The sequence below is a fragment of the Gigantopelta aegis genome, chromosome 14 (assembly GCF_016097555.1).
Source record: "Gigantopelta aegis isolate Gae_Host chromosome 14, Gae_host_genome, whole genome shotgun sequence".
Taxonomy (NCBI): Eukaryota; Metazoa; Mollusca; class Gastropoda; order Neomphalida; family Peltospiridae; genus Gigantopelta; species Gigantopelta aegis.
Window position 1 is genome coordinate 14,306,056 of NC_054712.1, and position 222,558 is coordinate 14,528,613.

The window sequence follows — 222,558 nt, forward strand, 5'->3', positions numbered from 1 at the left end:
GTACGCTCCCTTAAATGCCAATAAACATAATTCCGTGACCTGATTAATGTGCATTTAATTTGCAAAGTTATCAAATTCTGAAAGCATGTGATCTGAAAAATATCACATACTTTTATTAAACTGGATATGCTACCTATTATATAATTAAAATATTTTTCACGCTCAGTGGTTACAGTCTGAAATTATATGTTAACCGTCTGAAATTATATGTTAACAGTCTTAAATTATATGTTTACCGTCTTAAATTATATGTTAACAGTCTGAAAATATATGTTAACAGTCTGAAATCAATTATGATCACATATGAATAATGGTGAAATAAGACTACTTACCGTTACATTCTATAGTGATTCTATAACTGAACGTGCACGAGACAAGAAGACCCAAAACTATCATCAGAGATTTCATCTGAAACACAAAAATTAAATTAAAACGTCTAAAATTCATATATGAATTGTAAGATTAATTTCAGTACATGTTTAAAAATTGCAGTTTTTAGTATTTTTCTTTGGATAGAAGCAATTGTCACTCTTATTCCCCCCCACCCCACCCCCACTAGACACGATCCTGTGAACAAACAACTACTTGCAATTTTGTCAAATTCATTTATCATTTTAGAACTGGACACATAACATAATTAATAAGTATCAGTCTAAGAATAGCGCATTATCTCCCATAAATTAAAATATGTCTATATAAAAAAAAGAAACGATACTAACATTAAATAAAAGTCCAGCAAATTCATCACCGATCAAAAGAACTAACTAAAATGCATGTAGTTATACTTCAACCCATAACGTATGGTCGAAATTATTTTTCATTGTTTTTGATAGAACTGTGCTCGACAAAGAATTACCTTTTATGCTTTTTTAAATTACACTAAGTATAATAATCTATAGTTGTGACAGTCTTGGATATCTAAAATACACAACTTACCTTTGTATTGTTTTCTGAAAACGTTCGATGGAAACTGGAAATGGTCTGTAAACGTGTGAAATTGTTGTGTACTTTCCATCCAAACTGTTGGCCTTTTTATATAAAGTTTTGTCATGCCGTCAGATGTTACCAGTAGTCAGCGCTATATGGCTAATTAGCTGTCACATCTGTTTTGTTTATTTACTTTAATAGTAACAGTATATATGTATGAATAGTGGCGGATCCACCGAAAGGCTCAGGGCGCCCATCCGCTACCAGTTATAATAATGTCCTTTTATTTTATTTAACCTTTAACCACCCCCATCCCCACCCTCAGGATCGTGGGTCCTATCCCGATAAACATGGTACACATACGTGGTGTGTCGTTACGTCATAGAACCAGATGTTGACTACAGCGTGAAATCTGATAAATACACGTCGACATTTAATGAGACAACAACCAATAACCATGCGATAATAATTAATGACAACACATGGCGATACGAACATAGATCTACATACATACATGCATATATAGGTACATACATACATACATACATACATACATACATGCATATATATACATACATACATACATACATAAAGAGGGCGGGACGTAGCCCAATGGCAAAGCGTTCGCCTGATGAGTGGGCGGTCTAGGATCGATCCCCGTCGGTAGGTCCATTAGGCTATTTCTCGTTCTAGCCAGTGCAGCATGACTGGTTAATCAAAGTCCGTGGTATGTGCTATCGTGTCTGTGGAATGGTACATATAAAAGATCCCTTGCTATTAATGGAAAAATGTAACGGGTTTCATCTCTAAAACTATATGTCAAAATTACCAAACGTTTGATACATACATACATATAGACATTCAGACAGACGTACACACGCATTTCATAATTTAGTGTCCCCAAGCGTAAGACGTTGAAATTATATTACTATTATTGTAACAATTTGATTCATCCTGTCAGTCTGTAGACAAATTTCACCTATTTCAAAACTAATATTTTCTATTGTGAAATAAATTATTGTTATTGTTATTGTTATGTGCTATATTTTAGACATCGTAGTTTATATGACGTGGAATGGTGTTTTGTAGACCCATCATATTCCTTCTTGGATCAAAGGTAAAAAAACCCTAAAAAACTGGGTTTTTTAACAACACCACTAGAACAAACAAAAAAAACATGTTTTATTTAACGACGCACTAAACACATTTTATTTACGGTTATATGGCGTCAGACATATGGTTATGGACCACACAGATATTGATAGAGGAAACCCGCTGTTGCCACTTCATGTGCTACTCTTTCCGATTAGCAGCAATTGATCTTTTATATGCACCATCCCACAGACAGGGTAGTACATACCACGACCTTTGATATACCAGTCGTGTGCACTGGCTGGAACGAGAAATAGCCTAATGGGCCCACCGACGGTGATCGATCCCAGACCGACCGCGCATCGAGCGAGCGTTTTACCACTGACCTATGTCCCGCCCCACCCACTAGAGCGCATTGATTTATTAATCATAAGGTATTGGATGTCAAACATTTGGTAAATTTGACATATAGTCTTAGAGAGGAAACCCGCTACATTTTTCTATTAGTAGCAAGGGATCTTTTATATGCACCATCCCACAGACAGGATAGCATATACCACGGTCTTTGATATATCATTCCTGGTGCACTGGCAGGAACGAAAAATGGGCCTACCGACGGGGCTCGTCTCAAAACCGACCGCACATCAAGAGAGCGCTTTACAACTGGGCTACGACCCGCTTATCGGATCAATGGTCTTCACTTGTTTTTAGAAAGTCACATCAACAAAACTATAAACTTGTACTAATAGCATTCTTCGTATAAAATAAATAATAATAATAAATACTGTTTAGTAACTGTTGGTCTTTTTTTTCTTTCTTTCTTTCTTTTTTTAAGAGTAAAAAAAAAATTCGGTTTCGGTGCTCGTTTGGGATGCTTGCGTCGAACCTCGGTGGATCCATTCTGACTGGGGTTTTTCTAGTTCAACCAGTGCACTATAACTGGTCAAAGGCCGTGGTATGTGTTTTCCTGTCTGTGAGAAAGAAAAAATGTAGCGGTTTTCTTCTGAATACATGTCAGAATTACCACACGTTTGACCAATGTGCTCTAGTGGTGTCGTTAATACATTCTAATTTTTTTTTAAAAATCTGGCAGACTGCCACATGCAGTGCCGTATCGGAGCGCCATAAACAAGTTGAGAACCCCCAACTTCCGATTTTAGACTGTTGAATTTCGAGAAGCCAGGATGGACTTTATAAACCCTACGGCTCTACGTCCGTTAGGACAAGGCCAATTTTGAACGAAGCTCCACCGAGCGCTCGACTCGGGAACTCCTGCACATGTGGTCAAACGGGACAAGCTGTCTGGACAGATCAGCCGAAACACAGCGATCATGTTCAGATGTGTCAACCAGACACGCGCTCCGATAATGTTTTGTGGCAACGTACTTTATATAGGCGAGGTATTCTGCAATACGAGTGAACGGTGTGCGGTAAAATAAAACATAAATTAAAAATTACAGCATTAATGAAATATAATTTGATTTGGGTGTATGAATAAAACCATTTAATGTCATAATAGTGCTTGTATTTGTTACATTTACATTTACGCAAAACTATTTTTATTTATGTCTAAATATGTTTAGCAAAAACTGAGTAATTTTTAACGGAAATGTACGAAACATTGCATCCGACCGACAATTCTCGGAACCGGCGTGACATCACACGGCCTAGTTACCGATCATCCGGGTCTTTGGGGGTGAAGCAAAGCCTTAGTGATTACTGGTTTACATAGAATAAAGTTATCATATTAACTTTTTACATGCCTTACATATTGTCATTTTTTTCTGTAGCTAACACATAGTTGCAATACGTCTTATGTGTATTATAACAGCTTGGGTTGCCATATAAGAGAAACGAACAACGGGAATCTGAATTAGTATAATCTATATTTAGTACCGATGTGTTTCCGTGTACTTTGAATGTCGAGGGGACAGGGCAGGTTGGGCAGAATATAATTTTTGTTGATGCAATTTTCAGGTAATGTTAATTATAAATTTTAACAATTTTGAAATGATAAGATAATAATTATTATTAATATAATAATTATGATGTGGGCTACAAAATATATAATTTGTATTTATAATAAAATTTGTATGCATGATTAAGTTAATTATTTTTATGATTTAATAATTATTTTATTTCCAAATAATATGTAATAATTAAACAATGGCAAAGTTGTCACTTTACAAGTTCAAAATTACAATAGTATTATTGTCATATCTTATTGTATAGATGTATTGGCAACAGTATAATGTTCCACTGAATACATTCTTTTATTCTTAAAACAAAATACAGTTTCTTAAAATAATGAAATGCTTTTGTTTTTACAGATTGCAAAATTACCACATGATGTTGCCCTTCCTTACCGCTTGAATGCAGGCAACAAAAAATAGCAATAATAAAATATAGCCATCCTCAGACCTAGACATCAAGGGGGAGCAATATCTCTCTCTACTTACCCATCACACCTGAGATTAGTTTCAAGGAGAATAATATATAGTTTCCTTTGGCATGTGAATTTATATACATGTAGTATCAATATGGTAATATTTTAAATTGCCCCCCATAAACTACATTAGGGAGCAAATAATCAGTTCCCTCAATTATTTTCATGTCGAGGTCTACAACCTAATAAAACATAAGTGTTACCTCGTCGAACAAACATGCAAATGTTTTAATAATAGGGTTTAACCTGGTATATTTAGTAATAAAACACAAAAACTTACCTGAGTAAATAATGGTTAATATATATATGTATAATATTGGTGTTGTTTTATATCTAGTCACACATGGATATTGCAGATATTTTCTTGTTCAGTCTTGTGCTGTATTGGAATTGTTATTGCAGTTCAATTTAAGTAATATCTACAAAACTAATTTTTAATAGTATATACAGCTGGAGAAAGGAGGCAAATATCATGGTTTTTTAATAAACTGATCTATATCGGTATGCCTTCTACTAGACTACACATATTTAACCTAAGTTGCTTTTAACCCGGGTTAAATTACCTCATGTAGATGCACTTATGTAGCATATTCAAGGAAAATATATGAATGAGATAGTTAAATGCTATATTCTCCATGTCAAACAGTGTTTTCAAAATGGAAAACAAATATCAGATATGGCAGTTGACCATTCATTTTATTGCAGGTAATTTCTAAAGCAGATTTCACACACAAACAAACACACACACACACACTGAACTGTAGAATACCATGAAACTACATATATATGTAAAAAGGTAAGTCCTCTAACTTGAACAAGTAAAATTTACAAATGTACCACAACCACCAAATTACATTGATCCACAATAGAATAGATTTTTATGTATTTTTAGATTTATGTATGTGTAGTGTTTTCCCTAGCTTGTTTTAGCACGGTGCAGCACCATGCCTCAATAGTCTAGCACCATCTTGCCTTAATCAGCACCATGCTGCCCTGAGATTAAATAAGCCTTTTTCACTAATTAATTCTAAAATTGCCTTTATAAAACACCCAAAAAGGTATTATTAATTAATAAAATATGCCTTTTACATCTTTTGCCATTCATTTATTAAAGCAAGCACCTAAATTACATGTTTATTTCAATTAATTTGTGTGTATTTTTAATGAAAAAAAGTGCCCCGAAAATGGTGAAAATGCCCCAAAAGTGTTTGGTCTACCATGCCTTGACAAATTTCTAGGGAAATCACTCGTGTGTGTGTGTGTGTATATATATATATATATATATATATATATATATATATATATATATATATTGTATGTATGTATATGTATACATATACATATATATATATACACACACATACATACATATATATATATATATATAACACACACACACACAGTGATTTCCCTAGAAATTTGGCATTTATATATATATATATATATATATATATATATATATATATATATATATATTATACTGAAACAAAGGCACACATATTATTTACCCTCTGCACCAAAGTAAATACTAAACACGGAGAGAGAGGGGGTGGGGGGGGACGACCTATATTTTCTTACAGCAGGCCTGCTACAGACACATTTGCAAAAAAAAATAAAAAAAATAAAAGTTTAATTTAGGCCTATATTATAATTATTATATGTGTGTAGTTTAGCAGTATAAACTTATTTTAAAATTAAAAAATAAATAAGATGTAGTAGCTGTGGTATGGCAAAATAAATAAAAGTATAGATAATATCCAAGCAACTAAGATTAAATGAAAAATAAAGACCACACAAATTTAATGATAAAGGAATATACTCTTATTCAAGAACTGGATGCATCGTTTTGTTGGGGAGGGGGGGGGGGGGGGGTTCATGGAAGACGATGGAATTGTGTATTTTATTTACAGTATAATGTGGGATTTTTATCACTGCACATGCTTTAACCATTTTGTTTGCTAAATTAATCTCTGCTGGTGTCAACAAGCAACAACATTAAAGTCAACGTAGTCACATTCTGTGAGGGAAGCCATGGAATTCCATCAGGTTTGTCGTTTTAATGACCCTACCCACAAGCGGCGCCTAGTCTCTTCTTTCGGAAATTTGTAAAACGATATTTTTTTTAACATCATGTTATGGTTTATGCAGCCAACTGCACAACATGTGTTTGGCATCGTGACCGTTAACTGTTGTAAATGATCGACCAAAGTTGCCTCATTTCACTATCAAACCATACGTAACTAAGGAGAAGCTTCACCGCGTCACGTGATAAACAATGGCGGCCAGGGGTCGAACTACCCGTATGTTCGGTTCCGAGAATACGTAACTGGCCGAAATGTTCCGAATAAATGAGTTCGATTGACTTACCGGTACTGTTAAAGGCATACTGTCACGGATTTAATGATTTTATTTCTCTAGAAATGGGTAATAAATGAAAATTGCATCAATGTTTGGAAACCAAATCTGGCTATCGCATCACCTTAAGTGGAACCATGATCATGATGATGGAGTGAAATTCATGTCAACCCTCTCGGCAATTTTAGTTTTTTTTTAAACCATTGTAGAATTATGAACCATTGCCATAATTAAATTATTTTTACTAAATATCATTAATAGGTGGGTATGGTGGTTACGTAGCTGGTTGAATAATGAAAGTTTTTTAAATCTAGAATGCAGGAGATGCATTTTCCTGCATTCTGGGAAGTAAATTTGTCACATCGCGGACTATTTTTTTTACACATCCACGGATGGACCTCGGCAGACTATGGGGGGGTGCGTACGCACCCCTTGCACACACACACACACACACACACACACCCCACCTCCGCCTACGGGCCTGGAGTTTCAAACGTTTTCTTCCCCCAGTACTGACGGGGTGGGGGGGGGGGCAGCACTTGGATCCCCTGACCATTCCCCCGTCTTGTACGTTTATGGGATAACAAAAACAAAGCCTTCATAGAAAATGATAGGCATTTATGGAATACTATACCCGTATACGGGGTACCTGTATTAGTATGCGTTTAATCCTGTTAAATGGGGATCAGTTTTGGATTATTCACACGCTTCGACTGGTTTACATAAAGATATATGCACGTGTCTGGTTTCTTTCCGCTTGTTACGCACGTATTACGTGAAATCGAGTAACGTTACTATTGGCTAAAAGCGCAGTGTGTACCGTCACGGCGGTCTACTAACGTCAGGGTCGGAAATATAGGAAAATATGTCTCTCTGCTGGCTATGTTGTAAAAAATGGAGGTAAGATTTATTGGGGATTTAGAGTTTGTTGCAAACTTTGGTACTTGTATATTTGAATTTTAAAATAGTTCTTTCTGCTGGCTATGACTGTAACAGATTTGGGTGAGATCTATTGAGGATTTAGGTTTGTTGCAAACTTTGGTATTTGTATATTTGAATTTTTAAAAAAATAGGTCTTTTTGCTGGCTATGTTGTAAAAGATGGGGGTAAGATCTATTGAGGATTTAGGTTTGTTGCAAGTTTTGGTATTTGTATTTTTGATTTGCATTATATATTGTTGATAAAACGAAATTTAAATATCGACAGCAGGTTAAATGTCTAAGGTGCGCGAATGCGAATAATTTTTACATGCTCATATACTACTAGAGTTTCGAGCATGTCCGTCCCGGTGCCTGTCTCTGGATAGCCAGGGGCTTGTCCCGGGACAGAAAACAAATTAAGGGGACAATTTTGAAATTTACATCCAAAAATTAAATAGTGGGCCTTTAAAATTTTGATGCGCATCTCTAATTAATATAATGAATAAAGAAAATTCTACTCATTAAATTTGATCGCTAGATTATATCGGGTGGTCAAAAAGAAATGTCTACGGTGTTGCAACTGAATACAATGCATCATAATGGATGAGTGTATACCGCCGGTATAGTGAAGTAGTGGTCAAGTGGTTACGCCATGGGCTTTAAGGTCGCAAACCCTAGATTCAACCTATAAAAATGGAGACTATGTTTGGTTAATCTACAACCCTGTAACACAGGTGGATAAAGTTATACAGAGTGAACAAGAGTCTGTGACGTTGAAAGAGGGCCCCTGCGCGTGCTGTATCCTCACCGTGGTGCAGGGGTGTAACATTCTCTTTGAGAATGGCCAGTACAGCACAAATTGAAGTTTAGAGTAAAAGTCAGTATCTATCTGTGATATTTGTATTTGTATTTTTGCACAGTTCTTTACACTGTTTTTATTTATATCTTGAATTTTTCTGTTGATGTTGATAATCATCTTATTTGTTTCCATTACCATAGTTTGACACCCAATAGCCGATGTATTTTTCGTGCTGGGGTGTCGTTAAACATTCATTCATTCATTCATTCATTCATTCATTTGAAAGAGGGAAATATCTTTAAAATAGGCTGGAACCATAATCATTACTTCTCAGATGACGAGCGTTTTTAAAAATAAGAAAAACATACTTTTGTGGTATTAGAAACACTGGGATGACCAGAAACACTTCGGATGTTACTGACATAAATAATCTAAACAATAAAATAAAAGTAATGACGTTTGATTTCAGTGATCACAAACAGCTCTAATAGTGAAACATATACCTTAGTTTTTAAGAACTAAGCTCTAATAGTGAAACATATACCTTAGTTTTTAAAAACTAGGGTCTGTCCTTTTAAAGCTGGTAGGCTGCGAGTTCACCGCCCTCCCAAAACAAAATCGGCTTCAAATTAAAACCACTGGACTATCGTCCCTCTCACGGACCACTAAATATTTATCATAACAAATACATATACATATACAAATACAAATACAAATACAAATACAAATACAAATACAAAAAGTGTTTTTTTTTTTTTTCATCTTTAAGGCCTCCAGCCCACAGAACATCTATTTTACTCAGTTGCATACAAGGCACACATACAAATTTAAATGCTATATATAAACATGGTATACACTCAAGTTTCAATACAGTATATAAATACATTAACATGGCATACATTAAAGTGTCCATACTGTATAGAACGATTTTATTTACCATAACCAGGTCCTGGACAGACAGCCCAGAGAGTTTATGTGTGTGTCCAGGGTAGCAGGTTGAAATTGTAATTTGATAAAGGATCGGAAATTAAGTTATAATTTAAAAAAATGGAGAATGATAAAATAAAAATACTGTTTCTTTCAGTAGTTTAATACATCTGTAATATCGCTGTGTTCTATACATGCACAAGTATATATTTCACAAATAAATATCGACGTCTGTTATCTCCAGAGCGGGACGTAGCCCAGTGGTAAAGCGCTCGCTCGATGTGCGGTCGGTTTGGGATCTATCCCTGTAGATGGGCCCATTGGGCTATTTCTTGTTCCAACCAGTGTACCACGACTGGTATATCAACGGTCGTGGTATGTACTATCTTGTCTGTGGGATAGTGCATATAAAAGATCACTTGCTATTAACTAATGGGAAAATGTAGCGGGTTTCCTCTCTAAGACTATATTATGTCAAAATTACCAAATGTTTGTCATCCAGTAGCCGGTGATTAATAAATCAATGTGCTCTAGTGGTGTCGTTAAACAAAACAACCTTTAGCTTTAACTGTTATCTTGTGAGCTCAGACTATCTCGAAGTCAAGAAATTGATGCATAACACAATTTCAACCAACAACTACACATTTGTTGTTTATTCCGAGATAACGAACTTTGACTGTACTTGTACTGTAGGGGAACATACGACGTCGACCAATCTATGATGATGTTTACTGGAGTAACGAGCAGAAACGACATTTTATGCAAACTTTCAAACGAGCAGCCATCAAGCAACACACGTGGGGCCGAATATGCACGAAGTACAAGTGTCGGCCAACCTCGGTTACCTTTCAGGCGGTACGGACCTCCCCGAAGACGGCCGAGATTTTTCGAACGAGATCGGCGGTATCTGTTTGATAGTTCCGCGGAGACAGACGAAGGTAAACCAGTTGACTGATTGATTGACTGGTTGGTTGGTTGGAGTTGAGTGAGTGGGTGAATGATTGAGTGAGTGTACAGCTATGGTCCTTTCTACAGGGAACGCCTTTTTTATACCGTTGTATAAAATATTGGTGTAAATTGTTATATATGGATTCATCCAGATATTCCAAAGCTTGTTATGATATGTTGAAATGTCATGATGAAACTGGTACAATTAATTGGGTATCACATGTAAGAACATTGTTGTTTCAAACAGGGTGTTCTTATGTTTGGATTGCTCAAGAATGTGGCAATACCAAGTTATTTTATGTCCAGCTTTGTACAGAGATGTAAAGACATTCATTTTCAACACTGGCATGATAAAAATAACTATTCTCATGTTTAAAGGCATATTCTTCTTATAAATCTCTTTTAGAAACAGAAAAGTATATATTAAAGTACAGAAAAGCAGATATAATCCAGTAATAGAAAGAAATGAAACTATCTGTTTACCGTGCAATCTTAATTAAGTGTAGCTGTTGGCTTTATGTCGTAATTACTTAGTAATATATAATTAAACGTTATCATGTGCTGGAGTTTTTGTTTCTATTTTTAAGGACATTGTTTATTTAAACCTTGAAAATAGTGTTCTTTAAATAAAGTAACACGAATTGCCCTTAATAATAAGCAGTTGTGAACTTTAATTATATATCAAATTCCAAAATCTTAGTTAATGGCCAGTATGATATTTAAAAAAAAAAAAAAAAAAATTATTCAGAGCCTGACACAATACCGGAAGAAGAGCTGGACAAAGAAGTGCACGTGAAAAGCATTGAACTGCACAAGGGAGATAACTGTGAGCGGCACCACACGGATCGTTATGAGTGTACGGAAAGTGGCGAGGTTAACGGAGAGGAGTTTGGCGCCGAGCTGGTGGTTCGGCGTGGAGACGAGTTCCTCGTGACCATCGAGCTGGACCGACCATACGATAAACATTCACATCACCTCAACATAGTGTTCAAAACAGGTGACTGCTTTCAGTGACTGGCGATCGGTTGGTATCATGTTGATGCTATAATTAGTATTGGTTATATGGGTGGATGGATGGATGGATGGAGTGGTGGTTGGATAGATGGATGGATGGATGCATGGATGGATGGATGGGTGGGTGGATAGTTGTTTAGATGGATGGATGGATGGTTTTAGGGTAGGATGGATTGATGGTAGGAAGGATAGATGGATGGATGGATTGTAGGATGGGCGGATGGATGGATGGATGGATGGATGAATGGATTGTAGGATGGGCGAATGGATGGATGGATGGATTTGGGTGGGTGGATGGATGGATGGATGGATGGAAGGAAAGACGGACGGACGGACGGACGGATGGGTGGATGGATGGATGGGTGAGTGGGTGGTGTTTTGGGCGATTGTTGAATGGATGGATGGATGGATGGATGGTTTTAGGGTATGATGGATTGATGGTATGATGGATAGATAGATGGATGGATGGATTATAGGATGGGAGGATGTATGATGGGTGGGTGGGGTGGTGGATGGATTTATGGATGGATGAATAGATGGTTGGATGGATGGATGGATGGATGCATGGTAGGATGTGCGGATGAGCGGGTGGGTGGTTATTTGGGTGATTGTTGGATGGTGGATGGATGCACAGATGCATGGATGGGTGGACGGACGGACGAACGGATGAATGGATGATTGGATGATTGGTTGCTCTGTTGACGTACGGACGGACGGACGTAGTACACGGGATAGATGAACTGATCGATGTATGGATAGTTGAATCCATAAATAAACGAACGGGAGGACATACTGAAGGAAGAAGACATTAAAAGATAGATTTGAAGCTAAAAATACTTTTTATTATCAGTTAGTAATACTAAAAACAAATATATATAAATAGTTTGACCTTTATGCGATTTCTATTGTTCACCATTATAGGAGAGAGGCCACTTCCCAGCAAAGGTACGTTTGCCGTCTGCACGCTGAACGAAAAAGCCGAGTGTATCACTGACAGTGGCGGGCATTGTTGGGGCGTTCGACTGGTCACACAAGACGCGTACTGCATCACGGTGGCAGTCTACTCGCCTCCCGACTGTCCAATCGGAGAGTGGGAGATGATTGTTAAAACGGTGGTGCGCGGACAGACCGGAAGTGAAGAAGCCACCTGGTATTACGAGTGTCCAGAAGACATCACGATCTTACTGAACCCTTGGTGCAAAGGTTGTCTCCCTTTATAGTGTAGAACTCGTTTATACTTTAAAGAAAGATGGTTTTCAACTGTACTTTACATTAGTATACATTTAAAAATAAAATAAAAAGATATTGTTGATTTAAACCTTAAATATATTGTTAAATGTTAAAGAAAGTTAGTGTAGTTGTTTTTATAGCTGAAAAATATTGTTGATTTATACCTGCGGCAAAGTTCATATAAAAGATTACTTGCTGTTGATAAAAAGAAATGAACTGGAGTTTCTCTGAAAACTACGTATCAGATTTACCAAATGTTTCCCATCCAATAGCCGATGATTAAAAGCGCATACCCTAGTTTTAGCTCGTTGAAATGGACTCTAAGTTTAGTTAATCTACACACCTGCAAAACACATTTCTATACGGTTATAACAGACAGAAGCTAAAGTCTGTGATGTTTAAACAGTGAAATAGCGTCTAAAAGTAACCATTATTTCTCAGACGAACGTGCGTTCTTAGAATTATGAAAAAATGCATTTTGGGGTATTGCAAAAACCTGGATGATCAGAACAACTTCAGTGGTACAAAACTTGTTATTTTAAATAATAAAATGTAAGTACTTATAATTAAATTATCATAAACGGCGTAGTGTTTAAAAACTAGATTAAATTAATGTGCTTTAAAGGGACATTCCTGAGTTTGCTGCAATTTTTAGATGTTATTGACCAACAAAGATTGTTTAACGATTGTAATTACATAGCAAAAAAAAAAATTCTGCATAAAATATTAGTGGCTGTATATTAAACGTGTTTCTGATCGTTCTAATATTTGTACTAGGTTAAATTTCATTTATTTCCTAAAATATCCAGTTTGGGCTTCTTACAAATATTAAGACGACCAGAAACACATTGAATTAAATATATAGACACTGATATTCTAAACAAGAAAATATATTTAATATGTAATATTTAATCGTAGAGAAATTTTATTAGTCGGAAACATTTTACAATGCAGCAAACTCAGGAATGTCCCTTTAATGGTATCGTTAAACAAAACAAACTTTATTATTCCTTAAGCGTGAGGACTTGTTCATTTAAACCTTGAAGATAATGTTCGTTATTCTTAAAGGCAATGCTCTTTACTTTTTATACTTAAATAATTTATATTGTTCATTTGAATCTTAAAATTACTGTTTATTTATACTTAAAGATATTGTTCACTAAAACATAAAAGATGCTGTTCATTTACATCTTAAAGATATTGTTCATTATACCCAAAATATTGTTCATTTATAACATAACAGTTCTGTTCATTTATCCCCTAAAGATGTGTTACAGTTCGGTGTCTTGTTTTGTTTGTTGCCTAGACGACGCTGTGTACCTCCCTGATGAAGAGTTACTTAAAGAATACATCCTCAATGATTCGGGAGTCTGTTATCGCGGGAGCCGTCACCAGATTACCGCCAAACCGTGCTACTATGGGCAGGTGAGGTGGGAACTGGGTCACCAAATTCTCACCTGATGGGTCTTTTTATTGTCTTACAGTAATTAAAATTATGAATTTTGAATTTAGAGATATTAGATCTAAGAAAACTACACATTCGTTTTCTCTGTATGTGTGTGCGTGTGTGTGTGTGTGTGTGTGTGTGTGTGTGTGTGTGTGTGTGTGTCTCTCTCTCTCTCTCTCTCTCTCTCTCTCTCTCTCTCTCTCTCTCTCTCTCTCTCTCTCTCTCTCTCTCTCTCTCTCTCTCTCTCTCTCTAAGCACTAACAACTAACCACTAACCTACTGTCCTGGACACCTGAGGTGTCTGTTAAGAACAGCGTGCTTGAACCTTAATTGGATATAAGCACGAAAATAAATTGAAAATAATAATAATAATTACAACTGGTTTTTTTTAATGAGCTGCATGAGTGCGTATCCAGGGGATTTCCAAAGAATAATACCAGTACGCAAAACAAAAATATTGCGAAACTTTCCAGGGGAATATGGCCCTCAGAATCCTTCTATGTCTTACTTTGTGCGCTCTAGTGGTGTCGTTAAACTAATGATTTCTCGTTTTCCTCTGTTTGCAGTTTGACCACGTCGTCCTCGACGCTGCACTGTTTCTGCTACGCAAAGGTTTGATGTTCAGATCGTCGTCGTCAATGGGAGACCCCGTGATGATAGCCAGGGCGTTGTCGAAAATAGTACGTTAATATTAGCACACCTCGTGATGATAGCCAGGGCGTTGTCGAAAATAGTACGTTAATATTAACACGCCTCGTGATGATAGCCAGGGCGTTGTCGAAAATGGTACGTTAATATTAACACGCCTCGTGATGATAGCCAGGGCGTTGTCGAAAATGGTACGTTAATATTAACACGCCTCGTCATGATAGCCAGGGCGTTGTCGAAAATAGTACGTTAATATTAACACGCCTCGTGATGATAGCCAGGGCGTTGTCGAAAATAGTACGTTAATATTAACACGCCTCGTGATGATAGCCAGGGCGTTGTCGAAAATGGTACGTTAATATTAATATACTTAGAGACTTGCATCTCCTACACACCCGTTTGATAACACTGTGTGAGATTTGTGAAATCATAACGATAATATCCAACATATGTTTGTGGTCGATTTGAAAACAGCTAATCGGTTCTTCTTCTGGTTTTGAACACGAGGGTCAAACCCGACCATCCACTAAAAGTAACACTACTGATGCCGACTTTTAACCATAAACTATAACTGCAAGAGCAAGTTCCATAAATCATTATAGTTTAAAAACAAAAATTCTTTGTAGTAAATTTTTTAGTGTTATATAAGATAGAAAACTATATTTGTGTCCGTTAGACACTATTTATTATCGAACTTGGTTTTCAGTGGTTTCGCTTGCTAGATACATTTTGAAACAACTTATAAAATCATTGATATCTAACAGCTACGTATGCATTATGCAGTATTCTTTTCGCCCCGAGGTGCTTGCGTCGCAGGATCGAACTACCTCGGTGGATCCATTCAGATGATTGGGGTTTTCCTCGTTCCAACCAGTGCATCACAACTGGTTAAAGGCCGTGGTATGTGCTTTCCTGTGAAAAGGTGCACATAAAAGATCCCTTGCTGCATAAGGAAAAATGTAGCGGGTTTCCTCGGATGACTACGAGTCGGAATTACCAAATGTTTGACATTCAATATCCGATGATTAATTAATCAATGTGCTCTTGTGGTGTCGTTAAACAAAACACACTTTAAAATACAACCAAAAAGAGATGAAACGAGTACGATGCGATTATAATACACAACGTGGCATGTACATTGGTGTATTCTACCAAATTAAATCCCAAAGACGACAATAGTAACATATGTGGTTAAAACTCCTACCTGTAACGTATCATTTGACATATACACCACGAATATTAATACCAATTGACATATACACCACCCCTTACCCTAAAATGGGGGTAAAGCTGTTCATTTCAGAAATAACGGGTAGCGTCTATGACTGCCACAGTTACGCACATAATGTGAGTACTTTTTACAGGTACCCCATTATGTTTCAAGCACAAGACTACTTGACGTAGATGAAATAAAATTGCATATCTTTTTTCCCCAGGGGATAACTCTTTTTTTATAACAAACTCACTCACTTTTATCAAAACTTGGGTACACCTCGAACTTTGACCCAGCCGGAAGTTATTTGGTTTAGTACTGCCTACACAAGTGATTTGTTTTATCGACAAGTTTGCTTCATTTGTTGTTTTAGGTGAATGGTGCCGACTCGAATAATGGCGTCAGCACGGGTTCGAGGGACGGAATTCACGAAGATGGCCGAGACACGACAGCCAGTAACGGAAGTGTAAAAATACTGCGCCAGTACATGGAGGATCCAACCCAACCCGTCAAACACGGACAGTGCTGGGTGAACGCCAGCCTCCTCACTACAGGTAACACCACCGCCTTCCGCGCAATGTTGTACCGTTTGGTGCAGCAATATCAAACGTGATTTGTATGTCACATCTCGCATCACGAATTTTGGTTGCATATATGAAAGGAATATCCCGATGATCTTTGTCTAAGGAACCGTAGGGTCAGAGAATATATTTTATTTAGCGTAATTTAATCACACTAAAGCGAAATTGCTGTCAGCCGCGTCGCGTAGTTGTTTCTTTTGAAATGTTTTGATTTATTGATTTCGTACTTTATTTCTTTTTTCTTTCTTTTTTCTTTTTTTTTCCTTTATCTATCTCTCTGGCTGTTGCCTATCTTTTTGTCAAGGTATTATTATTATTATTATTTTTTTTTTTTTTTTGTGTGTGTTAAACTTGTGTTTATTTGAATCATACTATTACCTTCCCGCGTGTGTTGTGTCTTATATTACTTCCATGACCAGTACAAAGTTTGTTTTGTTTTAACGACACTACTAGAGCACATTGATTTATTAAAGGGACATTCCTGAGTTTGCTGCATTGTAAGATGTTTCCGACTAATAAAATATTTCTACGATTAAACTTATATATTAAATATATTTTCTTGTTTAGAATATCAGTGTCTGTATATTCAATGTGTTTCTTGTCATCTCAGTATTTGTAAGAAGCCCAAACTGGATTTTGTCTTCAAATAATTTCGTGCGTACGAATAAACAATATTTTAGGAAATAAGATGAAATTTAACCTAGTACAAATATTAGAACGATCAGAAACACGTTTAATATACAGCCACTAATATTTTATGCAGAAAAATTTGTTTGATATGTAATTACAATCGTTAAAAAGTATCTGTTAGTCGATAACATCTTAAAAATTGCTGCAAAGTTGGGAATGTCCCTTTAATCATCGGCTATTGGATGTTAAACATTTGGTAATTTTGACATATAGACTTAAAGGGAAACCCGCCACAATTTTCCATTAGTAACAAGGGCTATTTTATACGCAGCATCCCACAGACAAGATACCACATACCACGGCCTTTGATATATCAGTCGTTGTGCACTGGCTAGAACGAGAAATAATCCAAAGGGCCCATCAACGGGAATCGATCCCATACCGACCGCGCGTCAGGCGAGCGCTTTACCGCTGAGCAACGTCCCGTCCCAGATCAGTACACGACACATTATAACGTGAAAACATGCCTACTCAATTATTTCTGTTACCCACTATAAAATTCCTTTTTCCTCTGTGATTTTTGTACCGGCCTCGGTGGCGTCGTGGTAGGCCATCGGTCTACAGGCTGGTAGGTACTGGGTTCGGATCCCAGTCGAGGCATGGGATTTTTAATCCAGATACCGACTCCAAACCCTGAGTGAGTGCTCCGCAAGGCTCAATGGGTAAACCACTTGCACCGACCAGTGATCCATAACTGGTTCAACAAAGGCCATGGTTTGTGCTATCCTGCCTGTGGGAAGCGCAAATAAAAGATCCCTTGCTGCTAATCGGAAGAGTAGCCCATGTAGTGGCGACAGCGGGTTTCCTCTCAAAATCTGTGTGGTCCTTAACCATATGTCTGACGCCATATATCCGTAAATAAACTGTGTTGAGTGCGTCGTTAAATAAAACATTTCTTTCTTTTTTCTTTCTGTGATTTTTGCCTTGCAGTGTGTCGCGCGGTCGGCTTGCCGTGTCGGTCTGTGACGTGTTTCTGTTCGGCCCACGACAGCGACCTCAGCCTCACCGTCGACAAGGTGTTCATGGAGGACGACCACGGCGACCCCGTCATCCCCAGCAACTGGCTGACTGCCGACTCGGTCTGGTGCGTACTACGTCAGCATATTGTGTGCACTGTGCGTACCACGTTAGCAAATTGTGTGCACTGTACAGAATAACTACAAACATTTAAGCTCTCGACGTTTGATTAGTTGGTTCAACTGGTTATTGGTGTGGTTGGTTGGTTTTCAAGTCGTTTTGGGGGGAGTTGGGGGATGTTTGGTTGGCTGGATGTTAGATTGGTTTGTTTTATGCTTGGTTGGTTGTTCAACTTGTTCAGTTGGTTGGATGTTTGGTTAGTTGGTTGAATGTTTGATTGATTGTTCAACTTACTTGTTTGGTTATTGTGTTCGTTGGTCGGCTTCCCACTTATTTTCTGTTAGCGCACCAGTTCGGATTACTTCCTTCCCCAGAGACCAAATTTAATTAATAGAATTTTTTTTTTAAATTATATTAATTAAAGATGCGCATCAAAATTTTAAGGCCCACTATTTAATTTTTGGATGTAAATTTCAAAATTGTCCCCTTAATTTTTTCTGTCCCGGAGCAAGTCACTGGCTATCCAGAGACAGGCCCCAGGACGGACATGTTCGAAACTCTAGTGGTATATGAGCATGTAAAAATTATTCGCACTCGCACCCTTCCCCAGACGTGTACCTGGACATACGGTAGGTAACACCGGCTTTGGTGGTGACGTGGTTAAGCCATCGGACATAAGGCTGGTACGTACAGGGTTCGCAGCCCGGCACCGGCCCCCACTCAGAGCGAGTTTTAACGACTCAATGGGAAGGTGCAAGACCACTACACTCTCTTCTCTCTGACTAACTACTAACAACTAACTCATTGTCTGCACAGACAACCCTAATAGCTGAGGTGTTTGCCCAGGACAGCTTGCTTAAACCTTAATTGTATATAAGCACGAAAATAAGTAAAAAGAAGAAGTAGGTAACATACAATTCGCTGTTTGCCCACGCCAGGTACTAAGGAAGATCATCGCTCATCCTCTTGTGGGGGGAGGGGGGTGTCGGGCTTGGGGGCTGGGGTGGACACATCACGCGCGAGATTATTTTCTTGCTTGGTTTTGTTCGCTTGCGTATTTCGTGTTTTCTAGTTTTCGTGAGCGCATAATTATTTCCCAGTGTACGCGTTATCGTCTTGCTGACTTCCTATACATTATCAGTTTAAACAGAACTTTATCGAAGAAATAGGCTAAAAATAAAACACAGAAATTAATATTTAAATGACTCATCAATTAATACTCTACGAATTATTGATTAATATACACGCACACAGATTACAGACAAATGGAATGTTCACTTTACTTTAAATAGAAAAGAAAGACTTGCTCAGCAAAAATTGGATTTTGTTTTGTTTAACGACACCACTAAAGCACATTGATTTATTAACCATCGGCTATTGGATATCAAACATAAAATTTGGTAATTTTGACATATAGCTACATTTATTTTCATTAGTAGCAAGGGATCTTTTATATGCACCATCCCATACACATGATAGCATATACCATGGCATTTGTTATACCAGTCGTGATGTAGTGGCTGGAACGAGACAAAGCCCAATGGAATGGTCCCACCGACAGGGGTCGATCCTAAACCGACCGCGTTTCAAGCGAGCGCTTTACCACTGGGCTGCGTCCCGCCCCCAGAAAAGAAAAACCCACTCAGCACAAATTAGACAACCATAATTGATGTCCGACATATTGCTATTTGAACATTTGGTCGAGAGAGAGAGAGGAAACCCGCTGCTTTTACATAGGTCACTCTTACAGAAATGGTAGCAGGGTTTCTTGTTTGCACTTTGCTATAAGCAGGATAATACAATCCATGGTCTTTCATACACCACTTTTATTCTTAATTTTTAATTTTAACTGTCTGCGATATTTGTTTATTGTTGTATGGGTTTTTTTTACACAGTTCTTTTCACTGTTTTAATATTTACCTCTTGTATATTATATTGATATTGTTCATCAGTTAACGTTAAATGCATTTACCATAGTTTGACACCCAATAGTCGATGTATTTTTCGTGCTGGGGTGTCGTTAAACATTCCTTCAATCACTCATTCATTCATTCATTCATTCATTCATTCATTCATTCATTCATTCATACATACATAAGTGGTGAGGAATTAGTTGGGATGGGGTAAAAATTCGAGTTCACTACTACGACCCATTGCACCCCCGAAGATAGTTAACGTTATAACAACCAGTTAAGTACTTATTTCTTGGTGTCTGTCGTGTTTGTCACTGTACTTACAACTAATTCCAGGCCTTTCCACGTGTGGAACGAGGTGTGGACGTCACGACTGGATCTCGATAATACCAACTACGACGGCTGGCAGGTGGTCGACTCAACCCCGCAAAAACGCGGTGACGGTATTGTGTACTTATCACATAATTATACAATATATTATTTAATCACAGGTTTTTCATTTTAACTACTGCTGCTGCTACTACTACTACTACTACTACTACTACTACTACTACTACTACTACTGGTATTATTACAATACTACTACTACACTACTACTACTACTACTACTGCTGCTGCTACATTTACTACTACTACTACTACTACTACTACTACTACTACTACTACTACAACTACTACTATTACTACTACAGTACTACTACTACTACAGTACTACTACTACTACTGCTGCTGCTGCTGCTGCAGTAATACTACTACTACTGCTACAGTAATACTGCTACTAATATTACTATGACTACTACTACTACTACTACTACAGTACTACTACTACTAATATTACTATGACTACTACTACTACTACAGTAATACTACTACTAATATTACTATGACTACTACTACTACTACAGTACTACTACTACTACCACTACCATTAGTCTTTTATTACTTCTTCTAGTACTACTACTGCTACTGCTGCTACTACTAATGCTAATACTACTAATATTTATACTACAATTATTACTGTTGTTGTTGTTTATTATTATTATTATTATTATTAGGCTATTATTATTATTATTATTATTAATATTATTATTATTATTATTATTGTTAAATACAGGTTTATATCGGATCGGTCCAGCTCCAGTGACGGCTGTAAAGTCTGGTGATGTTGAGGTGGATTACGACACGACGTTTGTGTTTGCTGAAGTCAACGCTGACGTCATCCACTGGAAGCAGACGATAACCGGGGAGCTTACCGCAATTAGGAAGATAACTGACCAGTAAGTATTTAATGAGCATGCGCCAGTACCGAGATGGGCTTTAAGCCAATGATAAAATCGTATTGAATTTGAAATTTGAATGTTTTAGAGGGTTGGTTCAATTATCATCAATATCGCTATCATCAACATTATTGTTGTTGCAGTAGTAGTAGTAGTAGTAGTAGTAGTAGTAGTAGTAGTAGTAGTAGTAGTAGTGGTGGTAGTGGTGGTGGTGGTAGTAGTAGTAGTAGTAGTAGTAAGGTGGTAGTAGTAGTTGTGGTGTTGTGGTGGTGGTGGTAGTAGTAGTAGTAGTAAGGTGGTAGTAGTAGTAGTAGTACTGTTTTGTTGTTGTTTGTTGTTATTGGTCAAACATATGTTTCTGTTTTTAGTGTCGTAGGCTGACAGGCAGCAAGGGATCTTTTATTTGGCTTCCCACAGTTGTTTGTTGATTATGGATCACTGTGGTGGTGGTTTACACCTACCCATTGAGTGCATCACTAGTAGTCGGTATCTGGATTAAAAATCCTATGGGATCCGAACCCAGTGGTAGTACCGCCTAATACGCACCGATGTTAGTACTAGAAGTAGCAGTAGTAGTTGTAGTAGTATAAATTGTAATAGTACTATAATATACTATTATTAGTAGTAGTGGAGGTGGTGGTGGTTTTAGTACATGTAGTAGTAGTAGTAGTAGTAGTAGTAGTAGTAGTAGTAGTAGTATATGATGTAGTACATGTATTATTTGTCTTCAGGGTGGGTGCGGAGTTGTGCACACACAGACCGACAGGACGTCCATACAGGGGAGCTCAGTATTACATGCTAGAACAGGATGGTGAGCTGGAAAGGGAGATAATCACAAACAACTACAAACATGAAGAAGGTCAGTTATCTCGCATAAAATACTAAACTGTTTAAAAAGCATTAGAAACTATAGGTACATTTATTAGACTGGTTCTAGCACTTCACGTTAGCAAAAAGAAACACGTCAGCAAATACATATTTAACCGGGACATTATTGCAAGGGGTTGCTGTCGGGTTTCCTCATGTAGTGTGTGTATCAGTGATTAATATGTTATTATTTTTATCAGGGAGTTCGAAAATGATCAATGTAAAGGTATTTAACGTCAAACATAGGATTTCTTATTGTATTAGAGCGGGAATCTTTGACTACCGTTCGGTAGGCAGCGATTGCGCAGAATTTATATAGATTGTTTTCTGACGGTAAGAGAATGTTGATAACTGTCCAAATGTCCATCTAGCTCTCCAGGGCCGTAGCAGTTAATAGTCTAAAAACTCCTTAACGGTTAAGAAGACAATTTTCTTTAAGTTTCTATAATTTTTTCCGGCCCTGCTCTCTCACCGTCAGAGTACTCGGGATAACTACCTTACTTGATACTCCATTCTCACTAATCTATATTTTCTCGTTCCAACCAGTGCACCACAACTGAACAAAGGCCGTTGTATGCGTTTTCGTTTGATGACTGCGAGTCAGAATTACCAATAGCCGATAATTAATTAATCAATGTGCTCCAGTGGTGTCGTTAAACAAAAAACCTCTCCAACCAGTGCACCACAACTGAACAAAGGCCGTGGTATGTGTTTTCCTGTCTGTGGGAAAGTTCATATAAAAGATCCCTCGCTGCATTAAATGTTTGACATCCAATAGCCGATGATTAATTAATCGATGTGCTCCAGTTGTGTCGTTAAAAAAAAAAAAAAAAAAAAAAAAAAAAAAGACTACCTACACTTTTGACACTTTGCTTACTATCACTACACTTTACTTACTATTCTTTACTCGCTAAATTGCTACGCCTTACTACTTGTTGCTCCTTATTCACTATTCCTTCCTGACTACTTGTTGCTCCTTATTCACTATTCCTTCCTGACTACTTGTTGCTCCTTATTCACTATTCCTTCCTGACTACTTGTTGCTCCTTATTCACTATTCCTTCCTGACTACTTGTTGCTCCTTATTCACTATTCCTTCCTGACTACTTGTTGCTCCCTACTAAGTCGTTTAAGGAATGGGGTGCAGGATGTATAATGGGATGCGTTACGAAACGTTACGTGGAGAGAGGTGATTGCCAGGAGGATTTCAATAAATGTTTCAGTTTTATTTACATATGTAATCAGACATTGATATTTTGTACTGTAGTAATTTTTGTTTTACTGAATTTTTTTTATTTAAAAAAAACGAATAACAAAAATGTAATTAAAAAATGTACATTCTTGGAGATTGGATAAAAAAAAAATTTCGTTAGATATAAAACTTTTTTACGAAACTCGCGAAAATGTGTGTCGTGATTTACTTACTATTTATTTTTGGATTGTCCTAAAATGCTCCAAACAAAAACAAAAACATTTTGGCCGAACAATCAATTTTTTTTTATTTATGGCCAGCTAACATTTTATCCAGGCTTTCTTTTTCACTGAGTGTTTTTTTCCAAATTGTCCATAGCCCGCCTTTAACAAACACCCCCTCCCCCTCCCACCTCCCCCCACACATCCCTTCTGTCCACAACTGGCATGCCTGAACCTTAAGACCGGCCTCGGTGGTGTCGTGGGTAAGCAAGCCATCGGACATAAGGCTGGTAAGTACAGGGTTCGCAGCCCGGTACCGGCTCACACCCAGAGCGAGTTTTAACGACTCAATGGGTAGGTGTAATACCACTACACCCTCTTTTCCCTCACTAACGACTAATAACTAACACATTGTCCTGGATAGACAGCCCAGATAGCTGAGTTGTGTGCCCAGGACAGCGTGCATGAATCTTAATTGGATGTACGCACGTTAAACCACTGTTACCTACCTGACTAATGTTCTAATTAAGTAAATGAATGTATTTCGTAGTCTGTATTATATTCTAAGAAGTCAAATTGTCTAACATTTGCCCGTGTTAAAAAAAACTATATTTCTGTAAAAACAATATTTATCACAATATAGATAATAAATAGCTATGTCATATGGTAAATATATATCACAACCCATGTTATTTCTTTAAAACAAATTCAGCAGAAAATGCCAAAATATTAATTTTAAATTTACCTATGATGTAAGGAAAGGACATCAATGAACTTATGGGACTTGTAGTATGTTGTTCCTGCAGATATCCTGAACAGTTCAGCTATGTACTATTTATTTCCAATTTGGGTCTATTTTAGCTCGAGTAACCTCTAGCCCTCCTCTTATTGATATGTTGCAGGGACTACGTGTAATGCCCGGCGCAGACGAGCGTTTTTTAACGCATGTGTCTGCGTTAAAAAAAAACGCAGACTCAACGCAGACGGATGCGTCTCGTGTGCGACTACCTGCGATGCGTTCCTGCGATCCACTGACGATTTCTTTTATTAAATAATGTATTTATAATTTACTCTAGGAAAAATAACAAAGATTAAATGTAATTTATTTTTAAACATTTTAAAACATAATAAACTTTATTTAAAACATTATGTACAATATACTTTTACGATATAATTTTTTCTTATTTCACAATTGTTTGTTTTAATTATTATTATTAGGCATAGTACAATGAATGCAATAATTTATATTTTTTAATTTCATCTATTTAGAAATGTCATTAATTACACATGCCTAGTCTTTTTTTCAAAGATGAGCAGTTGGAAACTATTTGTGTTGAAACATTTACACGTTAGTCATTATTAATGGTCGGGTCTGTTTTCACAGTTCTATTCATCACTGAAACTAATAATTGTTAATTGTTAAACTGTCAGTTGGAGAGACCATTTCGAAAGGCATGTTACTGAATAGACAAATGATTGGTCAATGTGAACGCAACGCAGACGCAAGTAGGCGCATCCGTGCGTTTTTAGACGGATGCGGCAGGAGACGGATGCGTTTGTGCGTCTAAAATCAAACATGTTTGATATTTGAAAAATCGACGCAGCGCTAAAAAAAACGCAACGCAGAGGGGGTCGCACATAATGCGTTTTTACTGCGTTCGTACGGATGCGTTTTTTAACGCAAGACGCATGCGTTAAAAAACGCTCGTCTGCGCCGGGCATAATACTTCAGCAATCGTCAACGACCAAATGGTAGCCAGCTACTGTGTCCAAAATACAAATATGTTTCTAATGTTGATGCCACAGAGCTTTAGTTTGATTATTCTCGAATCCAGTCATGGAATTAAACTTCCATGTTGTTAACCAGTACTAAGACAACACGAAGAAACCCGACGCCTCTGTGCAAAACGAACTTTCACTGTACGTTCTTGCGGTGACGTGGAGCAGAGTGTGTGCCCACGTGAGACGTTGATACTGATTGACAACATGGCATCAGATTTAGGGGGAAATGTGTATTTTAGACACAGTAGCTGGCTATCATTTGGTCATGGAAGTTACTCGAGCTAGGTGTATTTTTTTATCTAATGCCTCTGGACTAAACATTATCTTTACAGGAAGTGTAGACAAATTGGCTGCTGTTCTAAAGGCAACTAAGATCTACAACGTGACCACAAATCCTTGCGAAATAAAACAACAGGGGGTAGGTGAACAACTTACCAATCGTGTGTCTCAAAATTAGTCACCGTTGTACGTTTAAGACGTCAAGGTCAGGTTAAGGTGAAATGTAAAACTAATATGGTATTCAAGAAGTTCTAAAAAAAAATAAAAAAAAATTAAAAATTAAAAAACATTAAAATTTCGCATAATAAAACAAGTAGTTTGCTTACCATCCATGGGGAATGCAAACTTGGTACCCTCGAGTATTTTGAAATACATTGTATTCAAGATGGCGTCCAGGATTACTATCAAATCACAGATATGTCAATATATCGGATATTTTATCACTTATGACAAACTGTTAATGTCTAGTCTAAGGGGTAAATGAATTAATTTTAAACTACCGGTACTCTCAGCTAATCAAGATACTGCAACGTTATTTAAATTCAACATAGTCAACACTAGTGATGGAAATCGGTTGGGATTTCACCATTAATCATCGGTTATAATCGGTGGGCACCAACCGGTCAACTTTGGATTACACAATCGGTTAGAATTTCATGAATTATAAGGACCATCTACCTGTTGTCGTGTGCACCCTGCAAATAGCTAACTGTATATTTATTAACTATTTAATATAATATTTCTTTATGTACACATGAAAACAAACCCAAATCACTGTATATTTCCATCAATTTTATCATCTAAACGTGGGGAACAGTTACAGTTAACATTGTCCAACACAATCGATTATTGATTTTTATTATCGATCATCACATCGTAAGAGCCAACTCGATCAATTTTCGATTATAATCGATCAATGGAACACCACTAGTCACCAAAATAGTAGTTAGAACAAAGGAATCGCTGCAGTGTATTCTGTTTTACATCAAGTAGGGCTCGATATTGATGTTAGTGGTAATTTATAGGGTCAATATTTTTCAACTGAGAAGTTGCATCATCATATAAATCAAAGATGGCCACACAAATGAGCACAAAGAGAAAGAAGTGGCCATATCTTATATTTTGTTTTACCTCCACCCCCCTCCCAGCAAATTGTTTTTAATTCATATTCAGGATTTTAGGGTGCAAGGAAGTCAGTAATCGCATTCATTTTTAATAGTAACAAATCTATCACTGATTGAATCGAAGATGATTTAAAAAAACAAAATGGCCTTTATTGCATAGAAATTACCACGTTATTCATTTTGATTAAGTTTTCAGGGGCACTAATTAATTTTTTAAATATCTACAAGTACAGTTGGATGACACAGACCAAGATGCAAAAAAGTCAACAACACAAAGAACAATTGTGGGTACATTATTGCAACGTTTAGTGCCCTGTCTGTAGCTAGACTAACTTGTGAAATTGAGAGGCCATGTTAGTCGCCATCTTGGATTCAAATTATGGTTCAGTGTCCTAGTTATCGAGAGATTATTATTGATTATATTTATTACCACTCAATACTTGTTTGGCTTAAGAGAAAAATTTGGCAGGCAATGCAATGTCATTTTATTTGACCGTGACCTCTAAAAGTGGGAGTCTCCATCTTAAATATATTTTATGATCTTAACGTGTGAGTATAGGTAGTACTAAACCAAATAACTTCCGTCTGGGTCAAAGTTCGATGTGCACCCAACTTTTGATAGAGATGTTAACACCACAAGAAATCCTGTGATTGGTGATAAATGTCAGTGTGTTGGTTGTAAAAAAAAAAAAGTTTCATCTGGGCAAAAAATGTATGCAATTGTATTTCATCTAGTACCACTGTGTTAAGTAGCCTTGTGTATGGGGTACCTGTAAAACAATTGACTCAAATTTTGTGTGGAACTAGGGTAATCCTAGACACTACTCGTTATCTCTGAAATGAGCAGCTGGCCCCCAATTGTTTCTGAGTCACTTTACGGGTTAGGGGTGGTAGTATTTATATCCGTGTTGTGTATGTCGATTGATACGCTGCAGGTAGGATTTTTAACCACATATGTTATTATTGTCGTATTTGGGATTTGATTTGGTGGTACACACCCTTTAGTGCTTTAAAGAAGGTTTTCTGGACAGTCTAAATTTGACCTTATTTTGACCTGTCCATGGCATCTAAAATCGTGCAGCCCCTTCTCAAGTCAAATAATTAATTTTATGTTTGCATTATTAAGGTGAAGAGTCTTGTTATAAATGCTACGAACTACATTATTTTAATGTTATATTCCAAGCGCGAATCCAGCGGTATCGAAGGGATATGGATTGTCCTTGATCTCGACCAACCAAAATGTTTTTCCACTAATTCTAAAGTATATTTATGATTTTGCGGTGGTAACAACACAACTCGATCATCAGATTATTTTAAGTCGCACGGTAAAAACGCGCATTACATAAACATTAAAAAATGACAATTAACAAACAAACAAAAAGTAGTCCTCTACTTCTTCTTGTCTGGCAGAGTCTACAAATCAAGATCCAGAAATGTGATGATGTCGTCATAGGGGCCGACGTGGCCTTCTCGTTCGGTGTAACAAACAGAGGTGTGGAGACGAGGCGAGTGCGGACGGTTTTGATGGTGACGCCCACGTGCTACAGAGGCGTGCTTCGCGACACCGTCCATAAATACCGCTTCGACGACGTCGACATCAGTCCCGGTGACGGTAAGAGGCGTAACATAGTCTGGACCTGGGGGAAAATTTCCTAATCGTTCGATTGGTCTACATAGCAAAGTACTAAAAAAAAAAAATATATAGTCCACAGGGTAACGCCCGCTAGTGTTCACCTAACCGCTAGTATAACAATGGACACTAGCGGTTTCAACAGCAATGCCAACTGTTTAAATGAGTTCACGTTATTGGTATTAAAACATAACGCCAAACACTTATAGTTCGTCCCACAGGGAATGCCTTTTTTCATGCTATGGAATTTACTTCAAGTTATTTATTTCTGAGCAGATTGTTTTTTAAATTGGACACTGTTTTTTCAACAACACTTTCCTTTTTATTCATCTGTCAAACTAAACTCAAATTATTTCCAAAACTCATTTGTGTGGTATGATGTGACGGACTATAGTAATTATATTTTCAAAATTCGCCATGCTTTCTCGAAGCCATACGTGTATATTTATATGTGTAGGGGTTTTTTTGTTAACAAATCGAAAAAATATATATTACAATGTAGCTAACCCCTGCACCTTTTCCTCTGAATTTAACACATTTCCCCTCAATTTGTGACGTAAAAGGTATGCGATTGATCCATAGCTAACGATCGACACTAGCACGTGGTCTACGCCATGACTCAAAGTACAGCTCTGTGGTTTCCTGCACTCATAAACTGACTTTCTGTTTTCAGAGAAGACATTCACCTCGTGTTTAGATGGAGCGGAAGCGTTTGAGAAGATCGGTGGATCCCCGGTGAAGGTCAACGCTTACGCGCATGTCGCAGGGGACACAACCGAGACGGTGGAGGACGAATGCGACTTCACGTTTCATATTCCATCTTTAATCTTTGAGGTTTGTGTTCGCTTGTAGATTTTAAAGGTCAAGATTACTACTGCGGTTCACAAGAGTTGATATTTATGTTTGGTGAGGCGCGAAATTTAGCTCAGATGGTACAGCGCTCACCTGGGGTGTTTTAGTCTTAGGGTCGAATCCCCTCGGGAAACCCTTTGGGTTATTTTCCTGCTCCACGACTGGTATATTATGGTATCTGCTGTTCTGTCTATAGTTAAAGTAAAACGACACCACTAGAGCACATTGGTTTATTAATCATCGGCTACTGCATGTTAAATATGTGGTAATTTTTACATCTATTCTTAGAGAGGAAACCCGTTAAATTTTCCCATTAGTAGCAAGGATCTTTTATATGTAACATCCCACAGACAGGATAGCACATACCACGACCTTTAATATATCAGTCGTGGTGCACAGGCTGAAACAAGAAATAGCCCAATGGGTCCACTGACAGGGATCGATCCTAGACCAACGGCGCATCAGGCGAGCGCATTACCACTGGGCTATGTCCCAACGACCCAATTCTGTTCAAGTAATGAACGTGTGTATTGATAATCACTTTACCACTGGGTTAATTCCCGCCCCACCCCTGCGTGTGCTGTAACCTCACCGTGGTGCAGGGGTGTAACATTCTCTTTGAGAATGGCCAATACAGCACAAAATTGGAATTTTGAGTAAAATTCAGTATCCGTAAAATTCTGTGATATTTGTGTTTTTGCACAGTTCTTTACACTGTTTTTGTTTAAGTCTTGAATTTTTATATTGGATGTTGATCATCACTTTATTTATTTGCATTACCATACTTTGACACCCAATAGCCGATGTATTTTTCGTGCTGGGGTGTCGTTAAACATTCATTCATTCATTCATTCAATTCCCGCCCCAAGTCACGTCTATAGAAAAATGAAAGAAAGAAATGTTTTATTTAACGACGCACTCAACACATTTTATTTACAGTTATATGGCGTCAGACATATGGTTAAGGACCACACAGATTTTGAGAGGAAACTCGCTGTCGCCACTACATGGGCTACTCTTTCCGATTAGCAGCAAGGGATCTTTTATTTGCGCTTCCCACAGACAGAATAGCACAAACCATGGCCTTTGTTGAACCAGTTATGGATCACTGGTCGGTGCAAGTGGTTTACACCTACCCATCGAACCTTGCTGAGCACTCACTCAGGGTTATAGAAAAATGAATATAAAATATGTCTTGTTTTTCAGGAGCAAATTGTGCTTCGACAACGAGTTTCTCCCCCCCCCCCCCTTTGGGTGGGTCTCATATATATTTACATGTATCCTCCCTCTCTCTCTCTCTCTCTCTCTCTCTCTCTCTCTCTCTCTCTCTCTCTCTCTCTCTCTCTCTCTCTCTCACACACACACACAAAGTTTAGAAATAACGCCATATTGGACACTAAATAGCCACAGGTTAAAATGTACTGAAGTGTCATTAAAGTTCAACAAAACCTATCTTTCTTTTAATTCAACAATTGGAATTACGACCACATGTATGTTGTTGATTTTATAGGGTCCATGTCGTTGTCACCGCAATGACGTCATCAGCGTGCACGTTTCGTTCAAGAATGCACTACACATTGCTCTGACCGGGTGTTTCCTGGATATGGAGGGAAGCTTGGAGTGTGAACCACCTACAACAAACCCTTTGATAATGCAGTAAGTGTTTGAGTGATGTGTCAGATAGTTTAAAGATGAGACGTGTATTCGTTATGAGTTTTGGAAATGTAGGAGCAGAGGGACTTGTGTGTTTATCTCCCACCACTTTAAAACCCTCTACTTTCTAATACCCACTTAAATTCTAGGTAAACATCAGACCATGTACACGCTATGTATCAGATACCTCGGTTGCAGCACCCAAAGATGTCGCAAAGAGGAGTTTTAGAGCTTGTAATTATTCTAAAGTGTTTGGTGCGCGCGCCATGCCCCTACCACGGATTTTGCGCGTCCAGCACTAACGTTGTCTGGCTGCGCTCCCTGTGTGACCCCCTAGAAATTCTGGCGACCCCCCCCCCACACACATACACACCCAACCACCCCCACCCCCACCCGAACTCCACACACCTTTTCTCACATCCCGCATCAATTATCGTTGTCATAAAGTAGCCAGTTTGGTTTTAATGATAGTAATTATTGTTTGAATAAGACAGGTGGCTGCCCATTGCAGGTTAATTTGTACAATATTTAGTTGTTTAATGGGCGCTTAAGTAGGTTTTATTGTACCTATTGGACATGGTGAGTGTTTCAATTGTTATTTCCACAGAGACATACCAGCAGGCGAAACATACGAGACAGAGATCTCTCTCCGGGCCAGGAAGTCACAGCGGCGGAAGTCAGTGAGGGAACTGTGCGCCAGTTTTTACTGCAACGAACTTCCGGTCATCAATGGCAAATACGACATTGAATTGGACGTTTGAATCAGCTGTAACAACAGTATTATTCTTGTTTCGGTGCATCAAGCACAATAAAGTTTTGAGGATCGTTATTTCAAGATATAAAATAAATTAATCTATTATGTATTATAACCTCGTTGTTTGTTGTTGATGACTATTTTATGAAAACGGGGCTTTTTGGTGTGTTTTCTTTTGTGTGTGTTGAGTTTCTTTTGTTGGTTTTTGTTGTTGTGATTGTTGTTGTTTGGGGGGGGGGGGTTGGAGAGAGAGGGGTGTTAAGTTCTTTATGGCTCTATTTTGTTTTCGAAACACTGGCTGAACGGGAGTTTTTGGTGTGTTTTCTTTTGTGTGTGTGTTGGGGTTTTGTTTTGTTTTGTTTTGTTTGGGTTTTTTCTTGAGGGGTTGGAGAGAGGAGTGTTAAGTTCTTTATGACGCTATGTTTTAGAATACAACCATAATTCGAAAGCACAGTGGATGGAATTAAACACTACTTTGTTCAAGAAAAGGTGTGGGATAGGTAAGTGGTTACCGTGCCTGGCTGAGATCATGTGAGTGATGGCACAAAAGTGGGATGTTACTTGGTGGCTGAGCGTTAAGATGCAATGGGATTTGAGATGGATTACATTCGGTGGACTCTTAGTTCTTTCCTGATCGCTACCAGTGTCCCACGACTGGTACATCAAAGGCCGTGGTATGTGCTGTGCTGTCTGGAACGTTCATATCAAATATCCAGTACTGCTATTTCCTGTCAGTAGCATGCACCGAGCGTTTGGTCAGTTTACCTGGACCTAGTGTAGAAATAACTAAGCTATAAAACAAATAGTCGTTCTTTACAAAATGTGCTGAAATTTCGTTAAACAAACATTCTTTTCCTTTCCTTCGTCTCCATATAGGCCTATGTCACAATAACTACATCATTGATAGCCACTACCAACTGGTAAACAAGGTGCTCACGTCGTGTTAAACAGACATTCTTTTCCTTTCCTTCGTCTCCATATAGGCCTATGTCACAATAACTACATCATTGATAGCCACTACCAACTGGTAAACAAGGTGCTCACGTCGTGTTAAACAGACATTCTTTTCCTTTCCTTCGTCTCCATATAGGCCTATGTCACAATAACTACATCATTGATAGCCACTACCAACTGGTAAACAAGGTGCTCACGTGGTGTTAAACAGACATTCTTTTCCTTTCCTTCGTCTCCATATAGGCCTATGTCACAATAACTACATCACTGATAGCCACTACCTGCTGTATAAACAAGGTGCTCACGTGGTGTTAAACAGACATTCTTTTCCTTTCCTTCGTCTCCATATAGGCCTATGTCACAATAACTACATCACTGATAGACACTACCTGCTGTGTAAACAAGGTGCTCACGTGGTGTTAAACAGACATTCTTTCTTTTTCTTCGTCTCCATATAGGCCTATGTCACAATAACTACATCATTGATAGCCACTACCTGCTGTGTAAACAAGGTGCTCACGTGGTGTTAAACAGACATTCTTTTCCTTTCCTTCGTCTCCATATAGGCCTATGTCACAATAACTACATCATTGATAGCCACTACCTGCTGTGTAAACAAGGTCCTCACGTGGTGTTAAACAGACATTCTTTTCTTTTTTTCGTTTCCATATAGGCCTATGTCACAATATCTACATCACTGATAGCCACTACCTGCTGTGTAAACAAGGTGCTCACGTGGTGTTAAACAGACATTCTTTCTCTTTCTTCGTCTCCGTATAGGCCTATGTCACAATAACTACATCATTGATAGCCACTACCTGCTGTGTAAACAAGGTGCTCACGTGGTGTTAAACAGACATTCTTTCTCTTTCTTCGTCTCCATATAGGCCTATGTCACAATAACTACATCATTGATAGCCACTACCTGCTGTGTAAACAAGGTGCTCACGTGGTGTTAAACAGACATTCTTTCTCTTTCTTCGTCTCCGTATAGGCCTATGTCACAATAACTACATCATTGATAGCCACTACCTGCTGTGTAAACAAGGTGCTCACGTGGTGTTAAACAGACATTCTTTCTCTTTCTTCGTCTCCATATAGGCCTATGTCACAATAACTACATCATTGATAGCCACTACCTGCTGTGTAAACAAGGTGCTCACGTGGTGTTAAACAGACATTCTTTCTCTTTCTTCGTCTCCATATAGGCCTATGTCACAATAACTACATCATTGATAGCCACTACCTGCTGTGTAAACAAGGTGCTCACGTGGTGTTAAACAGACATTCTTTCTCTTTCTTCGTCTCCATATAGGCCTATGTCACAATAACTACATCATTGATAGCCACTACCTGCTGTGTAAACAAGGTGCTCGCGTGGTGTTAAACAGACATTCTTTCTCTTTCTTCGTCTCCATATAGGCCTATGTCACAATAACTACATCACTGATAGCCACTACCTGCTGTGTAAACAAGGTGCTCACGTGGTGTTAAACAGACATTCTTTCTCTTTCTTCGTCTCCATATAGGCCTATGTCACAATAACTACATCATTGATAGCCACTACCTGCTGTGTAAACAAGGTGCTCACGTGGTGTTAAACAGACATTCTTTCTCTTTCTTCGTCTCCATATAGGCCTATGTCACAATAACTACATCATTGATAGCCACTACCTGCTGTGTAAACAAGGTGCTCACATGGTGTTAAACAGACATTCTTTCTCTTTCTTCGTCTCCGTATCGGCCTATGTCACAATAACTACATCACTGATAGCCACTACCTGCTGTGTAAACAAGGTGCTCACGTGGTGTTAAACAGACATTCTTTCTCTTTCTTCGTCTCCATATAGGCCTATGTCACAATAACTACATCAATGATAGCCACTACCTGCTGTGTAAACAAGGTGCTCACGTGGTGTTAAACAGACATTCTTTTCCTTTCTTCGTCTCGATATAGGCCTATGTCACAATAACTACATCATTGATAGCCACTATCAACTGGGTAAACAAGATGCTCACGTGGTGTTAAACAGACATTCTTTAACTTTCTTCGTCTCCATATAGGCCTATGTCACAATAACTACATCAATGATAGCCACTACCTGCTGTGTAAACAAGGTGCTCACGTGGTGTTAAACAGATATTCTTTCTCTTTCCTCGTCTCCATATAGGCCTATGTCACAATAACTACATCATTGATAGCCACTACCTGCTGTGTAAACAAGGTGCTCACGTGGTGTTAAACAGACATTCTTTCTCTTTCTTCGTCTCCATATAGGCCTATGTCACAATAACTACATCATTGATAGCCACTACCTGCTGTGTAAACAAGGTGCTCACGTGGTGTTAAACAGACATTCTTTCTCTTTCTTCGTCTCCGTATAGGCCTATGTCACAATAACTACATCATTGATAGCCACTACCTGCTGTGTAAACAAGGTGCTCACGTGGTGTTAAACAGACATTCTTTCTCTTTCTTCGTCTCCATATAGGCCTATGTCACAATAACTACATCACTGATAGCCACTACCTGCTGTGTAAACAAGGTGCTCACGTGGTGTTAAACAGACATTCTTTCTCTTTCTTCGTCTCCATATAGGCCTATGTCACAATAACTACATCATTGATAGCCACTACCTGCTGTGTAAACAAGGTGCTCACGTGGTGTTAAACAGACATTCTTTCTCTTTCTTCGTCTCCATATAGGCCTATGTCACAATAACTACATCATTGATAGCCACTACCTGCTGTGTAAACAAGGTGCTCACGTGGTGTTAAACAGACATTCTTTCTCTTTCTTCGTCTCCATATAGGCCTATGTCACAATAACTACATCATTGATAGCCACTACCTGCTGTGTAAACAAGGTGCTCACGTGGTGTTAAACAGACATTCTTTCTCTTTCTTCGTCTCCATATAGGCCTATGTCACAATAACTACATCATTGATAGCCACTACCTGCTGTGTAAACAAGGTGCTCACGTGGTGTTAAACAGACATTCTTTCTCTTTCTTCGTCTCCATATAGGCCTATGTCACAATAACTACATCACTGATAGCCACTACCTGCTGTGTAAACAAGGTGCTCACGTGGTGTTAAACAGACATTCTTTCTCTTTCTTCGTCTCCATATAGGCCTATGTCACAATAACTACATCATTGATAGCCACTACCTGCTGTGTAAACAAGGTGCTCACGTGGTGTTAAACAGACATTCTTTCTCTTTCTTCGTCTCCATATAGGCCTATGTCACAATAACTACATCACTTGATAGCCACTACCTGCTGTGTAAACAAGGTGCTCACGTGGTGTTAAACAGACATTCTTTCTCTTTCTTCGTCTCCATATAGGCCTATGTCACAATAACTACATCATTGATAGCCACTACCTGCTGTGTAAACAAGGTGCTCACGTGGTGTTAAACAGACATTCTTTCTCTTTCTTCGTCTCCATATATGCCTATGTCACAATAACTACATCACTGATAGCCACTACCTGCTGTGTAAACAAGGTGCTCACGTGGTGTTAAACAGACATTCTTTCTCTTTCTTCGTCTCCGTATAGGCCTATGTCACAATAACTACATCATTGATAGCCACTACCTGCTGTGTAAACAAGGTGCTCACGTGGTGTTAAACAGACATTCTTTCTCTTTCTTCGTCTCCATATAGGCCTATGTCACAATAACTACATCACTGATAGCCACTACCTGCTGTGTAAACAAGGTGCTCACGTGGTGTTAAACAGACATTCTTTCTCTTTCTTCGTCTCCATATAGGCCTATGTCACAATAACTACATCACTGATAGCCACTACCTGCTGTGTAAACAAGGTGCTCACGTGGTGTTAAACAGACATTCTTTCTCTTTCTTCGTCTCCATATAGGCCTATGTCACAATAACTACATCACTGATAGCCACTACCTGCTGTGTAAACAAGGTGCTCACGTGGTGTTAAACAGACATTCTTTCTCTTTCTTCGTCTCCATATAGGCCTATGTCACAATAACTACATCACTGATAGCCACTACCTGCTGTGTAAACAAGGTGCTCACGTGGTGTTAAACAGACATTCTTTCTCTTTCTTCGTCTCCATATAGGCCTATGTCACAATAACTACATCACTGATAGCCACTACCTGCTGTGTAAACAAGGTGCTCACGTGGTGTTAAACAGACATTCTTTCTCTTTCTTCGTCTCCATATAGGCCTATGTCACAATAACTACATCATTGATAGCCACTACCTGCTGTGTAAACAAGGTGCTCACGTGGTGTTAAACAGACATTCTTTCTCTTTCTTCGTCTCCATATAGGCCTATGTCACAATAACTACATCATTGATAGCCACTACCTGCTGTGTAAACAAGGTGCTCACGTGGTGTTAAACAGACATTCTTTCTCTTTCTTCGTCTCCATATAGGCCTATGTCACAATAACTACATCATTGATAGCCACTACCTGCTGTGTAAACAAGGTGCTCACGTGGTGTTAAACAGACATTCTTTCTCTTTCTTCGTCTCCATATAGGCCTATGTCACAATAACTACATCATTGATAGCCACTACCTGCTGTGTAAACAAGGTGCTCACGTGGTGTTAAACAGACATTCTTTCTCTTTCTTCGTCTCCATATAGGCCTATGTCACAATAACTACATCATTGATAGCCACTACCTGCTGTGTAAACAAGGTGCTCACGTGGTGTTAAACAGACATTCTTTCTCTTTCTTCGTCTCCATATAGGCCTATGTCACAATAACTACATCACTGATAGCCACTACCTGCTGTGTAAACAAGGTGCTCACGTGGTGTTAAACAGACATTCTTTCTCTTTCTTCGTCTCCATATAGGCCTATGTCACAATAACTACATCACTGATAGCCACTACCTGCTGTGTAAACAAGGTGCTCACGTGGTGTTAAACAGACATTCTTTCTCTTTCTTCGTCTCCATATAGGCCTATGTCACAATAACTACATCACTGATAGCCACTACCTGCTGTGTAAACAAGGTGCTCACGTGGTGTTAAACAGACATTCTTTCTCTTTCTTCGTCTCCATATAGGCCTATGTCACAATAACTACATCATTGATAGCCACTACCTGCTGTGTAAACAAGGTGCTCACGTGGTGTTAAACAGACATTCTTTCTCTTTCTTCGTCTCCATATAGGCCTATGTCACAATAACTACATCACTGATAGCCACTACCTGCTGTGTAAACAAGGTGCTCACGTGGTGTTAAACAGACATTCTTTCTCTTTCTTCGTCTCCATATAGGCCTATGTCACAATAACTACATCATTGATAGCCACTACCTGCTGTGTAAACAAGGTGCTCACGTGGTGTTAAACAGACATTCTTTCTCTTTCTTCGTCTCCATATAGGCCTATGTCACAATAACTACATCATTGATAGCCACTACCTGCTGTGTAAACAAGGTGCTCACGTGGTGTTAAACAGACATTCTTTCTCTTTCTTCGTCTCCATATAGGCCTATGTCACAATAACTACATCATTGATAGCCACTACCTGCTGTGTAAACAAGGTGCTCACGTGGTGTTAAACAGACATTCTTTCTCTTTCTTCGTCTCCATATAGGCCTATGTCACAATAACTACATCACTGATAGCCACTACCTGCTGTGTAAACAAGGTGCTCACGTGGTGTTAAACAGACATTCTTTCTCTTTCTTCGTCTCCATATAGGCCTATGTCACAATAACTACATCACTGATAGCCACTACCTGCTGTGTAAACAAGGTGCTCACGTGGTGTTAAACAGACATTCTTTCTCTTTCTTCGTCTCCATATAGGCCTATGTCACAATAACTACATCACTGATAGCCACTACCTGCTGTGTAAACAAGGTGCTCACGTGGTGTTAAACAGACATTCTTTCTCTTTCTTCGTCTCCATATAGGCCTATGTCACAATAACTACATCACTGATAGCCACTACCTGCTGTGTAAACAAGGTGCTCACGTGGTGTTAAACAGACATTCTTTCTCTTTCTTCGTCTCCATATAGGCCTATGTCACAATAACTACATCATTGATAGCCACTACCTGCTGTGTAAACAAGGTGCTCACGTGGTGTTAAACAGACATTCTTTCTCTTTCTTCGTCTCCATATAGGCCTATGTCACAATAACTACATCATTGATAGCCACTACCTGCTGTGTAAACAAGGTGCTCACGTGGTGTTAAACAGACATTCTTTCTCTTTCTTCGTCTCCATATAGGCCTATGTCACAATAACTACATCATTGATAGCCACTACCTGCTGTGTAAACAAGGTGCTCACGTGGTGTTAAACAGACATTCTTTCTCTTTCTTCGTCTCCATATAGGCCTATGTCACAATAACTACATCATTGATAGCCACTACCTGCTGTGTAAACAAGGTGCTCACGTGGTGTTAAACAGACATTCTTTCTCTTTCTTCGTCTCCATATAGGCCTATGTCACAATAACTACATCATTGATAGCCACTACCTGCTGTGTAAACAAGGTGCTCACGTGGTGTTAAACAGACATTCTTTCTCTTTCTTCGTCTCCATATAGGCCTATGTCACAATAACTACATCACTGATAGCCACTACCTGCTGTGTAAACAAGGTGCTCACGTGGTGTTAAACAGACATTCTTTCTCTTTCTTCGTCTCCATATAGGCCTATGTCACAATAACTACATCATTGATAGCCACTACCTGCTGTGTAAACAAGGTGCTCACGTGGTGTTAAACAGACATTCTTTCTCTTTCTTCGTCTCCATATAGGCCTATGTCACAATAACTACATCATTGATAGCCACTACCTGCTGTGTAAACAAGGTGCTCACGTGGTGTTAAACAGACATTCTTTCTCTTTCTTCGTCTCCATATAGGCCTATGTCACAATAACTACATCACTGATAGCCACTACCTGCTGTGTAAACAAGGTGCTCACGTGGTGTTAAACAGACATTCTTTCTCTTTCTTCGTCTCCATATAGGCCTATGTCACAATAACTACATCATTGATAGCCACTACCTGCTGTGTAAACAAGGTGCTCACGTGGTGTTAAACAGACATTCTTTCTCTTTCTTCGTCTCCATATAGGCCTATGTCACAATAACTACATCATTGATAGCCACTACCTGCTGTGTAAACAAGGTGCTCACGTGGTGTTAAACAGACATTCTTTCTCTTTCTTCGTCTCCATATAGGCCTATGTCACAATAACTACATCACTGATATCCACTACCTGCTGTGTAAACAAGGTGCTCACGTGGTGTTAAACAGACATTCTTTCTCTTTCTTCGTCTCCATATAGGCCTATGTCACAATAACTACATCATTGATAGCCACTACCTGCTGTGTAAACAAGGTGCTCACGTGGTGTTAAACAGACATTCTTTCTCTTTCTTCGTCTCCATATAGGCCTATGTCACAATAACTACATCATTGATAGCCACTACCTGCTGTGTAAACAAGGTGCTCACGTGGTGTTAAACAGACATTCTTTCTCTTTCTTCGTCTCCATATAGGCCTATGTCACAATAACTACATCATTGATAGCCACTACCTGCTGTGTAAACAAGGTGCTCACGTGGTGTTAAACAGACATTCTTTTCTTTTTTCGTCTCCATATAGGCCTATGTCACAATAACTACATCACTGATAGCCACTACCTGCTGTGTAAACAAGGTGCTCACGTGGTGTTAAACAGACATTCTTTCTCTTTCTTCGTCTCCATATAGGCCTATGTCACAATAACTACATCATTGATAGCCACTACCTGCTGTGTAAACAAGGTGCTCACGTGGTGTTAAACAGACATTCTTTCTCTTTCTTCGTCTCCATATAGGCCTATGTCACAATAACTACATCATTGATAGCCACTACCTGCTGTGTAAACAAGGTGCTCACGTGGTGTTAAACAGACATTCTTTCTCTTTCTTCGTCTCCATATAGGCCTATGTCACAATAACTACATCATTGATAGCCACTACCTGCTGTGTAAACAAGGTGCTCACGTGGTGTTAAACAGACATTCTTTCTCTTTCTTCGTCTCCATATAGGCCTATGTCACAATAACTACATCATTGATAGCCACTACCTGCTGTGTAAACAAGGTGCTCACGTGGTGTTAAACAGACATTCTTTCTCTTTCTTCGTCTCCATATAGGCCTATGTCACAATAACTACATCATTGATAGCCACTACCTGCTGTGTAAACAAGGTGCTCACGTGGTGTTAAACAGACATTCTTTCTCTTTCTTCGTCTCCATATAGGCCTATGTCACAATAACTACATCACTGATAGCCACTACCTGCTGTGTAAACAAGGTGCTCACGTGGTGTTAAACAGACATTCTTTCTCTTTCTTCGTCTCCATATAGGCCTATGTCACAATAACTACATCACTGATAGCCACTACCTGCTGTGTAAACAAGGTGCTCACGTGGTGTTAAACAGACATTCTTTCTCTTTCTTCGTCTCCATATAGGCCTATGTCACAATAACTACATCACTGATAGCCACTACCTGCTGTGTAAACAAGGTGCTCACGTGGTGTTAAACAGACATTCTTTCTCTTTCTTCGTCTCCATATAGGCCTATGTCACAATAACTACATCATTGATAGCCACTACCTGCTGTGTAAACAAGGTGCTCACGTGGTGTTAAACAGACATTCTTTCTCTTTCTTCGTCTCCATATAGGCCTATGTCACAATAACTACATCATTGATAGCCACTACCTGCTGTGTAAACAAGGTGCTCACGTGGTGTTAAACAGACATTCTTTCTCTTTCTTCGTCTCCATATAGGCCTATGTCACAATAACTACATCATTGATAGCCACTACCTGCTGTGTAAACAAGGTGCTCACGTGGTGTTAAACAGACATTCTTTCTCTTTCTTCGTCTCCATATAGGCCTATGTCACAATAACTACATCATTGATAGCCACTACCTGCTGTGTAAACAAGGTGCTCACGTGGTGTTAAACAGACATTCTTTCTCTTTCTTCGTCTCCATATAGGCCTATGTCACAATAACTACATCACTGATAGCCACTACCTGCTGTGTAAACAAGGTGCTCGCGTGGTGTTAAACAGACATTCTTTCTCTTTCTTCGTCTCCATATAGGCCTATGTCACAATAACTACATCACTGATAGCCACTACCTGCTGTGTAAACAAGGTGCTCACGTGGTGTTAAACAGACATTCTTTCTCTTTCTTCGTCTCCATATAGGCCTATGTCACAATAACTACATCACTGATAGCCACTACCTGCTGTGTAAACAAGGTGCTCACGTGGTGTTAAACAGACATTCTTTCTCTTTCTTCGTCTCCATATAGGCCTATGTCACAATAACTACATCATTGATAGCCACTACCTGCTGTGTAAACAAGGTGCTCACGTGGTGTTAAACAGACATTTTTTCTCTTTCTTCGTCTCCATATAGGCCTATGTCACAATAACTACATCACTGATAACCACTACCTGCTGTGTAAACAAGGTGCTCACGTGGTGTTAAACAGACATTCTTTCTCTTTCTTCGTCTCCATATAGGCCTATGTCACAATAACTACATCACTGATAGCCACTACCTGCTGTGTAAACAAGGTGCTCACGTGGTGTTAAACAGACATTCTTTCTCGTTCTTCGTCTCCATATAGGCCTATGTCACAATAACTACATCACTGATAGCCACTACCTGCTGTGTAAACAAGGTGCTCACGTGGTGTTAAACAGACATTCTTTCTCTTTCTTCGTCTCCATATAGGCCTATGTCACAATAACTACATCACTGATAGCCACTACCTGCTGTGTAAACAAGGTGCTCACGTGGTGTGAAACAGACATTCTTTCTCTTTCTTCGTCTCCATATAGGCCTATGTCACAATAACTACATCACTGATAGCCACTACCTGCTGTGTAAACAAGGTGCTCACGTGGTGTTAAACAGACATTCTTTCTCTTTCCTTTTTGGGGGCGGGACGTAGCCCAGTGGTAAAGCGCTCGCTCGATGCGTGGTCGGTCTGGGATCGATCTCCATCAGTGGGCCCATTGGGCTATATCTCGTTCTAGCCAGTGCACCACGACTGGCGTACCAAAGGCCGTGGTATGTATTACCCTGTTTGTGGGATGGTGCATATAACAGATCCTTTGCTGCTAATCGAAAAGAGTAGCCCATGAAGTGGTGACAGCGGGTTTCCTCTCTCAATATCTGTGTAGTGCATTGCCATATGTCCGACGCCATATAACTGTAAATAAAATGTGTTGAGTGCGTCGTTAAATAAAACATTTTCATACATAATCGTAAATAAAATGTGTTGAGTTCGTCGTTAAATAAACCATTTCCTTCTTTCCTTTTACAAAGATTTTATCAGAAACACAACTGACGGAACTTGTTTGCACTGCCCAAGATACGCGTCCTATGCGTGGGGGCCCATTCAAAAGCTTATATATCGTTTGTATTTATTTGACCTCTGGCTGCCGATAATATGTAGTCAAGTGCAGAGTCGCTTCTTTTGAACGGCGCTTTTGAAGCCTGTCAAAACGTACAATACTCGAGTTATATCCCTTCAATACCCGTGTTAGACCCACAATACCCATATGTCATATGAAAGAGAAAGCGTATAAACGATCCCCCGATCGGTTCAATGTCTCTACCGGCGTGCTGACACACGGCGGGTGTTTGTGTTGGCCGAGTAAGTGAATTCCGATCTCGGTTTGAGGGTCTCTAGCCTGTCAACATGTCGCTGGACATTGGCAACAGTCTGGATAATAGACGAGGGTCGGGCATCATGGACAGATCGTGTGTGAACAGATTTAGTACAAGGTGAGTACGAGTTTTTTTTAAACGTTTTCTAGTGCATCATGTATGCATAGAATAGAAAATCCTTCTGTGTTGCTGGCACCTCTCCTCTAAAGTTTTCATGCAGGATGGTTTGACTTCTTTTAGCTTAAAATTTCCCTGATGAAGCCTGAACAGACGAAAATTTGCATTAAAGAGGGATATATGACTTTTAAAGGAGGCTTCTGACTTTTTCTTTATATAATATATATATATATATATATATATATATATATATATATATATATATATATATATATATATATGTATGTATATCTATATATATATATTGTATCGTTAAAAAGTGTATGTTTATCTCTACATGACAGGCTTGTTTCGTGAGAGAGTTGAATTGCTCTCACTCATCAGATGTAGATTTAATTACACCGTCTTATATATATATATATATATATATATATATATATATATATATATATATATATATATATATATATATATTATTATTATTATTATTATTATTAAACTTTGTTTGTTCTAGTCCTTCAAAGACAAACACTGTTTTTGCAGAGGGATATATATGAGTTGTTTAGTATAGTGACATACATATGAGCAAAGTGAAACTAAATCAAAACACGTTGATACATAAATGAAGTAAGTACATACATATATCTCATTATATATCGTACCATTTATAAACTTATGCCGCACATATTTATTTTTAAATCTTAAAGTCGCTGATCCTAGCTTCCATGGCAGGTACTTTTGTCATTTCTGTATAAAGTTCTGAGCTCCTACAAACACTCTAAATATTTTCATATACTTAACATTTGTGACATCCAATAGCCGATGTGTATTTTTGTGCTTGGGTGTCGTTAAACATGCATTCATTCATTCATTCATTCATTCATTCATTCTTTCATTCCTACAAACACTTAACCGTGAAGACCAGAAACATGTTGAATTTACGACAATTGACAGTGTGAACAAAATATTGCAAGTACTGCGTAAGTTAATGGTACAAAAGCCGTAATAGCTGAAAATAGTTTACATTAATAATACGGTAAGCGGTTTTTAACCCAGCGATTAGAGAGCAAATTTCATTGTAAATGTTCACACCCAGTAGATAATAAATATTTTGTGTATGAGTGTCCTTTAACATGCATTAAAGTTTATTCATTACTCCATTGTGAATGATACTTCGTGCAATGTAATTTCATATTTAAAAGTCACAATATAAAAAAACACATTAATAATAATATATTTTTTAAATGTTGATTCCACTTGGATAGGATTGTGGCAGCAAAGGAATAGAATTATAGAATGCTACAGCTCTAGACTGTGGTTAAGGTCATTTTATTGGATATGGGACAGGTGCAATAAACTGCCAATAATATACATGTATCATGTTATGGCATCACAAGCGTCAATAAATCATTTGTTAAAGGATGTACGTGCCTGCAGTCTTTTTGATGATGGTGTCACAGCTTTGTATGAATGGTTTTTCTCCAGAATATTCAATACAGGACACATTCTCCCCTATCACGTGTGTTTTACCATTAGTTCTGTAAGCATCTCTGATAATGTTTTCACATCTGTATTACTGTGTTTTTCATTTAGTGCTGACAGTTCGGTGCAGTATTGGTTTGTGTTGAACGTAGCTCCATGTTCTGTTTCTGTGGTCTGACCACAATCTTCCTGACTATTTTATTTTTGGTATGTTATGTTGATCGTCCCTTACCTTTATTTAAAATCCATTGGTTTTCATGCTTGAGTATAGTTAAATATTTATTCATTTATTCATTCATTCATATATATTGATTCGTGTGTGCCGCTTTATGACGAAGGATTACAGTTGAGAAACTTGTTATGTTAAGGCTATCTGAAGAATCACGTTGCACCAGCCGGTTATTAAAAACTGATATCCACCTTGCAAGCCAGTGCTCCACAATTGGTGTAACAAAGGCCGTGATATGTACTATCCTGCCTGTGGGATAGTGCATATAAAAGATCCCTAGCTGCTAATCGAAAAGAGTAGCCCATGAAGTGGCGACAGCGGATTTCCTCTCTCAATATCTGTGTGGTCCTTAACCATATGTCTGACGCCATATAACCTTAAATAAAATGTGTTGGGTGCGTCGTTAAATAAAACATTTCCTTCCTTCCACCTTGCAGTTATTCCAGGCCTTGGATGGGTGTTCGCATGTACCATACTTGTGAATTTAGTTCATTGTAAACACTTGGTTTGGCCGTAATTTACTTCAGGTCAGGCCTTAAGCTTATAAATGTTTTTAAGTGTGGGTTTAGAAAATGTGAATACTTAAAATGGCATGCCTTTGGTGGGCTCATTCTCTGATTGGGTTTTCCTTTTCCAACCAGTGCCCGATGACTGGTAATGTTAAGTCCGTAGTATGTGTTGTCCTGTCTATGGAAAAGTGCATATAAAAGATCCCTTGTTAATAAAAAAATGTAACGGGATTTTCTCTAATGCTAGAATGGTCAAATGTTTGACATCCGTTAGCCGATGATTAATTAATCAATGCGCTCTAATCTAGTCGTATTGTTAAACACCAAGTTTTAACTTTGTTGTTGCGATAACACCATACAAACTGCATGCAGCACTTTAAACGTCATTCAGATCTGGACTTTAACCGCTTTATAAGCTTTATGAAGAGCACTTTGTTATTTTCATCTTATGACCTATTGGGGTTTGTTGGATAACACTTTTAGAATTGGTTTCGAATCTTTATTGGTTATCCAAGCTTCTATTTTGTATTTGGACACCCACACAAAATGGCACAATCTAAGTTATTAACAACTATTGTTTGGTCTCTTTTCCCCCCATTTATTTTGTTATATATATATATATATATATATATATATATATATATATATATATACATGTATATGTATATGTACTGAATAGATGAGAAATATCACTAGTTCAAGCAAAGAGTTAAGTTCTACACTGTATTACCATACACCATCGCAAGAAAACAAAGTACCTATACGCATATGTATACCTGACAAATGTAGGAAAGGTGTGTCATTGTCCGGGATATCGTGTGCTATCATTCCCGATTATACTGTGTCAATATAGCAATGGATAATATGTTTCTATTATCAAGCTAATGTATACAAATCAGCGATGTTGGATCAACAGGTTTACGCAGTATCCAACATCCTGTTTGTTTCACTAGTTACATTCAAAATAGTGTGCATTAGTTACCACTACTATTAGATAGAGAAGACCTTGAGGGCCATTTGGGCTCAGTTACTGCCTTAGGTAGGGGCCAAAAGCGTTCGTGGGGGGGGGGGGGGGGGTTTAAATTTTGGCCAGACCTCTATAGCTATAAGAATTCTGGGCTTGGAAGGGTAGAGGTTGTTCACAAAACAACTAGATAAAGTTTAACCACACCACTAGAGCACATTGATTTATTCATTATCGGTTATTGGATATCAAACATTTGGCAATTTTGACATATAGTCTTAGAGAGGAAACCCGTTACATTTTTCTAATAGTAGCAAGGGATCTTTTATATGCACCACCTCACAGGGGCGGGATTTAGCTCAGTCGATTGAGTGCTCGTATAAGGTGCTTGCGTCGCAGGGTCGAACCACCTCAGTGGATCCATTAAGCTGACTGGGCACCACAACTGGACAAAGGCCGTGGTATGTGTTTTCCTGTCTGTGGGAAAGTGCAAATAAAAGAACTCTTGTTGCATTAGGAAAAATGTAACAGGTTTCCTCTGATGACTACTAATCAGAATTACCAAAAGTTTGACATCCATTAGCCGATGGTTTATTAATCAATGTGCTCCAGTGGTGTCGTTAAACAAAGCACATTTTAAACTTTCATCTTACAGACAGAATAGCACATACCGCAGCCTTTGATATACCAGTCGTAGTGCACGAGAAATAGCCCAATGGGCTCACTGACGGGAATCGATCCTAGACCGACAGCGCGTCAGGCGAGATATTTACCACTGAGCTACGCTCTGCCCCCAATATCGTTAGTAGTCATGCGGCAAACTATCAAAAATACTTTTGAGAAAAACACTTTTGAATTTGATGGCATGTTTTAGAACAACATGCCATCCATTCTAAAAGTTATGTGGCATCATAGTGGCACGCGTAGCCCAGACCGTCTGTTTGGGATCGTTTCAGCCAGTGCATCACGACTGATATATCAAAGGTCGTGGTATGTACTATCCGGTCTGTGGAATGGTGCATATAAAAGATTTCATGCTACTAATGGAAAAATGTAGTGGGTTTCCATTCTATGACTGTCAAAAATGACCATATGTTTGATAGCCAATAGCCGATGATTAATAAATCAACGTGCTCTAGTGGTGTCGTTAAACAAAACAAAATTCCTCTTTTTTTTCATGGAGCGTACACTACAGATTGCTATCTTTCATTATTGGGACGAGACTAGCCCAGTGGTAAAGCGTTCGCTTGATGCGCGGTCGGTTTGGATCGATCCCCGTCAGTGGGCCTATTGGGCTATTTCTCGCTCCATCCAGTGCACCACGACTGGTACATCAAAGACCGTGGTATGTGCTATCCTGTCTATGGGATGGTGCATATAAAATATCTCTTGCTGCTAATCGAAAAGAGTAGCCCATGAAGTGGCGACAGTGGGTTTCCTCCCTCAATATCTGTGTGGTCCTCAATCTTATGCCCGACGCCATATAACCGTAAATAAAATGTGTTGAGTGCGTCGTTAAATAAAACATTTCCTTCCTTTCTTTCATTATTATTTTTATTATTTTAAATGGCCAGATTAATGGAACAATGGAAGAAGTTCGTCTGTGCGTGAAACCTGCAGGTACTGCCGACTACAAAATAAGTGTCAGGCGCGGCGGAAGCAAGTAGACATTGCGGGGGTGGGGGCTGACTCAGGTCGAGGGCTTAAAGTAAAGTTTCTAAGGTTTCGGGGGTATGTTCCTCCGTCAAAACTGTGAAAACTAGATGTCCTGAAATGCAATTTACTGCATTCTACAAGTTTTTTTTATTCAGAATTATTCAGCCGCCCCTCCACTCGCTCCGCCGTGCCTAAGTGTGGGTTTACATAAATAACCCGTAATGTCAGACACACACATGCTGTCATCATAGTCGTGTTCTATTTTCATTTCCAGATCCTAATACGCAGTCGAATCAATTCCACTTAGCATGTGAACCGGAACTTCCGGATGCGCCATTTCTAAAGAATATTTTCGCGTTGCTTAGCCAGCAGTGTTAGTTTGATATTTAATGCGTCATTTATTTGCCAAACAGTGTATTCTATAGACGCTTGATTACATTGCTGTATTGTGTGTCGTTTTAACGACCAGATTTTCTTTTTCAATACAGGAAACACTTGTTATTTTTAGTATGATATGGTTTGGCGCTGTCGTCCAAATAATCACAGTGGCTCGATTAGTGGATGATAACAATCAACTATACATGTGTTGTATTACAATATTAATAAAGTCACCTAAAATATTACCTAACTGAAGCATATTTGTTAGTGTGTACTGTTATCAACAGGTAACAGGGCTGCTGTTATATTTTACCACATTAATAACTAGGGTCTCCGTGAGTACTCGGGCACTGGCCGAGTCCAGCAAGACTTGAGTCTGTTCACAGGACTCTACTACATGTGCATGGAAGAGGACTCTCGTTTAATTATAGTTTTAACGTCATTTTGCCTTATGTTTACCGCCGGTTACATTATAGAGCTATGAGACATGGAGGGAAAACAAAAGTTGAATGTGTGGAACGCAGTACAATGGCATGATTTGGCATCCATGTTCAGCGATAGAATTAAGATGCATAATGCCATTTTACTTTATTCCTTAGTCTCATTAGTACTAGAGTCCAATATTTTAGACTTGTAGAGAACCTGTTAATAACTACGCAACGGTCCATCTAAAAAGACAGATCACTATCGACCTAAAACCCCAGGGCAGTAAGAATGATATTTGAAGTGGAGGACACAAGCTATCTAGAGGGGGTGGGGTACAAGCGAACTTTCCATCTTTGAATCGCAAATACACGAATACGTAACAGATGGGGAACAAAACATCAATATTTTGTACAATGAATTTGTTTGGGGTTTTCTTTCCCAATTGTTTAATCTTTGTAAATTTGTGGTCCTCAAGTGGGAGGGGGATCACATCCCTGTCCCATGGTTCCTACAGGTCACCACCCATGTGTTTAATGTCTAAAAACTGTTGTTAATAATGAGGTGGTGGCATGCTTTTATTTGGGAGGGTGTGTGTATGTTAAGTGACCGAATTTGCATTATTGTTAGGCTACACAGCGGCATTTTTATTATGCTCTCTCTATTTCTATATAATATATAAAAAAATATCTGCCTTTCTTATTGTTTACTTGTCGAAATAACACAGGTCGTTTGTAATGCATCACACAGCATATAGAGATAAATTGTTCTAAATCGGTTACAAAAAACCCCACTTTATATCTTGAAATTTTAAATTTAATAACCGATTCTAGTTCTTATTTAAGTTCTTATAAATTGTATGTAAACACAGTACTTGACACTATTTTTATCAGCATTATATGTTACCAAAGTACTTGATACTGATTTTATCCGCACAGTTGACCCTTGTTGCCGAATTGTTCAGTCAGTAGTGGTGTTATATATTACCTGCCCGTGTGTACTTCAGCTGGTTATATAGATCAAATACTCAACATTGTACATCCTAAAGTACATAGTAAATCAACCCATACCTACTTGGTGTGTCTATATTACTCTTATCTTTAAATAGAAGGAAGGAAATATTTTATTTAACGACGTACTCAACACATTTTACTTACGGCTATATGGCGTCGGATATGGTTAAGCACCACACAGATATTGAGGGAGGAAACCCGCTGTCGCCACTTCATTGGCTACTCTTTTCGATTAGCAGCAAGGGATCTTTATATGCACCATCCTATAGACATGATAGCACATACTACGGTCTTTGATGTACCAGTCGTGGTGCACCGGCTGGACCAAGAAATAGCTCGCTCGCGCTCTCTCTCTCTCTCTCTCTCTCTCTCTCTCTCTCTCTCTCTCTCTCTCTCTCTCTCTCTCTCTCTCTCTCTCAGCCATCTCTGTCTCTCTGTCTCTGTCTGTCTCTCTCTGTCTCCCCCCCTCTCTCTCTCTCTCTCTCTCTCTCTCTCTCTCTCTCTCTCTCTCTCTCTCTCTCTCTCTCTCTCTCTCTCTCTCGCACGCGCGCGCGCCCACGATCAGATTATCATTCTGTGATGACCCAGTTTGTATTGAATTTTTGCATTCGCTCGACATTTCTATGAACAAAAACGGCAAATAAAACTAGATACGGCTATAGTGAAATATACTGGCACAATATTTAAATAGAGACAAATAAATACATGTATAATTGAAGTATTTATATAACTTCAAAAAAGAAAGAAAAAAAGATCTCTGAATGAAATGTTCGAGTGTCCCTCGAAAATGGCAATACACGTAAACACACCTTTCTTTTTATTAATCTCGAGATGGCTAGGCGCTTATCACAGTTATGAATACAAGAACCATGGCTGTTCAACAACAGTCACAAGGGAGGGTTTGGAGGGGGTGGCGAGCAGTTGTTTTAACAAATAAAGTTAAATAGTTTGGATATATGACCACCCTAGTTCCGCACAAAAATTGCCATGCTATTTTTAGTATGACCCCGGTACACTGACACTAGTTCAAATTAAATTACAGGAATTTACTGGCCAGATAAAATAACATTCTATCACAACAAACACTCTGACGTTTATCACCAATGGCAGGACTTGTGTTATTAACTGCTCTATCAAAAGTTGGGTGCACCTCGAACTTTGACCTTGCCGGGTGTTATTTTGTTTAGTACTACCTATAAGAAACTATCGAACCATACTATAACAGGCGAAGGAACCTTCAAGATCAAACAGAAATTGTATTGATACAAGTTCCGTACCTGTATGATAGACTGCCTGGATTACGATGAAGGCGACAGGTGTCGTGGTTAAGCCATCGGACATAAAGCTAGTAGGTACAGGGTTCGCAGCCCGGTACCGGCTCACGTCCAGAGCGAGTTATAACGACTTAAGACTACTACACCCTCTTCTCTCTCACTAACCATTAGTTAACAACTAACCACTAACCCTTTGTCCTGGACAGACATCCCAGATAGCTGAGGTGTGTGTATGTGTGTGTTCTCGCACGCATGTGTGTGTGTGTGTGTGTGTGTGTGTGTGTGTGTGTGTGTGTGTGTGTGTGTGTGTGTGTGTGTGTGTGTACCTAGCACAGCGTGCTTGAACCTTAATTGGATGTAAGAATGAACATAAGTTGAAATGAAATTAATAATGAAGGATTTATATGTCTTATGGATGACTGTACGACTATTTCAAGACTAGACATGTCTACAGTCAGTCTGACAAAACCTCTTACTGGAAAACCTACGATGGTTTGACAAGCCTGTTAAACACTATCGCTGAGTGTTCTTACTGAGGGGATTAATAAATAATATTGCTCTATAGCGCGGTGTATAAGCGCACGCATGTGTGTGTGTGTGTGTGTGTGTGTGTGTGTGTGTGTGTGTGTGTGTGTGTATGTGTGTGTGTGTGTGTGTGTACCTAGCACAGCGTGCTTGAACCTTAATTGGATGTAAGCATGAACATAAGTTGAAATGAAATTAATAATGAAGGATTTATATGTCTTATGGATGACTGTACGACTATTTCAAGACTAGACATGGCTACAGTCAGTCTGACAAAACCTCTTACTGGAAAACCTACGATGGTTTGACAAGCCTGTTAAACACTATCGCTGAGTGTTCTTACTGAGGGGATTAATAAATAATATTGCTCTATAGCGCGGTGTATAAGTGTCGTAAACTCTACGGACTCCAGGTTATATTTGTATACTCTACTTTCAAGCAGGTTGTTGACTGCACTATATTACCTTACCGCTTTGTGATTGGCTGCTCGGAGTGGGTGAAGTGTTTGCATAATGTAATATACTGATACACAAAATTAATGGCATGGCTTAGTTGTTCTGTAAAAGTAAAGTTTGTTGTATTTAACGACGCCATTGGAGCACATTGATTACATTGATTTTTTTTTATCTTATCATCGGCTGTTGGACGTCAAACATATGGTCATTCTGACACATAGGCTTCTCTTTTACGACAGGCAGCAAGGGATCTTTTATTTGCGCTTCCCACAGACGGGATAGCACAAACCATGGTCTTTGTTAACCCAATTATGGATCACTGGTCGGTGCAAGTGGTTTACACCTACCCATTGAGCCTTGTGGAGCACTCACTCAAGGTTTGGAGTCGGTATCTGGATTAAAAATCCCATGCCTCGACTGGGATCCGAACTCAGTACCTACCAGCCTGTAGACCGATGGCCTAACCACGACGCCACCGAGGCCGGTCTAGCTGTTCTGTAATGACGAAATTATCAGCAGAATATTAACCTGAAGTGTGTGTAGAAAGATGGTAATGTGACATGGAGACATTGAGAAATATTTGAAAGTTAGAGTCACTGGGATATAAATTAGTCTGTTAGGTCATAATTAATGTCCTTATTGCTTCACATTATTGTACAAGATTCGCCTAGTGTAAATTTGTTTTGTGTTTAATAGATTAGGACACATACAGACGCATACTCGCAAATACATACTAATATACATGCACGCATGCTAAAGTTAAACATTGTTTTGTTTAACGACACCACCAGATACGGGGCCGGGGGGGGGGGGGGGGGGGGCAAATGAGTAGTTAATAGTCTAAAACTCCTTAAACGGTTAAAAAGAGAATTTTGTTTAAGTTTCTGTAATTTTTTCCGGATTTTATATGGAGGGGGCAAATGACCTCCCCCATCTTGCTCACACCCAAAGTCAGGAACTTTTCAAATCTCTTTAACCTCAAGGGACTTCAAAATCTATGCAATTTAGCGGAACTAATTACACTAGGGACGTTTTCGTTTAAATAATACACTGTCTGGGTATATCATCTGTTTATGGCAAATTACTGTCATTTTTTGTAGCATTAGTTTACAAAATTGACTTTGTTAGACTCAATAGAATGCATATTGTAATATAATTGTTGTAATATTAGATTGGTGGTCTTTATTTCAGCAATATTACGGTACGAAAATATTTCAGAACACCTTTTATGGAAGACCATATATTTATTAATTGCTTTGCACACATTTTCTCAGTTGTAATAGTTTATAAAACAAATATTTTGTTTTCAAACGTCTTTAAAACGTAATATTTATGGCTTTTTCAGGCATTAAAGTTCATTTAAGAGCGACCTAATAAAGGGATGCCCAACAGACATTAAATCATCACTCTGTTTGTGTACACATTTGTCCTGATGTGTTGTATGTCAGACATTTGGTAATTCTGACATATAAACTTAGAGAAAAACCCCGCTACAATTTTTCATTAGTAGCAAGGGATCTTTTATATGCCCCATCCTACAGACAAGATAGTACATACCACGGCCCTTGGTATACCATATGTGGTACACTGGCTGGAACCAGAAAAAGTGCAATGGGTCCATAGATGGGGATCGATCCTAGACCGACCGCGCATTAAACGAGCGCCTTACTACTGGGATACATCCCGCCCTGCATGGATGCACACGCACACACGCACACACGCACAAATATGCGTAACTTGTAGAGTTGCATATGGTTGAGTTAAAGAGCATTCTTTTTTTAAGGATGACTCTATAGCTGAGACGTATCGTGGCAAGTCTGCAAGTTGCTGGCGATTCGGTGCCACAGGTTCGAGTCCCAGCAACGACATGAGACAATTGTGAGGCCAGAAAGGAGTTAATTAATTTTACATTTGTAAACATGGACTGAACTGACTACAGATTTCCATGTATATAACCCACATACTTTAAGGCTAATAGAACCAGTGAATAAATGACGACAGTGTAATTCTCGATTTGTACAGTATTAATACTGCTGTTAATGTTTAGACGACTCGTGTTTGGTTGGGTGTTAACGTTGATATTGTAATCTACTGTCCATTTATTCAACCATGTCGAAGTAAGATCATTTTTCTTTCATGAAATTGTAAGAGAGAAAAACCTCATTTATACACAAATAAAAGACTGGTTTACAGAGTTTAATATCGGTCTCTGTATATAAAAGTCAATAAAAGAAATCAATTTCTCCCGCCTTGATCACCGGTTCACGTGACAGGTGTTTGATTACACCTGTCGTGGTGCAGTGACGTACACAGCCGTGGTCTGTAACAAGCTGTTTCCTTGGTCCCGTTTCCTAGGAGGGTGTTTACCTGGGGTGTCCAACACAAAGGCAGAACAAGACGAAACGCGCTATAACAATACATCCATTCTTATACTGATGCATGTTACATAAAGAATGGATGACTTTAGCACTAGTTAGTATTTGGGTTACTTGGTTCAACAAACATTGTATAATACAGATTTAATATTGTAGTGACTACAACTTCAAATATCTAGTAACTACAAAATAAGATTAGTGAATTAGTAATTATAACTTTGGTGAACAAGTAATTATTAGCTTAGTCTATATGTAACTACAACATTGGTGAATTAGTAACTACAGCCATTGGTGGACTAGTAACTACAACCATTGGTGGACTAGTAACTACAACCATTGGTGAATTGGTAACTACAACCATTGGTGAACTGGTAACTGCAACATTGTAAACTGGTAACTGCAACATATGTAAACTGGTAACTGCAACATATGTCTTAATTTATAGTAACTATAACATATACTAGGATGGAGAATAAACCTCGAGTTTCTGATCTAGTGTTGACGTATTTGTATAATAACGACAAGGAAAATGTTCTATTTATTTAACAAGGAGTTTCTGATCTAGTGTTGACGTGTTTTTGTAATAACGACAAGGAAAATGTTCTATATATTTAACAAGGAGTTTCTGATCTAGTGTTGACGTATTTGTATAACAACGACAAGGAAAAGGTTCTATGTATTTAACAAAGAGTTTCTGATCTAGTGTTGGCGTGTTTTTGTATTTAACAAGCGTGGAGCAAGGACGACATCGATTTGCGAAATCCTTGGATATTAATCACTTGGGCCAACTTTGAAAGTGACTGTTGGTGACAGTGTTTGCTTTCGTGTCGGTGTGCCCAGGAGTCTCTGCGACTTCCCAGGTGACAGACAATGCGCCCGTGCATTTAGTCCTTCCGTGTAAACAATGTTCCACGTGTTTAAACAGGCGTCACAATGATTTACTATCTGCTTAATAATCTCGACATTCTTTTGTGTCTGAAGTCAGTTTTACTTTGAACCAGATAATAGTGATTTAAATTAAGATTTCACAGTTGATTATGAATGCAGATTTTCCCAGTTGATTAAGAGCAAACTTCTGGTGATTATTTTGTGATGAGTCAAAGAGATCAGTCATCGAATGTGGGGATTATGTGACTTATTTATCGTGTGTAGCATATCAGCTATAAGATGTTTTCGTATACTGGTGTGGAATTCATATTAATTTAACTACGGATATTTCAAAGTATAGTGTTTGAAAACACAAATGTACGACAGACAATCACTGTTTTATGGTTTCTTGGACTAACTGGCTGTTAATACAAGGTTATTTTAGTTGCTCTAGATGTATTCATTGATTTAGGATATTCAAAACATTGGATAACACCTTTACTGTTTACACGTGCAGAAACCAGCCACACGTTCAGGCAGCAAACTTTCGCTGACGTTTGCGAACTATTTCGTTGGTTTTCGAAGTGGTAATTCAGTTTACTGTGTAGCGTAAAAATCAGTTTAGCGAACGTCAGCGACAATCGGTTGATTGAATATACGCCTAGTCGGAAAGATGGTGCAAGATATTGAAAACTGTTGATTCACTAGGACAACGTTACAGAGTTGTTTCAGAAAGATCAATAATCGGCTGCATGCACACTCCTTGGATATTGTCCCAACAACGTAGCTATGTGAAGCCAGGTTCGTGCAACTTGTCGGGGAAATCTCACTGTAACAGAACATACAGGATATAGAACTCTTCAGTCAACGCAAACGGTGCTCTCCAAATCGCCATCTTGTCGCCGTTGTTTTTACACTTTTACTGGAAACTATGTACATAGATTTATTTTAAATCATTAATTTAACAGAATGATATATTGCCATCGTTTATTATAAGAAAAACGTGTTTTATCTAAATATTAGTTCAAAACTACGAATAGGTATTATTTTGATTCTGAACTACAAAACAGTTATCGTAATCAAAATCGTATCTCAGCACAAGGCAGAGTTCAAATGATTTCTGTGACGATTTAATGTGTCGTAGGTTTTACAATTTGGACTTACCTTAAATTTTAACAAATTTGTAAACAGGATTCGGACAAAAATTATAAATTTATTCTGTCAATCAAATATACCAGAGAAATTGTTACAATGGATACCATGGCAACCGATGTGTCGGAGGGTGGGTGCGAACATCCCAGTTATCACCATGATAATCCTAACTCAATACTTCAGAGCTGTTACAAGTAAGTACATTTATTATCCACATAGTTCAAGATATTCAGGGAAATATAATCAGTATGACCCACGTGTGTCATAATGATTTCACGTGTACCACGAATGACGTAATTTTGTGAAGCGACGTCATAACTTAATGTGGCTTCCTCGGTGTAAACGCTTATTAAAAAATGACGTCATTTGTTTCAAACGTTTTGGCATGGTCCTAGCTTGTTATTCATAAAAATAATATTTTAGATTATGTGGATAAAAAAAATTATTACATTCGCGTGTGAATCGTACTGATTTTACGAAACTGTTGTCAGTATTCATGTATTACCCTCCTGACACTTGTTCCGTAAAATCAGTACGACACACAAGCTCGTATAATAATCTTTATCTACATTATGGTGTATAAAACATGCACTTTCTCTTGTTGCTAATGCAGAGGACATGACCAGCACCAATCTGGATCCGGTAACACGTTTAAAGGCATACTGTCACGGATTTAAGGACCCTATTTCTCTAAAAATGGATAATAACTAAAAATTACATTAATTGTTGGAAACCAAATCTAGCTATTGCATCACCTTAACTGAACCATTATGGTGTGAAACCCATGTCAACCCTTCCGGCAATTTTAGTTGTTAAATTATGGACCATTGCCATAATTCGATTCTTTTTACAAAATATCATTAATAAATGGAGTATGGTGGTTATGAAGATGGTTGAATAAATAGAGGATAATAAACGAGTTACCAGTTATTATCAAATGTATGTCCCGAGTGAAATAATTTTCAGTTGTCACGAGCTTTAGCGAGTGACAAATGAAAATTATTTCAGGAGGGACATAAATTTGATAATAACTGGTACCAAGTTTGTTATTCTATTTATTACCTCACCTACTTTTTCTCTAAAAGCCTATTTTTTCGACGCACATGCACGAAAGGCCAACCTGTATAGAAACGATGTAAACAACTTTGCGCACTTTTCTAAGAATTGCTATAACTTTGTAATTTAATCACGTTCATAAATAATTTAAAAAAAACAAAAGTGTTCTTTATTCTGCTAAAAAATTTATAAGGAATTGCATTAAAATGACATTTTGTTATAAATTTAACATCAAACATAGAGAGCCGTAAACGCAAACTCTTTAAACTACATGACGTCATTTTGTGTGTTTGCCAAATCGTGTTGACGTCATATTTAGTACCGACAAGGTCATTGGTTTGTGAGCGTCAAATTGTCCAATAGTATTCTTCGTTAGACCAATGCAGAATATTTCTCACTGAGAAAATATGGAAAATATTTCCCCTGTTATGAGTGACCGCTGGGGTAATAAAGTACATTTAGGGACAAATCAAATTATTTCTGTTCAGGTAATACTTTGTTAGACCATTAAATAGGTCAGTCGTCTGTGACAATATGCCTTTAACGTGTCTGTATCCAATTAAAGTTCGGGCACGTCCATCCTACACTAATACAGTTTCTGGCATGGCCAGTGGCTAGGCATGGAACAGATGGGTGTTTTAATTTCAAGGAACAGTTCTGATCAAATTATAATTTGGAGCGTCATCCAAAATAGGGGATATGGACAGGCTTTTTAAAATCTAGCTTGATGCAAAATTTTGATAAAGAACAGCCAAAAAAAAGAGCTGTAAACATGTTTTATAATTTAATGTATGGGTCATGGAGGGTTACGGTTAGAAAGGGTTGAGCCTTGCGCCAAGGAAGGAGTGTTGTGAAGATCAGTTTGGTGCCAATTGCATTAAGGGTTTCAGTGAGGCGAAGCAGGGGAAGTGCTGAGGAGACTAGACAAACTTAACCACACCCTACGGCCTAAACCGCCTAGGACTTAATAAAATTATACCACTCGGTTAGATAAGACCAAATGCGTTTTCTGTTTTAGGTTATGTAGTAATGAGTTTCTTATCCATCAGTAGGTTTTGTTGGGGTAGGGGTGATGGCATAATTAAGATATTAGTTAACATATTAGAAGTAACCTCTGTGGAAAAAGGGTTTCTTGGTGTTATTTTCCCTTGTATGACAGTTTGTTTCTACGACTTGGTCATGATCATAGCGCAAGTCGCAGTGCTGCAAATCGTTAGTACATAGTCACATAGAACGTTTCATTAGATCGTGATTGCTTAACATGGCAAATGACACGGTGGTTCAGTGGATACGACATCGTGTTCAGTTGGTTGGAGCATCATCGTTTTGATCGCTTCTTTTTTTATGATTTGTACTGACGACAGCCTTCTTTGTATATACTTACCTGATGCCGCATTTTGTATAGATCTTTTGAGCTCAGATCCATTCGACTACCAGACACACATCGACCTAGCCCGAGTACTCTGACTGTAAGAGAGCTAGACGGACATTTGGACATAAACACGCTCTCATTACAGTCAGAGACCAACCTATGTAGCTGAATGTGGGTGCTGTCAGGTTTCTTTCTGTAGTATGTGTATTAGTAATTAATATGTGGATTTTTTGGTATCACTTAACTCGAAAATGATTGATGTAAAGGTATTTGACGTCAAACATAGGATTGTTGTGGTATTAGAGCGGGACTCGTTGCCTACCGTTTGGTAGTCAGGAATTGCCAAAAAAATACATAGGTTGGTCTCTGACTGTAATGAGAGCGTGTTTATGTCCAAATGTCCGTCTAGCTCTCTTACAGTCAGAGTATTCGGGCTAACATCGACCTAAATATTGCGAACAAAGACGAATTCCATTAATACAGCCGTAATGGGGGTCGCCATCTTTCTTACTTTGGGGAGGGACGTAGCCCAGTGGTAAAGCGTTCGCTTGATGCGCGGTCGTTCTAGGATCGATCCCAGTCGGTGGACCAATTGGGCTATTTCTCGTTCCAGCCAGAGCACCACAACTGGTGTAACAAAGGCCGTGGTATGTACTATCCTGTCTGTGGGATAGTGCATATAAAAGATCCCTTGCTACTAATCGAAAAAGAGTTGCCCATGAAATGGCGACAGCGGGTTTCCTCTCTCAATATCTGTGTGGTCCTTAACCATATGTCCGACGCCATATAAACGTAAATAAAATGTGTTGAGTGCGTCGTTAAATAAAACACTTCCTTCCTTTGCTACTTAACACAGAAGTGGCTATATACATGGCGGCCGTGTATATAGCCTTGGCTAATAAAGGCAGGCTATGTACACGGCGATCACATGTTGGGGGAGAAAGCCCAGTGCAAGGTCACAGTACCCCATCTACATTTCCCCGTGAGTAGCATTACATCCTGTGAACTAATAATTATGGTTGACGTTGGTAAAAGTCTATAAAGACTGACCTCCAGTAAAAACCTCGTCACTGGACACGTCTTGTTTGTTGCTTATTAGTCTCCTACCGGTCCAACCGGACGGGATTATAGGTTTCATTTTCATCCTTCTGTCTGTCTGTCTGTATGTCCGTCTGTCTGTCTGTCTGTATGTCCGTCTGTCTGTCCCACATATAGTTTTCCGGATGTTATTTTTAGAATACGTTGAGATATTGAGCTGAATTTTGTATAACTTTATTATGTACTGTTACAGATCAAGTTTAATTTTTATGGCGATTTACCCATTTTTTGAACTTAGGAGATATGAAAATTTGTTTTCCGGACTTTTTTGTTTTTAGAAGGCCATGATAACTTGACCTGGAATTTTGTGTATAGCTTTATTATGTACTGTTACAAATCAAGTTTGACTTTCGTGGCATTTGTTTTAATTAGAAATGGTTACAAACGGAAACAAATGATTTTATCGCAGGCTCGTAGGAACGATAGGTGGAGTTGGGGCCACAATGTCTAGTAGCGAGGGGGCACAGCCTCTAGTGGTGTGGGGCAAAAGCCTCTAGTGGGGAGGGGGCACAGCCTCTACTGGGGAGGGGGCACGGCCTCTAGTGTGGAGGGGCACAGCCTCTAGTGTGGAGGGGGGACACAGCCTCAAGTAGGGTGGAGCAAAAGCCATATTTTTACATTTATTTATATAGAATAGGACAAAAAACGTAAATGTTCGTCCCCGAATGGGGTCTCACACACGCACTCACAGGTTCCTATGGGACTAAATCGGCATGTAACTCTATTTGAATGATGTTAAAACGCGTATAAAAACATAGCTCGGTGTAAATGAAACTTTCTGTCATCAAATTCCATCTATAGGTAACTCTACAATTATGAAGTCAATTCGTGGAACAGTCAAGATGATGCAATGCCATGAACACTTCTACATATAGTTTCTGTGTACTACTGCATTATCCATGACTATTGTTACTTAGCAACATTTCAGGTGCACTGCCTACCATGGCTGTTCTGGCATTTTATTTTGTCTGTACAGTTTTATGGTATTTTGTTTAAAACGTTTTTATTTCCATAGACAATTTTTCTAAAGAAATGTCATGAAAGTTGGTATGAGTTTTAAACAGATTGATATGTTTTTATATGAGTCTCTCTCTCTCTCTCTCTCTCTCTCTCTCTCTCTCTCTCTCTCTCTCTCTCTCTCTCTCTCTCTCTCTCTCTCTGTCTCTCTCTCTCTCTCTCTCTCTCTCTCTCTCTCTCTCTCTCTATATATATATATATATATATATATATATCATCATATCTGTCTGTCTCTCTCTCTGTCTGTCTCTCTCTCTCTCCTCTCTCTCTCTCTCTCTCTCTCTCTCTCTATATATATATATATATATATATATATATATATATATATATATATATATATCTCTCTCTCTCTCTCTCTCTCTCCTCCTTGTCTGGTTCATGAAATTGCTTGTTTTGTTGGGGGGGGGGGGGTTGGGAGGATTTTTGTAACTCGTTTTAATGTTATAATAATCATGGGATTAATTTCTCTTTCGTATATTGTATTTAGGCCAAATGTCACATACTTCTATTTGAACTGCTTAACAAGTGAACAGCCTTGATATATTGGCGGACATAGAATTTCTAAATCTATTAATGTATTCACTTTCACTTTCACTGACAATCGCCGTGCCTGTGTTATGATTCTTGTGCACCACCTTTCACTATTTCCAGGTCGTATTTCAAGTGACTATTCTGTAGGCCTGTATAATGGCGAATTTAGAACAGGATAGAATCACCACCCAAAACCTACCAAATAATTTCTGAACTTTTTAACATTTAATATGCAAAATCAAACGGGTCGTTTAGAAAATTAATTTCGGTTAAAAGAGGCCTGGGAAATAAAATTAAAACAGTTCGCTTCATTTCACATTCTCTGTGGCTGTTGATTTCTTTGTGGTAGATACAAGGGATACTGGCACCCTCGCCCAAACTGCACACATTGGCGTAGCCAGGATTTTATATTGGGAGGCACAACCCACACTGTGTATGTATGTATGTTTGTATATATATATATATATACAGTGGACTCTGTCTAAACCGGACTCACTTCGTACCGTCGAAATAGTCCGGTTTACATAGAGGACCGGTTTAGACAGAGTTCATCCAGAGTTATGGTTCTTGAATGATCGACAACTCGCGATCAACAATGACATTTGAACCCATGGATGGTTGGGAAACACAGTCATACAAGCCAGACTTGCAATCGATTATTTCACATACATAAAAAATATACCTAAAGGGACATTCCTGAGTTTGCTGCAATTTTTAAGATGTTATCCACTAACAGAGACTTTTTAACGATTGTAATTACATATCAAATATATTTTTCTGCATAAAATATTAGTGGCTGCATATTAAACGTGTTTCTGGTCGTTCTAATATTTGTACTAGGTTAAATTTCATTTTATTTCCTAAAACATTATTTATTCGTACGTACGAAATTATTTGAATACAAAATCCAAATCTAACGGCCTACCGCAATAAGAGTAAACTTCACACGAGTGTGATTACATTTTGTATTTGATCTTGCGACAGCGTCCTAATTACTCGGCAATTGACGATCATTGTTCAACTAATTAAGCAGCCCGTCGTTCAGTCAAATCCCAATCCGGTGTAGACAGAGGTAATTAATGCATGAACGGTTCTTTCGTTCTTGATTTTTGATCCGGAGTCCGGAGTAGACAGAGTACGGATTAGGGAGAGATTTATATCTAAGAGATAAACGGTAGCTGGACGGGGCTTTAGAAATGGACCGGTTTAGGTAGAGTCCACTGTATATATATATATATATGTATATATATGTATATATGTATATATATGTGTATATCCATTCCAATCTATTATCTCGATGATGACGGACGTTAGCCCCTGCTCTCTCGATCTGCCCCCCCACCTGGGGGGACTGATGAATACCTATGGAATGCTGATTGAATACCGGGTCTCGTACACCGAGTCACGGGCAACTGTGACCTTGGTGTATGGAGACTGGATTCAGAAGAAAGGAAGGTGGAGGAAGAGGAGACGTGTGCCAGCGGCGGCGCAGGGGGGGGGGGGGTCAAAACCGGTGGCTAAACCGCCGGCGGCGACTCCTTCTGTTAGACCGCCGAACACCGCTCACCAGAGGAAGACGACCCAGATGGAAGAGGTTCCGGCCCCGGCTGTCTCGGCTACCGTCCCACTGGAACAAGACGAATTGGACGAGCCTGACACAGCCATCTGTGTCACCCCGTCCAATCGGCCTCCGACACCTACTCCTACTCAAGCGCCTCCGGACGTATCGCCGACCCTACCGACGACACCCGTTGAGGCGCAGGCCCGGAAGGAGCCAGTTGTGAAGAGGAGGAAGGCGAACACTCCCCCGAGTTCAACACCACCCAAGCCAACTCGCCCCTCTAAACCGCCGCAGCCGAGGACAGAACCAGAGGGATGGTGGTCACTGCAGGCCGGCCGTCTCCAACAGCGTTACCAGCACCTGGTGAAGACTAACCTCTCAGATGTACGCCACCTGATTAGCCGCCCTAAGGAGCAGGCATATCAACCACTACCCGACGGACTCAACGAGGGGGAATTCGCGGTGCACCGGCTCAAGATGCTGGAGGGACAGAACGCAGTGTGCGTAACCATCCGCCGGAACGGGAAATTTAATCAAGGTCTGCTACTACAGGAGATGGACAACCCGACAATACATCGTGTCCTGAAAACCGTCGCGGGTCCACACTACCGTCCAATCACCAGGTCGCTAGCAGACTCCGATTACCGGCAGTTCCTCCCGCATCTTGACATCCACGACTACATCGGAACCCCCTAGATAACAACCTTTACCTCCGTGAGTACCAACCTCTTTTTTGGGCTAGTTAGACTTTAAACGTTTTGGAAGCAGTTCAAAATTCTTATGTTTATTTTTTTATAAGTAGTCTAACGCATTTTATTTTGGCGCCCGTTCAATTGCTCAAAATCACCTTAAAAACCTTTTGGCTGAGCAGTCTTAACTATTTTTGGTTAAATTTTAGAGTCCGGACATGTTTTGGATGCAGTTACTCTTTGTAGACTTAGGTAAAATACAGGCTTCACCGAGGAATCGAAATTCAGCCAATCAGAGCACGGCTCCCACTCGGTGTACTTCAACTTTACGAAGTGTCTGCTATTTGGTCCGCGCTCGCGTCGACCTTACTAAACTGCTTTATTCCAAATTCCGCCCACCTCAAACTTACCCCCCCCCCCCCCCCCCCCCTCCTGCTCCGGAGTTAGTCACTGGCGAAGTCAGAGGCTAAATCCGTGGTGGGCGTGCCTGAACCTTCGTGGATAGGGGCACGTAAAAAGAGTTGCCCGTTGCCCGCTGTGTATATATGTGTGTATGTGTGTATGTGTGTGTGTGTGTGTGTGTGTGTGTGTGTGTGTGTGTGTGTATATATATATATAGATATATATATACACGTATATATATATATGATTTTATCAAATTTAATAGCTGGAGGTTAATTAAGTGGTCCCCGTGACCGGCCGTCCCCCAACCCCTTTCCTTCGCTACTGACTGCACACCAACGTTGGTCCTGTTCCGCGTTGTATTTCGTAGTATAATCGCTTTATCTTTTCTCTAAATCCTGGATCCGCCCGTGAAAAAATAACTGGAATCTGCCGCTGATGGTTCGAGCGTACATGTTTGGGGTTGGGGGTTTTGCGCTTGATTCAGCAAAGCAAAGAAATGCCTGCTCTATTTTTATACTTGTAAAGTATATCCTAAAGTAAGAATCTCTCTCTCTCTCTCTCTCTCTCTCTCTCTCTCTCTCTCTCTCTCATTATCCCATAATTTGACACCCAATAGCCGATGTATTTTTTCGTGCTGGGGTGTCGTTAAACATTCATTCATTCATTTTACTCTCTCTCTCTCTCTCTCTCTCTCTCTCTCTCTCTCTCTCTCTCTCTCTCATTATCTCACCCGTATCTCTCTCATTATATTTCCCTTATCTCTTGTCTTTCTCTTGTGTCTCTGTCCCTGTCTCTATATCTGACTCTCTATTTAACAAAAACTAAAATATTGTTTACACCAGTCACCTGCGTTACCATTTATAACTAACCATCCTTACAGGTAAACATATGCGCTCATACACCTTGGGCAATCGTGAACGTGAGGAGGGGGAGAGCTATAGTTTTACAAATTAAGTTGATTTGTAGATGAATAAATGTTACCTTGAGTTTTATTTCTTTTCTGTGAGTCACGTGATTGCTACTTACAGTTTGACTTTTACAAATATTCGATTTATCCAGGGGGCAAAACCCTTTTTTTTCGAAAAATATACCCAGCCTGCTACAAACAATTTGCCACCTAACATCATATCAACATACCTAGGATCATAACCTAGGTGGACAACCTTGCCAACAAGGTACTGGAAACGTGTAGGTCGCTGATAAATATGCTTTTCTGAGAAAATCTCTGATTTGGTCGCTTTTTGGAAAGTGTTCATTTTATGTTTGAAGTTGATTCCAAATGGATGTTTTCCAAGGAATCCGATGGAGCCAACCGATGTTTTATAGAAATATGACCCCTCAGACCCCCAAATGTTTATAGGGGCGGATCCTGCATGGAACCTTACTTATATATGTAAATGTTGGTCGATTTGGAAACTTTTTGCAGCTATTTATATCAATTCAAGGATAGCGAATTCAATCAAATAATTTTCAAAATCGAAGATGGCCGCCATTAAGCTCAACATTTAAAATGGCCGCCAAAATGGTGAAGTGTTATAAAGGGTTCACCAAATATATTTCAAAATCATTTAATGTTTTTATCTTGTATATTTATTGCCACAGCTTTGTAGAAGGTTGATAGTCAGACATTAGATGACCCAAAATTACCGTCACAAATAGATAAATGTTATCATATATGGTATCTAAAATACAGACTTGGTGAAACAAGTTCACAAAAAACACAATGCATAGACTAAGCTTCTTAAAATGATGCAGGTCAACTTTAGATAGATTATATACACTCCACATGCGACAATTCTCATCCTGGTGATATTGAAACCCGTTCTGTCACATTGTCTATACAGACTAAGATTATCCCATAGTTCATCAACTATGTTATTATTCGATATCTAAATGTGTGAGAACAGCAATCGCCATTTGCAGCTAATTATAGCACTAACATTACACTACCCCATTTCACGCACGACGATGCATACTGGTTTTAATACGCACATCCTGTTTTAATCAACACAGATGCAATACGAAGTATGACTTTTGACTGTATGACAAAGTTGCTGGCTAGAAATTGGTAAATCATGTGGAAGAGAGATATAATTTAATATCCCCATGGGTAATATATTGGAGCATAATGTGCCAAGAATAAGGGAAAGGTTTTAGATCAATTCAGCAGCGAGCTGTTTAACTGGCAAACAGCAGAACATAATGGTCGTCAATTCAACCCAGAGCACAGTGCTACAGTAATATAAAACCGTTCCACTGACTACACACCTCTGATCAACAAACTGCCGTCTGTCAAGGGATCCCTTGCTGCTAATTGAAAAGAGTAGCCCATGAGGTGACGACAGCAGGTTTCCGTCTCTCTATATCTGTGTGGTCCTTAACCATATGTCTGACGCCATATAACCGTAAATAAAATGTGTTGAGTGCGTTGTTAAATAAAAAATATTTCCTTCCTTCCTTCGGTCAAGGGATGAAACCATAATTCCATCCAACGAGTGGCCTGTAGGATATAGTTTTATTGATAAGAGTGTCCGTTTTCTTTATTTCATTTTGTTGGAATCAGAACTGATATATGACTGTTACGTTTTCCAATATTCAAAGGTGGCCCACCATAATTATGGTGTAAGAACAGGGTTGTCTTCATCTAGAACTAAATGCCACATCATATAGTGTGTTACCTGTCTACTGGGATTTAATCAGAGTTGCTTCCCTTTTCAGACCCTTGGAAGTAAAGAGTGGTAATATTTCAAACTCCAGCTGGCAAACTTTTTATTTGGTTTAGTAGACTGACGTCTCAGCCCAGGAGCTACTCTCTTCTTCCTAGGCAGAAATGTAAAAACTGGGGTGGGTTTTTTTTTCGGTTTAACTGCTACAGCAGCTACTGTTTGTATACTCGACAATGAACAAACAATTGTGGTGAGACACCTGAATGATACAACATCCTATACGTCTGCCGACAAAATTGATTTGATTGAAATTTGTGTCTTCTGCCCTCTCCTTCTGTGTCTAAACCTGAATGACGCCTAGTCATATACGTCTGCCGACCAAATTGACTTGATTGAAGTTTGTGTTTTCTGCCCTCTCGTTCTCTGTCTACACCTGAATGACACCATATACGTCTGCCGACCAAATGGACTTGATTAAAGTTCGTGTCTTCTGCCCTCTCATTCTGTGTCTACACTTGAATGACACACAACCTGTACGTCTGCTGACCAAATGGACTTGATTAAAGTTCGTGTCTTCTGACCTAGAGCTTTCTGTGTCTGCTGGCCGTCTTGATTTGAAATCTACTCGTGGAAAAAACTGCTTTATGCATCACCCACTCGCAGCTAGCGACAACCAACATGGACATTGTGTTTCTTGTCATTGCTGATTTTCAAACCAGCACCTGTTTGTACAATATTTACAAACACAAAGTGTCAAATGGCAGGAGTCGAACCTATACTGCACCGCTTCACACGGAGAAGTAGAATGCAGTATTGTAGATGCAATGCTAGTGGTATGCATAATTCCCATCAATGATCTTGTCCCTCCCACTTGTACTGATGATGATGGCTCGAAAGACAACGCTCAGTCCAGTGATGAAAGTAGCTCAAACGATGAAGAATGATAAGTACGACATTTATGTTTCAACACTGTTCCATGGCATCACATTATTCTAGTGTAGCCTGTATATATCACCCATCTGATAGTGATTCACAACTGCCAAAATGCCTTTTCGACTGAGATACTTTTTGAATCATGATATCGGTTTTGTTGTTGAGATTTAGGTAAAATTTCACTATATATTGTAAACTTGTTACCACCTATATTTCTCTTCTCTATTCATATACGTTCAGACACTCCATCACCATGCTCTCGATCTCGGCCAATACCACCTTTCTTCTGTCCTCAACTCCCACCTTTCTTCCTTTTCACGGACCCTCTCTTCACACACTATTCTCTAGACGTCGGTTTTTCCATTGTTACAATATGATCCATATTGTTAGTCTATGGTCCTTCCACAGGGAACGCCATTTTTTAACTATGGTATTTACTACAAGTTAGTATTTTCCGGGACTATTGTTTTCTGAATTGCAAACACAAATAGTGTTTTTTGTTATTTCCAAAATACTGTTACATTCCTTCTTACTTCAAATCTAACTGAAATTATTGACCAAAAAAGTTGGTCAAAAACAAGGTAGTACTTATTTTTAGTAATTTGGCCATGGTGGTCATCTTGGATTTTGAAAAATATTTGACTGAACTGGCCATCCTCGAATTAATATAAATCGATGCAAAAAGTCCTCAAATCTAGCAAGATTTACATATACATATTACATATATCAGTACATTTTTCTTGCCTCGCCCCCCAGCAACAAGAGGGGGTTTGAGGGGTCATTTTGGACACATTTTATCAAAAAATGGTTAGCACCATAGGATTCCTAGAGGGAAAAATCCATTTGGAATCAACTTCAAACATAAATATAAAGTGAACACTTTCCAAAAAGAAAAATCTCAGACTGACTACTGGGCAAGTGAAAAACACTGCGTGAATTTCGCAGAGGGGCCAGGGGCGTAGGCTAGGGGGGTTCGGGGGTTTGGACGAATCTTTCCCCCCCCCCCCCCCCCCCCCCGCGCTGAAGCAAATGGTCCGCTTTCAGAACTAAAACATACAGGTTTATACATACGGAGTTTCTGGTGGTGCAAAAACAAAATAGAAAAAGATCCACTTGGTTTATATTCGACCCCCCACCCCCACGTCCAGATCACGCTACGCCCCTGGGGGCATCATATTTATCAGCGACCTACACATTTCTAGTAGCTTGTTGGCAAGGTTGTCCACCTAGGTTGTGATCCTAGATATATGTAGATATGATTTTAGGTGGCAAACCTTTTACGGCACGCCGGGTCCATTTTGCCATTTTGCCATTTTGCCCCCTGGGTAATTTGGTTAACGTTTATTCCACTCATACTTTTTACTTTGTATTATTTGTATTGTCAGTGCGTTGGTATTATTGTACAATAAAGTAAACATTACATTTAGGTTATTTGGTAAAGTTAGTTAAAATGTATATAGATAGATCATCAATGGTTATATTATATATTCAGTGGTATCGCCTATGACACAACAATTGTTGGGAGTTTTGTAATGCTGGGACGGCTTGGTACATAACTACCTCCGTGTTCGATTTCACACTTGATATAATAACATGAAAGTGTATAAACGACAAAATGATTTAATATCCGTCCTTGGTGTCAGACAAACTCTTCAACGAGACCGTCCCGCCTGTTGGTCGTCATGCACACGTCACAGGTGAGGTCTGGTGAAACACATTGATATGCCGCTCACATCTCATGAATACCGTTACATGCATCTATTGATCACCGTCATTGACCGCAAATTGTATGTGCTTTCTCTCCAATTTGTTCCACGCACAAAATACTCCATGGAAACATTCAGACCTAAGTGCATTAGTCTATTTTCTTATTCGTGTTGAGGCGGATTATTTTTGGAGAGCTCAGTGTATTGCTGTCACATGACGGATGATGGCATGTTGAGCTCTAGACTGGTTTTTCTAGTGATAAAGAGCGATGCGGTGTAGTGGAAACTTCTCTTATGGAATACATAGCTGGAGGTGATTTCTCGGAATTAATATTTTTTTCGAATTGTGCACACACAAAAATGTTCTTCGCTTAGTTCCTGGATCTGCTGAAGAATGGATTTACTGAAGAATGGATTTGCGTATCAAAAAACCGATATTTTCGCGAAGATTTCAAAACCTCTTAAAGCCAATATTTATATTTGTTTTATGATAAATCTGCAGTTTTGACAAATTCAACAAAACAATAGCAATTTCACCGGTATTGCTAAAACATCCTCTCAAAAACGTCAAATTCTTGTGTTTCCGTCCACTCTTCATTTCACGCCAACTATTTGGATTTAACAATCAAACCAAGCGAATACGATAACAATTTGGATGCCAGGGGGAAAAAAATCAAATGATTTTTTTTTTAAATAGCATTTCTCTCAAATCTATTCACAGACATTTTTATTTAGCTCTTAGCGCATCTCGCCATGACAATAATTTCAGAAATTTTATTGTTAATTGACATAATTTAAAATTACTTGCCTACTCCGTTTTCAATTGACCTCAGTTAAAACAATTCTTCTAATTTAACTAAACTAATGTTGTTGGGTTTTTTTCTAATGGACTTCTTTCTAATTTCCAATTTGAAATCAATTTCTTGATATGTTTTTAAAAGCTTTCGACATAACAACCAAGTCATGTAAAATATATCGAGCAATTTCGAATGTTCCTGTAATACTGTAAGCTACAATTCAACAGATGCCAAGCTTAGCCAATTTTGTAACCAGCTGTTTTGGTTTTTTGTTTCCAAGTACATATTCTTTGAACCTCGTTGCTCTTTCTTTGATATAATCGTAACCAATTATACAATCGTAACCAGTTACAATAGCAACCAGAGTTCTTGGATTAGTGTTGGCTGGACCTAAAGACTGGATAAAAATGCAGGCGACTAAGTTCAAAACGGCTTCACTGTGGAAGAAGGTTATTCACGATTCGCAGACCTCCGAAAATAAGAAGGTCATTCACGATTCGAAAACGTTCGAAAATAAAAAGGTTATTAGTGATTCGAAGACCTCCGAAAAGAAGCCGACGGCGCCTTTGACGACATCGGTATCAACCATAACAACTGCAGCGACAACGGTGTCTCCCACGGCGTCACAGAAACCTAAATTTAACATCCACGCTGTTGCTACCTCTCTCATGGAGAAGAGGAAACTGGAAAGGTAATTAAACGTCATCCAGTCTCACCTACCCTCATATACACCACCCAGTCTCACCATCCCGTACCTCTCCACCGGTATCTCACCAATCCTCACATACACCACCCAGTCTCGCCAACCCGTACCTCTCCACCGGTATCTCACCAACCCGTACCTCTCCACCGGTATCTCACCAAACCTCACATAAACCACACAGTCTCACCAACCCTCACATACACAACCCAGTCTCACCAACCTGTAACTCTTCACCAGTATCTCACCAACCCTCACATACACCACCCAGTCTCACTATCCCGTACCTCTCCACCGGTATCTCACCAATCCTCACATACACCACCCAGTCTCGCCAACCCGTACCTCTCCACCGGTATCTCACCAACCCGTACCTCTCCACCGGTATCTCACCAACCCTCACATAAACCACACAGTCTCACCAACCCTCACATACACAACCCAGTCTCACCAACCTGTAACTCTTCACCAGTATCTCACCAACCCTCACATACACCACCCAGTCTCACCAACCCGTACCTCTCCACCGGTATCTCACCAATCCTCACATACACCACCCAGTCTTACCAACCCTCATATACACCACCCAGTCTCACCAACCCTCGCATACACCACCAATCTCACCAACCCGTACCTCTCCACCGGTATCTCACCAACCCTCACATACACCAACCAGTCTCACCAACCCTCACATACACCACCCAGTCTCACCAACCTGTACCTCTTCACCAGTATGTCACCAACCCTCACATACACCACTCAGTCTCACCAACTCTTACATACACCACCCAGTCTCACTAACCCTAACACACACCACCCAGTCTCACCAACCCATACCTCTCACCAACCCTCACATATACCGCCCAGTCTCACCAACCCTCACATACACCACCCAGTCTCACCAACCCTCACATACACCATCCAGTCTCACCAACCCGTACCTCTCCACCGGTATCTCACTAACCCTCACACACACCAACCAGGCTCACCAACCCGTACCTATCCACCGGTATCTCATTAATCCTCACACACACCAACCAGGCTCACCAACCCCCAAGCACACAACCCAGTATCACAGACTCGTACCCAGCCCCTAGTATCCCACTCATTTTCATATATATATATTTATCATATAATATCTTACATTTTCAGTGCAATCAAAGTATATGATAATTTTAAGATCACATACTTTAAGAATTTGATAACTTTGCAAATTAGATGTAAATTAATCGAGGTCACGGCACTAGGTTTATTGACATTTAAGCAAACGTACTAGTGTGACACTCCATAATTGACGTATGCATTCATAGTCATCGAATAAAAACATTTCAATGGCAATTTGACACTGAAAGCTGTCCAGCGTTCAGAAAAAGAAAAAAAAACGTTAAGCCCTAGTTTGTTTTGATGTAAGGACATCCAAATGACGTCATTCGAGTTTGACGTCATTTCCATTCAAAAATACACCGCGCCACATATTCTTACGTCATTTGAATATCTAGTAATGGCAGACTGGAATTAAAGTTGCGTGTACAGTTTACAAAAACACGTTGTATTAAGCTTGAGATTATATGATAAAGAGATTATTACCCTCGTGTATTTCGGTATCGTCAATATCATATATTAGGAATAAAAATAATGTATTATGCTTGCCAGAGGCTCGCATAATACAATTTTTATTCCTAATATATGATATTGACGATACCGAAAAACACTATGGTAATAACCTCCCCCCCCCCCCCACTCTCTCTCTCTCTCTATCTATCTCTCTCTCTCTCTCTCTCTCTCTCTCTCTCTCTCTCTCTCTCTCTCTCTCTCTCTCTCTCTCTCTCTCTCTCATTATCTGTCTCTCTCTCACATGGAGCGGGACGTAGCCCAATGGTATATATATATACCCCGGGTGGATGGGCTTCACCTTTGCAAGGATATAATCTATTTTTATCCTTGCTTCCCGGGCGGGACTTAGCTCAGTCGATTGAGCGCTCACTTGAGGTGCTTGCGTCACAGGATCGAACCACCTCAGTGGATCTGTTCAAATGATTGGGGTTTTCTCGTTCCAACCAGTGCAAAACAATTGGTCAAATGCCGTGGTATGTGCTTTCCTGTCTGTGGGAAAGTGCATATAAAAGATCCCTTGCTACATTAAGAAAATGTCAGAATTACCAAATGTTTGACATCCATTAGCCGATGATAAATACATCAATGTGCTCTAGTGTTGTTGTTAAATAAAACAAACTTTACTTTTCCTTACTTTCCCCAACCAACTCGTATAGATGTTCTTCATCCCTATTAGGATATAGCCATCCTTTGGTCCATGACGCACACAGATTTTATTTAGGCGTATTTTAGGTAAATATTCTGTCAAATACGCAGGATTCCTGCATCATGTGAAACTCTGCTTATCCACATCAAACAACTCTGGTAGATGATTTTCACCCCTATTAGGATATAGCCATCCTTATCAACATCAAACAACTCTGGTAGATTGTCTTCACCCTTATTAGAATATAACCATCCTTATCCATATCAAACAACCCTGGTAGATGGTCTTCACCCATATTAGAATATAGCCACCCTTATCTATATATATCAAACAACCCCAGTAGATGGTCTTCACCCCTATTAGGATATAGCCATCATTATCTACATCAAACAACCCTGGTAGATGGTCTTCACCCATATTAGAATATAGCCATCCTTATCTATATCAAACAACCCTGGTAGATGGTCTTCACCCATATTAGGATATAGCCATCCTTATCTATTTCAAACATCCCTGGTAGATGGTATTCACCTCTATTAGGACTAGGCCATCCTTATCTATATCAAACAACTCTGATAGATGGCCTTCACCCATATTAGAATATAGCCATCCTTATCTACATCAAACAACTCTGGTAGATGGTCTTCACCCATATTAGAATATAGCCATCTTTATCTACATCAAACAACCCTGGTAGATGGTCTTCACCCATATTAGAATATAGCCATCCTTATCTACATCAAACAACCCTGGTAGATGGTCTTCACCCATGTTAGGATATAGCCATCCGTATCTACATCAAACAACCCTGGTAGATGGTCTTCACCCATATTAGAATATAGCCATCCTTATCTACATCAAACAGCCCTGGTAGATCGTCTTCACCTTATAGGATTTCAGATTTCGTGGTCTTATGTCACTTCTTCAAAAAGTATATATCTTATCAACAAAACCGTTGGCATATTCAAGTCGTATTGTTGTGTAAGTATAAATGCTATTTATAGTATAAATACACAGTTGTAACACGATACAAAAACCAAACAAAACGTTATGGAATGTCATGCTTACATGAAGAGGACGAGGACGAGGACGACGATGATGCTGATGACGATGTCGATAGTGATAATAGTCACGATAATTATTATTATCATTGTGGTGGTGAGGATGATAGTAGTGATTGTGGTGGTGATGATGATGATGATGATGATGGTGGTGGTGGTGGTGGTGGTGGTAGTGGTGGTGGTGAAGATGATGATGGCGGTGGTGGTGATGGTGGCGATGGTGATTTTGATAATGATGGTGATGATGATGGCGATGATGGTGGTGGTGATGGTGGCGATGATGATGGTGATGATGATAGCGATGATGATGATGATGATGGTGGTGGTGGTGATTGTAGTGGTGAAGATGATAGTAGTGACGGTGGTGGTGATGATGGTGGTGATAAATATTCGAGTATATACACAACAAAGATTCAAGTACGATCTCATATATACAAGGGTATACTTGTCATGGGGCGGAAGAATGTAATTTATATTGGCCTTATCTCCGTTACTTGGAATGCACGATGCTGTCTGTACATTATATTTTCTGATATTCATGATCTTCTAAAGCGAAAATGCTTGCTATTCACTCATAGCGCCAGATTAAATGCGCCATGGTAAACAGTGTATGTGTGTTATGCAGTGAAATGCACGGGTCTCTATGCCGTTAACCCCGTGACCTGGTAATAGAATTCAGTTTTACAACACCTAGACCAGATAAGGTCCCCAGTTGTTGGCAACGCATTAATGTGTTTGGATAGTTGTTAGAATACAGAATGGAAAGGCATGCCTAGTTGTAACTCTATTCACACAACTGTCAAATGTTGGTTGTCGTTTTGTGTTCAGCTAATGTTTGTGACATCATGCAGAAAATGCACTTTTGAATACAAAAATGTATATTATATCGCTTTCTGCATGCGTGTTTCTTCCTGCATTCGCGCCTATATCCGTGTGTGTGTGGGGGGGGGGGGGGTTGACTGCGTGTGTGGGTGTGTTCCTCTGTGTGTTTTAATTTGTTATATCGCTTTATGCGTGCGTGTTTTTGTTTTTTTTGTATTCGCGCGTATATCCGTGTGCGTGTGTTGTGTCTATTTGTGTTTATCTGTGTTTCGGTGTGTATGTGTTCCTGTTTCTTCTACAGTGAAACACAGATAAACCGGACACCCTTAGCACCAATAAAAGAAAGGAATGTTTTATTTAACGACGCACTCAGCACATTTTATTTACGGTTATATTGCGTCAGACATATGGTTAAGGACCACACAGATTTTAAGAGGAAACGCGCTGTCGCCACTACATGGGCTACTCTTTCCGATTAGCAGCAAGGGATCTTTCATTTGCGCTTCCCACAGGCAGGATAGCATAAACCATGGCCTTTGTTGAACCAGTTATGGATCACTGGTCGGTGCAAGTGGTTTACACCTACCCATTGAGCCTTGCGGAGCACTCACTCAGGGTTTGGAGTCGGTATCTGGATTAAAAATCCCATGCCTCGACTGGGATCCGAACTCAGTACCTACCAGCCTGTAGACCGATGGCTAACCACGACGCCACCGAGGCCGGTCTGCACCAATAAAATGTCCGGTGTTAAAGGAGAGGACAATTAAGGCATTTGGCCTGGTATGCATATTCAACGATGTATAATGCACATTATTGCTTAATATCAACACGTATAATCGTATAGTTAATTAATAAAACGGTTAAATTATATATAACGAGCGCAGGCATTTTGTACCATCTCAGTGAGTACGCCCTCTGGCGAGCTGGTGGTTACGTAATACTTAACGCGTCACGTCAGGAATGAGCCTTAGATCTAGAGAAACACAATCTACCTGGTTTTTGCTGGATGATAAATAGTCATACATTGCAATGTTCTGTAATAATACACATCCCAGTAAGCTAGCAATAAGTGTATCCAGCACTATATATATTAGTTTTCAATACAAAATAAAATACCATTGTCAAAGTGGCTACACAACAAGTCGAAACAATTAACAATGTTTTGCCCATGCATTAACCTGAGTACTGAAATGATACACGGAGTGTTTTCTTAGTTAATTGGTCTATGCTGTTAGTTGCTTCTACCTGTGATTCCTGATTGGCAGGTGTGTATTTGATTGGTAACCAGACGAGCCAATTAATTGACGCTGTCTAGACACAAAAATACATACCGGTATTGTGGAATATTACCTGTCGCCCCTAAAATTGTAATGGACATGATTTATTACTGTAAATAGTTCTGTAAAACTATTGATTAAGTAGACTTTTCCATCTAAAAGCACAGAACTGACCAATTACGTAGTCCCAAAGAAACGAAAATTATCACTTGGGTATCGTGGGTTGTCGTTTTTGTTCCAGCGTAACATATCAATAGGCCTAATTTTGTACATTTTCCCTTTGGATTATTTAACAGAGAAAAATACTATAACCCCATTTTGTTCCGTTAATGCAACTTGAAATATATTTAGTTAAATAGTTTATTATAATATTACGTCATTTATGCTCTTTTACAAGTCAGATTGATCAAAGAGAAACGCCTTGTCGAAAATTACTGCTTTTGTTTACACTGTACATACAGGAGATGGTCAGGAGCTGACGTCACTTCGCCCCAAGCTATCCCACCGGACGTCACAAAAACGAAACAAAATGGCTGCCCCCAGTTAGCAGGAATAATCATGGTTTTTTTATTAACTCTAAAATTGCGCGTTTTTCATTTGCTAAAGTGTCAGTATGTGTTGGCGGTCCGGGTATGCATCTTTTCAACACATAAGGCTCTTGTTTGGGTTGACCCTACCTTTAAGATGGATCCGGTTTAGAGAGGTCAAGTTGTGTACTGGTGTTTAAAAAAGGACTCTGTAAAACGTCCGATTTTGAGGGAATTCCGGTTTACAGAGGGTCCGGTCTTGGGAGGTTACACTGTATATTGGTATAGGTGTAAGTCTTTGTCTGTATTTCTGAGTGTTGTGTCTGTATGAGTGTGTGTGTACACGTGTGTTTCTGTGTTTGTATGAGCTTGGGGGGTTGTTTGGGGAGGGTGTTTTTGGGGTTGGTTTTTTTTTTTTTTTTTTTTTTTTTTTTAATATATACTGATAACGATTTGCGAGGAGGTGAAAGAGAAAATTAAGGATTGAGTGAGTTCAGGAATGTGGTAATCAGCTGACGTGTTTGGTGTAGATCGCGCGGTGTTCGGCGCACTCGGGCGAGTGGCTTGTGTTGCATTGTACGCTCGTCATTGTAGGTATAAACCACAGACTCCGATACAGTGGTCTCTCACGATATGCGGTAAACATTCCATTAGTGAGACGTAAAACCTATGTGAAATAAATAGACGGGTGGATGAGTGGATGTTTATTTTATAAATAATTTTACTAGGGTGTATACTTGCTGAATTCTCTTATGAGAGCTACGCAATTTTTCCGTCGTATAACAGTATAAATGTAACATTTTGTTTGTTTTGTTTAACGACACCACTAGAGCACATTGATTTATTAATCATCGGCTACTGAATGTCAAACATTTGGCAATTCTGATAAGTAGTCATCAGAGAAAACCTGCTACTTTTTTCCTAACGCAGCAAGCGATCTTTTAAATGCACTTTCCCACAGACAGAAAAGCACATACCACGGTCTTCGTCCAGTTGTGGGGGCGGGAAGTAGCCTAGTGGTAAAGCGTTCGCTTGATGCGCGGTCGGTTTGGGATCAATTCCCGTCAGTGGGCCCATTAGGCTATTTCTCGCTCCAGCCAGTGCATGACGACTGGTATATCAAAGGCCGTGGTATGTGTTATCATGTCTATGGGATGGTGCATATAAAAGATCCCTTACTGCTAATCGACATGAGTAGACCATGAAGTGGCGACAACGGGTTTCCTGTCTCTATATCTGTGTGGTCCTTAACCAACTATATGTCCGACGCTATATAACCGTAATTAAAAATGTGTTGAGTGCGTTGTTAAATAAAACATTTCCTTCCTTCGTCCAGTTGTGGTGCACGGGTTGGAACATTTAAATCAGCTTCCACTGAGGAGATTCGAAACACAGATTCCTGCACTCAGTCAACTGAGCTAATAGAGAAATTTCCGCTAGCTACTGCCAGTAGGAGTTCGTTATAATTTTGTGCTATTTTTTGGCCAATTGATGTATATTTGGCAACAATGTTCTAAAAATTACCGTGTGTGTCAAGTAGTCATCAACTACAAAGTGTGAAAAAATTAAAAGGTAGCATTAATTTAAACAAAACGCCCTCTGTATGTTATAAATACTAAAATAGAAATATCCTGTTCTTTATTTGATTAGTAAGGATTTTGGATGTTTTACGCCAGACTTTCTGATAAATTTAAAACGAGATAATTGGTGTTATTTTACAATCAGATGATCAGTATTAGTGAAATATCTACCTATATATATTCGCTAGAGTCGTGCCTTTTGTTAGTGAAACGTCTACCTATATTCACTAGAGTCGTGATTTTTTTTTCTCTGCAGTTACAGTAACACAAAAATAACATAGGAATATTTTAATGAATACGACTGCTATGAAGGTACACCTCTTTTGATGGAATAATTTATAAAGAGATCATGCAGAGATATTGCTATACAGAAAAACGGTATGTTTTTCCATTGTTTTTTTATTTGTGGACTTGGTGTTATTCTCATAGTAAAACAAAATTCTGGGGCTGGTTGTTCAAATGTTAAGTGATTAAAAGAAATGTTCAAAACCAAAGACTGAATCAATACAAATAACAATTGAAAACAATGTTGAAACTTTAGAACTTTAGAACAAAAGGTATCCACACATAATCACATCTAAAGTCTATTTTGTATTCAATCTGATTAAAATTAGTTCTACTGGTCTACCAGTAGATCTAACATCATCTAACATCATTGCGTGGACTCACATGTCCAGGTGACATTTCATCTATAAATAACAATTTAAATATCGACCAATTACACTTCGCTTTTTATAGAGATATTCGGGAGCATACAAATTCAAAAAATATCGGGCGAGACTATTTATTCAATAGGCGAACTTGTTGGTCTATTTCAACATTAAAAAACATGGAGAAAAGTGCAATAATAAGCTCTGGATTATATACTAGTATTAACAGATTTTATGGCTATACCATCACGGTTTTGTTTCGTCTTGAAATGAATTTTATAAAAAAAACAAAAACAAAAATATATATATATATATATATATATATATATATATATATATATATATTGAAATTAGTTTCCGGCATACTTCGTAATTCACCCAAATCATTTCGTATATCATCGGCATAATCTCGAATGTTTTCAAATTCTTTTCAAACCTGGCATGAATTTGCAAGTATGGTTTCGACTGGTTGAATGAAAGGTCAACTGAACATGAGCTCCAACGGGGTGCTGTTAGATCCACAGGTAATAGTAATTAATCAGTGGAGCTAATTATAATTAGATTGTTTTGTATTTGTGTCAAAATAATTAAAAGAAATATGTTAGACTAATCCAGGGTTCTAGCAATTATTTTATGGGTGATCGCTTGACAAAACTTAAACATGCTTACATTAGAGCCCTTTTACATATAATACGAGTAGGGTGTGTTTTGCCTTCCAAATTCACCTATACAACAGAGTTTGTACATTTTCCAAACATTTATCCTCCATAAACTGGAAATTTGGGTACTTTTTCTCTGCCAAGCTTTACCCAGTAATAAACACAATACAAAAACAGACACCACTCTAAAATTTGGACATTTTTAATAACGGTATTACAACTATCATTTGTAACGTTTGTTACGTCACGTGTTTAACGTAAACATGCGAGTGTTATTTGAACCGTTCATTGTTAGTGTAGTCGATAGTGTGTTGCCTAACAGCAGTACTCGAATACACCTGTTATGTCATTTTGTTTACAGCTTACCTTATTGTCAGTGTACAAATGATAAAGTGTAAAAGCGTAAGGTTAGTAAAGAATTGAACTGAATACCGTTATGTTACAGTTATGTTACAGGGGTACATATATCAACACTGGTCGTCGAGGACCCAATTCAGATCGGCAGCTGTAACTAAAGTAAACAAGGTTACAAAGTGAATGAATGAATGTATGAATGAATGTATGTATTGATGTATGAATATATATATATATATATATATATATATATATATATATATATATATATATATGTTGTATGTATGTCGAGGTTGACTATTACATATATAGACATTAACACACTGCCGCAGGAGATAATTAAATCCTTTCTGGATGTATGAATGTATGTATGTATTCATGTATAAATATATATATATATTGTATGTATGTCGAGGTTGACTATTACATAAATATATATTAACTCACTGGCGCAGGGGATAATTAAATCCTTTCTGGCCTCACAAATTATCCAATATGACACCGAATCGCCCGCAACTTGTAGACTTGCCACGATAGGTTCTGAGCTATCAAGACATCCATAAAAAAGGATGCTCTTTAACTCAACCATATGCATGGGACCTACAAGCTACGCGGTCGATCCAGCTTACGTAAATAAAACCTAACACTGCCTAGTATGTATTGATGTATGAATATCTATATATTGTATGTATGCCGAGGTTCACTATTACATACATAGATATTAACACACTGGCGCAGGGGATAATTAAATCCTTTCTGGCCTCATAATTTGTCACGTGCGGTTGCTAGGACTCGAACCTGTGGCACCGAATCGTCCGCAACTTGCATACTTGCCACGATATGTTCTCAGCTATCAAGACATCCATAAAGCATATGTATGTATGTATGTATGTATGTATGTATGTACGTACGTACGTACGTATGTACGTACGTACGAACGAACGAACGAATGAATGAATGAATAAATGAATGGAAGTTCTACTTTTTACTCTGCGTTCAAGCCATCGTTAATCACCGATTGCTCTTGAAATGGAAACCAGGGATCAATTTAACAAAACATCGTAAGCCTTGATTTACACATACGAAGGACGGAAGGAAATGGGTTTTTTAACGACGCACTCAACACATTTTATTTACGGTTATATGGCGTCAGACATATGGTTAAGGACCACACAGATTTTGAGAGAAAACCCGCTGTCGTCACTACATGGGCTACTCTTTCCGATTAGCAGCAAGAGATCTTTTATTTGCTCTTCCCACAGGCAGGATAGCACAAACCATGGCCTTTGTTGAACCAGTTATGGATTAATGGTCGGTGCAAGTGGTTTACACCTACCCACTAAGCCTTGCGGAGCACTCACTCATGATTTGGAGTCGGTATCTGGATTAAAAATCCCATACCTCGACTGGGATCCGAACCCAGTACCTACCAGCCTGTAGACCGATGGCCTAACCACGACGCCACTGAGGCCGGTAGATATAGTTTGAAGTATAATATGTATATCATTTTCTGTCGTCCTTACAATGTTCTGGGCGGGACGTAGCTCAGTGGTACAGCACTCGCCTGATGCCCGATCGATCTATGATCGATTCCCGTTGGTTGGCCCATTGGGCTATTTCTCGTTCCAGCCAGTGCTCCACAACTGGTGTAACAAAGGCCGTGGTGTGTACTATCCTGTCTGTGGGATGGTGCATATAAAAGATTCCTTGCTGCTAATCGAAAAAAGAATAGCCTATAAAGTGGCGACAGCGAGTTTCCTCTCTCAAAATCTGTGTGGTCCATAACCATATGTCTGACTCCATATAACCGTAAGTAAAATGTGTTGAGTACGTCGTTTAATAAAACATTCCCTTCTTTCCTTTCTTACAATGTTCAGTCTCCCGTAATGATGTACTTTTCTGCATAACATAGATGTCAATCTCAGGTACGACAGACGCAAACAAAAAGTATAGTCTGGAGGCAGATTCCAAAAACAAAGTAGCTTAAAATAGGATTTCGTTCTACCAGAGAGTCAAAGCGATCACCATAGTTACTCCGTGTGCTGCGTCATATTCCTGTGGCCGTCAGCTTTGAAAAGTGTGTTTGGGGGGGGGGGGGGGGGGGGGGGGGGGGGGGGGGAGAGTCACCAGAGGTCATTCAATGTTAAAAGGTAAAATTTTTAAGAAAACAGTAAATTTTCATTTCCTGTTTGGATGTTTTGTAAAATTGACTCCAGTTATTTAGACAAATATCACTGTCGGGAACCGGGATCGGAGTGAGTGAATCAACGAGCGCGTTGGTGAGTGAATGAGTGAGTGGGTGGGTGGGTGGGTGAGTGGATGAATGATTGATTGCATGAGTGGGTGAGTGAGTGAGTGAGTGAACGAGTGATTAGGTGTGAGTGAATGAACGAGAGAGTGGGTGAGTGTGGGTTAGTGAGTGAGTTTTTGGTGAGTGAGTGGGTAAGTGAGTGAACGAGTGAGTAAACGGGTGAGTGGGTGGGTGGGTTAGTGAGTGAGTTTTTGGTGAGTGGGTGGGTGGATGGATGAGTGAGTGAACGAGTGAGTGTGGTGGTGTGGGTGAGTGAGTGAGTGAACAAATGAGTGGGTGGGAGGGTGGGTGGGTAGGTGAGTGAATGAGTGAGTGGGTGAATGAGTGTGTGAGTGAGTGAATGGGTGGGTGGGTTAGTGAGTGAGAGTTTTTGGTGAGTGAGTGTACGAATGAGTGGGTGACTAAGTGAGTGTGTGAGTGAGTGAACGAGTGAGTGGGTGAGTTAGTGAGTGACTGAGTGAATGAACGAGTGAGTGAACGAGTGAGTGGGTGAGTGAGTAAGGGAGTAACCTACAGAATAATTAATAGTTGATAGACTTATTTACACCTGTTCTATTTTCATAATAAATGTGTACATAAGTTGGAAGCCGCCATAAAGAATGTATACCGCCAAATCAAATCCCACAGACGAAAATATTACATATGTCATGATATATGTGGGTAAAATTCCTGCCTGCAGTGTATCAATCGACATATACACCACGGATATAAATACTACCACCCCGCACCCTTAAAGTGAATCAGAAAAAAATGGGGTTAAGCTGCTCTATGACTACTCTAGTTCCGCACGAAAGTATAGTACTTATTCTTACAGCTACCTCACACGTTTCAAGTACAAGGCTACTTGACACAATGGTACTAGATGAAATAGAATTGCATAAATGTGCCCACATGAAACTAATTTTGTTTTGGTTTTGACGACAAACACACTCACATTGATCACCAATGACAGGACGTGTGGTATTAACTGCTCCATCAAAAGTTGGGTGCACCTTGAACTTTGACCCAGCCGGAAGTTATTTGGTTTAGTACTACCTATAGGTTACATGTATACTTATGTAAAGGGAATGCTAGTATGCTGTTTGCCCATGTGTATTTAGTTCAGCACGTGTGCATGCGTGCGTTATTTGAACAATATGGTTATTAATCCTACAGTATCACATCTGCCTAACCTATTTCTACCTTCTGGTTGAATTAGTAAACATTATTGTAATGTGACAAATACTATGGCATAGGCATTATACTATATGAATGATATGTAATTAAAATGACGATATATAAATAAGGTAGTATAGAGCACAGAACAGTATGGTCCTCGCCCATCTCTCTCTCTCTCTCTCTCTCTCTCTCTCTCTCTCTCTCTCTCTCTCTCTCTCTCTCTCTCTCTCTCTCTCTCTGTCTCGGTCTCTCTCTCACACTCTCTCTCTCTCCCTCTTCCTCTCTCTCTCTCTCTCTCTCTCTCTCTCTCTCTCTCTCTCTCTCTCTCTCTCTCTCTCTCTCTCTCTCTCTCTCTCTCTCTCTCTCTCTCTCTCTCTCTCTCTCTATCTTTTCCGGCATAACGTTGGAGAGTAAACGGATTACATTTGTATGCATTGTTTGAAGACTCGAAATGTTTCCTTTGTGACTGTTAAATCCTATCAGGTCTCAATTATTTCGGTGATTTTCCTAAACACCCTGCTTGTTGTTCACGCGCGGATGGCCCCGAGTACACTACATTAACCTTGTTCACTTCACATGGCGTCACCGATGGTCCATGCCGGAGAAAAAACTAATTCGACATTTCGTTAACGGTCATGTACAAACTATCTTGTGTTACCAGTTTCTGACTACTCGGATATGCAACCAGCTATGTTCCACTGCAACACGAGGATGTAATGGTGTGGTATAAAAGGCGGTCTGCTGTTGTAGTCGTTGAAAAGGTTTATAGCTTGTGGAAGTGTCGTTGTGACAACATTGCCTGTGGGTATGTCGGGCCGTTGTTACGCGAGGCGGACGTCGCTACAAGTCCAGAGTATTAAACCAATCATAGAATCGGCACTCTCTGATTTAGCCGAAAGGTAAGGCCTGATATTGCGATAAATTAATACATGTACACAAATCTATGCTGGTGTCATCATTGTTCTCTTTGTGAGCGTGTTTTCGAGAAAACATTGTTTATTAATCCATTGTTGTTGTTTTCTGGCCCTGAACCAACATATGTATGCTTGCACACAAATTAATGTTATTTGGGTGTATATGCTTTTTTCTAACTTGAGGTCTAGTGGTGGTTTGGGGGAGGGGGTTGAAGAGAAAGGGGATTCAGTTTTATAAATGTGAGAAGAGAGCGATATCATTCACTACACACGTCAATATGTATACAGTGTACACTCAACATACAGTGGCGGATCAGAAAATCCATTTAGGTGGGTGCCCTAATGATATGTAGCTGAAGGCCACAAACGTTCCCGAAGGCATTCCCCGGATTCTCTAATGTAAAAAATGAAAACAAAATAATCTCATAATGTAGAGGGGGCTATCCCCTGTGACCCCCCCCCCCCCCACACACACACACACACACCCTCTTAGATATATCACTTGCATACACCACCACTCACATACACACCCATACACAAACCACACATAGCATATGTACACAGAACCACATACATAAACGCGCGCACACAACACACCATGCACGCACACAGAGACACCCCATACCAGATCACACCGTACACACCAATTCAAAACAAATAACACATATATAACCAGATGACTCACACACAGAAAACATATACAGACTGCATGCACATATGGACACAAGATACACACATACACACAACACAATACAAACACATTACACAATACACATACACACAACATACAGATATATACAGACTGCATGCACATATGGACACAAGATACACACATACACACAACACAATACAAACACATTACACAATACACATACACACAACATACAGATATATACAGATTGCATGCACATATGGACACAAGATACACACATACACACAACACATTACACAATACACATACACACAACATACAGATATATACAGATTGCATGCACATATGGACACAAGATACACGCATACACACAACACATTACAAACACATTACACAATGCACATACGCACAACATACAGATATATACAGATTGCATACACGTATGGACACACCATACACACATACACACAACACATTACACGCGAATAACACACCATACATATACACACACAACAGACAACTACATTTAGATTGGATACACGTATAGACACAAGATACACACAAACGCAACACACCATACACACACACAGCAGACAAATATAATATACACATTGTTTACACGTATGGACATATGATACACACACACATACAACACAATACATATAAATACATCAAACCATACACATATACACATATATACACAATGGATTACATACAAACACATCACGCCATACACATATACACACAATACATTACATACAAACACATCACACCATACAAATATACACATATACATACAATACATTACATACAAATACATCACACCATACACATATACACACAATACATTACATACAAACACATCACGCCATACACATATACACACAATACATTACATACAAACACATCACCATCACACCATACACATATACACACAATACATTACATACAAACACATCACGCCATACACATATGCACGCAAAACATTACATACAAACACATCACACCATACACATATACACATATACACACAATACATTACATACAAACATATCACGCCATACACATATACACACAATACATTACATACAAACACATCACACCATACACATATACACATATACATACAATACATTACATACAAACACATCACACCATACACATATACACACAATACATTACATACAAACACATCACACCATACACATATACACACAATACATTACATACAAACACATCACACCATATACATATACATATATACACACAATACATTACATTGCATACAAACACATCACACCATACACATACACACACACTGCATTACATACAAACACATCACATCATACACATATACACACAATACATTACATACAAACACATCACACCATACACGTACATATATACACACAATACATTACATTACATACAAACACATTACACCATACACATACACACACACTGCATTACATACAAACACATCACATCATACACATATACACACAATACATTACATACAAACACATCACACCATACACATACATATATACACACAATACATTACATTACATACAAACACATCACACCATACACATACACACACACTGCATTACATACAAACACATCACATCATACACATATACACACAATACATTACATACAAACACATCACACCATACACATATACATATATACACACAATACATTACATTACATACAAACACATCGCACCATACACATATACACACAATACAGTACATACAAACACATCACACCATACACATATACATATATACACACAATACATTACATTACATACAAACACATCACACCATACACATATACACACACTGCATTACATACAAACACATCACACCATACACATATACACATATACACACAATACATTACATACAAACACATCACACCATACACATATACACATATACATACAATACATTACATACAAACACATCACACCATACACATATACACACAATACATTACATACAAACACATCACACCATACACATATACACACAATGCATTACATACAAACACATCACACCATATACATATACATATATACACACAATACATTACATTACATACAAACACATCACACCATACACATATACACACACTGCATTACATACAAACACATCACACCATACACATATACACATTTACACACAATGCATTACATACAAACACATCACACCATACACATATACACATTTACATACAATGCATTACATACAAACACATCACACCATACACGTATACACACAATACATTACATTCAAACACATCACACCATACACATATACACACAATACATTACATTCAAACACATCACACCATACACGTATACACACAATACATTACATTCAAACACATCACACCATACACATATACACACAATACATTACATTCAAACACATCACACCATACACATATACACACAATACATTACATTCAAACACATCACGTCATACTCATATACACATTTACACACAATGCATTACATACAAACACATCACACATATACACATTTACACACAATGCATTACATACAAAACATCACACAATACACATATACGCGAATGAATGAACGAATGGTTGAATGAATTGATGAATGAATAAATGAATGAATGAATGATTATTATTTTCTGTAAATATTTCACCATATACAATCTCTGTCTCTCGTTTCGGGTGATTCTTGTATATGTGTTATAATATAAGATGAGTCAAATGATCTCACGCTGCAACCATATAGGATAAACTGATAGTGAGCCGTACACGATCGTCAGTAGGTCAAATTTGATCGTGTACGGCTGACGATCAGTTTATTCTATATGTATCTTTGGCGTTTTACTCTTTATAGACATAACGAATTAATCGATTATAAACATTAGCTATTGAACTTTACGATTTGCCATTCGTTCTAACGTTACATGGTTGCTGTGTTGTCATTCAAACACTCGGAGAAAGCAACCGCAGCGGGAGTTTAGAACATGAGAAAAGATACTTTTGTAAAAAAAAAAAAAAAATAATAATAATAATAATAATTTAAAAAATAATAAAAATTCTTTCTCCTTCTCCGATGATAATCAAAAATCAGTTAAATAACCTATAATAAAAGGAACAAAGATGTCAACACTGAAATATTTTGAATGAATATTGTAATTATTATAAAGATATTGTATATGTGCAGTCGCTTTAATTTTGTTTCAACCTTAAGCCAAGACAATGATATTAAGTTTGACAGTTCAGTTACAATATTTTGATCATAATGTCAAAATGTCAAGTATCCAAATAGATATTCAATAAAATGCATAATGCAGTTTGGCAAGACTCCAGAACAAATACGTTTCTATGTCAGTACCCCTTTTGCAAAACTGTTGATCGTAAAGATATCGTAATATACAGAAATGTACCTCGAGCATGGGCAGATTCGGAGGGGGGTCACAGAGGTCCCGTGACTACCTCCCCACCCGTTTGAATTGCTCTTTTTCTTTTTTCGGTCCTTTTTTTCAATTCATCCGTCACAATATGCAACAGTAAATGTTCTGAAAACGTATTTCCGAGCATCTTTATTTCACAATTGCCCTTTTTAAGAATTATGTGATCGCCCAAAACTACCCCCACCCCTACAAAATTCTGGATCTAGCCACGCAGATGATCATGTAGAAGGAAGTGTAAATGTCGGTCTGGAATGCACAAGTATAAATAAATAAATACATGTATATTCATGTACAAAGGTTTCTTTATCGAATTTTGATCAACATCGTCATATTCACAAAAATAAACATACACGGTGAGCATATCATATCATATATTTGTCTTGGTAAGTAACCGACATAAAACCTAATGTAACCTTTAGTACGTGAAAATACCTGGGGTCAATTCATTCATTCGTTCATTCTTTTGTTCGTTCGTTTGTTCGTTCGTACGTGCGTTCGTTCGTTCGTTCGTGCGTTCGTTCGTTCATGCGTTCGTATGTTCGTCATTCATTCATTGGTCATACATTCGTTCATTCATCCATCCATTCATTCATCCTTCCGTCCATTCATTCTGTTTTATATTTGTTATTTTAGGGAAAGAGAGCTAAAGGTGAAACAAGATGAAATAGATGACCTGAAATCTAAACATGAGACAGTCAAAGAAGAGAAAAAGGTAAAAGACATTTAAAACTAGGAACGTCATTATGCCTACATTGTTTATATAAGTGCATCACACAATATTCTAAACATCGTCTAAGACACCACCACAGTTTCATCACCATGGCTACTTCGGGGTGACGGTGGGGTCATGGTTTCAGAGACCATTGTAATAATAATGATGATGATGACGATGCACAGAAAATGTAACAGGTTGTTAATAGATAAAAGAAATTGGAAATATTGGCCATCCGATTGTTATTTATGTTTTGGTCTAAGCAACACCTTATGATACAGAACCAGTAACAATTTCTATCTACAACATAACAAGACTTACAGTCAATATGAACGTAAAGCACTATTACAAATCTGGGTGGTGTTAAACTAAATCGGATATATATATATAGAATAATACATTCGTGTTCGTTAGATACCATTTATCTCACAACGAGTTGTTTTAAAACGAGTTAAAGCGAGTTTGATACACTTTTAAACAACGAGTTGTGAGATAAATGGTATCTAGCGAACACGAATGTATTATTCTATTTCTTACATATCCTCAAAAACCAGGGTTTTTTTTACTAAATGTTATTTACGGCCGCTGCACTTGTAGCTAACATGTATGTATGTATGTATATATACATACACGTGTGTGTGTATGTACGAGTGTGTGTGGAGAGAGAGAGAGAGAGAGAGAGAGAGAGAGAGAGAGAGAGAGAGAGAGAGAGAGAGAGAGAGGATACATGTAAATATATATGAGACCCACCCAATAATGACCTCTTGTGACCGATAATGGAGTGGTTAAGTACAGATATGCTCCCGACCGTTATGTATAGTTTAAGTAAATGGTACAAGGGTTCAACGAGGCGTGAATCAGACAAAACATGTTTATTGTCCGCGCTCGTGCGAGTAGTAATAACAAAGCCACTTTCAAACATCGCTGGCTCGTTGGAGTAGTGACTAACCTATCACACTGAAAGTTCCAGTATCATGTTTGCAAGTGCCGTATTTTTCTTTATTGCCCATATGGTTAAAAATATCTTGTAACATATCAAAGTGATACGTTCCACTAGAACGCAAAGTGACTTCGTGACGTCATCCATTGACGCACTACAACCTTAAAGGCACGTCAACCAATCGAGTTGAGTGATATAAATTAAGATCGATCATGGGTCATAAGTAATATATTAAACTCGCTACCATTATATATATTGTTTATGTCCTTTGTGAAATAATTTTCATTGTGACTCGCTAAAGCTCGTGAAAATTGAAAATTATTTCACTCGGGACATACACATGATACGCAATGGAAACTCGTTTAATATCCTACAAATATTTAACACAGTTATTTCTCAGTATTTTGTTGAAAAATATCGTAAGCAATGTCCCGGGGGGGGGGGGGGGGAACCCTGATGCATTTAACGTAATTAAGTAGCGAGGCTTTTTATATTTAAAAAAAAAATAACCTGGGGCCTATTTTACAAAACATTGTAAGTTTACGTCTGCGACTAGCGGTTATATCGGTCATACAGTTATATGTTTTTGGCGTCTATTTCACGCTGAAAATTACATCATTACAGAAGATGGAGCATTTTAAGAGCAAATGAAAATGAAATATGTTTATTTTAAACTATATTTGTTGTACTATAATAGTAAATATAATTGTGGTTTCGTCGTAGATTTACGTTTACGTGAAAAACTAGGCTGACGATGTTCTGTGAACTTGGGCCCTGACGTTTATATTAAACAGGGTGCGAGATTTAGTTCAGTCGGCTGAGCGCTCACTAGAGGTGTTTACGTTGCAGGATCGAATCACTTTAGTGGATCCGTTCTACTGATTGGGTTTTGTCTCGTTCCAACCAGTGCACAACAACTGGTCAAAGGCCGTGGTATGTGCTTTCCTGTCTCTGGGAAAGTGCATATAAAATATCCCTTGCTGCATTAGAAAATGTCGTGGGTTTCCTCTGTTGACTACGAGTCAGAATTGCCAAATGTTTGACACCCAATAGCCGATGATTAATATATCAATGTGCTCTGGTGGTGTCGTTAAACAAAACAAACTTTACTTTTATATTAAACATATTTCAAAAGCAACGTGCATTTTTCTTTCCTGTCTTCACCTGGCAGATGTCCATTGCATTTGGAATCACTGAATGCTTTGATCGAAAAAAGCTAATCATCTTGAACGTGGTACTGACAGACAGCGTGGTCGTATGAGAGAAAATCGATACAGATAATAGCCTATTAATTTTCCACCTGTCGGCGCCAATAAACACGGGAAATATCAACAGCGTGATTATGGGAGAGGAAATTGCGTGACGATTGACTGGCCATTTTATCACGCAGACGTGTTTTATTATCACAGCGGGGACGTTAATTCCGCGTTAGTAAACACTTAAACGATATTTTGTTTCTATTTGCCAATGAATTGTTCGACGTATTAGTTTAATGGTAACTGAAAAAAGAGAAGAACAAATGTTTGTTAATGAGATCTTAACAAAATGTTTAATCGCCGGCGTTTGATTGTATGGCGTGTTGGAATTGCTAGACTAGTCTAGATAATCAGAAAAAAAAAACATTTGTCGCGTGGTTACTTATTTTATCCATTAGCACTGCATTAAGACGAACGTGTGTGCATTCCAAATACATGTACGCATAAACACGCAAGCATACAGTCGTACGCATATATGTATAAACACTGCTACACATTAATTGATGTGTCATTTAGATACTAATTTCTGTTTCTTATTTTAGCCTATTTTTTGTCAAAGTCCTGTTCAAAATGATAATGCACGGCCAAGTGAACACTATTGATTAGGCAAACGGGGAACGGGGTGCTTCACGGAAAGCCGCTGCTGCCAAATAGGCTAGTCCTACCGAATAGCAGCAAAGAATAGTTTATGTGAGCGTACAAGACAGGGGGCATGGAGAATAACTGCCTCCACCCCCAGTGCTGGAGTAAAACCTCAAATTCGGGCAAAAAAGCAGCAAAGAATTCGGAGAAAATAATTTCTGTTTCTTATTTTAGCCTATTTTTTGTTAAAGTCCTGTTCAAAATGATAATGCACGGCCAAGTGAACACTATTGATTAGGCAAACGGGGAACGGGGTGCTTCACGGAAAGCCGCTGATGCCAAATAGGCTAGTCCTACCGAATAGCAGCAAAGAATAGTTTATGTGAGCGTACAAGACAGGGGGCATGGAGAATAACTGCCTCCACCCCCAGTGCTGGAGTAAAACCTCAAATTCGGGCAAAAAAGCAGCAAAGAATTCGGAGAAAATAATTTCTGTTTCTTATTTTAGCCTATTTTTGGTTAAAGTCCTGTTCAAAAGATAATGCACGGCCAAGTGAACACTATTGATTAGGCAAACGGGGAACGGGGTGCTTCACGGAAAGCCGCTGCTGCCAACTAGGCTAGTCCTACCGAATAGCAGCAAAGAATAGTTTATGTGAGCGTACAAGACAGGGGGCATGGAGAGTAACTGCCTCCACCCCCAGTGCTGGAGTAAAACCTCAAATTCGGGCAAAAATGACACAGAAATTCGGAGAAATGTGCTAACCTGGAATCAATTTCACAAAACATCGTAAATATACGTCTGCGAATAGCAGTTAAACCGGTCGTTAGGAATGTGTTAGGAATCTATTTGACACAGAAAATGACTTCATTACGGAAGATGGAGCATTTTATTGGCAAAAGAAAACGAAATAAGTTTATTTTAAACTATATTTGGTTTATTGTTAATAGTGACAAGAACTATGGTTTAGTCTTAGGTGTTTTGTGAAATTGGGCCTTGGGACCTTTTTACCATGTATTTCCATAATTCTACCCTCAAAATTAGTTGTAATCGACGTAAAAATACGTAGTGATTCGTTTAGCAACCCTATATAACTGTTTGACAGTAATGCTAATATGAATAAATGTTGTAATCCAGATTCTGGCATTTTCGTTTAATTCGGGCAAAACCCAGCTTGTTCCCTTCAAAAATGAGAGTCCGTACGCCTTATCCAGAATTGCTGAATAATGATACGTTTAAAATAAAACATGTTTATTTATACTGATCAATTATCAAACATTCATTTGATTTGTATTTAAATTCTTATTATTTTCACCTTTTTTTTCTTTGTTGTTTTTGTTTGTTTTGTTTTTTATTTGTGTTTATCTTCATTGTTTTAAGTAGCTTGGAAATAGACCTAAAACCATCAACCCCAACCTCTCACCCCAATGATCTCTCTAAGCAAACACAACAAATCTGACAACATCATCAGGGGCGGAATTTAGCTCATTCGAGGTGCCTGCGTAGCAGGATCGAACCACCTCGGTGGATCCATTTAACTGATTGTTTTTTTTCTTTCTCAATCCAACCAGTGCACCACAACTGGTCAAAGGCCGTGGTATGCGCTTTCCTGTCTGTGAGAAAGTGCATATAAAAGACCCCTTGCTGCTAATGGAAAAAGGTAGCGGGTTCCCTGTGATGACTACGTGTCAGAATTACCAAATGTTTCACGTCCAATAGCCGATATGCTTACTTAATCAATGTGCTCTAGTGGTGTCGTTAAACAAAACAAACTTTAACTTTGATGACTACGTGCCAGAATTACCAAATGTTTGACGTCCAATAGCCGATGATTAATTAATTAATGAGCTCTAGTGGTGTCGTTGAACAAAACAACAATAAAACCCAACTAAATCTTAACTGAAGATGAAGCGTTAACACTGCTATTAATCTTCTTATTTTAACCCATGACAGACTAAATCTTAACGAGTGGTCATGGTCAAAGCATCGCCGATGTCATCACCATGGCAACAGTTTGTGCCTGGCCTAGGTCCTGGGAATAGTAGGACACGTGGAATTAGGGTAATCTATTCTGTCATCGCAAATAACAATTTAGCAGTCGGATGTGACGAGGAAACAATTAATTTCTATTTCCGTCTAATTTGTATTGTTGTTTTAGCTTATGTCATGTTTGGTTTCCATAGAAACTGCAATCCAGCCTGGATCAGGTATTGTGCAGTCAGAACGATGCGAGTCAAAAGCTCACCCGAGCCAATGATGTTATCGAAAAAATCAGACTGGAAAATAAAACGAAAACGGATCAGATTGAGAAGATGCAAGGAAGAATAGCCTTCATGGAAGACAGAATACGAAATTTGGAAAACAGAGGTAACTATGTATTAAATATTTTCAAAATTTTACATATTAAGTGGTTATCATATACAACATTTTCTATTTAAATAATTGAGAGAAAAAATGCTATAATAAAGTAAATATCAGATAATATCGTTTTGAAATATGTAAACTTTGAAACTTTTATTTCGGTACACTCCGGCCGTCAAACGACAGCATATGAGGAATTATAGTACAATGGGTATTTACAGTGACAATATGACAACAGGAGTTCTTCGTAGAATATATGCAAACATAATTAAAAATAGCTATATATACATTTTAAAATGAAGACACATGGTGACAAGACAATCAAATATAGTAGAAATAGTTTTACACGTCAGTATTTTTAAAAGTATCAAATGATATTGGAGATGTCTGTCTATGGTTTACTGAATTTGAATGATAAGTTACAATTTGATTTTTTTTTTTTTTTTTTGAATACAAATTAATTAGGTAATACATATGGATACTTTAATGCACTGGTATAATACTAATATATTTAAGTATTTATTTATTTATCCATCCATATAATAGGACTTTCTATTCAGGTTTATAATATATATATATATATATATATATATATATATATACAATGTGTGTGTGTGTGTGTGTGTGTGTGTGTATTACAATTACAAATACTTTAATTAGTATGTTTGTCAACATAGCTTACTTTTATGATTTTTTTTTTTAAGTTAACCTAAAATTCCAAAATTTATATGAAACGATGTTAAATTTCCCTTAGGCAGATCCATTGTCTCAAGTCAAATTTTAGAAATAAAGTTTGTTGTGTGTCTGTCTATCTGTATGTATGTGTCTATTTGTGCGTCATTGTATGAGTATGTCTGTATTTGTGCGTCTGTCTGTCTGTCTGTCTGTCTGTCTCTGTCTAGCTCGTCATTCATTCATTTGTCTGTATTAATTTATTTATTTCTCAGTTTATTTATTTATTTATTTATAAATGTATATATTTATTTGTGTATTTAGCGTCCGAAGTAGAAAAGGCAGAATTAACTCTGGAGTCAACGAAGAAGATACTGGAAGACACAATGTAAGCAAAATAATATTAATAATAATAATAATAATAATAATAATAACAATTAATGTTTTAATATTAATTAATTAGTCCGATCTTTACCTGTTTAATTCTGTTAATCCAATAACGGTTACAGCAAGTTAGTCGTCTGAATGACGTGAGTATAACAAATATGGGTCTTGTGCAACATAGACTAAAACAGAATTAAACGTTTATATTGTTTAACGACACCACTTGAGAACATCGATTTATTAATCATTGGCTATTGGTTGTCAAACATTTGATAAGTCTGACACGTAGTCATCAGAGAAAACCCGCTACATTTTTCCATTACTTGCAAAGGATCTTTTATATGCACCATCCCACAGACAGGATAGTACATACCACGGCCATTGCTACACCAGTTGTGGAGCACTGGCTGGAACGAGAAATAGCCCAATGGGCCAACTGACGGGAATCGATCCTAGATCGATCGCGCATCAGGCGAGCGCTGTACAACTGAACTACGTCTCTACCCCCCCCCCCCCCCCCCCCCCCCCCCCCCCCCCCCCCTATACGGAATTACACGCGTTGTATTATTAATATGCATGATACTTGTGATTGTGACTGTCACGAATTATTTGATTGGGTCATACTGTTGTTCATTGGAATTATTTGACCGGATCCAATCATTACACAAAATGTATACATTGCTGCCATCCATAAAGTACGTATGCGAGAAATATTTAACCCCCCCCCCCCCACACACACACACACACACACACACACCTACCTCCCGCCATGTACACATGCATTCTGTACGTTTTATCAAAGTTTATGGACCGCCCCATATGCGGTATGTCTTTAAAGGATCGTGGTTTTCGTCTAAATGATTTGTTTTTAAATATAAAAAAACAAAAAGTTTATTTAGTGTAATTTTAAGGAGATTCCTTAAATTTAGGTGTCTGTTCGATTTGTTGTGTCTAGACTTATTTACAGCATTTAGTGTAATGCAGTATGTGTAGCTATTGTGCCTACATGAATTAAAACTATTTAGGGGTCACAGCAGACTTGTGACCCTTAACGTTTATCATATAGGCTGTCACGAGACCCCTATAACCCCTTTGGATCCGAGCCTGCTCCTGTCGTAAGGATATCGAGGTGGGGAAGGATAACAATTTTTTTTTTAATAAACTGCAATCTCGTGGCATAATATTATATCATATAGTAATGCAAAATTCAAGCACTACCAGTTCTAAAAAAATTTGTCTTCTTGTTTTTTTATTGCGAGTCCGATATATTTTAACATGCTCCTATACCACTAAGGTTTCGAACATGTCTGTCCCGGATCCCGTCACTGCTTAGCCAGGAGCCTGATCCGGGACAAGATTTTTTTTTCTTTTTCTTTTTCTTTTATTGCTTTTTTATCGCTTTAATCGGTTATCGTCGGCTGCCTTTTTACAACTCACATGTTTGTATTTATGTGTTTAATATTTATAACACAAAATAATGCCCAACCTCTAGGTGTTAAATGGAAAATAATGCATTTTTATATAACCTAGATTAGATGTCGAATGAGTGAATGAATGAATGAATGAATTAATTAATGTTTAAGGACATCCCACCAAAAATATATATCAGCTACTGGGTGTGAATTATTAAAAATGTTATTTACATTAAGATAAAATTATATATATATGTGTGTGTGTGTGTGTGTGTGTGTGTGTGTGTGTGTGTGTGTGTGTGAAGAATGGCATTTGATGGTAAGAAACTAATGTCCCGCGTGTGAATTATAATTATGTCTTCTAAATGTCAAGTCGTAAAACTCGACTCGAAATTGCACCTTTAAAACATAGACTGGATCATTCCAAAATATAACTTTGTTCAAAAGACCATGCCCCCGTACCCCATGCATAGATCTCTCTTTAAATATCATTTGACCTGGTTATTCTCTGCTTTGTTTCTTTTTTCTTCTTTTCTTTTCTACCTGGTATGTCTCCAGTTATTACCAGTCACAAAACGCAGTTTGTAGATCAGTTGGTAGATAAGACGATTTCGCTTGATCTCACCCATAAAGGTGTTTGGTAATTTATGTTTGGTTGGGCAACAGCGATACAATGTGACCTATTGTCCTCGTGTGTTGGAGCTCGCCGGTCTGTACACGTTAACACGTTAAGCAGACAGAGGGGTTCGCTTTCCGCTCGGAGCACTTGATCTTTCAATTACCTAAAGGTTTCAATAGACCAAATCAATTCCGATCGCCCCGACGCAACCCGTGTTCCACGGTTGGAACATTAAAGGCCGTGGTATGTACTCTCCTGTCTGGGGGAAAGTGAATATATACAAATCTATTGCTACTTTATCGGTAGAAGTAAAAAAAAAAGTTTGTTTGTTTTGTTTAACGACACCACTGGAGCACATTGATTAATTAATCTTCGGCTTTTGAATGTCAAGCAATTGGTAATTCTGACTCGTAGTCATCAGAGGAAACCCACTACATTTTGTTTTTCTAATGCAGCAAGGGATCTTTTATATGCACTTTCTCAAAGACAGGAAATCACATACTACGGCCTTTGTCCAGTTGTTTGTGGTGCACTGGTTGGAACGAGAAAAACCCAATCAACTGAAATGATCTACCGAGGTGGTTCGATCCTGCGATGCAGGCATCTCAAGTGAGCACTCAACCGACTGAGCTAAATCCGCCCCCATTTGAAGTAGATTGAGATGCTTGAGTCGCAGGATCGAACCACCTCGGTAGATCCATTCAGCTGATTGGGGTTTTTTCTCGTTCCAACCAGTGCACCACAACTGGACAAAGACCGTAGTATGTGCTTTCCTGTCTGTGAGAAAGTGCATTAGGAAAAATGTAGCGGGTTTCTTCTGACGACTACGAGTCAGAATTATCAAATGTTTGACATCAAATAGCCGATGATTAATTAATCAATGTGCTCCAGTGGTGTTGTTAAACAAAACGAATTTTACTTTTCCTTACTTCCTTCAACCAACTCGTATAGATGGTTTTCACCCCTATTAGGATATAGCCATCATTATCTACATCAAACAACTCTGGTAGATTGTCTTCACCCTTATTAGAATATAACCATCATTATCTACATCAAACAACTCTGGTAGATGGTCTTCACCCCTATTAGGATATAGCCATCATTATCTACATCAAAAACTCTGGCAGATGGTTTTCACCCCTATTAGGATATAGCCATCATTATCTACATCAAACAACCCTGGTAGATGGTTTTCACCCCTATTAGGATATAGCCATCATTATCTACATCAAAAAACTCTGGTAGATGGTTTTCACCCCTATTAGGATATAGCCATCATTATCTACATCAAACAACTCTGGCAGATGGTTTTCACCCCTATTAGGATATAGCCATCATTATCTACATCAAACAACTCTGGTAGATGGTTTTCACCCCTATTAGGATATAGCCATCATTATCTACATCAAACAACTCTGGTAGATTGTCTTCACCCCTATTAGTATATAGCCATCCTTATCTACATCAAACAACTCTGACATATGGTCTTCACCCCTATTAGGATATAGCCATCCTAATATACATCAAACAACTCTGGTAGATGGTTTTCACCCCTATTAGGATATAGCCATCATTATCAACATAAAACAACTCTGGTAGAGACACTGGTTGTGTCGGGGCGATCGGAAACTATTTTTTTTCTTTCTCTCGACCGCGTGTCGATATAACCATGTGTTAAACACCAAATAGCCGTAGTTTTAATATGTGCTGTAGTGGTTGTAAACAAATAGCATGTGAGTAGATTACTTAATCCTCAATCAAATGTCCAAATAACCATCTGTTAGACACAGACATTGATAGCCGAAGTTTTAAAATGTGTTGTGGGTTGTCTTAATCAAATATTCATGTGTCTGGATTAATTATTCGACTGTCTTTCTCTCAACCATCGATCTCCGTCAGTTGGCCCATTGGGCTATTTCTCGTTCTAGCCAGTGCACCACTACTGGTATATCAAAGGCTGTGGTATGTACTAGCCTGTCTGTGGGATAGTGCATATAAAAGATCCCTTGCTGCTAATCGAAAGAGTAGTCCATGAAGTGGCGACAGTGGGTTTCCTGAATCCTCTCTCAATATATGTGTGGTCTTTAACCATATGTCTGACGCCATATAACCGTAAATAAAATATGTTGAGTGCGTCGATAAATAAAACATTTCCTTCCTTCCTTCTCTCAACCAAATATCCATATAACTATGTAATAGACACCAAAATTAATAGCTGGAGTTTTAAATTTTGCTGTGGTGGTGTTAAATAAATATTCCTTTCTACTATATGTTAATCGATTATCTATCGTGAAATAATTTAGTTTTTTCGTGGTTCTCTAATTTTCGTGTAACTCGAGGACAATTGCAGTCAACGAATTTAAGAACACAGCGAAAATATAATACAAATTTATCAAACTACCTTTTCAATTCACGAATTTAAATACCCAACACATTTTTTTTTTTTTTTTTTTTTTTTTTGGGGGGGGGGTATATTTTATTTTAAAAGTATTTTAAAAGTGGCTACAGACTCAGCAGGGTCCCTTTAACTACATTCGTCTACTGTTGGGTTCTATTACTGGCCTCGGTTGCGTCGTGGTTAAACCATTGGACTACAGGCTGGCAGGTACAGGGTTCGCAGCCCGGTACCGGCTCCAACCCAGAGCGAGTTCTTAAGGGCTTAATGGGTAGGCGTAAGGCCACCACACCCTCTTCTATCTCACTAACCACTAATCAATTAACAACTAACCCAGCTGTGTGCCCAGGACAGCGTGCTTGAACCTTAATTGGATATTTGGATATAAGCACAAAAATAAGTTGAAATGAAATGGGTTATACAGGCTGGTAGGTACAGAGTTCTTAAGGGCTTAATGGGTAGGCGTAAGGCCACCACACCCTCTTCTATCTCACTAACCACTAATCAATTAACAACTAACCCAGGACAGCGTGCTTGAACCTTAATTGGATATTTGGATATAAGCACAAAAATAAGTTGAAATGAAATGGGTTATACAGGCTGGTAGGTACAGGGTTCGCAGCCCGGTACCGGCTCCAACCCAGCGCGAGTTCTTAATGGCTCATTGGGTAGGCGTAAGGCCACTACACTCTCCCCTCTCTCTCTCTCTCTCTCTCTCTCTCTCTCTCTCTCTCTCTCTCTCTCTCTCTCTCTCTCTCTCACTAACCACTAACCAATTAACAACTAACTCAGCTGTGTGCCCAGGGCAGCGTGCTTGAACTTTAGTTGGATATAAGCACGAAAATAAGTTGAAATGTAATGGGTTCTACTTACAGAGCACAGTGCAGAGCCAAGGATAACGAAATACGGCGAGCTTTGCAGATCAAGGAAGACACTGAGAAACAGCTAGAGGTAGTGATTAGTTTAACCGAATTACTTCTCTTTAAACAATAATAAAAAAATAAAGTAAAATAAAATATATTAATTAATAAATTTAAATATATATATATTTTTTTTAATTCCGGTTTTGTCTGATTATAACTAACTGATAGTTGGGTTTTTTGTGTTTTTTTAAATATAATGATTATATTTTATTGGTTCATGAAACAACTGCTTGAATAATGATTGGTTGAATAATGTTTTTTATTTTTAGGTTGCCAGTGTAAAGATTAAGGATCTGGAAAATAAAGCCAACGATCTCAAATTCCAAGTTCGTCATGAGCTTATGAAGAATGAAAATATCGAGAAAGTAAGTTAAAATTACCGACCCCAGGTCCCAAGATAGGTTCCTTTTTGTTTTGCATAACAATGGGGGTGGGGGGTTTAATGTCTATAAACAGCAGGACGACCAGCAAAAAGTTGTTAATAATGTGAAATTTAATGTATAAAAACATAATAATTGGAGAAAATATTTTATGTGTGTAATAACTATGGTCATTGTGTTTAAGATGATATAGCTAAACCAGGGGTGGGATTTAGCTCAGTCGGCTGAGTGCTCGCTTGAGGTGCTTGCGTCGCAGGATCGAACCTCCTCGGTGGATCCATTCAACTGATTGGGGTTTTCTCGTTCCAACCAGTGCATTACAACTGGTCAAAGGCCGTGATATGTGTTTTCCTGTCTATAGGAAAGTGCATATAAACGATCCCTTGCTGCATTAGGAAAAACGTAGCGGGTTTCCTCTGATGACTATGAATAGTAATTACCAAATGTTTTACATCCAATAGCCGATCATTAATTAATCAGTGTGCTCTAGTGGTGTCGTTAAACAAAAACAAACACACTTTAGTTAAAACATTCTCTAAACATCCTATCTCTGCGACCGTCAGTAGCACCTCTTCAGTGTCCCCAACTACAAATAATGTTTCATAATGTATTTCTTGCCTGGATTGCTACTGTTCCACACTATGTCAAGATGCTATAACTAACACATCCAGGGTGTCTGCTAAAGAAACCTTTTTCAGTTGAATCTTCAGCTTGTTTTTGCAAAGGTATAATTTTGCAATTCCAACAGATTTTAAAATTAAAAATGATTTTATTTTAGGATCTTGAAACTATCCCCATTCTGAAAGACGATATTCGTGAAAGAGAGAAACAGATCAGCAAACTGAAGAGCGAGATTGAAGAGAAGTCGGCACTTTTGTTAGCTGCTAGAAAGGCCATCCGTGATTACAAGGACAAACTCAGGGTACGTAGAACTGTTAGCTGCTAGAAAGGTCACCAATGATTACAAGGACAAACTCAGGGTAGGTAGTACTGTTAGCTGCTACAAAGGTCATCTGTGATTACAAGGCCAACCTCAGGATAGGTAGAATTGTTAGCTGTTAGAAAGGTCATCAATGATTACACGAACAAATTCAGGGTAGGTAGAAATGTTAGCTGCTAGAAAGATCATCAATGATTACAAGGACAAACTCAGGGTAGGTGGAACTGTTAGCTGCTAGAAAGGCTATCCGAGATTACAAGGACAAACTCAGGGTAGGTAGAACTGTTAGCTGCTAGAAAGGCTATCCGAGATTACAAGGACAAACTCAGGGTAGGTGGAACTGTTAGCTGCTAGAAAGGCTATCCGAGATTACAAGGACAAACTCAGGGTAGGTAGAACTGTTAGCTGTTAGAAAGGCCATCAATGATTACAAGAACAAATTCAGGGTAGGAAGAAATGTTAGCTGCTAGAAAGGTCATCAATGATTACAAGGACAACTTCAGGGTAGGTAGAACTGTTAGCTGTTAGAAAGGTCATCTGTGTTTACTAGGACAACCCCAGGGTAGGTAGAACTGTTAGCTGTTAGAAAGGTCATCTGTGTTTAATAGGACAACCTCAGGGTAGGTAGAACTGTTAGCTGCTAGAAAGGTCATCTGTGTTTACTAGGACAACCTCAGGGTAGGTAGAACTGTTAGCTGCTAGAAAGGTCATCTGTGTTTAATAGGACAACCTCAGGGTAGGTAGAACTGTTAGCTGCTAGAAAGGTCATCTGTGTTTAATAGGACAACCTCAGGGTAGGTAGAACTGTTAGCTACTAGAAAGGTCATCAATGATTACAAAGACAAACTCAGGGTATGTAGTACTATTAGCTGCTAGAAAGGTCATCCGTGATTACAAAGACAAACTCAGGGTAGGTAGAACTGTTAGCTGCTAGATCGCCAATGATTACAAGGACAAAATTAGGGTGGGTAGAACAGTTAGCTGCTAGAAAGGCCATCCGTGATTACAAGGACAAACTCAGGGTGGGTAGAACTGTTAGCTGTTAGAAAGGTCATCCGTGATTACAAGGACAAACTCAGGGTATGTAGAACTGTTAGCTGCTAGAAAGGTCATCAATGATTACAAAGACAAACTCAGGGTATGTAGTTCTGTTAGCTGCTAGAAAGGTCATCCGTGATTACAAAGACAAACTCAGGGTAGGTAGAACTGTTAGCTGCTAGATCGCCAATGATTACAAGGATAAAATTAGGGTGGGTAGAACTGTTAGCTGCTAGAAAGGCCATCCGTGATTACAAGGACAAACTCAGGGTGGGTAGAACTGTTTGCTGCTAGAAAGGTCATCCGTGATTACAAGGACAAAATCGGAGTAGGTGGAACTGTTAGCTGCTAGAAAGGCCATCCGTGATTACAAGGACAAACTCAGGGTAGGTAGTACTGTTAGCTGCTAGATCGCCAATGATTACAAGGACAAACTCAGGGTGAGTAGAACTGTTAGCTGTTAGAAAGGTCATCCGTGCTTACAAGGACAAACTCAGGGTGGGTAGAACTGTTAGCTGCTAGAAAGGCCATCCGTGATTACAAGGACAAACACAGGGTAGGTGGAACTGTTAGCTGCTAGAAAGTTCATCAATGATTACAAAGACAAACTCAGGGTGGACGTGACGAAGAAAAAGCTGCTTGTGGTATTTGTGGAATGACGTCATACAGAAAAACACCTTTAATCAGTTATGTGTATGTAAAACCAACTTTGGGACAGTTTCATATATTAATCACTGCAATAAAGCAAAACGTCCTTGGAAATTGTTGCAATATGTGTTAACAACTTTCTATCCTTGCAGGATGTTGATCACGTGAACCACAGTATCGATGAAGTGCAGACGGAACTCAAACTCGCGCAGTGTGAGGTGATCACACTTAAGAATCTAATGGCGGGGAAAAACATGCTGGTCCTACAGAAATGTCGAGCCCTAGAACTAGCGAAGGTAAGGAATATGTTTTAGATCGCACCAATCTCGCTTGACATTGGCCGCGATAGTCTGAGGCAACTTAGTCCTTTACCGACTGGGGGGGGGGGGGGGGTATGATAGGGATGGCGGAGCATGATGGGGATAGGGGGAGCATGATGGGGATGGTGGTGCTTGGACTCAACGTTTTTTAATGTGTAGTTCTGCATCAGTGTGTGTCATCTGATTCTAGTTTAGACAGGACGTCTTATGTGGTGGGTGCCCTATAAGTAGTTCCGTACACAGTAGGTGTTATAGTGAGATATATTTTATTTTGGGTAGTAGCTTAAAATGATATAATTTATTGGGTGAGTGGTGGGGGATGGGATGATATACTTAGTTGTCATGTTTATGTGCATGGTTGACATTGTAAAAATAGCATTTGCAATAAGACAGATTTATTCTGCTAACTTAGAGATCTTTACCCACCATTCCAAAACTACCTCTAACTACAACAGCACTCTGGGAAGTAAATACTTAAATTAATTCAATTAAATTAATAAGTGATATTATTGTACATTTAGGAAACGATCGACTGCTTGGAAAGGAAATGTGACGTTGGTCAGAAGGTCAGACAAATACAACAGATCTTAGATAATCTTTCACGACTACCAAACGTCAATGTGGACGGGAAGATTTCAAATAGGTGAGTTTGAAGGTTGTTATCCTTCGCCTCCGAAAATTTCACCCGCGAGTAAGCCTAGTTTTGCCAAAAGACGTTTAGTTTGTACAATATATTTAGGACAGGATTCACTTGAAAGTCATGTTGAGGGTTTGTTTGTTTTTGTTTTTTTTGTTTTTTTTCAAATACAATATTTCTTTGCTTGACAAATCGTTTTAAATTCAATCATTAAAGGTAGAGTAAACTCAAACAAGAGATTTATGTGTTGGAAAGATGCATACCCGGACCACCAACACATACAGACACTGTAACAAATGAAAAACGCGTAATTTTAGAGTTAATAAAAAAAACCATGATTATTTCTGGTAACTGGGTGCAGCCATTTTGTTTCGTTTTTGTGACGTCCGGTGGTATAGCTTGGGGCGAAGTGACGTCAGCTCCGTCCATCTGCTCTATGCACAGTGTAAACAAACGCTCTAATTTACGACAAGGCGCTTCGCTTTCATCAACCTGACTTGTAAAACAACATAAATGACTTGATAGTATAATAAACTATTTAACTAAATATATTTCAAATTTGCATCAATAGAACGAAGTGGAGTTATAGTATTTTTCTTTTTTTTTAAATCCAAAGAAAAAAATGCATATTATTAGGCCTATTGGTATGCTACGTTCGAGCAAAAACGACCACTCGCGATACCCAAGTGATAATTTTCTTTTCTTTGGGACTACGTAATTGGTCAGTTTTGTTATTTTAGATGGGAAAGTCTACTTAATCAAAGGTTTTACAGAATTACTTACAGTAATAAAGCAGACGGCTGATCGATTACGATTAGAGGGGTGTCCGTACGGTTAACACACAATACCCTGTGATCTTAATAAACGAGGCACGTCTTTTTAGTGTGTCTAGACACAGTGTCTGGGGACCGTCTAAATATACACCTGCCAATCAACAACCACAGGTACAAGCCACGGAAAGAAAAGACCAATTAACTAAGAAAACACTCCGATTATTATTTCAGTACGTGGGTTAATTTATGTACAAACCATAATATAACAAATACAGTTATTTCAACACTTTGACAATGGTGGTTTATTTTGTATTAAACATAAATATATAATTGTTGCTGGCTTACTGGGATGACTATTATTACAGAATATTGCGATGCATCCGCAAAAATCAGGTATGTTTTGTTTCTTAAGTTCGAAGTCTAATTCCTGACGTGACACGTTAGGTATTACGTAACCACCAGCTCGCCAGAGGGCGTATTCCCTGGAATCATACAAAATGGCTGCGCCCGTTATATACAATAGCCGTCACATTTAACCGTTTTATTAATTAACTATACGATTATACTTGTTGATATTAAGTAATAATGTGAATTGTATATCGTTGAATATGCATACCAGGTCAAATGCCTTGATTGTCCCTTCCTTTAAGTAAGATGGACAGTTCGCCAAAATGCAACCATGTGGCTTGGTGATGGCTTGCATGCAAAGTACGGGCTTTATGAGACTTAAGCCGTCTGTAAATCATTCCGTTTCAATGGCAATTTCATTTTTCGTTTCTGTATTCCTAGTTTTATCATTGTCAGAAAAACATATTTTCTTTCCTATTGCCTCACCCTATTCAATGCTACTCTTATCCCTTGATGACCGCTGGCGCGCTATTAACCTTATGGGATCCGGAACTCAACATTTTGAGCGTTGTGACCACGTGCATAGAAACACTGTATGGAATCTGTGGCGACGTCATCAACAAACTAACACGGAAAGACCCCTACCCCGAAATGGTCAAACATCAATAACGACCGTTTGACAGGATCTATGGATTCAAACAACACACCTGAGCCACAGGTTCCATCCCGTACCTTTGATTGCTCGGGCTTTGTTGGGTATCGCCAGTAACCGTTCGTCTCTTGCTCTGACATCATATATTGACTACTTATCACCGCAGATTCTAATCTAGAATCGAAAAGGTAAGAGATGTGATTTTTCTCCCTTCCCAGGAGAAAGGCGAGAAGTGTGGTCAAAATAGGCGAAGTTAATGGTGACCGTTGACTTAGTCTCTAGTGGTGCAAACAACACCTACGGTGGTTTAATTGTGACTGAAGACCGTGCTATATTGGCAGAGCACTGTCTGAACCAAAATTACGTGGCTGTATTGCCGTAGTCATGATGATTTCCGGATTTCTCTCCTACGGTACACATATAGGACGAAATATATCCACATCTTATACGATTACATTCGACAGCACTCCAAGAACTGTGACAGGGCACTTTCCCGGATATGGAACACCATTCTTCAAGTTTGCATTCAATATATGATCAGGGCCCATGCATATAAAACTTTTAGAGTCCAGACTCAATCTCAAATGACGTCACACGCATGCAATTTGTATGGCGTTGCCATGACGTTACTGTCTCAGACTCTATTAGAGTCTCGAGTCTAGACTCTAAACGTTTTATAAGCACTAGGCCAGTTCTATAAGACGCAGTTGCATTGCTTGCATCAACGAACGCGGCACCCATACGCGCTACTGGCGTGTGACACATTTTCGGTGTGCACATTTTAACAATGTTCCTTAATTTTCCCTAAGTATTTTCACGAGTTTCATTCAGTGTATATACGTGGCAGGTATCCCATCTACTAGCAATGTTTACTTGTGTATGAGCGATTCTGTCACGTCACAAAAACTTTTGTCGTCGAATATATCTTAGTTACCCCAAAAGCAAACCTTCCTAATTCCAGTCACCATTGACGCTCACACTGTTTAAATAAACCTTACATTACAACCTGCTAACAGTGAAACTGTATGTCTCCATACTCTAAAGGCCACCGCAGACATTTGCAACTTTGTCGCATGCAAATGAAATTGTAGGATTGCAAGCAACTTTTTTCTCGTTGCACCGATTCGCACACACATGCGACAAAATGGCGGGGTTTTTTCCAGTATTTGTTTGGACGGTAGTCATCGAGACATGTTCTACAACATATTTTTTATGATGTAGAAGAGTGAATTTACGTAAAGTAGCACTGAAGTCGTCCCGCATAGGATATAACAACACAATTTGTGTATAAAACTTATATAAACATACCTGGTATTCCAAGCACACATTTCATCTCTGCAATACACATACCCTTTTTAGCCCTGTTGCTACATTCAGGGATGTTGTGTCAAAACGATATGGCATTGTCTACCACATCACCACTTGGCCAAATACTTCGTCTTTTTCTGAAGACCATATGTTGCTGGAGGCTGCCATTTTTAGTCATGTGATCACTATCTATCCGTTCATTGGCAGTTTAAATTATTGCGTCAACGTTTTGTTGCATTGGAGGCGCACACGTTTGCGACAGCGTGCAATTAGATGCAATTACATGCAATAAAATCAAACATGTTTGATCGGAGGAATTTTAGTTGCATGCAACAAAAATTGCATCGCAGGCTAGCGCACACGATGCAACGACGTACGATTTTTGTTGCAAAAATTGCACCTTGTTGCAAAGGTGTGCGGTGGCCTTTACGAATATCTCGTCTCTAAAACTGGTTGGTTGTTTGGTTTCCGGAATAAAATGCCTGCACTCTGTCATTATGTAACCGACTCGTCGTGATACATGCACTTCGTTATCTTATGAAAATAATTTCATTTCATTAATAAATGGGTTTTTCAAATTTGTGAAAGCTACATACATTCAAATTTTGAAAATATGTATCCTAATTCTGTGGTAGTTACTACTTTTCAGACAGAAAATAACTATCAATACGAACTATTTTAATTATATTGTTTCTGTTGTCTGTTGCCTTTACAGTTTTAGTAGAAGCTCTTCGGACCGGAAGTCAGGCAAAATGGTGGTAAGCAGACCAATGACGTCACCATACCTTGTAAGTATCTTTGGTTTATATCACGTTTTAATTGCAATCAGATAATTTCTTTTCTTTCTCTTACTTTTGTTTTTGGCCTATATTTTCTTTGGACAGATGAAAAACGTTCATGGTTTACATAGTTCGTTTTTTCTGAATTGCTCGAGGCATTGTTCGGTGCAATGAGTAGCACGTGCAATTGGGGAGTGGGTGCGTCTTGTCATCTACTGTTAGATATGTAATAGCCTTGGATGGCTAAAACAGTGTGTTTTGTCTTAAACAAATTCTGTTTCTACTTTTTAAAGCTCTTTCCTCTTTTTAGTTTTTAGACTCTCTAAGCCTTGATCTGAGTCTTATGGTATCAAAATATTGTCATCAATTTCACTTCAGCGGGAGTCGGGCAAGGAAAACGTCATAGACGTCAGCGTTGCGCCGTATTCCCACGAGAACGGACACAACGAAAACGCCAAACACGTGACATCCAACGTCTACTTTGAAAGACTTTCGACAAGACCCAAAACAGCTGTAGGAGGTCACAGGGGTCCGGCATTCCACGAACCTGAATCTCACAGTGCTGACAGCCACGGCAACATGAAAAGACCGGGAACGTGCGTAGCCAATGGCGACCGGACTTCCATTCACAGTTTCAGATCGCAGAGGAGGTACCCCACACGGTATTCCTCCGAGTTGTCCAAGGGAGACTACTCCGACACTGAGACTGACACAAGTTCCCAGGAGTGTGGAGATTCTTTGTTTAAAATGAGTCACGAGTACCGCAGACAGATATCTAAGATGTCTGCATCACAAAAGGACAGTCTGCTCGCGAGAGTTTTGAATATCGGTGACCGGGTGTCCGTCTGCGTCCCACAGAAGGCGCCAAAATATGGAAGGAAAAAACGTAAGTGTTTCAGTGTAGTAACTTCCAAAACAAAGTTCTGCACATAGTATATTTCTGTACATTTGTGACTGTAGTATGTCCGACTTTCCCAGTTCAGGAATATAACAAATATCCAGGGTGTGGGTTGTGATTTGTTTTCTATTTATTTGTTTGCTTGTTTTTGTTTGTTTGTTTCTTCTTGCTGTTGTTGTTTTTGTTTGTTTTGTTTGTGAAGGTTGAGAGGCTGGGGGCGATATGTATACTGATTTTTGTTCCCAAGTATAAATAAGTATTCAGTAATGTTGTAATCTAGAGTTGATTTATAAATTGTCTTTTAATGATAACATTTATTGTTCTTTTTGTGCGTATAGTATACTTAAGTACAATTGTGGACGAGAATGAATTGTCGATTGTTAGTGAGAGAGAAATGGATGAAGGGACGCAAAAACACCACTTAGCAGCGATAGCTGAACAGCTGCACCGTGGAGACCAGGGGGCTAATTCACAAAGGTCTCTTAGGCTCTGCTAGACAATAAAGCATCCTCTTTGCAAGTCTTTTTGCATTGCACTGCGATATCGCAAAGTTGCGAGAGTTTAGTGAATTAGGTCCCTGTTCAGAGAATAAAATGAAATATATAATATATATTCATGGGCGTTCGATGGGTTCGACCGAACCCCCCACCCCACCCCCCTGAAATCGCTTTTTTTATAATTTAATATATCTGACATTGATATCTGACATTATTATATTTACTAAACATAGAAATATATGCCCAATATCTCTGCAATCTATTTTGGAACCCCCCCCCCCACTTTCAAAATCCTATGTATTGGAACCCCCCTTTTCAAAATCCTATGTACGCCCATGATGTTTGGCGGTGTTGTGGGGGTTATATCCAGCTAACATCCAGACTGAGTAGATCCAGCTAACATCCAGACTGAGTAGATCCAGCTAACATCCAGACTGAGTAGATCCAGCTAACATCCAGACTGAGTAGATCCAGCTAACATCCAGACTGAGTAGATCCAGCTAACATCCCTCGTTTAATTACATCTGGCAGGCATAGACATTACTTACAACTCACATGTCTTTTATACACTATGTGTATGATAGGCTGATGCTGGTAAATCATATCTATATCACTTACTTCTCTTCTTTTTTTTCAATTGTTGGGGGGGGGATGTAGCTCAGTGGTAGAGCGCTTGCATGAGGTGCAATATTAGAGGATCGTTCAGCCTAGGTTGACACGGGTTTCTTCTCGTCCCACACAGTGACCCATAACGGGAGCACCAAAATCCATGGTATATACTGCCCTGTCTATGGAAACCTGCATATAAAAGATTCCCTGCTTCTCTATCAGTTCGTGTGGTCTATGTTGCGGAAGCGTGTTTCTTCTCTTTCTCTTTATTGACCAAATGTTTGCCATCAAATTGTGGTAGTTTAAAAATGTGTTGAAGTGAACAATCGTTTTCCCTTTTTTTCTTTTTCTTTAGAGAAGCCGATCGTGTATACTGGTATAGTCAAATACAGAGGTCCGCTGGATAAGGAGTATTTTGACGCCACGCTGTACGTTGGAGTTAAACTGGACGGACCGAGTAAGTATAACATTTAATAATGTAATATGGAGACACGTGGTGTAATCTGACCTATAGTGTTCCGTGACGTGACGTGACGAGATGTGACATGACGTGATGTCATTATAATGTAACGTGGAGACATTAATGTCAATAATGTAATGTGGAGACACATGGTGTAATCTGACCTATAGTGTTGCTTGACGTGACGAGATGTTGCATGACGTGATGTCATTATAATGTAACGTGGAGACACTAATGTCAATAATGTAATGTGGAGACACGTTGTGTAATCTGACCTATAGTGTTGCGTGACAAGATGTGACGTGACGCGATGTCATTATAATGTAACGTGGAGACACTAATGTCAATAATGTAATGTGATGACACGTGATGTAATCTTATCAAGTGTTGCGTGATGTGATAAGTGTGGCATGACGTGATGTCATTATTTATCATCGCTTAAGTCTTCTTTGTGTTCGAGAATTAGCATGGCACACTTATTTTGAAACAAGGTGACCGTTAATTCTCATTACAGCACCATGGTTAAGTGTTTGGCCACTATTTAATAATAAATCGGGAACGCCCACTGTGTAAAGCGATGGAAAACCGAAACAGTAGAGAAAAGGAAGTACCTACAAAATAATAAACAGTATTGAAGATTTGTCTTTGTGGAAGAAAGAATTTGAGTGGGTTGACATAATCGGGGAAAAAAACGTTATATATTTTGTTTGCCCATCAAGTAGTTCGCAGTTTGGGGAAAAAGGGATCATTTTATTTTGGATGTTCTAATTTTAAGAAAGAAAGCTAGTAAAAGCACGAATTTATTCAAATTATGGGGATGTCCGTTTTTACTGAGAGCAACCAGACTTTATAACGTGGGGACAGTACGGTGGGGTACCACTAAAAACGTTACGGTCAAGGCCCGATATTGCGTGACGTGACGTGACGTGGTATAGCATGGCGTAACGTCACATCATGTTACGTGACGTGGTCTGATATGATGGAACGTGGCTCATTATGTTTCTGGTAATATGCAGTTTTGTCACCTTCGCAAGCCACGGTCCTACTGCGTGACATCACTCCGTAAGTTTGGAGTATGGATATGGCTTACAAAGATGCAGATTTGTATGTCATAGTCAAAACAAGAGGTTTGGCAGTGGCTTCCTCTCACAATACCTAAAAAACTATTATTCTGAAGTGTCCTTTTTGATTGGCTAAAAGACCCTATTATATCGTTCCCTGATAGCCCTCTCCCATAGTTTAATCTAGGTCCGTCCCTGTACCTATATATACGATATCTATTTTGTTGTTTTCAGTTGGAGATTCTGACGGGGTGTTTAAGGGAAAGCGATATATGTTCACGCCTCCTGAGCATGGCAAGTTTTTCAAGATCAGAGACGTTACTGCAATGTTAGACATACAGGTATGCATCGAACTATGAACGTCGAAAATTGTTAGCAACTGAAGTGGCCAGTAATGTAATAATTCACCATTCAACTGGACAGTGCATAATTGGGGAATTAAGCTTTCGCTAGACTTGGGTTATGGCAAGGGCTCACAAAATTGATCGCAATAGGGAAAAGCAGAAGATACTGTAATCATTATTATAATTATATTCCTCGTGCGTTTGTTGATTTTAATAATTTTTTATTTTATGGGTGGTGGATTTTACACAAAAAAAGGTATACTATCTCCCCTCACCAACACGTATGGTCAGTTCTACAAAAGCAGCTAGTGCAAATATGATAGCATTAAAAAAAAGAGAAAACGTTGTCAGTTCAAAGTTAGCCAGTTTAAAGGGACATTCCTGAGTTTGCTGAAATTTTTAAGATGTTATCGACTAACAGAGACTTTTTAACTACTAAGTATTGTATTTACATATCAAATATAGTTTGCTGCATACAATATTAGTGGCTATCTTTTAAACGTGTTTCTGATCGTTCTAATATTTGTACTAGTTTAAATTTCATTTTATTTCCCAAAATATTTTTTTTCGTACGTACAAAATTATTTGAAAACAAAATCCAGTTTGGGCTTCTTACAAATATTAAGACGACCAGAAACACATTGAAAATACAGACACTGATATTCTAAACAAGAAAATATATTTAATATGTAAGTTTAATTGTAGAAATATTTTATCAGTCGGAAACATCTTACAATGCAGCAAACTCAGGAATGTCTCTTTAAATATAAACATTAATGTAGGCGACATATAATCACAAATAGTTTTTAAATGTTTGTTTTTTGTGGGGGGTTTTGTGAATAGTTGTTAAATGGTTTTGTTTTGGTTTTTGTTTTAACAGTCGGGACACTATGAACCGATGATGAAGATGATGATTTTGCAACTAGCTAAAGAATCGAATGATTATCAGCAGGTTTAACATCAAGCACGACGCCTGTATGTGGAGAAAAACGTGCTTACAACACGATCAACACCAGTATAATTGCTGACTTTACCAATCAAGTCACGTGTTTGTGCGTGGATGTCCAGCTCCAACCACGGTTGTGAATATTTACAAAACCCTCTGTTGTAAGCGACATACCATGCAACACTGACGAGACAAAAACGGTTTTCGATATTACTTTACGTCTATCGTGTTGTTTACACCATTTGGAATGAGTTTAATCGGTCGATTATTTGACTGGTATCGCCATAAATCCTACTGCATATGTATATCATTGTGCCAGGAAATACCTAAACCCCATATCAACCTTTAATAAAAGTGAAAGTGTGTGGATTTTTTCCACAATTCTTTCAATTTGGCTTGAAATAAAGAAAAAGGAAACCCGTTTTTAAAATAACAAAATGTTTATATTTTTATGTGCTATTTGTAAAAACATTTATCAAGATATAAATAACACCGCATGGCGTCTACTCACGGAGTTTGAAATTAAATTTTCTCCAAAACAATTTATGGTATATACATACAAAACGATCCTCCAATTAGTAGAGATTATCAAAAGAAAGAGCATTTAGTAAGATAAACTAAATAAGAACTTCAACCTCTATAAGCAGATGACGTCTGTTTCTATGAGCGAGTATTGCTGTTCACACTTTATTTTTATGTTAAGTCAACTTGAAATAACTGAGAGGAAAACGTTTAGGGTAGGCTGGTAGTGTGGCACAGGCTACAGCAGTTAAAAAAACAAATAAAACTTGTCGAGGTTTTAACAACATCCTTGTTTGTTAATGTTTTGGATATAACTGGAAATGTGTCAGCTGCCTCAGATGTGCATTCATTTCTCCTAGGATTAGGGGATGCAGATTACCTATCAAGGGACGGCAAGCAAGTTTAAAGGAGAGATTAAGCAATATTTAACGATATTTAATGTACATTATTGCTTAATATTAACAAGTATATTAGTATATTTAATTAATACAACGATAAAAATGTGCTGTTGTATACAATGGACGCAGCCATTTTTCTTCCATGCTGCAAATAAGCCCCCTGACAAAAATGCTATTGGTCATTGACTAACTTCTAAAAATGTCACCTTTGAGCAAAAACTATCACTTAACTACATGATGATATAAAAGAGCATATCATGTATAAAATGTATTTATTAATTATATTACGTTGTGTATAAATAAAAGGTAATACATGTATGTAAACAAACCTACATGAGACAAAAAGGCTCTCGCACGTTTAGATGGCTGGCCTCTTGGTTCCACCAACCCATTTAATCCAACCTTACGTAGATTAGTTTATTCAGGTAAAGGGGCTGTCTCAAAGTTGCATCTGTTGTATTTTGCTGTTTGTTTTCACGACAATTTTTTTTTTTTTAATAGATTGGGTTATTTATTCACCTTTGAAACTGCCCTTTAATAGCGTTACCAAGGCAACAAGAACCGTTATCTTGCACATGTTTTGACAACTCCAATGTGTTTCTCGTCGATCCGGTGTTCGGAGTAACTCAAAACTAATTTTATGCGAAACAACAAAAAAGGTACATACCTATAAAACTAGAGTCAGCAACTTTGAAGTCGAGGCTCGAGATTTATCAAAGTCTGCAGATTTTTAACGACATAATATTTGTATGCGCAAGATTTCATTAAAGCCCGAAGTATACACTCATGGTTTTATAAGTCGGATCCCGGGGATACGTTGTACTTATAGTCCTTCTTCGCTTCATGAACATTGTAAATTTGTCAAATAATTTCACTTTCATTTGACGTAAGAAGAAAAGTAAGTGTTTTCAAAATTACAACAACAACAAAAAAAACAAAAACAAAAACACCTTTAAATACACACTGTTTTTGTGTGCAGTTTATAAAATAATCAGTTGAGAAATACATAAAATTATAGTACACACTATTGTAAGAAAACGACGTTCATTGCTGGGAAGGACTATAGTATACAATATTAACAAACACGCAGATGCACGCACACACACACAGAGAGAGAGAGAGAGAGAGAGAGAGAGAGAGAGAGAGAGAGAGAGAGCGAGAGACCCTAACACAAACACAAAACACACACACACCACAGGACTTTAAGATCATCTATTCACGATTATTCTAAAAAATAAAAAATAATAAAAATAAAATTTAAAAACAACACAACGTTACTACTTATATGTCGTTGGGTTGGGTTTATTTTGGGGATATTTTTCTTTCTTTATAAGATGCCACTAACTTTTGATTATAATATAATATAATATAATATTAATATATGTCATTTATTGCATGCAACATGTACGTAGATATATAGTTTACGCCATATTTAGTGTTATCTATAGATCAACGATGGTTTGTCTACCGATCTGTAGGTGACAATACCGTGTTATATATGGGTCATAATGTGATATCTATACGAACCATTAAACTGGATCTCCACGAAACAGAACCGGCAAATTATTTGGTGAAATAATAAACTAGTTTTGCATGTTTGTCAGGAAAAGGGTTTTTAAGTATATGTATATATGTGGTTAGAGACATGCTCGTAATCAGTTGGAAGAATGCAATAACTAAATCGGACATTAAGTCTGCGTATATATCTTCCATGTATATATTACAACGAAATAGTTTTTTAATGAACCACGTGTAATATATATGGTTATTCTAATATTTACACAGTTTCTGTACAGTTTAATTTTATTATTTTATATTTTGTATGTATAAAAATTGTAATTATCTTGTAAATAAATATTTATTATACATCTGTAATATAATAAATATACTTCAAGCAGAATGCGTCTGGCTATAGATATAGACAGACAGAGACAAAACGAAGCCGAAAGACAGAGCAGGTTTAATGGGAAAGGGAGAGATAAATTGGGGAGAGAGGTGAGAGACAGAGGGAGAACAAGATAACAAGAGAGATAAAGAGCCAAATAGTGAGTGAGAGAGAAGATAGAGAACGAGATAAATTGGGGAGGGAGGTGAGAGACAGAGGGAGAAAAAGATAACAAGAGAGATAAAGAGCCAGATGGTGAGTGAGAGAAAAGAGAGAAATTGGGGAGGGAGGTGAGAGACAGAGGGAGAAAAAAATAACAAGAGAGATAAAGAGCCAGATAGTGAGTGAGAGAAAAGAGAGAAAGGGAGAGATAAGTTGGGGAGGCAGGTGAGAAACAGAGGGAGAAAAAGATAACGAGAGAGATAGAGCCAGATAGTAGTGAGAGAGAGGGAAGAGAGAGAAAGGAGAGTTCGTTTGTTTTGTTTAACGACACCATTAGAGCACATTGATTTATTAATCATCGGCTATTGGACGAATAGAGGAAGGAAGGAAATATTTATTTAACGACGCACTCAACGCATTTTATTTACGGTTATATGGCGTCAGACATATGATTAAGGAACACACATATATTGAGAGAGGAAACCCGCTGTCGCCACTTCATGGGCTACTCTTTTTGATTAGCAGCAAGGGACCTTTTATATGCACCATCCCATAGACAGGATGGCACATACCACGGCCTTTGATGTACCAGTCGTGGTGCACTGGCTGGAGCGAGAAATAGCCCAAACCGACTGCGCATCAAGCGATCGCTTTACCACTGGGCTACGTCTCGCACCCAATATAGATTTAGAGAGGAAACCCGGTTCATTTTTCCATGAGTAGCGAGGGATATTTTATACGCACCATGCCACAGACAAGATAGCGCATACCACGGCCTTTGATATACCAGTCATGGTGCACTGGCAGGAACGAGAAATAGTCCAATGGGCCCACCGACTAGCTGAGCGTTTTACCACTGGGCTATGCCCCGCCTTCAGCAAGAAAGAGTACATAGACAGATTAACAAAAAGGGATACACAGGTGCCCATCTCAATAATGCAGAAATTATTTAATTACTAGTTATTTAAGGATTGTCTGTTGTTTCTTTTACGTTCATCTGGGTATGAACAAAAAAAATCATCCGCAAACTCTGTGAATCGGCGAAGCCGTTCTCACATAAGTTTGCGGATGATTTTTTTTGTTCATACCCAGATGAACGTAAAAGAAATAACAGACAATACTTATAATTAAATTTGAATGATACATGCTAATAATAACACTAAAACGTCATACTTTATTTTGAATTATTTTTTATCCATAAACAATAACGCTCATTAAGACAACTTGCCCATATAAAATGACATCATCAGATATGACGTTCCCTGACGACGTAATTTTTACGTTCATCGAGAAATGAACAAACTCCCGTTGCTACGTCTGGACCAATCGGATGATGTTACGTTGTAATGAATGTAACAGAAATTGAATTATTGGATAATGATCGGTCTACCAGTGGCAAAAGGTAACAGCAGAAACACGATCGAGTTCTTGGATGTGGGTGCTGTCGGATTTCTTTCTGTACTATGTGTATTAGTGATTAATATGTGCATTTTTTAATCAGTTAACTCGAAAATGATCGACGTAAAGGTATTTGACGTCAAAGATAGGATTGTTGTGGTATTAGAGCGGAAATCTTTGCCAACTTTTTGGTTGTCGGGAATTGCCAAAAAAATACATAGCTTGGTCTCTGACTGTAATGAGAGCGTATTTATGTCCAAATGTCCGTCTGGCTCACTTACAGTCAGAGTACTCGGGCTCGGTTCAACATAACCGAGTTAATAATAATCATACGAAGCACACGTGTAATAACAACTCTTATATAACTTTCATATAAGCCTTTTTTCCATTGGTTAATTTTCGTGATAAATCGGACGATAGATGTACGCTGTCATGGGCAACCAGGATTTATCACAATGACAAAATTCCGAGAACTCGTCCGATATTCTGTCACTGTGGTGTTTTCGTTAGTATATTAATTCCGGGTCTTCCGTTATATTTAAAGTTACATTATCTGGTTACCATATAACATCATGTACAAATGTGAAATACAAGCTCAAATGCACTTTTTAAAAAGTCGTGTGTGTTCGCTATGAACGGATATCGTCAAATGTATACGCTTGATTCGTCGCCTGTGCCGCCATAGCTCAGCAAAACACAAACGACAGCCTGTTGTCAGTTTCAGTTAACACGTGCGTTTGCCGATTTCAAATTGTAGGGTTCGTCTCAAAAAATTAAAAGAGAAATCTTGCGCTGTACGAGTCTTTAGTTAAAACCGGTTTGATCTTGACAACGTATTATCGACAGTCGTACCTTCCTATTTCAGAATTGATATTTTATAAAGTGTTAGTAGAACTTTCAAAGTTTAATTTGTATACTAGTAACACATTAATCATGTATATATTTTAAAAATAAAATATACTAAAGTAGACAATGAACGTTTTCACTTCTTAATTTTACGTGTTAAAATCGACAAATTCAAATAAATATTATTTCGTTTGGAAAGGGTAAAGTGGGGGTGGGGGTGTTGTTTAGCGACATTAAAGATAAAGCATATTGATTTAATAATCATCCGACCCCATACAACTGTAAATAAAATGTGTTGAGTGCGTCATTAAATAAAACATATCCTATCCTTCCTTCCATCTGCTGTTGGATGTCTAACATTTGGTAATTTTGACATATAATCTTATAGAGGAATCGGGTGCATGTGCAGGGGGAGGGTATTGGAGGTCGAAACCCTTACTTGCCCAAGCTTAAAAAAAATTTAAATGTATTTTTGGGGGGAGCATGGCCCCATATAAACTTCGCTTAACACAGTCTCAATCTAATTAAAATTAGCTCCACTATTACATGTGGATCTAAAGACAGCCAGTTGGAGCTCATGTCCCCCAATCAAAACCTTACTTGCAGAATCCTGCCAGTGATTTAAAACTAACAACACTGCGTAGTCCTCAATGTCCAGGTAACATTTCGTCTGTAAATAATAATTTAAATATTGACCAATCACACTTCGCCTTTTATAACGTTATTTGGGAGCATACAAATTCTAAAAATATCGGGCGAGTCTATTTTAGTGGCCGCAGTACAGCGAACCATACCAATACGTACGGGGTGGGTTATCAGTCTTCAATTTTACATTAAAAATTATTTATTTATTTATAAAATTTAAAAAAACTAAATCAGTCTTCAGTTTTACATTACAAATTATTTATTTTATAAAATAAAACATGTTTTAAGGCATTCGTAATTCACACGAAACATGTATACCCTCAGGATAATTCGGAATATTTTCTAATTAGTTTTAAATCACTGGCAGGATTCTGCAAGTAAGGTTTTGATTGGTGGACATGAGCTATGTAATAGTGGAGCTAATTTTAATTAGATTGAACACAGTCTATAACCCCAACCCCGCTGCAATCCCTGCACACGCGCCTTCGAAACCCGCTACATTTTTTTTTAGCAAGGGATTGTTTATATGTACCATCCCACAGACAGGATATCACATACCATGGTCTTTTTGTATACCCGCCGATGGGGATCGATCCTAGACTGACCGTGCATTTCCAAAAAACACCTTTATAGGTCTAAGTAATGAATAAAAATAACATATAGTCTTGAAAAATGTTACGTAAATCGAACACAGTATCCTCTTCCTCTACCCCTAGAGCGTTACGTAATTAATAACACCCCCTTACATGTAACGCGTATGCCAACAGCTGGCCACTGTCAAAATTTCAAGGCAAATCCCTCACTCACTGACCCCTGGAAAGGCGTTGTACCATACCTCTATGGATATAAATATGTTTTTGGAGATATGAGACGACCCCTCAATCAAGACAGTTAAAAAAAATTAAAAATTGCGAAATCTCACGTGATCTCTTGTTGGGGAATTCTATACTTGTGATAAGCCAATGAAAACCGAGATCGGTACGAGCCCGTCAAAAGTGTTCCACTTTCAAAATCATAGCTTTGTTTTTGATCTGGATAAGCCAGCGTAGTGAAACCAATGCGGAGTGCGGCGTCATATATCAGGCGCGTGCGCAGGGGGGAGGGAGGGTCGAACCCCCCCCCCCCCCCCGCTCAAGGCGGAAAAAAAATCATATCCCGATTTTTTACATTCCTGTGAAAGCAGCTCGGCTAGCCAGCAGAAAACACCTCAGAATAGCCCTAGAAGGGGTCAATTTTTCAAAATTGTCGGGGCCCCAGACCCCCCGCCACCCCGCCACGGCTTTCGGGCTCGCTTCGGGCTTCGCCAGACACCTCGACAACCCCCCCCCCTGCAAAATTTCCTGCGCACGCCCCTATATATGCACCAAACGTAATTGGATTTTCCGTTCTATATGCTTAAATAATAAAAATATTCCAGGGAATGTAGTTTTAAACGTCGATATAAATAATTTTCAAAACAATTACTAAGTTCAGATGAAAATGATGTTATTGTTACTGTTTTGTTATTATTTCGTGCCATTGTAACTGTTAACACTTCGTTAGCAGCAATGAACGTGCACCCACCCAACTCAAGTAAGGACCGGTCACTGATCGATCACAGCAGTCACCAACATACATGTGTCTTGTGGACTGCTCTTCTAATTTGTGTTCTCAAAAGGGTGCAAGCAGGTTCATCAGAAATAATGATATCACAATCTGAAGTACCTTATTTTTGTTTAGAATATACTTTTTGGGACAATAAAACTGATAAAGAAAACAAGGTGGAAATGACTTGATTTTTTAAACGCAATTTAAACAACATTAACTGCTTTAAAATATCGCATAATTCTGAAAAACTTTTTAAAATAATACTTGCTCTTTAGTAAATGCATATTATTTTATGTAGCCTATTTATATAAACTTTAAGTGAAAATATGTAAGCAAGTTATAAACTTGTAGACCTACCCCATCAACGTAGTTTTTGTACAAAATTAAACCAGGCGAATTCCTCGAAATAATTCAATATGAAGTTGAAACACCGCTCACAACTGTAAAGTCCAATCATATACATATGTCTTGCAGCAGAAATTAACAGCCAACGAAAATATTTCTTTTAGTGTATCCTGTATTACAATAAATCATGTTCAAAAGACAGACTACATCGGCCGAATTTTATGTCCAAGTCGTGGAGCATTCGTTGGCACGAGAAGAACCCCAATGAGACTGGAATTAATGATGCAGAGATGATTTTGTAGGATCGACCAAGGTGTAGTTATTTACCACGAATACCAGAAGAAATACAAAATATTTGCAGAATACAACTTTATTGAGCAGGCGCAATGTGAATAAAATCAGCCTCACTGATTAATAACTATTACCAGTAGACCAGTAAATCAGATTTTAGATGATAACACAGGCACGGATTTAGTCGGGGATCCACACCCTCCCCCTATTTTTGGTCAAACAATATATATTATAGAATACAATAACAAATTGTAAAATTATCTCGTCCACCATTTAGTTCATAACAGTACCAGTAAGCCAATCGAACTCATCCATTCGGAACATTTCGGCCGATTACGTATTGTCGCAATCGGAACTCCTCGTACATTTCTACGAAATATAGCGTAGCGGAATGTGACGAGGTGTTCCGATTGGTATTGTCGATGAATCGCAACCGGGAAGTTCCGAATGCAACATTTCGACCATTTCCGGAACAGTGATCATATTTATTTGGTAAAAATATTTCGACATAAATACAAATATTTTCGAGTATATATAAAGGTAACATGTATAAGCACTATTATGATATCGCTTGTCTGTATTAGAATAACTGAATTAAATTACATTTAGTTAAATCTGTAGTTTTTAATTTGTGTTTTATTTTACTGCACACCGTTCATTCGTATTGTAGAATACTTCAACTATATAAAGAATGTTGCCACAATATACATTCGGAGCGCGTGTCTGGTTGACACATCTGAACATGATCGCTGTGTTTCGGCTGATCTGTCCAGACAGCTTGTCCCGTTTGACCACATGTGCAGGAGCTCCCGAGTCGAGCGCTCGGTGGAGCTTCGTTCAAAATTGGCCTCGTCCTAACGGACGCAGAGCCGTAGGGTTTATAAAGTCCATCCTGGCTTCTCGAAATTCAACAGTCTAAAATCGGAAGTTGGGGGTTCTCAACTTGTTTATGGCGCTCCGATACGGCACTGCATGTGGCAGTCTGCCAGATTTTTTTTTTTTTAATCTTTTCTTCAGGGTTTGTCTTACAAGTTCAGGTTTTGTCTACAAACATTTTTATTGTTATCTTTGATGGGTGTTCAAAATCCACTCCCACCTCATACACTATTATGTCCAAAAATAGCTAATATAACTTATGTTTGGAGATATAAATTATTAAATATGAAAGGACACACAAAATATTATTATTTACTTTCTTTTCATACACACTTGAAAATATACTGAGGAAGGAAGGAAATGTTTTATTTAACGACCACGTAGATATTGAGAGAGGAAACCCGCTGTCGCCACTTCATGGACTACTCTTTTTCGATTAGCAACAAGGGATCTTTTATATGCACCATCCCACAGACAGAAATTGCGATACGTACCAGGATACATTGCGAAGAACTATTCTCAATTATTAGCATTCCCAGTCTGGAGCTCCACGCGGTAAGACGTGTTTGTTTCGCTTGTGCACACTGCACGTGCTTTCGTGTGCTCGACTTGGGGGTCCTTCATTTCGTTGTTTTTGTCAGCGAAATGAAGTTTTCTACTGGGATGTATGCGGTCATTGGAACTGATTGAAGGCTGGAACGCTTCTCGTTTCGACAGTCTGCACCACCAGGTTGGATTCTTTTTCAGCGAGATTCCTCGCCTCCACGTTTTTCTCCGTCTGACTATGTTGGCTTGTTTTTTCGTGACTCGTATGACGGCCATTCTGCAGAACGCCACGGTTGTTCGCGTTTAGTCTCTACATGTCCGAGCCTGTCCTAGCAGCACTGGAAGATTGACCGCCCCACTCTAAGAAGAAATAGGAAGCGGGGTCGGCCCCTACTACTCTTTTTCTAGACTTTACATTGTTTTATAGTGATACCATCTCGTATCCTCCGGAGTCGGGCCCGTCCGCACCACTATACCAACCCATGACGACTGGACTATACCCTAGTCTGATACTCTACTCGTTCAGACGGATCCGGCTTCTCAAGATCTGTATTTCAGCACAGCACTACACCTTCAACGTCTATCAACTGTCAATCTAGGGGTTTTCTTGACGGGATGCAACCCATCTCGTCCCTTTAAGCTGTGCACACAAACGGCCTTAACGAGGCCACTCGCGTGGACATATCGATCGGACTTTAAACGTTGAGATCTGCGTTCAAAATTTTATGTCGAAATCACTTCTTTTTTGTAATATTATTAAATAGTCCGATCCTCTCTTCTTTCTCTTATTTAATTTTGGACTGTCCTTCTAAAATGCTCCAAATTATATAAATATTCGGCCGAGCAGTCAATTCTTTTTTATTTTTGGCTTGTAACCTTTTTCTTTTTTTTCTTTAATCTATTAACTTTTTTACTAATTGCTATTTTCAAAATTCTGCCCATTTCCCCCCCCCCCCCCCCCCCCCTCCATCCCGAGTCAGGCCACCGATCTTATCGGAGGTCGGACTCGGGATGGGCGTGTTCGAAACCCTAGTGGTATATGGGCACGTTAAACTAGTTATCATCATCATCATCTTCATCATCATCAATTATTAGAATTTATAAACTGCTTTAATTTTATGTACATTTTGTATAACATAAAATAACCGGCCTCGGTGGTGTCATAGTTAAGCCATCGGATATAAGGCTGGTATCGTCATTTATATTCCTGCAACGCAGACATATTTTGGCAATACCAATCACTAAAAATAAGCATTCTTAATTAATACTTTTACGTGGGGTTTTTTCTTTCTTTTTTTTTCTTTTTCTTCATAAATCATGCTATGTGTATGTCCAAACACAGATGTTTTTAAGGTTGGGTTTTTTTTCTTTAGTTTTATTTGTCCAGCCTGTGCCAAAGTGAATAAAATAACCACATATCTATTCCAAATGGCTGTCTATGTAGCAGTAGCAGGTTGCTTTCAGTACCCTAGACCATGTATCGGTTATCAATGTTCAACATTGTGCACAGATGTTTTTTATGGAACACTTGATCTTTTATCCAATCAAGGTCTGTAAATAAAACTTTTAATATTCTGACGACAAGCAATAACGGATCACACTAACACAATCACGGTCTGTAAATAAAACTTTTAATATTCTGACGACAAGCAGTAACGGATCACACTAACACAATCACGGTCTGTAAATAAAACTTTTAATATTTTGACGACAAGCAGTAACGGATCACACTAACACAATCACGGTCTGTAAATAAAACTTAATATTCTGACGACAAGCAGTAACGGATCACACTAACAGGCAAAACCCTCAACCATAGTGTCAGGAAGTGAACCGTGTTACCAACAGTTCATCTCACATACTGACATACAACCTCACATTACTGACAGCCAGCCTCACATTCCTGACAGCCAACCTCACATTACTGACATACAACCTCACATTACTGACAGCCAACCTCACATTCCTGACAGCCGACCTCACATTACTGAAATACAACCTCACAATACTGACAGCCAACCTCACACCAAAGACATTCAGTCTCACATTACTAACATACCTCACATTACTGACAGTCAACCTCACATCAAAGACATTCAGTCTCACATTACTGAGTCAATCTCACATTACTGACATTCATTTCACACCAGACATTCAGTCTCATATTACTGACAGTTGATCTCACACCAGACATTGTCTCACATTACTGACATTCAATCTCACATTATTGGCATTCAATCTCACATTACTGACAGTCAGTCTGTGTTGTTGTGACTGAAGTTTGGTCTACAGTACCAAGTGTTTTCTTCTTTCTTTATTTTAAAATGTAAGTTAACGGAATAACTGCCAAAAATATTTTACACTGCATACAAACTAGTGTTAGCAGGTTTAATGTTATGGGTGTTCCTCCCCTACATTATAAAATCGTTGGTCTGCACACGATGAGATTTCACACCAAGACAACTTATCATGCGCTCGAGTTCATTACATTTGTGTAATAATTCATTCAGTGAGTTAGTTGGTTAGTGGTTAGTGAGAGAGTGTAGTGGTCTTACACCTACCCATTGAGCCCTTAAGAACTTACTCTGGGTTGGAGCCGGTACCAGGCTGCGAACTCTGTACCTACCAGCCTGTAGTCCAATGGTTTAACCACTGCGCCACTGAGGCCAGTTTTTGTGTAATCAATCGACTTTTGAGTGCGTAACAAAACAGTTTGGGCAACTGATTTATAATTGTCATTGTGCAACGATGTACAAACAAAACAATAATTATTGTCTGTTTAAGTTTTACTGGATTCTCTCCCACCGTAGCTATATATTTTTCTGTTATTTACAGCTTCCATATTCAGTCAAGGTTCTTGAAATCTCACAAGAAGTTGTTCAAATATTACGTAACACTATTTTGGTCAAAATTAGACACCCTTCCTCCCCCACCTCTGTAACGCTCAGTGACGCTAGACCATACACTCACCAAAATATTGCATAATGTTTGGAGACACACACCCCTCCCATTCACAAACAAGTGGGTGTAATATAATTTTAACGTACTGTTTTGCGATTTGGGAAATCACAAATATGCATTTCAACTGGATATATAATCCTTATTGTGTGTAGATGTCTAGCTATAGCTACCTATGTTGAACATTATTGCTGTGAACATTGTTGCCATGACAAAATTTTTATAATAAAAAAAAAAACCTCGACTGAATGCTGTTCAGAGGCAGATCTAGAGAGGAACCAGGGACTCAGGGGGCCCCCCACAATTTGCAACAGCTATAATTTTGTTATTTATTAATTTTTTAATTTTTTTTATGATCCCCCTGCAAACCTCCCCAAAAGTACCCTTGGCATTCCACCTCATATCATTGGGGGCCCCCCTAAATGGATTTTCTGGATCTGCCACTGCTGTTAAATACACAAATCCTGTAACGCTACATAACATTTGGACCTACACTCTCCCACCCTCACAAGAGAAATGCATATCTATCAAAACAAGCCCAAACATCTCAAATAACAGCTAAGTAACTAATGTGGGTATTTCAACATTTCATCTAGAGAGAAAGGAAACTCACTGCAACCATATAGGCTTCAACAAAACCTAATCAGGTATATTTTGTATGTATATTAGAATGACAGGACAGCACATATCATGACCTTTCATGTATTAGTCATAGAGAATTAACAGAGATTAATACATCCCACCCCATTCTGATACAAATTGACAATAACGTGCAAAAAACAAAACCTTTATTAGATTTATATTTTATAAATGTTACAGAAGACATTTCATAAAAATTCTTTTTCCAATTCACACACAGCAAACAATTTTATGTTTCCTTTAGTCTATAGTAGTATTATCTGCAGTTCACATGATGGATGCTGTAGTTAATGACACAGGTTTACATCACATTAGTGTAGTGAGTAGCAACACTAACTCCAGAGACATGTTCAGGAGGCAGAGTGTTTGCAACCACTCGCTACACTGCTCTTGGCTTTAGTTTTTGTTTTTGTTTGTTTGAACAAGGGAGGACCTATAAAATGTTTTATTATCCACATATTTCAAGGTATTCAGGAAAATATAACTAGTATGACACATGTGTGTCATAATGATTTCATATGCACAAAGAATGACGTCATTTTGTGAAATGACATCATAACTTCCCAAGTCTTAGCTCTGTGTAAACACTTACCAAAATGACGTAATTTTTTCACCTCTTTCTTTGCAACGTTTTGACTTGATCCTAGCTCGTTATTCATAAAAATATTATTATGGATAATAAAGAAATTATTACACTTGCCTGTGAATTGCATACATTTTACAAAACTCGTGTCAGGATTCAAGTATTACCCTCGCTCTCACTCGGGCAATACAAGAATCCTGACAATGGTTTTTTAAAATCAGTACGACAGATAATCCCTATATAGGCTAGGATATTGTCAAAATCAGACAAGCTATTTGCAAGCACTCTCCCTCCTAAACATGCCCCTGTTGACACACGAAGACAGCCAGGCTGAGGACTGTTCAATGACAGGCATCAGCTCTTCTTCTCGTCCTCGTACTGTATGGACAGATCGGCGAACTGATGCAGGTCGTCGTGAAACATTTCTTCGGGAAGCTCCTCTGACGAGTCTTCCGGCAGCCAGGTCGGCATGGGGGGAGGGTCTCTGGGTTTACGTCTGGGCAGACACGTGTCGTAAACTCGGACCATCGTGTGACATTCGCCGGGAATACACGGTCCGTGAACGTACAGGATGTTATACTTGGTGTTGATTCTCCAGATCTAAAAATAAACATTACAAATGAAAAGGTTTAAGTAAAGAGTTGTATTACAGTGTGCGATTTTGGTTTAAAAAATTTAAGTGTCATAAGGACTCCCTGTTTGCAACTCGAGAGCCCGCCACCAACCCAGCGAGCCGTACCACGTGTCTTCAGTAGAACAGATGATAGACTAAATGTTTTACATAAAACCATGTATGTTGACTATGTCATTTCAAAGAATCAATGTAATTTGTACAAATAAGTTTAAGAGCCATGTGGGCTCGTATGCTAGCCAAGCTAGAGAGTCCTATATGATTTTTGCGAGAGACTCCTCAAAATCGTATACTGTATTAAAATTAATGGCATACTATTTTGACAACACTTTCCCTCCAGCTCACTATACTTGTACATTCATATTGTTAGTGTTATTAATTGGTGTTTTTGTAATTTTTTTATATCTCTGTTTGCGGACACCAGATTGTTTGGTATTGGGCAATGAATTGAACTGAAAAGGACATACCCTCAAGCCCTTTAAAACTTTCCAATCGTCTCCCATGTGACCAGGCATCCTCTTGCCCTTCCAGATTCTACCTGGGTCCTGCAAAATTAACATATGTGAATAATTAAAACTCAAACAATATTTCACATAATAAACAAATGCTTTGCTTCCATAATAATATTGTACATGTATGTATATTTTACTATCAGAGAGTAAGTATCAATCAATTTGAATAACAAAACTACATGTGTATTCACACATTCAAAGTCATACTTCTGCGTAAGGTAGAGTCCAAAAATGTTCTCACTAAGTGGTACGTTCTTATGATTCACTGTGTACAGAATGTTAGATATTCCTACTTTCTCTGTAGAACCTAGACTTTCAGTTATAATTCATATGAAGCAAGAGGAAGGAAATGTTTTATTTAATGACGCACTCAACACATTTTATTGACAGTTATATCGTGTCAGACATATGGTTAAGGACCACACAAATATTGAAAGAGAAAAACCTGATGTCGCCAATTCATGGGCTACTATTTTCGATTAGCAGCATAGGATCTTTTATATGCATCATCCCAAACAGGATAGCACATACCACCGCCTTTGATATACCAGTTGTTGTGCACTGGATGGAGCGAGAAATAGCCCAATGGGTACACCGACGGGGATCGATCCCAGACCGACCGACCGCGTATCAAGAGGATGCTTTAGCACTGGACTACGTCCTGACCCTATAAACCAAAAGAGTCTGAAGGGTGAGCTGGAAATAGAATACTTAACAAGGAAAGAAATGTTTTATTTAACGATGCACTCAACACATTTTATTTACGGTTATATGGTGTCAGACATATGGTTAAGGACCACACAGATTTTGAGAGGAAACCCGCTGTCACCACTTCATAGGCTACTCTTTCCGATTAGCAGCAAGGGATCTTTTATTTGCGCTTCCCACAGGCAGGATAGCACAAACCATAGCCTTTGTTGAACCAGTTATGGATCACTGGTCGGTGCAAGTGATTTACACCTACCCATTGAGCCTTGTGGAGCACTCACTCAGGGTTTGGAGTCGGTATCTGGATTAAAAATCCCATGCCTCGACTGGGATCCGAACCCAGTACCTACCAGCCTGTAGACCGATGGCCTACCACGACACCACCGAGGCCAATAGAATACTTAACAAGGAATTAGTCCCAATATTATCTAACTGATGGAAAAGAAACACCATCTTACCCCTCCTCCACCTGTGGCTCCCATTTTGCGATGAGCCTTTGTTACTCCATGTGATGCCCCCATCCCCTTCATACCCCACCTCTTCACCACACCTTGAAAACCATAGTCAATACTGCAAATAACAAAATAAACAAAATCAAACATATATTTGTTATTTTCATTTTTATTCAATCCTGCATTCATGTAATATGTAAATACATGTATAATAATTTATTAATAATATATTAAAAAATTGGATTGTCATTAAAAAATAAAATATAAATAGTTTTTCATTTTCATTTCAACTTATATCCAATTAAGGTTCAAGCACGCTGTCTTGGGCATACACCTCAGCTATCTGTGCTGTCTGTCGAGGACAGTAGTTAATTGTTAGTAGTTAGTGAGAGAGAAAGGGGTGTAGTGGCCTTACACCTACCCACTGAGTCATTAAAACTCGCTCTGTACCTACCAGCCTTATATTCAATGGCTTAACTACGACACCACCGAGGCCAGTATAAATAGTTAATATACAGTGAAACCCCACTATTGCAATCATCAGCGGGACTTATTAAAATTAGCCAGTGGCTTTTTATATTAACCAGCCCAACTGATTAGTAAAGGGTTTAATTGTTATAGTTCTACATGCCTGGAATATCATTGCTTCATCATATGCTGGTCAAGTAAGGTCAGGTCATAGGTTTTAACATGCACATTCAGAACAAGCCGTTGTAGCACACGCCTGTCATGGGCACAGGTGTCGACGTTCACTGGCTCGTCCATCCAGGACAGGAATATGCTGTTCTTTTTTATTCATGTTTTATGTTGAGACAGAATTTAATCAAAAGTTATTTTTAAAAAAGACTGAAATAGTATGACTTTTGCTATGTTTTCTTATTTCCAGACCAAATTTCATTAAAATGTTAACCAAAAAAATCAAAACTTAAACTCTACTCTTTTGTCAAAACCAAAACCCCAAAACTGAAGCCAAATTCATAACCGCACATCATTATTTTTTACAAATTGCACTTAAAATATAACATATGTGTTACTTCTGAAATAGTTTTTTCTTTTCTTTTTACATCAAACCAAACTGGAATCATTGAGCAAACACTTAAAATTGAAACTTGGTATGAGGTATAAACCTTTACTCACGTTTTGGCTTGACAGTCAACAAAATCACCAACTCTGAAATGCATGACATTGAGTGGGGTACCTGAAATTATAACATTGTTTCTTTAATATTTAATACACATTCCAGTCAGTGTTCCATGACTGGTATACCAAAGGCTGTGGTATGTGCTATCCTGTCTGTGAGATGGTGCATACAAAAGATCTCTTGTTACTAATGGAAAAATATAGCAGGTTTCCTCTCTCAGACTATATATCAAAATTACCAACTGTCTGACATCCAATAGCTGATGGTTAATAAATCAATGTCCTCTAGTGGTGTTGTTAAACAAAACAAACCATTTTAATATTTAATATTTAAACTATAGCTATTCAGTGTCTAACATATAGTTGTGTTAACACTAGGCTGAGAGTGAGAGAGAAGAAACATGCTGAAACAATATACTAGTTGGCTACTCTTACCCCCAAGAAGCAGCAATGGGTGGGTTTTTTTATACACAGGACAGTACATACCAAGGCCTCTGATATACCGATCATGGGGCTCTGGTTGATCCTGTGATTCGTAATAACTCAGTGAAATGTTTCAGCATTTATCCAAACCAGTCACAGAAACATAACAAATGAACTATACTCCAGACTCCGTATTCATAAACATACTTAAGTCAATGTATGATACATAAATACATACTTAAAGTACATAGATAAGCATCACACGTTCACTTAAGTACGTTTATGAATACGGAGCCTGATCAAATATTTACTACACATAGCAAGTTAATAAAAACATAATAAATTAATTATTTATTCATTTCAAGTTATTTCTGTGCTTATATCCAATTAAGGTTCAAGCACACTGTCCTGGGCACACACCTTAGCTATCTGGGCTGTTTGTCCAGGACAGTAGGTTAGATGTTAATGGTTAGTGAGAGAGAAGAGAATGTAGTAGTCTTACACCTACCCACCCATTAAAACTCTCTCTAGGTTGTGAACCCAGTACCTACCAACCTTGTGTCCGATGGCTTAACCACAACATCACCGAGGCCAGTAAATTAATTATTCTCTAGGTCCAATGTTTACTATACAGATCAAGTTCACAGATATCCAAACATTTGAACATACATACTAAACCTGGTTATATTTTCTTGTTTTTCGTCACATTTTCATATTCATGAGGTTTATTTATATCCGGTCATGTTTTCACCAAATTTATTTCTACCTGGTCCTATGACTTTAAAAAAGTGTTTAACATCATGACAATGCATACAAATTTTTGTATGAAGTATATTTCTACCTGGTTGTATCTTGGCATTGTCGGTTACAAGGAAACGCGTCAACTTCCTCTTGGGAGGTACTCCTGCTTCCAGAAAGAGATTGTTATAGGATTTTGAAAACTGAAAATTACAAACAGAAGTACAAATTACACAAACTGTCCATACCAATCTCTAATCACTTCAGAAATGTTCAAATCATAAAACAATTTCGAAACTGTAAAAAAAACCTGAATAAGTATATTCTGATATGTGGATTCAGGAGTCTGCTCTCGTCTCCCCCCACCCACCCCCACCCCCAACAGAATTACCATAATTTTGCTATTAATTGATCGATTGAAAACATATTTTATTGTACAAAGAATCGGGCACAAGTTTGACAACTTACGAGGCCCTCTTCTATATACTTACAATACACATGGCGACTATATTACGTCACTGTATATTTAAACTACATTTAAATAGTAACAAAAAAAAACAGTTAATTAATGTAACTACAAAAATACTAAATAAGATAGTAAGACACATACGTATTCCAATTAATTGGGTAGAGCAGGATGAAAGTTAAAGTTTGTTTTGCTTAACAACACCACTAGAGCACATTGATTTATTAATCATCAGCTATTGGATGTAACATTTGGTAATTTTACGTAATCTCAGCTACATTATTCCATTTGTGGCAAGGGATGTTTTATATGCACCATCCCACAGACAGGATAGCACATACCACAGCCTTTGGTATACCAGTCGCGGTGCACTGGCTAGAGCGAGAAATAGCCCAATGGGCCCACAAACAAAAATCGATCCCAGACCGACCACGTATCAACACAAATGCGTTATCACTGGGCTACGTTTCACCCAGCGCAAAATGAAGGTCAGTGTCAGAATGCTTTGTGGACATGCCAGGTTTTTCTTCACTCAACCAGTGCTAGTATGTCTTGTAGAGATGTGTATATAAATGATCCCTTCTCGCTAATGGGAAATGTAGCAGGTTTCCACTCAAGACTAAATGTGGTATTCACCAATGTTTGACATTTAGTCAGGGGCGAGATTTAGCTAAGTTAATTGAGTGCTCACTTTGAGGTGCTTGCATCGCAAGATCAAACCACCTCGGTGGATGCATTCAACTGACTGGGTTTTCTCTCATTCCAACCAGTGCACCACAACTGCTCAAAGACTGTGGTATGTGATTTCCTGTCTGTAGGAAACTGCATATAAAAGATCCCTTGCTGTTAATAGAAAAAAGTAGCAGGTTTCTTCTGATAGCTATGTGTCAGAATTAATTACCCAATGTTTACCATTCAACAGGCGATGATTAATCAATCAATGTGCTCCAGTGGTGTCATTAAACAAAACAAACTTTACTTTGATTTTAAGGCCCATTTCCTTTCCAGTTATTTGACACATCTGAAACACATTTACTTTATAATAATTTTCCCAATCCCCATTTACTGTGAAAACATTGTGTTACCTTCCGAGGGTCGGTGCTGAGAGCACCCACCACTACTGATCCGTATTTGTCCCCCCACCATGGCTTCCACCCACCGGACTTCACAAACTCCTCGGGTGGAGTGTATCTTATAACATGGTTGTCCAGCACCTGAAAATATCATCAGTATGTACAAAAATGTATCAAAACTCTCACAAACTTCTCAGGTGGAGTGTATCTTATAATATGGTTGTCCAGCACCTAAAAGTATCATCAGTATGTATACAAATTTATCAAAACTCTCACAATTTCCTCAGGTGGGGTTGTATCTTATAACATGGTTATCTAGCACCTGAAAATATCATCAGTTGTTATGAAAACTTCTCAGGTGGAGTATATCTTATAACATGGTTGTCCAGCACCTGGAAATATCATCAGTATGTAGAAAAACTATGACAAACTCTACAAATACTGGTATCTCACACTCTATAAGAATACATCCAGTCCTTGTACAGATATATATTTTGACCTGTCAATTTTTTAAAAACAAATGAATTAAAATGATTTCAAAATTAAGGTACTTCAGTATAACAAACCAAACTGAAATATATTCTGCCTCCAGTATTATATACTGAAACACAATGAAAATGCAAAAACAACTTTTCATTGCAAATAATGACAAACTATTAATGAATTGATGGATAATGTAATATGACATTAATGACTGGTATTCATGAGATACATTCACATGGAAACATGGCCAGTTATTATCAGTAATCGAGTTGCATTCGTAATCGAAAAGTTCAACCCCCCCCCCCCATATCAAGGTCAGTATCTGGTGTGTCCACCATTGGCCCGTGAGCATGCATGAAGACGACGGGCAAAGGATTGGCACAAACATCTCAAATAAGCCACAGGAATGTTCCTCCACTCCTCTGCAACGCCTGTGCAAGCTCAGCGATGTTCGCGGTGGTGGATGACGGTGACGTACATGACGTCCTAACTCATCACACGTGTTCAATTGGGTTCAAATCCAGTGAAACGGCGGGCCAGTTCATAACGGTGATACCGGCTTGTTGCAGGAATGTCTGGGTAATTCTTGCAGTATGTGGACGGGCATTGTCTTGTTGAAACAGAAGGGGACCTCCTGGTCTTCTGTGACGGCTCAAAAGTGGCTGGAGAACTTCTTAGAATAACATCAACATAACGCTGGGCTGTAAGGGCATCGTGGACAATGATGAGATCACTCCTGAAGTCACAGTTGATTGCCCCCCATACCATCAGACAACCACTGCCAAACCGATCACGTTCCCTCACACATCCGTCAGCGTACCATTCATGGAGTCTCCTGCACACACGTGCTCTTCCATTGACAAAGGAGACAGAGAAACGGGACTCGTCTGAGAAAACAATGCTCCGGTAAAAGGCTGGTGGATGATTACCATTCTGGAGAGCAAACTGTAGTCTCGCAGCATGATGTTGCGGTGTCATGACGTCATCGGATGGACAGGCCTTTCATGACGTCCTATCGTGTTGCTTGCTGTCATCATCGCAGTTCTGAACTGGTCACGGAGGTGGTGTCATCGAATCTGCCGATCTTGGTGTGGGGTTGGTACGGTATGTTGACCAGGTCGAGGTCGATCACGGACACTCCCGGTCTGTTGATGACATTCAACAAGTCGTCCAATAGTTGATGGATGGACTCTGAAGGTCCTAGCAACTTGGCTTTGCGAAGTCCCCCATTGAACCATGCCCAACGCTCGCTCCCTTTGTTCTTCCCCGAGTCATGGCATTCTTAATGTGATGAGGAATATGACACCATTACATAACTTTTATGTGTCCACATACTGGCATTTCACGTGCATTGCATGCAGCATGATTGAGCATGTAGTGAACACATTTCACACCATTTTGTGTGTTTCTGCTATTGTATGTGTAACATGAACAAAACCAGGATTAAAACCCAGACAAAGTACCAATCCATGGCTTATTTTAAGTCCAATAAATATATTTTTCAGTAATCACAAAAAAATATTGAAAAATATCTGTTTTGCGTTTTCATTGTGTGTCAGTATAGAAGCAACAACGGACTCAATAGTAACTAGTTTGACTACTCCCAGTTTGACTGCTGGTAAAAAATAAGGCTGAATAAACACACCTGAATGACACCTGACAATGAACTGCTCCATAATAGACGTAAGCTTGGAAACATTGATTGATAGCTTGTTAGGCCAACCCAGAACCATTTAGAAGGTTGGCATCACCTTCTTAACCAAACCATCAGACACAGCCATCCTAACATATTTGAATTAATAAATAGTTTTGAAGTCTTTCGAAGAGGCCAACAGCAGGAGGATGGCCCAGTTATACTTGTGAGCGCCGGCTCTAAAGAGAAAGAGGAAATATGTAGAGCTGGATAACCGTCTGAGTAGAATGCAGCAGTGTCTGAGAAATGGAAGCAGGACTCCTATGCAGTTTCTCTATATATGCTGCTGGACGTTTGATCAAACTTGGTTGAAGTATATGTTGTCAATACACAGACATTTTAAAATATACATTAGATGGTTTCATGTGTATTATGAAATATACAGACATTTTAAAATAGTGGTAATTACTACCAGTAACACTACTGATCACTGAGAAGACTAAAAAAGACCAGCACCTGTAGCAGAGTTGTGTAGAATTTGTGTCCATCTTTACTCCACTGGGGCAGAACTCCAATCTTTATCGCCAGCACTCCAACTCGTTTTGTCCTGAACGTACAAACATGTTTAATAGTTAACAGTAGTCATGGGAGTTATATTTTATTATGAATCATTTCGTTCTGAAGGTACAAACATGTCAATTTTTAAAAACAGTCATGGGACGTATAGTGTTTTATGAATCGTTTTCTTCTGAATACAATTGTACAAACATGTCAGTTGTTAAAAACAATCATGGGACGTATAGTGTTTTATGAATCGTTTTCTTCTGAATGTATAAACATGTCAGTTATTAAAAACAGTCATGGGACGTGTAGGGTTTTATGAATCGTTTTCTTCTGAATACAATTGTATAAACATGTCAGTTATTAAAAACAGTCATGGGACGTATAGTGTTTTATGAATCGTTTTCTTCTGAATGTATAAACATGTCAGTTATTAAAAACAGTCATGGGACGTATAGTGTTTTATGAATCGTGTTGTTCCGAATACAATTGTATAAACATGTCAGTTATTAAAAACAGTCATGGGACGTATAGTGTTTTATGAATCATTTTCTTCTGAATGTATAAACATCTCAGTTGTTAAAAACAGTCATGGGACGTATAGTGTTTTATGAATCGTGTTGTTCTGAATACAATTGTATAAACATCTCAGTTGTTAAAAACAGTCATGGGACGTATAGTGTTTTATGAATCGTGTTGTTCCGAATACAATTGTATAAACATGTCAGTTATTAAAAACAGTCATGGGACGTATAGTGTTTTATGAATCATTTTCTTCTGAATGTATAAACATCTCAGTTGTTAAAAACAGTCATGGGACGTATAGTGTTTTATGAATCGTGTTGTTCTGAATACAATTGTATAAACATCTCAGTTGTTAAAAACAGTCATGGGACGTATAGTGTTTTATGAATCGTGTTGTTCTGAATACAATTGTATAAACATGTCAGTTATTAAAAACAGTCATGGGACGTATAGTGTTTTATGAATCGTGTTGTTCCGAATACAATTGTATAAACATGTCAGTTATTAAAAACAGTCATGGGACGTATAGTGTTTTATGAATTGTTTTCTTCTCAATGTATAAACATGTCAGTTATTAAAAACAGTCATGGGACGTATAGTGTTTTATGAATTGTTTTCTTCTCAATGTATAAACATGTCAGTTATTAAAAACAGGCATGGGACTAAGGGTGTATTATGAATATGTCTTTTTTGTGTAATTGTGGTTAAAGCATTTATTTATTTTGTTTTATACAAAAAACAACTTCACAGTTCAATTTACATAATGGGCAGGAAATGCATACTGTGGCTACAAGAAAATGTGATGTACTTGAACAACATATGACTACATGTAGTTTAGGTGTATTTATAAATATGTGTAATAATATACGTAATATAGTCCTCACTTCTACAGACCTGTCTACATCTAAATTTATATCAAAGTGAAAACTGAACTTACAGGCAACCCTCTTTGAGGTTCAGAGAATCTAAGCTATATTATGTCACAAAATGTCATAAACACCTACATGTACCTCCTAATTAAACAAGAGCCGAAATTTGAATCCAAGTTCAAAGATATGAGGCAAAATGCACACACCTTCCCACCAACCCCTAACAGACTGATCCTGCTTGTAGACACATTTTATAATCTCCTCAAAGAGAAAAAAGGCATACGAAAAAGAAATTACACTTGCAAGCACCGCCGCTGCCGCCAGTTTGCAGCATAATGATGGCTACCTTGGTGAGTACGTTCCCCGTTCCCAGGGTGCGTCTTTGAGAGGGCTATCAGTTTGGTACTGATCGAGTGCAACTTGAGAGAGAAACTCTTTATTCTCTGTTGTCAGGTTTTCATCCACTGTGTTCGGTTTCACTCGAACAAACCACGATGGAGGACCCCCACACCGTCGTCTGGACCTGGACTGTTGATAGTTCACCAGCACTCTGTGAAAATACACATACCCATTTTAAAATGGTTGGTATGCAAACTATTTTACCAACATATATATATACATGTGTAAATCAAATTTAAAATCTTTGTTTTCTGTTGCACACTACAGTGTAAGTTTACATTAATTAGTCACCTATATCTATATCATAGCAGGAGAAGCCAACAAGCTAAAATTGTGTCTTGCTTAACAAAATGAATTTCAAGCTTTGAGCCTTTCTTAAATCAATCGTAAAGGAACAGTGTGATTTAAAATTATGTTATTAATAAAAAGAAATTCTTATACATAAAGCTTCTGCTAGATGCAAAACTGGTAATTATTTTTTTTATTATTGAGAATTACAGAAGCAATAACTGTGTTTGAAGAAAACCTTGTCATTAAAACAATGTAATATTTACGAAATATGGATTTGAAGTGAAATGATGGTAATTAAGTTATCTTATAGCGAGCGCATATGACAAGGTGAAAAACCTAAACAGACTGAGTCCCATAAAACACCTAAACAGATTGAGTCCTATATGTAGGGAATATGAATTTCAAGCTTTGAGCCTTTCTTAAATCATCATAAATGAACAGTGTGATTTAAAATTATGTTATTAATAAAAAAAAATTCTTATACATAAAGCTTCTGCTAGATGCAAAACTAGTAATGAATTTTTTTATTATTGAGAATTACAGAAGCAATAACTGTGTTTGAAGAAAACCTTGTCATTAAAACAATGTAATATTTACGAAATATGGATTTGAAGTGAAATGATGGTAATTAAGTTATCTTATAGCGAGCGCGTAGGACAAGGTGAAATAACCTAAACAGACTGAGTCCCATAAAACACCTAAATAGATTGAGTCCTATATGTAGGGAATATGAATTTCAAGCTTTGAGCCTTTCTTAAATCATCATAAATGAACAGTGTGATTTAAAATTATGTTATTAATAAAAAAAAAATCTTATACATAAAGCTTCTGCTAGATGCAAAACTAGTAATGAATTTTTTTATTATTGAGAATTACAGAAGCAATAACTGTGTTTGAAGAAAACCTTGTCATTAAAACAATGTAATATTTACGAAATATGGATTTGAAGTGAAATGATGGTAATTAAGTTATCTTATAGCGAGCGCGTAGGACAAGGTGAAATAACCTAAACAGACTGAGTCCACTATATCACCTAAACAGACTGAGTCCTATATGTAGGGAATGGGGAAAATTTTCAAAATTTTGCAACGGAAGTGAAATCTTTCTTTTTTTTAAATCGGAGTAAATGGTTAACAGATCTGCGACAAATGCAGAAAAAGGCTAATTCATTTTACTTTTGTAAATACCTTATGATCAGGAACGTGTTGATATATTTTTAGAAAATATATTCGATACATTACAAAAGGATTTGGTCAGAAAAAACATGGCAGATTCTCATATGCATTATGGGCGAGACAATTTTTTTTTTTTAAATAAATCAAATCAGTTTATTCATAAATGCATGAACACTATGTGTTTTGCCATGTATTGTGGTCTATTTAAGGATTGTCTGTTATTTCTTTTAGGTTCATTGTGGTATGAACAAAAAAAAAAATCCACGAAGCTGAGATCTCTTGGGAGAAAAATACCTGTAATTTTTAGCCGACTGCCATTTTGCTTCTTTTTGTTAAAAGAGGGGTGGTAACCTCCAAACAATGTGACTCAATTAATATGACGTCATGACAATTGCTTTATACCGTAACTCGATGCAATGAGTCATGTGCATATGTTATATTGTCATATATATTGACTTTTTTCTGCTTCTTTTTTTTAGATATTTTATTGATGACAAAAAAATCAAAAGGATTGCACAACAGGCAGAGCCTATATAAGTGCTCTCCAAAACAAGATGGACATCAGACAATAATCAATATTCATAATCATATATAAAACATAATAACATAATGTCCAATGGCATAAAGTATTAACATAATTAATATATAGTAATAAAAGGTAAAGAGTAGATAGAATAGAAATGGGATAGTCGAGAAAAATTATGATAGTGATGATCCTATTGTTGGAGTTAAATCTTACATGGGGCAGTAAAATTCAGAATAATAAGTTAGTTCAACTTGAATCTCTTACTTTCAGCTGTAAATTTATGTACTGCTTTCAAAATAAAAAAACCCTGTTTTCTTCAATTGGTAGGTTTATTGAGCCGGATAATAGTAGAACAATGTCTAAGATATCAAGGTAATTCCGTAAGAAGGCAAATAAATCATATCTTTGTCTGATGAACAGAGGGCAGACATAAAAATAACTAAAATTGTCTTCACAGTTATCTCCATATGCACAGTTTGGGTTATCAGAAAGATGGCTTAAAAATAAATGATAGTTTAGGTTGCTGACAATGGATAGTAGATAAAAGATTGGGATTTCCCTTTTTTATTAACTTTTTATAGGTACGCAGACATGGTTCATTTTGAGTTAAACTGTCAAAATCATTCCATAAAGTGCTACAAAGTATTAGGAATAAAGCTGTTTTTATATGAATTAGTATGGCATGTTGGTGGAGTGAATGGATGTTGATTTCTGAGTGTGAAATGATTATTGGGATTAACATATGTTAATATTTCATCCAGTAGATATTGAGGTGTTTCACCTTTAAAGGGAGGATCAACACAAATATGAGCCTGATGTGTTGGAAAGATGCATACCCTATTCAAAGGATACGTTCGAGCAAAAACAACCACTCACAAAACTGACCAATTACGTAATCCCAAATAAAATAAAATTATCATAATTTTATTTTATTTGGGACTACGTAATTGGTCAGTTTTGTGATTTTAGATGGGAAAGTCTACTTAATCAAAGGTTTTACAGAATTACTTACAGTAATAAAGCAGGATGGCTGATAATGTCCATTACGATTTGAGGGGTGTCCACGCGGTTATCACACAATACCCTGTGATCTTAATAAAAGAGGCATGTCTTTTTAGTGTCTCTAGACACAATGTCTGGGGACCATCTAAATATACACCTGCCAATCAGGAACCACAGGTACAGTCCACGGAAAGAAAAGACCAATTAACCAAGAAAACACTCCGATTATAATTTCAGTACATGGGTTAATTTATGTACAAAACATAAGACAGTTATTTCAACACTTTGACAATGGTGGTTTATTTTGGATTGAAAAATAATATATACATGGTGCTGGATTACCGGGATGGATATTATTACAGAACATTGTGATGCATCTGCAAAAATCAGGTATGTTTTGTTTCTTCAGTTCGAAGACTAATTCCTGACGTGACACGTTAGGTATTACATAACCACCAACTCGCCAGAGGGCATATTCACTGGGATGGTACAAAATGGCTGCGCATATTATATATAATAGCCGTCACATTTAAGCCTTTTATTAATTACCTAGATACAATTATAAATACGTGCTGATAGTAAGTAATAATGTGCATTACATATCGTTGAATATGCATACCTGGCCAAATGCCTTAATGGTCCCCTCCTTTAAGTATTTTATGCATTAGAATTAATTTACTATTTTTGCGACATTTATATAATGGTTCCCAACCAAGTTCATGATATAGTTTGTCAAGAGATGTTCCTTTCCTAAGTCCTGTTATGATACGGGCAGCCTCAAGTTGCACTGACTCAATTGTATTGGATTCTTCTGCTGTACAATTATCCCAAATTATATTACCATATTCCAAGATATATTGACTATAGTATATATACGATTAGCCCAAGTACTCTGACTGTAAGAGAGCTAGACAGACATTTGGACATAAATACGCTCTCATTACAGTCAGAGACCAAGCTATGTATTTTTTTGGCACTTGCCGACAACCAAGAAGTTGTCAAAGATTTCCGCTCAAATACCACAACAATCCTATGTTTGATGTCAAATACATTTACATCGACCATTTTCGAGTTACTTCATTAAAAAAAATTCAGATATTAATCACTAATACACACACTACAGAAAGAAACCAGACAGCACCCACATTCATTTAAGCTTCGGCAAACTCCGGACAGCAAAATTCTAAGTTCGCCGACCTCAGCTAAAATGTAGCGGGTTTCCTCTCTAACACTATGATAAAATTACAAAATATTTGACATCCAGTAGCTGATGATTAATGAATTAATGTGCTCTAGTGGTGTCATTACACAAAACAATTTTTTTGTGTGATTGTCGGGCTGAGTGGGTGATCATGTGACGCAACGTCACGATATAATATATGACATATAATATACGACAATACAGTGCATGACTCGTTCCATATGATATGATATACCAGGAACCGGACAACTGTGGACACACACATATAAAATTATACAGCATATTTAATTTATCTCACTTGCGCTTACTTTTAGGTTTTACCTAGTTAATATTAGTTATTGTGTAGCAAGCCAAAACAAAGGTGCAAAAAGTGACTGTGTGTCGTTGACCTTAAGTTAAGGCTTAATTTTAAATAATGAATGGATTAGACCATATTAAAATTAAGGTAGGCATAAGTTTTGTTTTGGCAATGATATTCACAAAACCTTTCTAATTTATTTTACATTTACATTTGAATACCTGGGAAAATGGCAGCTGTCAGTAATTAGTGTACCGTAAATTGCATTTGAAGCTCTGCAAAGCACGTTCCCAACTTGAATGACAGCCATTTTGAAACGTTTATGATCAAAATAAAGTACTTGGCTGTTAAAAGCAAAAGTATATTTGTGTTCTTTGCTTTAAAAAATAATTAACATTTCAATTCTAATTTAAATGTAGGAGAAATGTTCATACTGGGAGGAATTTTATTTTCTAATAATTTTGTATGATGTATGGGGCAGGTAAGTAGTTCGGGTTTGTTGCGTTCCACCAATCGGAATTAGCCGAGATCTTCCGATTCTGTTGTTTACGGACAGTTCGATCATCCATGGGCCAATTTGAGTACTGTTTCTACAGTATATTTCAGCTGACACGGTTTTGGTGTGTCTTAAATCAGATGAATACTCGAAAACGAAAGTCAATGTGCTATTAAGTTTGTTACTGATTTGTAATCAAAACCAGTTAAGACGTTTGAGTGATAAAAATCTTTACTTAGCATGAAACGTTTCCGTAAACCTGGTAAAGGTTCATTCTGACACTAAAGGGACAGACCCTAGTTTCAACCCGTGAATATTAACGCTAAGTTTAGTTAATCTACAAAACTGTAACACATTTGGATAAAGTTACAATTGAGTAAAACATGAGTCTGTGGCTTTGAAATGGTGAAATACCTTAAAAAAAGAGACTAAAACTCTACTCCCATAACTTGCTTCTCAGACCACATGGGACAGGTTTTTAAAAATATGAGAAATGCCGTTTGTAATATTAAAAACACCATGATAACCAGAAATACTTCGAATGTACGGAAATGGAGATAATTTAAACAATAAAATTTAAGTAAAGTACCGGTATGATTTCAGTTGACAAACGTGGCTCTTATAGTAAAAAATATGCCTTGGTGTTTTAAAAACTAGGGTATGTCTCCCAGCTCTAAGGGTACTGGAAAAAGTTCCTAACCCAACTTTAGTACTTTGTCAGCCGTCATCAATGTCAATATTTATAGTAGTCCATAAATGTACATATAATGGGCCCAAAGGGACAGGATTGGGGGAGGGAATGGGATGCTGTGCCGCCCCCCTACTGCCCTAGTGACTAGGGTCTAGTCCGAAGGGACGTAGAATGTGTCATTCTTCTACATCTGAATCTTGTTACATACCCTATAGGTAGTGGTGTAAAAATACATGGAACTATCGATATATTGCGATAGTCGGTGTCTCGATAGCAGGGCATTGATAGTTAATTCAACTATCGATAACTATCACAATTGTTTGTTCCACTATTGATAGTTTCGACAGTATGCATAGTGAAATCCTTTGATCTTGTGAAGAAAATATAATCAAAGATATTCATCGTTGTCCATCATTGTAAAAAAGTCCCTGCTACGTCGGTGCCCTTAGATAGTGTTTTCAATAGCGCACAGTGATAATTAAAGTCGAAACACGTGGTCAGATTAATTTTCCTACACATTGGACACCAGATTAATTTTCCTAAACATTGGACACCATAGAAGATAAAGCATAACAACAATGTGGGATCTTTATATTATAAATTTATTAAATATCGTTTCACTTCCTTGTGACATTACAAATAACTAAGTACAAACACAGACATACATACATACATACATACATATACATTGGAAGATTGAAGTAAATAGTTTTGCAAAATATCTATTTATATTGCATTTGGCTGATGATAAAAAATTTAATCCGATACTTATGGAAAGAATTATAATCTACATTTTGTTGAGCTGTATACGGTACATGAATTAAAATATATTCCACTCAGTTAATGTAAAAAAATCAACAGCTTAAAGTTTTTAAGATAAGATAAAACTTTATTGCATATAAACATTCCACAGGTGGAACTGTATGCAAAACCAGTATGCTATATTTTTTCTAGTAAACAAAAGTGTAACACCATTCAGTAGACCAGAAAGGGTGTTAGTTTCTAACATTTTCATGCATGTGTGATTCATCATTTTCAGTGTTTAAAGCCACTACATGAAGAAATATATGTTTTTGAAATATGCAGTTTGGGATTTGTACTTTTTAAAAGGAAAAATTCACTTTGTCCAGAGCAATCAGTTCACTTCTTCTTTTTCACCCCATGATTGCTCACAACAGTTGCTACTTGATACAGATAGGCAATGCTTTCATACCAGTGAATAGTCTGTAAAATATAAATTTTCTAATGAACTGATTCTTAATCAAAACAATTTATAAACTTAAAATTATTTACAATTGTTCTGAATGGCCTATGTCACTACAGTAAGGACATAAAAATGCAGCGTACATGTACCAGGTCCCTTTTCAAATCGAATATAATAACTGAAAAAACAAGTGTATTTTGTTCTTCAAGTTTGATATCTCACTGCTAAGACTGATATCAACGTGGTGCAGTCATCAAGTATAATATTTGAAAAAACAAGTGTATTTTGTTCAAGTTTGATATCTCACTGCTAAGAGAGAATTAATATTAATGTGGTGCAGTGTTACAGTCACCGGCCTCGGTGGCGTCGTGGCAGGCCATCGGTCTACAGGCTGGTAGGTACTGGGTTCGGATCCCAGTCGAGGCATGGGATTTTTAATCGAGATACCAACTCCAAACCCTGAGTGAGTGCTCCGCAAGGCTCAATGGGTAGGTGTAAACCACTTGCACCGACCAGTGATCCATAACTGGTTCAACAAAGGCCATGGTTTGTGCTATCCTGCCTGTGGGAAGCGCAAATAAAAGATCCCTTGCTGCCTGTCGTAAAAAGAGTAGCCTATGTGGCGACAGCGGGTTTCCTCTAAAAACAGTGTCAGAATGACCATATGTTTGACGTCCAATAGCCGATGATAAGTTAAAAAATCAATGTGCTCTAGCGGCGTCGTTAAATAAAACAAACTTTACTTTGTTACAGTCATCGAGTATAATAATTGAAAAAACAAGTGTATTTTGTTCAAGATTGATATCTCACTGCTAAGACTAAATTAATGTGGTGCAGTGTTACAGTCATCGAGTATAATAATTGAAAAAACAAGTGTATTTTGTTCAAGATTGATATCTCACTGCTAAGACTGAATTAATGTGGTGCAGTGTTAGTCATGCCCATGACACCCTCATGTATCTTACACAAAAACTAACACATTTTGTTAAGGCATTTACATAGAAGTCACCTACAGCCTGTCTGTCCGTCTGCTTCATTTACTAATAGAATATGTGTAGTTTAACGGGCGTGATGTAACCCAGTAGTAAAGCGCTCTCCTAATATGCAGTCAGTCTAAAATCAATCTGTGTCGGTGGGCGCATTGGGCTATTTCTAGTTCCAGCCAGTGCACCACGACTGGTATATCAAAGGCCGTGGTATGTCCTATTCTGTGATGGTGCATATAAAAGATCCCTTGCTACTAATGGAAACTTTTTTTTTCCCTCACTAAGAGTATATGTCAAAATTATCAATTGTTTGATATCCAATAGCCAATTATTAATAAATCAATGTGCTCTAGTGGAGTCATTAAACAAAAAACATAACTTTAAACTTCAAACCTTTGTGTATCTTGCACAATAACTAAGACATTTTGTGACGAGGCATTTTGTCTGTTTGTACATCTACTTCATTTACTGATAAAATATACATTGCATGTTTAACAGAAAGTCAGTTTCTCATTACAGATATTAGAATATGCCTAGAGATCCAGTTTGAAGTGAGAGTTTTGTAAACCTGTCAGACGATGAACAAGGACCACATTGCACGTCTGCGTGAGGAGCAGGATAAAGCCATCCGTGAAACTGATGAGAAGATTCAACAGTGGTTTGTAATCATTTTCAAAACCATACAATGTAGTATACTGCTTACAATGCCTATTTCTCGTTCCAGCCAGTGCACCACGACTGGTATATCAAAGGTCGTGGTATGTACCACCCTGTCGGTGGGATGGTGCATATAAAAGATTCCTTGCTGCTAATCGAAAAGAGTAGCCCATGAAGTGACGACAGCAGGTTTCCTCTCAATATCTGTGTGGTTCTTAACCATATGTCTGACGCCATATAACCGTAAATAAAATGTGTTGAGTGCGTTGTTAAATAAAGCCATAATTAAAATTTTGGTCACTATTGTGCCTTCTGTTCTCATTTATACATAACAATAAGCTTGTTAAACATATCTTTAGGTCTCCAGATCAAATCTTTTTTTTAAATAATCACTTAGTTTGCTCCCATGAAGTGTATTTTAAGTGTATACTAGATTTAGAATCAATTTTTCCAGATTTGATTATCTACCTTGGTATAATTTGATGATTTATTTTATTGTTAATGCTGTATTATCCAATGTTAATAGCTAAATGATATGCTGGATTACAGATTGTAGGAATACATCCAATATACATATTGTATTGATCTGGATTAGAAAATAATACAATAAAATAGATGTTCGGGTAATTATGTCACTTAAAAACAGTTTTTTTTAGTAATGAATCAAAAATAAATATGCGAAAGCTGCATGATAATTCCAGATATCACAAATATTTAAAACCTCCAACTACAGTATACATAAAATATAGTCAGGAATATTGGTGGCTGCCAATGGTTTTGGTGGTCCAATTTGAAAATCTGCATAGCTGATGGATTTGAAATTCCCGCACATGGTAACTTGAAGAAGCCCACACTCAGCATACAGGATTTCCCTCCAACAGTGATGTGCAGGACATTAAGTCATTACTTCATACAGATGCAGTCATGTTGGTTTTTCCTTCCTCAGACATTATATTTTTTTAATACTGATATTTCTTTGATGTGCCTATTGAGGTCTTCATAATCTAGGGGTCAGTCAAGTACATGTGTTTCAATGGAATAAGTTTAAGGAGTTGAGGTACTCTGAATAGCCATGCTGTCTCTACATATATAGCTGAGCACACACACACACATCTGACAGTAAATATCTTCAGGAGTATTATTTTTAAAAACATTATTTTTTCAAATATGACATTGCATTTGTACAAAACTGTACAAAATACATGTGCTTTGTGAGGTGTACATTAAATTAGGTTGCACTGTAGAAACAACAGTTTCAGTGAGGTTGTCAGTTTATGTCAGAAGACACCAGATCCTGGTTGTCATAAAACCACATGATTCGCCACCTTTTGAAACATTATGTTATCAGTATAGGTTGCATTATACCAATTAATTTCCGGCTGGGTCGAAGTTCGAGGTGCACCGAACTTTTGATAGAGAAGTTAACACCACAAGTCCTGTGATTGGTTATAAATGTGAGTGTGTTGGTTGTAAAAAAAATTAGTTTCATCTGGGCTAAAAATGTATGCAATTTTAGTTGATGTAGTACCACCGTGTCAAGTAGCCTTGTGCTTGGAACATGTATGGGGTACCTGTAAAAAAAAAAGTACTCAAATTTTGTGCGAAACTAGGGGTGTTGTAGAAACATCTGGTTATACCGAAAATGAGCCATGAAAGGTACCATTTTCTGCTGTTAATATTTTGAGGTAGGGGTTGTAGTACTGATATTTATGGGTCACAGTTTGGTTGATATATTGCATATAGTGTTTTTAAACACAAACGTTAACATGGTCGCCTATGGGATTTGAATTGGTATAGTCCAACCTTCAGTGGTTGGTCAATTCACCCCAATCTGTGTAGTCAACTTGTTCCCACAAAGTTACCAAGTTGCTCTAATGGTCCACTCACCCCAATTCAAATTTTACTTTATTCAGAATGTAATTTTCTGTGGACCTTATTGGTAATATTTGCTAATTAATTTTATCTCTTTAAATACCTAACTTTTAATATTAAATGTATATCACCCAAGGGCATCAGTCACAGAGTTAGAATGACCGATATTCAAATAGTTAATATAAATTTAGCTGCAACTTCAGTCATTCCATAAAACCTTTTGGACTTGTGGTATAATATTCTTGCTTGCTATAAACTTGTATATGACAAAACAACTGGTATGTGGTTCTATTTATAACGTGTCTTTTTGACTGCATTCCAGAAGTGTGATTGTGTGCATGTACCATAAAGAATCTCACAGTGTTTAATTCAGTTTCAATTTATAGACGTCATTGAAAATGTTTTTTTACAGGGAAAAGTTCAAGTCTGATTATGAAGCTGTTGCTAAGAAACTGTCGACTCTTCCTGACACCATATCCAAGGATACACTGGTATGTTTCTTGTATCCAAGGATACACTGGTATGTTTCCTGTAGATGTTTCAGTTTATAGAACAGTGTTTTTTGACAAGAGCCATCAGTGGGTTTACAATGGCTGAAATAGCCCGCTACATTTTCCATTAGTTGCAAGGGATCTTTTACATGCACTATCCTACAGACAGGATAGCACATGCCACGGCCTTTGATATACCAGTTGTGGTGTTCTGGCAGGAAAGAGAAATGGCCCAACTGACAGGGATCGATCCCAGACCGACTGGGCATCAAATGAAAGCTTTACCACTGGGCTGTGACCCACCCCTTAAAACATAAAGAACTTGTTTTTAGCTCATGAATATTAAGGCAGCATTAGCTCATGAATATTAAGGCAGCATTAGCTCATGAATATCAAGGCAGCATTAGCTCATGAATATCAAGGCAGCATTAGCTCATGAATATCAAGGCAGCATTAGCTCATGAATATTAAGGCAGCATTAGCTCATGAATATTAAGGCAGCATTAACGATTATATTTTTAATATTAAGCATATACAATAATTTGTACAGGTCCACTGAGCTACTTACTACTTCATACTTCAAAACACGATTTATAGAGACATTTCTGACTTTGTATCCTTGACGAAGCCATATAGCCCATAAATAAAAGGTGTTGAGTGCATCGTTAAATAAAACATTTCCTTCCTTCCTTTGTATCCATGCTAATATTTTCCCAGCTAAGCATGTACTTTATTTTGCAATTAAAGCAGACACTAATCTAGGATTTATAATGGGAGTAGTGACTTTGAGATATTTTATTGATCAGAAAAAAAGTCAAACGGATTGCACAGCAGGCAGAGCAGTAGTGACTGTTCTCTTCCCAGATTGAAGAAAAGAGGCATCATTTGATAAGAATGTGTGAAGTGAAAATGATAAGAATGTGTGAACTGAAAATGATAAGAATGTGTGAAGTGAAAATGTACATGTAGCAGTAAATGTTTTGTATTTTTTCATCAAGTTCAACATTCACTGGGAAAGGTTTTGAATTATTGTTTGAATCATTAGTACAAACAGAAGAACCATTAATGTTTGGGGCTTACATGTATAGACACTGATATTTTAAGCAGTAAAATTAATATAATTTTACTCTAGTGATTTCCCTAGAAATTTGGCAAGGCATGGTAGACCATACACTTTTGGGGCATTTTCACCATTTTCGGGGCACTTGTTTTTCCATTAAAAATACACAAAAATTAATTGAAATAAACATTATTGTAATTTATGTGCTTGCTTTAATAAATGAATGGCAAAAGATATAAAAGGCATATTTTATTAATTAATAATACCTTTTTGCGTGTTTTATAAAGGCAATTTTAGAATTAATTACTGAAAAAGGCTGGTTTAATCTCAGGGCAGCATGGTGCTGATTACGGCAAGATGGTGCTAGACTATTGAGGCATGGTGCTGCACCATGCTAAAACAAGCTAGGGAAAACACTATACTCGTTAGAAAGAATATATTTAACTTTTAAATTTTTATATTCATCATCACTTCTTTACGCATTGACCTTATTTTGACACCCAACAGTGATGTGTTTTTCGTTCTGGTGTGTCGTTAGACATTCATTCATTCAGAAAGGCTTTATTAGCCTGAAACATGTTACACGGACATAAATTTAATACTACAAGTTATTAATTGAGTCAGTACATAATAAAATGGTTGAGTTTGCTTACAGGTACAGTTCGGCCCTCTTGCTTTCATGCCAGGTCAACTAGTCCACACCAACGAAGTCCTTGTGTTGCTAGGCGACAACTGGTTTGTAGAGCGGTCAGCAAAACAAGCCATTGACATCATCGAGAGAAGAAATAAAGGTATGTCAATTGTAGTGGAATAATTTAATGTTTGTTACATTCATTACAATTTAACATCATCCCATTGGTTCAACCGTGGCAATGCAAGTTTGTCCATTTCTCAATGAACATAAAACATAACATCAGGGAACGTCATATGTCATGACTTCACTTTATACTGATATTTTCTCTTTCTGAGCGTTACTGTTTAAGAACTAAAAATAATTCAAAATAAAATTGAACTTTTAGTGTTATTATTAGGAAGTATGATTAAAATTTAATTACAAGGTTTGTCTGTTATTTCTTTTACATTTATCTGGGTATGAACAATTTTTTTTTTTTTTTAATGGATTGTATTTATATGTTTTAGTTTGTTGTTTTTCATGGTTGTGATTTAAATCCAGGAATTAAAGGGGCTACCCTGAGTTTTCAGCCTTAGTAAGACTTCCGTTTGTTCCCCCAACAAAATAAACACACAGCATGCTTTGTTCTATTTTTTAAAACTCTATCTTGCATTAAACTTTTTTTAAATATAAAGCTTTATATGGATAAATACATTTGAAATTACCTTTAGGCAAATTATTTCAAATTTCATTTGGTTGTTGGAAGAAATAATAAATTCATACATACAAAATATTTCACACAGAACTTTATATTGAGAAACATGTTGGGGTTGTCACAATATACCTACCTCACAATTCAATATGTATCACTATACACAAGCCTATACCTCATTCATGGTGTTTTCCCACGTAAAACAAGAAGTTGAAAGTTAGCAGAAGTGCTTTAAAAATAAGAAATAAACCTCTTACAAGTGAAACACTGATTAAACACAGTTTTAATATAGAAATACCACATCACAGACACACTGACATACACAGGAACATGTTCTCTGTCCACTCCACTATCTTTCCTCGACAGATTTAACTCAACAATACGTACACCTCAGTACAAACTGGTGTTGGTAGATTGATAAGGAATTAAGATATGAATTGATACACAAGCAAAGGTATCGTGTGTTGTATCACCAGCAGTAGTATCGTGATGCGTTGGTGTATCGTGACATCCCTAATACATGTACTACAAAATATTGAAATGACTACAGACTCAGGGTAGTCCCTTACAGTGCTCATTTTTAATGAATGTCACGCATTGAGTGTTTTATTTAATTCTCAGAGATTGACCGCCAGTTGAAGGACCTGCACGAGCAGAAGAAGCTGTTGATGCCAAGAATGGCCTTCACCTCCGAGCTGCAAGATATGGCAGAGGTTCGTATACGTTACACTCAGTGTCTAAACAGAGAACCAGTCTAGAATTGGTGGGGGTGGGACTTGGCCCAGTGGTAAAGTACTTGCATGATGATGCATGGTTGGTTTGGGATCAATCCCTGTTGGTGGGCCCTATTGGACTTTTACTCGCTTCAGCCAGTGCACCACGACTGGTGTATCAAAGGCTGTGGTATGTGCTATCCTGTCTGTGGGATGGTGCATATAAAAGATCCCTTGCTACTAATGGAAAAAAAATGTAGCAGGTTTCTTCTCTATGACTCAAAATGACCATATGTTTGACATCCAATAGCCAATGATTAATAAATCAATATGCTCTAGTGGTGTCATTAAACAAAACAAACTTATATTATAGAATCGGTGGAACCTAAAAGGAAGGAAATGTTTTATTTAACGATGCACTCAACACATTTTCTTTACGGTAATATGGCATCAGACGTATGGTGAAGGACCACACAGATATAGAGAGGAAACCTGCTGTCGCCACTTCATGGGCTACTCTTTTCAATTAGCAGCAAGGGATCTTTTATATGCACCATCCCACAGACAGGATAACACAAACCACAACCTTTGATATACCAGTCATGGTGCACTGGCTGGAGCGAGAAATAGCCCAATGGGCCCACCGACATGGATCGATCCCAGACTGACCGCACATCAAGCGAGCGCTTTACCACTGGGCTACGTCCCGCCCCAAACCAAAAGGAAACAGAAGGTTAACTAGAGGACAGGTGATGGGTTAGCCATTAGAGGGAAGTCAGTGTTGTGACTTTACACCTCTGCAGGTGGGAGGTAGGGGGTATAGCCCAGTGGTAAAGTGCTTACCTGATGCATGGTCAGTTTAGGATCGATCCCCATCAGTGGGCCCATTGAGCTATTTCTCTTTCCAGCCAGTGCACCACACTGGTATATCAACGGTCATGGTATGTGGGATGGTCTAAATTACCAAATGTTTGACATCCAACAGCTGATGATTATTAAATCAATGTGCTTTAGTGGTGTCAAGAAACTAAAAAAAAATTGGCCTTATATCAACTAATTAAGCTGTTGAAAACTTGCTATGGGTGGGAGCCAGGTGTGGGGTGTGAACGAATACTTACCAACTTAAAAGATATAGACCCTAGTTTCAGTGAGTGAAAATGGACACAAAGTTAATGTACAAACACGCAACACACATTCAGATACAGTTATAACAGAGAGAAGCTAATGTCTGTGATGTTTAAACTGGGGAATACTGTCTAAAAATAATTAGAGCTTGTCTCAATAACCATTGCTTCTCAGATGATTTTTTTTATTTTGTTTAACGACACCACTAGAGAACATTAGTCTTAGAGAGGAAACCTGCTACATTTTTCTATTAGTAGCAAGGGATCTTTTATATGCACCATCCCACAGATAGGGTAACACATACCATGACCTTTGCTATACCGGTCATGTGCACTGGCTGAAACGAACAATTACTACGCAACAGATCCTTGTAGATACACAATAAACATGTGCAATATATAGAGATTATTATACGAGCTTGTGTGTCGTACTGATTTTACGAAAATGAGTGTCAGGATTTTTGTATTAACCCAAGCAAGAGTCAGGGTAATACAGTGGAACCTTGTTAGTCCGGACAGTATGGTTATTAAAAAAAACATCCGGATTAACGAATTTCCGGAGTAACCTCCCTTAATTCACAAACAAAATAAAAACGACACATTTGATTTTTAGAACCAAACATTTCTTCAACCAGTTTTGTTCTGTTGATCCATCTCGTGGTGTGAATAAGCGCTATTTGCCAGTCTACTATTCAGTAGTGTATTGCCAGGTGCTTGTCTCAAAGTTAGAAAATGCGATTAAATAGAATTAAATACTGTTTAAGACATGTTGCATTGTTGATACTAAATGTTTGATTACTAGCGACAACAAGTTTTAAATTTTATTAGTTGTGTTTTGTCGTACCGGTTAATGTTGTAAATCTAGCCCACGTGGTTGAGTTCATTTCCACGAAGTGGGTACGTTGTTGAGGAATGCATATTGTTTCTCACTTATATCCAGTCATAATTAGTATAAAGTTTCTACGTTTACAGATTATATTTTAAACATATTAAATGGCGAAATTATAATTCATTTCTGCTATATCTACTGATATAATATAAACGCCCACATGATACATCCCTCCGCCCCTATCACAGAAATACAACTCTCTCAAAACCGGCGTGAAACTGAATGAGCATTGTTCCACTTGTGAAAGAGTCACAAGCCAGTGTTTTGATAGCAATAACTAGTGTTTTCCCTAGCTTGTTTTAGCATGGTGCAGCACCATGCCTCAATAGTCTAGCACCATCTTGCCTCAATCAGTGCCATGCTGCCCTGAGATTAAACAAGCCTTTTTCAGTAATTAATTCTAAAAATATTGCCTTTATAAAACCCCCAAAAAGGTATTATTAATTAATAAAATATGCCTTTTATATCTTTTGCCATTCATTTATTAAAGCAAGCACACAAATTACATTAATGTTTATTTTAATTAATTTGTTTTGTATTTTTAATGAAGAATAAGTGCCCCAAAAATGGTGAAAATGTCCCAAAAGTGTTTGGTCTACCATGCCATGCCTAATTTCTAGGGAAATCACTAAATAACATATAAAGACGTTTCCTTTGTCTTTATTTTGGGTGGCTGGCAATACTCTTGAGTTGGACAACAAAACAATTATGAACAGTATTCAGTAATAAATCATACAGGTAAGTTAGGAGGGTAGTTACAAAACGAGGTCATGGGGTACCGTAGGGTATGATTAAGAGTTACCCACTTTTAAAAATAAAATACTCTTTTTTTTCTTATAAAATAAAAAAGCCAGTCTGGTCATAGATCAAAGAAATTATATATTTTTAAAAATTTATGTTCAATCAGTGGCGACCGGTCAAACGAAGCAATTTGCCTTTACTTTTTACATTTGGTTCAGAATTATGACCGTCCAGTTCCGGAAGCTGAATATCTGGATTAATAAATAACTTTACTGAGTGGTTGTTTCATTTTGTAAAAAAAAACGTCCATAAGGTGAGGAGTCCGGACTATTGGAGTCCGGACTAACGAGGTTCTACTGTACATGAATCCTGACACGAGTTTCGTAAAATCAGTACGACTCTCACATGAGTGTAATAATTTCTTTATTATCCATATTATTATTGAGGTTTTCTTTATGAATAACAAGACCCAACTCAAAATGTTTCAGCCACAACCAGAAGGAGACGACAAAATGATATCATATTTTAAATTCACAGTCTGAGCTAGGACTGGAGAAGCAACGTCATGTTATGACTTCCGTTCCCCAAATTACGTCATTACACTTGTTGTTACATGTGTGCTTCATATGATTATTATTAACTCAGTTATGTTGAACCATATGGATAATAAGTGAAGTTATCTACATTTCTCTTTACTGGCCTGTATCATAGTTGTGGTTTCTGCCTTGTTTATGGACAAACATGAAGAATTTTAAACAGATTAGGAATTTTATCACGTTATATTTATGGTTTGTTAGGAACGAGGTGGATTGAAAGAAATTGTGGAAGAATATGACGAGGAAAAAGAAAAGAAGTGGAAAGGTATGACATAAGATGGAAAACAAATGAAGTTTTCCAGATTATTTTTTTACAATTTCGATATCATGTATAGTTTTTAATATTTAATCAGATTTTAATCAGTCTTATTCCAATTTAAATCAATGTGAATATTTTAAATCACACAAACAAATCAAATAAGTACAGTTATTCTTTCAAGAACCTTATTTTGTTGTATTTTGTTTGCCTCACTCAAACTTATTTCACTATATTGTTTATGTTTTTGGTTTTTTTATTGTTTTTTTTTATCCCAGTGCCCCCTTTCCTTTCTCTCCTTTGAATTCCATTTTATTTCTTCTCGATCTGGCAACTCCTCCTATCTTTCAACTTCTTTCGCTGTCCACCTCCACATCCCAGTCCACTCTCCAACCGCGGCAGGTGCTTGTCTCTTGTGGCTATCTGTGCCACACACCTGTTCCCCATCAGCTTTTAGGTGTGGGCTTAGTCTGACCACTTCGGGGAGTGTTCAGTAGTTACTTCTGGCATGTGTTAAGAGGCACTTATAACCACCTACTATGCACCCCTACTACCGGCGGTCGTTAGTTAGTGCCGTGGGTCAGACCAGCTTTATTAGCGGCAGAGGAGGCAAAGAACTTGTTACTGTTACGATAGATATGTCATATTTTTGCCCAGAATTCTTGGAAAGCCACTGTTTACACTGTATGGTAGCACAAAACATTTTCAATATTTTTAATTTAGTTATGTAAAAATTATGTATGATAAATTAAAGTGTAGTTATTTATAATTGTAAAGATAGTGCAATATGACATCTGCAACTATGGTAACAGACCTTTAAGTGTTTTATATTTTATTTTAAACAATATTTATTCCATCTTTTACATGGCAGTTGGGATTGATCGACATGCATAATCCTATAATAGGACCTTTCCCCACAAATTCAGAACAGATACATTAATGTATGTTCTCTGTTTTGAACAGAGGAGCACAGGGTGAGAGTGCGGGAGTACAAGAAGAGATCGAGAGAAGAGTCGCAGAAAGTCGAGTCTGATTCCGTCACCTCGAAACCGGACAAGCCGACAGACGAGGAACTGTGGGTGCGACTAGATCGGCTGGAGAAGATCGAATCGGAGCAGAGAGAGCTGGAGAGGTTGGAATTCTGTGTTAATTATCTGTCTAGGATCGATCCCTGTCAGTGGGCCCATCGGGCTCTTTCTCATCCCAGCCAGTGCACCACGATTGGTATATCAAAGGCTGTGGTATGTGCTATCCTGTTTGTGGGATGGTGCATATAAAAGATCCCTAGCTACTAATAGGAAAAATGTAGCAGGTTTCATCTCTAAGACAACAGGGTGGGACGAAACCCAGTGGTAAAGCACATGCCTGATGCATGGTCGGTCTAAGATCGATCCCCATCGGTGGACCCATTGGGTTGTTTCTCATTCCAGCCAGTGCACCACGACTGGTATTTCAAAGACAGTGGTATGTGCTACCCTGTCTGTGGGATGATGCATATAAAAGATCCCTGCTACTAATAAAACAAATGTAGCAGGTATCCTTTCAAAGACTATATGTTAGAATTACAAAATGTTTGACATCCTATGATTAATAAATCAATGTTCTCTAGTGGTGTTGTTAAACAAAACAAAATAACTTTTTAACGCTGTGATTCGTGTGAAATATAATCACTAAATTAATTCTCATTTAAATCATAGTGATTTGGTGAAAACTCTTAAACCTTAAATAAGTAGTAGAAAGTCGTCTTTAATTTTTTTATTATTATTATTCCACCACCCCTTTTGCCTTATCTCATTTGAATTCCATTTCAAGCCTAGAGATTTTTGTTTTGGCATGTCATGATGTTTTTGACTTTATCTCATTTGAATTCCATCTCACGCCTATAGTCCTTCCCACAGGGAACACCTTTTTTCATACTATGGAATTTATTACAAGTTATTTATTTCTGAACCGATTGATTTCTAAATTGTACACAAAAATAGTGGGGGTTTTATTATTTTCAAAACACTTTCACTTTTCTTCTTCTTTCAAACCAAACTGAAATTATTTACAAAAAACATTTTTGTAGGAGGATGGGATGGACTATAGAGAAATTTTTTTGGGCATTTCGGGGTGGTTTTTTATTTTATTTTATCTCATTAGAATTCCATCTCAAGTCTAGACATATTTTTTGGCATGTTTTGGTTCTTTTACTTTTTCTCATTTGAATTCCATCACAAGCTTAGAGATATTTGTCTGGGTTCTTTTGAAACATTTCAGTTTGTGTTGCCCTCTTTCAGACTGTGTGACTCAGACGACCCCGAGTTTACGGTTGATGTACACGACAGTAAGAAGATCACGTGGAGTGACCAGACGGAGGGGCGTGTCCACAAGACGAGTGTCAGAGACTCTGACGACAGTTCTGGGTCATCGGGTGACAGCGAGCAGTCATCATCCGACGGTTACACGAGTGATGAAGAAGAGTCCGCATCAGATGACACTCGGAATATTAAAATCACTTTCACGCACTCCACCACCAGTCAGGTGATTTCACGTGTTGTTCGTGGGGACAGGGGCGGGACATAGTCTAGTGGTAAAGTGCTTGCTTGATGCACAGTTGTTTTGGTGTCAGATGACACTTGGAATATTAAAATCACTTTCACCCACTCCAATACCAGTCAGGTGATTTCACTTGTTGTATATGGGAGGTGGATGGTGGGGGGGAGGGGGGGGGGTGAGATGTAACATTTGGGATCAGATGACACTTGGAATATTAAAATCACTTTCACCCACTCCAATACCAGTCAGGTGATTTCACTTGTTGTATATGGGAGGTGGATGGTGGGGGGGGGGGGGGGGGTGAGATGTAACATTTGGGATCAGATGACACTCGGAATATTAAAATCACTTTCACTCACTCCACCACCAGTCAGGTGATTTCACTTGTTAGTGGGGACAGGGTAAGAACGTAGCCCAGTGGTAAAGTGCGTTCGCTTGATGTGTTTGGGATCGATCCCCGTCGGTAGACCCATCGGGCTGTTTCTCGTTCCAATCAGTGCATGATTACTGGTTTATTAAAAGCTGTGGTATGTGCTGTGCTGTCTGTTGGATGGTGCATATAAAAGATTCCTTGCTACTAATGGAAAAATGTAGTAGGCTTCCTCTCTAAGACTGTCGCCATAAGCCGAATGTTTGACATCCAATAGCCGATGATTAATAAATCAACGTGCTCTGAACTTATTGTTCGTGTTTCAGTTTTAGTGACTCCCTTTCTTTTCGGAGATGAAGATCTAGTGGAATTCTGAATATTAGTGCTACTTGAAAATAGTTCCTGTCTTTGTTCTTTGGTGAAATTTTACATTAAAGGTTAACTTAATAATAAAATTATGAAGTATGAGCTAAACGGTTTAAACTTTGTACTCTCAGTAATGCATAAAAGTGTTGTCTTTTCATCTTAACCGGACCACAAACTAATTGAATTTCCCCCTGGAGTGAGAAAATTATCAAGTTTTCTACATAGTCCTACTTTCATTTTCACTTTAGTGCTCTCACAGCATTTACAAAATATGTATGCAAAATGTTCCATTCTTTATCTGAAAAAAAGAACATGATGTCATGCTACTGTTAGCAGTACCGTATATCTTCGCCTGTAAGTCGATCTTGGCTATAAGTCGAGTCCCTAATTTCAAGCCCTGAAAACGTATTTTTTTATTGACCCGTTTATAAGTCGACCCATGAAAGACAAGTTATAAATATTGAAGTATTTCTTATTTTCAGCACATGAGAACAATAATGTACAATATTTGAACAAAAGAAAATTATTTTACAAACTTCGGTTTTCACGTTTTGTACATCGCAAACAAGTAACATAGCATCAAAACGAAATATTCCCTTAGTAGATAGTGAAAGCTGTTTGGCTGTTACTGTATGGCACTGTACAGCATGGTTTTGTGCACAGACAACAACTTTATTTATAAACACTGACAACAGATCACTACAATAAAACTGAAAGTATCAGTTAATCACATGTTTTGCCGCCATATTAATACATGTAAGGAGGATAACTCTGGAAAGTACACTGGTTTTTATGTATGTCCCTATTGCTCTAGTGAACTGCAGATATATCAGTCTAAGCTCTTTTAAGTGTCAGCTCAGTAATATTCATGAACTTTTCAATGATGAAGTTAATCACCGACAAAACATTGTTTGAACAACCATTAATGCCAGTGACCAGATTTCAAAATAAACTCAGGCAACAGGTAGTTAGTAATAATTGTTTACATTTTTACTATTAGTGATGACTGTTATTTTAACTAAGTGGACTGTTCTATTGGCATGTGAGTGATATCGCACGCCTTTTTGCATAACCAAAACCGTTTTAATGCCAAAAAAAAAACGTTACAAAAAAATAAATGTGTCAAATTAACATATTTGAGTATAAATACAGGGCATACTTCAACAATAAAACTTGTAAAATAATCCCCAAAACGGTAATATTTTTGGGTGAAATTTTTTTACCCTCTTATAAGTCGACCCCCCCAAGTTATAAAATAATTTTTGGGTCAAAACAATTCGACTTATAGGCGAAGATATACGGTAGATACACTATGCAGCATTTTTTAAAAACATTTCATATTTTTAGCCAAATAGCAATATTAATACAGCATTTTCAATACTTGTTTTATAACACTGAAATAGCTTTTATTAACATGAAAACACCTGCATTTGCCCATGGCAATCGACAGTGCCATAGAGAATGCTGTGTTTTTAATTCTCCATGGCACTTTTTGGCCTGGGACTATATTCAGTTTTTTTTTTACATTGGCATGTTGTTTTTTTGCCGTAATTTCAGGTATTGGGTGTTAACCTTATTATAAATTTAACCGTTAACTTCAAACTTTTCAGGATGCAAATTTAGCATGATTTCGTGCTTCCACGAATCTCAGCGTTTGGGTCAGATGAAATACCTATATTACATGATTTTTACAATTCCTCTGGAATTCTAAACACAAATACTAAAATTCAGTGCCTGCGTTTCACATTTGAAGAATGGGATGTGGTTCAGTGGTAGAGTGCTCACGTGATTTTTAGCTAATTTTGGTTACTTTCACCTCCCTACCAAACAGAAGGAAAGGAATGTTTGTTTAACGGCACCTATTGCTAATTTGACATTTGGTCAAGACAGAGAGGAAACATACTGCTGCTGAAAAAAAGGTTTTTATTTTGTTTAACGACACTACTGGAGCACATTGATTTAGTAATCATCGGCTGTTGTATGTCAAACATTTGGTATTTTTTTAGTTGTATTTTAAGAGGAAAAAACCACTACATTTTTCATTAACCAATAGCAGCAAGGGATCTTTTACACATGCACCATTCCACAAACAGGACAACATATACCCCAGCCTTTGATATACCAGCATTGGTTGGGATGTGAAAAAGCTCAATCAAGGAATGAGTCCACTGAGGTGATTCGATCCTACGACGCAAGCACCTCAGGCGAGCACTCGACTGACAGCTACAGTACATACAATGTATCAGTTGTGGGGCACTGGCTGAGACAGGAAGAAACCTGAATATGTTGAGGGCAGTTTATTCTGAAACCCTCCACAAGGAAGGTGAGCGCGGTACCACTGAGTATAACATCTCCACACCCACAAAAACACCCCCACTCCCCCACCACCCTAGTCCCATCCAGTGCTACATGACTGCTATATCAAAGGCCAAAGTATGTTTTAGTCTTGTATATGGGAGAGGGCGTAGGAAAGAAGGAAGGAAGGAAATGTTTTATTTAACTCCACACATTTTATTTACGGTTATATGGCGTCAGACATATGATTAAGGAACACACATATATTGAGAGAGGAAACCCGCTCTCGCCACTTCATGGGCTACTCTTTTCGATTAGCAGCAAGGGATCTTTTATATACACATCCCACAGACAGGATAACACATACCACAGCCTTTGATATACCAGTCGTGGTGCACTGGCTGGAGCGAGAAATAGCCCAATGGGCCCACCGATGGGGATCAATCCCAGACCAGTTGCACATCAAGTGAACACTTTACCACTGGGCTACGTCCCGCCCCTTTTGGGGAGAGAGTGGGGTCTTTGCCGAGAGTTACGTACGGCTTTCAAAACAACTGTCTTAATTCTTATTTGTAAAGCAAAATGCACACAGTCGGTTCTGCAAACAGAAAACCTGATAAAATTAGTCAAATTACCTCATTTTGACGGGGAAAGTGTGGGGAGGGGGATCTGACAAGCATTACATAACTTTGGGAGGTGGAAGTCGTCTAAGCGTTAAAATGTTATGTGTGGGGAGGTGGTCTAAACATTTTGTATCATGTAATTGATGAATGGCCCCACAAAATAATGAGAAGATGGATGCCAAGAACAGCATGCTAGAACCATAGCAATATATATTATATTTCCTGTTTGATTGGTTAAAATGTTTAGCCAGATTGAGTCTCCATCTTTTTTTGTATGTCGTTGAACAAATACATTCATTAGACTGAGCATCCAGGATACTGTTATCCACCCACCTCTGTTGCATGAACTGGCAGATTTGTTGACTAATTAAACTTATTTTGGAGTACATTTTTAAATGTTTAGTTTTTTCATTTTAGTTTCCAATATGTGGGAAAAGTGTTTACATGTGTTGCAGTAAACATAACAAAACTTAGATATTTATTCATTAATTAAGAACTAAAACCATTTTGAGGTAACAAATTTAATATCTGACAAAGAATGACATTGTTCATCTTGTTTGATGTCATACTGTAAAATAGCTTGCTTGCTAAGATTGAACTTAGAATATTTACATATCAAAAGTTAATAGACATAATTTCCTAATTTTTTCTTTTGGATTGTTGGGGGGAAAAAACAATGACGGATTAATGATACAATTTATTTTCTTTCGGCATGAATTGAAAATTTCACTTGGAAAATGTCCTTGAGTTCTCCATTTGTATATTCACAGAATAAAGCTGATATTCTATGTATTCACATAATAAAACTGATATATGGTAGGCTTATATAGACAGATAAATTCTTTCTATTACTTTCCATTGTACAGTCGTAGAAATGTTCCTAATTGCAAACTGCCCATCACCAATCAGTGGACCATATGGTAAACTGTATATTTGTTTTTTGTCACTATAACATGATCTTGTTCCAGCCAGTGCACCACAACTGGTATATCAAAGGCCGTGGTATGTACTACCCTTCTGTGTGATGGTGCATATAAAAGATCCCTTGCTGCTAATCGAAACGACTAGTCCATGAAGTGGCGACAGTGGGTTTCCTCTCTCAATATCTGTGTAGTCCTTAACCATATGTCTGACACCATATAACCGTAAATAAAATGTGTTGTTAAATAAAACATTTCTTTCTTTCTATAACATTGTTACTCGTAATTGCAGCAAGAAGATCAGTCGCCAGGTAGTGATGGTGACAAACCGAAGATATCGAGTCCGCGAGATATCTACAGTCTGTTTACGGCACCCACAGAACTCAAGTCTATCCTGAAAAACAAGTCGCGCACCTCTTCGACAACCTCAGCAGAAGAATCAGCACACAATCAAACACCAACTCAAAATCAAACACCAAATATTTCAAGTGATACACCAAAGGTAATGTTTTACACATTATACAGCAGGCATGTGTGCAGGATTATGTACAGGGATGTGTCTAGATTGTGGTGGGCATCAGTAATATATGTTGGGCTATTTCTTTTCCAGCCAGTGCACCACGACTAGTATATCAACGGCTATGGTACATGCTATCCTGTCTGTGGGATCCCTTGTTACTAATAGAAAAAAATTACCAAATAGTTGACATCCAATAGCTGATGATCCAATTAGCTCAAGTGGTGTCAATAAGCAAGCACGAACTTTAACAATAATATACAAGTCCATGGGACTTTACACATTATACAAATACTTTTTAAAACCCTGAAATTCACAGCAAAAGGAGGTAGTTGACCCCCCTCCCAGCCCTCCCTCTATGCACATGCCTGTAAAGATTTAAAACATTTTGTCACTGTAATTTATTTTTTGTTCATGTATGAGTGTTTTGTCATAGTTAGCTTTTTTCATCCCCATTTCAATGAAAGGTAGGATGTTTGTGTTCCTGACATTCATCTTTCTATGTTGACATGGTGGATGTTGCAGCCACAATACAGATACATTAAACCTGTCATAAAAAGACAAATTCATTTATACAGTTAGGGGCATGATTTAGGTCAGTCAGTTGAGTGTTCGCTTGAGGTGTTTGCATCACAGGATCAAACCGCATCAGTGGATCCATTCAACTGATTGGGTATTTTCTCATTCCAACCAGTGCTCCACAGATGGTCAAAGGCCGTGGTACGTGCTATCCTGTCTGTGGGAAAGAACATATAAAAGATCCCTTGCTGCATTAGGAAAATGATGCAGGTTTTCTCTGATGTCTACGTGTCAGAATTACAAAATGTTTGACATCCAGTAGCTGATGATTAATTAATCATGTGCTCCAGTGGTGTCATTAAACAAAACTAACTTTTTTATATACGATTAATTCGATGACATGAGCCTATTTTCTGGGGAAAAGGTGCAATTTCATTGGCTAGACTATTCTAACAGTGTTTGAAGAGTTTATTTCGAAAACACTATGTATTCCTTTACATAATTTAGAGAAAATTATAGGTTATTTAGATGCAACGTGGTGCATATTTAACATGAAGCACAGTTTTAACATCTTGTTCAATGAGAATAGATTACATTTTGACTTAAATTATATTGTCATACTGTTAACTCGTACTAACGTCAGTATACTTTGATCACTAACATAAAATCTTGAAATCTTGTTTGGAAAATGAACTCTTCCTTTTGTGACCATCACTTCTAATGGAGTACGGACAATTGCTCACCGGACAATTGCTTACCGGACAGTTGCTCACTGGACAATTGCTCACCAATAAAGTGAGAAATAGGACAATTGCTCACCACAATTGCTGATTTGTTTATCAATACAAATTGAATTTAGGTTATGGTATGTGTGTGTAAATGGTTGGGTGGGAGTGGGAATCTCTGATATTATCAGTGGGTATGGTAAACTCAGTTTATTAAACACCTTTAAATAAAATAACAAAATTAATTCTAAATCAGCTATATTTTAAACAAGTTCAGCACATCAGTTCAGCATAGAAATGTCAATTAAACACTTATAGGAACCTCAAAAACTTGTGTAATTAAAGTTGTGCCTTTAGAAATTCTATGTTTTATGTTCTTTTTTATTAACAAAAGAAAAAATATCAAAGGTGATCACAATCAGGCTTTTATACAGATGCACACAAGACAGCTTGAAAAAGTTAAAGTTAATTTTATTTAACGACATCACCAAGGCACATTTATTTATTAATTATCGGCTATTGGATGTCAAACATTTGGTAATTTTTTGACATATAGTCTTAGAGAGGAAACCCGCTACATTTTTTTATTAGTAGCAAGGAATCCTTTATATGCAGACAGGATAGCACATACCACAGCCTTTGATATACCTGCCTAAAATAATAGACAATAACAGGTTTCTACCTGTGGACGTGTTGGTCATGGATATTCTGACTGCACATATTTCTGTCGTGATTTATTTTTAACTGAGGAATATTTAACTTACGGTACTAATAACAAAAGCATTTAACTCCATTGCCTTCTAAAAATTCTGTTATTTTTTATTAATAAAATAATAAATAAAATTTTATTAATTAAAAAAACCTAAAGGTGAGCAATTGTCCTATTTCTCACTTTATTGGTGAGCAATTGTCCAGTGAGCAATTGTCCGTTGAGGTACTGTCCGGTGAGGTATTGCCCGGTGAGCAATTGCCCTACATTCCTTCTAACATTGATCATTTACATGGTATCAACATAATCAGCTGTCAGATAATGATAATCTAATATTTTTTCTGTATTTATAATAATATTATTGCGAATAATCTCTTGCTTTTGTTATTAGTACCATAAGTTAAATATTCCTCAGTTAAAAATAAATCAAGACAGAAATATATGCAGTCAGAATATCCATGACCAACACGTCCACAGGTAGAAACCTGTTATTGTCTATTATTTTAGGCAGGTATATCAAAGGCTGTGGTATGTGCTATCCTGTCTGCATATAAAGGATTCCTTGCTACTAATGAAAAAATGTAGTGGGTTTCCTCTCTAAGACTATATGTCAAAAATTACCAAATGTTTGACATCCAATAGCCGATGATTAATAAATAAATGTGCCTTGGTGATGTCGTTAAATAAAATAATTTTTAACTTTTTCAAGCTGTCTTGTGTACATCTGTATAAAAGCCTCCTTGCTGCTATTTGAAAAGTACTGTGTGGGGTGGCAGTGGGGATCTTCTTGCTGATTTTAAAACATTGTGTAACAGTGTTTAATTATTCTGTGTGCTGGGGTTCTGTTAAACATTTTGTTGTTTGTCTTCCTCAAGTATTTTTAATTCATGGAAATGCAGTGACAAAGACAATGTTTTCATATATTTAATCAAAAATTTAAATAGGATCTATTTTCCTATTTTGAACAGAATGTAAAATCATTCAACGGTGACTGAGAAACTCGCAGAGTTACCTCACACAAATAAAAATCAGTCTTTTTGAAAAGCATTTTTGTTCTTGTTAAAAAAGGAGTGGGAGAGAGGGAGAAAGAAAGAACTACTTTTAGCTGAATAGACCTTTTCTATAGCTGGCAGTAAGGATTATCTCCCTTTAGACATGTCTAATTGCTTTTCATTCAGCGTGGATTACCGGGAGCTTTGTTTTTATGGCCTGGGCTGGGCAGCCAGTCATTATTTCTCTGTTTGATTTACACTGAAGGGTCATCAAGGATTGTGCAAAAAGTATTAGTGTCTGTGTGTTTACACAACTTCTCAAGATGTGTTATATTCTGCTTGGGGGGAGGGTGGAAATCCACACCTTTAGTCACCCAGCCAGTCAGTTTTATGGCAGGATGGATATCAGTCAGATGTTTTTGGAAAGTTTTAGGAGTGGAAAATAACAATCTTGATGTCTGTCTTTTTATGTTGTCAGTTATTCTGTCTAGAATTGCTAAAAAAAAATTAAATGAATGTTTGTATGATTGAAGGACAGATAGAACTACTTATTTGGTATAAATATATTTTTGTAGACTAAATATAAATAAGTGTTTGTTTAATAGATATATCATCAAGCATTTTATTTAAAATTGTCTTGTCTATTGCAAAATTAAATTGTTAAAGTTTATTTATTAATCATCAGCTATTGAATGTCAAACATTTGGTAATTTTTTACACATCTTAGAGAGGAAACCCATTACATTTTAACATTAGTAGCAAAAGATGTTTTGTATGCACCAACCCACAGACAGGATAGTACATACCACATCTTTTTATATACCAGTCATGGTGCACTGGTTGATTAATTGTTGAAGATTTGAATAGACAACTTAGTGTGATCATATTGAAGCCTTGAAATGTGAACATTTATGAATTAGTGAACCAGTGTGGCCATAATAAATTTCTTACAGATTTTGAGATAAAACTGCTAATTAAAAAAAACTACATAAATCCAACACCCCTCCCCACCCCCCAAAATAAGAGGAAAAATCCCACTTCATTTATAATTGCATTTCTTAACCTGTAATTGGTAAACAGTGAAATAAATCTAACTGAAAATTAATTGTAATAATTAATTGATGATAAATGGTGTTTAATTTTTTTGTTCAGCTTTGATTTAGGTGTCGTTTTTTCTTTAAAGGGACATTCCTGAGTTTTCTGCAATTTTTAAGATGTTATCGACTATAAGAGACTTTATAACGACTGTAATTACACATCAAATATACTTTTCTGCGTAAAATATTAGTAGCTGTATATTAAACATGTTTCTGATCGTTCTAATATTTGTACTAGGTTAAATTTCATTTTATCTCCTAAAATATACTTTTTTCGTATGTACAAAATTATTTGAAGACAAAATCCATTTTGGGCTTCTTACAAATATTAAGATGACCAGAAACACATTATACACAATATACAGACACTGATATTCTAAACAAGAAAATATACTTAATATGTAAGTTTTAATCGTAGAAATATTTTATTAGTCAGAAACATCTTACAATGCAGCAAACTCAGGAATGTCTCTTTAACATATTACTGGCTTAAACAACTTTTTTTTTCTGTGAGTTAACATTTACTTCAGCACACTAATTTAATGGTTATTAAAACAGCCGATTGTAGTTAAATGGTAGATGAACCATCTGAAGTGTGAGAGGTTGGGGTTTTATTTTATTTTACTTAGAAGACCCTTTGGATTTTCCTATTCCGACCAGTACTATGCAACCTACAGATCAGAAGTTGACTATTAAACCATTAGTTTCTGTCCAGTTGTGTACATTGGACAGTGTGCTGGAAACCTAAACAGGGTTAAGCATGAAAAGAATAAAACCTAAATAGAGTTGAGTTGTGCTACATTTAAAAGTATAGTGTTATGTACCTATATCAAAACTTTTAAAGGGACATTCCTGAGTTTGCTGCAATTTTTAAGATGTTATCGACTAACAGAGACTTTTTAACGATTGTAATTATATATCAGATATATTTTTCTGTATAAATTATTAGTGGCTGTATATTAAATGTGTTTCTGATCGTTCTAATATTTGTACTAGGTTAAATTTAATTTTATTTCCTAAAATAAAAAAAATTCCATACATGCGAAATTATTTTAAGATAAAATCCAGTTTGGGCTTCTTACAAATATTAAGATGACCAGAATCACATTGAATATACAGACACTGATATTGTAAACAAGAAAATATAGTTAATATGTAATTTTAATCATAGAAATATTTCATTAGTTGGAAACATCTTACAATGCAGAAAACTCGGGAATGTCCCTTTAAATGAAATGCAGTTAGTTTGATGACACTTAGGACTACACATTTGTAAAATATGGTTATTTGATGTCAGACATTTGAAGGGTCCACGGGAATAACCTGTGATGTCAAGGTTGTGTATGTCACGGTTGTGTATGTCAAGGTCACAATGACACACTAAATTAATAGCCTGTAATTATGGTAGGTCATTAAAAGTAGTTGGTAAATTATGCTTTTTTAGGCATAAATATTCCATGATTGCAGAGTTGTAAATGTTAAAATTGAAAAATATGACCTTATTAAAAAGGTAACCTTTTATTCCCATGGACCCATCATTTGATTTTTGACATTTGGTTCAGAGAATGAGAGAAAAAATGCAATGCTGCTATCTAAACTACTTGTGTCAAATAGATCGAACGGCACATACCATTGCCTTTGATATTTCAGTTGTGGAGCACTGACTGGGATGGGGAGAAAGTCTTATTGGTGTACTGAGAAACTGATCATCTGACACACCTCTTTTTTCTCGATCCAACCAGTGTGCCACAACTGATCAAAGGCTGTGGTATGTGCTTTCTTGTCTGTGGGAAAGTACATATAAAAGATCTGTTTCTGCATAAGGAAAAATGTAGCGGGTTTCTTCTGATGACTACGACAAATGTACGTGTCACAATTACCAAATGTTTGACATCCAATAGACAAATGATTAATTAATCAATGTGCTCTAGGGGTGTCGTCAAACAAAAACAAACAGACTGACACACCTCAGGCAAGCACTTTACCCCTGAGCCACACCCCGTGCCCGTACCCAAATGAATGAAAAAAGTCTTCCATTCTTCAATTTTCTAACACACACAGCCACATTCCATCAGTTGATCATCAGCACTGCTGGAAGCTGTGATTATCTCCCCTTAATAGTGTTCACTTATTGTGAGATTAGAAAAGCTTTGTTTTTTCCTGATATCCCTGGGTGTTGGCCATAATGACTTGACAGGTCATTTGAACATGAAGGGCCGCCGGGACCCCCGATAGCAGTTAGACCCCCACGAGGACCCCAGGGATGTTAGATTGGTGTAAAAACCGCCTTCAGGGATCATGATAATTTCTTTGATTGGCTTTGTTTACTTTTTTTCTTTTTTCAACGTTATTTTCCTCTTTTCGGGTTCGTCCAAGCATACAAGCTCAGTCCACCTGTGTTTGTTGATTGCCACTGTTTTCAAGTGTTGATAAAACACTCATTGAAACTGAAAGACATTTGCAGTGAGGCATGCATTTTAATGTTTTTCCCCATTATCAAATGTATTGGTTACATTTTCTTTCATCTTGGAGGCAGGATGTGGCTCGGTGGTACAGTGTTATCTTGACGTGTGATAGGTCATAGGATCTGTCCACCTCAGTGGATACATCTGTTTGGGGTGACTCGGTGGTACAGTGTTAGCTTGACGTGTGATAGATTATACGATTTGTCCACCTCAGTGAATACATCTGTTTAGGGTTTTCCCATTCCAACCAGTCCTCCACAACTGATATACCAGTGGCTGTGGTATGTCCTGTCTTGCTGCTAATGTAGTAACAGAAGATTTCTTTTGTATGTATGTATGTATGTAAGTATGTATGTATGTATGTATGTATGTTTGTATGTATGTATGTATGTATGTATGTATGTAAGTATGTAAGTATGTATGTATGTATGTATGTATGTATGTTTGTATGTTTGTATGTATGTATGTATGTATGTATGTATGTATGTATGTATGTATGTATGTATGTATGTATGTATGTATGTATGTATGTATGTATGTATGTTTGTATGTTTGTATGTATGTATGTATGTTTGTATGTATGTATGTATGTATGTATGTATGGATGTATGGATGTATGGATGTATGTATGTATGTATGTATGCCCACAAATGACTGTCAGGTCAGATGTTGGGAATTAATGTGCTTATATCAATTTAATGTTCAAGCACGCTCGTTGCGAGCACGATTTCTGACTAGGGCCAGAAACTGTGCTCACAACGATTTCTTTTGATAAAATGGTACAGTTGTCAGTGTTAGACACCCACTTGTAATGGTCATCAAACAAACATTCCATTCCTATTTTTTTTTTATAGCAGTTACAAACTGTTTGACATCCATTAGCCAGTGATTAATAAATCAATGTGCTCTAGTGGTGTCATTGTACAAAACAAATTTTTTATTTTCATAGCAGGTCCCTTGTGTACAAACTTAATTCATCTCCAAAATTACTGGATCTATCTTATGATCAGCTGGTGATATCCTGATTTTATGTATATAACCAATTTTATTACATAGCCATTTAATCTCACTATAGTAATAAAGACCATTCTTACCATGCAATAAAAATATATTTTATTGAACATAAGTGGTAATACAAAATCTCGAATGACATCATGTCCCTAACAAGGACACTCGGTGTTCAGTCAGTTCCACAGTCTTTCTAGACAAAGTTAAGTTTTGTTGATTAATTAATTAACCAAATAAATATTAGGTCACTGGCGTGATCCGGTTTAAACCAGTTTCACTGTAGTATATTTCATAAACTCAGCTCATACATCATCATAGATATTGCCTGGACGATAGGTAAATTAATGAGAGGAAACGTAAAAAATATATCACTTGTGGTTGTGGATAAATTGTCCCAAATTCATCAGTGGACAAAGGGTTTGGTCAACAAAATGTTTCAGAAGACAAATATCCCACAAACCCCCACTAACTGTCCAGTCCTTGTGATGAGGGGCCGTGACGTAGCCCAGTGGTAAAGCACTCGCTCAATGCGCAGTCAGTCTGGGATCGATCCCTGTCAGTGGGCTGTTTCTTGTATCAGCCAGTGCATCACGACTGGCATATGAAAGGCTGTGGTATGTACTACCCTGTCTGTGGGATAGTGCATATAAAAGATCCCTTGCTGCTAATCAAAAAGAGTACCGTAGCCCATTAAGTGGCGACAGCGGGTTTCCGCTCTCAATATCTGTGTGGTCCTTAAGCATATGTCTGATGCCATATAACCATAAATAAAATATGTTGAGTGTGTCACAAAAAAGATTTCCTTCCTTCCTTGTGATGAAAATGTTTAAAGTAAATTTAGTAAGTGGCTATGCTGAATAATATGTTTTTCTTTTTCAGCCATTTTCTGGTATTGTTGTTGAAAATCCTACATCTGTTGTGTCTTCCGCTGCATCTTCCGCTTCATCTTCCGTTGCCACGGATACTCAACCGACACGACGCGTCTCCAAGTTCCGTGCAGAAAGACAGAAGCAGGTTAATCCAAGATGACGGTGTGGTGTTTCCGTGTCGTTTTTTGTGAGAAATAAATTACATATGTTAATGCTGTTTTAATTTTTTTTTTTCTTTGTCATAGGCTAAACATGGTTTTTAACATCAATCATTTAACACAATTGCTATATTAAAGGCTGTGGTATGTGCTGTCCTGTCCAAGTGGAAATGTTTATAAAACAAAAATGTAGCTGCCATTTTAAAGTAGAAATGTGGTGATAGTAGGATTCTCCAGTTGTGTAAATCATGTCACAATGCTCTCTTCCCCCTTCCCCCCACCTCCCTTCCCTCTCCACTCAGCTTTTCACTCATTCTGGGTTGGAGGTAATTTGAACTCTGCACCTACCAGACTTACATTGGTGGCTTAAACTACGTTACTACGGAGACTGATTCTTGTTTGTCTTGGGGTAAGGTCTAAACCACCCATTCTAAATACTCCCCAGTCAGATTTGCCCTGGCATCAATTTCCACCTGGTTAGTATTCACCCCACCCTCACCCCCACCTCCTTTAAATTAAAAACTGGACCGGAATCTGGTGGAAATAGAACACATTGACATATTAATCATCAGCTATTGGATGTCGAACATTTGTTAATTCTGACATGTAGTCTCAACCCCTGCCATTAAGAAAATGTCTATGGCAAAAAACAAAACAAATTGAATATAGTCCACATTAAAAAACAAATGTGTTGAGAATTGTTGCTTGCAGTGGGCAATTGCAGGGGTTGAGTCTTCAGAAGAAGTCCACTTCATTCTTCCATTAGCAAAAAGGGATCTTTTATATGCACTTTCACATGGACAGGATGGCACATACCACAGCCTTTGATGACATACCAGTCATGGGAAACTGGTTGGGACAGGAAAAAATAATCCAAGTATAGTTTCACTGAAAGGGTTAAATTCTTTGACACAAGCACCTCAGACGAGCACTCTACCAACTGGACTAGGTCCCACTGCCTCAGAGGAAAAGGCTGTGATGTGAGCCAAATTGTATCAAGTTTAAAGTTTGTGGTGGTTCACTGGTTGGAGCAAGAAATAGCCCATTGGGTCTACTGACCGGGATCGATCCCAAACCGACCGCACATCAAGCGAGTGCTTTACCACTGGGTTATTCCCTGCCCCAATTGTACCCAATAAAAATTAACTTTGCAAATGTTTGTAATGTTATGTGTTTCAGCTGTAATCTTGGGTTTTTTTGTCCCACCCTGTGAATTTTAGCATGGGGAGTTTTGATCTGTACTCATTGTTTTAAGTTCTAATAAGTACGTCTCGTCTCAGATTACTCCACAGTGCTTGTCATCTGCAGGTTTCTAGTACAAATCTGAAATCCTTGCTCATGGCAGACATGCTTCAATTGTATGTGGATGGAATACTCTATTGTATAACAGTCTTGCAGTGTGCTTCATTTATCTTGATAGAGGGAGGGATTTAGCTCAGTTGGTTGAGTGCTCGCCTGAGGTGCTTGCAGTGCAGGATCAAACCACCTCAGTGAATCCGTTCAACTGATTGGGGTTTTTTCTCGTTCCAACCAGTGCACCACAACTGGTCAAAAGGCTGTAGTATTTGCTTTCCTGTCTGTGGAAAAGTGCATATAAAAGATCCCTTGCTGCTAATGGAAAAATATAGTGGGTTTCCTCTGATGATTACACGTCAGAATTACAAAATGTTTGTCATCCAATAGCAGATGATTAATTAATGAATTTGCTCTAGTGGTCTTGATAGTGAAAGTGTTTTCCATCAAACTTGCATCAACAGTATCTTGTTTTGCCACAGGAATGTTTAGCTCCTATGGGTAGAACTTAGCCCAGTAGTAAAGACCTTGCCTGATGCACGAGGGATCTAGGATCAAGCCCCGTCAGTAGGCCCATTGATCTATTTCTAGCTAGTTCTCCACAACTAACATAACAAATGCTGTGGTATGTACTATCCTGTATGTGTGATGCCACAGATAAAAGATATTTTGCTGCTAATTGAAAAGCGTTCATTTTCATTTCAAGTTATTTTCGTGGTTATATCCTATTAAGGTTCAAGCACGCTGTCCTGGGCACACACCTCAGTTATCTGAGCTGTCTGTCCAGGACAGAGGGTTAGTTTGTTAGTGGTTAGTGAAAAGAGTAGGTTTTTTATGTTCTTTAATCATATGTCCAGTGCCATATAGCCTAAATATAAATGTTAAATAAAACATATGTTCGTTCTTCATTTTTATGTCCTAGTTCACTAGCTACTAATTAAAAATAGGCCAGGCTTCAACTCTGCCTCGAGGATTGTAAGCAAAGGCTCTTAAAAATAGTTTATTTTGTGCATTTAGTGGAGAAAGAAATCACTACCGATGTGATTTTAACAGTTTTTTATGTTTAGCCTGCAGCTATTGTTTACTATGCTGTACTATGGTCAACAATTGTCTTCTGTTGTGTACCAAGGTGTCCAATTGTTTACTATTGTCTACAATTGTTTACTGCTGTTTAAAAGTGGCCAGTACACTAAACGTAATGCCCACGAAAACAGGATCAGCAAAAGTATTAAAGTTTGTTGGTCTAGACTTATCTGAAATGTACACGTTTGTAAAACTTGAGAAAACATTTATTTCTTTAGCTGTGTGTTTCACGTGATTGGCATGTGACACAGAGATATGTGGCAATTTGTGAAGACCAGGCACGTGCCTGTTATTTAGTGAAAGGGGATTAAATTTGTTATTGTTGGAACAATTTAGCTGCAAGGTAACTTTATAATTATCTTACTGACAAAGTTAAAGTTTGTTTTGTTTAACAACACCACTATTTTTATGATTTATTAATCATCGGCTATTGGATATCAAACATTTGGTAATTTGGACATATAGTCTTTAGAGAGAAAACCCGCTACATTTATTCCATTAGTAGCGAGGGATTTTTTTATATGCACCATCCCACAGACAGGACAGCACATACCATGGCCTTTGATATACCAGTGGCGATGCACTGGCTGGATCAAGAAATAGCCCAGTGGGACATACAGAGGGGAATTGATCCCAAACCGACCGTACATCCAATGAGCAGTTTAGCACTGGACTACGTCTCGCCCCCTATCTTACTGATATTCCAAGTTGAACCAATCTCAGTTAGTGGTCTGGTGGACCATCAGCTTTAAGACAGGTAGGCGCTGTGTTCGCACCCCAGTACCGGCTCTGATCTGTACCTAGCAATACACTAAATAACAACCAATCAAACGTTTAATAAGGTGCTGGGATGTAGATAAAGTTAAAGTTTGTTTTGTTTAGCAACACCACTAGAGCACATTGATTTATCAATCATCTGCTGTTGGATGTCAAAAATTTTGAAATTTTGACAGATAGTCTTAGAGAGAAAACCATCTCCATTTATTCCATTAGTAGCAAGGGATTTTTTTGTATGCACCATCCCCCAGACAGGATAGCACATACCACAGCATTTGATATACCAATCGTGGTGCACTGGCTGGAATAAGAAATACCTCAATGGGCTTACAGACGGGCATCAATCCCAAACTGATCACACATCAACCGAGCACTTTTGCACTGGACTACGTCTCGCCCGCTATCTTACTGATATTCCAAGTTAAACCAATCTCAGTTAGTGGCCTGGTGGACCATCAGCTTTAAGACAGACAGGAGCTGGGTTCACATCCCAGTACCGGCTCCGATATGTACCTAGCAATATACTAAATAAGCACCAATCAAACATTTAACAAGGTCACGACTGGTATATCAAAGGCCGTGGTATGTGCTATCCTGTCTGTGGGATGGTGCATATAAAAGATCCCTTGCTGCTAATCGGAAAGAGTAGCCCATGAAGTGGCGACAGCGGGTTTTCTCTCAATATCTGTGTGGTCCTTAACCATATGTCTGACGCCATATAACCATAATTAAAATGTGTTCAATGTGTCGTTAAATAAAACATTTCTTTCTTTTTCTTTTTTTTAACAAGGTGCTGGGGTGAAGTTAAACATTTTCTTAACAGTGAGATTGAGTGTTAAAGTTTTACATACTTTATTGCTATTTTTATTTCACATACACAATAGTTGCATAATTTACACATAGTTTATATATACTTTGTGCTTTTATTAGCATAATTGGCGGAATAAATTATTTAAATTTACAACACTTAATTTATGGATCAGACAAGCCACAGGATGTCTGTTTTGTTACCCAGTATTGTACATCTACAAATCTCTGTTATAAATCCCCCCACCAAATCCTACTTAATACATCAATTTGTGATCAGCCTCCACTTTTAACAACCATCTTCTAAGACTGACAAAAAATTACTGATCCATTGAAAGAACTCTGCCTAATTAATCTACTCAAACCCTTAAAAAAGGACACCACTTTAGCCATTAATGCATGTTTGACCAATCTGAGGTATTAATTACTAAGATAGGTAACAATTGCTATTGATCCAGGCCCAGGGAAACACAGGACTTCAAAGGTGCACTGAGTGATTAGGAGGGATTAACATGGCATGTTGTACATGTTCTTGTATCACTTGTGATGTAACAGTGTTTGAAGAGATTTCATTGCATGCTTGTCTTGATAATCAAGGTACAGATCTTTTGATTGGACAGCATTCATTTGTTTCAACTTATTTTCGTGTTTATATCCAATACCGGCTTTGGTGGTGTCGTGGTTAAGCTATTGGTAGGTACTGGGTTCGCAGTCCGGTACCGGTTTCCACCCAGAGCGAGTTTTAACGACTTGATGGGTAGCTGTAAGATCAATACACCCTCTCTTTCTCTCACTGACAACTGACAGAGAGTTGAGGTGTGTGTGCCCAGGACAGCGTACTTGAACCTTAATTGGATATAAGCACGAAAATAAGTTGAAATGAATTATATCCAATTAAGATTCAAGCATGCTGTCCTGGGCACACACCTCGACTATCTGGACTGTCTGTCCAGGACAGTGTGTTGGTGGTTAGTGAGAGTGAAATCTGTGTAGTGGCCTTACACCTACCCATTTAGTCGTTAAACTCACTCTGGGTGGAAACCGGTACTGGGCTGTGAACCCAGTACCTACTAGCCTTAAGTCTGATGGCTTAACCACAACACCACCGAGGCTGGTATTGGATAGCAAGAGTCTTAGTTACCTTCCTGTGTACATGGCAGTAGCGGGTTGCTTCTCTCTTTCAAGTGTCAAAATTACCATGTTAGTAACCAAAATGTGCTGAGGTGTTGTTAAATACACATTCCTATCCTCCCTGGACTTGTATATCAAAGGTCATGGTACATGTATATACTGCATATAAAAGATCCCTTGCTGTGTTTGGAGAGTGTAACTTATGTGGTGACAGGGTATTTTGTCTCTCACTAGACAAGTGCTGTCATGTCTGTGGGAAAGTGTATAAAAGACTCCTTGCTGCTAATGGAAAAATGTACATAATGTGGGTTTTTTGAAGACATATTCGAATTATCAAATGTTTGACATCAAATAGCTGATGATTAAGAAATCATTATGCACTAGTAGTATCATTAAAACAAACTATATACTGATGGAAAGAAATAAAGGATCACACAGATAGCAATAATAAATAATAACTGCATCAAAACTCAATTCATATTGTCAGAAGAACATATAGGCAGCACATTCAACACTACAGACATTCAATCCCACATTACAACTTGGTATGAAATACAGACATTACTACGCTAGTTGTGAATTAAATTTGGTCTACAATTTGATGTGTTCCCTTATTTTTTTCAATCAGTAAAATCAAGTGTTAAAATCACAATAATGCTTGACACCAAAGAGCTATTGTTTAAAATGTCCAGAGGTATTGTTGACCAAACATTACTTTTCTTTTCTTTCATTCAGGATAGGAGAAGGTACCAGGATACGAACCCACTACCTACTAGTCCTAAACCAGACGACGTACTATTACAAAGTTGAGGGTCGGTCTGTAATGTAGCCTTTCCTTTCCTTTCATTCAGGATGGAAGCAGGTATTGGGATACGAACCCACTACCTACCAGTCGACATACCAGTACAGTGTAGTGGGTCTCTCAGTAGTGTAGTCTGCCCCAACGAGACTCGAACTAACAGTGACTATTGTATAGACATATAATAAATACATACTTGAATAGGCCTTGATTATCAAGGTGTCACCATAGTCCAGGCTTGATTGATTGCTGCGTGTGGGCTGGTACTAATTTGAACCGACAAATGTCAGGTTTCTACGTAATAATTATTTATTTATCAGATAGTCATCAGTTATGTTAATGACAACACAATTTGCTCTTGCCTCTGGTCAAACGTTATCATGGTGCAATTTCCCCACAAAACTGGGACCAGCGACTCTTTTTCTATGCATATCCAGACCAGATGTTGCCAGCAGTGTTCAAAGAAAATGTTTTAATTTAATAATAAGTTAAGTGCTAATGGGTTATGCTGTAGGATGTTGTAGAAGTAAACATTTTTACGGGTTAGTTGGGTGGATTTTCTTCAGTGTGTACTGTAAACAAGAATAATAACTAATATGCTCAAAATGAGGGGGAATGATATGAATTTTATTTAACATCTTGAAATACATGTATTATTTGAACACTTGGTATAGATAGAGATTAATCGACATTGATGTGTGGTTGGTTTGAGATCGATCCTCATCGATGGAACCATTGGGTTATGTCTCATTCCAGGCAGTACACCACGACTGGTATATCAAAGGCTGTGGTATGTGCAATCCTGTCTGTGATTTGGTGTATATAAAAGATCCCTTGCTACTAATGAAAAAATGTAGCAGGTTTTCTCTCTAAGACTATATGTCAACATTACTAAATGTTTGACATCCAATAGCCGATGATTAATTAATAATGTGGTCTAGTGTGGTGTCCTTAAACAAACAAACTTGAACTTTTTTTAATATTAAATAGGCTGCACCCACAGAACAGCAGCAGGGAATTGTTTATAAGTAATGAAGCACAAACTTGAACTTTTTTAAATATTAAATAGGCTGCACCCACAGAACAGCAGCAGGGAATTGTTTATAAGTAATGAAGCACAAACTTGAACTTTTTTAAATATTAAATAGGCTGCACCCACAGAATAGCAGCAGGGAATTGTTTATAAGTAATGAAGCACAAACTTGAACTTTTTTAAATATTAAATAGGCTGCACCCACAGAATAGCAGCAGGGAATTGTGTATAAGTAATGAAGCACAAACTTGAACTTTTTTAAATATTAAATAGGCTGCATCACAGAATAGCAGCAGGGAATTGTTTATAAGTAATGAAGCACAAACTTGAACTTTTTTAAATATTAAATAGGCTGCATCACAGAATAGCAGCAGGGAATTGTGTATAAGTAATGAAGCACAAACTTGAACTTTTTTAAATATTAAATAGGCTGCACCCACAGAATAGCAGCAGGGAATTGTTTATAAGTAATGAAGCACAAACTTGAACTTTTTTAAATATTAAATAGGCTGCACCCACAGAATAGCAGCAGGGAATTGTTTATAAGTAATGAAGCACAAACTTGAACTTTTTTAAATATTAAATAGGCTGCACCCACAGAATAGCAGCAGGGAATTGTTTATAAGTAATGAAGCACAAACTTGAACTTTTTTAAATATTAAATAGGCTGCACCCACAGAATAGCAGCAGGGAATTGTTTATAAGTAATGAAGCACAAACTTGAACTTTTTTAAATATTAAATAGGCTGCACCCACAGAATAGCAGCAGGGAATTGTTTATAAGTAATGAAGCACAAACTTGAACTTTTTTAAATATTAAATAGGCTGCACCCACAGAATAGCAGCAGGGAATTGTGTATAAGTAATGAAGCACAAACTTGAACTTTTTTAAATATTAAATAGGCTGCACCCACAGAATAGCAGCAGGGAATTGTTTATAAGTAATGAAGCACAAACTTGAACTTTTTTAAATATTAAATAGGCTGCACCCACAGAATAGCAGCAGGGAATTGTTTATAAGTAATGAAGCACAAACTTGAACTTTTTTAAATATTAAATAGGCTGCACCCACAGAATAGCAGCAGGGAATTGTGTATAAGTAATGAAGCACAAACTTGAACTTTTTTAAATATTAAATAGGCTGCACCCACAGAATAGCAGCAGGGAATTGTTTATAAGTAATGAAGCACAAACTTGAACTTTTTTAAATATTAAATAGGCTGCACCCACAGAATAGCAGCAGGGAATTGTTTATAAGTAATGAAGCACAAACTTGAACTTTTTTAAATATTAAATAGGCTGCACCCACAGAATAGCAGCAGGGAATTGTTTATAAGTAATGAAGCACAAACTTGAACTTTTTTAAATATTAAATAGGCTGCACCCACAGAATAGCAGCAGGGAATTGTGTATAAGTAATGAAGCACAAACTTGAACTTTTTTAAATATTAAATAGGCTGCACCCACAGAATAGCAGCAGGGAATTGTTTATAAGTAATGAAGCACAAACTTGAACTTTTTTAAATATTAAATAGGCTGCACCCACAGAATAGCAGCAGGGAATTGTGTATAAGTAATGAAGCACAAACTTGAACTTTTTAAAATATTAAATAGGCTGCACCCACAGAATAGCAGCAGGGAATTGTTTATAAGTAATGAAGCACACACATAGGACAACACACACCATGGTCTTTGGTATATCAGTCATGTAGCCGGGATAAAACACATTTTCCACTAACAGGGATTGATCCTATGACCCATTGTACATGTACATGAGGTGAGCACTCTACTAGTAAACTAGTAGTATGTCCTTCCCATATGCAGGGTGGTGGAAATTGTATGTAATTTGCATTAAAAACAAATACCAGGAAACCCAGAAAGCATAGTAATAACATCAGGACTAGAACTGAAAAATAATCTCCCACGTCAGTTTTTAAAAGAATGGGTGAAACCTACAGCAATTTTGAGCCTGTCTATGGCATTTTTTTAAAGTTACATTTGCAGCAAATAAACATGATTGAAAGGTTATTTAGCTGTATGTAGACATATTTCAAATGTGCAAATGTTAAATATTGGCAGTTAATGTACACCAGGTGTATACATTTTGCCATTGTTGAGCTTTATCGATGGCACAAAAGTGCCGTCGGTGATGATCTCTACATACAGCAATTTATATCTCAAAGACGGCAATTGCCATCAATATCATCGTTAAGTTCGAGCCCTCTAACACATTGTTTATTTTTCATTGTGTGATTTTATTTTATTTTAATTGTAATGTCATGCTTATGTCCATTGCTTATGTTCATTGAAGGTTCAAGCAAACCAACCTGGGCAAACCCCTCAGCTGTGTATCTAGGACAGAGGTTAGTGGTAAGTGAGGGAGAAGTTAGTGTAGTAATTGATTGTACACCTCCCCACTGAGTAAGGTGGGAGCTGATACTAGGATATGACCCCAGCACTTGCTAACTTTAAAGTAAATGCCATAACCATTGTACTGCTGAGAGCATAACACTTGCAAAAAGTATGCACAAAATTCTACAGCCTGAACTATGTTTATGGTTATATATTATTAACTGCACACAGCTTTTTGACTGTCTACACATATACACACACGCATGCTCGTACACACATATTCACACATACACATACACATACACATACACACACGCATGCTCGTACACACATATTCACACATACACATACACATACACATACACACTCACACATACACATACACTCACACATACACATGTACACGTGCACACACACACACATACACATATACACACACATACATACACATGTACACACACACATGTACACTCACACATACACATATACACACACACACACACTCGCGCATATACATACACATACTCACACATACACTACACACACGTTACCACCACCAAAAACAATCTTCATTGCACCATCCATTCCCACCCCATACACATTTTTCTCATAATAATGTTCTTCTTTGGAACTTAAATAGTAAACTTCAAGTCTCACCAAAATACACAATGCAGGGACATTTACCAGATATAAAAATAAGATATCAGTTGATATTGTCCAGCAAATATGTATCTAACAATCATTTAAAAAATTAAAGTCTAAAGTTTATAAGTATTTTGTGGGTATTTTTTCCATTAGTAGCAAGGGATCTTTTATATGCACTATCCCATAAACAGGATAGCACATACCATGGCTACCCATCAGAAATGTATGTTTCCCATCAGTGCTAACAGTTTTAAGTTGTGGTGCACTGGTTGGAACGAGAAAAAAACAGTTAACCCTCAGTTAAATGGATCCACCAAGGTGGTTTGATCCTGTGACACAAACACCTGATCTAAATCCTGCCCCTTGGAAAATAAATGTATTTTATTGCTAGGTCTATTGTTTGTAACTTCTAGACCTTAAAAAAATAAATGAAAAGATCTGTTGTTCGTAACTTTTAAAAGCCTTAAAAATAAATGTGTTTTGGGGTTTTAGTGATGGTTCAATTCTTTATGAGCTTCAGGAGCTAAAGCAAAAGTAATGAAAACATAGCTATGAGGCAATATTAAAATAAGAACAGAATTACCACATTTCCCTCTCTTTGTGAAAACCAGTCTATTGTTGGAAGCAGGTGACCCATCTATTGTGTGTGGAGACACGGGACCACCCCTACCCACCCCTTTGATAGTATTGTCCAAACAGCCATCCCCAAGGGCAGCCATCAGGTTCCCCGTCTTCCATTGATTAAGCAGTTACAAGTTTGACAAGCTTATTGAATCCACCCATGATTGGATAACCTTGGCAAATTAAAATTCTCCAAATCTATTCATAATTGCTAGCATGATGGTCCCATTGCCATCAGCTACACTTTTCACGTCTACCATAGCAAATAGATAATTGTACATTTCCCCCCAATTCTTTTACTGCTGCTGTGTGGTGTGGGTGTGATTAATAAGTTTGAACTGCTCAAACCAATTGTTCTTCCGTGGAGCTTTGCTTGGCCAGGCATCTCATTGGAAAGCACTTAAAGGTTAATTTATGTAATGTTTATGTTGGATAGTGCTACTTCAGGCAGTAGGTAGTGATGTTTTTTGCCAATTAGTGACTGCATATTGAATTGCATGTATGTGAAATGAATTTTGGTTACACAATAGGCAAATATTAGTAATACTTTTCACATACATTAACACCGTTTTTCTCAGTAAACACTTGCTTTAAAACAATAGATAAATATTAGTAATACTTGTGGCATACATTAACACTTTTTTCGCAGTAAACACTGTTGTTTTAACCAGTTCTGCCCAGTCCCTTACAAAATGTTGGCTTAGCTCTTTGTTTGTTCCAGCTCCAGTATTATAGTGTTTAAGCCATCACATTTTAGGCTGGTAGGTATTGGGTTCACACCCCAGTATCAGTTCCCACGTAAAATGAGTGGTAATGACTCAGTAAGACCACTAGACCAACCTCTCTCATGCTTAATGTTAATAAACCATAACCCACTGTGTCAGACTGACAGCCTAGATAGATGGGGGAGAGAGGAGGGGAGGTGCCAAGGACAAAATACTTGAACATTAACTGGATATAACAGTGACAATTGAGATGAAATGAATGCATAAATGAATGTGTGCTTTTTTTATAAGATTTTATTTCAAGATTTGAATTAAACAACACTGAAAGTATAGATTACAAAACAATAGTTGGGTTGATTTTTTTATGAGTAGGTTCAGTTATAAAAAAAGGAAAAAGAAAAGAAAAAAACAAAAGTTGCAAAATTGGTCCCAGAATAAAAATTGATTCAGAGATGGAATTGATTAAAAGGTATGGTAGAAATTGGCCTATGGAATTAATAGAGAAGTATTATTCACTAGTAATGATCTAGTAATGACCGGCCTTGGTGGCATAGTGGTTAGGCCATCGGTCTACAGGCTGGTAGGTACTGGGTTCGGATCCCAGTCGAGGCATGGGATTTTTAATCAGGCCTGTTCATTAGTTTTACCAGGAATTCCTGAGACATGATGGGTCACAGAATGATAGTCCTGATAATTCCTGTTCTGATGGGGGCGAGACGTAGCTCAGTGGAAAAGCGCTCATTTGATGCGCGGTTGGTTTGGGATCGATCCCCGTCAGTGGGTCCATTGAGCAATTTCTTGCTCCAGCCAGTGCACCATGACTGGTACATCAAAGACCATCGTATGTGTTATCCTATCTATAGGATGGTGCATATAAAAGATCCCCTGCTGCTAATCAAAAAGAATAGCCCATGAAGTGGCGACAGCGGGTTTCCTCCCTCAATATCAGTGTGGTCCTTAGCCATATAACTGTAAAATAAAATGTGTTGAGTGCATCGTTAAATAAACCATTTCCTTCCTTCTGTTCTGATATTATTCTTGTTTTTCCTATAATTTTTGGTACATAGGGGTGGGAGGTAGCCCAGTGGTAAAATGCTCGCTTGATGCAGGGGTCAGTCTGGGATCGATTCTCGTTGGTGGGCCCATTTTTCCATTAGTAGCAAGGGATCTTTTATATGCACCATCCCATAGACAGGATAGCACAGACCATGGCCTTTGATATACCAGTTGTGGTGCACTGGCTGTAGAGAGAAAAATAGCCCGATGGGCCCACCAACAGGGATTGATCCCAGACTGACTGCGTATAAAGGACAATGCTGTTAAACATTGGGTGCATGTAGACACACAGCTGCAGGTTTGTGTTTTTACTAATGTATTAATTTCTTTTCTGATGAGGTATTGGAATTGCATGCCCAGGATAACGTGCTTGAGCCTTCATTGTATCAAAAGCATGAACATGGATTATGTCATCATCACAAATAGACAATTAATGCTACTCTCAGTGTTGGCACACCTCTCAACACCCCACTGGAAATAGTTAAAAGTATCACCTCTTTTCTGATCAGGTATTGAACTTGCATGCCCAGGATAGTGTGCTTGAGCCGTCATTGAATCAAAAGCATGAACATGAGTTATGTCATCATTCTTAACAGACAATGACACTCACAGTGTTGGCACACCCCTCAACACCCCACTGGAAATAGTTCAAAAGTATTTTGTCTCCGAAAACCCCCGGCTCTAGGCTAGAGATTAAAATAAAATCCCACACACATAAAGTGAAAAAAGAAGAATGACTCTTCGCTCCAAGTCTTTTCACAAAGTCATCCAATTTATTGCCCTGTAATTGGGATTGTTTACAAGGAGAATGTAATATCCAAGGCAGTCAATGTGAATCGGAGAGAAAGTCAAGCAGGAAAGGTATAGAATTCAGCCAGCCAATAGCATTCCATTTAATAATGGTGGCAACAAATGAAAGACCGTGAAACAAAAATTGTATGATTTAGATTTGATGTGTTTGATTAGGTCTTCAAACTGATTTTATTCCCATTGCTTGTAGCAATGGAGTGTAGTAAAGCTGTCAAGTTATGTAAAATCCATGAAAAATTAATTGCTTTGTTAAAGAATAGATACAGAAGCTGACAACATGATCTAGCATCTTCTTTGTAAAGCTTGTGTGCTGGTAAATTTCCTCTGGGTCATTTAATTTTTATAACTAAGGAAGACATTAGGTCAGAAATCTGTTATGTATGATTCAGCATTAACCTTGATAGTGTATGTCATCCTGGTTAAGTCTGGTAGGCAGGCTCATGTGCAAGGGGAGGGTTTTGAAGTCCTTGCTCAAGCAAATTTTCTTTTTTCTCAATATAACTGGCCTCGGTGGCGTCGTGGTTAGGCCATCGGTCTACAGGCTGGTAGGTACTGGGTTCGGATCCCAGTCGAGGCACGAGATTTTTAATACAGATACCGACTCCAAACCCTGAGTGAGTGCTCCGCAAGGCTCAATGGGTAGGTGTAAACCACTTGCACCGACCAGTGATCCATAACTGGTTCAACAAAGGCCATGGTTTGTGCTATCCTGCCTGTGGGAAGCGCAAATAAAAGATCCCTTGCTGCTAATCGGAAAGAGTAGCCCATGTAGTGGCGACAGCGGGTTTCCTCTGAAAATCTGTGTGGTCCTTAACCATATGTCTGACGCCATATAACCGTAAATAAAATGTGTTGAGTGTGTCGTTAAATAAAATATTTCTTTCTTTCTTTTTTCTCAATATATTTTCTGGGGGAGCATGACTTGACACCCCTATAAACATTGGTTGTTACAGTCAAGACCCCACCTTGCTGTCCTAGTATTGAGGGGCAGCATGTACATGTAGCTACTTACCTGAGACACAATGGGTTACAGAATCAGATCCCTTGCTGCATTATCGGTACAAATAGTCCAATGGGCCACTGACAGGGATCGATCCTAGAACAACCGCGCATCAGGCAAGCTGCACTTTACCACTATGCTACGATCCCACACCATTGTCATTGAACAAATTCACTGTCTATCACTTTCCTATATTTCAATTTAAATTGCAGCAATGTACATTTTAGTGGGGTGAGCTTGACACATTATGGTTGTAGGTTTGATTCCCAGTAGGATGTTTTTTCCCATTCTGACCATGTTTACATGATTGAAGTACCATAGGTCATAGTAGGACCATGTCCTTTTTTGTTTGGACTAGGGTTGGGGGTACACCACTTGCCAAATGTGTTATGTACCATAGGATTAACAACTCACTGTGGACACATCAGGGTTTTTTCCCATCTTATCTAATGCTTCACAAGTGGCTTAGCAAAAACCATGATACATCTTGTCCTGTCCATGCATATTCAAGACTCTTTTTCTGCTGTAACCAGTATGGTGGTCGCAGGTTTCCTCCCACTATCTGGACGGGATGTAGCCCAGTGGTACAGCACTTGCTTGATGTGCAGTTGGTTTGGGATCAATCTCCGTTGGTAGACCAGTTGTTGTGCACTGGTTGGAATGAGAAAAAAGAGGTGTGTCAGTTTATCAGTTTCTTAGTACACCAATAAGACTTTCTCCCCATCCCTGGGGGCGAGACATAGCCCAGTGGTAAAGCACTCGTTTGATGCGTAGTAGGTTTGGGATCAATCTCCGTCGGTTGGCCCATTTTGCTACTTCTCGTTCCAACCAGTGCACCAAGACTGGTGTATCAAAGGCCATGGTATGTGGGATGGGGCATATAAAAGATCCCTTGCTACTAATGGGAAAATGTACTGGGTTTCTTCTCTAAGACTATGTGTCAAAATTTCCAAATGTTTGACATCCAATAGTCGATGATTAATATATCAGTGTGTTCTAGTGGTGGTGTTAAACAAAACAAAAAATTTCCTCCCATTATCTGAACCAAGTGTTGACTGTAGTTTTAAAATGTGCTTATATGGTAGTACAGGCACAAAGATTTCTTTCCTTGCATAGAATAATTTAATATTTCAATACAGATTTTATTACCAATACATCTTTAACTGTTAATCTCTGTAAGGATGTGGACACATCACATCATCATGTAATACCAGAGTTATCTGCCCCTGGCCCACTTGTCCGCTAACAAGGGCTAATCAACACACATCAAAGGCCGCACACCTCAACAGAATCATTAGCCCATGGTGTCGGGCGTGATCGGGAGGGTGATGCAGACTGCTTACCTGTATCGTTACCTGTTTACGATCTCTTTGATGTTGTGTTAATCCAGGTGTATGAGTAATAAACAGCCTGGTTAAGTTGGCTGGTTATGCTGTAGAATGCCATCATCTTGCACACACATTTATCTCAAGTGTCTTGTATGATCCACTAGTTTTCATTTAATAACGGTCGGCCAGACAGCCAAATTACAGATTGTGTAAATGACCATTTAATAATGAACTACCTGCAGATTCGTAATTTCATTTTAATGGGTTTTTTACAGACTTGTTTTTTGTTTTCTGTGTATAATGAGGTGAGCCGACAGGTGAGTCTTTATGACACAGATAAGCAGGTGTTATTCTCAGCACCTGTTGACCACACCCTATGTGGATGTTCGTTATACAATTTATGTTACCTTCTTTACCTGGGCTTCTGTGGCATATAGTGATTAAGGGCAGAACGTAGCCCAGTGGTAAAGCATTCGCTTGATGTGTGGTCAGTCTAGGATTGATCCCTGTCAGTGGGCCCATTGGGCTATTTCTTGACTAGTATATCAAAGGCCTTGGTATGGTATATATAAAAGAAGGAAGAAAGGAAATGTTTTATTTATCATCGCACTCAACACATTTCATTTATGGTTATATGGCGTCAGACATATAGTTAAGGACCACACAGATATTGAGAGAGGAAACCTGCTGTCGCCACTTCATTGGCTACTCTTTTCGATTAGCAGCAAGTGATCTTTTATATGCACCATCCCACAGACAGGGTAGTACATACCACTGCCTTTGATATACCAGTCGTGGTACACTGGCTGGAACGAGAAATAGCCCAATGGGCCCACCGACGGGGATCGATCCCACACCGACCGCACATCGAGCTAGCGCTGTACCAATGGGCTACGTCCCGCCCCATTACATATAAAAGATCCTTTGCTACTAACGGGAAAATGTATTAAAAGTTTGACATCCAATAGCCAATGATTAATAAGTCAATGTGCTCTAGTGGTGTCGTTAAACAAAACAAACTTTATAGTGGTTAAACCTTTGATTTTAAATGCTAGTTGGTTCCTAGTTCATGACAGCCGAGTGAGTCTATAACAACTCTGTGGTAACTGTAAGACTCATCTCTCACTAACCATCAGCACCTAACCACTTACCCACTGTCCTGGACAGACAGTCTACTTAGTTGTGGTGTGTGGCCAGGATAGCATGCTTGAACCTTAAATGGATATAAGCACAAAAATGAATTAAAAATGCACTTTTTGAAATAACGAGGATGAAACCTACAGCTTGCTTTACAACGTGACATCATGTTAACACTCTTCCACTGAGATTAACACCAACACAGCAAAACATCTCAGTTAGATAATAAACTTATTTTGTAAAGCTATGTTCACACACATATGAATATTTATTATCCACATAGTTCAACATAAATAGGGACATATAACCAGTATGACCCACATGTGTCATAACGAATTGCGTCATTTTAGGAAGCGATGTCATAACATAATGCGTCTTTTCCAGTCTTAGATCTGTGTAATCGCTTACCAAAAGGACGTCATTTCAGAAAATGATGTTGTTTCATTGTCTCCTTCTAGTTTTGTTTGAAACATTTGACATGGTTCTAGCTTGTTATTCATGAAAAGAAATTATTAATAATATGGATAATACAGAAATTGTTACATTTCGCCTGTGAATCATACTGATTTTATGAAATTCAGAAGTTTATTTTGTTTAACGACACCACTAGAGCACATTGATTAATTAATCATTGGCTATTGGATGTGAAACATTTGGTAATTCTGACTCGTAGTCATCAGAGGAAACCCGCTACATATTTCCTAATGCAGCAAGGGCTTTTATATGCACCATCCCACAGACAGGATAGCACATACCATGACCTTTGATGTACCAGTTGTAGTGCCCTGGCTGGAACGAGAAATAGCCCAATGGGTCCAGCGATGGGGATCGATCCCAAACTGACCGCGCATCAAGTGAGCGCTATACGATGGGCTACGTCCTGTCCAGTTTATAAAATGTGTGTCAGGATAAGCATACGGATATGGCATCCAAATAGGGACATGATTATTTCAGTTGCTCCGTGTGCTGACTGAAATCATATCTGTATGTGATACCGCATTAGAGACATGATTATTTTAGTTGCTCTATGTAGTGGCTGAAATCATATCTGCATGTGATACCGCATTCAGGATGATGATAAAAATAGAGCTCCTACGAAAATGACGTGCATCTGAGCAAGTTTCTACATTTGGAAAAACCTACATAAAGACATATAGATATTGTATTTGTATTCATTCATATGTGAACACTATGTCCAGTTATCAAATTCCACCAAACAATGTAGTTATTTTACAAAATAGCTGAATTGGGAAAGTACGAAGTCCATCGTTAAAAATAATTTACAAAACTTAAAATAATTCACAAATACAACTTATATATATAATTACATGTAGCACTGTCTATGTAAACAAAAATAGGCAATATTTTAGAGTTGAACTTTGTCAACATACTTTGAGTGTCCAGGTCCTAGTTTTAATGGAGTCAGCCTGTCACAGTGACCACTAGGACAGTACTAAAGTGTCCGGGCACATGAAACAGTCCGTCAGTCTGACTGCTGGGAGAAGAAACAATCAAAGTACAGATGATTGTTATTTATTGTGACATATTTGTGTCATCGTGTGTCACTTCCAAAACATGTTAGTCCATTGTGAGTTCAACATGAGGATATTTTGTTGCAATATTTTAAAGGTGTATTTATTATAGTTATACAGTAATTCTCCCATCATGGTTTACATATAGAAGTACCATCAGATATAACCGCTCTCTATCTGCCTGCCTTTCATTCCAACACTCGTCCCCCAATGCACATTTCCCATCTGTGTTTGTTTTGTTTAACAACACCACTAGAGCACATTGATTTGTTAATCATCGGCTATTGGATGTCAAACATTTGGTAATTCTGTAATATAGTCTTAGAAAGGAAACCTGTTACATTTTTTAATTAGTAGCAATTACGGGATCTTTTATATGCACCATTCTATAGACAGGATAGCACATACCACAGCTACAAATCAGAAATGCACATTTCCCACATTAATTATTAATCATCGGCTATTGGATGTCAAACATTTGGTAATTCTGACATTTAGTCTTAGAGAGAAAACCCACTACATTTTTCCATTAGTAGCAAGGGATCTTTTATATGCACCATCCCACAGACAGGATAACACATACTATGGCCTTTGATATACCAGTAGCGGTGTACTGGCTGGGACAAGAATAGCCCAATGGGCCCACAAATGGGAATTGCAGACTGACCACGCATCAACCATGCGCTTTACTACTGGGATACAACACACACACACACACACACACACACACACACACACACACACACACACACACACACACACACACACACACACACACACACACACACACACACACACACACATATCCCAGTGCCCACAAGATACATATATATGCCTATGGAAATGACCAAAACCTGTACATCTCATTTGAACTTTTTAAACAAATTTTTTTTTTATTATTCCCCAAATCAATGACAATATCATGGTTGGGTAGCCCGGAGTCAGTGCCATATACAAATATGGTTTTAGTTACATCAAAATTATCAAGTAAATTAAATGTTAAAAATAACATTATATAACTGATATGGAGATATTTAATTGTATAAAAACAAAAGTTAAAAGAGCAAAGAGAAAAAAAAAAAACCTAAAAATAAGGAGACAGAATTTTATTTTCATGAGTGTATCCACTTAGGGTTCAAGTGCTAGCGTAAGTGTATGAGACAGGGGATGGGGAGGGCAACTCTCTCCCCCCCCCCCCCCCCCTTCCCCCAGTTCTGGAGCAAATGGTCAAATTTGGGTAAAAACAATAGAGATATTCAGGCAAAATGTGCTAACCTGAGACCTTTTTACCATGTATTTTCATAATTTTTCTTGCAAAATTCATTGTAATCCATGTACAAATGTGTAGTGATTCATTTGCAACCCTGTATAGCTGTTTGGTAGTAATACTAATATGAATAAATGTTGTTATCCATATTTGGGCATTTTCATTTAATTCGGTCAAAAATTAGCCTGTCCCCCTTCAAAAATGGGAACCCAGCACTTGCCACCTCATAAACCAAGATTGAGTGCTCACCTGAGGTGCTGGTGTCATAGGATCGAACCACCTCAGTGGATCCATTCAACTGACTGAATTTTTTTTCTTTCTAACCAGTGCATCACAATTGAACAAAGGCTGTGGTATGTGCTTTCCTGTCTGTGGGGTAAGTACATATAAAAGATCCCTTGCCAGCATTAGGAAAAATTCCAAACCTATACGTAGCTCCCGACCGTTTATTTTTAGAACGACCATCAAAATTGCGCCAAACTTCCTTCATCAAAATGCGCACTCATTTCTCTTTGGCTTAATCCTGTGGGACGTTCCAAATTACATAGCACCATACCACCCCACCCCCAGCCTGTTACCAACTACGGTTGGACTGCTGGTGATCCCTTGCACCTGTCAGTGCAGGCAGTCCCTCCTTCACCCACCCCAATCCTGGACAGAGGAACCGGCTGAGAACAGGCGTGTGCTACAACAGCTTGCTCTGAATGTGCACGTTAAACAATTTTCCTTCCTTCCATTAGGAAAAATATAGCGGCTTTCCTCTGATGACTATGTGTCAGAATGACCAAATGTTTAACATCCAATAGCTGATGATGAATTAATTAATGTGCTCCAGTAGTGTCGTTAACCAAAACAAACTTTGGTAACAGCATCAGTACTGTCAGTAATTTTCCATGAAGGTTTACCTATAGAGGTACTTATCACCCCCTCCCCTTCCACACCCACCACAAACACATTTTAACCATCACTGCCAACAAAAGATGCCTGAAGTGTTGTGACAAGAAAAACAAAACCCTGGTGAGAGACCCATGATTTCTGTAGTGGATACTTCCTATTACACATTGTCATCCAATGTGTTGAAAACCTGGCTGTATTTACATCATTCCACAACACCCTGGCTTATGACGTAATATTACCTCAGACCTGCCCCCAGGTGGCAGGCTGATGACCAGAACACACTGAGGATTGTGGAATAGATGGAGAGCAAATGATGACCTCATGAGGAAATGTTGACATCATGTGTTGGTCAGGCTGTGATAAAATGTGGGAAAAACTGTATTCTGTTTCACTGGCTAGATTACGAAAGACTAAGTGCTGAATGCTAACATTTTATGAAATGTTAATCCAGATTGAAATGTGTCAGGCATTCAGAGGTGTGTTGCTAGCGGTAACTGGTCAAAACCCCCTCCGGTCAAAACCCCCTCAGTCAAAACCCCTTCCAGCTAGCATTTAAATGTGCGGTCGGTCCAGGATTGATCCCTGTCTGTGGACCCATTGGGCTATTTCTCGTTCCAGCCAGTGCTTCACAACTGATATAACAAAGGCAATGGCATGTACTATCCTGTCTGTGGGATGTTGCATATAAAAGATCTCTTGCTGCCAATCAAAAAGAGTAGCCCATGAAGTGGTGACAGCGGGTTTCCTCTTTCAATATCTGTGTGGTCCTTAACCATGTCTAATGCCATATAACCATAAATAAAATGTGTTGAGTGCATCATTAAATAAAACATTCCTTCCTTACTTCCTTAAATGTTAATTGTTCTTGAGACAGATGTCCATCCATTCAATCATTCATAATAATAATAATAATAAAATTCTTTATTTTCAGAGGGTAAACACATTCAGTACAAGGTGACTGGTCTCCCATAAGGCCCTCTCTAATCTATACATGATATTATACATACATACATACATGCATACATACATACATTCATACAAACAACATCAATATACATGTAATATGTATAGCATGAGGAACAATAGCACATATTATGAATATTTAAATAATATTTAAATCAATTTGTTAAGAAACTTGAGTCAGTGATAACTCAATACATCATAATAATTTTAACAAACACATCAAAATCAACAACATCAATCCATTCATCTATCAATGAATATATGTACCAATCTATTTATATGTCCATCCATCCATCCATCCATCCATCCACATTTTCACATAATCAGTACATAGCTAGAGGATTTTGTCTAAATGACAGTGGCTGATTATAAAAGACCCCTTGCTGATTATTGAAACATGTGCACCCATTCTCTTTGGCTTAATCCTATGGGACATTCGAAATTCCATAGCACCATACCACCCTCCGTCTGCTACTGGCCCCAGTCGGATTGCTGGTGCTTCCTTGCACCTGCCAGTGTAGGCGGTCCCTTCTCCTACCCACCCTTTTTCCTGTCCTGGACAGAGGAGCCGGCTGAGCCTGGTGACTGTGCCCAGGATGGGCATGCGCTACAACAGTTGCCCCCCAAAATTCAGGCAAAACAGTGGGAAAACAGTGGGGAAAATTCTGGCAGTTTTTATCTGGGTAAAATTTCGGGCAAATCAACCCCCCCAGCCCCCCTAAATCAAAGAGTCCCCATACACCCATGCTTGCTTCTACCACATGCATGGTATATAGTAGGCTATTTCTACTGATCAGTCATAGCTGCAGATTTTTTCAAAACAGATTCAGTTATGGATGGGTTAGCCCTCTTTGTGTTATCTCTCTTGGCTGGAACCAATTTTGTTTTTACATATGAACCTGATACTCACCAGTCATAAATTCAACAACATCTACACTTTAGAAGTCAGTTATATTACCAATATTCTTTTTCAGAATTTAGTGGGAGGTGGGAGTGGGTTGGGGTTTTTTTTTGGGGGGGGGGGGGGGGTTCAAAGCCAAGGTCATGCATAAGTTTTGAACATCCCCTTTTGAACTAATATATCTGTATTTGTATTCATTGAAAATCAGTCACATGACCTAATATTGCCCTTACAGAGGGTCAGCAACTGGGCTCGGTGGTGTCGTGGTTAAGTTATCAGACATAAAGCTGGTAGGTACAGGGTTTGTAACCCGGTACTGGCTCCCACCCAGAGCGAGTTTTAACGACTCAATGGGTAGGTGTAAGACCACTACACACTCTTCTTTCTCACTAACAACTAACAACTAACTCACTGTCCTGAACAGATGGCCCAGATAGCTTGCTGGAACCTTAATTGGAAATAAGCACAAAAATAGGTTGAAATGAAATGAATGTTGGTCATCAATTGATAAATGTTATAGTGAAGGCACATTATTGATCAAAGTGTAATATATCAAATAGCAGGGTAGTCCCAGAGTGTTAGTGATGGTACATCAGTTAGTATCAGATATCCCCCCATGTAGACACTATGATAAATATGAAACAGCTAATGACCGCTATCTGATCCACACACAAGATGGTATCTGCATCATTACTGGTTGTGTAATCCCAGTTAGTGATGTTAGCTTCTTGGTTATTGGTTGGGTAATCTTAAGTCAAAGATGCTAGCTTCATAGTTATTGGTTGGGTAATGTTAGTTAAAGCTGTTAGCCTCGTGTTTATTGGTTGGGTAATCTCAGTGAGGGTCCCAGTGCACAACTGTTAACAATAAAGATCCTTTATCACCCTGTGATGGCTTCCATGGATCTTTGATTAGATTCTACATCTGCAATTTTACATAACATGATGCAGACACACAGCTTCATGTGTTGTTCTCTCTCCCAATACCCCTGAGAAAGTTTCTTCTTTTTTCCTCACCCAGTTTATTTTTTCTCTGGAGAGTGGACACAAGAGTCCTGATTCTTTTGTGTTGTTAATCCTTTCCATGTGAGAATGGAGTGTGGTGCTGCCAAATAGCAGGGGTTGGGAATATAAGGGAAGAAAGAAAGAAAGAAATGTTTTATTTAACGACGCACTCAACACATTTTATATGCGGTTATATGGCGTCAGACATATGGTTAAGGACCACTAAGATATTGAGAGAGTAAACCCGCTGTTGCCACTTCATGGCCAGAGATCTTTTACATGCACCATCCCACAGACAGGGTAGTACATACCACAGCCTTTGATATACCAGTCATGGTGCACTGGCTGGAACGAGAAATAGCCCAATGGGCCCACCGACGGGGATTGATCCCAGACCGACCGTGCATCGAGCGAGCACTTTACCACTGGGCTATGTCTCGCTACAAGGGAAGAGGCATCTTTGACATTTCAGATTTATAAGATATAACTCTGATGCATATACTATTAATCAAAACAAGATTGTTGATGACTCCGATGTAACAAAAAATATTGCCTACTGTATGTCAATTATTTTTAAGACTGAGAGTTATTTGAAAACATTTGGAACATGGATTTTAATAATAAGCTATCTCATTTTCATCCTGCTTGTTTTGTCATGGCATTTATCTCTTTCTAGAATTGAAAAAAACTAATCCTTATTTATGGGTGAATATTTGAAGAAAAAAACCCTAATAAAATATAAATGACTGTATTATTGCAATGAAATAAGCTGTTTCAAGTATTTTGAACAACATATTTCTTTGCTAAGAGAACAGAGAAATAATGAATTTACATGCACACAATCAGCATAGTCTTAGAAATCATGATTTGTCCCTTCTATTTATTAAGATATTTTTGTTTAAAATCATACATATGCAACCATATAAATAAAGGGGTGAGATGTAACTCAGTGATAAAGTCCTTGCTTGATGTGCAGTTGGTTTGGGATCGATCCCCGTCAATGGGCCCATTGGGCTATTTCTCGCTCCAACCAGTGCACCACAACTGGTACATCAAAGGCCATGGTATGTGCTATCCTGTCTATGGGATGGTGCATATAGAAGATCCCTTGCTGCTAATCGAAAAGCGTAGCCCATGAAGTGTATATTAGACACTAAATTGCCACAGTATAAAACGTGTTGAGTGTGTCGTTAAATAAAACATTTCCTTCCATATAAATAAGAATCATTGCACATGTATATTAAACACTAAATTGCCACAGTATAAAATGTGCTGAGATGTCATTAAACAAACATTCTATTCCTTCACTACATCTATGTCTGGGAGAGTGTACCTAGTCACCGTGGTAACCTCATGACCTAGAGGTGTTTGTATGTGGGTTATTCGAGGTATTTGTTGAATATCAGTCAACTGTCAAACACAGTGTGAAGTTTTCTTCACATTCTATGCCCAGTCCAGCTGTCCTCAGCCTCACACCAGATACCATGTAGAGTAATACATATTGACAGCATCTGTAAACTGCTGATGTATCTGTAACCAGCCATGATGGTACATTTGTAACCAGCCTCAGTGGTATGTATATCTGTAACCTGCTGATGTATCTGTAACCGGCCTCTCGTGGTAGGCCATCGGTCTACAGGCTGGTAGGTACTGGGTTCGGATCCCAGTTGAGGCATGGGATTTTTAATCCAGATACCGACTCCAAACCCTGAGTGAGTGCTCCGCAAGGCTCAATGGGTAGGTGTAAACCACTTGCACCGACCAGTGATCTATAACTGGTTCAACAAAGGCCATGGTTTGTGCTATCCTGCCTGTGGGAAGTGCAAATAAAAGATCCCTTGCTGCTAATCGGAAGAGTAGCCCATATAGTGGCGACAGTGGGTTTCCTCTCAAAATCTGTGTGGTCCTTAACCATATCTCTGACGCCATATAACCGTAAATAAAATGTGTTGGTGCGTCATTAAATAAAACATTTCTTTCTTTCTGTAACCGGCCTCAGTGGTATATCTGTAATAGAATTGATTTCAACACTGAACCAACCTGCTTCCACCAAGGGGATCTTTTGTATGCACTTTCCCACAGACAGAACAGTACATACCATGGCCTTTGCTGTATCTGTCATGGAGCATTGAAAAAAGACAAACCATGTGTGCAGTAAGAATGATCATGATCAATCTAACATTGACAAGTGCTCTACCACTGAGCGACATCCCCACCCCCCTCAACTGCTTCACAGTGATCGGTGGTTGAAATCTGTGGAGACTGGCCACATGTTCTCCCTCGGGTCAAGTGACCCACTGGCTGACCGCTGATGGCACTGCTGGCCCAGGGTTAGTGTAATTGCCTCAGACAGGGTAACTGTACAGAGATAACAGGGGTTAATTAGAGACTGCTGGTCAGCATGTAATCAGGTCTGGAGTGGTCAACAAGCCCATCACACACCCACTGTTTGTGTTTACCCTGACACCTACTCCTTTTCACAGTTACTCTCAAACCAATCTTACTCCTGTAGTTCACAAACATCTTTGTCCTCCCTGGAGCTTGCCTTCATCATGTCTAGCCATTTTGAAGGACCTAACTCGAAAACAATTTACAAAGCCTGTATATGTCTTACATGAGTGTAACTACATACATTTACAATGCTTAGACACCTGTGTTTAAGAAAAACAGGCTTCGTAAATTTGACCCTTTGTTTTTTCTGTGTGCCCATATAAAATAAATATTGTAAAGTTAAAGATGAATAAGTAGTATTAAGTACAGATGATGTTGACAGGTTTAATTATGTTACACTCTTTAACATAAACAGTGACATATCAAAGATATGGCATTTATATATTCTACATATGGAACTGGATGTATAACATTATCATCTAAACTGAAAATAAAACTTTAATGTAAAATCTTCTTTTTCCTTTTTTTTCTTTCTTTTTCCTCTTCTCTCTCTCTCTGTGTCTTTCTCTCTCTGTGTCTGTGTGTGTCTCTCTCTCTTTCTCTTTCTCCCCTATATCTCTGTTTTACACTCCCACCCTTACTCCTGTGCCTCTCCTCAATCTCTCACTCTCTGCCTCTCTCATATCTGCTCTCCCTTTCTTTCTTTCTCTCCCCCTCTCTTTCTCTCTCTCTCTCTCTCTCTCTCTGTCTCCTATCCCACTCTCCACCACTCTCTATATCTGTCTGTCTCCTTCCCTCCCTCTCCCTCCCTCCCTCCCTCACTCACTCACTCACTCACTCACTCACTCACTCACTCACTCACTCACTCACTCTCTCACTCTCTCTCTCTCTCTCTCTCTCTCTCTCTCTCTCTCTCTCTCTCTCTCTCTCTCTCTCTCCAAATATCCATTGGCAAATTGAAATATGTTAGGTGTTGTATTTTAACATCTGTATATCTGTGATGTTTTGGACAGGTCTTAATACTGCTGACCAATCCCTCATACTGATTTATGGTGCTCGTAAATAAAGTCCAGTTTCTCTGTGGGTATGTCTCAACCAGGTCTGTAGTGTTGAGTTTCAGACCACTTCCTGCAATGTTGCTAATCAACTATGACCACAGTCAATCTGTTTTCAGTCACTGGCACTTCCTACTGTACTATTCCGTTGTATGTTTTTGGGAACACCTAGTGATAAAATCTGATATTTGAAAAAACATTTGTTTGTTTTGTTGAGGACACTACTAGAGCACATTGGTATGTTAATTATCGGCTATTGGATGTCAAATATTTGGTAATTTTGACATATAGTCTTAGAGAGGAAACCAACTACATTTTTCCATTAGTAGCAACATATCTTTTATATGCACCATCCCATACAGGATAGCACATACCACAGCCTTTGATATGCCAGTCATTGTGCACTGGCTGGAACATGAAAGCCCCCAAGAGTATATGTTGTCCAACTAATACCAACCATACATGTAGCTCATCAAGGGGTGTTAATAAAAACATAGTTAACAACAAAGCATTGTTACCAGTCAGTGTGTGATTTTGGTTTAAAAAATGTAAGTATCATAAGGTCTCCCTGTTTGCGAATCTTTAGAGCCCACCACTGACCTAGCTAGCCATGCCATGCATTTCTAGTAGAACAGAAGACACACTAAATATTTCACATAAAACTATGGAAAAGATCGCTATTCAAGATATATGATGACTGTGTCATTTTGAAGAATCAATGTAATTTGTACAAATAATTTTTACAAGCCATGCAGGCTTGTATGTTAGCCAAGCTAGAGAGTCCTATATGATTTTTGTGAGCCTCGGGTTCCCGGACTCTCTTCAAAACTGAAAACTGCCAGTATTTGAGTGAGTGAGTGAGTGAGTGAAGACTTTCCCATGCTCCTATACCACTAAGGCTTCGAGCATGTCCACCCCGGGTTCGGTCTCTGGAGGCCAGGGGCCCAATCCGGGACAGAAATTTGACAAATTTGACAATTATTTATTACACAAAATGACAGCTACAAATTGACCAAAACCCAACAAAACATATTTTATTTTCAGTCTTACGGTATTAAGTACAAGATTATCATGCCATAAAGGAAGTTTGTTTTGTTTCACAACACCACTAGAGCACATTGATATCATGCCATGAAGGAAAGTAAAGGAATATGTCCACGGGAATAACCTGTGATGTCCAAACAGATAGTCAGTATTATAACAGTTGTGTAAGTCAAGGTCACAATGACACACTAAATTAAAAACCTGTAATTATGGTAGGTGATAAAAAGAAGTTGGAAATTATGCTTTCTTATGCATAAATATTCCACGATTGCAGAGTCCTAAATGTCAAAATTTAAAAATATCAAATTACTAAAACTTTGTTTAAAGGGACATACCCTAGTTTCAACCCGTGAAACTTAACACTAAGTTTAGTTAAAGGGACACACCCTAGTTTCAACCCGTGAAACTTAACACTAAGTTTAGTTAAAGGGACACACCCCAGTTTCAACCCGTGAAACTTAACACTAAGTTTAGTTAGTCTACAAACCTGTAACACATTTGGATAGAGTTACAATAGAGTGAAACATGAGTCTGTGGCTTTGAAATGGTGATATACCCTCTAACAATAGCACATACCATGGTCTTTGATATACCAGTCATTGTGCACTGGTTGGAACATGAAAGCCCCCAAGAGTACATCCTGTCTAGCTGACACCAACCATACATGTAGCTACATAGCATTGTTACCAGTCAGTGATTGTGGTTTAAAAAATTTAAGTCTCCCTGTTTGCAAATCTTTAGAGCCCACCACTGACCTAGCTAGCCGTGCCGTGCATCTCTAGTAGAACAGAAGATACACTAAATGTTTTGCATGAAACCACAGAAAAGATTGCTATTCAAGACTGGTTTCCCAGAATTTCAAGATATATGTTCACTGTGTCATTTCAAAGAATCAATGTAATTTGTACAAGTACTTTTTACGAGCCATGCAGGCTGGTATGCTAGCCAAGCTAGAGAGTCCTATATGATTACTGCTAGTATTTGTCAACTATTTATTACATTTGGCAAATCACAACACAAAATGACAGCTACAAATTGACCAAAATACAACAAAACATATTTTATTTTCAGTCTTATGGTATTAAGAACAAGACTATCATGCCACGAAGGAAGTTTGTTTTGTTTAACGACACCACTAGAGCACATTGATATCATGCCATGAAGGAAGTTTGTTTTGTTTAACGACACCACTAGAGCACATTGATATGCCACGAAGGAAGTTTGTTTTGTTTAACAACACCACTAGAGCACATTGATATCATGCCACGAAGGAAGTTTGTTTTGTTTAACAACACCACTAGAGCACATTGATATCATGCCACGAAGGAAGTTTGTTTTGTTTAACAACACCACTAGAGCACATTGATATAATGCCATGAAGGAAGTTTGTTTTGTTTAACGACACCACTAGAGCACATTGATATCATGCCATGAAGGAAAGTAAAGGAATATGTCCACAGGAATAACCTGTGATGTCCAAACAGATAGTCAGTATTATAACAATTGTGTAAGTCAAGGTCACAATGACACACTAAATTAAAAACCTGTAAGGTCATTAAAAATAGTTGGTAAATTATGCTTTCTTATGCATAAATATTCCACGATTGCAGAGTCCTAAATGTCAAAATTTAAAAATATAAAATTACTAAAACTTTGTTTGAAGGGACAGACCCTAGTTTCAACCCGTGAAACTTAACACTAAGTTTAGTTAAAGGGACACACCCTAGTTTCAACCCGTGAAAATTAACACTAAGTTTAGTTAAAGGGACACACCCTAGTTTCAACCCGTGAAACTTAACACTAAGTTTAGTTAAAGGGACAGACCCTAGTTTCAACCCGTGAAACTTAACACTAAGTTTAGTTAAAGGGACAGACCCTAGTTTCAACCCGTGAAAATTAACACTAAGTTTAGTTAAAGGGACACACCCTAGTTTCAACCCGTGAAAATTAACACTAAGTTTAGTTAAAGGGACACACCCTAGTTTCAACCCGTGAAACTTAACACTAAGTTTAGTTAGTCTACAAACCTGTAACACATTTGGATACAGTTACAACTGAGTGAAACATAAGTCTGTGGCTTTGAAATGGTGAGATACCCTCTAAAAATAAACCAAAACTTGACTCCATAACTGTTACTTTTCAGACGCATGTGCATTTTTAAAAATATAAAAAATGCATTTTATGACATTAAAAACACCAGGATGACCCAAAACACTTTCGAATGTACGGAAATGGATAATCTAAACAATAAAATCTAAGTAAAGTATGATTTCAGTTATCCAAAAAGGGATCTAATAGTAAAAAATATGCCTTAGTGTTTAAAAACTAGGGTAGGTCCCTTTAATGACACTGGCACATTTTAAACTCCGTCTATTTGGTCTCTACCATCACAATTGTTTCAAGAAATATTTTCACCCTTTTGTGAAAATCAGAATTCTGATCCAAGACATTTTAGTATTTACCAGTATTGAAAGTTCCAATACAACTGTTTTCAAAAAAAGTAAACCAATTGTCTAATTTACTATTTACCAGTAAACATTTTGGTTATTTCACAAAAAGTATGATCACAGTATGATGTATAAATAAAAACAATAAAAAGTTTGTATTTTAATATTTTTAAAAAGGCTTTTATAAGAAAAGAAAATAATTAAAGGATTCAGCATAAAATGTTCCTCATAAAGTCTAAAAATAACATCAAAGTGAAATAACTGGGTACAAAATTCAACTACTAGAAATACTTCCACAACATTATCATATCTTTATCAGATACCATTCTATTGCTGTTCTGTTCTCAACTTGTTAGGTCAAGAGAACCTGACCAGGAGAGCTCCTCATTAAGGGGAGATAACCGAGTGGGCACATGTCGAGTTTCAACTACCTGTGACTGGCATTATAGCTTTGTGTTGACAGACAGTTTGCAGTCACCTGTCAGACGGTAGCCTAATTTAGTAACACTGTCACCGATTGGCTGAACCTCAGACCTGCCTAACAGTAAATGGGCTGTGGATGGCTGAAGCTGTAGATATCCTATGGTACTGAAGATAGTGATAATCAGTTGATGTTCTTATAAAATCAATGTTAGCTGTGGCTTGTTAAGATGGCTGTGGTAAACACAATGCAGAGACTATCTGCCACTGCCAGAAGAAGATTAAGAAAGTATTAAAGAGAGTGTGTTTGGAATCACTGACTATTGCTTCATGGAGATGTGGGAAGACAGTTTGAGAGTGGCTGAAAGTAATTGACTAATTGCTGACCAGCCTGGCATTCTCATAATGTCCAAGTTTTAAGTGACCCATGGCTGGCAGGACCTCAACACTTGTAAACTCACTCAGTGACCTGTCTGACGTGTATTAAAATCATAGGGCACGATGTAGCTTAGTGGTAGAGTGCTCGCCTGAGGTGTGATGGGTCACCCTCGATTTACTCTTCTTCTTTTTCCATCTTTTTTTCTTCTTTTTCCCCATCCCAACCAGTCTGTCACAACCAGTGTTCAAAATAAGCACTTGTCTGTTAGTCCTGACAAGTAAAAATCTGCTCACACAAGTAAAATGTACATCAGTAGTTATCCAGTGGACAAGTTAAAATGTTCAATGCAGTTTAATTTTGAGCACTCAAAAATATGTTCCTTGTACTTGAATAAAACATAACATTTATTTGGACAAGTGAAAATATTGGTGGACAAGTGAAAATATTGGTGGACAAGTGAAAATATTGGTGGACAAGTGAAAATATTGGTGGACAAGTAGATTTCTAGATTTTTTTGTCCGGTGGATTAGTGTAAAATTCAGCTTATTTCTATCACTGACAACCATATTGTATTCTGTACTGTTCTGTCTATGAAAAAGTGCATATAAAACATCCCTTTCTGCTTTATTAATAGGAGTAGTCTATGTAGTGGCAATGGACTGAGTATTGAAATAATGACATATCAGACATAGATATCTACAGATTAAAATATACTGAGGTGTCATCAAACAAATATTCTTTTTCTGTCAGAAAAAAGTTTGTGACAAGTGTTTCTAAAAGGTTGCAGTGATTAAGATGGTAGATGTCAAGTTCGTAACCAACTCCTAGCTCCAACCTGGAGTACATGTTGGCTCAGCAGAGAGGTACAAGGTAGCACTAAACCAAATAATTTCCACCTGGGTCAAAGTTTGAGGTACACCCAACTTTTGATAGAGAAGTTAACACCACAAGTCCTGTGATTGGTTATAAATGTGAGTGTGTTGGTTGTAAAAAAAAAAAAAAATTTCATCTGGGCTAAAAATGTATGCAATTTTATTTCATCTAGTACCACTGTGTCAAATAGCCTTGTGCTTGGAACATGTATTGGGTACCTGTGAAAAAAAGTACAAAAATTTTGTGCGAAACTTGGGGTGTTGTAAAAACATCTGGTTATACCGAATATGAGTCATAAAAGGTTTCACTTTCTTCAGTTAATACTTTGAGGTCGGGGTTGTAGTACTGATATTTATGGGTCAAAGTTTGGTTGATATATTGCATGTATAGTGTTTTTAAACACAAACATTAACATGGTCACCTATTGGATTTTATTTGGCATATTCATACCTACATTGCCACTACACTGGAGATTGTTTGTCTCTAACTATTCACCTCAGTGACAGATGGCAGAGGTCGGGGTCTTCAACATTAAGCTTAAACTGTAACTGGATAAACAAAATAAATTGAAATAAAATGTAAAATTTTGTCCAAGGAGCATGTCATGAATTCCATTTTAGTTTATACATGAAGAAAGATTTTTGTATCATGGTTGTCAATCTGTTTGAATACTTATACATTATTGGATCAGTGGGTGCATTGGTATACAGATTGATTGATGGATGGATGGATGGATGGATGGATGGATGGATGGATGGATGGATGGATGGATGGATGGATGGATGGATGGATGGATGGATGGATGGATGGATGGATGGATGGAAGGATAGATGGAAGGATAGATGGATGGATGGATGGATGACTGCTGGGTGGAAGAGTGGATGGGTGGATGGATGGATGGATGGATGGATGGATGATGACTAGTGGGTGAGATGGTGAATGGATGGGATGGATGGATGGGATGGATGGAACGGAAGGATGGATGGATGGATGACTGCTGGGGTTATGATGGGAGAGTGGATGGGGATTGATGGATGGATGGATGGATGGATGGATGGATGACTGATGGATGGATGACTGCTGGGTTGGAGAGTGAATGGATGGAACAATGGATGACGGCTGAGTGAATGGAAGGATGGATGGATTGGTGGATGGATGGATGACTGCTGGGTGGGAGAGTGAATGGATGGAACAATGGATGACTGCTGGGTGGGAGAGTGGATGGGTTGATGGATGACTGCTGGGTGGGAGAGTGAATAGATGGATGGATGGATGAACAGAAGGATGGAAGGATGGATGACTATGGATGGGATGGGGAGAGTGAATGGAAGGATGGATGGATGAATGGAAGGATGGATGATGGGTTGGATGGGATGGATGGGGGATGGATGGAAGGATGGATGGACTGAGGGGGTGGGAGAAAGTGGATGGAATGGATGATGGATGGATGGATGGATGGATGGAAGGATGGATGGATGATGGATGAATGATGACTGGTGGGAGGGAGAGTGGATGGGTTGATGGATGGATGGATGACTGATGGACGACTGATGGGTTGATGGATAACTGATGGATGGATGTATTTTTGGATGACTGATGGATGAATGACTCTATGTTTGAATCAATGGTTGGATGAATTGGAATAATAGTCATTTTGTGTATATTGAATTTTAAGCATCATCTAGTGACATAGCTCACTTTAATTATATAAATACACACTGTTTTTAAGAGGTTTGGGTGTGTGTGTGTGTGGGGTAATAAATAACAATGGTGAGAATATTTGTCTGATATATTTTAATGAATTCTGGATTCTGTTTGGGAGACACACCACCACTACCCCCATTTCTCCTCATGACGACAACACAAATTGTGATTTAAATGCTAGTAACAGTTTATTAATACGGCCATTTTCATATGAATTAATTGTAGCCGATCATTTCATCACAGGTGGTTGGTCAAGCCAGGTGATTGTCTAACACAACTGGGTGACCCCTGCAGAGCCGGTATGACATTATACAAGTGATCATTGTCCAGTGACATCCTCTGACCCACATTTGTCCTCTCTAAGTCAGTGACCAATGCATCTCCCTCTCTGGGGATCTGCATGATTTCCCATTATCTCCGTCGTGAACGTGAATGGGCGGACTGGAAGGGACCCGCCCGATGGGTCGGGTATTGTCCACCTCCGTATTTCATTGATGGATGAGCACATTAAAACGTTTTTCCTCCGTTCCGTTAACAAAACTTGTGTATTGAACACTTGTGTCTCATTGTTCACAGGTCTCTTTGACAGAAATTTATTTGTGTACACCGACATCCTGTGAGGTATGGCTGCCTTCTACCTCTTTATTTGTCTTCTGTCTGTCTGTCTGTCTGTCTGTCTGTCTGTCTCGATATGTGTCTCATTGGTTTCCTGCTGCCGGTTTAGTCAGTCAGTCAATGTGTCAGTGAGTGAGTGTGTCTGTCTGTCTGTCTCACTGTCTGTTTGTATGTCTCACTGTCTGTCTATCTTGATATGTGTCCCATTGGTTTCCTACCGGTTTCGTTTTGTGCATCAATTAGTCAATCCATCAATCAGGCAGTCAGTGTGTTAGTGAGTGAGTCTGTCTGTCTGTCTGTCTGTCTGTCTATCTCTGTCTGTCATTTTGTCTCACCATCTGTCTTACTGTGTGCAGCTGTCTCTATGTGTGGTGGGACATAGCCCAGTGGTAAAACCTTTGTTTATTGCACGGTCAGTCTAGGATCCATTGGGCTATTTCTCGTTCCAGTCAGTGCTCCACAACTGGTGTAGCAAAGGCAGTGATATGTACTATCCTGTCTGTGGGATGGTGCATATAAAAGATCTCTTGCTGCTAATCGGAAAAAGAGTAGCCCATGAAGTGGCGACAGCAAGTTTTCTCTCTCAATATCTGTGTGGTCCTTAACCATATGTCTGAGGCCATATAACTGTAAATAAAATGTGTTGAGTGTAAAATATGTGTAAAATATAACATTTTCTTCTTTCCTTCCTTCTGTCTCTATGTTGTTTTCCCATTCAGACAACTTCTCCAATTTTCATGACAAGTAATCAAAAGCTATGGTATGTGCTGTCATGAATAAAAAAATATTTCTTACTGTAACAGTAACATATTTGTGGAAGCAGCAGATTATATTATGTATTACAAAATGACTGAAAAGAAAGGAATGTTACTTCAACAACAACTCAATGTGCTATAAACTACGGCTCTCATTATCTGTGTGGTCCTTAACCATAAATTAAAATGAGTTGAATGTGTCATTAAATAAAACCTTTCTTCAATAAAAGACTGTAAAGACAATGAAAGAAAAAACTTACAGGCTACTCATACTAAATAGCAGTGCATATGTATTATTTCAGTGCATATATGTTATTCCATGCATATACCAGAGGTTGACAAGACAGTTATAGTTTGTTTTGTTTAACAATACCACTAGAGCACATTGATGCATTAATCATTGGCTATTGTATGTCAAACATTTGGTAATTTTGACACATAGTCTTAGAGAGGAAACCTGCTACATTTTTCCATTAGTAGTGAGGAATCTTTTATATGCACCATCCAACAAACAGGACAGCACTTACCACAGCCTTTGATATACCAGTCGTGGTGCACTGGCTGGAATGAGAAATCACCAACGGAGATCGATCCTAACACCGACCGCACATCTCTTGATCTGCAAGCACCTTAGCTGAGCACTCTACCAACTGAGCCAGATCCCACCCACAATGACTAATGCACACTGATACACTTGGACATTAGTATTGTAATTATTAACTCAAACTGATGTACAGGATACAGAAGATTTTATCCTTCACCACAATTTGTATACAATGACAAACATTATATCAGCAATGTGCACATGATATATACTATAACAACTGCAGGCCTGTTTGATGTTACACACACACAACACCCTGTTACTTTGAAGTTCATCTAATACGTCTCTAAATGGGTTCAATCCATCTTCAAATTGCACCCATCAAAGCTGCAAGACCCCCTGTCACCCTCCATCCATTAGCTGTGGTTCTCCCTTCATGAACGTGACATCCCTCTGCCATATATATTGTCAGTATCAGTTCATATCCTCAGACTGGCCCTTAGGAGCCCTACAGGTGGGATTAGGTGGGGGAGGAGGGGTGGTAGGAGGGGAGACTGGGGGGTAGCGGTGTAAGTGGCAGGTTGAAGTAACTGTGTGGGACAGGGAGATGACAGCCACAGCACTGAGTGATCTTAAACTTGCAGGTCTCCACACCAAGTCTTGTATGGTGGAAAGCCATTGGGTTTGGGACTGATAGGTGCTGGGTTCGAGTCCCTATACCAGCTCCAATACAGAGTTAGATTTAGGCCAGAATTTGTGTTGATCGTTCAACCAAGATCAATGATTTAAATGATAATGGAACATCTAAAGTTTTTTTAGTTTGTTTTGTTTAATGACACCACTAGAGCACATTGATTTACTAATCATCGGCTATTGGATGTCAAGCATTTGGTTATTCTGACATACAGTCTTAGAGAGGAAACCCGCTACATTTTTCCATTAGCAGCTATGGATCTTTTATATGCACCATCCCATAGACAGGATAACACATACCACAGCCGTTGATGTACCAGTCGTGGTGCACTGGCTGGAGCGAGAAATAGCACAATGGGCCCACTGACGGGGTTCGATCCCAAACCGACCACGCATCAAGCAAGCGCTGTACCACTGGGTTACGCCTCGCCCCTTAAAAGGATAGAAATACATGGTAAAACGTTATCAGGTTATTACAGTTTGCCCAAATATCTCTATAAATTTCCCCAAAATTTACAGATTTGCTCTAGCACTAAAGGGGCAGTTGTCCCCTTGTCGCCTTCCCCGTCTCGTACACTTAAGGTCTTCTGTGTTTAATATCTAGTCTGTTATAGACAGGTGGTTTGTACATGATAAATACTTTACACTGGGAACTGGGAAACTCTATTAACGTGCCCCTATCCAAAAGGGTTCAGGCACGCCCTCCCCAGATTCAGCCTCCGACTTCGCCAGTGACCCACTCCGCGGCGGGAGTTACTTTACACTGTATTAGTGTTGGGTGATTGTAGTTTTATCTTGTCTGCCACCTGTCTGCTCATTTCTCACCTCAATCAGTGAGGAGTTCGGTGTGTATTGGTCATTTATCTACCTCCGCTCCCCAGACACCTTGAAGTTGGAGCCAACGCAATCCCCAAGTTCCTTACTAATGAATCAACTTATGGCCTGTGAAATTGAACCAGTCTCATCAAAGTCCTAGGATATGCATTAAACTACCATAAAGCAATTTTTCTCAGGGGACGTTTGATTTGAGGGGCCGTTGGACTACGGGTAAAGATACGCTGGTGCCAACAAAGTCCCACGAAGCGCAGCAATGAGAGATTTTCTTTCCCAGGAGATCAAGACTTTTGAGTGTTGAATAAGCAATGTTCCGATAGTTCTGCTCTGCAGATAGTTCTGCTGTTGAGGCTCAGCAATGTTTACCCATTTGGCATTCTCCGATTGAGAGAAAAATCCTGCAAGCGTTCTGTGCTGATAGCTGTGTAGCCAGTGTTAATTGCCGGACTGGTCAAGAAACTGGGTGCTTAGTGGACCAAGCCCTGATAGAATAATCTTTCAATTTGTTGATTCTGACATTTCTCATTGAAATGGGACTTGGCAGTCTGCCAAACCAGTGGGAGGGGGTCAGGCTTGGATGCCGTTTCGGAGGAAGTGGGGATATTAGGGAAGGCAACCGGGGCTGGGAGGGGAAGTCACAGGATGTGTTTATGTTAGCTTTTTCTGTTATTCTAATCAAAATGTGATGCAAAAGTTGAACTGAGTTCACTATGACCAGTTAACACCTTCCTTTACAGATCCTGTTGGCTCGGAGTTACTCAGACTCGGAGTAAACCCAACTCGCTGTTTTAACAGTGGGTCAAAAGGTACACATACAGTAGTCATTAAAAATGTTATAACAAAAGCTAAAGTTTGTTTTGTTTAACAACACCACTAGAGCACATTGATTAATTAATCATCCGCTATTGGATGTCAAACATTTGGTAATTCTGACTCGTAGTCATTAGAGGAAACCTGCTACATTTTTCCATTAGCAGCAAATAATCTTTTATATGTACTTTCCCACAGACATGAAAGCACATATCACGTTCTTTGACCAGTTGTGGTGCACTGGTTGGAACGATAAAAAAAACTCAATTAGTTGAATAGATCCACTGAGGTGGTTCGATCCTGCGATGCAAGCACCTCAGGCAAGCCCTCAACTGACTAAGCTAAATCCCGCCCCACCACATACAGTAGTGAATAAAACTGCGATGCAAGCACCTCAGGCAAGCGCTCAACTGACTGGGCTAAATCCCGCCCCACCACATACAGTAGTGAATAAAACTGTGATGCAAGCACCTCAGGCAAGCGCTCAACTGACTGGGCTAAATCCCGCCCCACCACATACAGTAGTGAATAAAACTGTGATGCAGGCACCTCAGGCAAGTGCTCAACTGACTGGGCTAAATCCCGCCCCACCACATACAGTAGTGAATAAAACTGTGATGCAGGCACCTCAGGCAAGCGCTCAACTGACTGGGCTAAACCCCGCCCCACCACATACAGTAGTGAATAAAACTGCGATGCAGGCACCTCAGGCAAGCGCTCAACTGACTGGGCTAAATCCCGCCCCACCACATACAGTAGTGAATAAAACTGCGATGCAGGCACCTCAGGCAAGCGCTCAACTGACTGGGCTAAATCCCGCCCCACCACATACAGTAGTGAATAAAACTGCGATGCAGGCACCTCAGGCAAGCGCTCAACTGACTGGGCTAAATCCCGCCCCACCACATACAGTAGTGAATAAAACTGCGATGCAGGCACCTCAGGCAAGCGCTCAACTGACTGGGCTAAATCCCGCCCCACCACATACAGTAGTGAATAAAACTGTGATGCAGGCACCTCAGGCAAGCGCTCAACTGACTGGGCTAAATCCCTCCCCACCACATACAGTAGTGAATAAAACTGTGATAACAAAAACAAACAAACAAACACTCTCTACTGTCACATAAGAGTCACTTTTACCTTGCATTTTTATTTCATTTCAACTTTTTTCATGCTTATAATCCAATTACGGTTCAAGCACACTGTCCTGGGCACACACCTCAGCTATCTGGGCTGTCTGTCCAGGACAGCGGGTTAGTTATTAGTTTAGTTGGTTAGTGGTCAGTGAGAGAAAAGAGGGTGTAGTGGTCTTATACCTTCTTCTGGGTGGAAGCTGGTACCAGGCTTTGAACCCTGTACCTACCAGCCTTACGTCCTATGGCTTAACCATGTCACCACCGAAGCTGGTCACTTTTACAACTAGTAGGGAGATGTTTTATACATGTCCTCACAATTTTAAAAAAATACCTCAGTGTTTGATATATTGTACACCATAAAATATTAGCTATCTTAAAACTTAGACAAATCCAAATAAGTGACGTATCAGTGACATGTAGAACTTTAGTGAGGTGATCATATCAAACAGATACAAACTGAAAGACATCAACCTGTACTGTAAATCATAAAATATAAGCACTTGCTGTTAATGATCTTAAAATTTAGCGAAATCCAAATAGGTGAAGTATTAGCGACATAGAACTTTAGCACAGTCATCTTATCAGAAACTAAAAAATTAATAAGCTTAAGTTGTTGGATTCGCTGAAATAATGTTTTTGACATTATGCAGATTACAGACATCTTGAATTTAGTAGAAAATGGCAGTAATCTGCATGCTAACTAACTACTGTTTGCTATTCTTTTGGTTTAATCAATAGTATGTAACCATTGTCGTGCCTTCAGTTAATCACAGACAAAACAACTGCACAAATGTTGTTTTTTTAACAGTCTGTTGTATGTCTTTTTAAATTTAGTGTCATGAAATATTAGCATCTTGTATGATGTCACTAAATTCTCTAACATTTTATGCTTGCTAACATTTCCTGATTTACAACACTAATCATGGATCAGTGGTTGGAATGGGAAATAACAGAGTGCACTAACTGAGATTGGTTCTGTAACCAATGGACAAAAGCGCTACAATTGAGGTGCATCATAAACACAGTCCTATAATGCACTGTTTGTTTTCAACCATGGTTTATCTTTCATTAAAATGTAAAAAATCACACCATTAGACCACTGGTATTTTACACTAACTGGGCCAAATTTACATGCATGTAACTACACACATTTATTATGCTTAAACACCTGTCTTACACGCATGTAACTACACACATTTGTTATGCTTAAACACCTGTCTTACACGCATGTAACTACACACATTTGTTATGCTTAAACACCTGTCTTACATGCATGTAACTACACACATTTGTTATGCTTAAACACCTGTCTTACACGCATGTAACTACACACATTTATTATGCTTAAACACCTGTCTTACACGCATGTAACTACACACATTTATTATGCTTAAACACTGGTCATCATTTAAGGAAAACAGGCTTCTTAAATTTGGCCCATTATTTTCATTTGTTTATTATTCCAGTATTATAAAATAGCAGAGAAAACTCTGATCTTAATGTAATGATCAAGTGACTCAGTGACATATCCGGGTGTGTGTGTGTGTGTGAGTTTGAAGCATCTGATGCAAATATCAATTACTCTAGAATACAATGCATTCTTTCTTTCTTTCTTTTTTCTTTCTTTCTTTCTTTCTTTCTTTCTTTCTTTCTTTCTTTCTTTTTAACCCAAACCTGACAATCTGGCAAGTGGTGTTTTTCAGTTACACCCACCAAGAACAATTGCAGCTCTGCCCTGAGACTGACCAGGCTGAACGTGTCCAGACTTGTCTGAACAACATGAGAGATGAGATACTGGACGAGAGTTAGCGCAGTTGGTTGAGTGCTCGCTTGAGGTGCTTTCATCGCAGAACTGAATTACCTCAGTGGATCCATTCAACTCATTGAATTTCTTCTCATTCTAACCAGTGCATCACAGAACTGAATTACCTCGGTGGATCCATTCAACTGATTGAATTTCTTCTCATTCTAACCAGTGCACCACAACTGGTCAAAGGCTGGGGTATGTGCTTTCCTGTCTGTGGGAAAGTGCATATAAAAGATCCCTTTCTGCATTAGGAAAAATGAAGCGGATTTCCTCTGATGACTACATGTCAGAATTACCAAATGTTTGACATCCAATACTCAATTATTAATTAATGTGCTCTAGTGGAGTCGTTAAACAAAACAAACTTTTAACTAAAACCTAAAATACCATTTTTAAATACATACATGCAAATAACATATTACTACATTCGGGAATATGTTTACAGTTAATGTATATACACTGGTATTAACAGGGAAAAAACACGCATACATAATTTAAATACTAATTTTACCACCTGTTATATAAGAGTGTATGACATTTCTTCAAACTACAAACAGCACTATTGCTTTGATCTCTGGTTAGAGAATTGCATGCAATAAATTGTTTATGCCGTTCAGGCAGAATGAATTGTCTGTTTACCCTCATCACCTCCAGTAACTCCCCCCCCCCCCTCACATCCTGGTGACTCCCCCCCCCCCCCCCAACTCAGACCGGGTCCTGTGAACCAAACATCCTCCTGTTGACACCTGGGTCAGAGGTCACAGGGACCTGTTAAACCAATTATTGGTGTCTCTTGGTGAAGGATTTATTGGGATCAACGCATTGGACTTAGTTTCCTCTAAACATCAACAACGCCTCTTTGTAGCACATGTGTAACATGCAGGATTATTTCATTAGGATTAACCTAATCCTTGTCAAAGACAACCTTATCCTTGTTAGGCAAAGACCTGCTTGTTATTACGGGAAGGGTATAGACAACTTACAAATCTATGAAGCTGTGTTTTCACAGATATAATCTACCTTTGTTAGTTTGAGATAGGCCGTTATTGAAAGTTGAAGTTTGTTTTGATTAACAACACCACTAGAGCACATTGATTAATAAATTATTGGCTATTGGATGTGAAAGATTTGGCAACTCTGATGCTTAGTCTTAGAGAGGAACCCACTACATTCTTCTATTAGTAGCAAGGGGTCTTTTATATGCACCATCCCACAGACAGGATAGCACATACCACAGCCTTTGATATACCGTTTGTGGTACACTGGCTGGAATTAGAAATAGCCCAATGGGCCCACCAACAGGGATTGATCCCAAACTGACTGTGTATCAAGCGAGCGCATTACCACTGGGCTATGTCCTGCCCCCGTTTTGGTTAAAAAAAAAAAGAAAAAAAAAAAGAAAAAGAAAAAAGAAAGAATGCATTGTATTCTAGTAGAATTGATATACCAGTCAATGTGCATTGGCTAGAACTAGAAATTGGGCTACATCCATCCCGTTGTTGACCAGTGTAAAAGCATAATCTCCCACAGTGTTAGTCATTTATATGCACTTTCGTGCAGGACAGCACATATCATGGGCTTTGATATATATATATATATATTTTTTTTTTTTTTTTATTATTTTTTTTTTATTAAAAATAAATTTATTAAAAATACTGGTACCTTAAAATTTACAAGTATACATGTATTTTTAAAATGCTTATATGTAAAAAAAAGTTCATAATATACTAGCAAATTAAATGATCCACTCATATCCCTATAATGCCTTTAATTATAATTTCTCAAGATCATATAATTCTTCTATAAGCTAATTTTGAATCACCCCCCCCCCCCAAATTTTTTACAAAATTAATAACACCTTATCATATTTTCATGATGTGTGTCTTACAACTTAAAATTAGAGTCAGCAGTGTGTGACTTGGTTAACAACTGAGCCCTGTGAAATGGGGCTTCATCTATTTAAACAGAGTTACGTCATGTCCAGTCAGGTCAGTGGGAATGTGACCCCGCGGCCCAATTACATCTCAATTAGAATGTGATCTCTTTCAACCCAGCGGCTTATCAAAGGCAGAGGAGCTGAGATGGGAGGATTCCACACACCAAGAGATAGAAGAATGCATGCGGGGCTCATCAAGATTGGAGCAACCAGAAAGTGGCAAGAATAAGAAGTAGTCCAATAGTGTATAGCAACTTAAATCAAAAGCGGGGGAAAAAAACGTTTTATTTAACGACGCACTCAACACATTGACAGTATATGTCGTCAGACATATGGTTAAGGACCACACAGATATTGAGAGAGGAAACCCACTGTCACCACTTCATGGGCTACTCTTTTCGATTAGCAGCAAGGGATCTTTTATATGCACCATCCCACAGACAGGACAGTACATACCACAGCCTTTGTTACACCGTTGTGGAGTACTGGCTGGAATGAGAAATAGCCCAATGGGTCCACCGACGGGGATTAACCCTAGACCGACCACACATCAAGCGAGCGCTTTACCACTGGGCTACGTCTCGCCCCCCAAAAAAGCAATCAGTTGAATGGATCCACCGAGGTGGTTCGATCCTGCGACGTAAGTACCACTGAAACGAGAGGATTCCACACACCAAGAGATAGAAGAATGCATGCGGGGCTAGAAAGTGGCAAAAATAAGAAGTACATGTAGACTTATAGCAACTTAAATCAAAAGGGCAGTTTCCCCAAAACACCCAGTCCACCATGATATTACATCTTACAGATTAGAGAGAAATAAAAATTTTGAACCTGTCATGGACAGAACTCTCTGGCAAAGTCAGAGGTTGTGTCCACGGCAGGCATGCTGGAACAGTTTTCTGATGGAGCATGCCAAAAATTATATCCACACACACTAACCCACACCCACATCTGTTGAACACTAGGTCTTTGGGTTACTTCAGTATTCAAGGAGAAACAGTTACTAGTACTTTTGTTTAACAACACCACTAGAGCACATTGATTAATTAACCATCGGCTATTGGATGTCAAACATTTGGTAATTTTGACATATAGTCTTAGAGAATAAACCTGCTACATTTTTCCATTAGTAGCGAGGGATCTGTTATATGCACCATGCCACAGGCAGGATAGCACATACCATGGCCTTTGGTATACCAGTCGTGGTGCACTGACTGGAATGAGAAATAGCCCAATGGGTCCACTGATGGGGATCGATCCTAGACTGACCGTGCATCAGTCAGACGATTTACCAGCTCCAGAGCAACCAGAAAGTTACAAAAATACTAAGTAGTCCAATAGTATATAACAACTTGTATCAGCCTCGGTGGTGTAGTGGTTAAGTTATCGGACAAGAGGCTGGTAGGTAGAGAGTTCTCCTCCCGGTACCAGCTCCCACCCAGAGATAGCTTAACAACTCAATGGGTAGGTGTATAATGCCACTGCACTGACCTATCTCTCACTAAGACCTCTAACAACTTATCACTCCAGATAGCTGAGGTGTGTGCCCAGGACAGCATGCTTGAACTGTAATTAGATATAAGCACGGAAATAACTACAAATGAATAAATGAATGAATGAAAGTTAAAGTTTGTTTTGTTTAACAACACCACTAGAGCACATTAGTTAATTAATCATCGGCTATTGTATGTCAAACATTTGGTAATTTTGACACATAGTTTTAGAGAGGAAACCTGCTACATTTTTCCATTAGTCGTGAGGAATCTTTTATATGCACCATCCCACAGACAGGACAGCATTTACCACAGCCTTTGACATATCAGTCGTAGTGCACTGCATTTTGACATATAGTCTTAGATAGGAATATGCTAAAAAATGTCATTAGTTGCAAGTACCTTGGAGAGCTAATCTAATAAATTATACAACAAAATATTACTTGAAAATACATGTATGTACATTTAATTTGTCCCCAATAGTACTTTATTTAACAAGTAGTTGTCTCATCCCACATTTAATCAATATGCTGGTATATAAGTGAATTATGGCTATTTAACCATAAATCAGGAGAAAAAATATTATTTTGGGGTAAAGCTAGCCATTTAAAAAAAATTCAATATGATTTCTGGTTCCTGTATATTTGGTATTAAGTACAACTGCGGGTTTCCTTTGATGACTATGAATTAGAATTACCAAATTATTTGACATCCAACAGCTGATGATTAAATAATCAATGTGCTCTAGTGGTGTCATTACACAAAACAAACTTTTCTTTTTGTTTAATTTTAAAGCCATTTAAAATTTGGCCCATATAACTCCAAATGAAATGTTTCTGCCCTGACTGTAGGTGCTATTTCTAGTACAAATGAATCATTCTGATAGTCAAGGGTTCTTTGAACACCAGTACTGTGAATAATGGGTGAGAAAATGGCCATTTTTATTAGTCTGTGATCTGAGTCAAATATCCGAGGATAGAAGAGGTCTCACACTTGATGTGGGGATTATGGGTATTTTACTCTTTCCACCCAACAGTTAAAGTTTAGTACTTCCTGCCAACAGAATTCTAAATTAAGAAACTTTGGGCAGGGGAAAATGATGATATGATAATGTTGTTGATGAAGATGATAATGTCAATACAATTAATTATTAGGGACACAAATAGGGGAAATGATGATAACATGATGTTGTTGATGATGTTGATGTCAATAAAATTAATTATTAGAGAAAAAATAGTGGAAAATGATAATAAGATATTGTTGATGATGATAGTGTTAATAAAATTAATTTGAGACAAAAATAGGGTAAAAATGATGATAAAATGATGATGTTGATAATAAAAAGTAAAGTTTGTTTTATTTAACGACGCCGCTAGAGCACATTGATTTTTTATCTTATCATCGGCTATTGGACGTCAAACATATGGTCATTCTGACACTGTTTTTAGAGGAAACCCGCTGTCGCCACATAGGCTACTCTTTTTACGACAGGCAGCAAGGGATCTTTTATTTGCACTTCCCACAGGCAGGATAGCACAAACCATGGCCTTTGTTGAACCAGTTATGGATCACTGGTCGGTGCAAGTGGTTTACACCTACCCATTGAGCCTTGCGGAGCACTCACTCAGGGTTTGGAGTCGGTATCTGGATTAAAAATCCCATGCCTCGACTGGGATCCGAACCCAGTACCTACCAGCCTGTAGACCGATGGCCTGCCACGACGCCACCGAGGCCGGTATGTTGATAATAATGTCAATAAAATTAATTATTAGTGACACAAATAGGGGGGGAAATAAGATGATGTTGTTAATGATGACAATGTCATTAAAATTAATTATTATAGATACAAAATCATCCTGATTTGTCTGGAATTTAGAATTTCAGAACTTCAAAATAAATGTTAATAAACCATACAGTATGTTACACCCCAAATACTTCCTAGTTTGGAATGTGTAGAAGTGACATTAAACAAATATGAAGTTTTTAACCAGTATAACGAGTGTTACTGTGATACCAAAACCCTCCAATGGGGTGGGACTAACCCAGTGGTAAAGCGCTTGCTTGATGCAGAGTTGGCTTGGGATCGATCCCCACTGGTGGACCCATTGGGCTATTTCTTGTCCCAGCCAGTGCACCACGACTGGTATACCAAAAGCCATGGTATGTGCTATCCTGCCTGTTGGATGCTGCATATAACAGATCCCTTCCTACTAATGGAAAAATGTAGCGGGTTTCCTCTCTAAGACTATCTGTCAGAATTACCAAATGTTTGACATCCAATAGCTGATGATTGATAAATCAATGTGTTCTAGTGGTGTCGTTAAACAAAACAAACTTGAATTTATGTAGCACACGCCTGTCATGGGCACACGTGTCAACGTCCGCCAGCTCCTCTGTCCATGCAGGAAAGGGTTATGTTTTTTTTAACCAGGATTACTGTGAAATACCCCCCACATCCCCACTCCTGCCATTGGAGACCTAGGACATATATTTATCTGTAACTGTCCTGACTCCTTATCTCTGGAAAAACCACCCAAATCAGCCAAGGTGTGAAACTGGCTTTGTGGTGGCCTGACTGGAACAAAGACTCAGACAGGATGCTGTTACACAAGCATGGATCTTAGGGCTCAAAGATCTTTTATTCTTTATGGGTCTCCAGCCTGTACCCAAGCCCAGGGCTGCAACAACACATTTGCATAATGACTAGCTGAGCCGGAGAAGAAAACAGTAATTATGTCATTAACAACTGCAGAGAAACAAGAGAGCTTTGTGACAATGTTGCGTCACGCACATGATAAGAATTTCACACAAAACACCAAAGGTTTGGATGTCTGGAAAAAGTTGGAATATTTGTTATCTATTTAATCCATCAGTCAGGGTCGTGATTTCAGTCCAGTGGGTAAAGATCAGGACATAGCCCACTGGTAAAGTGCTCGCTTGATGTGTGGTCGGTTTGGGATTGATCCTCATTGGTGGGCCCACTGGGCTATTTCTCGTTCCAACCAGTTCACCACGACTGGTGTACATATGTGGTATGTGCTTTCCTGTCTGTGTGATGGTGCATATAAAAGATTCTTTGCTACTAATGTAAAAATGTAGCAGGTTTCCTCTCTAAGACTATATGTAAAAATTACCAAATGTTTCACATCCAATAGCTGATGATTAATAAATCAATGTGCTCTAGTGGTGTCATTAAACAAACAAACTTCCAGTGGAACAAACAAAAATGAAAGAGTGAATAAATGAATGAATGAATGGATGAATGAAAGAGTGAATGAATGAATATTAATATTTAATGACAACCCAGCACAAATCTAGGGTGTGAGGTACATGGTATGTAGGTACTCCAAAGTAGAAATGTTGTTTTCGTTTTAAAACACTTTACAGGGTAAATTCCTCTTCCCCTACACCAAGGTTAATTTTCGCTATTGAAAGGCCCACTTTTCTCCCACTCACCCATTTGGCAGGCTTCCAAGTAAGTTTTTTTTTTTTGGGGGGGGGGGGGGGTGAACAAGATGACAATAGCCTACCCTTGCATCCGGGTCATTTTAATTCTGAGGTTGCAAAACACGACACCTTTTGTTTAAACAAACTACACTATTAATTGTAATAGAATATTCAACACTGAAAGATTACAATATATATATGCAGTCAAACCTGTCCTAGCAGCCACCTGTATTCAGTGGTCACCTGCCTTAAGCAGCCACTATTTTCCCTCCTAAACGATTTATAACGTAAAAGCGCTTGTAATAAGCGGTTACCTGTCTAACATGGCCAGCGGCCACCCAAATCGGATCCCAAATCGCTAAAATATCTGTATTAAGCGGCCACAGTAAATGTTTACTATTATATAAAAGGGATATTTAAAGGTATAAATAACAGATTTTCACACCTTCAGGAATACCAGTACCCATTCAGTCCCGACATCTCAACTGTGTATCTATTAATGAAGTATGACTATGGAAAGCATCTAATTGCCTCTGGGCAGTCTATGTTTGACATTTGTGGATTCACTTACTATAACAATACACCGTATGAAGTAGAAATTAAATAATTAAATGGAAAGAGAAAACATACTTGTTGAGAACGGTTAATTTAATACATTCCAGCTGCAGTTTTTCCTGAAGGAGGCGACATGTCAAAAGTTTATTTGTAATAAACTGTGAAGCACACATCCATTAATTAGCAGTAAAGACGCTAAAACAAGAAACAACAAATATGTTTTAAAGACTATATGTCGCAACCTGTAATCAGTGGCCACCTGTTTTAAGCGGCCACTTTTATCTACTCCCTTGTGTGACCGCTTAAGACAGGTTTGACTGTATATATATATATATACTCTTCAAAAGAAGAAACGCAAAACCACATTGTCGTAACATTTGGAGAATTGATTTAATTATTGAATGGTGAGTCCGATAATTACCAAATGTTGCAGGATTGTTCACAATTCACTCTAGTCCATTGTGAGTAAGTGATAGGACACACCACCAAGGTCAAGGTCATCTGGAGTCAATACCGGGTGTGGCCTCCGCGTGTGTTGACAACTGCCTGGCACCGCCTGCCCATTGAAGCAACCAGAGTACGGATGACGTCCCGGGGGATGGTGGCCCACTCGGCCTGCAAGGCTGCTGCCAGCTCGGGCAGGGTCTGGGGCTGTGGTTGTCGCTGTCGGAGGCGTCGGTCCAACTCGTCCCATAGATGCTCAATTGGGTTCAAATCCGGTGATATCGATGGCCAAGGAAGGACATTAATGTTGTTGTTCTGTAGGAAAGCCGTTGTGAGACGTGCTGTGTGACGCCTGGCGTTGTCATGTTGGAACACTGCGTTGGCGTTGGCCATAACTGGAACGATGTGTGGCCGGAGGATCTGGTCAATGTAGCCCTGTGCATTCAGGTTGCCCTGCACGTGGACCAGGTCAGTTCTGCCAGTGTGTGAGATGGCTGCCCACACCATGACACTACCCCCGCCGAATCTGTCCACTTCCTGCACGCAGTTTGCCGCATAACGTTCACCACGACGCCTATACACGCGACATCTTCCATCATGACGTCGGAGCAGAAATCGGGACTCGTCACTGAACCACACCTGTCTCCATCGCAGTTGAGGCCATTGTCGATGAATCTGGCACCACTGCAGTCGGAGTCGACGGTGTTGTGGTGTTAAGATGACACCTCGAACTGGACGTCTGGCACGAATTCCTACCTCACGTAGGCGGTTCCGTACGGTCTGGTCGGATATCCTGCGCAAACCTGGTATTGCTGCGGCTGTGGAGGTGGCAGTAGTCAATCGTTCCCGAAGGTGGCGTACCCGGATGTAGCGGTCCTGCCCGGGGGTAGTGACCCGTGGTCGACCGGATCTAGGGAGGTCACGTGTTGATCCATGTTGCTGGTAACGGTCCCACAGTCTGGAGATGGTGCTTGGGGACACATGGAATGCCCTGGCAACGGCCGTTCTGGATTCGCCTGCGTCTAGTCAGCCGATGGCATTGTTTCTCTGCGGTTCACTGAGACGTGGCATGTCCTGGATTGTCAACTGTCGGCCAGATACAGAGGCCAGGCAAGCGAACACCCTGCACTTTTATACTGTCGGTGTTCATGTTGCACGTGCAGACAACGCACGTGCAGTGGTGACATGGTTTGCACGTGGCTGCGTTTTTGCGAATATTCACATTTTGGAACTTTATTGTACAGTAGCTGCGTTTTATCGAATGTAACCGTGGGAATGTGTTTGGGACATGCAATGACCTTATATTCACAAAGCATGAACCGGTAGGAAACATAAAATCGGAGTTATAACCTATTTGTACCCTTTTGCGTTTCTTTTTTTGAAGAGTATATATATATATATATATAATAGGAATCAACGACATACATATAAATAGTAACATGTATAAATATTTTTCTAAGATAATTACTTCTGTAAAACTTTACTGCGGTCCATTTCTTTAATATTTGTTAGAAAAACGAATTTGTTTTGCAAATAAATGTCATTAAAATGTATTTAACTTAAGACACTTAAAACTTGTCTTTCCCTTCTAAGCTCCAAAGGTTGTGGTAAGTGCTGTCCTGTCTGTGGGATGTCATCACAGGAAACCTGCTACATTTTTCCTGTTGCGGCATGGGATGTTTTATATGCACTTTCCCACAGACAGGAAAGCACATACCATGGCCTTTGACCAGTAGTGGTGCAGTTTGGAATGGAAAAAAACACCCCAATCAGTTGAATGGATCCACTGAGGTGCTTTGATCCTGTGTAACTTTATAGTGATACATACTTAACACAGAAAATGAGAATTGATACAATTTTTTTTTTAATAAAGTAGGGATCTACTGTGGGTTTCTTA

The 222,558-nt window shown here is 38.3% G+C and overlaps 4 protein-coding genes across 6 annotated transcripts; 3 read left to right on the forward strand and 1 right to left on the reverse strand.

Annotated features, from left to right (window-relative positions):
- Positions 1 to 10,275: 10,275 nt before the first annotated feature.
- LOC121389098 (hemocyte protein-glutamine gamma-glutamyltransferase-like) lies at positions 10,276 to 31,912 on the forward strand. Its single transcript, XM_041520714.1, has 16 exons — positions 10,276 to 10,404; positions 10,821 to 10,830; positions 11,163 to 11,411; positions 12,350 to 12,631; positions 13,965 to 14,083; positions 14,672 to 14,785; positions 16,340 to 16,520; positions 18,168 to 18,321; positions 20,564 to 20,670; positions 21,342 to 21,504; positions 22,236 to 22,363; positions 25,899 to 25,984; positions 28,380 to 28,581; positions 29,273 to 29,433; positions 30,962 to 31,107; positions 31,712 to 31,912. The coding sequence occupies exons 1-16, from the start codon at positions 10,276 to 10,278 to the stop codon at positions 31,863 to 31,865; spliced, it is 2,385 nt and encodes a 794-aa protein (XP_041376648.1). The 3' UTR covers positions 31,866 to 31,912.
- Positions 31,913 to 71,179: 39,267 nt separating this feature from the next.
- On the forward strand, positions 71,180 to 116,845 carry LOC121389100 (nuclease SbcCD subunit C-like). Its single transcript, XM_041520715.1, has 14 exons — positions 71,180 to 71,463; positions 89,798 to 89,876; positions 94,839 to 95,022; positions 96,013 to 96,076; positions 101,374 to 101,449; positions 101,691 to 101,786; positions 102,580 to 102,723; positions 104,580 to 104,723; positions 105,269 to 105,390; positions 109,181 to 109,253; positions 109,623 to 110,130; positions 111,604 to 111,705; positions 113,004 to 113,110; positions 113,994 to 116,845. The coding sequence occupies exons 1-14, from the start codon at positions 71,180 to 71,182 to the stop codon at positions 114,069 to 114,071; spliced, it is 2,061 nt and encodes a 686-aa protein (XP_041376649.1). The 3' UTR covers positions 114,072 to 116,845.
- A 10,444-nt stretch (positions 116,846 to 127,289) lies between these two features.
- Positions 127,290 to 143,193, reverse strand: LOC121388658 (39S ribosomal protein L3, mitochondrial-like). Its single transcript, XM_041520097.1, has 9 exons — positions 143,068 to 143,193; positions 138,301 to 138,504; positions 136,516 to 136,606; positions 133,896 to 134,024; positions 132,448 to 132,547; positions 131,181 to 131,241; positions 130,050 to 130,161; positions 128,839 to 128,916; positions 127,290 to 128,340 (listed from the first exon to the last, which is right to left on the reverse strand). The coding sequence occupies exons 1-9, from the start codon at positions 143,154 to 143,156 to the stop codon at positions 128,095 to 128,097; spliced, it is 1,110 nt and encodes a 369-aa protein (XP_041376031.1). The 5' UTR covers positions 143,157 to 143,193; the 3' UTR covers positions 127,290 to 128,094.
- Positions 143,194 to 143,353: 160 nt separating this feature from the next.
- LOC121389427 (unconventional prefoldin RPB5 interactor 1-like) lies at positions 143,354 to 172,172 on the forward strand. Of its 3 annotated transcripts, none has more exons than XM_041521053.1 (10): positions 143,354 to 143,466; positions 146,743 to 146,881; positions 149,165 to 149,243; positions 150,959 to 151,094; positions 152,250 to 152,341; positions 155,893 to 155,956; positions 156,911 to 157,079; positions 158,227 to 158,470; positions 163,352 to 163,561; positions 171,971 to 172,172. In XM_041521053.1, exons 2-10 carry the CDS (start codon positions 146,802 to 146,804, stop codon positions 172,118 to 172,120), a joined length of 1,224 nt encoding a protein of 407 aa, XP_041376987.1. In that variant the 5' UTR covers positions 143,354 to 143,466; positions 146,743 to 146,801; the 3' UTR covers positions 172,121 to 172,172. The 3 variants fall into 3 exon arrangements, with proteins under 3 accessions (XP_041376987.1, XP_041376988.1, XP_041376989.1); XM_041521054.1 differs by having other exon boundaries at positions 143,442 to 143,546; XM_041521055.1 differs by lacking the exon at positions 143,354 to 143,466 and adding an exon at positions 143,501 to 143,518.
- Positions 172,173 to 222,558: the final 50,386 nt, after the last annotated feature.

Excerpts from the sequence above, each read along its gene's own strand:
- LOC121389098 (XM_041520714.1), top strand. The coding sequence starts at position 10,276 with ATGCACGAAGTACAAGTGTCGGCCAACCTCGGTTACCTTTCAGGCGGT. Across the intron at positions 21,505-22,235 it reads ATTAGGAAGATAACTGACCA|GGTGGGTGCGGAGTTGTGCA; the intron begins GTAAGTATTTAA and ends ATTTGTCTTCAG. Across the intron at positions 22,364-25,898 it reads CAACTACAAACATGAAGAAG|GAAGTGTAGACAAATTGGCT; the intron begins GTCAGTTATCTC and ends TTATCTTTACAG.
- LOC121389100 (XM_041520715.1), top strand. The coding sequence starts at position 71,180 with ATGCAGGCGACTAAGTTCAAAACGGCTTCACTGTGGAAGAAGGTTATT. Across the intron at positions 104,724-105,268 it reads GAGCCCTAGAACTAGCGAAG|GAAACGATCGACTGCTTGGA; the intron begins GTAAGGAATATG and ends TTGTACATTTAG. Across the intron at positions 113,111-113,993 it reads CTGCAATGTTAGACATACAG|TCGGGACACTATGAACCGAT; the intron begins GTATGCATCGAA and ends TTGTTTTAACAG.
- LOC121388658 (XM_041520097.1), bottom strand. The coding sequence starts at position 143,156 with ATGGCTGTCATTCAAGTTGGGAACGTGCTTTGCAGAGCTTCAAATGCA. Across the intron at positions 134,025-136,515 it reads TCTACACAACTCTGCTACAG|GTGCTGGACAACCATGTTAT; the intron begins GTGCTGGTCTTT and ends TGATATTTTCAG. Across the intron at positions 128,917-130,049 it reads GAGCCACAGGTGGAGGAGGG|GACCCAGGTAGAATCTGGAA; the intron begins GTAAGATGGTGT and ends TTAATTTTGCAG.
- LOC121389427 (XM_041521053.1), top strand. The coding sequence starts at position 146,802 with ATGAACAAGGACCACATTGCACGTCTGCGTGAGGAGCAGGATAAAGCC. Across the intron at positions 152,342-155,892 it reads AGCTGCAAGATATGGCAGAG|GAACGAGGTGGATTGAAAGA; the intron begins GTTCGTATACGT and ends ATGGTTTGTTAG. Across the intron at positions 157,080-158,226 it reads GAGCAGAGAGAGCTGGAGAG|ACTGTGTGACTCAGACGACC; the intron begins GTTGGAATTCTG and ends GCCCTCTTTCAG.